This window comes from Polypterus senegalus, chromosome 10 (assembly GCF_016835505.1).
Source record: "Polypterus senegalus isolate Bchr_013 chromosome 10, ASM1683550v1, whole genome shotgun sequence".
Lineage (NCBI taxonomy): Eukaryota > Metazoa > Chordata > Cladistia > Polypteriformes > Polypteridae > Polypterus > Polypterus senegalus.
The window spans coordinates 32,424,952-32,713,309 of record NC_053163.1 but is presented as its reverse complement, the minus strand read 5'-3'; the positions used below and the strand labels follow the sequence as shown (position 1 = coordinate 32,713,309).

At 41.2% G+C, this 288,358-nt stretch overlaps 2 protein-coding genes and 1 long non-coding RNA gene across 6 annotated transcripts; 1 reads left to right on the top strand and 2 right to left on the bottom strand.

Annotated features, from left to right (window-relative positions):
• Positions 1 to 55,917: 55,917 nt before the first annotated feature.
• LOC120536218 lies at positions 55,918 to 68,902 on the bottom strand. Of its 2 annotated transcripts, none has more exons than XR_005635064.1 (4): positions 68,668 to 68,902; positions 68,012 to 68,076; positions 67,621 to 67,775; positions 55,918 to 56,165 (listed from the first exon to the last, which is right to left on the bottom strand). It is a non-coding gene; the product is annotated as an uncharacterized LOC120536218 (long non-coding RNA). The 2 variants fall into 2 exon arrangements; XR_005635065.1 differs by having other exon boundaries at positions 67,621 to 67,765.
• Positions 68,903 to 79,978: 11,076 nt separating this feature from the next.
• pane1 (proliferation associated nuclear element) lies at positions 79,979 to 91,619 on the bottom strand. Its single transcript, XM_039765655.1, has 6 exons — positions 91,366 to 91,619; positions 90,351 to 90,430; positions 83,134 to 83,232; positions 82,834 to 82,913; positions 82,255 to 82,346; positions 79,979 to 80,388 (listed from the first exon to the last, which is right to left on the bottom strand). The coding sequence occupies exons 1-6, from the start codon at positions 91,420 to 91,422 to the stop codon at positions 80,230 to 80,232; spliced, it is 567 nt and encodes a 188-aa protein (XP_039621589.1). The 5' UTR covers positions 91,423 to 91,619; the 3' UTR covers positions 79,979 to 80,229.
• Positions 91,620 to 123,742: 32,123 nt separating this feature from the next.
• Positions 123,743 to 274,106, top strand: sept3 (septin 3). 3 transcript variants are annotated; one of them, XM_039765650.1, is made up of 10 exons: positions 123,743 to 124,269; positions 241,331 to 241,525; positions 246,161 to 246,289; positions 252,647 to 252,728; positions 252,814 to 252,951; positions 258,978 to 259,095; positions 259,183 to 259,278; positions 260,285 to 260,381; positions 266,268 to 266,319; positions 268,305 to 274,106. In XM_039765650.1, the coding sequence occupies exons 1-10, from the start codon at positions 123,798 to 123,800 to the stop codon at positions 268,441 to 268,443; spliced, it is 1,518 nt and encodes a 505-aa protein (XP_039621584.1). In that variant the 5' UTR covers positions 123,743 to 123,797; the 3' UTR covers positions 268,444 to 274,106. The 3 variants fall into 3 exon arrangements, with proteins under 3 accessions (XP_039621584.1, XP_039621585.1, XP_039621586.1); XM_039765651.1 differs by lacking the exon at positions 123,743 to 124,269 and adding an exon at positions 140,064 to 140,237; XM_039765652.1 differs by lacking the exon at positions 123,743 to 124,269 and adding an exon at positions 224,624 to 224,840.
• Positions 274,107 to 288,358: the final 14,252 nt, after the last annotated feature.

The following is a 288,358-nucleotide window of genomic DNA, read 5'->3' as shown; positions in this document are numbered from 1 at the left end:
AGTCAGGTTTCCACCCAAGTCTGGGGTTCAAATGCTTGTTCTGTCTTTGATGAACATTTTGGATTTATTTGTATGTGTTACTATTTCTTTTACTTACTATTTGCAGTATTTTTTATGCTTTATGTATCTGTATCTAAGCCTATGTTAGGTTCCATATGTTCTGTGGGAGGTCCCCGAAAGAGGCCTGTCACCAACAGGAACTGCGCTCCAACCTATAAATCTGGTGGTTCTCCCACAGTTCCTGGTGGTTCATTTAGAATGCGCTCAAGAGTGTTTGCTGAGTTATTGTGATTTTTCTGTGCTTATCATTTTTTAGATATGATTACACCTTGGATTCTGCAATTTGCCTTGCTGGCAGCTTCTTTATGCCTTTGTGCTCTTCACAGTGTAACAGAGCATTTTGTGAGAATAAACATTTATATAAACTTGCCAGCTCAAGGAAGACACGCAAATATGTTTACATCTACCACCGTAGCCGGGAGTCAAGTCTTAAACTTCTGGCCTGTTTTGCTCTTCTCTTCTCTTCTTAGATGCACCTGATGGAAACTGCATAGAGATGACACCTCAGCTGCGAGCTCAACCAGAGTCTTAGGGCTGTGTGTTCTCTCCTGCTATATTCTACTTTGAGGCAACCATGCTGTGCTGTATTATTGTGAAAGATGATGCTATCTGAAAATGAACGTGAAACAGCGTGACCAAGTGAGGTCACTAAGCGCAATCAGTCTGCAGGCAAATGTGCCAAAGTCGTCTTTGGCCTCTCAGATTCACTCATCCTATTGTCACCTGTTAATCTGATGATTGGAGTAGTGACATGACACTTCAAAAAGCACAGGGAAAGGGCTGCAGGTGACCAACCATGTAACGGATGTGAAAGGAGCCTTTGAGAGTGCTGGCCATTAGAGGTAGACACTTTTCAGAGCCGGTGAATTCATTGCCATCCCTGGTGTGGTGAGAACTTGTTGCTAATGTGCACATGGCCCCCACGGGAAGTCTGCAGAGGCTCGTCTCTTTTCTAAGCAGGTATCATTTTCTGTCTTTGTTCATCACTATCAAGATGGCCGATTTGTATCCGTGTGTGTGTGTATGTGTGTTTTTTTTTTTTTCCATTCTCCCTTTTACAACAAGAGTGATTCGTGCTGGGAGCCGCATATCCCATTACAGGAGACAGGCAGTTTGGCACGAAGATGACGCTCCCAACAGACGGCTCTTTCTGAAACAGAATCGAGAGGACAAGGGAACCCTCTGTGGCCAAAAACAACAGCTCCGCAGCCACAATCTCTCTCCCACAGTTTCGGGTTTCAAGGCAGCCAAAGTGTTGTCTTCAAAAGGAAGGAAGCCGGCGATGCTGGAGTTTTACAGACAAAAGACAGAAGTGAGATTAAGTGACTTTTCTCCTTTCCAGCACACTGGGAATACTCAGCCCTCCAGTGCTTTGCCAGTCTCTCGCTGCTGTATGCCATGCTAGATCGATATGTGCTCGATGTCCCTCACCAACAGTTTATGACCATTTCATAGTCTACCACTAGCACTCTTTCAGGGTTGGCTCCATTATGGCTGTTACCCTCCATCCTGAACCATCTTGTTATTTTATCATCTACTGTATGTACATCCATCTTTCTCTTTTGTTGTAGAGATGGTCCCTGCTATAAGTCACGTCCACGTGCACAATGGTGGTTATTTGAGACAGTGACCCACTTTGTAAAGTTTTGTCCATAGAAAGCCACGCCTGACCCAGTGACACAAGTGACAAATTAAATATGTTTGAGCCGAGGCGACGGGCCCCTGTGGTACAACAACACATGATGGTTTGAATTTTGCTTCGCTTGTTCCGAACATTTGGTATCTTTACCAGTAAGCACAGAGAAACTTAGCGATTTACGAGGTGTGATCAAAAAGTCTGGTAAATGTCGATGCAGAGCTCCATCCAAGAGCAACGCAAAACAATTCAATGCCGGGCTGTGACGAATTTCAACATCTTTGATACTCTCGGTCATTTGTGAGCCACTGTTGAGTTCATGTGTGTTTTTCAAGTTTGTCGTTAATAATCGATATCGAGCAATGCACTAACATGAAGTTTTGTTTCAAATTGCAAAAAGCTCAGGAAAGCCATCAGATGTTAAAATCGGTTTATGGTGACACTGCACCGACAATTAAGACTGTTTACAAGTGGTTTGATCGATTTCATAATGGATCTCGGTTGAAGATGAAAAAGATCAGGAAGCCCTTCAACCTCAATAACCAAGGAGAATGTTGAAACAGTTTCATTCTCCATCATGACAACGCTCCTTGTCACACATTTCTGTCGAATTAAAACATTACGCTGTGTCCGCATCCACCTTATTCGCCAAATCTGGCACCGTGCGACTTCTGGCTGTTCCCTAAATTGAAAATGATCATGAAAGGCAAATGATTTCAATCCATTGAGGAAATCCAGGCAGCCACGACAGCCCAACTAAAGACCCTCTCAAAAGAAAACTTCCAGAACTGCTTCGCAAAGTGGCAGGAGCGTTGGGACAAGTGCATTCGAAGTGGAGGAGAGTATTGTGAACTTGAACCTGAACACAGACAGACGGACATCGTTGGATCCACCACACACTGTCTATTTACAACTGTATTTACAATCACGTGCACCTCAAACCCCAGTGCCTCCAGCACCGTTTTCCCAATGTCCAGGCCTCTCAGTTTCAATGCCTTTCTCATGGCCGCCTCCAGTCCTTTCTCCAGCTCCGTCTCTCTTCCACCCAACTTCCGCACTCGACTGAAGTAAGGCGGCCCCTTAAATAGGAACCCGGATGGGCTCCAGCTGCTTCCCGGCATTCCTCCGTAGCCACGCCCCAGTGTGGCGGAAGTGCCAGTTGCGCACCCAGAAGCCGTCCGGGTGTCCCCTGTCGTCTTCCCCCCAGCACTTCCTGGTGTGGCGGAAGTGCTGGGCTCCAGGGATATTCAGGCACCGAGGCGCCGCCTGGCGGTGGCCACGGGTCCCTACAGGGCTGGGCTTCTAAGCCCCTTACCCGTGGCCCCCAACATAACCAGGGCGAATGCCCCCCCGCGGTCTGGATACCACAGTATTTTGAGGGTGACTAGTAGTTGTAAATCTTTTACTGCAATAAATATCCATCCATCCATTATCCAACCCGCCATATTCTAACTACAGAGTCACAAGGGTCTGCCAGAGCCAATCCAAGCCAACACAGGGCGCAAGGCAGGAAACAAACCTCGGGCAGGGCACCAGCCCACCACAGACTGCAATAAATATTTATTTTTTCAAGCATTCACTGTATTTTTTGATCACACCTCGTATGGTTCACTTATTTCTCCTTATTTCCTGGTGGGATAGGGAAATAGCCCTATTATACAAATTATTTTGACAAGTGGTTAAAACTACCAGTAGGAGGCACTCTCTGAGGCTGGCACTCAGCTCGTGAACTCATAAAAAGAACATAAAAAGAAGAGACGAACCTGCACTGAGTGCAAAATTACAAGTTATGCCACTGTAAAAAAAAAAAAAAAGAGTATGACTAAGGGGGTCGATATGTCAAGTGACTAAGTGCGTTAGTTGGCTCCGAGAATTGGACACAAATAAATGAAAGACCTGTGTGTGTATGGAGCAATCCACTCTGCTCATGCTCAACCACAGCCACTAGATGGTGCATCTTTGAACGTTTTTTGGTGCTTGAAAACCTGCGCCGCCACGCAACAACGATGTCGTGCTAATGACACAGATGAGAGACACAACGCCGAAATGTCGTGGCTCAGCAACGTGCAAGTGAAACACGTCAGCGACGGAAGGCAAGACTTGAAGTTTTCCCTAAAAACATTGTCTATCTGGAAGGTATTTCCTCGAGACAAAGATTAATAGGAGTCATATGCCAGGAATACGGCTAAGATATGGCATCGCCAGTGTCTTCTTACGAAAGCCAGTGGTGCGTTGGGTTATTCTAAAGAGTTAGCTGACGCCTCTCCAGGTTCACAAATATAAAAAATATATATTTTTTATTCCCGAAGACCACATGCAGCTTGTTTGAGACATACCATTAAGTGTAAATACTGAATATACAGTGGATAAAGCAAACATTTCACATTTTGCTTTTTCTGCTAAAATCATTTCAATTCATTTTTCACACAGTAAACAACAATAAATAGTCCTGATTTACAAAACAAAAACATTTTTACTCAGTTATCAAAAATAAAAAACTGAACTAGCACACAGACGCTAGTATTAAGACCCTTTATTCAGTAATCAATTGGCAGCAATCCCAGTCTGGAGTCTTCTTGGACGTGACGCCACAAGCTTCTCACATCTGTATTTGGGGATTTTCTGCCATTCTGCGTCTGCAGATCCTCTCTAGCTTGGTGAAGTTGGATGGACAGCTATTTTCAGGTCCCTCCAGAGATGTTCGAGTCTGAGCTCTGGCTGGGCAACTCCACAACATTCAGAGGGTTGACTCTAGCAGGTTGTGTGTCATTGTTCTTTACAATTGTGAACATTCTGCTCAGTTTGTGGTTCTCATTAAGGATATCTTTGTGCTTTGCGTCATTCAGCTTTCCCTTGACCCTGGCTAGTCTACCACAGTGTGATGCTGCCACCGCCATGGTTTTCTGTTGCTATGATATGGCGCAGATCATGAGTGGTGCTTTCTTTTTCCTTAAGACCTTAAGCGTTTAAAACTGAAGCCAAACAATTCAATCTTGATTTCATTGGACCAGAGAATATTTTTTCTCACAGTCTAAGAGTCCTTTAGGTGTCTTTTTGCAAACTCCAAATGTGTCTTTTACTGAGGGGAGGCTTGTGCTTGGCCACTCTGCCCAGATTGGTGGAGTGTTGCAGTAGTTTCTTCTACTTCTGTACAGGTTCTCTGGAGTTCAGCCAGGAGTCACCACTGGAGTTTTGATCAGCTCTCATAAAAAGGCCCTGAATCTCCAGTTGCTCAGTTTGGTCAGGTGGTCAGCTCCAGTAAGAGATGTGGTTGTTAAGAATTAAGAATTATGGTGGCCACGGTGCTCTTGGGAATGTGGAATGCTGCAGAATGTCTTTTGTAGCCTTTCCCAGATCAAATGGAAGCTCAGCGGGCAGTTCCTTTGAGCTTACAGCTTGCTTTATTCTAATAATAATAATAATAATACATTTTATTTATATAGCGCCATTCCCATGCTCAACTATGAGACCTCCTAAAGACAGGTGTGCATCTTTCCCAACCATATCTATTCAATTGAACTGACCACAGGTGAACAAAACAAGCTGTAGAAACATCTCAATGATGGTCAATAGAATGAGATGCACCTGAGCGAAATTTCAAGCGTCATAGCAAAGGGTCTGACTACTTGTATCAATATGATGTTTCATTCTTTTATACAGGGTGGCCCACGAAAAAGTGTCCCACCTCTGCCTGTTCTTCTTGGCATTACAAACGAAACCCGTTATGCACTACTTTCTCAATAACTTCTGGATGCTTGTTTTAACTGGCTGTCTATGGTGAGGAAACTGATCGACGAAAATTTCCCTTGTTTTCTTTGATGGAATCTGTCCACACGTACGCTTCCACTACTGCAATTCTTTCTTGTAACAAACACTGCATGTCATTCATTTCAGCTGTACTAGTACACACTGACCAGCTCATTATATTGCCACCACAAAAATGGTTTCCAGGGGTTAGACCGCAAGGAAACAAGGCAGGCAACACAACCGAGGCCACCTATAAGGAAGCAGATGAGACGGTGAGTCGTCTCGGTGGAGGCAGGTCACTTTTTCGTGGGTCACCCTGTAATTTTTTTCAAAAAATTCTAAAATTGTTATTTCACTTTATATATTATATTTCATTTTATATACTTTAATCTCTGAGTGGAAATTGTCTTTATACATGACCTTTAATCTGTGAAAAATGGCTTTAGCATCAGACTGCAAAGAAATATTGTGAAAAAAATAAAGGGGTCTGGATACTTTCTGAATGCTCTGTATACTATTTGAAAATACATATCTGTCTATTATATTAAAAAATCCTGGGATGAAACAAGACTTTTTAGCCTGGGACAAGACAAAACATTTTCAGAAAGATACTTTCATGTCCCATGAGATGAGACTTTGTGCCAAGAGATTTAACCACAACCGGGGCCGGAAATAAAAGACAAAGAGTAGATGACAAAGTAGAACGTCGTAAAGAGGTTCCAAAATGTTGGCATGATACACACGCAGAGCAGGTTAGAGATAATGGAAGTACGAAAATTCGAAAGTCTCAAAAAAAGGATAGTAAAGATCACATTAGTGCAAAGAAATGGAAATTATTACTCGGTGAAATAACAGAACAGCGAAAAGAGATCAAATATATTGTTCGGATTTAAACTTTAAGTCGGAGACTTAAAGACTGTCTAATTCATGTTGCCATCAGGGAAAAAAAAGTAGTGTTTCTTCCCAATGAAGAGGCGTATCCGTGAGAATTAAAAGATTTGTTGTTTGGTGAAAGTGAAATCCACATACGCAAGCGGCAGAAACGTGAAGTGGCTGGTGTGCAGCGCAGGCAGGGGGGTTGGTGAGCGAAGCGAGCAGGGGGCAAAGCCCCCCTAGTTGTATACAATGGTTGTCACACATGTGTGTCTGAGATTCGCCTACCAGGCTCATCACTGGGCACTGTCCTTTCCTTCCCACAGCTCTGAGAAACCACCCAGTCCCTCCGTTAAAAGGCATATTTCATTCTGGAGAGAGCAAACCGATGATCTCACCAAAATACTGACGTGCCTAAGAGAATGCGGAATCTTCTTATTTGTTCTTTAGTTTGTATCATGAAACTTTCATTGCCCTGAGATAGCACAGTTCCAAAATGTGCTGCCAATCCCTAGAGCAGCAACTGTAGAGAAAAAAGAAGCAAAATAATCCAAAGCGCGAGTGACCAACACTGCTTTTCTACTAATCTCACAACAAGCACAGAGCACACCAACAGATACAAGGAGATAAAATTATTACTGTAAATAAATTACTTTGTATACAAAACCTGCTCTGCAGTTAACCCCTAACACTCATGGATCACAAAACAAGACACTAAACTGAGAAACTTTCAGGCGAGTTCTCCTGCGGATAAGTCGGGACTTGATTTTACCGTATAATTTCTGGTATTTTATATAATTGGTTGTGTAAGTCCATCGATCCATCCATTATCCAACCCTCTATATCCTAACTACAGGGTTATGGGGGTCTGCTGGAGCCAATCCCAGCCAACATAGGGCACAAGGCAGGAAACAAACCCCGGGCAGGGCGCCAGCCCACTGCAGAGTGCGCACACACACACACACACACCAAGCACACACTAGGGACAATTTAGGATCACCAATCCACCTAACCTGCATGTCTTTGGACTGTGGGAGGAAACCCACGCAGACACGAGGAGAACATGCAAACTCTACGCAGGGAGGACCTGGGAAGCGAACCCGGGTCTCCTAACTGCGAGGCAGCAGGGCTACCACTGCACCACCATGCCGCCCAATTGTGTAAGTCGAATGCCGAAAACTCAGGCTATTGGTCCAAAAGTTTATGATATGCTAACGCCCACCTAAGAGAGTAACCACGGAGCACACGGCCTTTTCTTTCAATGTGGGTGCTGCAATGCGCTGTATTAGCGTGTGCTCCTAACCTCTTTCTCTCTCTATTGTGCCCGAATACCCAAACTATTCCGAAGCAACATTTGCACTGATTTGTGTTTTTTGTATCTCGCACCCTCAAACACCTTTATCGTTAGACCATTCCTTATCTACAATGGAGCGCTCAATCAGAAGAAAATATGAAGCTGGTTTTAAATTTAATGTCTTTGAAGTAGCGAAAGAAATTGGTAACTGTGCTGCTGCAACAAAATTCGATGTGTCTGAGAAACTGATGTAAGATTGGAGGAGGCAAGAAAAAAAATGAAGCGTTGGGGTCTGATTTTACGATCGATTTTTTTTTTTTCAAGAAACGCAGGTATTTTTACTTCAAGTAAATAAGTATTAAGTTATATTACTTATTATTTTATGAAGTAATCTGACTACACAGCACACATTACTCCTAAAACTGTTTTAATATTTTTAGTTATGTGCCCTGTCCCCTTAAAATAGAGTTTCCGTGAACCGTGACATCACCCCTGAGGTGCCCCCTTCCACAGGCGTTCAGTGAGTGTGGGAGTGTTAGGACCTTTACGTAAGTATCATTTCGATTTTCTGATTTGACTTTCATGTACAGTAAATGGTAGTTTGGTGTCACTTACACGTTTGTCTACCTGCCACTTTTAACACCTGACAACTTCACCTTTGCACCGCCAAACCCCGGGGTTCTGGACTACACTGATGTACCAAGGATAAGCATGGTGAGACTGTTTCTTGTTGTTTGGGGAGAGGAGCAAGCCATCATTTTCATCCGTATAATTGCCGTAGGGCACTTTTTCCAGCTGAACCAGGTTCACAGACATTATTCTTTTTCCATTTAATCCTCTGGACTTCTATGTGCGTTTCATGTTTTCCGTGTGTCTCATTGATTTCATGTTCAGTGTGGGGCCAAGGGAGGGTTCGTGATGTATATTAACGTTTTGCTGCACCTTTTTATTATTACATTCCGCTGGTCACTTTTGGGGTTGAGTGTTATGTCAGGGCTGGTTGGGGTATGATACATGTTACGTTACAACATAATCATGAACATAATGATCATTTTCAATATTTGGTTGAAAATCCTTTGCGGTCAATGAAGCTAAAGGATGTCATTTGGAGCCACCCATCACGCCCAACTTGGATCACAAGGAGCCTGGAGGAAGATCACATGGCCAGAACTTTGGAAGATGGAGCCTTTCCGTATTTGTTTCCTGCTCCGATCAGCGTATGATACCCTGCCAATACCAACTTACATGCACATGGGGAATGAGGGAGGACTGGGTGAAAGGTATGCTGGCGCACATACTGGCAGGGTGCAAGATCCCACTTAGCCTGGGAAGATATAGTTGGCATCATTATACGGTTCTCAGGGCACTGGCAGAGCACGAGAGATGGAAAAAGCATCTAACCCACACGAGTATAAGTCCATCCATCCAGTTCATCAGGGAAGTGGAGAGGCCGCCCTCCTCCAAGAAGAGCCCTTTGCAGCTGGCCTGATCATGGGAGAGAAGCTTAGGTAGGAAGCTACTTTTTCCCCAGGTGGTTCAAACAACTCTAAGGCCTGACATAGTCATAAAGTCAGAGGAGGCAAAGAGGATCATCCTGACAGAACTGACTGTTCCATGGAAAGTTGGATGTGAAAAGGCCTTGGAGAGGAAGGCCACCAAGTGTCAGGGGATGTGAAAAGGCCTTGGAGAGGAAGGCCACCAAGTGTCAGGATTTGGCCCAACAATGCAGGGACAAAGGGTGTCATGTCTGTCAATTTCTCATCGGGGAAGGATGCAGAGGTTTCCCGGTATAGTCATTGTGGAAGATGTTCACAGCCTTGGGAATAGAAGGAAGAGACCAGAATGCAGCAGATTGCAGGATGGGGGGAGGCAGCGGAAAGAGCCTCTTGTTGGCCCTGGAGTAGGTGGAAGGAGATGAGCTGGAAGCAAAGAGGAGATGGGCAGTGACTGGCCACCACTGCCGACCCACCAACTGGAGGATGTTGTGGTTTAGGGTTGAAACAAGCAATGAAAGTTGGACGCCACCCGACAACATCTTCTCCTGGCCGAAGGCGTCAGTCACAAGAGGTGATTGAAGGTTTGGACGCTGGAGGTATTCTTGAGATATTTTATGGTGATACTTGAAATTGTTTATTATTTTGGGGCCATTTTGACCATTATTTACAGCTAGAATCCTTCTCTATCTGAGCTGTGGATAAAATACTATTTGAATTTTATCATTTTTTGTATATGTTAAAGTCTTTTGTTTAGAATTTTTCAGATCTTTCCTGTTCTAATCCTTGCTGTTGTTTGGACATTAATTTCCTGGCTACTCTCAAATACCAGATACTCTGCAGTCATTACATAGTTGCGTCAATGCAGCCATTAATAATCAGCCACTTCTCAAACTCCACAGACCTTATGATTACGCAAAATGAAAAAAAATATTCTTTTGCCATCTGTTACACACTCACAGCCACTTCTTCAATAAGCTCCTCATCACTAACATCAGAAATCAGAGCGAGCACAAGCTGAGCCTTAATGTGGACAAAGAAGAACAGCCCACCCAAGTCTTGTGGCGGGCCCCTGTGCTTTCAGTCTTGTATGTGGCTCTGTGTTGTTGTGTTGAAGGAGGATTTCTGTAAAGTCCAACTCTCTATAAATGAGTTTCAATGTACAGATCTGAGTTAACAGATGACCCAAAATGACCCATTCTACATCCTGATAGTGACCATAAGTTTTCTGGTTAACCTTTTACTTCTTCTTCCAAGGAGAATTTAGATGATTCTGTTCCATTGACTGTCTCTAACTCTCCAGTTCAAAGTGGTGGATCCATTTTCATCCCATTGTCATGATGTGTAGTGAGAAGGCTTTGTGCTCAGCCTCACAATGGGACTATACATCTAAGCACAGCTCTTCCTGGAGAGTTTGGTGATCCCCAAGCCTCATGGAACCCCATGTGAAGACACTTATTAATAATATTGTCCACAATTCCCATGGATTTTGGAAAATTAGTTGCAACCTTTCTTGTTCAAACTCTTTGCTCCTCTCGGATGAGTTCATCGGGACATTTTGAACAGAACTCGGCTTCAGCTTTCTCAGACTGTGCAACTCATGAAGCATACTGTGTTTTAATCGGCTGAAGAAATTCAACAACAGCCCATTGTTTCTATCCCACTGTCACTGCACAACACAAACCTGAAGGCCAACTGTGCCTGCATTAGTACATGGATTGTTCCATGCTGCTGCTGTCCTGGCTCGGCAGGAAACAGAGACCTAATTTTTTTAATCAAACCAGGAGATTAGTGCAAATTATAAAACAAAACAAGTAAAATATAAACGAAACGACTGAAACCCAGACGAGAGACAAAAATCACAGCCAAAATTCAGGCAAGAAGTCGAAAGCCAATAACAAGAGAGAATTTCTCTCAGATTAAATCAAGCTTGGTGCAACCACTGACCTTTTATCCTGTCTTGCTGATGAACTCAAGGTCATGACCCCAGAGACCACGCCACTAGAAACATAGGATCAGAGCCTAACCCTAACCCTAAGTCTAACCCTACACTGTCCTTTGATCCTCATATTCATAATATTATCAAGGTTGCCCTTTTCCACCTTAAGCAAATTTCAAGGCTACGTCCTTTGCACTCTGATACTGCAGCTGAGGTACTTGTTTGTGCTTTTGTCACCTCGGGACTTGACTATTGCAATGCAGTGCTGTTTGGTATCCCTGCTTCGAGTCTAAATAAATTACAATATGTACAGAATTCAGCAGCTAGAGTGGTTACCCACTTACAACCCTGAGAGGATATCTCTCCTACACTCTTAAAATTGCATTGGCTGCCTGTTCCCTTCCGTATTTAAACTTCTCCTTTAAATTTGTTAGGCTCTTCATGGTCTAGCTCCACCTTTCTTGTCTTCTTTAATCTGTCCATATACTCCACCCCGTTCACTTTGTTCTTCTGATTCCTTGCTCTTCCATTATGTAGACTGCGCACTATGGGCAGCAGGGCGTTTAGTGTATCCGAGCCACGGCTATGGATTGCCCTGCCTTTGGAGCTCTGGGCATGTACCTCATGTTCTGTTTTTAAATCGAGACTTAAAATATTGCCTTTTGTTGTTCTTATTAATTTTGTTTGTATATTGGATTGTTTCATTTTATGTGTATTGTTGTGTGGTGGCCATGGGTACCTTGAAAGGCATTTTTAAGTAAAATTATTTATTGCAGAAAAAGGCTATAAGCTCCAAAATTCAGCTCTACCCATGGCAGCTGCAGCAGCAGGCAGGACATTTCAAATTAACCAAAAAATAAGCTACAGACATTTCATGTCAATGATAAGATGTCAATATTTGATAATTGTAAAAAGGGAAAATTTCAAAATGGTGCAAAATAGGAGGGGAATTTAAGCAAGAGTCTCCATCATAATCTAACACAGCGCAGTCATATCATATGTGCCTTTGACTCACATAGTCATAATTATGTGTGGCTAATACAAAAAAAAATAGTCTTGTGGGAAAAACTGATCAAAAAAATGTCTTCTCATGGATAATGCTTTGAGATGCTGTGCAGCTGGTGGGCTAAACCCACCCTTTCCCTTCCATACTCAAAGACATGTGTTGCTTTTTCTCAGTAATTTAACTGGCAGCTGCTCCAATATGGAAGTGATAGATCTCTAGGAGACGTGCACGAACGCACGCTTGTTGAATGGGATATTGTTACCATAGTAGCCCTACTACACTAAAGTGAAGCCCCCCACCCCCAGTCTTCAGGCTGAATACGCCTGCTCAGCAAATGGAAGCACATGTGTATGCGAAATGTCTATGACTCCTGCCAGGCACGCATGATTAGAAAGCACCCATAAGGCACTTCTCAGGTAAAGAATACCACCTTGGGTCAAGAAGGGGTGCTCTTGCTAATGTAGAATTTCTTGACGGAGATGTTGACAATTAGTTGAGTGATGGAACTTCCAGGTCCACATCATCAAGGCCAGGGACGAGAAGGAAACAGCCAGTTTGTTGACTTATTGCTCAGGAGTACATCTTTATTTTGCTCCGCACGCAGTTTCTTTTGTCCACTTTTCACCTCCCAACCTACAAATAAAACAGAGACCTGCTGGTTTACCAACACTTTTGGTGGCTCCACGTCAGTTAACCTCTATGGATGATTGAACGGACACTCGATTCGCATAAAAGAAAGAATTGGGGCGCCAGTCAGGTCACCTCTTTTAATCCAAACGTAAATAATCTCAAACAAAAAGAATGGTCGATGGCTGATACAGATAATATAAGCAAAAGAAAGAGGAGTCTTCTTGACTTCCTCAATGAAAATCAGCTCGGTAGAGCGGGTTGCTTTCTGGTTTTTTAGATCCAATAGGAGACGCAATTCTCTGGGGCGTCCACTCTTGATGCCCTCAGTCGGAATCTTCTCACTGCTGTGGATGACAAAAAGGGCCAACAATGTTAGCGACTGTGCCCCCTGTCTCCCTGGGATGGTATCAATTACCTAATAAACCTGAAAGATGATCTTCTGAAGCACATGCGTGACACTTCATACTCCATTTTGAATCTTACTTTTTCTACAGATTGCTCTACATAAAGTAACCAGCACAATATCATCATCATCATTGCATCACTGTAATCCCTACAGATTGTGGGATCTTTCTTCATTTCCTATCTTGGGTCTTGAAGACTGCTTAGTCCATCCCTAGATATCATCTAACCATCTTCTTTTCCACCGCCTTCTTTTTTCATACCCATCTAACAGTCCTAGCTTCCTTCCTTTAATCCTAACCTCAGCCATTCTTCTCCTGTTCAAACCTTTGTGGATCTTCCTCGTTACTCACCCACTTACAATGGATTCAAAGAATGTTCCGGTGCTCTCTCTTTCTGCACACTTTAATGTGTTGTAGATGTCATTTTAAGTTTGCCATTTTTCCATATCAATCTACACTCTAACTGATAACGACAAAGTGAAAACATGTTTTCAGATAGGTTTACATAAAACTGAGATGTCTCATTCATAGAAGTGTTCCGTTCCTTAATCCAGTACTTTATGGAAGCCATTTTTGCAGAAATTACAGCGTCAGGTCTTCTTGGGTAAGCCTCTACAGGCTTTGCAAATCTGGATTTGGCTATATTATCCCATTCTTCTTGGCAGATCCTCTCACGCGTTATTAAGTTGGATGGGAAGCATCTGTAAACTGCCATCTTCAGGTCCCTCCACAAATGTTCTGTGAGGTTTAAGTCTAGAATTTGGATGGATTGTCAAAGATGTGTCCTGAAGTCAATCCAGCATGCTTCGGGTCATTGTTGTGCTGAGGAATGGTGAACCAGCCCCTCAGTCAGAGGTCGCATACACTCTGGTGCTGGTTTTCTTCTAATTTAACTCCATTCTGACCAGTCTCCCTGTCCCTGTCACTGAGAAGCATCCCCACAGCATGATGCTGTCACCACCATGCTCCACTGTAAGGATGTTACTCAGGTGATGGGCAGTGCCAGGTCTTCAGAAGACATAGTACACAGAGTTCTGCTTAGAGAGTTCAGTTATTGCCTCGTCGCTCAGGAGAAAGTCCGTATGTGGCTCTTGAGCCAGTCCCTTAACCCAAAAATCGCTCCAGAGGTGCTGTACGATGGCTGACCCTGCACTCTGACCTCCATAGGCAGTTTCCATTCAGTGATTAATACAGCGTACCAAATACGAAAATGCCAAAGATATCCCTATATAACCCTTTGTATCATTTTAGGGCTGAAACCCTGGTAAGATGTGGCCTTCACAACTACAAGTCCTTCTGATCATTTTTACAGAAGACAACTATGGATTTACTCTTCCTCATAAGGATGTAATTTCCTACAGAAAACCAGTAGTCCAAAAATGGAGTACTCTTTTGTCTAGAGGGCCAAAATAGGGGCGGAACCCAAAAAGCTTCATGTCTTATGTAATTAGACATCAAGATGAGATGAGAGCTCTGGGTTTTCTCATACTGGGAAATCAGATGCCAGGGAGATTTCAAAACGTTCATTTTCTTACAGAAGGATCTACATGATGCTAAGCTAGGGCACGTCATCAGAGATGTTACATGAGGCCATCAGGTATTTCACACACACTTGCTTAGGTGACACCGGCCTGTGCACTAGCAGCCACCTAGAGATCTGCCCTCTTTCAGCCAGAGCCATCTTGACGCTTTCTCATCTGTATCTGTAATGGTAGAGATATGCAGCTCCTTATTCTGCCTCCCATGATTTCAAGTGCTGCAAATGCTTTGCAGAGGAACAGCCCTGCAAAGCCACAACCCCTGACCTCCACTGGCCATCATTTGTCTCTCCGGTGTCTTCTTTGGCAGATGTTTTTCAGATCATCATATTTCAGTCTTCTCCTCTTTGTAGGCCTTCTCTGTGCATCCTGCCCCAGGGCATGCTAAGCTCAAGCCTGAGAATGTGCTTCGATGAGTGAGACCACAAAACAGGAGGAAACTGAAACTGTTTTCCACAGGTCAGCTCTGAGCTTCCAGTCTTGCGCGGCGAAAAGTAACTGAGTTGCTTTCTGATGTTCTGTTGTTGGCCTTTCTCCGTCCTAACACAACAGATGGCATTCTTAACCGTCCTTGTAATTCTTACAAACACAATTAAAGTGGCCTCATCAAACTCCAGGCGTAGACCCTGTAGATCAGGGGTCTCCGCGAGCTACCGGTAACTCACAACCCCTTTCCAAGCAGCTCGCCAAAGGGTTAATGAATCCTACATAAATTTGAAAACTTGATTAGTCAAATTAGGGGAAGGAGATCTTTCCAAAAAATCTTATCGTGGTCCTTTAAACACAAAATCACGATCCACAATCTGAATTGCAATCTGTCTTTTCAATGTGGCATACACTTAAGAGAATATTCAGACTCAAACTCATCAAGACCTAAGTAACACTTTATTTTAAATATCAAACAAAGTTGAATTCAATTGTTCTCTCGTTCGCTAGCTAAGCGGAGTTAAGGAACACGGCCCAAAGCTGGCAAGTGAGTGAGTAAGGCCCTTCGGCCCGCTGTGTGTCTCGGATTTGTACAAATAAATCGGTACTGCAAGCGAACTATGATACACGGCGAAATGAGAGAAGTCGCAAAATCAAGCAATGTTCAAGCAAATTATAGAAAAAAACCCGATCTAAATCCGTTAAGTAGTTCTCCCGTGAAAAGCAGACAGACCTACAGACAGACAGACATTGAATTTTATATATTATATATTAGTAAACCTTCAAAATAACGTGCAGCTAAAGTCTCAACAGCATTTCTGGAGCTTAGTAGAGGCAGATAACTATAAGAATCTTCACCAAGCAGCTCTGAAAATGTCGTCTTTGTTTGGGTCTCCATACCTCTGTGAGTCTGACATGAATGTCATGAAGTCAAAGTTCAGAACAAGACTGAGAGACGAACATTTAAATGACTCCATAAGGGTGAACCTCAGTGGCTCCACTCCACCATACACCTCTCCTGTTAACTCCATGCAGTGCCAGTCATCTGACTAACTAAAAAACACATCACACATGCAACTGGACATGTGAATAAAGTGAAAGTCCACAACACACATGTTTATTCATACAACTATTTATTTATATATATATATATAATATTTACAGTTTAGTCCTTGGTTCTCCTGCTCGCCTCCACTCCTGTCTTGCAAGCTCCGTCCTTCTTCCACCCAACTCTGGCTCCCCGAATGGAGTGAGGCGGCCCCTTTTATCTTGCACCAGATGTGCTCCAGGTGCCTGACGATGAACTTCCGGCAGTACTCCCTAGTGTGGCGCAAGTGCTGCCCTTGCACCCGAATGCACTCCAGGCGTAAACCATCCCTGGTCTGTCAGCACTTCCTAGTGTCCCAGAAGCAATGTCCCCGAGGGATCAAGGACCGTTCGGGTGCCCAAGGAAATGTGCCGCTCTCCCGGTTCCTCCTTCCTTCAGGTGTCCCGGCGGGGCAGGATTCCTGGCCGTCTATCACACTGTGGATTTGGAATTGCATTGTTTTGCTTTGACAGCATTCATGTTTTAATTCAATAGTGTGAGATGCACTAGAAAATCCATACAGACATAGAAAATGCACTTGCAGGTGAACTAAATATTTTTTGTGATGTTTTAATGCAAAATGTGAGTTGTGGACACCAACATTTTGTAAATGTTCAGGCAAACCAAGCTTATTCAGTTTGTTTGGGTTGAGATAAGCTATGAGAATAAACGTTGAGCAGCTCTCAGCCATTTTCATTTTGTAAAAGTAGCTCTCAGGGGGAAAAGGGTTGGAGACCCCTGCTGTAGACGTATTGTGGTAGGCCCTGATTGGAGTCGTTCATGCTTGAAAATCTATGAATTTTATTTAAATTAAAGCAGTTCTGGAAGGAAGGGTGGGCTAAATGGAGGTGGATGGCTGATGCTGAATTACACGAAGCATTTGGCTGCAGTCTTTGAAACTAACTGGTGAGTCGACCAGCTACTAAGTGTAAGGGGCGATAACATTTTCACACTGGCATTGGTAAAATGTGTTTGTTCAGTGAATGACATAAAAACGTGTTATTGCTCATCAGTCTGGAAAAGGCTGAAGTTCTGGAAATAGATAATCCAATCAGTTTGAGTGAGGGGTTATTAAACATCTTGCTCCAATCACAATACCCAATGTCTGAACATTTTGACCTTCGATGGCTTCTTTCACTTGAGGGATAATTAGTTTGTATTTGCCTTCTTTAACGTTTCTGGCTTTGATAGCCTCGTCTATGTTAAATTCAGATCTTACAGTGAGATCAATAATCAGCGTTTAAGTCTTTTCTTAGTGAATATTAGGTCCAGTCTCAATGTGTTCATTCAGTTGCTCTTTATCTCATGTCAGATTTTGGTTGACGGCCTGAAAATATTCAGCGTCAATTTGCAATGCTAGAGAAAATCGAGAATACAAACACTGTAATTAAGTGCATAAAAACGGGCCTCTCGTAAAGGCGAGCCAGAATAAGTGTTTTTATTTAAATGGATGAAAACATGTTGACCGTTTCAGGACACAGCCATCAGGATCCACCTTGAAACAACTTGTACTGAAGGAGCACACACAAGCCATAGTCCTCCCTCGTGCCAACACAATCTTCTCCACTTTCCCAAAAACACAACAGACAAGTGTCTGGTAAGGTAATTAAAACGAAATGGTGGCACCGTGGGCAGCACTGCCAACCTCACAGTACTTTGTTTCCCATCCTGGTAGGTGGACTGGCAGTTCAAAATCGGCTCGGTGTGTGTGAAGCGAGTGTCCAGTTTACTGTCAGCTGCTGCCTTTCAGAGTTGTAATAGCAGGACAGGCTGTGTGTCTGCACGACAATACCGAGGGCAAACCTACTTTAGGAGAATGAAAACACATAAAGTTGGCAATTTAATGCTCACCATCAGTTTTGTACATGTCAGCCTTTCACTTCCCTTGCTGCATTGTAGCATCGTGTAAACAATTTAGTTGCTGTAAGCCATTTTCAATAAAAGTGTCAGCTGAATAAATAAACCCGAGTGAGCAACACTGGAAAGATAAGCTGCTCTCATTGTGACACCTAGTGGCCGAGATCAGACACTGCAGTCAGAAGATTCTCAGTTGTCAGAGCAGAGAAGTTCAATAATGAGAGGCCAGGATACAAAATATACTTCTGCTCCAAATTCTTCGTTAGTTTTACCTTGATATTAAAAAAAATAACATTATTACCTGTCCACTCCGTCACTAATTTGTTTTCTCTCCCTTTTCTTTTATTAAAGACCACTTCTTTTGCTGGATGGTGGGGTTTTGACTCCAGCATCTTAGATTCAAATTCAGGGTCTGCCTGTTATCTGGGTGGGTTTGCTTTCCACTTCGCCACCGACAGTTGGCTCCAAATCAGCTCTGTTAATAATATAATAATAATAATAATAATAATAATAATAATGCATTTTTAATTTTATTTATTTTTAATAATGTAGCACCTTTCATACCTTCAAGGACACTTTACAATTCAATAAACACATTAACAAGCCAGTAGAAATTACATACAAGAAAATGAATAATACTCATTAAAAAGATGTGTTTGAAATTAATAATAGATTTTTCCTCACGAAGGCTAAGAGGAAGAGCATTCCAAATTTTAGGGGCTATCACACTGAAAGCTCTGCCCCCCATAGTTACTAACCTGTATTTAGGTGCAGTGAGTAAGAGAGCGTCTGATGATCTGTTGGTGTTTGTGTGAGCTGGCCCTGTGATGGACTGCCTCCTGACTTGAATCCAATGCAACCTGAGGTCACCACATGTATAAAACGTAACTTGGACCCATCCATCCATTATCCAACCCTCTATATCCTAACTACAGGGTCACTGGGGTCTTTGCCGGAGCCAATCCCAGCCAACACAGGGCGCAAGGCAGGAAACAAACCCCGGGCAGGGCGTCAGCCCACTGCAGGGCACACACCCACCACACACTATTGACAATTTAGAATCGCCAATCCATCTAACCTGCATGTCTTTGGACTGTGGGAGGAAACCAGAGTACCCACACAGGCACAGGGAGAACATGCAAACTTCAGGTAGGGAGGACCTGGGAAGCGAACCCAGGTCTCCTAACTGCGAGGCAGCAGCGCTACCCACTGCGCCACTGTGCCACCCAACCTAATTTGGATTCCATATTAAAATGTTACTTACACTGAAAAAGCACAAATAGTGAATGCACAAAAAAACAAAAAAAAAATAATTAGGTTTTTACAACTGCATATACCAGTGATGGCGAACCATTTAGAAACCAAGTGCCCAAACTGCAATCCAAAACCCACTTATTTATCGCAAAGTGCCAACATGGCAATTTAACCTGAATACCACCTAAAACTGAACACCAGCATAACCAAGGAGCTGGTGGTGGATTTTAGGAGGCCCAGACCCTCATGGACCCCGTGATCATCAGAGGTGAGTGTGTGCAGAGGGTACAGACCTATAAATACCTGGGAGTGGAGCTGGATGGTAAATTGGACTGGACTGCCAATACTGATGCTCTGTCTGTCTGTCAACTGAGCTTTTAGTTTAGAAAAGCCACTCATACATTAACATCTTTTGTCTTAAAAGAAAAACATAAAAACGGAGCTTTCAATGATACAAACAACTTTTTGTTGAAAGGTAAAAGTTTGCATTCGGTATGCTTTTGAACAATTAATGTGCTTTTTGCTGTTGTATGTTTGCTGATAATTTGTCTCACCTTGGCTCATACTTTGTAAGTTTGAGAGCAACACATGCAGCACTCAGGTCATCTGTTAGTCTGTTTCTGGTGTCAGATTTGATTTAATTCAAAGTTGAAAACAGCTGCGCACAAGCATAAGATGTTCCAAACAAAGTAAGGAAAGCAATCTCAAGTGCCTTCATTGATTTAAGATTATTTGGCAGAGAATTCCACACTTTAAGGATTTCATTTTCATAACTAACTGTGCTGTCCTTTGTCATCCCTTCGATCCTCTCAAGTGTTTCACGCAGGTCTTCCCTATTAAGCTCCGCCCCCAAAGCTTCCATTATATATTATGGGGTCGTGGATCAGGTGTGGCGATTAGCAACTCCCGGCAATAATTACAGATGCGGATGACTCTTCACCTGTGCACTTAAGCGAGGACTGCCCGCATCACAAAGCTCCCGGAAACCGCTCTGGCCACTCTACCATAACCCCCTTTAAGCCGCGAGTGCAGCAATTATCTGTTAAAACTGGCCTTTTCAATTTTGAGCTGTGGACCCGCTATACCACATCCCCTCCAACCCCACCACGAGAATCACAGGCTCAAAAGGCTGCAGTCCGTGCCGCACCCTCAAGCAGCATGTGTGCTGCCCGCCTTACCCCAGACAGGAGAGAAAGGACGCGCTCCCATTGGGCTGCTGGGTGATGTGAGAAACGTCCTCTGGCGCGCGTGAAGAGGGGGAGCAGTGAAGGGAGCAGCCCGGCCCCGCATTCCTCTGGCTTTATAGTAATGGACTCTGTGCTCGGGCGACGGCGCGCGTGCCCACTGAGAGGGCTCTGAGTGCCCCCTTTGGCACGCGTGCCATAGGTTCGCCCCCACTGGCATATACACTGTGAATGTATTGGCAAGAGGGGGCGCTGTCACTAATGGTGTCGTCTCCTCCCTCATCCACAGGGCTGACGAGATACCCAGTGAGGGCCCGATAAGGAAGGAGGCGTCTCATTTGGACGGAGCTCCAAAACCACAAATTGTAATTTATCGAAGCCAGGAATTCTGTATCCTTTCATATGGTTATTGTGTGCTGTGTCGCTCCCACGAGTGCTTGTTTCGTTTAACCCGAATGAATGCCTGATTAAACTGGGCATCCCAGAACGTTTTTGGACTCTTCTTGTGTCTTTCCTCTTCCATTAAATATGTAAACCTGAGTGTGCAACACTGGAACGATAAACTGCTCTAATTGTGACACCTAGTGGTCAAGATCTGAAACAGAAACACATACAGTGGTATGCAAAAGTTTGGGCCCCCCTGCTTAAAATGTCTGTTACTGTGAAGAGATAAGTGAGCAGAAGGTGAACCGATCACCAAAAAGTGCAAAGTTAAAGGCGACACATTTATTTAATATTTTAAACAAGATTACATTTTTATTTCCATTATTCACAGGTGCAAAATACCCAAAAAATGAAAAGGGCCTGAAGCAAAAGTTTGTGCCCCCGCCATGGTCGGTACTTAGTAAGACCCCCTTTGGCAAGTATCACGTGTTTTGTAGCCAGCTAAGAGTCCTTCAGTTTTTACTTGGGGTATTTTTGCTCATTCATCCTTACAAGGGGCTTCTAATTCTGCAAGATTTTTGGACGTCTCACATGCTCTGCTCTCCTGAGATCTATCCACAGATTTTCAATGATGTTTCTTTAGGTCGAGTGACTGTGAGGGTCTTGGCAAAACCTTCCACTTGCACCTCTTCAGGTATTCCATTGTAGATTTTGAGGTGTGTTGTAGGACCCATCCGCTTTTTAACTTCAGCTTTTTTAACAGATGGCGTGATGTTTGCTTCCAGGATTTTCTGATATTCAGGTGATACAAATAGCAAAGCGATATAAATTCTCAGACTCCTCACTCCTCGTCTCAACAATCAGCACCCATGGGCTCCTCTAAGCAGCTGCCTAGCACTCTGAAAAAATAAAAGAATTTATGAGCACAAAGCAGTGGAAGGCTACAAGATAGAAAAGTGTTTTCAGGTGGCCGTTTCGTCAGTTCATAATGCTACTAAGAAATGCCAACTAACACAAATGGTGGAGGTCAAGTTGAGGTCTGGAAGACTAAGAAAACTTTCTGAAAGAACTGCTCATTGGATTACTAAAAAGGTAAATAACCCCCCCTGTTTGACTGGAAAAGACCTTCATGAAGGTTTAGCAGCTGCTGGAGTGGTGGTCCACTGTTCTACTGTGCAGCTACACCTGAATAAATATGACCTTCATGGTAGGGTCAGCAGGAGAAAACCTATCCTGCCACCTCGCCACCTGAAGTTTGCAAATGAACATCTAAACAAGCCTGACACCTTTTGGAAACAAGTCCTGTGGACTGATGACGTCAAAATAGAACTTTCTGGCCACAATGTGCAAAGGTATGTTTGGGGATTAAAGGGGGACGAATTCTAGGAAAAGAACGCCTCGTGGTGGTGGATTGATCAGGCTTTAGGCCATTGGCACAGGGAACATGTCATTGGTTTCAAATAAATACCAGAAAATCCTGGAAGCAAACATCACGCCATCTGTTAAAAAAGCTGAAGTTAAAAAGCAGATGGGTCCTACAACAAGATAAGGATCCAAAACACACCTCAAAATCTACAATGGAATACCTGAAGAGGTGCAAGTGGAAGGTTTTGCCAAGACCCTCACAGTCACTCGACCTAAAGAAACATCATTGAAAATCTGTGGATAGATCTCAGGAGAGCAGAGCATGTGAGACGTCCAAAATGCTTGCAGAATTAGAAGCCCCTTGTAAGGATGAATGAGCAAAAATACCCCAAGTAAGAACTGAAGGACTCTTAGCCGGCTACAAAACGCGTGATACTTGCCAAAGGGGGTCTTACCGACCCTGGCGGGTGCACAAACTTTTGCTTCAGGTTCTTTTCATTGTTTTAGTATTTTGTACCTGTGAATGATGGAAATAAAAATGTAATCTTGTTTAAAATATTAAATAAATGTGTCGCCTTTAGCTTTACTCCCTTTGGTGATCAGTTCATCTTCTGCTCACTTTTCTCTTCACAGTAACAGACATTTTAAGCAGGGAGGCCCAAACATTTGCAAACCACTGTATGTGTTTCTGTTTCAGACCTCGGCCACTAGGTGTCACAATTAGAGCAGTTTATCTTTCCAGTGTTGCACACTCAGGTTTATATATTTAATGGATGAGGAAAGACACAAGGAGAGTCCAAAAAAGTTCTGGGATGCCAGCCAGGTCCCTCAGTTTAATCAGACATTCATTTCGGGGTAAACATTACAAGCACTCATGGGTGCAAAACAGAAAGCAATAACCAAACTGATGGATTCAGCATAGGGTGGCACGGTGGCGCAGTGGTAGCACTGCTGCCTCGCAGTTAGGAGACCCGGGTTCGCACGCAGGGTCCTCCTTGCGTGGAGTTTGCATGTTCTCCCCGTGTCTGCGCGGGTTTCCTCCGGGCGCTCCGGTTTCCTCCCACAATCCAAAGACATGCAGGTTAGGTGGATTGGCGATTCTAAATTGGCCCTAGTGTGTGCTTGGTGTATGGGTGTGTTTGTGTGTGTCCTGCGATGGGTTGGCACCCTGCCCAGGATTGGTTCCTGCCTTGTGCCCTGTGTTGGCTGGGATTGGCTCCAGCAGACCCCCGTGACCCTGTATTCGGATTCAGCGGGTTAGAAGATGGATGGATGGATTCAGCATTCCTGGCTTCCACAAATCAGAGACTTGTAGAGCAGTTTGTGGTTTTGGAGCTCCGTTCTCAGGTAAGTCCAAATGAGACGCCTCCTTCCTTATATGGCCCTCACTGGGTATCTTCTCAGCACTGGGGAGATGTATATATATATATATGTATATATAGTGGACGACAGCCCGGACACAGACAAGCGGAGAGTGATGATTCAACCCACACACATTTATCATACATAATTTATAATTACAAAGGTACACATAACCCCCAAAGTCCAGGCCTCACAATTCCTCTTTCATTCTTCAGGCCACTTCCACTCCTCTCGACCAAGACCTTGGCGGCCCCTTTTATCCCCACCCGGACGTGCTCCAGGTGCCTTCCGATTAGCTTCCGCCGTCACTCCTTAGTGTGGCGGAAGTACCGGCTGCGCACCTGGAAGCACTCTGTGTGTCCCTGGTCTTCTTCCCCACAGCACTTCTGGGTGTGGCAGAAGTGCTGAGGGCCAGGGCTCCATAGTATTGGGGTGACCACAGGTCCCTATAGGGTTGAGCTTCCAAGCTCAGCTCCCATGGTCCCCAAAGCCACTAGGGCGGTTGCCCCCAAGTGGGCTGGGAGAGGAATAAGCCCTCCTCCGGTCCTCCTGGGCGTCCCGGCTGGGTACCACCCCCAGCCACCTGTGACTGTGGTATATACTGTATATATATGTATATATATGTATATATATATATATTCATGGCATCTGTAGTCTGAGTCTCAATCTGATTGTATGGTTGGTTACCTAGCCAGTAACGCATGTGGTTGGTCTGCCAGTCGGCAAACATTTGCCACAAGCCCTCTCAGTTGCGAGAAGCAGATCATAGAATTGCAGATCATAGAATGTTACATAGAGAGGGCCCGTGGTGGATGTTTGCCGACTGGCAGACCAACCATATGCGTTACCTGGTAGGTAAACAAACAATAAAATCAGATCGAGACTCAGACTTCGGATGCTATGAATGTAATTACCCCGATCTCCAGGCTGTCAAATAAATGAACCACATGCCATGGCGCAGTGTAAAGAGGCTTCTTCTCTGACGCTGATGTCCGAGGTTTGATCCCTGTGAGGGGTGCAATTATATATATACAGGTCCTTCTCAAAAAATTAGCATATTGTGATAAAGTTCATTATTTTCTGTAATGTACTGATAAACATTAGACTTTCATATATTTTAGATTCATTACACACAACTGAAGTAGTTCAAGCGTTTTATTGTTTTAATATTGATGATTTTGGCATACAGCTCATGACAACCCAAAATTCCTATCTCAAAAAATTAGCATATCATGAAAAGGTTCTCTAAACGAGCTATTAACCTAATCATCTGAATCAACTAATTAACTCTAAACACCTGCAAAAGATTCCTGAGGCTTTTAAAAACTCCCAGCCTGGTTCATTACTCAAAACCGCAATCGGGGGTAAGACTGCCGACCTGACTGCTGTCCAGAAGGCCATCATTGACACCCTCAAGCAAGAGGGTAAGACACAGAAAGAAATTTCTGAACGAATAGGCTGTTCCCAGAGTGTTGTATCAAGGCACCTCAGTGGGAAGTCTGTGGGAAGGAAAAAGTGTGGCAGAAAACGCTGCACAACGAGAAGAGGTGACCGGACCCTGAGGAAGATTGTGGAGAAGGACCGATTCCAGAACTTGGGGGACCTGCGGAAGCAGTGGACTGAGTCTGGAGTAGAAACATCCAGAGCCACCGTGTACAGGCGTGTGCAGGAAATGGGCTACAGGTGCCGCATTCCCCAGGTCAAGCCACTTTTGAACCAGAAACAGCAGCAGAAGCGCCTGACCTGGGCTACAGAGAAGCAGCACTGGACTGTTGCTCAGTGGTCCAAAGTACTTTTTTCAGGTGAAAGCACATTTTGCATGTCATTCGGAAATCAAGGTGCCAGAGTCTGGAGGAAGACTGGGGAGAGGGAAATGCCAAAATGCCTGAAGTCCAGTGTCAAGTACCCACAGTCAGTGATGGTCTGGGGTGCCATGTCAGCTGCTGGTGTTGGTCCACTGTGTTTTATCAAGGGCAGGGTCAATGCAGCTAGCTATCAGGAGATTTTGGAGCACTTCATGCTTCCATCTGCTGAAAAGCTTTATGGAGATGAAGATTTCATTTTCAGCACGACCTGGCACCTGCTCACAGTGCCAAAACCACTGGTAAATGGTTTACTGACCATGGTATTACTGTGCTCAATTGGCCTGCCAACTCTCCTGACCTGAACCCCATAGAGAATCTGTGGGATATTGTGAGGAGAAAGTTGAGAAAAACAAGACGCAACACTCTGGATGAGCTTAAGGCCGCTATCGAAGCATCCTGGGCCTCCATAACACCTCAGCAGTGCCACAGGCTGATTGCCTCCATGCCACGCCGCATTGAAGCAGTCATTTCTGCAAAAGGATTCCCGACCAAGTATTGAGTGCATAACTGAACATAATTATGTGGAGGTTGACTTTTTTTGTATTAAAAACACTTTTCTTTTATTGGTCGGATGAAATATGCTAATTTTTTGAGATAGGAATTTTGGGTTTTCATGAGCTGTATGCCAAAATCATCAATATTAAAACAATAAAAGGCTTGAACTACTTCAGTTGTGTGTAATGAATCTAAAGTATATGAAAGTCTAATGTTTATCAGTACATTACAGAAAATAATGAACTTTATCACAATATGCTAGTTTTTTGTATAGGCTATCCCTAGTAGGTGTCCACCTAAATAATCATATTGTGATTCAGAACTAAGAATGTAATATAATACTGCATTCCAATCTACACCGCGTCAAATAAGTGAACCAGCCACTGTGTCGCAATGTCAGAGGGTTTGCCTGAGGCACTGATGTCTGAGATTTGATCCCTGCAAGGAGTTGCAAAAACGTGTACACCTGACGAACCCCAATAAGGGTGAAGCACATGTCGTGTACTCTTGGTATTGTTTGGCAGGTACTGTATCACATATCTATGAGCTGCTTCTCACAACTGAGAGGACGTGGTGGTTGTTTGCCGACTGGCTGACCAACCACAAGCATTACCTGGTAGGTAACCACCTAAATAATATGATTGCAATTCAGAACTAAGAATGTAATATACATGTATATATATATATACATACAGTGGTACCTTGGTATACTTCTGCTTTGGAATAAGTCCAACTTGGTATACGACCTTTGTTTGGAATACGAGTCGTGTGCTAGAACACCGCACGCTACCCTTGTTTACCTCTCTCGACACAAAACCACGACTGCCCAAGAGCGTCAGTGCGCCAGTTGCTAGCATTCAGTGAACAACCTGCGCTATAACTCTCTGTGAATTTTCACGTGATTTTGTGTTTTTTTGCGTAAATTTGAATTGATTGTTGAACAGTATGAAGGTGGCATGGTATCCGGGACTTGGCTGCTGCATACTGTATGCCAAGAACGACAGTATCTACAATAGTGAAAAACAAAGACGTTATTAAAAAGTAAAGTGAAGTTAAATTTTCATTTATTTCATTTAATTGCTTTTGTATTTATCTATTTTAGTATTAAGCAGTTTTTAAATTATTTCATACAACCCCATCAATGTATAATATGCCAATAACAATAGGATTTTTTTTCATGGGAACGGATTAATCACTTTCTCTTTATTTCTTAAGGGAAAAATTTGTTTGGTATACGTCCTGTTTGGTATATGTCCAAGGATCTGGAACGGATTAAGGACATATACTGAGGTACCACTGTGTGTGTATATATATATTGTGGAGGTTGACCCGGACACAGACAGGCAGACACCATCATTGTCACCCAAACACACGTTTATTTACACTAATATTTACAGTAAGTGCACCACCAAACCCCCAAAGTCCCCAAAGTCCTGGCCACACAATGCCTTTCTCTCACTCTCTTCAGGCCGCCTCCTTGCCTTCTCCAGCTCAGTCCTCTCCGCTCCCGACTCTCGCCCTGAATGAAGGGAGGCGGCCCCTTTTATCCGCACCCGGATGAGCTCCAGGTGCTCCCCGGCAATCTCCCGCTGACACGCCCCAGTGTGGCGGAAGTGCCGGCTGTTCTCCCGGAAGCTCTCTGGGTGTCCCTGCTTCTCTTCCCCCCAGCACTTCCTGGTGTGGCGGAAGTGCTGAGGTCCAGGGTCCCCAAGGCATTGGGGCGCCTCCTGGCGGTGACCACGGGCCCCTACAGGGTGGGGCTTCCACGCCCTGAACCCGTGGCCCCCAAAGCAACCAGGAAGGCGGCCCCCACGTGATCCCAGATGGGCACATGCCCACTTCCGGTCCTCCAAGGCGTCCTGGCTGTGTCGTGGCCCCTGGCACCCATGACAATATATATACAGTAATCCCTCCTCAATCGCGAGGGTTGCGTTCCAGAACCCCCCGCAATAGATGAAAATCCGCGAAGTAGAAACCATATGTTTGTATGGTTATTTTTATATGTTTTAAGCCCTTATAAACTCTCCCACACTGTTAACATTATTAGAGCCCTCTAGACATGAAATAACACCCTTTAGTGAAAAGTTTAAACTGTGCTCCATGACAAGACAGAGATGACAGTTCTTTCTCACAATTAAAAGAATGCAAACATATCTTCCTCTTCAAAGATTGCGTGTCAGGAGCAGAGAATGTAAGAGAGAGAGAGAGCATGACAGAAAAGCAAACAATCAAAAAATCAATACGTGCTTTTGGGCTTTTAAGTATGCCGAAGCACCGCGATAAAAGCGGCATTTTGTAGAGGTGCGTCCGTATCTTCTAAGCTAACAGCCCCTGTGCAAACAGCCCCTCTGCTCACACCCCCTCCATCAGGCAGAGAGAGTGAGAGAGAGTGAGAAAGACAGAGGAAAGCAAACAATCAAGCACCGCGCGGGAAGCATATCGTATATCATTGAGGAGTTTTATGTAATACGTAATACGTGCTCTGATTGGGTAGCTTCTAAGCCATTCACCAATAGCGTCCCTTGTATGAAATCAACTGGGCAAACAAACTGAGGAAGCATGTACCATAAATTAAAAGACCCATTGTCCGCAGAAATCCACAAACCAGCAAAAAATCTGTGATATATATTTAGATATATATAGATACATTTCAATCTGCGACGGAGTGAAGCCGCGAAAGTCAAAGCGCGATATAGCGAGGGATCACTGTATACATATATACATATATATATAGTGATATATGGCCGGCCGTTCAACCTGGCCAATTCCCCCAACCGACAGATGGAGCCTTCCCTACAGCATGGAGGTACCCCGAATGCCAGCAGGGAATTATGGATACTGGAGTTTTCCTTTACAGCCCTGCTGGATACCACGGGGGCCACTAGAAGGCTATGCAGGGAGGAGCAGCGACTATTTGCCCCTACGCCCGGAAGTACGTCCGAGTCACATGGACAAGAGGAATGACGTGCTTCTGGATTGAAGAAAAAGGAGTTTTATCTGACCCTGAAGTGATAAGGAGTCACATGGACTGAAGAATGGGAAACACTTCCAGGTCAGGGACTATAAAAGACTCTGAGAAACACCAGAGCGTGGAGCTGAACTGGGTGGAAGGTTGGCAACGCATCTGGGAGTGGTGGATAGTTATTGTGATTGATTATTGATTATTTAATGAGTATTGTGGAGTGGAGGGTGCTTTGTGCACTGTTGTTTATTAATAAAGTCAACTATTGGACTTTTACCTGGTGTCTGACGTATTGTCTGAGGGTTCAAGAGGACGATAGCGCCCTCTATCTGACACAATATATATATATATACTAGCCGTCCCCTGCGACTCTGCCTGAGTAGTAGTGAAACAGGACAACAACAACATTCATTTCTACAGCACATTTTCATACAAATAATGTAGCTCAAAGTGCTTTACATGATGAAAAAAGAGAAAAAACACAAAGTAAGAATTAAAATCAGAGAACACTAATTAACATAGAATAAAGGTAAGGTCCGATGGCCAGGGAGGAACAACGAAGACAAACGTTATAAACCAATGAACAAAAAAGGTATCGCTAGCTAAGCAGAGGCAAGTTACACTCCTAAACACAGAGGTAGACCGACTCCTCAGTACTGATGTCACGCTTCCCCCTTCCCTCGGCCCACATCCTCTGTCTTGGATTAGCGTCAATATATCGCTCCTACAAGCGAACTATGATTGAGAGAAGTCACAGAATTAACCGGAAAGTTCAAGTAAATTCTAGAAAAAATCCCGATCTAAATCTGTTAAGGAGTTCTGTCATGAAAAACGGACAGACATACAGACAGACATTGGATTTTATAAATATATATATATATATATATATATATATATATATATATATATATATATATATATATATATATATATATATATATATGCTATATGGACAAAAGTATTGGGACACCTGACCATTACACCAACAGGAACATTAAAAACTCCAAGAATTTGGAGTGTTTCTGTGGGAATTTGTGCCCATTCATTCTGTAAAGCATTTAGGAGGTCGGGCACTGATGTTGGACAAGAAGGCCTGGCTCACAGTCTCCATTTCAGTTGATCCCAAAGGTGTTTGATGGGGTTGAGGTCAGGGCTTTGTGTGTGCCAGTCAAGTTCTTCCACACCAAACTTATCCAGCCATATCTTTATGGACTTTGCTTGTGAACTGGGGTACAGTCTTGGCATGCTGAAGCATTAAGATTACCCTTCACTGGAAGTAAGGGGCCTAGCCCAAACCTGAAAAACAGCCCCACTCCACTTTTGTCCATATTGTGTATATAGTGACGGGTGGCCTTGGCCATTACCAGGCCGGGACGCCTCCTGGATGGAAGGACCAGGGGAGAGAGCATCTGTGGGGCACTACCTCCCCTGAGATGCTCTGTGACACCATGGACCCGCAGGGCATGCCAGGACTTGGAGTTTGGTACTGGCTTGTTGGGCTCTGTGGGCACCACCAGGGGGAGCTGCAGAGCCATTCAATGGATTTCCACCATGACCACCTGGAGCACTCCTAGGTGCTGAATAAAAGGAGCCCCATCACTCCATTCGGGGAGCCAGTGTCGGGAGGAGGTGGAAAAAGCTTGCTGAGAGAGGAGTGGAAGCGACAGAGAAAGAGTGAAGGAAGAAGAGGACTGAGCAATGTGTGCTTTGTGCTTGATGCACTGTGTTGAGATGGGGAGCGAAGAAAAAGCGGTCCCCTGAGAAATAAATGTGTGTTGCTTTGGACTTGGGCCTCTGTGCCTCTCTGTGTCCGGGTCTGGGGAGGTGATTTAACAAGGGGGCAATAACTTTTCACACAGGGCCATGTAGGTTTGGATTTTTTTTCTCCCTAAATAATAAAAACCAACATTTAAAAACTGCATTTTGTGTTTACTTGTGTTATATTTGACTAATGGTTAAAAGTGTTTGATGATCAGAAACATTTTGTGTGACAAACATGCAAAAGAATAAGAAATCAGGAAGGGGCAAATAGTTTTTCACACCACTGTATATATTGTCATGCATACACGTCCAAGGATCTCCTTGCTGGCTCATTGGAGGTAAATGGTAGCCCACCGGGGTGAGAGGGGGCACTGCCACTAACTGTGTCTCCTTTTTTCCCTACAGCTCCCAGAAACCTCCCAATAATGGAAATTAGCTCCGACTCTTCTGGTCCTCCCGTTATTAAGAGCCTCCACTGAGTTTTCCTTTTGAGATCGGTCCAGACAAGTGAGAGCTGTACGGAAATTCTCCATTCTCCATTGCTATAGCTAAAGTTAAAGATGAATTTATTTTCTATTTTGTACCCTGAGGGGTTATGTTAAAATATTACCAGAAGGCACTTGTTTAAATAAATAGAAGAAAATCAGGGAATTTAACGGAACAACCCAGCCGGTGTTCCAAATATTTTTTGTTTGTTCCGTTTCTGTTTGGATCTGTGCTCAGCCAGCTCACAATACTCGTATATATATATATACTAGCAGAATACCCGCGCTTCGCAGCGGAGAAGTAGTGTGTTAAAGAAGGTACGAAAAAGAAAAGGAAAAATTTGAAAAATAACGTAACTTTATTGTTAATGTAATTGTTTTGTCATTGATATGAGTGTTGTTCTCATATCTATCTATCTATATATATATATATATATATTTATATATATATATATATATATACCCGCGCTTGGCAGCGGAGAAATAGTGTGTTAAAGAAGGAAAGAGAAAGAAAAGGAAACATTTTGAAAATAACGTAACATGATTGTCAATGTAATTGTTTTGTCACTGTTATGAGTGTCGCTGTGATATATATATATATATAGCAAAATACCCGAGCTTCACAGCGATGTCATGTGTTAAAGAAGTTATGAAAAGAAAAGGAAACATTTTAAAAATAATGTAACATGATTGTCAAAGTAATTGTTTTGTGTATTTGGGCAGCGTCACAAAGTTTTTTCGTCTAGCTGCATCAGAAAATGTACCACACGCCTGACACGCCTCCTTTTTACTGTTTTCTCACAGCTTGGATTGCTGCTGTCATATATACACACACACACACACACACACACACACACACACACATACATACATATATATACATATATACATATATATACACATACATATCTACATATCTATATACATATCTACATATACACATACCCTTCTACATCATATATACACACACATACATACATACACACACACAAATTATATATGTGTGTATGTATGTATGTATGTATGTGTGTGTGTGTGTGTTATATATATATATATATATATACACATACATACATATATATACACATACATATACTTGTGTGTATGTTTGTATGTGTCTATATGTGTGTGTATAGCTTTGGTCACTGAGTGCAAGGGAAAAATAATAAAATATAGTCTATAAGTTATTAAACAGTAAAACATTAACGTTTTAAGAAGTACAGGTACATTGAGCACTACTGGAGTGATTTCGGGTAAACTACATTTTAAAGACTGTAACACAACAGGTAAGTAACTAACAGCAGCTAAAATGTATATGGATCATCTCTCGGTAGTTGATCCCTTTTGAAAGGCGCTACACGACGGCTGTGGTATAGAAATTACATTTTCTATGTGAACGTTCAAATTTGTGCCTCTGGTAATGTGCCTTACCGGCATTTAAAGAAAATTAGTTTTGTGTCCTCTGCACTGTTAAGAGAGAAAGGCTTTGGTTTGGGATAAAAGGTGTAAAGAAAGGAAAGTTGCCTTTTTCTTTTATATAGTATAGAGATGTGTTCGCTGACGTTATGATCGCCTTTTGAGGACAGTCGCGGTGGGTCTTGTGTAGACTGGTGAGACGTCCCCGCCATTAATCGGCTGTGATGGCACTGTCAGTCCTCCACTCCTGTGCGTGTCTTCATAATCCGGGGTGAGAACCTCATAATCGTATACGTGCAAAAGAAAGTGTGAATCGCCTTAATATTATTTTGCCGTGGTGTAGAAAAGGGGTCCCGTGTTTGCACTTGTCTGGGCTATAGCTCAGGGGGAGGAAGAAAAAAATTAAAAGCGCTCACTTTGACTTAAGGCAGAAGCGCAGTCAGCGTCTCAAAGGCCAGCACAGCTATGCGCGCGCGCTGGCTGCTCGAGTTTTGCTGGGCAGGAGACTCCTTTTGTACACATTCATGATATCAAAAGTCTCAGCGCTCTTTGGAGGTCATTCATATATTATATATATAGCAAAATACCCGCGCCTCGCAGCGAGAAGTAGTGTGTTAAAGAAGTAATGAAAAAGAAAAGGAAACATTTTAATAATAACGTAACATGATTGACATTGTCATGAGTGTTGCTGTCATATATATGCCTGCCTAAATAAGTCACCCTCGCTTTGCTCTTACTTTATTTACCGTTCATTTAATCATGGCTATTGGCGGAAAAATTATAAAATGGAAGGAGGATGGCTTTACCAAAACAATTATTGATGGCGAATCGATTATTCATAAAGCTTGAATTGGTGATGTTTTTCTGTGTTAACCTCATATTTTTTCAGACTTCTTCTCAAACTAAGGTGGTGCCCGCGTATCGCAGCGGAGAAGTAGTGTGTTAAAAAAGCTAGAAAACAAAAGGGAACATTTTAAAAATAACGTAACATGACTGTCAATATACAGTATTTGTTTTATGAGTGTTACTGAGTGTTGCTGTCATCAAGGATTTGATTATCATTATTTCTTTCAATCAGGTTCGTATTTGTAGGATGTGTTGTGTTCAAGTTACATTCCGTGTTTGTCAATCGTTGTAAAGATAACAGGTTTCATTCATCGATTCGTTTCTTACTGCATCAATTAACAGCTCGTCTTCTTCTTTATCTGAGACCTGACACACTGCATGCACGGGTTTTTTTTACACTGTCTTCTTTTAGCGGGACATTTACTTTTTCCAACGTGTGCTTTGTTTCCGCAGTAGTTGGATTTATGAATATGCTTGTATGTATGAGACGCTTCATATTTTTTGCTGCCTTTTCAATTGTGTAATTCGGTTTTTGTTCAGCGCTCTTTGGAACTGTTGCTTTTATCTGTGCACTGCGCCAGTTCACGTGAGCCACTCGGTGTACATGCATCGAAGGTTCCCAGCTGTGCTGGTGCCATCTCGTGCTATGTCCATAGCTTTATTTAATGTTACCTTAGTCCTGGCACTTAAAACTTTCTCTCGCAGTTTCGCTGAGTTTGTGTCAAACACTACCCTGACCATCTCATCTTCCTCTCCATAAGCACAGTCCTTCACCCGTGAATATTTACCCGTGGCAGTTTGCTATTGGATTGCCGCTGACGGACGGCCTTATATGGGCAGGCACTAAATTACAAACGCCAGCGGCAGCCTGTCTATGAACTTAATTTAAAGTGTAGGTTTACATCGTGCTTTGTTTCCGAAGTAGCAGAACTCATGAATATGGTTGTATATGTCACTCGCTCGCTTCTTATTGTTTCGCTGCCTTCTCAATTATATAATGCATGTTTTCTTCAGCGCTTTTTTCAGGTCTTCCTGGTTTTCTATGTACTGCGTGATTACGTGAGAGGCGTGATGATGTCACACGAAACTCCCCACGGCGTTGAAGCTCATCTCCATTACAGTAAATGGAGAAAAACTGCTTCCAGTTATGACCATTACGCGTAGAATTTCGATATAAAACCTGCCCAACTTTTGTAAGGAAGCTGTAAGGAATGAACCTGCCAAATTTCAGCCTTCCACCCACACGGGAAGTTGGAGAATTAGTGATGAGTCAGTGAGTGAGTGAGTCAGTGAGTGAGTGAGTGAGTGAGTGAGTGAGTGAGGGCTTTGCCTTTTATTAGTATAGATATATACATGGAGCTCAATTGGCATTTGCCATGGAACACCAGAATTGGCAGGTCCACCACTGGCACCCTGTGCTTTTCAAAGATCAGAGCAGGTTCATCCTGAGCACATGTCACAGACGTGAAAGGGTCTGGAGAAGCCATGGAGAACGTTATGTTGCCTGTAACATTGTTCAGCATGACCAGTTTGGTGGTGGGTCAGTGATGGTCTGGGGAGGCATATTGATGGAGGGACGCACAGACCTCTACAGGCTAGACAACAGCACCTTGACTGCCATTAGGTATTGGGATGAAATCCTTAGACCCTATGTAGTGGTGCAGTGGGTCCTGGGTTCCTCCTGGTGCACGACAATGCCCGGCCTCATGTGGCGAGAGTATGCAGGCAGTTCCTGGAGGAAGAAGGAATTGATACCATTGACTGGCCCCCACACTCACCTGACGTAATTCCAATAGAACACCTCTGGGACATTATGTGTCGGTCCATCCGATGCCACCAGGTTGCACCTCAGATTTTCCAGGAGCTCAGTGATGTCCTGGTCCAGATGTGGAAAGCGATCTCCCAGGACACCATCCGTCATCTCATTAGGGGCATGCCCTCCCCTCCCCCCGACATTATCAGGCATGCATACAAACACGTGGGGGCCATTCAAACTACTGAGTACGATTTGTAGTTGCTGCAATGAAATTTTGGCCAAATGGACTAGCCTGCCAGCCGCATCATTTTTTCACTTTGATGTTCAGGGTGTCTTCGAATTCAGCCCTCTGTAGGTTGATAATTTTCGTTTCCATCAAACAATGTGGCATCCTAACACATCACCATATCAGTCCGTATCAGTAGAGATATCCAGCAGGATTTTTTTCCTATTGAGATCTGATGTGTTTTCAAGGTGTTCCTTTAATTTTATTGAGCAGTTTATATATATGAAAAAGTTTGGGAACCCCTCTTAATTCTTTGGATTTTTGTTTCTCATTGGCTGAACTTCCTTTTAATATATGACATGCCTTATGGAAACAGTAGTATTTCAGCAGTGACATTAGGTTTAGTGGATTAACAGAAAATATGCAATATGCATCATAACAAAATTAGACAGGTGCATACATTTGGGCACCCCAACAATACTTAGTTGAGCCTCCTTTTGCAAATCTAACAGCCTCTAGACACTTCCTATAGCCTTTGATGAGTGTCTGGATTCTGGATGGAGGTATTTTTGACCATTCTTCATACAAAATCTCTCCAATTCAGTTCAATTTGATTGCTGCCGAGCATGGACAGTCTGCTTTGAATTATCCCATAGATTTTCAGTGATATTCAAGTCAGGGGACTGTGACGGCCATTCCAGAACATTGTACTTCTCCCTCTGCATGAATGTTTTTGTAGATTTCGAACTGTGTTTTGGGTCATTGTCTTGTTGGAATATCCAACCCTGCGTAACTTCAACTTTGTGACTGATGCTTGAACATTATCCTGAAGAATTTGTTGATATTGGGTTGAATTCATTTGACCCTCAACTTTAACAAGGGCCCCAGTATCTGAACTAGCCACACAGCCCCACAGCATGATGGAACCTCCACCAAATTTGACAGCAGGTAGCTGGTGTTCTTCTTCTGCCATGCAAAGCGCTTTTTGTTCTGATCAAATTACTCAATTTTTGTCTTATCAGTCCAAAGCACTTTGTTCCAAAATTAATCTGGCTTGTCTAAATGAGCATTTGTATACAACAAGCGACTCTGTTTGTGAAGTGAGTGCAGAAAGGGCTTCTTTCTCATCACCCCGCCATACAGATGTTCTTCGTGCAAATTGCGCTGAATTGTAGAACGGTGTACAGATACACCATCTGCAGCAAGATGTTCTTGCAGGTCTTTGGAGGTGATCTGTGGGTTAGCTAACCATTATCAAAATCCTGCGCATATGCCGCTCCTGTATTTTTCTTGGCCTGCCAGACCTGCTGGGTTTAACAGCAACTGTGCCTGTGGCCTACCATTTCCTGATTCCATTTCTTACAGTTGAAACTGACAGCTTAAACCTCTGAGATAGCTTTTTGCAGCCTTCCCCTAAACCATGATACTGAACAGTCGTTGTTTTCAGATCTTTTGAGAGCTGCGTTGAGGATCTCATGCTGTCACTCTTCAGAGGAGAGTCAAAGGGAAGCACAACTTGCAATTGACCACCTTAAAAACATTTTTTCATGATTGGACACTCCTGTCTATGAAGTTCAAGGCTTAATGAGCTAATCCAACCAAACTGGTGTTGCAAGTAATCAGTATTGAGCAGTTACCTGCATTCAAATCAGCAAAATTACAAGGGGAACCAAATTTTTGCACAGCCAGTTTTTCACATTTGATTTAGTTTCATTCAACTAAATACTGCTTTACTAAAAATCTTTGTTCAGAAAACACCCCAGGACTCAGATGTTCCTAGGAAATGAAAGACATACCACTGTTATCTTTTTTGTTGAAAGGAGAGTAAATTATTATGCAGGCTGAGAGGGGTTCCCAAACTTTTTCGTATGACTGTATATTCAGCATATATTCAGTACATTCACATATAGTACAATAGGTTGGTGCACCACACAGACATTTCTTGCCTTGCACCGAGTTCCGCCAGAATGATCTCTATCCCCACCAAACCCTGAGCTGAATTAATCGATTTTGAAAATGTCTTGTTTGATATATTACACATACATGTTTGGCTGTATGCATCTGTCTTTGTAGAGCACTGGGTGATTTTGCTCAAAAGCAGCAGTTTTCTCACATTTCAGCCATGGCAGGTTTCGTTCAGAATGAACGATTTGTTTTTGAACTATCACACTCACAGACTTGTCCCCAGGCCCACAGATCAACGTCTCTCCCAAAGTGGCCACATTGTGTTCACGGGTGCCTAGAATGTGTTAACCCTTTCAAAAGTCCAAACTGAATTTTGATTATAACGGTTATGTGACGTGTGTGGTAGGAGGGTGGTTGACAAGTCAGTGAGTGGGTGGTATGAGAGTCACTACGCGTAAAGGTTTAGAGGTAACACCAGGAAGCCTTCCCCTGATTTCGACCTGGATGAAGGCCTGAAAGCCCACCCCTAACCTTACCTTAAACTCTTCTTCCTCTTTTGGTTACCAGACTACATAGCCCAGAAGATCAGACTTGACGTCAGTTTGGACCACTGACTGACCATGACACCTCAGCTGAAACGCAACATATGTTGTTTTGTCTGCATAGCAAAAAGTTATGGATCAATATCACTCAAAGTAAGCAGGCATCTACCATTTCACAAAGGTAACAGTTGTGCCAAGTTCCAAGGGGATGGTGTGATTCATTTTTGAATTATTGTGTCCACATCTTTTTTTTCTGACATACTGATATCACTCATCCCCGCCTAAAAAATGTACAGCCAATGAAAAGCTGGAGTTGAAATTTTGACCCCAGATCAATGCTTTCCACACATACACCCACAGAGAGACCCACCAACATGACTTCTCAGGAGATTTGTAATAACTGCGCCACCTTTCATTCTGATTGAGTGGTTTCTGCTGTCGTGTTCACAGACTTGCACTCCCAACACATTGACATTGCTCTGAAATCGTGTTCAAGGTTGCCTCAAACATGCAAATCCACTTACTTTTATGTACAGTATGTAATATGTGTCCGGAGTATACTTAGTGTGGACGAGTAACAGATTTAAAGAAGTCTAAAAGTCAGTTGGGGTGCCAGCCATCTAATAGCAAGAGAGCAAACAGATAAACCAGGCCATTGCTGCTGCATTCACCTCGGCGGGCATCAAATTGAAAAGGCTGAGGTTCAAAATGAGACGCCATTTTCTGGGGACACTCATTTTTATGCTGTCTCCACAGGAAGGTGAGAGCTTTGCCAGTTTAAATGTCCCTAGAGGTAATGGAGCTTCTGCACAAGATGATCCTGGTGGCATAGAAGATGGCAAGGCTCCTCTGAAAGCTTTAGATGATTACTTGGCCTGAGAATCTTCTAAAGTTGATGTGGTGGTACAGGTGAGTGTCTCCCATACTGAACCTGAAAAAGGAAGGAAGAGTGAAAAGGTACCGGATGGTGCGGACACGTACCGAGTAGCTGGAATTCCAACAACAGATAAGGGTGTGACGACCAAACGCTTGGTGGCTGAGCGTCCAGTCAGAGACTCCGCAAGGGATGTGTTTGAATACAAACAATGGATTTCATTCCTGTAGCTTGTAAATACAGTATGCAATTGCCAATCCATTTATTTATCCATTACTTAATCCAATTTAGGACTGATGTGGTGCTGGCACCATTAATCGCACACCCTCACTCTTTCAGGTTCAGTTGAAAATTGCCATTTAACCTAATGTGAATGCTTTTGTAATGTAGTTGTCAAACCAATGTACCTAGATTAAAAGCACACAGACACTGACTGGTTAAGAATTGAAATCCAGTATTGTGACGCAGCAGAAGCATGTAATATGTGTCCTGGGTATACTTAGTGTGGACGAGTAACAGATTTAAAGGAGTCTAAAAGTCAGTTGGGGTGCCAGCCATCTAATAGCAAGAGAGCAAACAGATAAGCCAAGCCATCGCTGCTGCATTCACCTCGGCGGGCATCAAATTGAGGGTGGCTGAGGTTCAAAATGAGACGCCACCTTCTGGGGACACTCATTTTTATGCTGTCTCCACCGGAAGGTGAAAGAGCTTTGCCAGTTCAAATGCCCCCATTGAATGTCTTCTCGGCACTGTGGAGGGATAAAGAGATAACACTGCTAGCAACACCGCCATCTCTCGTCCCGGCGTGTTACTGCATACCTTAGTGGGCCAGGAAGGTGATCCTCCGACCCACATACTTGATAGTAGGGAAAGTAAAAATCTTATCTGCTGTGAAACATCAACCTATTCGTTTCTGAATTGGCTTAGTCAATTTTATGGGTATGGTAAATATTATTTTTTTTAATTTAGCAAAACTTTTGCCCGGCATGTACACATACAGTACATATATACACACTTGATATACATTTGCGTGAGAAGCAAAGCACATCAAGTTGGGGGGACTCTGCTATTGTCTTAAGTTTAAGCGTTGATGCACCAGAAGGAAGAGGATGTTGAATCCAGGAAATTCCATATCCAGATCTCAGGCTGGTCTCCGACTGAGCATTTTAATGTGACTCTGACCTTGAGCATTGTGCTCTGTCCTGTCACATGACATATCACAGCAGACTAAAGCCCACAACAGCTGTTGATACATAGCTCACACCCTAATCTCGGTCAAATGCTTTTGGCAGCTGTTAGCAATGCTGTGAACAGAGTGACAAGGCCCGTGGAGGCTGGCCATCAGTCACGTACGAGATCTGCTCGTTTCTCCATTAACGACATGTCAGGTCAGCACATCCGCTACACATTGTCACATGAGTGACCTCCCAGGTCAAGTAAATTAAAAAAGACTGACCTACACACTTCTCCTCAGGCTCCTTCAGTTCAAAGGTTCATATCGTCGATGATGCTTACATCTCTTTTCTCCATTTCAATTGCATGTCACAAACTTACACAGAGGATTACACATTCATCCATGCACAGCCCGAACCCACTAATTCCATTATAAGATCACAAGGAGCTACAGTCTATCCCTGGTACACTGGGTGAAAAGCAGAACCCAAACCTAAAAGATGGGGTGCCAGTCCCTCACTGAGTGCAAGGCCAATTTAAAGCTGACATTTTACTTCAAATGTAAATATTTGAGAAAGGGGAGGAAATCTGGAATACACAATAACTCTCACAGGCATGTGGAAAACTCCACACAGGCAGTACTCACTTCGGGAAAGTCGGCAGTGAGAAATTTACTGACAAGGCACAACTCATTTGGCACTGCTAGAGCTGAACTGAGCTCAGAGTGCAGAATTGTAGTCAAGTGAGCTAAAAGAGACCCTGAACCTACCCCAACGGGCGGTGATCCATTGGGCTTAGGACTGCAATGGTGTCTTCTTTACACCTCCAGGCAATCAGTTTCAGAAGTCTTTAGCTTTGAGGCAGCACTAGTGAACAGTGTGTGCCTCTCTGACACAGGAAATCAGTTTTATTTTAAAAGGAGGCAATGACATAACCCCCCCGCCCCACACACACACAGCCCACCTGAGTTATTGTCATCCACTGAGTAGATAAGCATTGTAGAATGTCTTCTTCTTCTCCTTTCAGCTGCTCCCGTTAGGGGTTGCCACAGTGGATCATCTTCTTCCATATCTTTCTGTCCTCTGTATCTTGTTCTGTCACACCCATCACCTGCATGTCCACTCTCACAAGATCCATAAACCTTCTCTTAGGCCTTCCTCTTTTTCTCTTCCCTGGCAGCTCTATCCTTAGCATTCTTCTTCAAATATACTCAGCATCTCTCCTCTGCACATGTCCAAACCAACGCAATCTCACCTCTCTGACTTTGTCTCCTAACTGTCCAACTTGAGCTGACCCTCTAATGTACTTATTTTTAATCCTGCCCATCCTCGTCACACCCAATGCAAATCTCAACATCTTTAACTCTGCCACCTCCAGCTCTGTCTTCTGCTTTCTGGTCAGTGCCACCGTCTCCAACCCATATAACATAGCTGGTCTCACTACCGTCCTGTAGACGTTCCCTTTCTCTCTTGCTGATACCCGTCTGTCAAAAATTACTCCTGACACTCTCATCCACCCATTCTACCCTGCCTGCAGAATCTTCTTCACCTAACTGCTTGCAAGCTACTTAGAGTTAATAGCTGACAAAGCCATTATTTTGGAGGATTTGTTTTGCCAACATGCTTGCATCGCTTGTGCATTAGTGGCTAAGAGACTTTGTCTTTCTTCTGAGGTTTCATTTTGCTGACATGCTGACCACGCTTGTGTTATTAGTGGCTAAGCGAGTCGTCTGTTTTCTGTTTCTGGAGCCCTTACCCTGACTCCAGCGCTCACTTCTGTTTGGACAGACACACAAACTTCCATACGTAGACGTTTATATATAAGATATGTATATTTTTTAAATGCCCCATTCCCGAATAAGGAATGATTGAGTGAGTGACTGCATGAGCAACATTATCTCTTAGTGGTAGTACAAAGCTGCCCCATTGCTCAAGGTTTCCATTTTCTTCGTCCGTCCATCCAGGGCGATTCATTATACACGCAGTTAACCAGTCTTGATCATGGAATTGGAAAAAGAAGCAAAAAAAAAGTTGACCCTAGGCCATGAAATAGGATCTGAAGCTGCACGTTTAAAGTGCAAAGACAAATGTGAAGGTTTTGAATTGCGCTTTTGGAGAAAAATATGATGCCTCTCGCAAAAGATCTGTTGCACCCATCTCCTGATGAGAAGAAGGAGGAAGCACAAAAAGAAAAGCCTCGTTCAGAGTCCAAACTCTTATTTCATGGATGTGAAGTGCCCAGGTTGTTACAAGATCACTACGGTGTTCCGTCATGCTCAGAGAGTCGTGTTGTGTGTCAACCCACTGGAGTGGTGCTCATTCAGACGAAAGCAGCATTAGAATGCTACCGTTTTCTTGAAGATCCTGTACAACACTCAGATTATGGATCTCTTGGAATAAAGGCTGGTTTGGTGCAGTCCAACCCAATGGGCCCTGGATCGTCTATCAGTAATTGATTAATGGAATTTCATGTGGTGGGGCACAATTGATCTGTCCTTGTAGCTTCTGCCATTATGACCAAATAAAACTAATTACTCTGTCTGCCTATCCTTCGACTCCTAGGGCCTTCTTTCAAGGTGAGAATCTTTGGCGTATTTTACACTTCCACAGCATCAATAAGGCAGTGCACATCCATGAATAAAAAAAATTAAAGAACAGACTTACCATTCTGCACATGTCTAACTTATACTTCCTAGGTTGTATTTGTTATAATGTAGTTTAGCTTGATAATTTGTAGCTTTCACTTTTCCATTATTACTTTTTACAACAATGTAGATAAGAGCAGGACATTCAGCCCAACAGTGTTGTCCACTAATAGATTGTTGAACTACGGACAGTTGAGGACAGGCCATTCAGCCCAACAAAGCTCGCTATTCCTAACCTAACATCAAGTCGAGTTTTGAAAGTCCCTAAAGTTTTACGGTCTACCACACTACTTGGTTGCTTATTCCAAGTTTTTATTGTCCTCAGAGTAATGAAAAACTTCCTAATGTATGCGTGAAATTTACCCTTAACAAGTTTCCAACTGTGTCCCCATGTTCTTGATGTCACAGTCACAGTCTCAATCCACTGGACTAATTCCCTTCATAATTTTAAACACTTTGGGATTTGGGAACTTTCCAAGTCTCCCAATAAAGAGTTTGACTGATGAGATCTTGCCATTTTGTTTGACTGAACTTTTATCTTATTGAGGATCACACAAAATAACCAAGTGTCATGTCTAAGCCAAGTGCAGAGACTATACAGGAGATCGAAAGAGTGCGTCAGGAGAAGCAGGTTTCAGAAAGGATTTGAACCTTCATGTTTATCGTCAAGTGAGGTGGCACACCGTTACGGGGTGGATGGCCAGTTGACTGACATTGTCCATTATAACAGGGATGCCGCTGGACACACAGAGAGCCATAGACACTTGGAATGATCTGCCAAGTAGTGTGGTGGAAAGGAGGACTGTAGGGCCTCTCAAAACTCAAGTGGATTGGACTGGAGAGTTTTGTTGGGCCTGTTCTCAACTGGCAATAGTTCAACAGTTTATTAGTAGTTTATTGATGGGCTCCATTTATGTTACTCAGTTCCAAACTACTTTGTTTTCCAGTCTGTTTAAACAAACCTGTGTACTCTTTATTTAATTAGTCATTTGTAAAGCTTGTACTTGCTTTTTACCTGAGCACTTCATACAACGCCCTGCACCCGTACTCAGTGAAGCGTGCATTACAAAAATAAACTGAATTGAATTGAAGTTTTGTAATTGGAGCCTTGGTGATGTTTCCCACCAAGATAAACGAGTATTATTGTGAGTTTTCCACTGGTATGTTGCAGTAGCAAGAAGAGGTGAAGGTCAAAGTCCTGTCATTAGTTTGTTCAGCTCAGATCAAATATCTGGCAACCATAATCAGTCCAGCATAGCTGGTAGAGGCTTCCTTAGCCCTTAGGGCACTTGAAAGACCACTGTGCCACTATAATCCACTCAAAACTAATTTAGTTCCTCCAGAGCCTGTCAATCCATTGTGCCGCCTAGGGCAGCATCGCCTGTGGGGCACCATTTATGAAAGTGAAGGATCTCTCACTCCAGACACTGAGGGAGAAAGGTTGTCTAATTCTGATGATACTGAGTGGCCGCTGTTACCCGCTGGGCAGGCTTTTATGAAGGTAAAAGTGCCCTCCTAAAGGTCAGTTGTATATGTGCTACTGAAGGGGAACACGCACCAGACACCAAGGGGGGTACACAGGTCATTGAAGTCTAATAATACAGTTCCATATAGCATGACTCTCATGTGCTATTGACACTGACTCACTGGTGGATAGCTCACACCAGTTTATCTCAGAGCGGTTCATACGCTTAAACTCAGATGACTAGGGAGTTAACGCCATTAATCTGAATTCACTCTCCTGTTTCTATCACCTTTCAACAACTTCCATTGAGGCTGTGGAACTTTATTGTTGTGAAGAATTTCATCAACCTCACGAGACATACCACACAATATTACTACACTACCATTAACTATAAGGATGGCTATGGCCTCACTGATATTTCTCCAGATTTGGTCTTTTCATCAGCATGACTTACAAAACTGCTGATGTTTATTCGCAGTCCCTTAATGTCCACTGTTTTTGTTTTTTAGCCAACATGCAATCACACTTTCTTTGGTCCTGTGTTCCCAAACCCCACCTATCAATCTTCTAATGTACCTCTTTTGGCTCTAACGTTCCTAACACAAGTGTCAGCCTTTGCCCCTTTTCACAGCCTGTTTCTTTGCATTGGCCTCTCAATGGCTGCGTGAATGTTTTGCAGTGGACCATTCAAGCAGTGTGTCATGCTAGTTTGGTGCTGTGCCATACACAAAGCCACTTAAATCTTCACTCGTGCCAGTTTTCTCCCTCTGAACTGCACATAATCTCCATTCACTGGTAGCCATCTACTTTCTTTAAGGTGGTCATACTTATAATTAGTGTGAGAGGGCCACTAACTGAATAGTCGATTAGGTCTGCTGCTCAGTGTATACACACACACACTGAGAAGAGCTCAGAACAAACTATTTTTTAAGGTAAGAATATAAGACCCTAAAAAATCAGACAAACAATGAGAGACCATTGAGTCAATCAGGTCTGTTTGTTTAGCAAATAACTAAGCTGTCCCAATCATTAGCTCATCCAGATCCTTTTTAAAGGTTGTCCAGATTTCTGCTTCAGTTCCATTAGTGAGTAGTTTATTTCAGACTCAAACAACTCTGAAGACTGGACTCCTTAAGTACTGTGTCTCTTTCGGAGAATCCTTGGGTACCACTGGTTTGACTTTGTGTCGATTGAGCGGTTGCTCATGGAGTCCTGAATGAGGCACATTATCTGCATTGTGAGGAAGTGCCAGTTACGGCACTAAGGCCTTGTGGCACGATTCCCCGAGGGTGATCTAGCATGCAGGATCCTCATTGTTGGGGACCCGAGAATCTGGACCAGGCCAAGGGGACACCCACAGCAGATAGATGGTCATCTCCGGAGGGTGTGTCTGCCTGGTGGGGGGTTGCCAACTGGGATCCTGAGCTGTTTTGTCGTTTGCATACTCCCCATCCTGACTGACCAGACCTATCCACAAGTATGCAATTTAACAGCTGAAAGAATTCTTCTGGATTTAATTTATCAATGCCTTTGATGATTTTGAAGACCTGGATTAGGTCCTCACGCAGTCTCCTCTGCTTGAGACTGAACAGTGTAGGAAATGGCTGGCAGCTCAACCTGGCCAGGACTCCCTTGCAATGGAAGGATAGGGGAAAGCAGCTTTTGAAGGATACTGTCTCCCCCAAGACGCTAGATGGCAGCTCCCTGGACTGCAGTGGTGCCCTGGATTCCCGCTGGGCACTATGGGACATGTAGTGTAATACCACAGCCCTGCTGGGTACCATGGGTGCTACCAGGGGATGCTGCAAGAGGATTGGAGGAGTTGTGTTTCATCCATAGCCCATCACGAGGACAAAAGTTCCAAAGTACTTCAGGGCTGAAGAACATGCAAGTCCTCCATCCGACCCTGAAGTGCTGGTAAGTCACTTGGGAGGAAGAACAGAAGTACTCATGGGTCAAGGATTATTCAAAGGACTGCAGAAGACCTAGCAGGTGAGCCAGAGTCGGGTGGTTGGTGAATGAAGCTTGCTGGGAGATATGGAGGAGAAAACAGTGATTATAATTGTGTTTTTTTGATTGTGTATTGGCAGCTTTGGTGCTTTGGGAGCACCGTGGAAGACAAAATATTTAATAAATATCTTCTGGGTGCTTTTAACCTGTGTCCTGTACATCTGTCTGTTGGGTTTAAGGGGCAACAGCGACCCCTAGTGTCCACAACAGGTTTAAATCTCTAAGCAATAGGACGTGTCCTTAAGTTCTGGGATATACCTGGCTGTTCTCGACTGCACAGCTTCAAGTGTTGCTATGTCTTTCTTGTAGTGTGGTGACCAGAACTGCACACAGTACTCCAGATGCAGTCTCACTAGTGCATTAAAATAACACACATGATTTATATACAAAGTTTTAACAATATAACTTAACATTTTAATAGTCACTGCATACTGTTTGCGGTAAACAATGAAACTGTTGTGTCAAGATAAACCTCTAAATCCTTTTGCTGCAGGACAGTGTCTTCCATCTTGTATCCATAATTGGTATTCCCGTTGCCCACAAGTAGCTCTTTGCACTTTTTCTACATTAATCTGCATTTACCAAGTGTAAGCTCTTTGAATTTTAGTTTACGTAGGGTGACAAAACTTCATAGAGTTCACTCTCAAGCTTTGACTGAAAACCTGCCGTATTCAACACACACATATGGTGCAAAAGTCTTACTCCTCTCTAGATTTTCAAAGCTAGGTAAATGAACAGTAAAAGCTCTTTCGCTCATGAAAATATTATATAACATTAGGATAAATACGAGGGGTTGGCACAGTGGGTTCGCTTCCCGGGTCCTCCCTGCGTGGAGTTTGCATGCGCTCCCCGTGTCTGTGTGGGTTTCCTCCCACAGTTCAAAGACATGCAGGTTAGGTGCATTGGCGATTCTAAATTGTCCCTAGTGTGTGCTTGGTGTTTGTGTGTCGTGTGGTGGGCTGGTGCCCTGCCCAGGGTTTGTTTACTGCCTTGTGCACTGTGTTGGCCAGGATTGGCTCCAGCGGACCCCCATGACCCTGTAGTTAGGATACAGCGGGTTGGATAATGGATGGATAGATAAATACAAGGGTAGATCAAAAAAGTAATTGCAATTTGAAAATCATGCGTTAACCACAACAGATAAATGCTGACACAATACAACACACTCACGATGACATGCACAGTGCTGCGCTCTGCTATTAGTCTACTTGAAGCCAAGTTCAAATGAACATGGACACTCACATACCGGACTGGACTCTTGTTCAACAACCTGACATAGTGAGACTTCTTTGGGCCGAGGCAGGGAAGCCTGCTGAATTTCACCCAAGGACGTTGGCTCAGTAGAGAAGTGAAAATCACATGACCCAACGTGTAGAAGGGTTTAAAGTGGGAAGAACAAGTGTAGCCACCAAAGCTTGACCTGGTCAGCTGACAGTATCATGCACACGAGCCCACCTCAATATGAAGTAGGTCTTCATCGGAGATGACTGACAGATTACGTTGTCCGCATTTGCTGCATATCAGCTAAGGGTGTGCACATGCCATTTTGCAGGATGAGTTGGGGTACCAAAACGTTTGTACAAGATGGTTAACCAAACAGTTTACTGATCTACACAAGTCAACATCCTTCAGTGAATTTCAGTAGATTTCAGTCTCTCCTTCACTTTGGTGGATTGCTCAACAGTGGTGTAATCCCACAGTGTTCATCTGACCATGGCTTCTGCTAGACTATTTTGTCTTGGTAGAGTTTTATATTACTCCATCTTCCTCTTTTGTATTCTTTATCATGCAGACTTTATCAGAATACCTCACATCCCATAGACTTATCTGTTTATAGAGTAATGTACCGTATAACTTCTCCCCACCTTCCCGTCAACACCTATAACGTCAGGAAATTAGATAGAGTAAAAAGACAAGCAGGAGTTAACCTACAACTTTAAATCATCTATTATTGATAATATTCATAAAAAGTAACAATAAGCAAAATACATGAAAATATTGGCAACCATGTAACGGCCGACCCCTTACCCAGCTGTTAGCTTTACCTGCAAGACCTGTGGCCTGGATAGATAATTGAGGTGAATCTTATAAAATCAAGCCGTACCTATAACAAATACAATTTTCCCCACAATCGACGGATTAAATATTGGCATGCATGGTGGTTAATTATATAAAATGGCAAACAAAACACTACTGCACATTTCACATGTAGGAAAATATATATATATGTATATCCCTCCAGCAAAGCAACAATGTGACACCACCATATATTTACACAACAAACCCTCCCTTGCCCCTGTAACATATAACAAACAACAACGAATACCAATAATGAATGAACTATGGAATGAATGATCGTAAACTTGAGTCCGAGTATAAAACTGTGCTGAATATGGATGACTGTTCAACAGATAGGTGATGTGTTTGAATTTCCCGGAAAAAATGGAGCAACCTAACCGTGAATCCTCGGCGTGTGGTGGACAATGTAGTTCAACCCCAGGGTCTCTGGCGATAATTGAATTGAAGCAAGTCCAGCAAAATGAAAAACAAACTGGTATCGAAAGCAGGATGTGGAAAAAAGCAGGTACAGGTGGTTTGTGGTAATGAATTGTGATCTCCATCTTTCTCCTCTCCTTTCTCTTTTCCTGTTCCCTCCTGATTGTTTAAACAGTTAAGAGCCAGACGTAACTGATTGTGATTGAAAACAGGTGCTTTCCGTTTTGGGGCTGTGGTCTCTTTCAATCATTCGTCCCCCCTGTATTTACGGGGACGACATTCACTGACGCACACATAAACAGCAAACGAGACGATGGAAACAAAACGCACTTAGCACAAACATTGCCAACACTACTACTATGTAGCCCTGCTACAACCATACAACCTGATAAATGCAACATGTGTAATTTCAGGTGGCACATTGACTTGTAGTTACTTACAGCAAATGTCTCTGGTCAAGTCATCATTTCTAGTCAGCTTTCTTCAGGACAAGCCTCATTTCTGTCACAATATGGCTGCCAAGTTGTGCTTTCCACTTGTGTTCTTCTCTTTATGGACATGGTGTGACAGAGAGAGGGGGAAAGATAAAGTGACCAAATTTATAGATTCTCTGTTCAAATCCTTGCACCAACAGGGCACCGTGGCAGAGAATGGCCTCTGATTCCAAAACCAATCCCAAACAGCCATACTACAGAAGAATGGGTGCCCACACTGCCGTTTCACACCTGCACCTAAGACCACTTGTTGAGTTGAAGCTTGTCAGCTACTGTAGGTTTATGGTCTTCGTGTGGGTTTGGCTTATTAAACTGGTTTTTGCACGCCTTTCCCAACCCTACCATGAAATTCACATCCTGAGTCACTCCTAAACACTCGGGGCTATTGGTTGGTTAGACATGAAAGCACTGCTGTTCTAATCAATGAAATAAAACAGTTCTCCTGAAACACTAATATTACATTTGCTTTATCTGACCTTCAAATAAAGACATATAAAATATTTATCAACTCACCTGTATGTCTTGTGCTTTAAAACAAGTCAGTACTCTGTGCGGCCTCACTTAGAATTCAAAACTGAAGCTTTGTTGCACTGCTGTGAAATTTTTCAAGTAGCCCTGTTGTAAACCCTCTGGCTGGTCTCGCCATGACTCTTCTTTTAATTTTAGCTGCTTCTTATTTTTTCCCCAGTCAGAGTATCCCCAAACAGCCTTTATGGCCTTATAAACACTTATTGCCTGGATAACAAGCTTTAAAAAATGCTTTACTTAGGTGGCAAAAGATTTTGGCACAGTACGATATGTCCTGTATATTACTGCAGGATCATAAAAATGAAGATCTGTGTAAAAAATAAACTAGGAAAGAACAAACATATAAAAAGTAGAACAGACAGAAAAAGAAAAAAAATCAGTATTACGTACCTCAGGGCCTGTGTGGATTAAATTTAATTAAAAAGAAAGCTGTAATGACGCTCTTGCTTGCAGAGTTATCCAGCCCTGATAAGTAACAAATTGCTTCTACAAAATGGAAAATAAAGCGCACAAGCTGTATTCTTTAAAAATGTATCATGTTTGACATAAGCACAAAAATGAACAGACAGCACACAAACTCCTAAAGGGATAAAAGAAATCACGTAACATTGTCAAACCAGTTTAATCCAATCCATCTTTGGATGGGGTGCTAAAGCGCTGCAGGGCACACTCACACCGGGCTCCTTTGGAATCAGCAATTAATCCTTGTGTGGTTTGGCTGTGAGGCATCTGTGGGTGAAGAAAGATTCACAGATCTTGACTTTGCTGACGATGCTGTGATCTTTGTGGAGTCAATGGAGGCTCTGATCGGGGCACTCGAGAGACTGAGTGAGGAGTCTGAGTGTCTGGGCTTGCGAGTGTCCTGATAAAAACCAAGATCCAGGTCTTTAATGACCTCTTGGGCACGGCCATCAGCAGTGTGTCTGTTTGCAGAGTGAGTGTTGACCTTGTTGAGAGGTTTACTTACCTCGTCAGTAACATTCATGTCTCTGGTGACTCTACCAATGAAGTCAGTGGATGGATTGGGAGAACATGGGGGGTCATGAGGTCACTGGAAAGGGGTGTGTGGCGCTCCAGATATCTATACAAAAGGTCCACGTTTTTCGAGTCCTGGAGGTCCCTGTTTTGTTGTATGGTTACAAGACATGACCATGACCTGAGATGAATACTGGACTCCTTTGGAGTTGTGTCTCTTCAGAGTTTTGGGGGTCTGCCAACACAGGGCGCAAGGCAGGAAACAAGAACACCACAGGGCACACACACAATTTAGGATCGCCAATGCACCTAACCTGCATATCTTTGGACAGTGGGAGAAAACCGGAGCACCCGGAGGAAACCCACGCAGACACAGGGAGAACATGCAAACTCCATGCAGGGAGGACCCGGGAAGCGAACCCAGGTCTCCTAACTGCGAGGCAGCAGCGCTACCCACTGCGCCACCGTTCCACCCAATCTATCTTTTTTACCCCCACAATTGTAAATGCCAACATAACAATAGGCTTCACAGCCAAAATTCTAAATTATGGATAAAGCTATCTTATGTAATAATGTACTACCTTAATTTAAGGCTATAAAATGTTAACAAAAGTTCAGAAGCAACGTTTCTATGACCAAACTGGACTTTGTGAGCTGGAATGTTAAAGTTCTCAATCATGAATTAAAGGGGAAGAAAGTATTCTCTCTCCTAACAGGTCTAAATGCCAAGATGGTATTTTTGCAGAAGACTCAATTATTAAGCAAGGATCAATTTTGGTTGCAAATAGATTAGACTTGCCAAATATTCCACTCCAGCTATACAAAGAAAACTAGAGGCGTGGGAATCTTAATACATAGAACAATTTCATTTGTAGTATCAGACTGTGGGAGGAAACCGGACCACCTGGGGGAAACCTACACAGACACGGGGAGAACATGCAAACTCCACGCAGGGAAGACCTAGGAAGCGAACCCAGGTCTCCTTTCTGAGGCAGCAGCACTACATACTGCGCCACTGTGCTGCCTGACCCGATTTCAAAGTTTGCTAAATAAAAACAGCAACAACTTATGTGATTCAATGTCCCTTGCTCATTTTCTTTTTGAAGAACATGTTATGGGTCAAATTTTTATGGAGTATTACTGTCAGCCCACACGCATCTACGTTACATTAGGTGGTGTTTGGGTCTGGTGGACCTGGGAGCAACACAGGTGTCCAAATACAGCAAACCCTAATCCCATCAGACCAGTCATTTCCATCACCATCAAATATGAACACCTGCATCAATACCTCCATACCCATCCAACCTCCTACAATGCCTTTTCTCTTTCGCACACAATACCTAATAACCATTAGACCAATCATTCTAGTTTCTTTTTTGAAATGGGAGAAGCCCATGTGGAAGGAGTGTCCACTTTGGAAGATTTCTGTCAGTTCGGAGTCTGACGGTGAGAGGATTGATTCTCAGACTGGAGGAGAAATATGGATGCCAAACTGAATGATGAAAATCGAATGGTATTCTTGTCCAAGGATGGAGCCACCCTGCCTTGCTGCCAATGTGCTAAAGATGCAACTGGGGAACAATGCGGATGGCGGTCACTCATGTGCGAGACATCAGGTGTTCTTTTGAACTTTTTATTCCAGATACCATCCACAGCTTTGTACAGGAGGCATGTTTTTGGAGAGGGGTAGAACGAAACTGACCAAATTTAAAGTACATGCCAACTTTTGGCTTTTTTTACATTTGCCAGTGTTTTCAGATCTCACGGAAAATCCACTGAAGTCCTGTGGAATGCAGAACTTTTCCATGCAACAATTTCTCTGAAATATTTTTACAGTATTTCCAGGGTAGTCCTCTGTGATAACTGCGGCACCAGACCATCTCGATGACAGAGACACAAGCCAGCTGCAGTCACATCCTCTGAGTGACATCCCTTGTAATTGAATTGCACTTTTATTACTAAATGTGATCTAGCAGAGATAGATAAGAACGATTAAACATTTTTACTGTCAATGCTATTTGTCAGTGAGGTAAAGGCAACATCTGTTCAGAACCTTAAAATGAAACCCAACTAGCTGTGCTACCCATTTGAGATAGGTTGAAATCTAATGAATCAACAAAGACCTCAGCGTTAGTGTGTGTAGTGGACTATGCAATGCATATGTGTCTGTTATGTGCCATTTGGCATGGGATTCATAACAGCAGTGTTAATGTTTATGATGCGCCATCTGTTGGAAAAAAAATGCAATTCAGTGTATTACTTAAAATGTATGTGATGTGGAATGACCAAGACATAGCAGCCGGACAGGCACTGATCTTTATTAAGGTGAATAATGTTTTTTTTTTTGTTTTTTAACTCGCCTTATACAATTTCGTGTATTAAGAATTTGTTATTTTTCACATACCCCTTGGGGTCAGAGTGCAGGGTCAGCCATCGCACAGTGCCCCAGGAGCAATTGCAGATTGAAGGCCTTACTCAAGGACTCAATGGAGTAGGGTCCCTTTTGACAGTAACGGGATTTGAACCGGCAACCTTCCAGGTACCAGAGCAGATCCTTAGCTTCAGAGCCAGTACTCTGCCTGTTTGGGATCGAGCAAACCCATGAACACCACCTGAGCAAAAAAAATACAAACTCCACACAAAAGTGACGCCATTGGGATGTGGGAGGAAAAGTAGACTGCCCAGAGAAAACAAAAAAACATAACTGAAACCAAAGACGCTGAATCCTGCTGACCACGGCACCGTCTGCAATTAAGACATTCCATTGAAAATGCTACAAATAGCAATATTTTATAAAAGTTACAGAATTATAGATAGATAATTCTGCCTTCTCATTTACGTCAGACAGCAGAAACTGTCCTTTAGTATCATTTAGTTAAACGAAGGGAGGAAGTACTCAGTTTCTATTTAAGGTACCAGACAAAGGACTGTGAGCGTCATGAAGGAAGCGCGCTGTTTTTACAAGACTTCAGACTCCCATTGATGGAAAAAAAACACTTTGATGGCCAATTCCCTCGTTAGCACAGGGAGGACGGGCGAGGGTGACACAATCAGCACGGACTCTCACAGTTGAATAAAACAGACAGAATGCTGAAAGGTTCACCTCCTGTTTTCTTTTTTGTAATCCTTGTGTGTTTCAGGAGGGTTTGATCTTTCCATATTTCTTGAACTTCTGCAAAAGATAACTTTCCCTTTGGGAAAAACAAGATGCCTACTACGTGCATAGAGCAGATTCACAAAGTGTTCGGACTTCTTCACTCTTTCCATACTTTGTTATGTTGCAGCCTTGTGCTTAAATCATTCAGATTCATTTTTTTCCTGCATTGGGCAGCACTCAATGCCCCAGAATGGCAAAGCAGAAAAAGAATTTTAGAAATTTTTGCAAATTTAAAAAAATTAAAAACACTAAATCTTCCTGAAAGTTATTTTTTTGCCATCAAAAGGGGATTTTTAATTTATCTTCCTAACAATCTAACTAGCACTTCTTTTAGAAAGTTTTCTTGGTCTTCCAGACCTCAACTTGACCTCCACTGTTCCTGTTAATTGCCATGTCTTAATAACATTACAAAATGAGGAAACAACGACCTGAAAACATTTTGCTATCTCCTTGTTGCCTCCTCTTGCAATTCTTTTATTTTTCAGAGTGCAAGGCAGCTGCTTAGAAGATCCCATGGCTGCTGATTGTTGAGAGGAGGAGTGAGAAGTCAGAGAATTCATTCAGCTTTGACATTTGCACCCCCAGGGTTTCCTAACGATGATTGTGAACAAGCCAAAGCCCTAAAGAGCTAATGAAGGCATGAGACCTTAGGAAAGGTTATGAGACCTCAAATATCTTGGGGTACCCAACCCTTTAAATGGTGCTCCTTTCCTTTTTTCACTGTTTTTGTTACAAAAACAATATACTAATTTTGCATAAAATGCTGAAAAGAAATGTGTCATCTTTCACTTTATGCCTTTTGGCGTTTAGTTCATCTCTTGCTCACTTAATTCTTCACAGTAATAGACTTTTTAAATAAAGGAGCCCAAATATTTGCATGCTGCTGTATGTCCACAATACATCACATTGCAGCGCTCTTACTTAGCCCAACTCAACTATCTGAGAGACTGGAGGCCTCTGCCAAGCCTCGCTTTATAATAATCAACTCTCTGTAGCCACACAGAATTGTCAGAGGGCTCAGCAAGCAATGCATTGCCTGTGTCTCAGGGACGTGCATCAGAGGAGGCATCATGAAAAGTTAAAAAACTAATAATGATAACATAAAATAAATATGTCCGCTGGGCTGTGCTATAAATTTGTTTTCTGTATGGTTCCAGTAATTTTGATCATTTTTATAGTCAAAATTACTGAATTTGTGCATTTCTTGTTCAAATACTGGAGAGAAACGCGAGGTGCGGCAGCAACAAGCCTCACCTCGGACTGCGCTCTCCCTCACACACGGGGTTGATGCATGCAATTGGCGCGTGCCTGTTGCCATCTCTCTGTATGTCACCAATATAAGGTTTGCAGACATGTTTATTATACATCCTGACTTTCTAATATCTTTAATGATTGTGTGTGACATATTTAGTCTTGCTGATCGGACATAAAACCTCAGTGAAAAGGCACAACGTGAGGCAGACAGTACCGTGCCACACCGAAGGGGCTGCATGTGAGCCCAACAGCTTCTCGTTGTTGTTGTTCTACACAGAGGCGCCAATAAGTTAGTTATAAGATATCAGAAAGTCAAGTGCACTGCAGCGGTCAGTTTATTTTTATTGTTTTGTTCCAACTGACTGAAGAAAAAGAAGATTATGACAACACTAAAGGAAAATAAGGAGGGACTTTTAGAAGAAAGTGATGGAGATTTTCGTGGAGAAGGATAGGCGCATGGTCTTCATTGACAAATAAAGGTAAGACCATAAACGGTTTTCAATTTTATAAAAAATGGGATCAGACTAAGAAAAAACAAATCTAATATTTAAAAACTAAATTTTGACCTTAAATAAAATATTCTTTTGCTTTTCTTGTTATCCTTTTGTTGAAGAGTCTGTATTAAAATTGATTAAAGCATCAAAATTAAAAGTTTTTAAAAACAACTAAATATTTCAATTAAGGTCAAATTGAAATCCATCTTTCTCATACACCTCTCTATACTTTCATTTGTATTGAATGAGTATGAATTATGGAATTGCAATGGCAAATTTAGAACACATGGAGGTTGAGGAGCAAATGCGCTCTCTCCGCTCTCTCTTGCCGCTATGAATGTAACATTCTTTCTTAGCCAATATGTACCTTACCTATGTGTGTGTGTAAAGAATGCTGATGAGATATGAAACATAACCAGTAATCAATGCATGTTGCCAATTGAATAGTGAACAAGCTACTCTTTTGGGTTCATATGTTTGTAAATCTGATTCTGAAGGAGTCCGTGCCTCACCAGCCATGAACCTCACTGCACATCACTGCTGTGTCTGTGTGTCCATTCAGCTCCTGCAGAGGGCTTTAGCATGTTCTAGTGGCATATTTTTTATTTTCTTTATAAAAGCAACCACATAGTATCAGAATGAGATGAACATTTCAACAGAGTTTCGCAGGATTTGCCTGTTTTAAGCCTCCAGAATGCCATTGCACTTTTTCCAGTGTGACGTCCGTGTGTTGTACCTTCATGGTGCACAGCTCAGGCGTGGATCCAACAAGCATGGTCCAATCTTGTAATCTTATTACATTTCTGAAAGGGAACAAACAACTATATTACTTTAAAACAGAACTGATTCTCAAGACCTTTAGTTGCAACAAATGATATTTATTTTTTTTTATTAAAAATATGCTGTAAAAATTTCCTGTTGCAAAAAAAAAAAAAAAATTAGACAAATGTCAAAACAACTTTGTTTGAAGCATTTTACGGTGTTTCCTGCTAGTCCTGATCTGCCATCACTTTACATTTACGTCAAACAAAAAAAAAAAAAAAGGTTTTGCTGTCAACTGCCTCATGGCTTCAATTTTAGGAAAGAAGCACACAACGCCTGTACAACACATTGATTTCCTCGGAAGTTTTCACATTGTTATACAAAATTGAAAGGCAGTGGATTTCATTTGGCTTTCTTGCCGCTAATCAACAGAAACCGAAAACATGAAAACACAACTTTGCAAAGTAGTCTAAATTAATTACAAATATAAAACACAAAATAACTGATTTCATAAATATTCACCACCTTTAATATGACACACCTAACTCATGACTGGTGCAACCAACTGGTTTTAAAAGTCACACTAGTAGTCACCAGACTGAGGTTCCAATTGACTGCACTATAATTGCTCCTTAATTTGGAAGGCTCAACGTGTGGTGAGTCAGTATGGTCGCCTAACCTTCACAATCGAAGACAAAAGAACACTCCGAGCAACTCTGTGCCAAGGTGATTGAAAAGCACAAGCCAGGGGAAGGAGAAATATAGCCTGCTCAAATAAATTAAAGAAACCCTTTCTAATCAGAGTATAGCATCAAGTCAATGACACTTGTGGGCTATTGATCTGGTCAGTTAAGTAGCAGAGGGGGTTATTAATCAGTTTCAGCTGCTTTGGTATTAATGAAATTATCAACAGGTGCACTAGAGGGGAAACAATGAGATGACCCCAAAAACAGGAATGGTTTAACAGGTGGAGGCCACTGACATTTTTCCCTACTCATCTGTTGTTTCACTCATTTTGCATTTGGCTACTTTGGTCAGGGTCGCTACTGGTAGCTACAGAGTTGGCACAGGTAGTCCAACTTCTCCAGGATGGCACAATAATATGTGCCATTGCCAGAAGGTTTGTTGTGTCTCTCAGCACAGTCTCAAGGGCATGGAGGAGATTCCAGGAGAGAGGCAGTTACTCTAGGAGAGCTGGACAGGACCATAGAAGGTTATTAACCCATCGGCAGGACCCACCGGTATCTGCTCCTTTGGGCAAGGAGGAACAGATGGGAACTGCCAGAGCCCTGCAAAATTACCTGCAGCAGGCCGGGCACTGGTGTGAATGTCTGTGACCAAACTATCAGAAACAGACTTCTTGAGGGTGGCCTGATGGCCCAATGTCCTCTAGTGGGCCATGTGCTCACTGCCCAGCACCGTGGAACTCGATTGGCATATGCCATAGAATACCAGAATTGGCAGGTCTACCACTGGCGCCCTGTGCTTTTCCCAGATGAGAGCAGGTTCACACTGAGCACATGTGACAGACGTGAAAGGGTCTGGAGAAACCATGGAGAATGTTATTCTGCCTGTAACATCATTCAGCATGACCGGTTTTGGTGGTGGGTCAGTGATGGTCTGGGGCGGCATATCCATGGAGGGACGCACAGACCTCTACAGGCTAGACAACGGCACCTTGACTGCCATTAGGTATCGGAATGAAATCCGATTTGTTGGAATTGTCAGACCCTATGCTGGTGCAGTTGGTTCCTCCTGGTGCACGACAATGCCCAGCCTGATGTGGCAAGAGTATGCAAGAAGTTCCTGGAGGATGAAGGAATTGATACCATTGACAGGCCCCCACACTCGCCTGACCTAAATCCAACAGAACACCTCTGGGACATTACGGTCGAGTCCATCCATCGCCGCCTGGTTGCACCCTCAGACTGTCCAGACTTCATAAGGAAGTAAAATAAATGAAGTAAAATTCAAGGAAATTCTGCACCTTGAAAGAACATGTTTTCTAGCAAGATAACAACACCAAGCCATAAGCTAAGGCTACAAATGAACGGCTTAAAAACAACAACATGAATATCCAGGAATGGCAAAGTCAGAATCCAGACCTCAATCCATTGGAGAAATTGTAGCTGGACTTGACAAAAGCTGGTCACTTGCAATCAACATGCAACCTGACAGAGCCTGAGCAGGTTAAAAAGAAGAACGGGGAACAACTGCAGTGCCCAGATGTGCAACACTGAAAGAAAGAGACCTGAGCACACAGACTCACGGCTGTCGTGGCTGACAAAGGCACATCTACTAAATGCTGACTTGAAAGGGATGAAGACTTATGGGATCAGTTATTTAGTATTTTATATATGCAATTAATTTATATCACTTTGCAGGGATTTGTTTTCACTTTGATATTAAAGAGAATTTTTCTGTTGATTAGTGTCAAAAAAGGCAAAAAAAATCCACTGTGAGTAAATGCATTGTAACAATAAAATGTGGAAATGTCCAAGGGAGTGAAGACCTTTTCTATCTGCGGCATTTCCATGAATTTCTTTATCTGAGTCATTTTCTTGAGAAAAAAAAAATATTAAATTGCCTGCTATACGACTTAGCAACAGATGACAATCCCTCATCCGTTTATAGTATCCTGTACATAAGAAAACTTCATAACAAGTTTAATTCTGCCATGTGAGCTCTGATTTTGTTTTTTCTCTTTACAAGTTTAGACCATTGAGCACAGATGTGCAGAGTATTGGGAAAGCTGCCTGACCCCGAGATTATTTAGCAACCAACATATGCAGGTGTGATGAACTGTGACTCCGAGTTAGAGGTCTGCACTCCTGCAGGACTCCCGCAGGACCCATCGCAATTGCTTGTGATATGGCATTTGGTTTTCAGTATTGCAGGTGGTCGACACCTGTGTGCAGGGGGGACCAAGAATCTGGGAAATTAAAATTAAATTTAAAACAAAAGATACATTCATTCAAAATGATATATATACAGTATACTAGCCATCCCCCAGCGGCTCCGCCAGCATGGTAGTGAAACAGTACAGAGAGGAGGGCCCTACCCGGCTCCCCACACCTGATGTCACGCTTACCCCTCCCCTCTGCCTTGGATTAGCATAAATATATCACTCCTGCAAGTAAACTATGATTCTAAGCGTGATGGGAAAAGCAGCAAAATTATCTGGAATGTACAAGCCAATTCTAGAAAAAAACCCGATCTAAATCCGTTAACTGGTTCTCTTATTCGTTAGCTGAGTGGATGTAAGATACGCCCCAAGGCTGGCATGTGAGTGAGGAGGGGCCTGCCCCCCTCCCCTTAGCCTGCTGCATCTCTCTCGGATTCGCACAAATAAATCGGTACCGCAAGTGAACTATGATAGTTAGCATGATGGGAGAAGTCACAATATCAACCGGAATGTTCATGCAAATTATAGAAAAAAAAAACGATCTAAATCCGTTAAGTTGTTCTCTCGTGAAAAGCAGACAGACATTGGATATATATATATATATATATATATATATAGATATATAGATATATATATATATATATATATATATATATATAGTAACAAACTCGACACAGAGTCATAGAAAGGTTTGGGGCAGCCACCCGTGTAATTGGTTTCCTGGCTGCAAAAGTCATTTTTTTAAGTGAATACTGAACTGATGTGCGCACAACCGAGTCCAAGACAGAACTGAGGGAATAGGGAAAAGGTGCAGGTTTTTAAAGGAGAAGACAGGAAGTGAGATCATAGGGATCGGGTTCATGGTCCTCAGCCATTGGATTGAGCCCGGGCGTGACATCACAGGGGCCGGAGCCAGCAAAGTCTTCTTCCATAGGCTAGGTCCTGGAAGTGACGTCAAGAGAGCCAGGTGGGATCTCCCATGAATGGTATACAGGAAAGGGAGAAAAAGAGTCAGAGCACTCTGCCACATCCTGGCATGCCTCGGAACTGCCCTTACTCAAGCCCTTTAGCTGCCTCCCATGCACACGTGTGACAAGATACAGTAATCCCTCCTCGATCGCGGGGGTTGCGTTCCAGAACCCCCCGCGATAGACGAAAATCCGCGAAGTAGAAACCATATGTTTGTGTAGTTATTTTTATATATTTTAAGCCCTTATAAACTCTCCCACACTGTTAACATTATTAGAGCCCTCTAGACATGAAATAACACCCTTTAGTCAAAAGTTTAAACTGTCCTCCATGACAAGACAGAGATGACAGTTCTTTCTCACAATTAAAAGAATGCAAATAGATCTTCTTCTCTTCAGGAGCAGAGAATTTCAGAGGGAGAGAGAGAGAGAGATCGCTCGCAAAGAAAAGCAAACAATCAAAAAATCAATACTTGTGCTTTTAAGTTTTTTTAGAGGAGCGTTAGTATCTTCTAAGCAAACAGCCTCTGTGCAAACAGCCCCTCTGCTCACATCTTCTCCGTCAGGCGCAGAGAACGTCAGAGAGCGAGATTAAAGCAACAATCAAAAAATCAATACGTGTGCTTTTGTGCTTTTAAATATGCCGAGCACCGCAATAAAGCGGCATTTTTTTAGAGGAGCGTCAGTATCTTTTAAGCAGTTTTTTAGAGGAGCGTCAGTATCTTTTAAGCAAACAGCCTCTGTGCAAACAGCCCCTCCATCAGGCGCAGAGAATGTCAGAGAGGGTGAGAGAGAGGCAGAGACAAGCAAACAATCAAGCTCCACGTGGGATGCATATCTTATAGCATTGAGGAGTTTTAGTTAATATGTAATACATGCTCTGATTGGGTAGCTTCTAAGCCATCCGCCAATAGCGTCCCTTGTATGAAAACAACAGGGCAAACAAACTGAGGAAGCGTGTAGCATAAATTAAAAGACCCACTGTCTGCAGAAATCATGAACCAGCGAAAAATCTGTGATATATATTTAGATGTGCTTACATTTAAAATCCGCGATAGAGTGAAACCGCGAAAGTCGAAGCGCGATATAGCGAGGGATTACTGTATATATATTAGATACAATAACGGGCGCTTGAACAGTAGTGCATAAAAATTAGTAGGAACAGTCTATATTAAATGGCAAGGACCTTGACCTCATTCTGTTTCTTGTCTTAATTTTTTTTTTGTCAAAAATATTTTTTCAAGAAGCCTAAAGTTAAATAATAATAAAAATAAAATATAAACGTACATGACAATACAGTAGGTATAATTAATATTGCCTTAGTGTAAAACTTTGTAACAATCTGTAAGACACAATATCTGAAGAAGATATTTAGGTAAAATTTTCCATTTTTTTACCTCATGAAATTTTTCTGTACAATTTCATTATAGACAACATTTCTTGTAAAAATTCTGTCTGAGTTTGGCAACAGTTTGCCTTGTTCAGGAAGCTCTACAACCTTGACAACAACATCTGGAAAACTTCTAACTCTTAATAATGCAACATTAAACTGACCATGGCTGAATACCGGTTCTGGCAAGTAAATGCTAACCTTTTCTAAGGTTTGCTCTTCTGAGTCTTTCTCTTTTAGCGTTTTTCTGACAGTGATTTTCTTTTTCTTCAATCGATCTATTTGCTCGTATTTTTCTTTGTCTTTCAGCCTTTCTTTTGTTGATTTTTACTTGTTGAGCTGACCGTTCTTGCAGGGGATGTTGCTTATATAGGATTTGATTGTCCGTGTCTTTTGTCCTACTTGACGTGTCCTTTTTTTGGGTGGCATGTTGTTAGTAGATACGTCCGTAATATTTTCTCCTACAGTAATACTGGCTTGTATGTGGCTGTAATATGCATCCTTTAATATGTCTTTAATTTTGTCTCGCAATAATACTGGTTTGTATTTCCATAAAATGCCTGTAATTTTCTCTGACAGTAATACTGGCTTTGATGTCCGTAATATGACTTTAATTTTCTGTCACCAGTGGGCAATCAGCAGAGTGTCCCCAGCAACTGATGTAATGTGTGGCGTGCTGCTTATAATCGTGCCTGTGGCGTCACCCCAGCAAGTACTGTGCAGTTCCCCAGCAAGTATTTTAATCTGTGGGGCGTGCAACTGATTATTTTGTGTGGCGTCTCCCCAACAACGGATTTTATGTGCGCTGCCACGACTACCCAATCAGCACTCTCCCCAGCAATGGTGTCCTTTATATCTTATCATGCGCGGCCGTTCACTGTGTGCCCAGCTTCCAGTGTGTGTGCTTTATTTGCTCATCGTGCGTTGCGGCGGCGGCTAGGCCATTCACTGCGCGCCCAGCTTCCACGCCCAGTGTGTGCGTCCACGTGCTGAGCGCATGGGCGGGGCACGGTACAATGTGCGGCGCGGCCGGCGCATGCGCCCTTCAACAGAAGACACAAGCACACACACAGACACTTGGACGCACACAGGGGTTTAATTAAAGAGGATGATATTGTAATCCCTCCTTGATCGCGGAGGTTGCGTTCTAGTACCCCCTGCGATAGGTGAAAATCCGCGAATAGAAACCATATGTTTGCATGGTTATTTTTATACATTTTAAGCCCTTAGAAACTCTCCCACACTGTTTATAAATATTCTCAGCACAGTTATACAGTAAACCCTCGCTCTAGACAGATAAATGAATTTCCACAAAGTAGTAGACTATTCTTTATTCATAAATCTAATATTTTCGCAGTTAGAGCATACAAAACCTGTTTACGACCTTCTAAATAAGTTTTTTAACATTATTAGAGCCCTCTAGACATGAAATAACACCCTTTAGTCAAAAGTTTAAACTGTGCTCCATGACAAGACAGAGATGACAGTTCTTTCTCACAATTAAAAGAAGGCAAACATATCTTCCTCTTCAAAGGAGTGCCGTCTGGAGCAGAGAATGTCAGAGAGAGAGAGAAATGTAAACAATCAAAAATCAATAGGGCTGTTGGACTTTTAAGTATACGAAGCACCAACGATACGGCTGACGCAATGAAGGGATCAATGTGAAGGTAGTCTTTCAGCATTTTTTACAGGAGTGTCCATATCTTCTAAGCAAACAGCCACTGTGCAAACAGCCCCTCTGCTCACACCCCCTCCGTCAGGAGCAGAGAATGTCAGAGAGAGTGAGAGAGAGATCGAGAAAACAAAACAATCAAAAATCAATACGGGCTGTTAGAGCTTTGAAGTGTGCGAAGCAGCACGCGGGAAGCATATCGTATATCATTGAGGAGTTTTATTTAATACATAATACGTGCTCTGATTGGGTAGCTTCTCAGCCATCTGCCAATAGCATCCCTTGTATGAAATCAACTGGGCAAACAAACGGAGGAACCATGTACCATAAATTAAAAGACCCATTGTCGGTAGAAATCCACGAACCAGCAAAAAATCTTTGATATATATTTAGATATGCTTACATTTAAAATCCGCAATGGAGTGAAGCCGCGAAAGTCGAAGCGCGATATTGCGAGGGATCACTATATATATACCTGTATATATATATATATATATATATATATCTACTAGCTTTCTAAGCTGATGCTGTAAAAAGTCTGGGGTCCTAGAAACTATTTAAATTGTCAGAAAAAAACTGAAATGTAGAGATGCCAGGTGATTGAAAAGAACTACTCAGGGCATCTCTCTCCTAGGAGGATTCATTTTGCCGACGTGCTCACCTTGCTTGTGCGTTAGCGGCGGAAGGAAAAGTAAAAGGGATACCGTTTTGCTGATGCTACCGGCTAAGCGACTTTGTTTTTCTTGTGAGGTTTCATTTTGCCTATGTGGCGGCCCCACTTGTGTTATTAGCGGCTAAGCAAGTTTTCTTAGACTTTTATATATATATATACTAGCAGAATACCAGCCTGGCGAGAAGTAGTGTGTTAAAGAAGGTCGAAAAAGAAAAGGAAAAATTTTAAAAATAACGTAACATGATTGTTAATGTAATTGTTTTGTCACTGTTATGAGTGTCGCTGTGATATATATATATATATATATAGCAAAATACCCGTGCTTCGCAGCGATGTCATGTGTTAAAGAAGTTATGAAAAAGAAAAGGAAACATTTTAAATATAATGTAACATGATTGTCAAAGTAATTGTTTTGTGTATTTGGTGGCAGCGTCACAAAGTTATTTTCGTCTAGCTGCATCAGAAAATTTACCACAACGTCTGACACGCCTCCTTTTTACTGTTTTCTCACAGCTTGGATTGCTGCTGTCATATATATATATACACACACACACACACACACAACACATATATATATGGAAGGAGGAAGGAGGATTACACTGAGTATGGCTTTACCAAAACAATTATTGATGGCGAATCGATTATTCATAAAGCTTGAATTGGTGATCTGTTTTTCTGTGTTAACCTCATATTTTTTCATACTTCTTCTCAAACCAAGGGGGTGCGAGGGTAAAATGCGCTGATCAATGTAATCGGTGTACCAGGAAATCATGCAGTGACAAAAGTTCCCCTTTGCTTGTAATGCAAAGTGTGATTTAATGCATTATTTTTTAACGCGTTATGGAGCACATGCATCGAAGCTTCTCAGCTGTGCATGTGCTAAGAAAAGGAAAGATTTTAAAAATAACGTAACACGATTGTCAATGTAACCTTTTGTAAGTAGTGCCTGGAGGATTCAGTGTGGAGAAACTCTAGAGAGAGCGTGTGTATTAACTTGTGGATTTTTCTGTGAGTATTTGGTGGCAGTCTGACGAAGTTGCTTCGGAAGACGGCGTTAGCCGCGGAGCTCAGCTGAGATTGAAATGCGATGAATGGGCGGGGAGATGATGACGTGACTCCCCCATCCGCCTTAACTGTCAATCCCCCACAAACACAGTCTCTCGGAATTTGCATAAGCACATCCCTTCACCTACAATTTTAACTTAGTTACAAAGTGATCAAAACTCTCGTTTATATCCTGCGTCCTCTCATTAAACTTGTATCCCGCATTACCTGTGAGCATGTGAACGCCAGCGTAGCCTGTCTATGAACTTAATTTAAAGTTTAGGTTTACACCTTGCTTTCTTTCCGAGGTAGCAGCACTCATGAATATGGTAGTATATGTCACTCGCTCGCTTCTTATTGTTTCGCTGCCTTCTCAATTATATAATGCATGTTTTCTTAAGCGCTTTTTGGAGGTCTTCCTGGTTTTCTACGCACTGCGTTGCCAGTCAGTTCACGTGATTACGTGGGAGGCGTGATGATGTCACACGAAACTCCGCCCCCCACGTCATTGCAGCTCAACTCCATTACAGTTAATGGAGAAAATACCTTCCAGTTATGACCATTAGGCATAGAATTTCGAAATGAAACCTGCCCAACTTTTGTAAGTAAGCTGTAAGGAATGAGCCTGCCAAATTTCAGCCTTCTACCTACACGGGAAGTTGGAGAATTAGTGATGAGTCAGTGAGTGAGTGAGTGAGTGAGTGAGTGAGTGAGTGAGTGAGGGCTTTGCCTTTTATTAGTATAGATAGATATATATATATATATATATATATATACACATACACACACACGCACAGTATATTAATTTGCCTAAGAAGTTAGGACGCATACATATACTGTCAGTTTTCTCAAGTTGGCAGAGCATGGAGACATTCTTATGGGAAACAGCATTAAAAAAGAGAGTACAAGACTGCAAGACTCACTAAAGGGAAGTCTGACATTTGGCACTCATTTTCAATTATTATCGATGCCGATGGCAATGATCTGCCATTTGTTTGTTATGATAAATGTACGAAAGTGCTAGGTTGCAATGGACTGGCAGCAGTGATGGAGAAAATGTAAAGTCAGGTTAGTCAGGTATTTCAAACATACTGGACAACAAGGCAAGCTTACAAGGTCATTCAAACAGTCCATGGAGACAAGATGGAACTCTCATTTCGATCTGCTGGATTCGGTGACGACTGGCCGCATCAACAAAAAAGTACAGTCGTGGTCTCGTGTCTAAAACCATTCAAAGATGCAGGAGCTGATTCAGAATCAGATAAATATGTCAGTAGACTCAAGGAGCACTGAAAGGCGGTGACAACCGAACCTGTACTCAGTGAGGTCGCATCCATTTGTGCAAGACGTGAAAGAACTACTGCCAACTAACTCTTTGAAACTGGGGAGTGTTTGTTAATGGTAATGTGCAGACTTGAAAGGCTTATGTTTTAAGCCAAACTAATATATATATGTGAGGCTTGTATTGTACGTAGACAGCACCTACCTGGGCAGCATGGTGGTGCAGTGGTAGCACTGCTGCCTCGCAGTAAGGAGACCTGGGTTCGTTTCCCGGGTACCCCCTGCGTGGAGTTTGCATGTTCTCCCCGTGTCTGTGTGGGTTTCTTTCCACAATCCAAAGACATGCAGGTTAGCTGCATTGGCGATCCTAAATTGTCCCTAGTGTGTGCTTGGTGTGTGGGTGTGGGTGTGTGTGCCTGCGGTGGGCTGGCACCCTGCCCAGAGATTTTTTCCTGCCTTGCGCCTTATGTTGGCTGGGACTGGCTCCCGTGACCCTGTGTTAGGATATGGCAGGTTGGATACTGACTTAGAGCACCTACCTTCCCGGTCAGAATGTCAGATTTTTGTGGAATGAAAAGCAGTTATTGACACAGAACGTAATTTATTTCTATATGAGATAATAAATGATTACCTACTTACAAAGCTGTAACAAGACATGCTGCCTACACTACTGTTTGCTGTTCCTTTCTGTAGAAAACACTTGCAGACTTGTGATCAGAAGTAATCAGCTAAGTCCTATTGTGAGATCAGTATTAAATATGGATGAAGCAGAATCATCTTAAAAAAAAAAACAAAAGTTTAAAAGAAAACTGAGCCAAAGAAGGAAAAGGAATCTTCAGTCACCTCTTTGTACAAAATCATAGTAAACAGGCTTATCAAGCACACACGGCTTTTTTCTTTAATGGAAGCAATGGGTTTCTGCAGGGTAGGAGTGGGACAAATGAGGACTGGGCAGGCATGGGATGGAGCACTGCGGGAGCGGACGGGTGTGAGTTTAAAACAAAATAGGCCAGAAGAAGTAACCTGTGATGGGTCATACAAATCCACTAATCAACACTCAGCTCTGTAGATTGCATATACAGGTTGTGCAAACAAGTCTCAATTATCAAATTGTGATCAATTACGTTACTTGATCCATGTCAAGTGTAACACATATTATGGGACTGTAAACTTGGCCTTTACGTTTTTAGTGTGACTTACAAGTAAAGATAAGTGAACCCCACTGAACTCACTTCACCTCGAGTTTGGTGAAATCACCGATATGTTCAGCGAACCTGGAAACATGCATTGAATTTCATAGAAAAGGAGAAACTGAACTAATTTTAAGTGGACTATAATGGTGCAATTGTCTTTTAAGCACCTGACAACTATGCTGGGCCGATTATTGTGGCCAAATATTTACTTAAGCTGTGAGGCAGCAGTGCTAATTACTGCAACACTTTGCCTCCCTGAGATAAAGTGAATTAAATATCAGCACATTAAAAAATCTTGCAGACAGAGGCAAGCAGGGAACACAAAATTACTAACGCTTGTCCCTGACAGATTTGATAGGAAGTTACTCACCTTTTTAGAACTGAAAATTACAGTTTGTTGTTGTTGCTTTTCTCTTGCCTGATGCGCTCATTCACTGCCACTGCTACCAAATAAGCACAACACTAGAGCATGTGGAGTCTTCCCTTCTTCCTATCTGAATCAACTGTGCAGCACTCTGGATAAAACTATTAAAAGGTTAGACTAGCGTATTACACACTGGTCACATACAAGTCGTTACAAAACGACACTGCCTTTTAAGACACAAATGCACCAACACAGTTCCAGTTTCCTTCTGTACACAAGTTTTCAGTTTCAATGTACTTGCACTAATTTTTAGCATACCAGTAAAATGGTTCTTATTAAATCCATACTGGAAGACGAATTTCACTTGATTGATTGGTCATGGAACAGCGTTACATACCCGGATGGCTGTCCCATCTGACAGTTTTGTGATATCACTCTGGCTTTGCAAAGCATCATGGGGTGCTGGGAAAAAACAAAAATACATGGTGAATTTCTAGGAAAATATTCAGTGAACAAAGTCACTGTCAAACACAGCATATTTATTGTCAAAAGCGACATTACTTGCAGGGTAAGGAAACAATACAATAACACTCTTTAATTTTTTAACATTTTGTAGGATACAACTTGCTAAGGAGCCCATAGTGATTTGGAGCAGCCATGTGGCTTAAAACAGCGTTTCTCAACCTTTACGTATTTGCGACCCGAGTTGTCATAACAGTTTTAATCACGCCCCCCTAACATTTTTTTGAAAGGCGCCCAGTAATACCAATCTGTTCTTTTTTAATTAAGGATATATCATAGATTCATAATTTATTAAACCTACTTAACTTTTATCGACCTTTATCTAACTCTATATTTATTTTTCTAGTATCAGAATGTAGTTTAAGTTAATTTGTTTTGGTTTCAATAGATCTATTTTTCATATTTTTGAATCTTGTTTTCTTTTTTTTCATATCTTCACGCCCCCCTTTTTGTTACTTCGAGCCCCCCTGCCCCCACAGGTTGAGAACCACTGGCTTAAAGTGTAGCGTCCGAGCTGCTACACCATCTTACCTACTATTAGCACAGATGAAGCCTTCATTCACTCATCATTCTCCTCAAAGGATTGATGATTTTTGAATACTGGGAAGGAAAAATGATTTTAAAAATATACTGTAAGCCAGACAAAACAATGAAAGCAGCTGTGTGTAAAGGGACATGTACATCAAAGAAGTAAAAAACGGCAAGCACAAGCTTGCCGAATTAAATACCCAGGACAGCCTGAATGTAAACACAGCCCTACCGTACGATGGAGCCCTGATAATCTAACATTTTCTCAAGCTCTGCTCACCAACTATCCAAGTCACACAAAAGAAAAAAGCCGAGCGCCGCCACTTCTGGCACTGAAAAGATTTAAAGGTCAACTTGTCAGTGGTGGGACTAGCAGAGATAAATAAAAGCTGGGCAGACACTTTGAGATCTGCTCGGCAGATGGAGAATGAAAGACTCAAGGTCAGATGTGAGGACTCAAAGTAGGCCTCCAAGAAAAACCAAACAAGCCAGAAGACGTCCAGCAGGAGGACGGTCTCTTATTTGATTTGTTGAGGATTTGCCGGGCAGTATTAAGACTATTTACAAGTTACTTATTTCTTTTATTCAGACTTCTGTCAAAATAGCATTTACAAACTGAAATATCACAACTGTTTTTCCAGATAATGTGCACATATATAAAAAAACATAAAATTGTGTGTTCATTTATTTTAATAACATACTAAAAATAGCTAAAGTAAATTGCGTACTCTTTATTTTTATACTCTCACACATACCATCTAGCGGCCCCTTGGTGATCTGCCTACAATGCTGACCCACCCAGCTATCAATCACGGCCAGCTTAACACACACAGCAAAACAGGGATATGCTGCCCCCTCCTGGTTGATTGAATGAACTTCACCCTCTGACACCATTGCCAAATTAAAAAAGCCTTATCCATTTTAGGACCTATTTCATTTTTATTGTACATTTTGATGCAATCATTTTTATTACAGCATGTTAATGACACAACTCTTATTTTTTAAATTCTTTTGACTGTCATTAGAAACCTTGCACTGTAAAGGTTGACCTGCTATAAAAGTTTTCTGCTGGGTCCTTTAGATCAGTGGTTCCTGGGGACCCCCTGTGGCTGCAGGTTTTTGTTCCAACCAGATTCACAATAATCGATAACAACTCATCTCTTTTAATTTGCTGCTCTTGTTTTTTCCTCTTCTCTTAATCTTTATTTAGAAAAGCACAGCAGTATGATTTTTACATTATACAACATTTAGAAATACAGTCGATTCCGGTTAATTGGACCACCGGTTAATCGGACCAGCCGCTTATTCGGACCGAATCCTAAAGAACCAAAACAGATCATATTACATAAGCCTAATATTGTTCGCTTATTTGGACCAAAATTCTGTTTAATCGGACCAGAGAACGTGACAGAGAATAAGAAAAAGAAGCCACAATTCGGCAGATGTAAAGCGGGTCAGTGACATCGGGAGGATCCCTGGGCTCCCCAGGAGAATTTATGCTTTTATCAAAGGTCACGAAGTCGGAAAATTTGTACAAAGTGCAAGACAGTGGGGGTGAACATGCCTGCCGTTTCTTTCCTAAAACAGACCGTCCAGTAGCCGGCAACATGAAGTCGAGCGTAAACAAGTGCAGTGCATAAACAGAATGCGTGAGATCACACTAGACAAGTTCTTCAAACGTTGACTGGAATTTGGTAATGTAACCTTTTTTATTGTGCTTCGCATGCTGAGTGTCGTGTACATCGTTTCAAAGAATTTGTAGATTTCTTTTTCAATAAACAAAGCTGTAAGCAACCGTACATGTACGTAGTTCTTGTTTGTACGTTCGCCATACGCGTGTGCAGCACAATAAGTCATAATGACATTTTAATATGTTACTTATAGCACGTCCCGTCTTGGTTGCACATGTATAGGGCATGTTCGTATAATCAGACCAGCCGGTTATTAGGGCCAAAATGATCGCGTCCCAATGTGGTCCCATTAACAGGAATTGACTGTACTTCTATTTTTTGCTATAGCTTTAAATGCTTAACTCTTTTTTTATTGTTTTCCTATTATTTTTATTTTATTCTGCGTGGTCTGCTCTCTTCATTGTGTCCTAATAGTGAAAATTAGAAACAAGCAAAGCAGGCACTCGGGTTGACAACACTAAATGATGAAAGGATGCAACTGCTTCAGCATCAAACCTGCTAATTCAAGGGTGGGCAGCATCGGTCCTGGTGGGCCACATAGATTCTTAATGCGAAGTGAATTATTGCTGATGAAACACTAATTGTTCAAGTGAGGCTTCATTTTAGTTGGTCACTTGTTAAGGTTCCCCATCCTTAATTGCTTATTTCCGTCTTAAACATCTGCATTCACTGTTTTTAATGGCTCCTCATTAACATCCATCCATCATCCAACCCACTATATCCTAACTACAGTACAGGGTTCATGGGGGTGATTGCTGGAGCCAATCCCAGCCAACACAGGGCGCAAGGCAGGAAACAAACCCAGGGCAGGGCGCCAGCCCACCACAGTCCTCATTATCAATAAGATGCAAATGACAAAGGAGCCCACAGTTCTCTGTCTGTCTTGTTTCCATTTACACTTTTGGGGATTCATCATGCACTATTTGGTTTAATAAAATTGTAAGAGCTAATCCTAGAAAGTTAGTTTTAAATTAATATAGGTACTTGTGTACTAAACGGACGGCAGTGAAACCTCCACCACAGAGCCCAACACTACAATGGGTAGGGGGAAACCTTATGCAACCTCCCCTCTTCAATTTGGTGTTTTGTGTCCCAATAAATATGTTATGAAGTCGTCAAAACACTTCTGTTTTCCTTTATTATGCTGTCCGTCTGTTTAGTACACAACTACCTTCATATAAGTGTTTGCTTAATTTCAATAGAAATTTCTCATAGTTTCTTAGAATATGGTATAGCCCTTGATTCCCAGTAAATTAATAATAATAAGTTGCCTTTATAGAGCGCCTTTCACAAACTCAAGGTCACTTTACATACAGATTTAAAAATTTAAAAAAATTACACAGAAGACAAAAGTTCATAGAAGAGGAAAGTTTTCAGTTGAGATTTAAAAGTGCAGAAAGCGGAGCAATCTCAGAGAGACTGAGGAAGAGAGTTCCGGAGTTGAGGGGCCATAGCACTGAAGAACCTGCCTGCCTCCCAGGGTGGACAGTCTGGTGTGTGGGACAGTAAGGAGATTACTGCTCGAGGACCTGAGAGAGCGACAAGTAGTGTATGGAGCTAGGAGCTGAGTGAGGTGGAGGAGGCCAAAGGTTATGTAGGGCTTTGAAGGTGAGAAGCAGAATCTTGAATTTAATCCTTGATGGGACCACAACAACAACATTTATTTATATAGCACATTTTCATACAAAAAAATGTAACTCAAAGTGCTTTACAAAATGAAGAATAGAAAAATAGAAGACACAATAAAAAATAAACATAAGTCAACATTAATTAACATAGAATAAGTAAGGTCCGATGGCCAGGGTGGACAGAAAAAACAAAAAAAAAACTCCAAAGGCTGGAGAACAAAAATAAAATCTGTAGGGATTCCAGACCAAGAGACCGCCCAGTCCCCTCTGGGCAATCTACCTAACATAAATGAAACAGTCCTCTTTGTATTTTAGAGACCAGTAACCAGTGAAGCTGGGAGAGAACAGGGGAGATGTGAGCAGAACGCTTTGTGTGGCTGCGAAGTTATGAATGTATTGTAGCTTCTGTATAGATTTTGCAGGGAGGCCAATGAAGAGGGAATTAAAGTAATCAATACGGGACATTATGAAACAATGAACCAAAGTTTGAGCATCGTTAAAAGGACAGAAATGGACAGAGGCGAGCAATGTTACGGAGATGATAGAATGAAATTTTGGACAGAGACCTAATGTGTAGCTCAAAGTTAAGTGATGAATCAAACAAAACACCAAGATTTCTGACAACAGGAGCAAGTTTAACAAGTGGACCATCAAGAGAAACAGAGAAATTTGATGCCTTAGAAAGTTAGGAGTTTTGGCCCAACAGTAACACTTCAGTTTTATTAGCATTAAGTTTGAGAAAGTAATTTTCCACCCATAGTTTAAGATCAGTGATGGAGTCAGTGAGTGTGCTGGGAGGCGAGTCTGTACTGATATAACTGTATATTGTCTGCATAACAGTGGAAGTTAAGGCCATGTCTGCGAATAATCTGACCCAAAGGAAGGATATAAACTAGAAAAAATAAAGGCCCGAGGACTGAACCCTGAGGGACACCACGCGACACAGGTGAGGTAGAGGATTTATATCGGCCGAGTATAACAAACTGTTGCCTATTAGAAAGATATGATGTGAGCCATTGAAGGGAAATTAATATGAAATAGGACTTTCTTAGCTGTAGTACTAGGGTGTTGTACCGTGTTAGCCATTATGAATGTAGTGAGAAGTCAAGCAAAATGACACCTTTTATTGGATAGCTAAAAAGATTACAATATGCAAGCTTTCGAAGCAACTCAGGCCCCTTCTTGCATATTGTAATCTTTTTAGTTAGCCAATAAAAGGTGTCATTTTGCTTGGCTCTTAGCTATAACTGTAAAGCAATGTTAATTAAGAAGGTTAGGAAATAGTATCACTGCTAGCATGGACTATTAGGTATGTCTGCAAATAGGAGATGGCAAACAGCTTTTGGACCGTGCTTAGTGTACTTAACCTGCCTCCAAACGTAGAGAAATGAAAACAGATATTTAAGCCTTAAACAGAACTTGTCTTAAACAAGAACTTTTCTTTAATATCTATTTTTTCTCTATTTTTGTGTGAACTATCCATCCATCCAATATCCAACCCACTATATCGCAACTACAGGGTCACGGGGATCTGCTGGAGCCAATCCCAGCCAACACAGGGCGCAAGGCAGGAAACAAACCCCGGGCAGGGCGCCAGCCCACCGCAGTTGTGTGAACTATTTGGTTTTAAATATTTTAAGTGAATATACTTGTTCTGTGGAATTATTATTTGAACACGCGTCACACAATTGCCAGAAACATCCTATGAAGCAACTAAAAGCTGCAGAGCTTTGGTAATTTGGGACAAATGCAGCTACAAAAACACTTTAGAGAAAAATGGGACAAACTGAAAATGATCAGTTTTAGGCTTCAAATGATTTGGAAGATATCCTTGGAAAAGAAAAAAATGTACAATATGAGAACCTACCGTGCAAACTGATTGGCAAAGATTGGTTTGTAATTAAGCAATTGAGTTGGACTGAAAACCTGCAGCCACTGCGGCCCACCAGGACCAACACTGTCCAACCCTGAGGGCTAATTAGTAAATAATGAAAAGCAGAATGGAAATCAAGAAGAAGATAAATAAGAAGTAGTAAAGAAAATTATGTTATTGACAAAGAACTACTTAATTGTTATTAAAATACATTAACACGCTTACTTTTGTAATTTCTTCATTGAACTCAAAAAACCAGAAACCAGGAAATAACAGCTCACTTATATAGGACACTGCGCTGGGCTGGCACTCTGCCCAGGGTTTGTTTCCTGCCTTACGTCCTGTGTTGGCTGGGATTGGCTCCAGCAGATCCCCGTGACCCTGTGTTAGGATATAGCGGGTTGGATAATAGATTGATGGATGGATGGATTATATAGGCCAGGAGTCGAATTAAAAGAAGTTGGTTGGAACAAAAACCTGCAGCCCCCAAACCTCCCCAGGACCAGGTTTGGGAACCACTGCTATAGGTAAAAAATATTTTTATAATACTTTATCATCTTGGACTCTCAGGCTTTATAAGGTCTTTTCAATGTATTAAATAAGCAAAAGTCTGAATGAGCATAATGCTTTATTTACTTCATGTGGTAGAAGTTTATCATAAAAAGAATAGCAGTGTCATTTAATTTAAATGTTTAAAGTCTACATATTCTCAATTGTAATAGAAATCTGTCATCTGATAGAGGCCCAGAGAAGGTTAGATACCTAGTAAAGGATTAGAAATCAAAAATAAAACCATATTCGTAATCACTGACCTTGAAATATTCTAAAATGATATTCAACATGCATATGTTTTAGTCAGTCTCCAACCCGCTATATCCTAACACAGGGTCACGCTGTAGCCAACATAGGGCGCAAGGCAGGAACAAACACCAGGCAGGGTGCCAGACCACCACAGGGCACACACATACACCAAACACAATTTAGGATCGCCAATGCACCTAACCTGCATGTCTTTGGACTGTGGGAGGAAACCCGCACAGACACAGGGAGAACAGGGAGGACCCGGGAAGTGAACCTGGGTCTCCTAACTGCGAGGCAGCAGCGCTACCACTGCACCACTGTGCCATCCCTGCATATGTTCCAATTTTTTTCATTTTTAAACTTCTGGCAATGTTTCTTAGAGGGCTAGGACCACCAATAAAGAATCAAATATCAAAAATATGATCGGCAACCTCGAAACAGTATACAGTGACCCTCCACCCTCCATATCGATACCTTTTTTTTTTTTAAACTTTGGAAAATGGACTAACTTTGACACCTTGTATCCTATTAAGGGGTCAACCCCTGGGATCAGTTGATGTGGCCTGCGCAACTTCAACTCCTTCTGTTCATGTTTGCTGAAAACTCTGGTTTACTCTTTATCATAAGGGGGTGATTTCCCACACAAACTATGGTCCAAAAATGACCTAAAAATGAGGGTTTTATCAGGTCTGGAGGGTCCAAAAAAACCAACACTTGACAAATGTCCTTGACAGATGTTTTTTTTTCCAGTGGTGCCCCATGCCCAATTCACCTCCACCGTAAAGCACAAGTATGGGCAAGATCCATCCATCCATTATCCAACCCGCTATATCCTAACTACAGGGTCATGGGGATCTGCTGCAGCCAATCCCAGCCAACACAGGGTGCAAGGCAGGAAACAAACCCCAGGCAGGGCGACAGCCCACCGCAGGGGCAAGATTTGTTTCATCATTTTTTTTAGAAAACACTTAACTTTAGCACACAATTTTGCATGGCAAATACATGAATAACATGTTTGTGAAGAAATTGCTTTACCTTGAAAAGGTGCACATTTCAGGCATGGCTTGTCTCCGACAGTGCTTTTATTGTAGAAATGCCAAGATACGACTTCCTAAGCTTTTGACAATATTGTCAACAAAAGCTTGATGGATGGATGGATGTTTAGAACACAACATGGATGTTTCATACCCCATCTGCTGTGTGTGTCACAAGGGTCTACGCTGGTTTACCGCATTCTGCATATTCCGCGTCAAGACTGCATTCTCCTCAGCTGCTGAATCCATTATACAGCCTTAAAGGGATCTCAAGGTCACAAAACTACTAAACATATTAAAAAGGGTCCGGTTGGTATACCATTCAGATGGGTTTCCAGGATCTTAGTTAACTGATTTGAAAGTTGGAACATTTGATGTTTTGTTTTAATTTCTTCATTAAGTATTTTCAGAAGTGAGCCATACTGAAGAAATGATAGTGATAACAGAATGTAACCACATGCATTATTAGACTGCATTACATACAAGGTTAAAAGTTATTTCTATGCTAAAAAGGGAAGAGAGTTTAAAAATTAAACTATACAAAAAAATCTTTTTAAGTGAAACAATTTTATTTACTTTCGTTATAAATGCACTAAAAAGTGAAAAATAGATTTTTGCTTAACCACAATTTTTGTGGTTATATGTGACTAAATAAAATTGTGGGGCACACAAATTAATTAATTCAATCAATTAATAGAATAGCTACTTTCATAATAAAATATATAAAAAAACAACAACATTGTAATTAGCCACCATGCTAAACAATCACGGTCCTGGAGGGCCGCAGTGGCTGCAGGTTTTTGCTCCAACCCAATTGCTTAATACGAAGCACTTATTGCTCGAGTAACAGTTCTGCTTCATTTTAGTTGTCTCGCTCGTTAGGATTTTGAACCCTTATTGCTTATTTTAGTCTTAAACAGCTGTATTTTGTTTTTTAATTGCTCCTAATTACCAATAAAATGCATATGACAAAACAGACCAGCATTTCTCCATTTCGCTTGTTACCATTTACACCTGTGTGTATTTATCATGCACTTCTGGGTTTAATTAAATACTTGGAAGGAAAGTAAAGAGAAAAAAGTGAAGGACTGAGAATTACTCCTCCATTTTAGCCTTCAAATCATTTGGATGAGATCCTTAGAAAGGGGAAGAAAATCTAGGACATGAGAATGAGCTGACATGGCAGAGTTAAAGCACCGACAGGCCATGAAATTAAATTATTGGTAAGAATTGCTTTCTAATTAAGCAACCAGGTTAAAACAAAAACCTGCAGCCAGTGCGGCCCTCCAGGACTGGGATTGGGGACCCCTGTTCTATACTATTCGAAACTGGAAAAAAATCAAATTCGCACTTAAGAGGATCTGTGCAGAACTTTTTCAAAACCTGGCAGGATCTAATCAATAATATTTTAGAATAAGCATTTAAATTGAGGAAGCAGGTTCTCTCCACTCTTTTACTCCATTTATCTTTATTTATTATATCTATTTATTTATTTTTACTAGCTTAAAGTTTTACTCTACTGGCCTAGCTCTCTTTCTCAGGGGTGGGGGCTGATTTGTTTTAAACTTGAGTTATTTGTATGGAATGTTATTTGATTTTAATAAAATCAATAAAACTGAAATTATATTTCTTTAATCATTTTTCATGAACGGGAAACTTCTTTAAAAGTATTACAAAATATATCTTTGTTGCAGAATCATTTGAATACTAAAAAAAATATATGGGATTAGCACTCTGTCGCTGCAAAAAATATATATATATATATCGACAACAGAACAGCAAGCTTACAGCAGTACTTCCTCACCATAATCATCACGACTACTCCTTTACAAAAGAAAAATAGTAAAGTCGGCACGCATATTTACCGACTCCACTCACGGGAAGAGGCAAGAGGGGGCAATCTGATGCAACGCTCACTTGAATGCTCCTATACCTCATTACATTCTCTCTCCGTCAATGTTGTGTATGCATAAATTGGAATTGCATAACCATTAATTATGAGGAAATGTTACATAATTGCATTGGTTTTGCCAGATTATTGTATTGTCACTGATACTGAACACATGCATAATTTAAAGAAATTCACTTCATCAAAAGTGGGTTTAAAATCAGTTGCAAGATTTGACCCAAACAAACAGGCAGAGGAGTCAAGTTAAATTAAATCATTTAATAAAAACACAACATTTCAGCATATCTAGCCTACATATAAAGGAGGAGGAAGGAGAAAAAGCTAGGGCAGATAATAGGAGAAAATGTGAGTGTGTTCACTTAGGATTGTATTTTTGAAAACACCTTTTAGCTCTTTTGAACATTTTGTTCCATTTTTTTTTTTTTTTTATTCTTTATAAATAGATTCTTGGTTTGCCGTTTTGTGGACAAGCCAGGGGTTTACAGTCACCCTCCTCTGTGCAGAGAGTTTTACCCTATTTTGAAACATTTTATGGACAGCTTGCTCTAGCAGATGTATATATGTGCCATATTCTTTCCATTACTTAATGACCGATTTAAGTGGACTCCAAGGATATATCCAGTGCCTTGGATATTCTTCTCTCAATCCCCTGGTCTGTGCCTTTCAACCACCTTTTCACAGGCTTTCTTAGCGTTCTTTTTCTTTCATTGTGTAGGTTAGGCTACCATACTAGCTCAGCACAAGTTGGTCCTTCATCATGCAATTAATTGAAACCTCTGACAAACCATTGAATTATGGGACTCCGAAAACCAACCGGTCACACCAGTTATGATTGAATCGCGTCATATTAAAGATGGTGAATGGTTAACAGATTAATTATTTGGTGTTTTACACTTGTAATTAATTTAGATCACTTTACAGATAACTATTTTCACTTTAACAGTAGTTCTGTAGATCTGTATCAAAAAAAAAAAATCAAATGAAATCCACCGTGATTCAATGTTTTAAAACAACAAAATATGAAACCACCCAAGAGAGTGAATACTTTTTATAGTCACTGTGAATAATTGAGCCGCCCTCAGTCTTTGAACCTCTCATTTAGAGCCACCAATTAACCTTATCAGCCCCAAACCATAACCCATTTTCAAATTGTCACTTATTAGACCTAACTCTTTTCTCATTACAGCAACTTATGAATACATTGCTATTCACAGCCCTACACTTATCATTCAAATCAGGTATATTCAAACCAGACATCTGACCACACAAATGTGTGGTCATTGTGAAGATTTCACCTTATATCAAAGCACCATGCAACATAAAGTTTTAAATTAAAACATAGGCCGTCAGAGAGAAGACAAGCAGCCAAACACCTCCAGTTAAGGATTAATGCTTTGAAATTCTGGTTTAGCACATCATAGTTGAGCACTCAGTGATGACATTGGCAAGTGCTTTGAATATTAAATTGGAGTTGTGGGTTAGTGATGTGCATACTATGAGGTTTTTGTTTTTGCTGTCATTGTTGGCTTGACATGTGTTAACACTGCATTCAGTGCAATAACAGTGGAATGTGACTGACTGTCATGGGTCTCTTTCTGTGTTCAAAATATGTTAACATTGTTAAAAATTTACAAGCGTGTACTCTAACATCAGCACTACAGCAAAGAATTGGAGGAAAAAAGTAATTACGCATAAGCAAAGTATGCAATGCTCATATTTGACAATCAGAAAATACAACAAAGCACTGAAGAATAGCTCTGGAATAAAGGGAGAAACAAAAGATAAATAATTTAATGACTGACATCTGAAGAATGGAAAAGAGAGAAGCCACTGTTTCCACACAATGTTCAGCTTAAAAAAAAAAAATTCAGCTATTGGTGTATTTTACTGAAAACAGGTTGACTAGTGACAAAAAGGAGTTTGTCAGTTTATTCCTTTACAGTTTGATAAAGGAAATATGTATACTCCACTATACATAAAAGTTATAGTGCACTAAATGTAAGGTTTCTTTTTTGCATAATATCCAAACCAAAACGGTGATGGAGGAGGATGTCACAATACTCTCAATGATGGTCAAGTACAAATTTAACAATATATGAACTGATATGACAAGCTTCTTAAGCTGGCAAAGGAAGAACAATCTCTGCCAGGATTTCTTCATGATGGAGGTGATGTGCTTGTCCCATTTTAATGTACCGGTGAAAGTAGTCCCCAGGAATTTAAATGACTGAACCACAGACGGTCTTGGCCATTAATTTACAAAAGGTGGACAGTTAGTGACTTGTTGGTGTAAACCAATCCCTACTTTCACTGTCTTAATAGCACTGAGCTTACACTACTAGAATACAGGCTCTCCAGGGAAAAAAGGCAACAAGTACTTAGTTTAAATAATTTCTATTACTTTATTCACAACTATGTACAAAATTATATATATTGATAGATATATACACATACATACAAATACAAAAAATAAAATTATAAAGAGGAAAGCAGTTAACATTATCCATGCTAGAGCATTTGCAAACTAAAACAAGTGCTTAAACTCAGTATAGACAAAGATCCAAAACAGAATGAAAGCATGTATTTTCTTTGTGTAGTACTGCAGAAAATGTTAGAAATCTGTCAAGATTTAGTCTGTATCAGACAATTTAGTAGGAGAAGACTCCATTGGATGAGAACATGATGTGAGTGTGTTTAGAAACAAAGAGGACACCCCTGGGACAAATCCAGCAGACACCTTTGTGAAAACTAACAGACGATCAGCTGCCGTGGCCAGTCCTTGCTCAGTCTGACAAAGGGGGGAGAGAAAAAAAAAAAAAGACTTTAGCAATGATATAAAACTGACTTTATATTTACCAATACCTCTTAATGATATCAACTACACTATTTAAGTACACTATTGCCTAATTCAATAGGCTATAGGTTTGCCCTATTCAAATTGTGGCCCATGGGCCACATACAGCCCAGAAGCAACCACCAAGTAGTCCAGCCCTACCAGAAAACACATTTCACGAGCCTTCAGAAATTCCTACAGTAGTACAGACCATGAGTGCAATACTCTGCATAGCCTAGCACCATTCAACCCACAATGCAGCTCGTTGTTGTCTCTCTACAAGTTGTGGCAGCAGTCTATGGTATTCTGATGACTTATCAAAGGAGCCGCTTCTCCTAGGGGAATCTCTTCCTGCTCTTTTACCATTTGCTCCCCTCTCTCCGTGATTTTGTCGCTCAGCTCTCTCTAGGGAGATGGCCCAAGTCCACACAGTGCTCCACCAAACACAGTCCATGCAGGAGCGAGACACATCACAATATCAACACACATGCGGTGACTTAAAACAAATCAGTGTTCAGTAAATGTTGCATTATGTGTGCTAGTTACTGTTATCACTTTTTAAGGGTTGGTGCACATATAGCTTTGATAGCTCTGAATTTTTTTTTTTTTTAATTCTATTAAATGCACTTTGTGATGTAACTGGGTCATATATATAGGAAGTGATGCAATCGTAACATTGCTGCCGGACATTAAAAAGATCATGGGTTTGCATTCCACATGGGGCACAGTGTTTTCAGCAGTGATAAAAAATGCTACCTAAATATAAAGAAATTTAAAAGGGAAACAATGACTAAACATTACTTGTTTTTCAATAGTTTAATTTGCGCTGGTTTAAAATTTATCATTAACTGCTGCTTACTGGCTGCTGAAAATGTCTGGCCCTGCTAAATTTCTTGGTTTGAAAATCTGGCCCAACTGAATTTGTAATTGAATAGTCCTGCTTTTACTCTAAGTGCCCTCAATTCTGGCTTTAAACATGAAATCACTTTCCTGGAACATTTTTAAGAAACACTATTTCCACTTCAACACATTTTAAATGTTTTGTTATTATTTTAAGTTATACATAAAGATACAAACACTGGTATGCAATCATGATAGAAATACAGTAAATAGTAGCAAGACCACCTAGTAACAGAAGTACTGACCCATAAAACACTAAGCAACAAGCAGAATACCCACCACAAGTTTACTGTGTGATCCAGTGAAGATGGTGGTGGTGATATAAATGTATGCCTGTATGTATTAGTGCAGGTCAGCAAGCCATTTTGTTTATTTATTAATTTCCCTTCCATTGTCGCTACAAATTAACCAAGTGAAACCCTTTCACAGTAGTGAGCATCACTGCTCAATAATTTACATAATTTGCTAATATTGTATATGAACATTTCTCATTTCTAATCAGACTGAAGGGACTGTAAGCGTACTTTTCAGCCATGGCGAAAAAGCTTTGTGCATACCCTGAATAATCTTAGTTTAAACTACTATTTCAGTACAATGATTAATCATTCTGATTGCAAACAACTCACTGAAAACAGTTTAGAAAATGATAGCACTATCTGAGACATCGTACATTTTACACGAAAATGGAGGTATGACTAAAGTAATCAAAATACACAAAAATGACATTACACAAGACAACACTGGGACTATTAATAAGTTAGATAACTTATGTAGTCTTTTAAACTCCTCAAAGGCAATAAAGTACAGAATTCAGCTATATCTTTCACTTTCCATTTAAAAAACAGCCAACCACAATCAAGTAGAACAGCAGGGTGTATAACTAGAAATGAGAACAGAGAGAAAAAGGCAAGGTGGAGTTACCTGAAGCTCTGTAAAGAGTAATGGACTGGAATACTGTGCTGCCATTTCCCTCACAGCATGTAATATGTCTCGGTCAGACTTTGCTGATCTAGCTAAGGTAATTGATAATAAAACATAAAGAGGTACTTTCAATATTCTCTTAGCTTCCAGCATTACATTCATCTTCAAAAGAAATTATGGCATTTTAAAGAGAAAAAATATTGCACAGTTTAAGGATCTTTATTAGCATATCTTAAAAACTAAACATTTTAGACAAGTATCTTCAGTTAAAAACATCATAAGTTAATGAAATAATCAAGTGCACTTTTTAATTATATATGTGGAGTGACAAACACACTAACAATCCTCGTGTATTTAACATAAAAATACAAACAAATTAAAAATCACATTCCTGAATATAAACATGTCACCTTCCGTTAAAACAGATAGCAGTCTATTGTTTTTTTATTCTTCATAACTGGACTTCTAAATCATGGAAACCACAATGGCATGCCAGCTGTTTTCTGAAAACCTCAAAGCCATAAACCATTAAACGAATGCACTACAACTCTCTGTTATAAGCAAAAATATGCTACATACCATCACTCACAAGAAAACAGAGCCTTCCTAGGAAATACATCACATCCAAATGTTGGAGATACGATTTAGTTAGCTCTAAACTGCAAAAGAAAATTAAAAACATTCATTAAAAAGAGAAAAAAAATTGACAAAAACTGCAGCCATATTATGCTAATGTGATGCTACATCATTACAAAGAAACCATAAGCATTTTACTTCATGTGGAAGAGAATGAGACAAAGTCATTTATGGATTTTTTTTCTTTTTAATAATCAGACTACTTTGTATAACCTAGCTTTAATAATTTAAAAGTAAACTTACCTGTGACTGTTGAAGTGATTTACAATAAACACTACAAGGTCAATTCTTGGTCTGTTTGCTTCATTTTTGGTGGGCAGAGGAAGAGAATCAGCTAAATGCCTGAAACAGGAAAAAGGAAAAAATTAAAACAAAAATTAGATTTGCTACTTTTTTTAACCAACATTTTCTTTTCTTCATTCCAAGCCGTTTTTTTGTTTTCAGATATAAGACACTGTATTATACATGTATAGTATATACTACTGTAGCATGCAGGTTCGATTTTTAAACATAATATCCTTCAGTGTTATTCCCACTTCATCTAATTTAAAGTTATGTAGGCAGCAGCCTAACTAAGAAACAATGGGCATAACATATGAATTAACCCTGGATGCAGTACCAGTGAATAAAATATGTAATGCAAAAAGATATGTACTTGTAAAACATAAACCCTTGTTTACGATCTCAACATAATGTACTGCATTCGCAAGCTAGATGTCATTTTGGTCAATTTAACCCAGCCACAAACACATTTTTGTATATTTTCACACTTCAACTTACGAATCTTATTCTCAAAATTGTGTCATCTGATGTGCATGTGTCTTCTATATTACTGACTAAACTGCTAAAAAACATTTGGTACATGATTACAAAAAGAATATTTTGTAAAATTTACAAATATGGTAGACACGTAGAGGATTACATTTACTGATGTTCCACAGTATAACACCACTTAATACTGACAGATGCTTCCCAGACAAATTACTTCAGTAAAATGGTACCCAGATTGTTCAGCTTCATGTTCCATTACTATTTTATTTAAAACCCACTTCATATTTTTACTATGTCTATACAGAATGCTTAAATTGTAAAACAGTTTCATCCACTTATAGATTAGTTTGTATTTTAGTTTATACCAAAAAACAGAAACCAGAAGGAGGAAAAAAAATTCAAACAAGATCAAAAAATGTTAGTGTGACAAAGTATGCTGTGTTTATATATAAAAAAAAAACACACACACACACCAGCAGAGAAGGGCCTTAGGAGTACTGTCAATGTTCTTTTTTTGGGCATTTATTTCAATTTTACATTTTTTCTAATGGGGGGAAAAGATTTACTGTGTACTGTGTGAAAACAAAACTGTCATTTTATTTAATCCCAAATCGCTCTCCTAACCAAGGTTATTCAATACTGAAGCCAACAATGTTGGAATACACTATATAAACATCCTACAAAAATATGCAAATGTATTCTTCCTGTGTTAGTGTTGCACAGTATCTAGCACTGCTATCTCATTGCTCCGAGACTGGGATGGCTAAACTTCCCTGAGACAAATATATTACACCTTTATCCCTTGTCTGTGCAGAGTTTACATCTTCACTCCATATCCACCTGCATTTACCCCATCCCAGTGCCCCATACCTTAAAGATGGGCTGGTTATCATGACTGCTAGCTCTAAAATGACCTGGTATCAGTTAATTTGGCCTTTTGCCAAAAAAACATTCACTTCATACTGTTAATTCTATCGGATATGGCTCTTCAGGTTTTCTCTTTCCTCATCTTTGACTCAAATGTGTTTGTTAATTACGTTAAGTGATAGTGACACGGTCCCACTTACATTCAGACAGATTTTTGATTATTTTCCCCATATTTAAACAATAGAATTACCTATTTTTAGAATAGCACACAATTTATAAATGTCAGACTGCCAAGAGTAGAACATAGTCACCTACCATTCTGGTATATATCAGTAAAATACATGAAATATATTTTCCTGGGCCATTAAAAGTGTTTTGTAGTTGCACTCCTATGTCTGAATTCCCCTGCTCAGCCATATGTTGATTGTGTATCTAAGCCCTTAGCTCATTAATTGCAATTTTTCTTTTAATATTCTTAAATTTGTTTTGTAGTACAGTGTACTGCAAACATGAAGTCATGAGATAAAGAGCACACAGCTTGTGAGAAAGAGGTTAGTAAACATTTGCCCTTTTCAGTCTCACACTTCAGGGCAAAATGATGCTTGCCTTCACAGCCCTGCAATATGCTAGCTTGCCACACTCGTAACCATCTGTATAATGAAACTGAAATATTGATCATCATTAACCAGTCCAGTTGCTCTGTTACGATTAAAAAAAACCTGACGGCTTCATGTATTTACAGAAAACAAGCAAGTAACGTTGAGCATGAATTTGATTTTACACTTTCTAGACTATGATCATACAGTATATCTAATATATAAAGCAGAGTCGATGCATGTTTGCTCACCATACAAATCTGCACCGGGCGTCCGATCGCCACCAAACTGGGCATGGGGCTCCTTTGTGACCCAGGAGGAGGCCATGGGGTATGTTTGGTTGGGAAAAATGTTTGGGGTGAAGCACAGGGCACCTTTTCACCAAAAGTTCCAAACACATCCCTGTACTGCCAGCAGGAGAAGGGCTGCTGATGCAAGACCAGATGAATCATCACACCTTTTCAAGACTGCACTTCAACGTATGTCAAGAGAGGATTATAAAAATGTCATAAGAGCTGACAAAATGCCACAGGAAGAGCACCACCGATGATTCAATGCTCCAACACTTGATGAGGTTGCCATCGTAATGGTAGCCAATGACTTTGGGAAGTGGGACATTATCATTGAGAAAAGGAACAGAAGTCTTCAGCGTGTGGCAGACACACACAGGTTGTATGATGCCCTTCAATATCCACTAATCCTTTGGCAAGGCGAAGATGGGTATTACTTTGGAATTCCACAAACAGATCCATCTACAGGCAACTATGTTGCTGGCAAGAAACTCCGTGCAATTGACTTTAATGCTTACCGACTAATGAGCAGAGTTTCTGAAGAGAATCATATCTTGAAATGCCAGCAACTTTTCCATCAATACATACATGTAACGCAAGATGTGAAAATGTTTTCATACCAAGAATACCGCCGATTCCAAATGATTTACCCTTTGATTTCAAACAACTACAATTCTCTATTCGTTTGGCTTTTGCTATGTCAATTAATAAGGCTCAAGGGCAATCACTGCAAGTTGCAGGCATCAATTTGGAAAATCCATGCTTTTTACACAGACAACTCTACGTAGCATGTTCTAGAGTGGGCATTCCTCAGAATTTGTTCAATTTTGCACCACAAGGGAATAAAATAGTGTATCCAAAGAATCTGGAATAACCACTTGTATTACCTATTACAATAAAATGTGAATCAGAAAAATGTTTGTTCTATTTCTATGTTGTGTTTCTTTCATTTGGGAAATTCATTATACATTCCCGGGAAACACCAGGTACTCCTACTAGTTCTTTATAAAAAAAAAAAAGAGAGAGAGAGAAACATTCAGAAAATTGGTATTTGTTTGTAAGCAAACCAACGTCCAAGTTTTTGTTCGTTATAGAATGCTTACATTTCCTACCACATCTGTCAGTTTTATTAATGCCTTACAGCTTGTAGTTTTGGATAATCCTTTTGGTGATCTCTAATTTGATCTGTGCTTACATTTGGTTAACTGTGACAAAGATTTTAACAGACAATGTTGGATGATGATATTAAATAGCATGGTCACAAATGAGGGTAAGTTGAAATAACTCATCATGTGACCTTACTTTGCTTTGCTCTCACCACCCTGAATAGCCAAAGTTTGGCTGCTTGAAAAGTACACATCTGGGTTGAAGAGCAATGAACTTCCATAAAAATAAGAAAAGATAAAAGTTGATTAAAACAAAAGTATATTTCACATGGAGCATCAAAAAATGTTTTTACTCTATTGTTAATTAACCAGTATTTGAGAACTGATGAGCATTTCAATTTTTTTTATTTCTGAATAAAAGCTTAACTATTTTTATGAAAACATATTTGTGGTCTTTGAATTTTATGAATAATTTGATAAAAAGATTTAAATATGAAAAATGTAAACTATTCTTAGAGAGTTCTACAATAAATCCAACCGGACAATGACTCACCCAGAAATAAGGTTAGATAATTTACTAATATTAGTTAGGTTCTTTCAAGTAATCCCAGCTAAAATATGAAGACAATTTAGAAACATTTCATTTCCAAAATTAAAAGCAGTTAAAGAGAACTGAATCAAAGATTTTTCACATTGGTATTCTAGACTGGCACACTTTTGCCAATATGGGAACAATTTCAACTAATATATACAGAATACCAAAATATACTGGATACTTGAATATTGAATATTTTAAAAATACAATATCATGACCCAAGTATCCTAGTATAGTATTGTGGTGTTCCTGTCAACTCCCACCTATAACATATGGACACTATCATCTGTACGATTCTGAGAATATATTTCTTGGTGTTTTTGTTCAATTAGAAATAGGTGGGGTTTTTAAATGTGGACAGTGCCCTGGGAATATAAATGGAAGAGTCATACAAAAATAAGACTTAACTGAATTACTGTTCTAGTCATTTAGTTTTGTCTATGCAGAGCCAACTGGGCTTAACATTCCACTGTACTTTTCATCCATTATTTTTCACTTTAGGAGCAGGAAACTGATAATCATATGTCAGAAAAATGCAAAGAATGAACACTAAATCAAAAATGACAACCCACATGAAAATGCTGAGTTAACAGCATGGGGAAAAAAGGAAATCTGACAGATGAAATGGTGTACAGTAATACAATCAATAAAGTAAACTCCTTTTGCTAAATGAGCACAACGAAGTGTTATAAAAATTAATAACCTCACAAGCATTCATCCTTAATGACAAAAGGAAATTATATTAAAGTCATGTCAGCATTTGGGCAGTAATGTATTATTCAATGACCTGGAAAAAAAAACAGAGCAACCTGAAAGACAAAAATATTAGCAAGCCTGTAAATCAGAGCTGAATTAGATTTATGCTTGCACTGCACAACTTTCTGCAGTATGCATCCATCACTAAATTGATATTCTCCCCACAAGGTATTTAGCCCTACTCTGCTTCAGTCAGCATTCTGCCAGAACTCTTACAGTATTTGTCTATAGACTACAATGCATGGGCGGTTTCTCAGTCATGAACATTAAATATACAAAGCATGCGGTTCAAAATGAAGCAGGTGCAATATATTGTAATAGACAACTGATCAGATGTACAGAGATACCAAGAGTCTACTGGTTATGATGTATATCACTTACTGATTTTGCATAGTTCACTATTTTGTGGGTCATCTATTGACTATCAAAATAAAATCCATTTCTCAAAAAGAAACTAAGTAATACATGTTTTAGGCATATTAAAAATAATTCAATTTGTGTTCATTTTCCTCAGAGTTGGCACATTTTCACCCGTCTGAATGGGACAGCAGATACTCCAATTTGTCTGGAGCCTGAAGTGATGCACATTGGATTGATTAATGGCTCAAAATTGGCCCAGCACTTAGGTTTGCTTGAGAGTACTCTATTACAGATTGTGGTCCAATACAGGGGCGCTCTGGGGGGGGAATTCTACAAGCATCCAGCTTTTAAAATACCTCATGATAATGTCATGGTCTAATTTTTTTAAATGAAATTTATTTACCATGTATTCACAAGAGCATCATACTTAGCACATTTAAAGTCACAAATGAGTAAATGCGCTGTGAATTTATTAGTTAAATATACTCTTAAAAAATATGCACAAATACAGTACAGCTTCTGTGGTAGTATTTAAGGCATGAAAATGTAAGCCACAAGGCAGCTTGTACATGTTTTTCATCATATATTGTACATTTAAATATGACAGACAGAAAATGTACAACATCCATCCATCTTCTCAACCCACCTATCCAGAGCAGAGTCATGGGGTAGATGGAGCCCATTCCAGCAAGCATCATTCACAATTCAAACACAAAACCTGGACAGAGAGTCAGCATTTCACAGGGTGAACCCACACACACACACACACACATATCTTGGCCAATTTAGCATCACCAGTCCAGTTAACCTCCATGTCTTTGGACTACAGGAGGAAACCAGAGCACACTGAATAAATCCACATGGACACAAGGGAGAACATGCCAACTATATGTGAATTGTAATACATACACAATATTAAGATATGACTTACATAGTCTATGGGTTGGTTTTGTGGCACACTTATAACGGTGTACAGAGAGTTGAGCGCCGCAGCAGAGAATGTTGTGAGCTAGCAACACATTGCGAGCAAGCGCAAATGAAAAAACTGAGCGAGAGGGGGTGCTATTGTGTGTGTGTATATGGATAAGCGCAAACACTGAAATACATTTTTTGCACGCACCAATGAATTTTGTTCACTCAAATTCAGCTTTTGTACGCTCAAAATAAATTTTTCTTCAAAATGCAACACTTGCACTTGCAATCTTTTACGCGCCAATATTTTTTACGTGCTCAGAATAGTGGCACTGAAATAACGCCATAATAGTCCGCTGAATATAAAATTAGGAACAAGAATATTGACAAGATCTGTATGCCAGCAAAGTGAGTGTTAGGTCAGTTTTGGCGGAATTCTATTAATAATTATGTACGTTACTAGCAAGAAAGATGCAGTATTTGAGCACACTGTGACTAATGGCAGTCAATGAATCTAAAAACATGTACATCTGTTATATTTTACATAACTTGCTTATTCCAGTCTGTAATATAAATGCACAAAGTACCAAAGACTCACAAGTAAACAAATTATTTATTAATAATGCATCCAATGAAATTCACATTTTACTTTTATGGTGATTTTGGAGTGAAGCTAAACAGTAATTTCCTGGTGATAACAATAATGGTCACCAGAGGTAATATCAAATGCTGCAATAGGTAATGCACAAAAAAGACTCATGTATTATAAACACAAGAATCTTATTTTGTATAACATTTTTTTACCAAATGGCATTTTGCAAATACTGTAGTCATGTTGTGCACACCACCCAATCTTTATCTGAACTCAGAACCAAAATGATTGAAACATAACAGTAGAAAAAGGGGTACTTTTCCAGTATCGTGACGCAAATCGGTGGAGCCACCAGGGTGCAGGTAAGACACCAAATGGTGGCGAGCAGTCCCTCCTGATTTGCATCACGATAACAGAATAGTACCGAAAAAGGTTACCTAATTTATTAACTCTGTGGTTAATTGTTGACCTAAAAACATTTGCCAATAATTATAAACTGATCATATACCGTAGAGGATTGCATTGGATTTTTGACAACATTTCAAATAGTCTTCATGATTCTCCTTATGCAGAAAACAAACAATTAAAAGCACAGACGTCCAATATACAACTTACACATTTACATTAAAAGATCGCTGTGCAGCAAGAATTGCTTCAGCCAACTTGTCCTGGTGCTGTCTTTCAGTTTCCACAAGCTGAAAACAAAACAAACTGTATTAATTTTTGAATCCCTCACAAAAACAAGAAATAATTTTTTTAGTTATTTCAATTAAATTTGTATTCCAAAACCAAAAAACAAGCAATATCACTAGCATTAGGAGTTTCAAAGTTTTATACACACTACCCTATAGAATATCAGTCTTTGAAATAATTACTACCTTAAAAGTTTAAGCAAGTTGCTAGTTTAAGAAGAGATATTCAGAAACACAAAGAGTCAAACATGATGCAGAATTAGACAAGATTTTACAAAAGATACTAAGAAATATTTTTCTCCCCCAGACAGACACAAGTTATGTCAAAAAAAACTTCCGAGTCCACAAAATTAACACTATGCTTAAGAAATAAACGACTCATTGGAATAATTTGCCTTCAGAAGCACCAATGATACATATATATGTATAAAACTGTCCAGTTTAAACTTTAAATTGTTTATGGTATAACGCTTACTCGCAAAATAAATGCAAAACATGTAGTTAACAATCAAAAGAAATATTAGCGAATGTCAGTGGGTTAAAATGTTTGATTGTCGAATTTCATTTTTGCAAAAATCAAAACCCGGTCTGCTAAATTACTGTTCAATAAAGGTTCAATTGCACCGTAACAGCGTTTCTAGAATAACTTATCCAGGGAGAATCCAGTATTAACATTTACACCATAATAAAACATAAATGCTTTATATGTATGTAACTTTAAAAATCTGAATATCTAATATTTTTCTCGCGAATGTAAACTTATAACGTACTGTTTCGGCTTTGGGCCTAGGCTGCATTTGCATTCCGTTTGCTCCAAGAAGAAATTTAACTAAACGGAAATATGAAGGCACGTCGGGGGACAGTAATACTCTGAAGCATGTAGGAGCTCAAGATGACATTCCGAAACGCAAATACTATAAAACCACATTTTTACTCACCAAAATGCTAGCCGTATTCAGCTCCGGGTGCTTGTGAAACAACTTCAAAACGGACATTGTTGCGTATAAATGCACAAATAGTCTGCGTCCATCTATGAAATTGTTATGAGCAACCAAATGATACCCTAAGATTTCCAAGATATTGTGTAAAGGTGTTTTAACAAAAACGTTACTCTGGGTTAAAAACAAAACAGACGCTCGCGCCAAGCCGTTCGAAACACGTCACGAGCGCAGGCGCCGACGAGTGTACGTCAGGGTGGAGCCAGAGAGGAACCGCCTACTTCTTCTTCTTCGTCTTCTTCTTGGATACTCTTAGTATATTACCGCCACCTACTGTACGGAGGGAAAACATCTCATCCCATTAAATAGGTTACATTATTTTTCCCAGTCTAATGCTATTCTTGTTTTCCCCCAAAATATCCTTTAATGAAATCGTGTCCAGTTTAGTTTTTCCGAGCCATTTAATTAGTGATCGCCTTTGATTTTTATACAGATCACAATGGGGTAACACATGCTTATTTGTTTCCCTTGAGCTGCATTGTACACAGTTTCCATCTCCGTGTCTATTTATTAAATACAATCCCTGATTTAAGGCACAGTGACCTAGCCTTAATCTACTTAATATTACTTCTTCTCTTCTGTTTTTACTTGCATATTTAAAAGAGGTTACATTATTATGAACCGCATACAAGTATCTTTAACTGTTCCTTCCAAATTATTTTTCCATAATTGCAAAACCTGTTTTATATTCTATTTGTAATTTCATTATAACTCATTCCTGGTTCAGTTTCAACTCTTTCTGTTTCCATCACTTTTTTTGGTTAATGCATCAGCAGTTTTATTTCTTTTCACACCAACATGTGCTGGAACCTACAGTATAAAGATTTTCATCTGTCTTATATTTTTACTGTTATATTTTTATATAAATGCAAGATTTCCAAACCACCTTCTTCTTCTTCTTCATTTGTTTAATGGCAGTTGGCGGTGACTAGAAACACCAATATTTTCCAATTAAAATGTCTTCTAATAACCCTATAGTTTTTAAATAACAGAATATGGATCTATGAATCCATTTTAACTCCTCTCCATAAATTGATAATTGTTCTAATGTCAAATTACACGTTCTCATGGATTTAAAATATTGAACACATTGTAGTTTATGTGCCAAACACCCTAATAAACTATGCTCTACTGTCTCTAATTGAATACACGATCTGCATACTCCAGGCTGGCGCTGTCCTGTCTTGACTAGTGTATATTTTAATCTAGTGTGCCCAATTCTGAGGCGTGTTAATATAATTTCTTCCCTTTTAGTTTTGCCCCCTTTTCCCATGGACCCAACTCTCTGTTATATGTCTTCCCTTACCGTCAGTGTCCCACGTTTTTTGTCACATCTCATTGATTTTCATTCTCACCAGACTTTTATTTTCTTATTTACTAAATGTCACCTTTAAATCATGAAAAGGATTTTTAGTGAGGTTTTTTTTTGTCAAATCATCCACTATTTCATTTCCTTTGACCCCTTTATGTGCTGGGATCCATAAAAAACTCAGACACAGACCAATATTCTGCAATCAGTACAAATCTTGAATCACTTCCAATAGCAAGTCTGGCCTTGCTGAACAATTACCTGTTTTAATGCTCAGTATGACAGTTAAGGAATCAAAACAGATAAGTACCATGTTTGGACAAATTTCTTCTATCCATTGTAAACCTAAAATAATGGCTATAAGTTCAGTTATAAATACTGACATATAATCAGTCAGCTTTTTCTTTATATACACTCGTAATTCTGGGACTCAAAAAGCTGATGTCATATTTCCAATCAAGTTACATTTGGATCCATCCATGAACATCCTTAATATTGCATAATAGTTCTAAGGATTATTATTATTTTTTTTTTTTATGATATTTGGTAGTAATATACTGTATGCGTCTACTATCATCTTCTCAGAAACATTTTAACTATTTTGTTTTAATAGATCACATTTTCTAAAGTCTACTAATGTCATTGAAAAAAGCCAAGGTGGGTTTGTCAGGAGTACCACTGTGGAACTAATCTGAAAATTCACTAACCTCAGTCTGTGCTGAATCTGCCCACCCAACAGTAACAAGATTTTTTTAGGTTGCGCCCAACAATCTCTCTCTCTCTTATTCTTACGGCCTTTAACGTTTACCTAGCACATTAACAGTAATTGAAATCTGCAAAATTTTAGTGCCATTTGTCCCATCTCAACTTGTACTGCAGAGTTAGGCAAGGATTTAACAACACAACACCACAGCATAATCTCAAAGCCTGACTCTGAATAACATCCAGTGTTTTTAAAAATTGGAGTGAAATGCTGATACATAAGCTATACGGTTATAATCAAGGAACCAACCGCCTTCTGTTCACAGTCAGATTTAAACTGATTTATTGGCTTGTCATTTATGACATTGCAGTTTAGGTTTGTTGAGGATCTCCAAAGAGGAAGGCAACCTTGGGCATGAACTTATGAGAAAGAGTAGTGGAAGCTAGATTAAGAAGTGAGGTGAAGGTTAGTGAGCAGCAGTGTGGTTTCAAACCATGAAAGAGCACCACAGATGCAATGTTTGCTCTGAGGATGTTGATGGCGAAGTAGATTGAAGGCCAGAAGGAGTTGCATTGCGTCTTAGTGGACCTGGAGAAAGCATATGACAGGGTGCCTCGAGAGGAGTTTTGGTATTGTATGAGGAAGTCGGGAGTGGAAGAGAAGTACGTAAGAGTTGTACAGGATATGTACAAGGGAAGTATGACTGTGGTGAGGTCTGCAGTAGGAGTGACAGATGAATTCAAGGTGGAGGTGGGATTACATCAGGGATCAGCTCTGAGCCCTTTCTTATTTGCAATGGTGATGGACAGGTTGACAGACGAGATTAGACAGGAGTCCCCGTGGACTATGATGTTTGCTGATGACATTGTGATCTGTAGCGATAGTAGGGAGCAGGTTGAGGAGACCCTGGAGAGGTGGAGATATGCTCTGGAGAGGAAGAGGAATGAAGGTCGGTAAGAACAAGACAGAATACATGTGTGTAAATGAGAGGGAGGTCAGTGGAATGGTGAGGAAGCAGGGAGTAGAGTTAATGAAGGTGGATGAGTTTAAATACTTGGGATCAACAGTACAGAGTAATGGGGATTGTGGAAGAGAGGAGAAAATGAGAGTGCAGGCAGGGTGGAACGGGTGGAGAAGAGTGTCAGGAGTGATTTGTGACAGACGGATATCAGCAAGGGTAACAAGGAAAGGTCTATAGGACAGTGGTGACACCATATTTGTTATATGGTTTGGAGACGGTGGCACTGACCAAAAAAATTGAGACATAGCTGAAGGTGGCAGAGTTAAAGATATTAAGATTTGCATTGGGTGTGACAAGGATGGACAGAATTAGGAACAAATACATTAGAAGGTCAGCTTAGGTTGGACAGTTTGGAGACGAAAAGAGAGGCGAGATTGCGTTGGTTTGGACATGGGCAGAGGAGAGATGCTGAGTATATTGGGAGAAGGATGCTAAGGATAGAGCTGCCAAGGAAGAGGAGAAGAGGAAGGCCTAAGAGAAGGTTTATGGATGTGGTAAGAGAGGACATGCAGGTGATGGGTGTGACAGAGCAAGATGCAGAGGACAGAAACAAATGGAGAGCAACCAAAAAAAGAAAAAGATATACAGGATCTGATTTACTGGTATTTAAGTCACACTCAGTGAATACTTTCCAAATACTGTTGAACTACTTAAATACATATTTAACGATACACCCGGAGAATGAATACAGGGCATTAGTGAATGGTGCAAACAGAACTACAGTACTTGCAGCACAACACCAATAAGACAAAGGAGATAAATGTAGACTTTAGGAGAGTCATAACCCCTCTGCCCCCCGGTTCTCAGTGAGGGTGAAGATGTGAAGGTGGTGAGGACATACAAGTACCTCAGGGTGCATCTCAACAATAGGCTTACAATATGGTGGCTTCATCCAAGAAGGGTCAGAGTCAACTCTATTTCTTGAGAAGGCTGAGGTCGGTTAGTATATGCAGGCCACTCTTAATTTTTTTCTACCAGTCTGTAGTGGCCAGTGTATTTTTCTATGCTTTGATGTTTTGGGGAAGTGGCATCAATGCAGGTAAAGTCATCAGACTAAATATACTGATTAAAAAGGCTGGTTCAATCTGGGGAATCGGGCTGGACTCACTGGAGGAATAGAATAGTATAGTATAGTAATAGGTAGAACAGAGGTCACTCAGGAAGGTACTCACTACTCTGGAGAATGACTCTCGTCCCTTGTATGAGGTCTTGACTACAGAGAGGATCAAATTTACTCACTGACTGAGACCAATGTATTGTTCCAAGGAGTGCCATGTGAGTTCATTTCTACCCTCAGCCATAAGACTCCATGATGAGTCACCCCTCAGCCAAAGTGGCATTGTGCCCTGTTAGCTGAATGGTACTGAGCCACATCTTAACAGACAAAGATGTTATGAGCAATGTACTGTGCCAATGACTGACATCCTGTACTGCGAAACTGTACCCTAAGTATGTGTTATTCTAATCACTTTGTTAATTTACTTATGAGTATTTCTTGTTATATGTGTACTTGTAGCTTGTTGGCATACTTAAGATTATGATCATTCTTGTTTTATGCATATTGGTGTCTTTTTTGTCTGCTCCTGTAACCATGCAATTTCCTTTAAGTTTAAAAAAGTTCTAGTGGCTATCTATCTATCTATCTATCTATCTATCTATCTATCTATCTATCTATCTATCTATCTATCTATCTATCTATCTATCTATCTATCTATCTATAACATTCTCAAATCCATTTAATCCAGTTCAGGGCCAAATGCAGAGCTTACACCAACACCTTTGGGCATTGGAATCAATCCAGGCCGGGGTACCAGTCCAGCCCAGCCACTACCTAAACACTCATGCAAACAAATCGAGAAATGGCAATGATTCAGGATGCATGAGGAAAAGAGAAATACCTGTTGAAAAAATATACTGTAAAAATGGTGGTCACAATTTAACAGGTAAATTACTGGCAGTTGAGCCAGCAACCATTCAAGTAACAGAAGTCAACATGTGTAATTCTATCATCATCTCTAAATACTGTATATAAAATCCAACGTATGTCTATCTGTCTGTCGTCTGTATGTCTGTCTTCTTTTCATGAGAGAACTACTTAACGTATTTAGATCAGGTTTTTTTCTATAATTTGCTTGAACATTCCGGTTGATTTTGCAACTTCTCTCATTGTGCTAAGAATCATAGTTTGCTTGCAGGAGCGATATATTCGCGCTAATCCAAGACAGAGGCTACAGGCCAAAGGGGAGGGCGGCGGTGACCTCCGTGCCAGCCTCCGTTTGAGTTGGTCTACTTCTGGCCATGTTTTGGAGCATATCTTGCCTCTGCTTAGCTAGCGATACCTGTTTGTTTATTGCTTTTTAAAGTTTGTCCTGTTTCACTAATACACAGTCAAAGTCACAGTGGACGCTAGTTAATATAAAATTGAGCTGTCTCATTAACATCATAAAATTGTCAAATCAAACCAACTCCAGCTAAACAGTTCAGAAATGTAACTTTTACCTTATAAAATACCCACGGAACACAGTTCAAGTATCTGAATAAGATGAACAACCTTATTTACAGTGTGGACAGTAGAGGGCACCAGAGAGTGTTCAACCCCAGACACAAGTCCCATTTCAATAAAACCAGTTTAATACTACAACTGCTTTGCACAAAGGTTCCAGTAGTGCAATAAACACAATTTTATCCACTTTTTCTCCTACTTTTTTCCTCCTCTACACCTTCCAGGTGAGCTTTGTCCCTTTCCACCTGACTCTGACTCTCCTGGATGACGTCAAACAGCTTCATATATTTAAGTCCTGTGAGTAATGATGGCACTAGTGCGTAGCCTAATGGAAGTACTTTGGGGTCACATGGAAGTCCCACAAAGCAGGGATGAGGAGTTCCTCTAGCACTCCTTGGCAACCCCCAATATCCAGAGTGCCTTGGGGGTATCTGCATAGGTAACATCGCCCAAAGAAGTTGTCTCCCATTGTGTCAGAAGAGCCTGTAGTCCTGCCAGATTGTCTCCCCTGTCCTTCCACTATGTCATCCTCCCAGCTGGGTATTATCTCAGGGTCCACCCAAGCTGGGACGCCAATGTACCCACTCTGGCATTAGTATCTTTGCCCTATTTCTTGTGGTGGCATAGGGCTGGCTTCCGTTGACTTAGGAAAACTTGCTCCATCATGGCCAGGTTTCCCACCCATGCATGTCACCCATCACAACAAACAATTGTTTCAGTTTTCAAAGAATGAATTTCATGTTGTCCAGTGGAGAAGGAAACATTGCTCTTTTGATATAGGTTGGGCTACAGTTTTGTCATTATATCGCAAATCACTTAAATAATCATAAAAACATTTAAATTAACAATTTAATTTAATTTAACATTAAAATTAACAATTTAATTTAATTTAACATTTAAATTAACAATTTAACAATTATTATGCTAAGCATCATTACATTTTTGATTCTCTCACTGCAAAAAAATGGAAGATATCTGCAAAGGGGGCATTCTCTTATGCAAATATGCCAATATTATGCAAATTTATAATTCTGTACCTTAATGGCAAAGCAACAGTTATTCAGTCTTGCCTATTAAAGAAATTCATTAATATTGAAAGTTAAAGCACTACTTAAATGTAACATTTCATGTATTAATTTATCCATCTATTCATTTTCCAACCCGTTGAATCCGAACACAGGGTCACGGGGGTCTGCTGGAGCCAATCCCACCCAACACAGAGTGCAAGGCAGGAACCAATCCTGGGCAGGGCGCCAACCCACCGCTGTGTATTATTCTAGTTAATATTATTTTAACAGTTTATTGTATTACAGCTATTTTTACTGTGGAAATACTGTATATGTGGATTTTTTAACAGTGTACATTGACTTGGGTAGAAAGTCCAAATCACGCACTGGCGTCGCCCCAGGACACTAAATCCATGCTGCAGAAAGGCCAACCTGCGTAACGAGTCATTTAAGTTTCAGCATTAAGCTAAGAAGATGTGCTTAAATTATTTTGTCACAATTATATCACTCCTGTCTGTGACATCAATGGAAATCGACGTCTCCTTCTACCTGACTGGCATTTATCCATTGCGTTACAACCCTTTAAATCAAATATCGTACATTTAGAAAGGTAATTTTTCACTTTGATCCGTATTTAATTTTATGTCAGAGCTGACATCCTGAGTCTAAAAATAAGATGCAACCGTCTCAAATTATTTTAGCCTTTTTATATGCGATATCTCGATTTGTTTTAAATAACTGAAAATCGTTTTATTCTGATCACTACAGAAAACTTATAACAGCTGACACAAGAAGAGAAAAACACTGTAATGAATTTGGAAAATATAATTTCTATGTTATCTAATAAGATGAAGATGCGCCGGCGGACAAACGGATGACGTACAGGACTCAAAAGTGTTAGGCTGTGAAAACGAGTATAACTCGCCCGCCAGCGCCCTTCCTCTTGTCTTAAACCATCAACCAAAACTGAGGCGAGCTTTAAAATCCCGGGCACGTCTCCATAGTAACTGCATCCCGGGAGAACATGACGTCATGCTGTCATTTCCAGATGGGAATTGGGGGCGGGGAGGAGAGAAGCGGGGGCTGCTATCGCAGATGATTAACATTCATTCCAGTTCAACGAGGAGGCGCCTCACTCCGACACGCTCATCTCACCCACAGTCTCCGAGACCGAAGGCATTCGGTGTCTCCTTCCTTTCTTGTTCAGAGATTTTGATTGTCCGACTGCGAATATTCAATTGAACGGCTTGCAATCAGAAGCTACACCTTTACTGTAGTCCTGTTAGGTTTGGTGGGAAAAGCAGAGGAATCGAATCTAAAAATTTATTTGGTCTGCAGTACTATCGATAGGGGGCAGCACACCTCTCCTTGGAGAAGCACCAGGTCAGTGACTAGAATCTTTAAAATCGTCATTGATGATCTATAAGAACAAATAAAATTAACAGAGAAGGCGCTGATCCTTAATTTACATGGCCTCTTCATTTGACATATACTGATAAAAACAGCGAAAGAAGAAAGGCAAGCGTGTGCGAGCGTATTTTTGTGGATTAGCATTTCTAACTTGCACACTTTTTTAGAACTCAGTATTTTAAAAGGTGTTTATATGCATAAAATCACGTTCCATAATTGTGAAAATAAGATTTAGTAATATAAAATGTAATTTTTGTCCATGAGTAAACTATAAAATAGCGTTTAGATACTACGTTTAATTATTATTTTTGTCAGCATACTCATCGTTTTTGAAGTACTACTTGGTAATATAATATCCAGTGTAATATAACATCATATAGTATAATGTACAATGCTAAACTGAGAATACTGTACTACAATGTTGCAGAAGATCAGACAAATTCTTACCAGAAGTAGCATGAAAATCGTTTGATATACAGCACCAGTCTTATTGTTATGGGTGTCTATGGTTTATAAAAAGTCGTTTATTTAGATATTGCAGCATTTATTTTAGTATTATTATTTTAGTAACTAATTCATTACACAGCAAAAATTATATTAATTGATTGGTTTAAGATATATAACTGCCCTATGTAACATTTCCATCAAAAACATTTAACATTGTAAACATAGCAAATAATTCATGCTGACTGGATTAACTGGTTTAGTACATATAAATAGCAAATCATTTATACTGATTGAATTAACTGGTTTAATATATATACCTTTATTATTATCCTATTAATGTCATAACTGTAAAATGTTGAAAAATTTTGTATATATAATGTGTAGTCTGTACACGTGACAGTATTGCTAATACCACCACTATAATACTGCTGCTACATTTTTATATAGGACCTCTAAAATATGCAGTATATAAAATCCCCATTTAAGTAATACTTTTCAAATTAAATTCTCACATACAAAACTTGTATTAACAGTAATGATGGAGTGCTACAGTTCTTCTTCAGTCAATAGCAATAAAGATCACTACAGTATTCTCAAAGTGATTCTGTGCTTATACTTTAATTTACTTTAATGATTATAATATATGTAATAATGCAAGTAGTTGTGTATTATTATATATTTATACTTGTAAATATTTTATATACTATATAATGGTAGATATATAACTATCTGTAGCATAATATTTTCAAGTTTTAAATCTAGTACTTGTACTACCTGTCTAAGATGGTAGTCCATCTAATCACCATAGTCCTTAGTGTATTCAACAGTAACATTTGCTGTGCACCGTCTATTGGAGTGTATTTTGTAAGGTAGTAAGCAAATGCATTGCATTGTTCATTCCAATGTATACCACACCACAAAAATTAGCACTGCTTTTATTAATGCAATATCAACTTTTTGTAATGCATGCAGTAATAAAATGCATCTAATTTTTCATTCCAACAGATGGTGCATCAAATCTATTAGAAATGCTTTTACGAATCCCATACCAAATGGCACATAACAGACACATAGCAACTGAACAGACACACAGTTACACAGACACGGGTCCTTTTATTAAAGTGGATATCCGATTATATGAATGAAAATAAATAATTGCATGCACATTTTAAAATAATTGCATACTGCCACATTCATGCTGTATGTCTTTCACTGTATACACTTTACAATGTTAGATAAATCAAGGAAGTAATGTGTTTCTTATCCTTCCACAGCCCCGACAATGCCGCACTTCTTAGACTGGTTTGTCCCTGTGTATTTGATGATCTCTATTCTAATTCTGGTTGGATTTGGAGCCTGCATCTACTATTTTGAACCCGGCCTACAAGAAGCCCACAAGTGGCGGACACAGAAACCTCTGGTTGAAAGAGAGACTCACAAAGTTTTAATGATGCAGGACAATTTGGGTTTCCGTGCTCCAGATGTATGACATCAATTTGGGAGGCTGCTTGCCTTCTCCTTGAACTCGACATCATCTGAAAATTCTTTTCATTTCCTTTCTCAGTTCCCCCACCTCTAACAGACATGCTGCCATTATCTAGAGAGGAAAGAAATGATGGACTTAGTGTTTTATAGCGCTATACTTGTAGAAGGAACTGTTCATCCTTAACTGAAGATACATTTCAGAGTATTCTCTTAGTGCCAAAAAATTATTTGTACCTCTTAAGATTTCATTTGGTCCTATCTACCATTCTGAAATTTTACTGCACTTTAATAAGACAATCTGCTTTGCAATAAAAACCCCATTTCTAAATCAGTGGGGAGAGCCACTCAGTAATGTGAATTGAACCTTGTTGGGTGATCCGACAACCCATGGCCTGTGAATCATTCCATCTGCTTCAAATGATGTAAGTGTCAGCAGTTTTGAACAGGAATTCAAACTGTAAGACAGAAGGAGAGCCATTAAAGTTACCAAAAGTGTCAATCAATGTGTGCAATTTGCAGGAGTTCAGCAAACCTGCCGCCATAAAGACTCAAGACTCATCAGATGCTGCACAGTCTGGAAGTCAATGGAGCTATGCAGATTAATCAAAAAATCCGCAAATTCTGCACTGATAGTGTAGTGGTCAGACCAGAAGGCTAACAGCAATCAAGCGACACTGTCGTCAATGAACTGACGCGGACACAGCCTAATGTTACGTTTATTCTGCTGTTTTAAATTCCCAGTCCTCATCTCTGTTATGTTGTCAACTGTGAAACACCTACCAAACGGTGTACTGTAAATGGTAAAAAGATTTCATATTGTACTCATCCATGAGTGACCCTTTTGTAGAGGATTTCATTAAACTAAAAAAACTCAAAGAAACTGAGTAAATGGCTTAATAATGCACTAAGCAGCATTTCAGTTTCCAGTTCTTTCTATCCTCTTGTTGAAAGTAAATCTGAGGAGTGCATGTGGAATTCGACAAGCCAAAGGTCATGTGATATGCTGTTTGAAGAATTCACTTCATTCTGTATTGACATGGCCAGAAGTGAGATCCCCTGATCCGTTAGCAAGTCCACTATACAGGTATATGGCTCCTTTTTTAGTAAGCAATAACTCACCGCCATTTTATTTATTTATTTATTTATATCAGAGTGGCACAGTGACACAGTGGTTTATGCTGCAGCCCCACAGGTCTAGGAGATGGGATTTGAATCCTTTCTTAGACCATATGTTACATTATCACATTATACATTTCATTCATTTACTTAGCAGGCACTTTAATCCAAAGCGATTTATAAAAGATGTTACCGTAAACAAGCAAACAGCAGTCTTGGGGACTGTTTGGAAACAAGTGTTACAGGACAAGGGTACAAATCCGATCATCATAAGCGGAGAGCTCAGAACAACTTCAAGTTAATGAGCCTAACCAAAAGAAGATTAAGAGGTGACATGATTGAAGTGTTTAAAATTATGAAGGGAATTAGTCCAGTGGATCGAGACTGTGATTTTAAAATTAGTCCATTAAGAACACGGGGACACAGTTGGAAACTTGTTAAGGGTGAATTTCACACATACATTAGGAAGTTTTTCTTTACACAAAGAACGATAGACACTTGGAATAAGCTACCAAGTATAGTGTGGTAGACAGTAAGACGTTAGGGAGTTTCAAAACTTGACTTACTTGATGTTTTTTGGAAGACTAGTTTCGCACGCCAACCCCTTTCCCAACCCTGCCTACGCTTCGCGTCGTTGTGAAGAGGGAGGCTGAACGCACCCCAAGGAGGCGCATCCTCTCTTCCAAAACCACGCTTAAACGGTGAGAAAATGGGATACAAATACATTTGTTTTTAACTCCTCTTTGCTCGCGCAGCTACTGGCTTGCTGGTAGTTTGCTGCTGCTTGCGTTCCGCTTCAAGCGTGTAAAAGCCTGCACAGCACCTGTCTTGTTGTCCTCAAACACTATGCAATCTCCTTTCGCTTTTCCATTATTTCATCGAGTAATATTTTCCGTTTGGTTACGCTAATGTGATCTTTTCAATCATGTTTTTGAGACTTTCAAATTTTCCTACATCCATTATCTCTAACTTGCTCTACATGTGTATCACGGAACTTGCTTACAAATGTTGTATGATATGATGTGCCTATCTCTTTGGGATGTGAAAGTGTCTCTCTTCAAAAGTGTCTCTCTGTCTGTCTTCAAAAGATCACCTCTCGTCGCTCAAAAAAAGTCTTGTCACAAGTTTTTTTTATATAATAGAGAGAAATAAGTGGTTAGGACTGGCGAGCTTTGTTGGGCTAAATGACCTGTTCTCGTCTATAATGTTCTAATGTTCTAAAGTGAGTTACTAACCTAACAGCGAGTTAGGCAGAAAATCATCAGACAAGGGAGTCTCCAAATGCTTTGAGGGAGTCAGCAGTTCAAATGGAGGTGGGCAGATTATTCCGCAGCTAACATCTACAACAACAACAACATTTATTTATATAGCACATTTTAATACAAACAGTTGCTCAAAGTGCTTTACATAATAAAGAATAGAAAAATAAAAGATGCAATAAGAAAATAAAATAAGTCAACATTAATTAACATAGAATAAGAGTAAGGTCCAATGGCCAGGTGGGACAGAAAAAAAAAAAAAAAACTCCAGACAGCTGGCGAAAAAAATTAAATCTGTAGGGATTCCAGACCATGAGACCGCCCAGTCCCCTCTGGGCATTCTACCTAACATAAATGAAACAGTCCTCTTTGGATTTAGGGTTCTCACGGAAGGACTTGATGATGATGGTCACGTAGACTTCTGCCTTCTAATCCATCCATCATTGTTGGAGCATCATGAAGCTTTGAGTAGGTGGAGGTGGCACTGGACACCACCACAAAGAAACCGAAGATTTTAGAGCCACCATGAATAGTTATTATGATGAATAATAAAATCTACACATGAAAAGATTCTGAATTGAGATTTGATGCCTTGCAGGGGGTAGTAGCATCGCCAGGCGCTGTTCATCACCAGATCTAAGTGGGCTCAGAAGGAACAGAGGACCTTACAAATGGTATGATGTGATAGGTAAAGAATATAATAACACTCTGTGCTGTAGGCAAATATCAAAGATTTGAATTTAATATGTGCTTCTATGGGGAGCCAGTGTAGTGATCTGGAAAGAGGAGTAACATGTAACTTCCTCAGCTGGTTGAGCTCTGATGCAATTTGAATCTTCTGTTACACCCGTTGGTACTCCAGGCATTAGAAAGTTGCAGTAGTCGAAATGTAACAAGACCAAATCCTGGACCAGGAGTAGAGGTACATCCTCTTGTCAGATATGGTCTGGTCTTGTGGATGTTGTGTAAAGTGAATCTGCAAGGCAGATAGACCATAGCAACATGGTTCTTGAAGGACAGTCAATCATCAATCACCACCTCCAGGCTGCATACAGACTTGGTGGGTGATGGCAATAATAAGCCAAGCAGAACAGAGATGGTATGCTGAACAAACAGACTATGTGGAGTTTGTACATTCTCCTTTTGCCATATTGGTTCTTGTTCTGGATTCCCAAAATTAGTCAATTTGGTGTGTGTTCAGACTATTTATTTATGTATTTATTTATTTATTTAAAGAGCATCTGTAAAAAGCCAAACTTCCCCCAGGGACAAATAAAGTTCTATCTATCTATCTATCTATCTATCTATCTATCTATCTATCTATCTATCTATCTATCTATCTATCTATCTATCTATCTATCTATCTTATCCTGCTGACTATACTAATATCTATCTATCTATCTATCTATCTATCTATCTATCTATCTATCTATCTATCTATCTATCTATCTATCTATCCATTGTAATAACAGACAGGGACCACAAAAATGGTTTTAGGAATTTATACCCTTATATTTGAAAACATGCAAAAAAAAGAGTGACGTCTTTACAGACAACAGGTTCAAAATGAAACTGACATAGAGCGACAAGATGTTGGATATATACTGTATGTTGGAGGCAGGAAGAGGTAGGAGCTGGAGGAACAAGTACTGGAAATGATGTCATCAGGAGGAGGGCTCTTGGTAGGTGGAAGCAACATCATTAGGAGGCGAGTTCTATTGAGGGTCTACAGAGGGAAAAGAGGAGAGAGTATTAATGGTCAGTGCCACCCCTTGGCTGAGCTGAAAAACATTTATTTTCAAGCTTGTAAACTGTCTCGTAATCGTACATGCGTGACACTATCTATCTATCTATCTATCTATCTATCTATCTATCTATCTATCTATCTATCTATCTATCTATCTATCTATCTATCTATCTATCTAATGAGTGTGTTAGGATTATCAGAAGTTCTACTTTAGCTTTGGGTGAGTGAACATGTGCTGGGATGGACTGTTGCAACATCCAGTGTTGCTTCACAATACTGCCAGGATAGGCTCCATCTTCCATGACATTGTGTAGCAGATGGGTCAATAAATGGTTGGATGTTTTGTTACAGAAAAGATGAAAAATAAGCAACACAGGAAAGTACAGAACTTTCAGTGGGAGTGTACTGTACATGTCATATATTCGAGAATCATGAATATTTTACTTCTAGTTCAGGGCTCTGGAAATGAACAGCAAGTATCAACATGTATGGAAATTGTTTAATCAGAAATTATAGATGTGATCTATTACCAGAACATAATATAAAAAACCTGATTAAACTAGTTCAGGGTAACCGGTCAGAAAACATCTTGACTGGAAAATCACTTTTCATACATGTATTTTGGGTTATTTTGTGTTTTTTACCCATAAGAACTCATTTATGAGATAATTTGAATATATTGAAGTGAATCAGAAAAGTTTTATTTATTAACACTTCATTTTTTTGCTTACAGTATGTGACATGGATTAATGTTGCACATGACTGGAAACAGATTACAGATTGGACGCTGTAAAAATGGCATCAGTCACTTCATATTTTATCCCTCAATATATAAAACTTGCTCGTGAATTCTATCATAGTTTGAAATCTAAGTAGACTTTACTGTCGGGTATCATTTACAGTTTTGATGTTTATTTTAGACTTCAATTGCTGAATCTTGTTTTTGCCCTTGTGTTTTGGTTGTCTTCTCTTTTATCTTTTTCTGGCTGTGACCTGTTTCCCTTTTGCCTCACATAGCCATCTCCTGGTTATTTTCCTCAAAATAATCCTTCAACACCTGCAAATCAAAACACTGGCATCCATCGGGGACAAGGGCAGGAATCACGCTTTAGCCCATTGCATGGCCCTCTCACCCCCATGGGGTCACTTCAGAGTGGCCCATTCACCTGATTAACATGACTTTGTGATGTGGATGGAAAACGGAAATATCTAAAGAAAAACTCCCACAGAAATTATGGGAGAACATGTAATATGAGCCTGGTCATGATCTACATTTTGTATTTAAGTTTTCAGTTCCACTGCCTATAAAAATATTTGAAACATCATTTTGGTGGTTTTGGAGGCTAAGAAATTCATGGTAATTATAGATTTAAAGAAGACATATGATAGAGTTATTCAACAAAAAATGTGAAGATGTATGAGATAGAAGGGCATACCGGAGAATTGTGTAAAGGTAGTTTAGGGTATTATGAAGTTGTCTTTGCACAAGTGACACATAATATAGGAATCGCAGATGGATTTACAGGTGTGGTGGATGGCTGGGGATCATGTCCAGCTGGGATGCCTGGAAGGACCAGAAAAGGACAGCCACCCTGGTCTGCATCGGAGCCAAGGGATCAGAGCTTAGAAGCTCAACCCTGTTGGGGCCCTTGGCCACCACCAGGGGGTGCCCGGATGATTATAGAGCTTTGGATTGCAGCACTTCTGCCATACCCAGAACAGCATCACAAAGCACCTGGAGCACATCCAAGACAGTATAAAATAGGCCACCTCACTCCTTCAGTCGAGCCAGAGTGAGGGCAGCAGAAAGAGAAGAAGAAGAAAGAGAGAAAGAAGGGACTGAGTATTTGGTGGGTTAGAGCATTGTGTGGTGTTGTACATCGAAGAGTAATAAATGTGTGTGTTTTTTGGACATCTGGTGTCTGTCTGTCTGTGTACGGGGGCTGAACTTCCACACAGGCAAGGTGTGGTTACATTAAGGGTCATCATTAAGCCCATATGTGTTTACTCTAATTGTGGATATTATTGCTAGGGACATAATAAGCTAGTCCTCATGGTGCAAGCTATTTTCAAATGACATCATGCAATGTGGCACCACTGAAAATATTATGGAAAAGAAACCAGAGCAGTGGAGAAGCACTATGGAGGATAGAGGTCTTAAGATTAGCAGGTAAAAGAGAAAATACCAAAGATTTAAGGGGCAAGAACAAGATGGAGAAGTTAACCTCCAGGGAGAAGGGTGGAAAACTTCAGATATCTCAGATCAACATTAACTGAGGATGGACAGCTAGGTCTAGAAATAAACTGCAGAATGCAATCAGATGGGAAAAACTGGGAAATGATAACAGGAGTGCAGTGTGACTGAAGAATCAGAGCAAGCAGTGAAGGGTAAAGTGTATGAAACAGCAGTCAGACCAGCATTGTTGTATGGATCAGAAACTTAGGCAGTTAAAAAGGTCCATGAAAGGAAACAGCTTGCTAGGATGTTGAGGTGGATGTGTGGAGTAACAAAACCTAATAAGGTACAGTTTTATTTGGGGAAATCTCAAATAAAAATCAGGAAAGAAGGGTAAAGTGCTACGGGCATGTCATGAAAAGAGAGGCCAACAATGTGCGGAGAAGAATCATGGATATGGAGGTGTTAGGACAGAGGAGAAGAGAATGACCAAAGAGAAAGTGGATGGACAGTACAGTGTGTAGGAAGATCTGAGAGAAAAAGGAGTATCAGGCAAGGAAGTAAACAACTGATGAGAGTGGAGGAGGCTGGTCCAATATAGTGACTCCAGATGGAAGTGAGGAAAGCGTTAAAAGAAGAAGACAAAAAAGAAGAAGAACAAGAAGAAGCAGTTACTTTTCTTCTCGGTGCTGCCATTTTGAGACCTTTCTGTTTATGGTTGCTATGCTGCTTTTAGGTAAGATCAACCAGAAGTGCATGGTATCACTAAGTTAAAGGTATAAATTTCAGTATGGTACACTTCTTAGTTGTCCAAGGTTTTGGATGCAATTTATATCTCTTGTGCAATTTTCTTTGAGATTAATAATGACTGCTGGTTATAAAAGGTGTAGTATTTCAGCCCCCGTACACAGACAGACAGACAGATACCGAATGTCCAAAACACACATGTTTAATTATAGTTTTCAATATTTTACAGCACCACACAATGCTCAAACCAGCCAAACTCAGTCCCTTTTTCCTCTCTCCTTCTTTTCTGCCACCTTCATTCCTCCACACACAAACTCCTTCTTCTTCCTCCCGACTCCGGCTCGACTGAATGGAGTGAGGAGGCCCCTTTTATAATGCTTTGGATGTGCTCCAAGTGTTTTGCGATGATCTTCCAGTGGCACTTCCTGGTGAGGCGGGAAGTGCCGCATCAGAACCTGGAAGCACTCTGGGTGTGATGGAAGTGCTTCAATCCAGGGCTCCACAATCCACCAGGCGCCCCCTGGCGGTGGCCACAGGCCTGAACAGGATTGAGCTTCTAAGTTCTGCTCCCGTGGCTCCAATGCAAACCAGGACGGCTGCCCTCTCATGGCCCAGGGGAGATATGGTCCCTCTCCTGGTCCTTCTAGGCCTCCTAGCTGTCCGTAACAAAGGTTTCTATATTTTCACTTGTGACTAACTGAAACAGACCAAGGTGATGAAATGGTGGGGTACCAACCAGGCTAACCCTTTTACTTGGCACAACAGAAATAACAAAAAAAATTTGCTTTTGGCACTAAATCCAGTAGGCTTTGCACAGCCTGTCAACAAATCACAAATGCATTAATGGAGAGCTCTGTCCTCACTAACTGCACGGTCAAAATGCAACACCACCTTCCAGGGATCACCCATTTTTATGGTGTCTGGGATAGAAGGGCAGGAGCCACCTCTAAGGCACTGTGGGTGGGCTAGGCATCGTCCTTCTGCTTCTTGTTAAAACTATAGTGGAAAGAGAAGATACAGTTAGTGGAGTGCTATTGCTTACCTCATCAGATCCAGGAAGGTGAACCCCAGGCACACATGTGTGACACACAATGTCTTTTAGTTTACATCTTGCCTCTATTCACCAAGTACTTTACTGGGTTTTCATCCTCTTGCGGTGCCCCTTAACTATTATCTTGGTTTCTCATTTTGAGCTTGTCTCTTCAATTCTTGATTTCCTGGTTTTGATCTTGGCTAGTTCATATTACCAACTTCCAACTTCTTATTTGAGACTGCTGCCATTTTGTCATTTCCACCTGGACCCACCTCTTCCTACTCTGCAATTTGAATGCTTGCGAACGAGCTGGCTGCTCAAATTTCCATTCTTCACATGCCCTCTCTTGCAGGTCCAGGCTGATGCCATACCTGAGCATCACCTCAACCTTGAGTTGGTCATAATTACTGACCATCTGCTCATCGAGGTCATAATAGGCCCGCTGTGCTGAGCCCCTCAAGAACAGTGCTACTGTGTGCACCTACTCTGTATGCTTCCAGGAATGACAGGTAGTGGTACACTCAGAAATTATTAGAAAAGGCTCAATATTATCATCAGGGTGGAGAGGATGCAATGCCTGTGATGGTCCCAGCTGTTGTTCCTCCTGGAGAGCAACACAAACTTGGTTACATCCGATTCAGCAAGGTGAATCCGTTGTTCTCCTACCTGGACTTTGAGTGCCTGTAGGTTGTTGGTAATAGATTGTAGGACCACTGTAAGGTCTTGCTGTTCCATTTTGCTTTACAGCAAATCCTGCCAACTACGCCACTGTACGAAAAGCACAGAACAAAGAGGCACCTTGAAGGTCAACCCCATATAGTAAATGCATGCAAATGGCGTGTAAAAAAAATGCGTGAAAGTGTTGATTCTTCCAATTTCTCATAATCATACTGCTAAAAATTGCGGTTATTCCAGTCATATGGTTGCAGGGCAGGAAGAGGTGGGTCCAGGTAGATAGACACTGGAAGTGATGTCATTGGTGAGAATCGTCAATCTTCTGGTCTGCAGAGGGAGGGAAAGAGAGAGTGTTATCACAGAGTGCCAACCCCTGGATTGGTGGAGAATTAATATTATCTGAGCCCTTAAACCAGGGATGTCCAACTCCAGTCCTAGAGGGCCACAGTGGCTGCAGGTTTTCATTTTTTTCCAAATCGGTGACCAGTATTCACTGCTATTTAACTTCTTTTCCCTTAATTTTCATAGCCCTGTTTTTAAGGATTAAGTCCTCTGAATTGGTTCTTTTCTTAGTTAAATGGCAGCCAAACAGAAATGAGATGAGAAGTGAGCTAACAGACTCCAACCAGCTTCACTCCAACCAGTTTCATAATTAGAAGCAGACTCGTGTTGTTAATTAAACCCGTTATTTAATTCCATGGCTTGTTGCTGCCACAGCAGACATTTCCAAAAGTGTTGATTTTCTGCTTTTTCTATGAACACTGTCAAAATGTTTTAGTGACCTGAGTAGATCAGCCTCTCTGAGACCTTCACCTTTCTTTATTTTCAGATACAGTGTGACGGGCACAGGTGCAGCAGCTCATTTTGTGTCTCATTATTGTTTCCCTGCTCATTAAAGAAAAAGAAACAACTAAGGGGTCTGAGTCAAGTTAATTAAAACTAAGGCAAAAGAAGTTAATTAGCAGCAAAAACTGACCACTAATTAAGAAGATGGTGTAACAAGACCACTAGGGGGCATGCCAGCAACCCAACCCAACACACACAGACACCAGAGGCACACTTATTAAAACACACTTTTTATTCTCTTTTCTTCACCAGTTGGCAACGCCTTCCCCATTGCCACAGGCACAACTCAATCCCAATAAGCACAGTACCCCACAATTTTTATAATAAATCTTCTCTTTCTCCTCCACTCCTCTCCGGCAAGCTTCGTCTCCCTGCTCCCGACTCTGGTTCTCAGAGTGGTATCTGCTGGCTCCTTTAAACCCCCAGAAGTGGTCCAGGTGTTTGTTGACTCATTTCCAGCTGCACTTCTGGGTGTGGCGGAAGAACTGCCCACATGGGCTCAGGAACCACTGCAGCACCCCCTGGTGGCACCCTCGGATCCCAACAGGTTTGTAGAGGACTCCATCTCACATGGATCCCTGCTGGAATCTGAGGCACCACTGCCAGCCAAGGGGCCTCCATCCAGCGTCACAGGGAAAATACTGTTCAGTCCATGCTTGTTAGCCCAGACCATATAAAGAAGAGGCACCCGGCCAGACAAGGGCCCCGGCCGTCGGCCACAATGGTTAGACTGACAACCTGCAGCCACTGCATCCTTCCAGGAGCGGAGCTGGACACCCCTGCCTTAAACTGTCTCTCAAGCACATGCATGTGACAATGGCCATATATAAAACAATAAAAGTCCCCTTCAGGGTCCTATAATCACATTGATTTATTTTCATTTAAAGCCTACACTGCAAATATTTTTCACACATTTGAATGAAAGAAAGAAAATGCTCTGTAAGTCACCCGAAACAAAAGGGAATAAAAACAACTGAGTATTGGTCATGCATTCAAATGATTAAAAAAATATTGGTTTTGATTATTTGGTCTGTAAATGTACAGGACTTTATTTAGTTAGACTAGAGGGCTTCGCCACCTGCTCGCTTTGCCCGCCTGCACTATGCGCCAGCAACTTCGCGTCTCTGCCACTCACATATGTGGATTTCACTTTCACCAAACAACAAATCTTTTAATTCTCGTGGATAGGCCTCTTCATTGGGAAAGAAACACTACTTTTCCCTGATAGCAACATGAATTAGACAATCTACAAGTCTCCGACTTAAAGTTTGAAGCCAAACAATACCTACATACTTCTGTCATATCACCTATGTCCATATATTCAAGTTCTTTTCGCTTTTACGTTTTTGTCAATATCGCATTGAATTTTGATTCCGTGTTTGGAATTACATCATGACAACGCAACGTATAACTGCCTGTGAGTGAATATAGCATATTTCTCCCTATACAAACTGTGTCTGACAATAGCATTCACACAAATAAGAAATGATTGAACTATGTGCATGGTTGTAAATGTTTTAGATGTGGACAGGACTTTTCCAAATCTCTTTGCATAAAGTCTTGTCTCACGGAGCTTGAAATTTTCTCTTGCGGGATTTCACTTTCACCAAACAACAAATCTTTTAATTCTCATGGATACGCCTTTTCATTGGGAAAAAACACTGCTTTTCCCTGATGGCAACATGAATTAGACGATCTACAAGTCTCCGACTTAAAGTTTAAATCTGAACAATGTATTTGATCTCTTTTCGCTGTTCCGTTATTTCACCGAGTAATAATTTCTGTTTGTTTGCGCAAATGCGATCTTTACAATCATTTTTTGAGACTTTCGAATTTCCGTTATCTTTAACCTGCTCTGCATGTGTATCACGCCAACGTTTTTTAATTCCTTACAACGTTCTACTTTGTCATCTACTCTTTGTCTTTTATTTCCGGCCCCGGCCATAGTTTAATCTCTTGGCACAAAGTCTCCTCTCGCGGGACTTGAAAGTGTCTCTCTTAAAATGGCTAAAAAGTTTCATCTCATCTCACTTCCCAAGATTTTTTTTTATGATTGAGAGATTTGCAAGAATATGTACTGTATCTATGCCTGCTGTGGGCTGGCACCCTGCCCAGGGTTTGTTTCCTGCCTTGCTGTGTTGGCTGGGATTGGTTCCTACAGACCCTCATGACCCTGTAGTTAGGATATAGCGGGTTGGATAATGGATGGATGGATGGATGGATGTATCTGTGCGATTTAATGTTTAGCTGTGTAATTTTTTTTTCTAATGCCAAAAGTAACTATTGCACTAAATCTTAAAAATATACAGTTGTCAAGTAGATTCTGATCCCACTGTCAGAAGTGTTTGCGTACCAATGCAGGGTCCATTGAAATGCAAAGATGGCAGACAGAGCAGGAGGGTCTTCAGGATGCACTGATGGGGCCTTGTGAATGGGCCTGCTGAGACCTGCTGGTAGGATATTACCAGTGTCATTTTATGATCATTTAATCACTGAAGCAACTATAAACTCCAAACAAATTCAAATTTCATTCCTCTTAGGCTGATGATCAGTCATGTTACAGATGTTCAGTAGTAATCCATATGCCTTCATTTTATAAGTACAGTACGCACTATCGTTGGAATCACTGAGATGCTGCAACATATGCTGGCTGCAAGACGGGATGCTGACCATGATATGCTTTTCCAGTGATCTTCAGTCCAATGTTTGTGTTCTTTTGCCCATGCTAATCTCTACTTTTATTTGACAGTTTCACGTATGGCTTTTACTTTAAAACTCTGCCTGTTAGGCCAGCATCCAGGAGTCGTCTTTTCTCTGTTGCGGGTGACACTGGAGTTTGCTGTGTATTTAAGGAAGAGGCCAGCGGAGGACCGGTAAGGCATTTATTTCTCACACACTGACTCTCAACTCCTTATCCTCTTATGAAGTTTTGCATCCTTTCTTTTGCTATTCTGGTCAGATCCGGTCTGCCCTCTTTACTCAAGACAGTAATAGATAACTTTGTATGAAATCTTCACTTTCATGGCAGTCTGTCACCTCACAATAGCCTTAACTTTGCAAGCAGACAATAAGCTGGCATGTTTCTTGAGAAAGCTGTTTCACCCAGAACTGAAATATTATTTGCTTTATTAAAGAGAACAAAAGGCTTCGGCAGTGCTAATGTAATTAGAAAGGTTGATCTAATTGCCAATTAGAACTTCAACATGAATGATGAAGGATAAGCTGAGGGGCACTGTGGTGTTATGGGTCCACAGCTCAGTGAGCAAAGGCCGTTTTTTAAATAAATAATCACCGCTCTCACAGCGGCTTAATGAGGGGGCGTTGGGCCATAGCAAGCCACAGGGCGATCTGCAGTGTGGGCGTTTCTCACCAAGTGCACAGGTGAGGGATTGCCCACATCTGTGATTGTTCCCGTGGCTAATGTGCTACAGCTGCTATGGCCCCTCGCTATATAAAAAGAAGCGCAAGTCGGTTGGGAGGATAGATTGGAAATGAAAAGAAGAACGGAAAGGACGGAGGTTACAGGGAGCGAGCGAGCGAGTCGGTGCAGCAGGAAGCGGGCGAGCGAGTGCTCGTAGGCAGCTGCGCAGACAGCCTGGGTGTTAGGCCGACACCCAGGGCGTAGTAGTTGTTGTTGCTCCTGCTGAGCAAGTATGTAGCGGGAGTGACCAAAGAAGGAGATGGCTGACTCCGCATGGGGCCGCAGATGGCAGTGGGAGTCAGGATTTGGGATGTGGTGTCCTCCACGTGAGAGCCTTGGCTGTGTGAGGAATTCCCAAGTCGCGGTCTGGAGGGAGCGGAACCAAAGCCAGGGATCGGGACGACTCCAGATCGGTAGTGGAGAGGAGGTCAGCTGCAGGTAGAGTGGCTCCCCTGTTGCGAAGCCTGGACAGGGAGAAGCAGGGGAGTCACCAGTTAAAAGAAGGCACTGAACTTGTTGATTTTTTTTTAAAGACTGCTCCTATAAGAAACGTTTTATCCTCATTTTTTGTAGTGGTTTTAACCTCCAAATTTTCTTAATGGATTATTTATTTATTTATTGAACTTTGAGAAGCACTGCACTTTATTTATTGAACACTTTGTTTTTGTTGGATTTTAATTAAAAGCACTTTTCACTTTTTACCATCCCCTTGCTCAGTTGTTATCGTCTCACTGTCTAGCTCATCGGTGACATTACCGATGGTGTTGGGTTCAAGGACTTCCGAATAGTGATGGGAGTGTGGAGCCAAACCCACATCGTCACAGGCACTGAAGGAATGGCTTTTAAAATTGCCACTTTGCAGTCATATGTGAATAATAACAGCATCACCAGTAATGTCCTGACTGTATCTTTACCTACAAAACAATGCATCCATCCATCCATTCATTACCCAACCCACTATATCCTAACCACAGGGTCACGGGGGTCTGCTGGGGTCAATCCCTGTCAACACAGGGTGCAAGGCAGGAAACAAACCCAGGGCATGGAGCCAGCCCACCGCAGGGTGCACCCACACGCCAAGCACACACTAGGGACAATTTAGAATCGCCAATGCACCTAACCTGCATGTCTTTGGACTGTGGGAGGAAACCTGAGCACCCAGAGAACATGCAAAGTCCACGCAGGGAGGACCCGGGAAGCAAACCCATTCCTCCTTACTGTGAGGCACAAAACAATACAATACAGTTTATTTTTTTGTATAGCCCAAAATCACACAAGAAGTGCTGCAATGGGCTTTAACAGGCCCTGCCTCTTGACAGCCCCCCAGCCTTGACTCTCGAAGAAGACTCCCAAAAAAACCCTTGTAGGGAAAAAATGGAAGAAACCTTGGGAAAGGCAGTTCAAAGAGAGACCCCTTTTCAGGTAGGTTGGGTGTGCAGTGGGTGTCAAAAAGAAGGGGGTCAATACAATACAATACAATACACAGAACAGAACAGAAGTAATCTTCAATACAGTATAAAAAATAAAAATATTACAAGCAGAATTTAACAGTAGATGATATCACATAATATGATATCGATTCAGTGCCATCTTTATTAAAACAGGTATTCATTTCTATCAAAAAAATGACAATTTCTAGGTGATTCCAAACTTTTGAACACTAGTGTATATATAGTGCCTTCAGAAAGTATTCAGACATCTTCACTTTCACACATTGTGCTTTGTTGCGGCCTTGTGCTAAATTTAACTTTTCTCTCATCAAACAACATTCTGTATCTCTGAATATATGATTTTAGGAATTTACAGACATGTATTGAGAATTAAATCCTGAAGTATCCTACTGACGTTAGTAAATGATTAAACGACTTTAAGTACAAACAGATGAGAGGTGGCCATTCAGTTCGCCCAGCACGTCTGGTTAACTAACAGCCAAGATGTCCAGAGCAGTTGTCATGGTTTCCTTGATTTTCACCCTCCTTTGTCCAACAGTGGCTTCATGACAGGCCAGATGAGATTCTGTCCAGGTCAGTTCATGCCTGGCATCTGGAGGTTCTCCGAGTGTATCTGTGCTCCGGTTATCCTCCCAAATGCCATAGACGTGTGTGTGCTATCAGCTGCCTGTCATCACCATTTAATCAGCTCTGAAAATGTCAGGACCCCCAACTACCAAAAACCCACTGAGTAGTGCATTCAGCTTTCTGTTATCAGAACCCCATTACCGCAGGCCATGGCCACAAGATGAGACAGCAACACTAAATAGGCAACCTGCTAGACACAACTCAGCTGGTGTCCAACGGGAGTTTGGTTTTCAAGAGCTGTTGAAACTCATTCAAGCATTCTGACAGGTCATTTAACCAGCCATTGCTGTAGCAGTAAAAATGAGGACATACATGGGATCAGTAAGTTGTCTAATAGCTAAACAATCAAATGGAAATGAATGACAGCTCCAGTAAAATGAGGAGGAGGTTAGGAGCACACGCTGATACAGCACATTGCCGCACCCACCACTTGACAAACCAACTCAAGATCCCAGATTAGGACCTGAGTGCAGCTATACAACAGGTGACACCTCAGCACCACACTAGTTCAGATGGAGTGAAACCAATGTGAGGATTTTTTATGGTGGCTGGAGTGCCAATTCTGCAAACAACCCCCAGTATGACAGATCTACAACCTACAAGTGAATTCTTGCGTAACAAACTAGAGATTCAAAACAGGAGATGAACACCAAAAAATGAGTTAGGAGCTAAAGCTCAAGTTCGAGGACCACCACCTAAAAACTACCACTGGGCATGGCCTAACATCACCAGCACTGATGATGAGGCCTTGCTTTGGGCACATGCATGTGACAGGTGGCTGAATAACTTCCGTATAAAAGAAAAATTGAGAAAGACAGGACTGTAGCAAGAAAACATCTGGAATTTGAGGGGCTGCCACTGTAAAAGAGGTTAGGCGCACACGCTGATACAGCACATCGCCGAACCCACCACATGACAAACCAACTCAGGATCCCAGATTAGGACCCGAGTGCAGCCATACAACAGGTGACACCTCAGCATCACACTAGTTCAGACGGAGTGGAACAGTGGGAGGTTTTTTATGGTGGCCGGAGTGCCAATTCTGCCACCAACCCCCAGGTTTTTCCCTGCAGGTTGGAGGGCCTACATGCAGGGCTGGATGCAGATTAGCGTCACACCCAGGATTGAACAATTGCAGGTTAAGGGCCTTGCTCAAGGGCCCAAAACAGAGCAGAGTCCCGTTTGGCATTTTCAGGATTCAATTGCCAGTAAAAGACTGCATAGTAAATGAAAGATCCATCCATCTTCAAATTTTCAAACGGTCTTATCCAGTTGCAGAAATGCATAACTTCATTAAAGCTTTGTAAAGCACAGATATCATATTAAACTGTCACTTGGCAGGGGGCTCAGTGTTTGCTGGAAGACTGGAGCGCATTGTAGAGGACTGCAGAATGCTATTCATTGCCTCCTTCTATCTCCCTCAGTCTTTTCCACCGGCCTGAAACAATCGGAGCTCAGAGCAGGCCGTGTCCAAGTGGGAGCGACGAACAGAAGACGCTTTAATTCTGCTTAACAAAGGCAGCCCTCTGTGCTGTTTATAGCCCACTGGGGAGCTCAAGTGAGCGCATAGCTTCCATGAAATCTTCAGTAATACTCAGCTCAGTCATGAAGACATGTCTCAAAGCACACACATAAAAAGTATTGAGAGGTAAGTCTTTTTAATTTCTCTTGTATTTTATTATTTATATTCCCATGTGACTTCAGTGTTCCGGAGTACTCTTTTGCAAATGTATACTTTTAGCTAACAAAGAATAAGGAATTACTTCTAACTCTTTCCTCAGGTTAAACAGATAAAAAAAAAATTATGCCACTAAATCTGTCAATGCTGTAGATATGTTAAAAACGTCCCTGCAAATCAGGTGTGAAACCTTTCTGCTGTCACCTGAATGAGCTCTTAAAAGTTGTAAATGTGCCTTTGACGATTTGCTACACGATTCCACCAGGGGGCAGTGCTTCTCCGTTCATTTACTATAACGGTTTACTTTGATTTTGCAGGCGTGGCGAGCTGAACTTCTTCCTATTTATCACTTACACTTAGATTCAAAAAATGCATTAGACTAAGTTTTTTGCATGTATTTGTGACATTAAAGATTTAAAAGTAAAATATAGAAAGGGTCGATGATGAACTTGTGTTGCATTTATTGTAGGACATAATTCTACAAAAAGGTAGCTTAGATTCTCAGCAATGGTAATGTGTAATGATTTTCAGTACTTTTACAACAATCTTAGCTTGGATTTTATGTTTACTCTACAAAGAAAAAAAATATCGCCGGTCCATTTTCCAAACCCATCTAATCCGGTTATTAGGTCTCAGTCTATCCTGGTGTCCTGCCATCTCATGTCGGTCACCCGGTCATGTTTTGCTGGTGTCATAAGCAGAGGAAGCAGCTTGTGAAAGACATGGCTGATGGATCACACTGCCTGTCATATTCTGGTTCCTTCACATTTAGCAATGAAAAACTGTGTACTGTAAAGCAAGAAATCAAAAGAGGAAAATAGGAAAAGCAATTTTGAAATTAACACCTTAAAAGGACTATGTTAAAATGACACCGTGGTGTAGATGGGTAGAGAATGGTGAACAGCTTGGCTACAATCTGGAGACCACCCCTGGACAGGGCTGCAGTCTAAACCATGAGATATGCGGACACATCCTTAAATTTATTAATCATGGCTCAATTTAGAGTCACCATTTTACTGTCCATGTTTTTAAGGCTAAAGGAAATCTACAAAGTCATGGAGAGAATGTGCAGACTCCACTCGTGGGCAGACAGAAGGTCAATGGGTGTGTGTGGTAGCAGAACACACTGCTGTGCCATCTTAAATCTAAAAGTAAGCAAAAATAATTTAAAATGATTTTCACACCTTTGTTTTAGAAAATGGTCGAGGACAACTGACTCTTACACCAGTAGACTCAATGACAGTTTCTGTCATTGTGACATTTACTTGTGTAGCTGACACCTTTATTCAAGGTAACTTATAACAGATGCAATTGGTTACATTTAGTTTCCCAATTGGAACAGAGGCAGATAAACTGACTTGCTCATGGTGTCAGCAGTGGGATTTGAACCTGCAACCTCAGGGACTGAAGTCTAGAGCCTTGACAACTGTGCCACACAAAGCTTGGTCAATAAACAGCATGTTCTTGTGCCTATTTAAATAAATATTGTTGTAGGTCAAGGGAATGACAGGAGTCAACAAAAAAAAACATGCTGAGTTGACAGGTTAGCCATCCCGTTTAAATTAAAAATAAAGAAAATGAAACAAAACAAGCACTTCACAATGCAGTAAAGCAACAAGTCAAATTTCTAGCCTTTGGCTGTGAATTTACAGGCTCAGGGTAAGAGCTCCGTAGTATGGGTGACTCATTTCAGGGAGCACCTTGATTTCACAGCTCCTGGACTGGAAGGGGCGCGGTTCGCAGCCCTCAATGGCCATCTTCTCCGAGCTGTGGGTGATAAGAGATAAGGGAGTCAGCGATTGTGCCTGGAAGATGACCCCCTCGACATGAATGTGTGACTATATATTGTGGAGGTTCAGCATCTTAAACCCAGACAGACAGACCATAGCAGTCCAAAAATCATACACATTTAATATACTTTATGGCTTTACAGCACCACACAATGCATTAATAAGCTATTATTGCTCACAGTCCCTTTTCTTTCCTTTTCTCAATTCTTCTGCCGCTTCTACTCCTCTCCTCACAAGCTCCATCCTCTGCCTCCCGACTCCTGCTCATCTAATGGAGTGAAGCAGCCCCTTTTATAATGCCCCAGATGTGCTCCAGGTGCTCTGATGACCTCCCAGCAGCACTTCCTGGTGTGGCAGAAGGGCTGCAGTCCAACAACAACATTTATATAGCACATTTTCATACAAATATAGCTCAAAGTGCTTTACATGATGAAGAAAGAGAAAAAAGACAGGCTAATTAAAATTAGGGAACACTAATTAACATAGAATAAAAGTAAGGTCCGATGGCCAAGGAGGACAGAAAAAACAAAAGAACTCCAGAGGGCTGGAGAAAAAAATAAAATCTGCAGGGGTTCCTAGGCCACGAGACCACCCAGCCCCTTCTAGGCATTCTACCCAACATAAAGGACCTCAATCAGTCCTCATTGCATTCAGGGGTCTTATGGAAGAATTTGATGAGGACGGTCATGTGGACTTCTGGTCTTTAAACCATCTGTGTGTAATGGCCAACCCCTTTACCCAGCCAGCAGCTACACCTCCAAGACCTGTGGCCTGGATAATTTACTGAGAAATAATCTATCAAGCCGTACTAACCAATTAAACTTTTCCCCACACTCGACGGTGTAAATGTAAGTACACAAAAAACAGGATGTAAAATTAAACGGATTAAATGTATTAAATGAAACAAGACATGCAAAAAACAGAAAACAGATATAAATATAAATATCCATCCACCCCAGCAACAACAAAACACCACCAAATATAAATACAACAAAAACCCTCCCTTGCCCCTGTAACATAACACAACACGAATAACAAAATGACTGATAAACTGAATGATTGTGAACTTGAGTCCAGTTATAAAACTGTCCTGAATACGGATGACTGAACTAGCAGTAAATGCGTTGTTTGATTTTCCCGGCGTTTGGAGCAACCTCACCGTGATTCCTCGGCGTATGGTGGATGGCGAATCGACCCCGGGGTCTCAACAGATGGAGGTTGAAAGACAGTCCGGCAAAACGAAAAGCAAACTGGTGAAAAGGCGCGATGTGAAAAAACAGCAAGCAAGTTGAAACAAAATAGTCTTCTTTCTCCTTTTTCTCTTCTTCCCTTCTCCTTCCTGATTACTTAAATAGTCTATGTGACGGCTGTGATTGATTAATTAAGAACAGGTGTTTTCCAGGTTTGCGGCTGTGGTCTCCTTCCATCATCCGTCCTCCTTTTCGGGGACGGCATTAACTGATACACATACAAACAGCAAACGGGACAATGAAACGAGACGCACTAAGAACTGACATTTAACATTAACTATGTGGCCCCGCTACAAGTGTAAGGACATCACGGTGCTTTGATCAGGTGGTGGTGGTGCAGATCTCCACCACAGAAAACCGGAAAAAGAACAGAAGAGAAAGTAGGGGTTAGTATATATATATATATATATATATATATATATATATATATATATATATATATATATATATATATATATATATGTATGTGTGTGTGTGAATATATATATATACACACATACATATACGCCATGTGCATATATATATATATATATATATATATATATATATATATATATATATATATTTTTTTTTAATTTTATTTATTTATTTATTTATTTATTTTAATTCTACACGTGTGTTGCTTCACAGATCCGGGAGCCTGCATTCAAATACAAGCTCAGTCTCTGTCTGTATGGAGTTTGCGTGTTCTCCCAATCTCTCTATAGACATTCCATTCGCAGCTAACCCTTTGTGTTTGTGGATGCTGTGATGGGCTGCCCCCCCTGTCCAGGGCTGTTTTGTTCCTTCCAAAATGGGCTCTGCCCCCCTCAACTCTGAATTAGATTACATACATTTGAGAAGGACAACATTTACCTCAGTGTCTTTCATAAAATTGTATGCAAAGTAAAACTTGCCTGTTTTGCTCGTTACTAATGCTGCTACCTCATGGGGTCAGAGTACTGGGTTTGACTCCAGCATCCCTCTTTGAACATGTGGAGTTTGCATGTTATCATTGATGTCTTTGTGGATTTTTCTAAATTAACTTGTGCTTATAAGTTTGTCCCCATGTGAGTGGGCTCTGCCCTGGACAAACCATTTCCTGTCTTAATTCTAATGTTACCTGGGTAGGATATGGCCCTTTCATAAGCCTGAACTCTAATAACTGCTTTGAGAAGGTTGTTTTTTGACACTGTTAGCACCACTGCCTGGGACTGTCGGGAGTCTGAGTTCAAAACCAAGTCTTGTCATATTCTGTATGGAGTTTGCATCTTCTCCCCATGTCCATATAGGAATTCCTCTCCCAGCTAACCCTGTTTGTGTTTGTGGGCCCTGTAATGGGCTGGCTCCATGTCCTGGGATGATTTGTGAATTAGATTAAGTAGATTTTAGAAGGACTAATTATTTGACTTACTAAATAAACTCTTGATAACATGTACCTTACTGACTTAAGGTTTTCCTTTCTATTTATAAAGTAAGAATGTCAGGCATGAAGAAACAACTTCTTTCCCCAACAGTTTCAACTAGGAAGCCGTTTTACCCTATGGACTCTTCACTTCAAATGACCAAAGAAAGTCACCTTTCCCCGGGACCTCACATAAGGAGCCCTTTTGCCCCTAGAACAAACCCTACAGCAACTTCTAATTCAATTCCACTAAGCCCAGTGGTGAATAAGAAAATGGGGGTCTCCTCATTCAGTTACTCAGCTAAGTTCCTCAACAGCAGTGAACAATTGCCCTCATTCCCAGAAGCAGATGTTGGCTGCAGGCCTAGGTCTTCAGGCTCTAAGGCCGTTTCTAGTCGAGTGCCTGTAAAGTCTCTGACAGGACACTTTGAAATCCTGGATGCAGGTCAAGAAAAGAAGTCCTCTGAGATGAATTCAGCATCTTACATCTTGTCATCTTCAAAGTCAGAAAGTAAGAACATGAACTCTAGTGGCAGTCTTAGATCACAAGACTTCAAAAAGGTGTACAGTCAGGTTGTTACTGACATTGATGACAACACTCAGACAGATAATTCATCTTTAAAGGTTGCTAACAAAGACTGGAAGGTGAATTCTTCAGAAGTCATTCTTTCCAATAGCTGCTATCCTCTGTTTCAACCTCCGTGTACAGACCCCACCATCTCCAGCTGCTTACCAAGGCCGAGAAGCAGAAGCATGCAGAGATCTTCAGATCACCATATGAAAGATATTCCTCCAAGTGAGATGAACCCCACTTTTAAACTCAACCCAAAAATCTCCCATTCAAAACGCTCCAGCAGTCTACCTAGAAGTTCCTTTTCCAGGTTTCTGCCTAAACAAGATGGTGTAGACTGTGCACTCCAAGTCTCCATTCCTATCATCGATGATTCCAGTGCAAGCCGTCCTCTAAGTCTTATTAAAAAAACAAACTTGATGAACTCACCTCTACCGACTGCCAATGATGGTACATCCCAACAATGTCCTCGCTCTCAAGACTGTGGGGAGAGCTACACTCAGAATTTCTCATTTAAACATAGACCATCTTCTATTGCACAGTCTGGTATCTCCCGAGCTTTAAGCAAGGAAACAAATGTGAAATCACCTTCTACTTCAAAATTATACAACCATAAAACAGACTGCTTTACTGGGATTCAAAATACTAGCTCTGGGCTGCCAAGTATTCTCAGATCTGGAGCAGTCAAAGAGCAGTATCAGAGCTCGGCTCCTCAGATGTCTGAACTTGAAAATGAGCAGTCTTCCATGTTCCAAATGAGGTCACTTTCAACAGAGTTTGAAGACCTGCAGACTAGATGGGCTTCACGACCACATTTATTAACCAATAAAGGAGAGGGGCACTCTGAGTTCCAGTCATTGAGTATCAGTGATACAGAAATAGGATTTCAGGCTAAAACTATAAGCAAATGGCAATCAAACAAAATCTCTGAGCTGACAACTGAGCTCTGGCCAGACAACTTAGTGGAAGGATACTGGGAGCAACATCTGGAAGAGTCCACTTCATCCCCAGTGTCTGATTCAAATCAGACTGAGACATATGACAGTCAGTGGATACAGGGTCCAGAATGGGAAAACACAAAAGGGGATATACCATTGCATACAGTTTTACAAAATGAAGAAATGCTATTGGAATTGGACATGGTGAGCATCCTACCAAGGAAAGACTACTGTGAGGCTGCAGGGGCTGGTAAGTGTGCATTGGTATGTGATGAGAATAAGTTAACAGTGTCGCTAAGAAATAAAAAGAGCTGTTAACCTGATTCATGATATGACACATAAACCTGATAAAACCAGGAAATCTATTAAAAACTTAAGATATGGTGACCATAAATTCTATAGTAGGGGAAGAAATCAGCTGGATTAAGCATGTTAAACTATCTATCTATCTATCTATCTATCTATCTATCTATCTATCTATCTATCTATCTATCTATCTATCTATCTGTCTATCATATAATGCCTTTCATATCTATCTATCTATCTATCTATCTATCTATCTATCTATCTATCTATCTATCTATCTATCATATAATGCCTTTCATATCTATCTATCTATCTATCTATCTATCTATCTATCTATCTATCTATCATATAATGCCTTTCATATCTATCTATCTATCTATCTATCTATCTATCTATCTATCTATCTATCTATCAATCGATCGATCATGTGGCTTTAGAAACTGGAAGGCTTATTAGTGATTCATCTAAAAGAACACCGCGTTTATCTACCAGACATGTTCTCACTTGACTGTCCTCAAGGTTTCAGTATTTCTTTCCAAGTTCATTTTAGGTGGTGCTGAGACATCTCTGCCACTTTGTTACATTAGAGTTCTGCATCATTTCGAGAAACACCAGTCTTGATATGGTGGTAGGAGATGCATTCCACATTAACGTCCCACGCTGCTCTATGTGGCAAAGGTCTGTGCCGTCTAATGTCTTTGTGTGCGTGCATATGGTGACTAACCACTTCCTATGATCAGTTAAAAACGTTTTTCTATTTGCTGTCCTTTGCAGCTTATGACTCAGCCATACTGTAAACATATTCTAGGCTGCTTATACTGTCTTTGAAAATTGATTTGTTTTATTTAGAATATTATGAAGTTACCAAAAATTACAGTTGCAACAAAAGCTAAAGAACACATGATTGAATTGCAGTGGGACATAAAGGAAAGATTTCTGAAAAATATTCAAGCTATTATAATAATAGTATTTTAACCATAGAAAAATACATTTTATCCTGCTCAGGGAGCAGGGCACTTCAAATGGATGAGCCATCCCACACCTTGAAAAGGAGTGCAACTCAATGTCTCGGGCTTCATTTATAAAACTTTGTTTGGATTCAAGCCTGAAAATATGTGCACATCAAAAAAGCAGGAAAATTCTTGCAGCAAAAAAATCAGATGTATAAAATCTGCCATATGAAAGTTTCACTGCAAGTTACCCTTTATAAATCACAATCTCCTTGTAAATATACATACTGTATGTGAGTGAATGTTGCCATGAAACATCCAAATATGGCTCATGCTCATCACCCTTCACACAAATACAATCACAATGTTTCAGAACTTCATTGGCTGGTAGATCCGCACCCTCCTGGCACATCGAGACCCCATGACCTGCACTCAAGAGTATTAGGCTGTGCTCCACAATTGAGAGCATTACATTACAGCACCTCTCCTCTTCGTTCAGGGGTCTGGGAAAGGTGCCAGTACCTGTGCGGGTAGCCACTATCACCTGGCACATGTAATTATGTGCCTGCTGTTAGAATGAACTGTAACTGGCCATATCAAAACAGAGGGTTCAGCCAGTGAGTTTCCAACAATCCTGCTCCCATGTACAACACCATCATGCCTGCCAAAGCTACCTCAAAATAAAAGAATCAGCGGTTGACTCAACCCATCAAGACACAACGTTTGTCAGCCACATCTTGGCATCACAGATGACTTGTGCATTAATGGAATGTCACTGGTCATGATTAACAAAAGCAGCTTCATTCTCGCTTGGTGCTGTTAATGCAATATGGATGCCTTTAAGTGCTCCGATTACGTTAGGAGAACTGGACATTGCTGCAAATTAACTTTAAATGTCGACAGAAACCTGTTAAGTTTTAAATATGCACATCCACACCGTACAAAAACTTAATGTAGCATCTCATCAGTTGGTTAATGACTGAGAAGCGACAACATGTAGCAGGTATTAACTGATAAAAAAAAACAAAAAGTACTTCAGTGAAAATACACAGCATTGCCCCTCTTAAAATGGAACTAAAATATGGTCTGTGATTCATATTCACCACTTTTGAGGTGTAAAATGTTTGTCACATCAACATACATTATAATAATGGCTCAGTCAGGTCAGGTTCAGGTTGGGGAGAATGCACTGGTACAGCACATTGACATACCCTCAACACCATAAAACAGCTGGATCCTGGTTAGCAACCCCCTCCCCAGCAAGGCAGACTGGCAGTCCAATCCCAACCAACGAAAATGACCATCTATCTGCTGCAGCCAGGTATTACTTGGGCGTCCCTTTAGCCTGGTCCAGCCACCCAGGTCCTCAGTAATGAAGGATCCTGTGAGCTAGATCACCCTTGGGGAATTGCGCCACAAGGCCATAGTGTTGTAACTGACGCTCACTCACAGTGCTGGTAATGTGCCTCATTGGGGACTCCATGAACAACCGCTCATTTGACACAAAGTCAAACCAACGGTTCTCAAGGATTCTCTGAAGAGATACAGTACTGAAGGAGTCCAGTCTTCATCTCAGGTCACCATATAGTGTCCATGCCTCGCAACCATATAGTAAAACAGGAAGCACCAGGAATGTTGACCAAGACCCCACATCCTCTCCAAATCCATCTACTGACTTCATAGGAAGAGTCATCAGAGACATGAGTGTCACTGCAGAGGTAACTAAACCACTCAACATGACTGACACTTTCTCTGCAGACAGACACACTGCTGAGTAATATGAATTATAATGCATCCAAGTCGTCATTTAGTTGATTTGGCTGCATTTCCCTACTTGATTAAGGGTGTGGTCCTTTCCCAGTTTCTCCAAAATGTTGCGTATGCATGGGTCAGAGTTGCCGTAAATATACACTACTTTTCCCATTAAGTTTTCTTGCATAATTCCTGACATTTGAGTATGTACCTAAAGAGGCTCAAAATGTTAATATGCAAGCTTTATAAATGAGACCCCTAGTCTGGGATAAGACGAGACTCCAGTTCTTGCACTTCCACAAGCTGCTAAAGGATTGATTACACCACTGCTGTATTTCCTGTCTGAGTACAGCACAGCACATCCACAGCACAGTACCTATGGAGACTGGGAGCATGCACTGATACAGCAAGTTGCCACACCCACCACATGATGAACCAACTCAGGATCCCAAAATGCAATGGGTGATACCACAGCACCACACTAGTTTCAAATGAAATGGAAACGTGTGAGGTTTTTTAATACAGCATCCATGTATTTCCCAAATCCAGCTAACACAATTCAGAGTCACAGAGAACTGGAGCCAGTCCTCAGCTATGTTAAATAAACGGCAAGAACTAACCCAGCACAGGAGGTACACATCCACCTCACACCACGTTAGAGCTGCCAGTCTTTAATAAGACTGGACTTCAGTGCAGCCTCCTTAACATTTGAGGTAGCAGTGCATACTGCTCTTCAGAAGGGGTCATCCACCCGAAGCTAAGCACGTTCAGGTCCAGCCAGTGCTTAGATGAGAGATCAATTAGGAAAAACTTGGGTTGCTGCTGGAAGAGATGTTGAAAAGGCCAGCCGGAGATGCCTACCCTGTGGTTTGAATGTAGAACCTAATGCCCCAGTGCAGTGATGGGGACACTGCGCTGTACAAATGGTGTCGTCCTTCAGAAGAAACGTGAAATCGAGGTCCTGACTCTGGGTGTCCTTCATAAAGGGTAGGGTGTATCCCAATATCCTGGTTAAATTGCCCACCACGGCCTGATCATTCTGGCCCCGCTAATCATCCCCTGTCTCTAACTGGTTAACTATCTAATCCAAATCCAAATCCAAATTATATTACGTGATATTATCAACTGTTAAATTCTGTTCTGTACTTGTAAAATATTTATTTTACTATTCTACTGTATTGAGGATTACTTGTGTTTTGTTCTGTGTATTGTATTCCTTCATTTTGACACCCACTGCACACCCAACCTACCTGGAAAGGGGTCTCTCTTTGAACTGCCTTTCCCAAGGTTTCTTCCATTTTCTTCCCTACAAGGTTTTTTTGGGGGTGTTTTCCTTATCTTCGTAAAGAGTCAAGGCCTGTTAAAGCCTATTGCGGTACTTCTTGTGATATTTTTGGGCTATATATAAAAAAATAAATTGTATTGTATCTCTCACCCCTTCACCAAGTAATGTGTGGTAAGCGTACGGGTGCAAAATGGCTGCTGGCTGCTGATGCTACACATTAGTGGTGGTTGAACTGGCTCCCCACTCATTGTATAAAGTACTTTGAGTAGTGAGAAAAGTGCTATATAAATTTAAAGAATTATTATTATTATTATTATTATTATTATTATTATTATTATTATTATTATTACTACATATGGAAACTTAAAATGGCAATTATCTAAAAAAAATATAATGCTGGAAGGGAAATCTTAGATTCAAACCCACTTATAATACAGGGTGACTGGGGGGTTCAAGTGGATCCAAGCAGCAACAGCGACATGGTAGGGACCAACCCTGATTGGGATGCCAGTCAATCACATTGCACACTTGAGAAATATCCAATCAACCAAACCTGCAAATTTTGGGATGCGAGAAACTGGAATATATGGAGAAATCTGACGCAGATAAAAAAAAGAATGTCCACACTTCATGCAGCCCAGAAACCACAGTCACTGTAGATATGGGGCAGCGGCAGCACTGACCACTGTTTCGCTGTGCCTCCCATAACAGATAGATAACATGATTGATTTCTTATGTGCACAAGGAGAACATAAACACTGTACACAGATGGTGACCTGGTTAGGAATTGAACACAAAACTTTGGAGCTGTGGTTTAGCAGTATTAGCCAATGCATCACCACACTGTCTGGTCAGGGCCATCTTAATGTATGGACGCAATGGGCACTGGCCGGGGGCCCCAGGAGCTTACAGACCCATGATGTTTCTGATGCCTATGTATGTTTCTGTTTTGCTATCGATACAAGGGCCCCAACTTTGCCCAGGGGGGCCTATAATGCTGTTATGATGTGGTCCTGAGTCAGTCATTCATTTTCTAACCCACCTTAGCCCAGGGTTGCCTGGGTCTAGTGTAGCCTAACCCAGCTAGAATAGGGTGCAAGGCAGGCACAAACCCTGGATAAGGCACCAGTAGGGGCAGTTTAGAATTACCAAGTGCCCTAACCTGCATGTCTTTGGGGTGTGGGAGGAAGCCAAAGCACCGAGAAGATACCCACCCACACACAGGGAGAATATGCCAACTTGAAACCCCGGTCTCCTCACTGCGAGGTAGCAGCACTACCACTGTGCGACCCCCACACTGTCCTATTCTGAAAAAATCTTCTAACTAAAATTTAGAACCAAGTGAACAATAAGAAACACATAATTGGTTAATCCACTTTTAGAGAAATTATTACTTTTAATTGCTACATTAATATTAATTTGATGGACATTTCCTAATGGACCTAAATCTGAGATTCCTGGCTGTTTAACTAGCCTGGCACCCACCTCTCTTCTACAAATGAGCCTTTAACCAGAGGTGCACCCTGCACTGCCATCTGCTCCTTTAACCCTGAGTGTCTGCTGTCCATCTGTCGCTGCGTCCAAATGAGTCAGGCCTTCAGAACACCACCCACTCTCCCACCATTACTGTTCTTTCTTATACTTCCTTCACAATGACGCAAGAAAACAAAAATCCAAGACACTTCCATTTATCTCTGATGCCTTCCATTCCAGTGTAGGGATAAATCAAATCCCCTGCCTGGTTTGCTTATCAGCAGCCTACAGCAAAATTCCATTTAGTCTTGGGTGTCCACTTTTTTTTGGTGAGGGATGGGGGGCAGCCAAAAATATTCAAGGCAAAAAAAAAATACAAATCACATGAACCTGAGCTTAAAAAGGCATAAGCAGGACCAGAATTATGTCATTACCAAACATGCCAAGAGTTTTAGGGGGCAGGTGATACCGGTTGAATAGCTGATATGCCATATACAGTATAGCACATATAATATCAACCATTGTTCAGTATATGAGAAAATGAAGAGACAAGAGGTGACCATGCAGTTAGAGGAGGATGACACAGGAGTATCCTTTATGGTGTGAATCATTTTGCCTCCCACTGTCATCTTTCTTGGGCATTACAGTGGTGAAGTGCCTTACAGTAAAGAGACCGGGGTTCATGACTCTGCATGGATTTTGCATGTTCTCCCCATGTCTGCATAAGCTTCCTCCCAAAGTCCAAAGACATGCAAGTTAGGCGACTTGGTAACACTAAATTGGCCCTAATATGTGTTTGGTGTACAAAGTATGTGTGTGTGTGTGTCTATTCCAGAGTGTATTCCTGCTGTGCGCCCTATGCTTTATTCCAGCCCCCGCACCACATGACCCTCGTCTGGATTAAGTGGGTTACAAAATAACATAACATGTCATCTCTTTTAAGTTGACCTTCAGCTGCCAGTCACAGCAAAGCATATGGTGGATCTTGGTTGCATTTTTCTGCAGCTCCTGAATCCTCACTCTTGTGAGTGCCCCCGCCTGGTGGGAGTTGTCTTGCAGCACATTGAAACATCTCATGATCGTAGGGCATCCCTGCTGTCCTACCTGGAAACTACCTAAGGCTCTTTGGGCTCCCAGTGATGTGAAAGCAGCTTGGCAAGGTGGGGTGATGGACACCAGTTTTGAGCCTCTGATGCTGACTTGCAAACCATACAACATGACAGTAATTTAAAGGAAATTTGTCTAGATGGGGTTCATTTTCAGAGTACTTGGCCACAGCTCCTGGGCTGTGGGTTTGAATCTTGGCCTAATCATTATCTGCAGAGAGTTTGCCTTTTCTCTGTGAGTTTCTAGTTTTCATTCCATATCCCAAAGACAGACATTAACTGGTGACTCTAAAGTGGCCTGATGTGGGTGTGTGTGTGTGTGTGTGTACCCTGCATTGGGGTGCCAAATGAATACTGCTACCAAACACACTGAACTAGGTTAGACAGATTTCATAATGAAGGCGGAAAAGGATTGGATTTGTTTAGAGTTTTTTCAATTTTCATTATTTTTTTATTACTTTTTAAAGTTCAATGATATTAAAGACATTTGTGAGAGTCTGGGACATAGAAAATTATAGCCTAGGTTTCCCATATACACCTGTATAAGCCAAAAATTGAAATCCTAAATTCAAATCCAAAACAAGTGAAGTAATGAGAATAACCAATTAGCCATGTCATTAATTTTGAGATCATAGTTATTAGTTAATTCAGCATTTCTCAACCTTTAAGTATTTGCGACTTGAGTTTTCATAATAGTTTTAATTGCGCCCCCTAACGTTTTTTTGAAACACTAATAAAATGTATTCCTATATTTTTTGCTGCCGATATACTGCTACAAGTTTTATTATACCTACTTAACTTTTATCAACATCTAACTCTATATTTATTTTTCTAGTATCAGAATGTAGTTTAAGTTAATTTGTTTTTGGTTTCAATAGATGTATTTTTCATATTTTCAATTCTTGTTTTCTTTTTTTTACATCTTCGCACCCTCCTTTTTGTTACTTCCACAGGTTGAGAACTGCACTTAATTGCAAAAGACAAAGAATTACATGACAATTTACTTATTTAAGACACTCACTGGAAATTATTATCTGTTAATGAGTTAAAAAATTTAAGATTATAGCTAAGTTTGTGTTTCACTAATATAAATAAAAAACAATGTTTTCACCATATGTACAGTATATACTGTATATATAAACTGCTCAAAAAAATTAAAGGAACCCTTTTCAATCCGAGTATAGCATCAAGTCAATGAAACTTGTGGGCTATTGATCTGGTCAGTTAAGTAGCAGAGGGGCTTGTTCATCAGTTTCAGATGCTTTGGTGCACTGGGTCAACAATGAGATGACCCTCAAAACAGAAATGAATGGTTTAACAGGTGGAGGCCACTGACATTTTTCTCTCCTCATCTGTTGTTTCACTAGTTTTGCATTTGGCTACAGAGATTGCACAGCTAGTCCAACTTCTCCAGGATGGCACATCAATACCACGTGCCATTGCCAGAAGGTTTGCTGTGTGTCACAGCACAGTCTCAAGGACATGAAGGAGATTCCAGGAGAGAGGAGTTACTCTAGGAGAGCTGGACAGGGCCGTAGAAGGTCCTTAACCCATCAGCAGGACCACTATCTGCTCCATTGGGCAAGGTGGAACAGGATAAGCACTGCCAGAGCCCTACAAAATGACCTCCAGCAGGCCTATGACCAAACAATCAGAAACAGACTTCATGAGGTGGCCTGAGGGCCCAACGTCCTCTAGTGGGCCCTGTGCTCACTGCCCGGCACCCTGGAGCTCGATTGGCATTTGCCATAGAATACCAGAATTGGCAGGTCCACCACTGGCGCCCTGTGCTTTTCACAGATGACAGCAGGTTCACCTTGAGCACATGTGACAAACGTGAAAGAGTCTGGAGAAGCCATGGAGAACATTATGCTGCCTGTAACGTCATTCAGCATTGTTGGTTTGGTGGTGGGTCAGTGATGGTCTAGGGAGACATATCCATGGAGGGATGCACAGACCTTTACAGGCTAGACAATGGCACCTCAACTGCCATTAGGTATCAGGATGAAATCCTTGGACCCATTTTCAAACCCTATGCTGGTGCAGTGGGTTCCTCCTGGTGCACAACAATGCCCAGCATCATGTGGTGAGAAGATACAGGCAGTTCCTGGAAGATGAAGGAATTGATACCATTGACTGGTCCCCACGCTCGCTCACCTGACCTTAATCCAATAGAACACCTCTGGGTGTGACATTATGTGTCGATCCATCCGATGCCGCCAGGTTGCACCTCAGATTGTCTAGGAGCTCAGTGATGTCCTGGTCCAGATCTGGGAGGAGATTCCCCAGGACACCATCTGTCATATTATTAGGAGCATGCCCACCCCGACATTGTCAGGCATGCATACAAGCACGTGGGGGCCATACAAACTACTAAGTATGATTTGGAGTTGCTGCTTGGCCAAATGGACTAGCCTGTCTGCCGCATCATTTTTTCACTTTGATTTTCGGGGTGTCTTTGAATTCAGCCCTCTGTAGGTTGATCATTTTCATTTTCATCAAATGATGTGGCATCCTTTCATTCCTAACACATGACCCAATCGATATCGGTAGAGATATTCAGCAGGATTTCTTTCCCATTGAGATCTGATGTGTTTTCAAAGTGTTCCTTTAACTTTTTTGAGCAGTTTATACAGTATATATATATATATATATATATATATATATATATATATATATATATATATATATATATATATATATATATATATATATATATATATATATATACTGTATATATATATATATTTATATTTATATATTGTGAACGCGGCCCAAACACAGACAGGCGGACATGTTGTTTCTCACCACCACACGTTTATTATTTACAATATTTACACAAATATGGTCACTCAGACCCAGTTCATTAGTGCATAAAAACCCCAACTCTCAGTCCTGGCCACAAAATGCCTCTCTTCAGGCCGCCTCCACTCCCTCTTGCCTTGTCCGTCTTCCACCCGACTCTAGCCTTGAATGAAGGGAGACGGCCCCTTTTATATGCTCCCGGATGAGCTCCAGGTGGTTTCTGGCACTCCCCCGTCGGCCACACCCCAGCGTGGCGGAAGTGCCGGCTGTTCTCCCAGCAGCTCACCGGGTGTCCTCCTAATTCTTCCCCCCAGCACTTCCTGGTGTGGCGGAAGTACTGAGGTAACAGGTCACCAAGGCATTGGGGCGCTTCCTGGCGGTGACCACGGGCCCCTACAGGGTGGGGCTTCCATGCCCTCAACCCGTGGCCCCCAAAACAACCAAGATGGCGGCCCCCCACGTGATCCAGGGTGGGCACAGACCCACATCCGGTCCCTCACGGCGTCCCAGCCAGGTCCTTGCCCCTGACATCCCTGACAATATACAGTATATATATATATATATAAATAAAAGTAAAGATCTGTTATATGGTTTGTATATTTGTATGTAGAAATCCAAAAAAGGACAAAATGAGGCACGTATCTTATATACTGTATATATATAGTATATATACATATTTTATGGTTGAGTGAAGGCTAACACAAGTCCATAATGATATATGTTGTGTTGCCAACATGGCCACCCCTTTAAATAATGGAAAGTTTTAAACAAAATAAAGAGGAGACACTCAGTGGTATATTACAGGAACACAAAGTCGTAGGCTGCAGTGACTCTTCCATGAATTCAAATAAACACAGCTGAGTGTTCTGTCTTTGGGGAAGAGCTCCATCCTGTGGCTAGCCCAGTCTTAAATGAGATTTGGATGGAAAAAGAGACAATACTGTTAGCAACAGTCCCCAGTCATGTCCTGGTGTGGTGCTGCTCACCTTGGATGAGCCTGGAAGGTGCCGCTCTGACATGTAGGCGTGACAATATATGTATGTATGTATGCATATGAAAGTGAAAAAATACGCTTGGTGGCAACCTCCCTGGTTGACAATGATGCCTCAATTTCCTGCAGGGTTTCATGGTAGATGGAGTTCTCCCCAGTACTGTGGGGACCTGGGATGGTTCCCAGGGGGCATGGCAGAGATCGTTAAGCCCAGCTGGTCTAATCATCGGCCCCACCCGGAAGTGCGATTGGGAACAGGTGAGCAAGCACCAAGAGTACTTCCGGGAGGGCCATAAAAGGAGCCAGCAACCACCACTCAGAGTTGAGTCGGGAGGAAGGGTGGCAACACGTCTGGGAGAGTGGAAGATTGTTATTGTATTGATTATTGATTGGTTTATGAATATAGTGGAGTGGCGGGTGCTTTGAGCATGTTATTGTTCAAATAAATCTAATTATTGAACTTTTATCTGGTGTCTGGCATTTGATCTGAGGGTTCAAGGGGACCACAGCCAGGACACAGACAGGCAGACATGGTTTGTCACCCAACACACGTTTATTTACAAGAATATGTACAAGTATGACATGCACAACCCAGTGCCACAGCACCAATCACCCCAAAGTCCAGGCCCTTTCACAATGCCTTTTCTCTTTGTCTCTGACCGCCTCCACTCCTCACCTCCGAGCTCCATCCTCTTCCACCCGACTCCAGCCATTAAATGGAGGGAGGCGGCCCCTTTTATAATCACCCGGATGTGCTCCAGGTGCCTCCCGACAATCTTCCGCCGGCACTCCCCAGTGTGGCGGAAGTGCCAGCTGTGCACCCAGATGCACTCCGGGTGTCCCCGATCCTCTTCCCCCCAGCATTTACGGGCACCTACAGGGCTGAGCTTCAAAGCTCTGTACCCGTGGTCCCCAAAGCCACCAGGGCGGTCACCCCCACATGGTCTGGGGAAGGCATAAGCCCTCTTCCGGTCCTCCTGGGTGTCCTCGCCGGGTACCACCCCAAGCCACCTATGACACTATATATATATATATATATATATATATATATATATATATATATATATATATATATATATATATATATATATATATATATATATATACACATCTAATCACAATCTGATTATTTGGGTGGTTAACCACCAGCTAAAGCTTGTGGTTCGTCAGCCAGTCAGCAGCCATCCTCCAGTTCCTCTCAGTTGCGTGAAGCAGATTATAGAAATGTTACAGAGTACCTGTCAAATAATACAAAGAGTATACGGCACAATTATAAGACTAATAGCCTGGGTGCAAAGCAGGAATCAATCTTGGACTAAATAGCAGTTACAGAGCTTTCTACATATCAGACCATCCAAGCATAACACACAATGGGTGAGGCACAAATACATTGAATTATACTCGCAAGTCAGAAATTTGACGTGTAATTGTAACAGATGTGTAATCGGAATATTAGAAAAATATGTGCAAAATCTGTTTAAACATTAATATCCCCGAGCTTTAAAATAAGTGCTGCTGCAAGGCTAGTCAGCTGTCCTTCTAATGGTGTGTTAAACTGCACATACTGTGATAGTAGTGATAGCAGAAATAATTGCACTATCAGTCGTATTGTCACCTGTACAGCGTACAGTAATTGTTTTACTTTCATGTCCAACCAACATGCAACACATCTGCACCCTCTTGGCACCATGGCAAACATCAAAATAATAAAGTACATTATTCAGTCTTATTTAGTGGAAAACACGAGCTTCCTTATGTGATCATACACAAGAAATGTGACGAAAAGAGAGAAGACCTTTGAGTCGGTCAGGCTTGTTTGTTTAGGTAATAGCTAAGGTCTCCCAATATCTCATTCAGATTCTTCTTAAAGGCTGTCAAGGTTTCTGCTTCACCTACATTTTTCCACATACCCACAACACTTTTAATGAAGTGGTGCCTTGTGGCTTCAACCTTAAATGCACTTCCCCTTAATTTCTCCTGGTGTCCTCGAGTATGTGATTCGCCATTACGTCGATAGAAACCTGCAGGACCTACTGTACTGTATTAATGCCACTGATAATTTTGGATTCGGTAACAATGCAGTCTCCTCTGCTTGAGGGTGAACAGGTTTTACTCTCGAGGTCGGTCACAGTAGGACATGTCCTTAAGTCCTGGGAAGCACCTGGTTACTCTCGTCTGCACAGCTTCAGGTGCTGCTATGTCTTTTTAGTAGCGTGATGACCTGAACTGCACACAATACAAAAGATGTGATCGTACTCGTGCATTATATAATCTAAGCATAATGCCTCTTGCTTTATACTGAACAGTTTTTAATATATAACCTAATATTTTATTTGCCTTTGTAATTGTTTCTGCAGATTGCTTAGATGATGAAAGTGTTGTGTTACATCCTAAATCCTTTTCAGAGGTTTCTTCCTGCAGGATAGTGTCTCTCGTGTGCCCGTGTACGTATAGCATGTTGCACTAAGTCAGCGTTTCTCAGCCTTTAAGTATTTGTGACCCGAGTTTTCATAACAGTTTTAATCGCGCCCCCCCTAACATTTTTTTGAAATGTAGATGCATATTTTATTATACCTACTTAACTTTTATCGACATTTACCAAACTCTATATTTATTGTTCTAGTATCAGAATGTAGTTTAAGTTAATTTGTTTTGGTTTCAACAGATGTTTTTTTTCATATTTTTGATTCGTTTTCTTTTTTTCACATCTTCGTGCCCCCCTTTTTGTTACTTTGCGCCCCCCTAGGGGGGCCCGTCCCACAGGTTGAGAGCCACTGGATTAAGTGCTTGAAGTGCCTGAGTCTTTTAGACTAGGTTTATACTTCACGCAATGTGCTACGCGTCCAGCAGACGCTCCTGTTACACAAGCATTGTGCTGTCTATACTTTACGTAAATCTGGAAGATTCCACCAGGTGACAGTACGAGATATCATCACGGTGAGGAAATGTTCGGCTTCACTGTGTTGTGAATTGCCTGAAATACCCATTAAATTTCGAGGACACCTTGCCACAATATCCCTGAAATGATGTTGTGATTGATGTGACGGACGTGACGTCATCAACGGACGACCGGAAGTGACATCATCCTACAGGAGTCGGAAGTGACTTCATCAGCTGGAGACCAGAAGTGACTTTTCATTGGGGATTGATTGTGGAAGTGACATTGGGCGTCCATCTTGGGAAACCGGACGCTGTGGAAGTGTGGTGAGTATACTGGATTATTTGTCTTCTTTTGGTCTGATGATAAAGAGAGAGAGGCGTTAGTACCATAAACCAACTCTTCATCTCGCGATGTTTCGCTCACCTCAGGGCTTGCTGACTGCCTCCTAAGCACACGTGTCTGACATCATGTTTGTACTGCCATTGTATGCTGCCTCACACTTTATCATTTTACATTTTATCTTCTTATATTTATCCTTTGTATTCTGTGTTGTCCTTGTATGTTACACCAATACTATCAAGACAAATTCCTAGTGCACACCTGGCCAAGAAGTGAATTCTGATTCTGATGAATAATTGGGGCTGCTATGAGAGCAAAAGGAGGTCCCACCCGTCATTAGTATAGTGGTCTTAATAGGTTACTCAATTAGTTGTTTAGTCAAACAACAACATGTCTGCGTCCTCAATATACCAAGTTTCAGAAACATGACTGTGTGTTTGGAGGAGCAACAGGAATATCTAATAAAATGACCAATGAATGTAAACTGTTGTCCCTTTCCCAGCCGGGAGGCTGTCACGAAGGAAGGACTAGTGGAGCAGATAAGCACAGGACACTGCCACCCGCAGAGCGCTAGATGGCAGCCCCACTGGGTTGCAGCGGCACCTCAGATTCACGCTGGGCTCCATGGGAGTTAAGACTTTGGCACAGGCCTGTTGGGCTCTGAGGGAGCCACCAGGGGGAGCTGCAGAGCCCTACTTTGGGTGTCCACCAAACCTGGGAGTACTTCCAGATAATGCTGATCGGCTACCTGAAGTAAAGGAACCACCTGCCTGCATTCAGGGAGGCAGAGTTGGGAGGAAGAGAGAGACGAAGCTTGGCAAAGGAGAAATGGAGGCAGAAAACAAAGACAGAGAAAAGAAGAGGAAAGTGTTGATACTCTTGTGCTTTGTACTGCCTGTTGGGACTGTGCAGGAGGAAACGAATTCGAGAAGTGTTTTCTCACACTTAAATTGAGGTGTACTGTGCTGGACTTGTGCCTAGAGTCTGTCAGTGCCAGGTTTGGGGAGCTGGTGTGCCCCCCTGGTGGTCACAGTTTATATATCGATTGAATCTTTCCTTTAATGCTAATCAACAAAATTCCTCACCCGAAAGCTGGTTTATACCTGCAAATGTAATGCATTGAAAGTGAAACGTTAAAACAGCCTGGTGGTGCAGCAATAAGCACTGCAGTCTCACAGCTCCAGACCCCTGAGGTCCAATTGAGGGCATTGGCAGTGCTCATCTTCTTCATGTCTGTTTGGATTTCCTTGGCACACCTCAAAGACTTGCTGATACGGCTCACTGGGAACTCTGATTTGAACCAGTGTGAAAGGATGTAGGTGGATGTACCATGTGATAGACGGAGGGACTGCCACCCCGTCCCGTGTCAGCTTAATGTATGGACACTGGCCGGGGGCCCCAGGAGCATAATGTTTGTGATGCCTATGCATGTTGCCTGAAGACCTGTGATGCTGGTAAGGTGGCGTGCGCCCCACGTTGGGAATCACCAATCTAAAGGTTCATTTCTACTAAACATCCACAGGCTTAAATTATGGGCATCAATCATTAGTCAAGTCTAAATGCCGATTTAATTTTTTATGCATAATATGTCTGATTTAGCATTTCAGCATACATAATATGCTCACTGCCATATTATACATTTGCAAGCTGTGTTCTTTGTAAAGCCTGCAGACAAGCCTCACTTCACTCTTGGGTCGAAATTGAATTGAACTGAAATACAATTGATCCTAAATGAAAAAAATCAGGTAAGAAAATGGATGGATGGTTGGTATCCTTTCTCAGGCTCCTCAAGCCCAGCCAGACGCACTTTTGGTCATCATATTACCTTCTTTTTTGCGTTTTTCAAATGAAGTCAAAGTGCGCCATATCCACCACAGCACAGCACAGCCCCTTATCTAGATAACCATACCACAACATCTTTTAAGTCCGCTTAATCCTGAGCAAGGTCGCGGAGGGCAAGCATAACCACTCTTGCTCTTGCTCTTTCATTCCTCGGTATCAATGACAGGTTTTCAAAGGTCATTTCCCCGGCAAGCAGTGATATGCTGGCACAACAATCAGGTGGAGATGGCACTTCATTGGTTCTTTGATTTTATTTTTACTTAATGCCTCTCTGCTTACACTCGGGGTGTCCAATAAGGTGCGCAGTCATACGCGGAAACTCGCCAGCTACTTATCTGTGCAGCGCCGCAGATCTGCGAGGTGCGGATAAGGCGCACTTCTCAAACGCGGAAAGGCGGAGCCTCGGAGCTGCCAGAAGCCCGAGCCTCGGAGCCCTGGACTGAAGGAACGGACTTCTCGCGTGGACTGAGCCCGGACGCCCCATCGCTGTAAGTGCGATTTCCTTCTCTCTCTCTCTCTCTCTTTTAAAGTCGGGTCGTACACTGTGCAACAGAAATGGGAGAGAGTAACAGCGCGATCGTTGGTGTCGAAAAGTACTTGAGCAAAATAATGAGAATAAAAAGAGCAATCCTTGGCAAAGCAAAAAAAAAAGCGCGAGCTGGGAGCTTAAAACTGTAAAATCGCATCTTAATTGTAAGAGTGCAGACTGGCCGATAGGGACTCGGTGAAAAGTGAAAGAGTGGAGAAGCGAAGCGAAGAGAGGCGAGGCGGCATTGCCTGCTTTAGTCATAAATGATCCTTATTATTAAAACAGACACTCCCTCCCCCATGCTTGTTGGCACACACGCATTTTTTAAACTTTTTTGGTGACTGTGAAATTTTCCTAAGAAAAAAACATCAAGGTGCAATATCTGAATGACCCGATTGCAGCTCATTTTTGCAGAAACTTCGGAAATTAGTGGGAGGGTGACTTCATATCCGAAAGGGACCGCAACTTGGTAGCATGTGTGCTTTCTTCACTTTTCAAAGACAAGCTGTTCTGTTAAACTGCCAGCGCTAAAGTTCAAGTTCAGATTTATTGTCTTGTGCACATTGTACAATGGAAGTCTTACTTGCGTGTCTCAAAGAGACTTCCAGTACCAAAACCAGACAAGGAGTACGGCAACCCCAGACGAATCATACACGAAGCAGGCAAGCATCAGTTAGCATCCATCCATCATCCAACCCGCTATATCCTAACTACAGGGTCACGTTGGTCTGCTGGAGCCAATCCCAGCCAATACAGGTCGCAAGGCAGGAAACAAACCCCGGACAGGGTGCCAGCCCACCGCAGATCAGTTAGCATGGTAATGGCATCCCGTCCATGAATGAACCCCCCACACCGTGTGTTATATTAACCGTCAGAAGTGTAAAAACCAAAACACTTTTTTAAAAATTACTTTTAACACTACGTGCGCTATTTTGGGGATACGGCTCATAATACTGAGACCCTTTCACTTAAAGAGCTAAGCTGAAACTGACAAAAAAGTGTTTGGCTTCCTCAATTCTTTATATCACATTGAGCAGCACAGAAACTTTGCTTCTGATTTATAACTGAACATTTTATTTTAAATAATTAGGTAAAAATGGGATGCATAAAAATATTGGTATCTGTGAACATAGTATTTCATGGCCCAGCCTTGTGGAGACAGTAATGGCCATGAAGCTTTTGCTGTAGCGCAGAATGACATTTCTCCCCATCTCGACTGATTATTTGCTCCTCTCTTCTTAAGTTGTCTCAGGCTTGGTGGGTTCCTTTTGTTCCAATATGTGACTTTCATCTTTTTGCACGGTTGTTCAAGTTGCTTAGAACTTATGGCAGGCCTGTTAACGTTTTGTCCCCTCCATTCTTGGGTCGTTATCCAGCTGGAGGACCCTTGACCTATGATTGGGCGTAGCCTTCCGTCACTGGGCTGTGTATTTCAACTCAAAATGCTCTGATGGTCTTCTGATTTTATTGTGTCCCACACAGTTTCAATGAGACGGCAAAACCTCATTGAGCCTCCTGCATATTTCATGGAATGAATGGTGTTCTGTTCTTTGAAATCTTTATTTTTTATTGTGAAGACAGAATTTACCAAAAAGCGCTTGTTTTGTTCTGTCTGTTGAGAAGATATTCTCTCAGAAGGACTGTGACCTGACAACACGCATTGTGACATATTCAGGAGCTTATATAGCACCTTGACCATAGGAAAAGTGCTATATGAATAAAATGTATTGTTACTATTTCTTTGGTAAGTGTGGGGTCTTTCCAGGTCTTCTAACATGGAGCCCACTTCCATCCAGACATCTGGAGTCTGAAGGTCAGCCCGTACTTCTTTTGAAGTGCTCTTTTGTTCTTTCTTCACCATTCAAAAAGTCTTTCTGTTGAACCATGGGTCAGTTTTCATTGTGAGGCCACATCCAGGGATGTTGGCTACAGTCGCGTGGGTCTTAAACTTCTTGATAATATTTGCAGCGGTGGTCACCTGATTTTGCAGCTCTTTGTGCATGGGCTTCACACATTTATGTTGATAATGCTTGGCTGTTCCCTCCAACTTCCTTCTCGTTCCTGTTTTTGGTTTGACACAAAATGGAGGAGGGAGTTCTGACTTATAATAATGAGCGATTAAAGCACAGAAGACGCCTTTGATAGTCACTAAAAGACACGAGGCTGCTTGAAGGATCCCTACAAGAGAATTATTTCTTATAACCTCAGAAGGGTTCCAATACTTTTGTTTTGGCAACTTTGGAAAGTCTTTGTAGAATAAGAAAGAAGTGTGTTCTTTTCAATGTTTATTTTTTGTTTCACTGCGAACCCAAGAAATGCATGTTCTCGCCGGTCAAAACATTTTGGTACACCTCAGTTTTTATGGAAATGCATGCAGTTTAATGTCTGGTACTTGTGTGCTAAACGGACGGCAGCTCCTACCCATTTTAGTGTTGGGCTCCGTCGGTGAGGCACCCCGGTTGCTTCATTTTTGGAGTTAAAATTTTTAGACTGACCTACCCCAACCACAAATGCTAACCTTAAAGTTAGTAGGGGTGGAGCATAGTTGCCCTAATGTTAATGTCCCCTTTGGGTGCCTTATATTAAAAACAAAAATCCGATTTGCGTCACGATAATAGAAAAGGGTACTAGCCGTCCGTTAAGTACACAAGTACCTAATATCTTAATGTGTCATGAACAAATAAGCAAGGGCAAATAAAAATAAGTCAAGAAATCATTAAGTGTACAAAATGTTATTCACATTTTGGATTCACCAAAGTAGTCATCTTCTGCTGGTATAACAGCCAATCACACACATGGCTTTTTTTTCTGGAAGGGAAATCAAATATTGGTCAGAAAGATCTTCTCAACGCTGTTGCAGAAGTTCCCACAAATGCGTTGCACTTGTAGGTTGCTTTCCTTTCACCCTTCTGTCCAGTTCATCTCAGACTAACTCAATGAGGTTCAAGTCTGGAGACTGTGCTGCCCGGTCCATGGTTTGAAGAATACCTTCTTGTTCTTTTCTTTAAAGCTGGGGTCTCCATCTCCAGGCCTGGAGAGCTACTGTGGCTGCAGGTTTTCATTCCAACTCTTTCTTAATTAGTGACCAGTTTTTGCTGCTAATTAACTATTTCCCTTTATTTTAATTGACTTTTCTTGAGCCTCTGACCGCTGAATTGATTCTTTTTTTCCTTAAACGACACCTAAACATAAATTTGATGTGAAGTGAGCCAACAGATGACCAACTAAGTTGGGGGCCTCAAACTCCAACCAACTTCCCTTCATTCAGTTTCTTAATTTGAAGCCAATTCTCATTGCCATTTAAACCCGTTATTTAATTCCATGGCACTCATTCTGTCATGGCAGACATTTCTAAAACTGTTGATTTTCTTTTTTAAGAGCGCTGGCTGTCAAAATGTTTTGTGGATTTGAGCAGATCAACATTACTGACACCTTCACCTTTCTTTATTTTCAGTTATTGTGTGATGGATGCAGGTTGTTGTTGATGTGTTGGTTCATTTTGTGTCTTAATATGGTTTGGTTGCTAATTTAGGAAAAAAGAAATAATTAAGGGGCTGGAGTCTTAAGTTGTGCATCAATTAAAATTAAGACAAAGATTTAATTAGCAGCAAAAACAGGACACTAATTAAGAAAAGGGTCAGAATGAAAACCTGCAGCCACAGTAACTCTCCAGGACTGGAGTTGGAGACCCCTGCTTTAAAGGTAGTTCTGCCATAGCCTGGAGTATGTTTTACGTCTTTGTCTTGCTGTACGATGAGCTCCTGACCTGACCGATGGAAACCAAAGGGTACTGCGTGCTGCTGCAAAATACTGTGGCAACCCTTTTGATTCAGAATGCCAGTCACTGTGTGAAAGTCACCACCTCCAGCAAAAGAACTCCAGACCATCACACTTCCTCCTCCATGTTTGACAGCTGGTGTCAAACACTGAGGATCCATCCTTTCACCAGCTCAGTGGTTACAAACACCCTGCATGATGAACCAAAGATTTCAAATTTTGATTCATCAGGCCATAAGACTTTCTTCCAGTCTGCAGTTATCCACAGCCAGAGCCGGCCTTAGGGTGAAGCGAACGAAGCGACCGCTTCAGGCCCACAGCTGGAGGGGGCCCACTGCGCCCAAGTGAAATTCGCATGTTTGCCAATTTAGTTCCTAGCAATGCAACGGCCATGCAAGCACTGGAATATCTGTATGAGAAGGAGTTAGCAACTGCCATGCCTAATGTTGCTGTGGCTCTCAGAATAGCTTTGACTGTGCCTATAACGATATCTTCAGCAGAGAGGAGTTTTTCAAAACTCAAGCTTATCAAAAATTACTTACGAACGTCTGAATAGTCTGGCATTGATTTCATTTGAGCAAGAGATAGTCAAATCTCTTGATTATTCTGAACTTATTCATGAGTTTGCCAGTGCCAAGGTTCGAAAAGTGTCTTTTGTGTGAAATAGATTTCAATATCTGCTGGTAAGTTATTTTATACGGAAATCTGAATATCTCGAAAGTATGAAAACAAGCTTTAAAACCAAATAAAAATGTAAAAACAAAATAATGTGGATCTCATCTTCATAAAATAAAAAAAAATATATAAAAAGCAAAAAAAAAAGTGCTTGGCCTAGCTATTTACTTCCACGTGCTGCCTTGTGGAAACAGCAAAAGCTGGCTAAAATGTAGCTTTATCTGTTAATGTATCATCACTAAAGACATTTATGCGGGCCCACTCCGACCTCCATCACTCATACCCTTCACTCAGGGCCTTGTACGACAGTCTGTGCTGACAGCCTGCAAATTTGGCTCCTGTCAGTGTGTCACGGTTACGGTTGTCAGTGTCAAACGGAAATCGTCAAAAAGTGATGGTTGCAGATCCCGGGAAAATGCATTTCTCCAGCTCAGAATGCTGGAAATCGCTTGACGGACGGGGCTCTGCCCTGAACCCCCTAGCTGCAGGGGTCCAGTTTGCTTCGGGCCCGAAATTGTCTAGGGCCGGCTCTGCCACAGCTGGTATTTCATGGCCTGAGTTTGTCCTTTAAGGCAGGGGTTCCCAAACTTTTGGACGTCAAGTACCACCTGAGGTTAAGTGAGTTGCTATGCACCACCCGCACCTTGTTGAAAGGAGGGAGAGCTGTAAGGGGAGTTCGGGTCTAAACCGCCCCGAAATCTGAATAAAAGTTAAAGAATTGGAAGAAATTATGCATAAAATTAATAAAAAAATTTGTGCATGTACATAAATTGATCAATTCCGCCCCAAAACCAAATCCTGCCTTTGGCCTGTATGTGACGCAGTTACCGAAGACAAAATGGTATCGGCTTTGTGCTTAGATCTAGTGACCACGATGCGATACAGCAGCAGTGCACGTATAATAAAAAAAGCGAGCGGTTTCTGTGAGGCGGTTACCGAAGACTAAATAGTGTCGGCGTTGTGCTTTCATTTAGTGACCAAAAGCTCAAACAGTGAAGAAGTAGAAGTTGACTTCCACGAAACGGAATTATGGTAGCGTTAAATGAACTAAATACTGATTCGAATAATAGGTTTTATTTATTCAGATGACAAAATTTCACACCACACTAAATTTGGGAATCCACGTATTATTGTATATAAAGAGTCTCATTGGTTTTTGCTCACAACAGGCTTGTCATAAAAGGTTTTGTACAGATAAATTAAATTTCAGGGACCGCGATGTGTACCACCTGAAAAGGCTCCGCGTACCACAGTTTGGGATCCACTGCTTTAAGGAATGACCTGCTCACTGCCACGCACCTCATCAGACCTGCAGCACAAAGTCTCCTCTTCACTGTGACTTGCTTTTTTCGACCTGCACTATTAAGCTGTGCTTGTAGCTGTTGTGCTGTTGAGGCGTCCATCACACAAGCTTGTGACCCTCAGAAACTTGTCTTCTGATTGGCTTGTGACTTTGGCTCTGCCAGATCTCTTCCTATCAGAGTTTCTTCCAGTTTCCAATGGCCTTTGGGTGTGTAGGACACCACTGGACTCACTGACACTTTGATCTGCAATCAATCAGTTTTGCAATTTCTCTAAATTAAGGGCCTACACTTCTAAGGGTAATGATACATAGTCTCATTTCATTTATTAATTGTCATTTTCTTGCCATTGTCACTGGAATATTGTCCAGAGGGTGTAGCAACACAGTCTGCTCCAACTCTGCTTTAATAAGTAATCAACAGAAGTTGGGACACCTGTGCAAATTGTTTGCTTCAACTTGCGAGGTTTCATTTGCTTGAATTGCTGCAGAACATCTGTAGGGTGTAACCTATAAGTTGCTCCCTGAAGAAGGCCCATTTGTAATATTCTAAAATTTCTTGTTTTTTTTTTTTATTTCAGATTTTGCTAACCTAAACTTTAACTTTAGTCCTCTGCTTACCTTTTCACCATTTTAGGTCTTTCATTGCATTTCAGTTGATTAAATTTGAAGAAAAAACTGGAAAAATTGTGGTGTTCTAAAATATTTGACCAGAAGTATAGACTGATGCACGCACATATTTATTTATTTTCTTTATTAAATTAGTTTTACAAATATTGTTGGGTTCGAGATGCACTTCCATTGCTGTGGACTGCTTATAATCAGTACTTTCACTAAAGGGCATAGATCCCTTTTTTTATTTAATGACGAGACTGCTGTTGCCACTTCTGAAGACAATTACTTTTAACTGTAATCAGTCCATTAACCCATTAATGCCTCGTGTTCCATTATTGGAATGACAGTCAGGTAATTTTATACGTTGTATAACGTAAGAAGTGGATTTGCCTAGTGGTCCAATTTTGGAACACCGCACAACTCAACAATGGAATGTAATAATTTTTTTTTTCTCTTCAAATTCTTGTTCCTTATATTTTTCTACGCAACATACGTGAATTTCATGCACAAACTCCTTAGGCATAAATGGGTTAACGTGACACCGAGGCAGTTCACTGCGGCTCGTTAAAGAATTTGTTTTTTTTTTCTATGTGCTACGCTGTTTATTTTGAAAGCACATAAATCAGAGTCTGATTTCCACGAGGTTCAGAATTTTTCATTAGACTTTCCCTTCAGGAGTTTTTCTGCTCAATGCGTTCATGCCCAATGTAGGTGAACGCCCATGTTACATGCATTTCTGGTTGTTTTAGTAAAGATGGGTCTAACTGCAGCCCACAATAAGTATGTTGTGGGTCACGTAACGCCTTCAGCATCAAGGAACTCGCATCATGTCAGTCATGAAACACCCTCTGGGTCAGGTAATCCTCCCACAATCCTAATCTTAACCACGGTGTAACTGGACAGTAGGTGGGTGTTTAGTGACTTTACATAAACGTCATTCCTACTGCGGGCTGCACTCTGTTGTTTTCGTGTGGATTTTTGTAAATGATGTGAAAACGCTAGTATGGACAGAGATTGGTTTTGATTTAAAATGCCATATTTAAATGAAAACAGAGTAGTGTGGACATAGCCCGTGACTCCACAGATAGATGGTTATCTCTCGGCCCACTTTACTTTCTTTTTTATTTAATTTTTATGATTTTATTAAAATGAAATAACATTCCATACACATAACTCAAGTTTTACCAAAACGTAACATAACAAATCAACCTGAGAAAGACAGCTAGGCCAGCAGAGTAAAACTTTATGCTAATAAAGGTAAGTAAATAGATACATTAATAAATGAATAAAGATAAATGGAGTAAAAGAGGGGAGAGAACCTGCTTCCTCAGTTTAAAAGCTTCTTCTAAAATGTTACGGATTAGATCCTGCCAGGTTTTGAAAAAGTTTTGTACAGATCCTCTAAGTGAGAATTACTGTAGATTTTTTCCAATTTCAAAAAGTATAAAACATCAGTTACCCACTGACTTAAAAGAGGAGAGTTAGGATTCTTCCAGTTGAGCAACATAAGTCTGCGTGCCAATAGTGTAGTGAAGGCAATTACAGTTTGTTTGTCCTTCTCCGCTTTAAGCCCATCTGGGTGCCCACCAAACACAGCTGTTAGTAGATTAGGAGGGATTTTGACACCAAGGCTGCCTGATAGGCATTTAATGATTTTGGTCCAGAATGATGTTAATTTGGTGCAGGTCCAAAACATGTGACCCAGTGAGGCTGGAGCTTGATTTCAATGTTCGCAGGTTGGATCCTGCCCTGGAAACATTTTGGACAGTTTTAAGCAAGATAGATGTGCTCGATATATAATTTTAAGTTGAATAACTGTACGCTTTGCACATATGGAGCGCGAGTGAATTCTCTGCATTGCTACATATCACTCCTTTTCTGACATATCGAGTGAGAGATCCTTTTCCCATTGTCCTCTAGGATCTTTGAAAGGGAGAAATTGTAAAATGGTTTTATAAACTGCAGGAATGCTGTCTGAGTCCTCGACACTGAGCAATATTTTTTCCGGTATAAAGGTAGGTGGGAGGCTGAGGAAAATCGGGCAGGTTCTGTTTAACAAAGTTTCTAATTTGAAGGTAGTGAAAGAAATGTATTGCTGGAAAGTTAAATTTAGAATATAATTGTTCATAGGATGCAAAGATTTTGCCTATGTACAGGTCTCTAAATGATTTAATCCCAAATGTTTTCCAGACATTAGAAACTGCACATGTTTGCGAGGGTTGAAAAAGGTGGTTCTTGTGCAGAAGTGCCACAGATAAAAGCTTCCATCCATCCATTATCCAACCCGCTATATCCTAAGTACAGGGTCACGGGGGTCCCTATCTTAAAATACTTCCTACATTGCTTCCATATTCTGAGTGAGTGAAGCATCTCGGCCCTCTTTACAACCCATTATTATCTAGATATTAGTTATAGTAAACAGAAATAATGAAGAGTTCTGAATGTGAAGCACCCTAGCATTAGACCCATGTGTCACTTGGCTATAAAAACGGTGCTACAAGCGTTCGTCCCGAGTATCTCTCAGGCAATGGTATAGGCGTGTCTCGTGTAAGCGTTAGACCTAAGGAATACTTGGGCTGTAAAAGTACAAACAACGTTAGTTCTGAGCATCACTTGGGTTGTGGAAACATTCCCAAAGTGTTAGTCCCGAGCGTTACTCAGGCAATGGTATAGGCGTGTCTTATGTAAGTGCCAGGCCCGAGATTTACCCGGGTAACAGTGTAGACATGTCTTCTCCTAGCCTCATGATGGCATCTCGTATGAAACCTTTTTCAGCAGTCCAAGTGTTGCACACTCTTGACAGCGATTTGAGTATTGATGTTGAGGAGCCTCTCATCAGCAGTGACGACAAAGGGAATCTGTCTTCAGACAGTGAAATTGAAACAGAGTGTGAAACTGAAAGCGATTCTCATGAATCCGAAAGTGGTACTGTGTCTCTTCGAAGAACTGTTGTTCATGGAGTCCCGAGTACCTGCATTGTGAGGGAGCGTCAGTTACGGCACTACGGCCATGAGGCACATTTCCCCGAGGGTGATCCGTGCTCGTAAGATCCTCATTGCTGGGGACCCGAATGGCTGGACCAGGCCAAGGGGTCGCCCACGTAACACCTGGCTGCGCCAGATAGAGGGTCATTTCCAGAGGGTAGGACTGGACCGCATGTGTCTGCTGGGGGGGTTGCCAACTGGGATCCCAAGTTGTTTTGCCATGTGGTGGGTGCGACAACACGCTGTAGCAGTACATGCTCCCCAACTTGACTTGATTATTATACATTTAACACTTCTGACTGTGTGCTTTTAGTGTTTTGCACGTTTTACAGTTGAAAGATGAGATTTAATCAAAATGTCATTTTTCAGGCCAAAAAATACAATGTTTTTTACTTGTTTTTTTGAGAAAAAATGTAATGCTAAGGAGGTTAAAAATGAAGGCAAAAAGAGAGCATTCTATTAGCAACAGTCTAAATTAAGAAACGGACAGGACTGGAAATCTGCATCTGTTGCGGCCCTCCGGCATATCAGGCTGACCCCCCTGCTCTGTGGTATTGCGGTGGGCCGCATGTTGTTGTAAGTTTTGGAGTTTTGCATTTGCTGATGGAGGTAAATTGTGACTAACGCTTCTTTCCAGCACTTGTTCTTTGTACTTTTGACTGAATCCTTGGTTAATCCTCAATGTTAAAATGTTTGATGCTTCTGATGATTTACAGTACATTTTGACCTGCATGTTATGTTAAAGATATGGCCATTTCAAGGTTCTGGGACCACACAGAGGAATGCTTGGCTTTTAGATTGTTTACCAGTTGGCGCCCTTGATTGTGGCTGCAGCTTAAAAATATTTGTGTTTTATGTGTCAGGTATGCATTGTTCTTTAAGTAATGTGTGCACTTCATGGACATGTCTTTTCCCAGCAATAGGTGGCATACACAAAAGAGTAATAAAAAAAGCATTGCCTATTTTGAATGAATGATACAAATTTATGCAAAAGATTTGTATTTATCTATACTTGAATATAGCAGCTCCGTGAACCACAGGCTTTGCCTCCAGAGCTTGGAAGCAAACAGGCTTTCTCCAGAAACTCCATTTCCCAAATGACGTGGGCAGATTAGACTGATTGGCATTTCTGAATTTGCTCAGTGTGTGTGGGTGCTGGCATGGAGTCGGTTCCTACCTTCCACTTGATGCTGCAGAGACAGATTCCAGCTTCCCAAGATCCTTTAAAAGAAAACATTAAAATGTATGGCTGGATTAGTACAGAAGTGTAGGCCAAGCAGTCAACACTACAGAATTATAACATGTCACCTCTTGCACTTGCCTCAGTAATTTGAAGTTAATGACAGAGCAGGAAATTCTGCTGTTAATTTCTTTAATGAATCCTACACTCCCACCACCCTATGATTGCCCCCCTCCTTTAGACACGAGGCCAGTTAGCTTATTCAGTAGTTGCCAACTCCATACTGAATATCACTAAGGCCTGAACAGCGTTATTCCTGATTTTTTTCAAACTGGACACTGTTAGTTCTTTATGAGAGACATCCGGTTTACATTTGAATTGTGTTAAGAAGTTTGGATCACTTCTAGAAAGAGTTGTCATTACAAAACTTAATAAAAACACAGCCAGTCAGGGTTTCACAAATTTCACGGCGTAAACTTGTGTTGTAAATGATAATCTAATTTTCTCTCAGGCCAGAAATGGCACCATCAGTATGCGTTTAGATTTAAGCACAGTTTTGATGAAATTAACCACAACGTTTAACAGCTCAGACTTGAGAATCACATCACCCTTCCAGGCAGCCCCTTTTGTGTGGTTTACTACTTTTTTTTTATTTGTTGCTTTCAACAAACAAGTGTTTTCAATTCATTAACTCCCTTTCAACTTCAATTATTCATCTTCCATTTGTATCATCCTAACCCTGAACTTTATTAATTAATGGAAATAAGTGATCCTGCTTCAGTGCCCGTATTTATCAAGCTTCTTAGAATTGCACTAAAAGTCGGACTAGGATAAGATTTGTCATACCCCGGAAAAGGGCATAAAACATAAGTTATGAAGGATCCTACGCTGACTCCCAGTGTGGAGTAGGAGTTCACATTTCAGAATGGCACCTTGAGCCACAAAGTTGCACAAATGATGAGGTTTTGTAGTTTCCTGTACTGACTACTTTGAGCAGCTGTTTAAACCTGGTCCTCCGGCTAGGACCAGTTGGACAATAGACCCCTTTGGACATCTCTGGGTCCACGGTTTTTGAGGCTGACCCTCCAATTAGCTGTGAACCACCCAATCTCACTGAGATTGCACAGGTGGTGAACCAGATGAGGGTAGAGAAGGCTGCAGGGATCTGTGGTGTCCGGGGTGAACTTCTCCAGACTGGTGGTAAGGCTGTCCTCCTGGCATTGGAAGCAATCTGCTTCCATTTGGGAGACGGGCATCATCCCAACTGACTGTAAAACGGGACTTGTCATCCCTATCTGGAAAGGGAAGGGTGATCGCCTGGATTGTGGCAACTATGGGGGATAACACTGCTCTCAGTGCCGGGTAAGGTCCTTGCTAGGGTCGTCCTCAAAAGGATCCGTGATCACTTGCTCACCTACCAGTGACCGGAGCAATCTGGTCTTACGCCTAAGAAGTCTACCATCGACCGCATCCTGGCACTGAGGGTTCTCATGGAGCGCAATCGTGAATATCGGCAGAGTTTCTTTGCAGCCTTTGTTGATTTGATTTTCATAAAGCATTTGACTCTGTTAATTGAGCTGACCAGTGGGACATCCTGAGACTTCACAAGATCCACACAAGGTTGCTGGATATCATGGCTGGTCTGTACACTGGTAATGTGAGTGCTGTGCAGAGTGGAGGCAGAACCTCTGCGTTTTCCCCAGTTGATTCTGGGGTTCATCTGGGGTCTGTTTTTGCTCCTATTCTTTTTAATGCTTGCATAGATTAGGTGTTGGGCAAGGTCGTGGGGTCCATTGGCTGCAGGACATATGTTGGCGACGAAAGATTCACAGATCTCGACTTTGCTGATGATGCCGTGATCTTCGCCGAGTCAATGGAGGCTCTGATCGGATGCTCGAAAGACTAAATGTGGAGTCTGAGTGTCTGGGCTTTGCGAGTGTCCTGGATAAAAACCAAGAGCCAGGCCTTTAATGACCACTTGGGCACGGCCATCAGCAGTGCGTCTGTTTGCGGAGAGAGTGTTGACCTTGTCAAGAGGTTTACTTACCTTGGCAGTGACATTCATGTCTCTGATGAATCTACCAATGAAGTCAGTAGCCGGATTGGGAGAGCATGGACGGTCATGAGGTCGCTGGAAAAGGGTGCGTGGCGCTCCTGATATCTATGCAAAAGGACGTAGGTCCAAGTCTTTAGAGTCCAGGGGCATGGACGCTATCCAGTGACCTGAGATGAAGACTGGACTCCTTTGGTACTGTGTCTCCTCAGAGAATCCTTGGGTAATGCTGGTTTGACTTTGTATCGAATGAACGATTACTCACAGAGTCTCAAATGAGGCACATTACCTAAATTGTGAGGGAGTGCCAGTTATGGCACTACAGCCATGTGGCACGATTCTCCAAGGGTGATCTCGCAGGATCCTCATTGTCGAGAACCCAAGTGCCTGGACCAGGCCAAGGGGACACCCACGTAACACCTGGCTGCGGCAGATAAATGGTCCGTGGACTGGACCACATGTCTGCCTGGGGGTTTGTCAACCAGGATTCTGAGATGTTTCGTCGTATGATCAGTGCAGCAACATGCTATACCAGTGCATGCTCCCCAACCTAACCTGACCTGACCTTGGAAATCATGATGATACTTTGTAGTTTTCTGATAATAAAACCAGGGCTATAAAGGGACATGATTACATTCAAATAAAAGGTTTATACCTTGAAGTTCATGAAGTAGTCTCGAGCGAGCAGTGTTTTCTCCACCTTCTAAGTGTGATGTATAAAAACGACATGAGGGTCCACTGTGTGTTTTGGATGCAACGACTGATTGTTGAAATGTGAAGGACTTCTGGTGTTCTTCTCTGTGTTTTAAGCCACCCCATAATGATGTATAAAGGGGGGGAGGTCATCCTTCCAGATTTAAAGGTTTCTTTATTTAGTCATGTTTACACAAGAAAACATGAAATTGGCCTTCTCAGTTGCATCTAAAAAGAAACAGAAAGAAACAAATTAAAGAGAGACAAGGCAGGTTAAGTAAGGTAGGGCAGCTTGAGTGTGAATATTTATACAAAAATGGTTACAGGATATATACAGTATCAAACCTCTATCATTTTCTCTGATATTCCTTATTAAAAAGTCGTATGGCACTAGGAACAAAGGAGTTTCTGGAGCAACCTGTGTGGGTTTTTAAAGCGACTGTCCTTCTGATTTGCTGAAGTTCAGTTCTACATGTAATGGATGTCAGTCATCTGTTGAGATGATTTCCAGTGTCTTCAGCATTGTCCTGTGACACACACTTGCCAAATCATCTACGTCAGCCCCAATAACTTTAGCTACATGCTTTGTAATCTGTTGGAGCTATTTTACATTTTGGTTTGCCAGCCTACTAAACCAGGCAATAAAACTGAAAGTTATAACGAACTGAATCGTACTGTGATAAAAGGACAACATGAGGTTCTTGTCTGCTTTAATTAGTTTGAGTTTACGGAGGAAAGATAAGCGCCAATTGCATTTAGAGAATATTTTGTTTGTATTTGTGTTCCAGTCAAGATTATTATCTCGCGTGATGGATGGCTAGGGCCCTACCCGGCCAGTAGGCTGATATACTGGAAGGACTAGGGGAGCAGATGTGCACAGGTCACTGCCTCTCCTAGAACACTGGATGGAAAGACCCCCTGGGTTGCAGCAGTGCCTCGAATTCCCGCAGAGCTCCATGGGAGTTGGAGTTTGGCACAGCATATTTGAGTTCTATAGGGGCCACCAGGGGGAGCTGCAGAGCCCTGTCTTGATTTTCCTTCACACCTGGGAGTCCTTCCAGATAATGCTGATGGGCTACCTGAAGTGCCCCCAGGTGCAGCACTTTACTCAGGGGGCCAGAGTCTGAAGGAATGGGACAAAGCTGACCAGAGGAGAAGGTGGTGGGAACGAAAGGAAAGCGTTTCCCACACCTAAAATAAACGTGTGTTGTGCTGGACGTGTGCTTTTGTTTGTTGTGTCGGGTATTTGGGGAGCTGGTGCACAGACTAGATTAGTTCCTAAATATTTGTATTCAGTCACTCTTTCCACATCCTCCTTCTGAACAATAGTGGGTGAAGGTACACATTCCTGTCTCTTAAAATCAATTATCATTTCCTTTGGTCTTTTTTTACATTCAGAGTGAGAGAGTTCTTGAGAGACAGTCCACTTGATTTTGATCGTGGCTTTCATCCTCCACTGATATGCGCCCTATGAGCACAGTGTCATCAGCGTACTTGGTAATGAAGCGGCTATCGTCTTTGTGTCTCAGGTCTCCTGTGTACAGAGTAAATAGTAATGGTGATAAGACACACCCCTGCGGGCTTCCTGTGTTTGAACGAATGAACATTTGACAAAGCGTCCCGTACTTTGTCTGTGAATGATTTAGCAGAAAGTCCTGAATCCATAATGTAATAAATAGGTTAACATTCCCACTGTTCGGTTTCCCAATCAGTATGTGAGGCTGGATGGTACTGAACGGTGAAGAAAAATCCAAAAGCAGTGCTCTGACATATGACCCCAGCTTATAGAGGAAGGTATAGATTTGATGAAAGATAACATGCAGGGCATCTTCAACACTTCTGTTTTCACAGTAAGCAATTTGCTTGTTATCTTGATAAAACTTTGTCCTTAAAATGTTTTTCACCAAATGTTCAAAACATTTCTTTGGAATAGAGGGGCGTGCCGCTGGTCCGTAGTCATTCAGACAGCTTGGCCTGGAGAACTTAGACACTGGGGTAATGATTGATAGTTTCCACAGTTTAGGTACAATCCCACAGGTCAGAGGCCAGTTAAAAAGCAAATGAAAATCTGGAGAGAGCTGTTTAAAGCGGGACTTTAAGAGCCGACCTGATCTGCCGTCTGGCACCTACTGCTTTGTTAGCAAACCCCCTCACAGCAGAATTCCTGTTCATTTATAAAGCATCTCCTTCACTTCTGCATTTTGGGGGTTGAAATCACTTGTTTCATATCTAGTAAAAAAAAAATATTAAGCTCATCTGCTAAAAGTTTGTGGTATTTGAATCCAGGAAAGTTCACACTCTTTTTACAACCCAGTCCTGTGACTGTTTTTAGGCTTTTCCAAACCTTCCTTTGGGTTGCTGTTAGTTTTTTTTCCGTGTGGGCGTCCTCTGCCCCACATTGAATAGGATCCTTGATTTATTTATTTATTTTTTCACATGTCAGTCGACCCATCCTGGGCTTACAGCGACCAACATTTGGCTTGCTACCCACGGGACGTGAACCGGGACATTCGCAGCAACATCAGGAATTAAACTGTAATGAGCACTGAGATGGAAAGAGCAACAAACACACACACACACACACACACACCCCAAATGAGAGTAAAGCCCAATAATGGACACGTTTACTTAACAATGAATGCTCCACAGCCAGGGCCGTCAAAACATATGGGTGCTAACTGGGGGTCTCGGGAGCATAGGGGCCTAAGATGTTTCTGATGCCTATGTATGTTTCTGTTTTACGATCAAAGCCGGAACCCCAGTGCACTACTTTGAAAGGGGGTCTATGATGCTGTTAAGATGACCCTGCCTATGGCCATTCTTATCAAAGAATCGTCTTCCTGCTGTTTAGGCCTAGGGAAACTCGTCATTCATTTTAACAGCTATTGGAACTAACCACAGCTCTTCCAGCAGTGTAGCGTAGCGGTTAAGACTTTGGGGTCTTATGGGGTCTTGTGGGTTCAGATCCCATCACTGACACTGTGCGACCCCTGTGGAAGTCACTTCACCCGTCCGTGCTCCAATTGGTAAAAACAAAAGGAATATAACCAATGGTAAAAAAGCGCTATATAAATGTAATGAATTATTATTATTATTATTATTATTATTATTATTAATGGTATCTCAAATGTTGCAACTTGCTTTGGATAAATAATAAACAAACATTTCTGAAGTCTCATTCAGTCATCCAGTGTTCCCATTTGTCTTCCAAAGTTGCATGCCATGCCTTTCTTCATGATTCCCCCCTTATCTTCTGCAAGGCTTTATTTTTCCAGTACCCCAGGAGTCTCCGCCCACCCTCTTGAACCTTCCCAGACTTGAAAGGTGTGGTGCAAATCTTCCTGGTGCTCATTGTCAATCACCCATCCACCTCCGCATGTGTTCTGGGTAATCTGCTGGATACTACAGGGTTGCGAACGAAAAACTGAACCATTTCCGACTCCAACGTCGATGTACGTTTCTTAGCCCGTACACGAAACGAGCAATGGGGCCCGACTCTTTTTGCAGTTTGCAACTGACCCAGTCTTATGTCACTTCTTTACCGGTTCATGAATACTGCTCTTTGCTGGTAGGTTTACGCCAGGAAACCTCTGTGCTAAAATGTCCCACATTTCCTTAAAAGAACTGGTAGACTCATACGCCTCCACTATTTCAATCCTCTGTTGCAGAGAATACATCATCCGGATCTCTTTCACACACATTTGTACCCACTGGCTCACATCTTCGTTACTAATGCATAGTTGGGGCTGCTGACCCCGTAGTGACAACGAGGTTCCGCGATCGCGACGGCACCCGCCTGTATAATAGCTCGAGCCAGCCGGTTGGAGATGGTTCGGCTTTTCATGTGCCACCCTTTACAATGCAGTTTACATCCATGACCATCACTGATACTGTATATGCGTGCTCATCCACAACTGGGGTGACGATCTTTATGTCATTCACACCAGTATCTCCTGGGAGACCAGTCATTTGTATGAATGTAGCTTGCTTTAATGTTATGTAATGGGCGGCCACGGCCACTACCTGGCCGGGACACCAGTAGAGTGGAAGGCTAGGGGAGAGGGAGGGCAATGATGAGGTAATACCTCTCCTGGGACACTAGAGGGCAGACCTCCTGAGCGGCTGTGGCACCACGGATTCCCGCAGGGCATGTCGGGAATTGGAGTTTGGTTCACCTGGGAGTGATTCCAGGTAATACTGATGAGCCACCTGGAGCACTCCTGGGACCTGAATTAGAGGAGCCGCCTCACTCCATTGGGGGGCCAGATTCTGGGAGGAAGGAGACAAAGCCTGAAGAGGACTGGCGGCAAGAAGGGACTGTATATTGGCGTGGTGTTCATATTTTGTACATAAAGCTGTAAATAAACACGGGTGTTGAGTTGAACTGGCATCCTGCCTGTCTGTGTCGGGGGTTAGGGTGGCAGTATGCCCCCTAGTGGCTTACAATTACCTTATTCAGAGTGGTGGGCAAATGTATAAATCTGCATACTGTTTCACATTCAAAGTCTGGCGCACAATTTGCTAAATAGTTTGTTATGACATATCCAGATCATTTTTATTGCAAAGCTGCATATTCACTGAGGCCAAAAAACGTAATATTGGCAACACTTTCGTTTGCATAGCTGGAGCGATCATGTGACATAGAGAATTTGTTACCAATAATATTCTGTCACTTTCAAAGTTCATTGCTGTCCCGCTTTCCCAAAGAATTCTGCCTTTCCCACAATCTGTGTGCCACTCTTTACCTGAATGCCATCATCTGGCAGCTCCTAGCAACTTAAAGCAGCCCAAAAGCTCTCCTAAAGCCTGGTGAAGTTAGCACTAGTTTCCTAAATTAGGAAAACTGATATAATGCTCTTACTTCTAATTCTAAGAGTAGGACCAGATTTGAGTCACACTGATTTTTGAGCCAGTTAGGACTGTTTTCCTACTCTAAGATGCTTTATAAATGGGGGTGCTGATCTGACTTTAAGTCATTTTAGTGAAGTCACTGTAGTGGGTGTCAGTTCTGTAAAAAATAAGGCAATGCTGATGACTTGTAATGCAAAGAACTTGAAGTTTGGTTTGGTAGAACTAACATGAAGTTCAAGATCAACGTTAATGTCATGTGTACAAAATGCAATGAAGTTCTAACTTGCATATTTCCCATAGGCTAGTGTCAGTAGTACAATACCAACAAAAGAGGCATAAAATAAAACATCATGCATTGAATGCAACATAGAGTTGCAAGAAAAAGTAAGTGAACCCTTTGTAATTCCCTGAATTGCTGCATTGATTACTAATAAAACACAGTCTGATCTTCATCTAAGTCTGAATTATAAACAAACACAATCTATTTGGACAAATGCACAGCTCTTTGTTTGGAGGAAAAAGAGAACTGCAGACCAACATCAAAACCTCACCCCAGCTGTGAAACATGGTTGAAAGAGCCTCATGGTTTGGGCCTGCTTTACTGCCTCAGGGCCTGGACGCCTTGCAATCATTGAGGGAACAATGAATTCAAAGGTATATTAAGTGTGGCCTGCAGGAGGGCACAGTAGCTCCCCAAACCTAACACAGACAGACAACAGGCACAGGTTCAGCAACACACATGGGCTTTATTCAGTTTCCCACTAATGCATAGTACAATAAAGCACAATATTTACTGCACACAGCACTTTGTCAAATTCTTTTCTCTTTCTATTCCTCTCTCTGTCTCTTCTGCCTTCACGTTTCCTACAGCAAGCTTTGTCTTCTCTATCCCGGCTCTGGCTCCCTGAATGACGTTAGGTAGTCCCTTTTATGCAGCACAACAGGGAGTGCTCCAGTTGACCCATCAGCTCAATGCAAAGTACTCCTGGGTGCGGTGGAAGTCCAACATAGCAGGGCTCTGCCGGTCCTGAGCACTCCCTGGCGGCACCCATGGAACCCAACAGAGATGTGCCAAACTCCAAATCCTCATTATGGCTTCTTTGACTTTCATTGGCGCAGCTCTTGTTGAACAACGGCGACTACATACACCAAAACGTAGAAATAAGCCGAGGTATATTATGAAGCAATGAAATGGGGGTAAGGAGTACATCGAGAGAGTTGGTTTGTGTGTTCTACTATGTAAAATGGATACTATTACTTTAATCCATTCTTGATTGTCATGATACTAGAGAGTGGCCATGTGTTGGACATGCAAGTAACAATTTCTCTGTACTGCATACTGTATTATTGATTTAGACATAAATATTTTTTTCCTGCATTGAATACTGTATATATATTTTAGGTGTTTTTGTTATTTTGGAATGCTCCCTTTTGTAAGGTATTGTTTATGAATGTGGTCTTAATTTTTATTGTTGTTTTTATTTCACAGCAGTTTGTGGTCCTGTTGGCCCAACCAACACAGTTCTTTAAACAGTTGCCACTGCATTCTAATTGTCATCCATGATTGTGGATAAATGTAAAAGACATCAAGTGTGATTAATGTGTGGTTTAGCAGAAAAAAACTTTATCAATTCACTTGGTTTTTGAGGTTCGGTTAGCGTTTTGGTTTTGTCGATGATCTTTAAGGCTTTCACAGTTCCTGACTTTATGTTTTATCTTCTGGATTATTAAATATCTTTGGGATGCTCAGTTGTCTTACTGGCAGTATAATTAGCTGATGATAACAAATTAGTATTAAACATTTTACAAAGAGCTTTGTGTGTTTATTTTAATTGCATGTTATCAGACAAAAAGTGACATCTGTGCTAATCAGCAGCTCTAGTCAGGGTATGCTAGACTCTTTGTGTCTGAAAAGTGCTACAGCAGGATACAGAGAAGAGAAACATAATAGAGTAACAGTTTATAATTAATGCAGTGCTTATATTTCTATATAAAAGGCTAACAAACAATAATGCAATAGGCACAGCTAAACAGCAGCTCTAGTCAGGGTGTACTAGATTAAAGGATTGAGTCTTTAGCCTGGATTTAAAAACTGAGACTGAAGGGGCATCTCTAGTATTAGTAGACAGATTGTTTCAAAGCTTCAGAGCACTGTAACTAAGTGCTTGACCTCCAAGTTTTATTTTATTTATCTTTGAAATTTCTTGTCTACCAGCATCTTGAGATCTTAATTTAATAAAACCCAGTCACCATTTCACATCCTCGCCATGTGTAGGATTTATGCAGATTTTTATTTTAATTGCATTCTATTAGGCTACCTACAGTTAGGTCCATAAATATTTGGAAAGAGACAACTTTTTTCTAATTTTGGTTCTGTACATTACCACAATGAATTTTAAAAGAAACAACTCAGATGCAGTTGAAGTGCAGACTTTCAGCTTTAATTCAGTGGGTTGAACAAAAAGATTGCATAAAAATGTGAGGCAACTAAAGCATTTTTAACACAATCCCTTCATTTCAGGGGCTCAAAAGTAATTGGACAAATGAAATAACTGGAAATAAAATGTTCATTTCTAATACTTGGTTGAAAACCCTTTGCTGGCAGTGACAGCCTGAAGTCTTGAACTCCTGGACATCACCAGATGCTGGGTTTCCTCCTTTTTAATGCTCTGCCAGGCCTTTACTGCAGCGGCTTTCAGTTGCTGTTTGTTTGTGGGCCTTTCTGTCCGAAGTTTAGTCTTCAACAAGTGAAATGCCTGCTCAATTGGGTTAAGATCAGGTGACTGACTTGGCCATTCAAGAATTTTCCACTTCTTTGCTAAACTCCTGGGTTGCTTTGGCTGTATGTTTTGGGTCATTGTCCATCATTATCATAAATGTCTACAGAATTATCCATCCATTTATTATGGGTCAAAGGGTTTTAAGAGACATCTGGCAAAATTCAAATATGGACAGATATGTTGACAGTAAAGTTTAATGGAAATAAATGCAATACACATATTTAATTCAATTCAGTCCACTTTACCTTTAATGGTGTTCTTCATTGAGTGCATGCCCAGAACGCTGTAACAAATTGATTAACATAAATGAAGCCAAGCAATATCTGTCTATTAATTAATTGAGTTGGCAGCAAAGGAGAGGAAAACAAAATCACCTGTCAGCAGCAACCCTGGAGAAAATGAACCTTTTAGAAGGGTCCACGGTTAGTTATAACGAACAAAGTCAGAAACAGTCCCGGGGACTTCAGCCAAATGACTGACTGCCCCCTCCAAGTCATCCTACAATAAAGTCTGTGTCGGGTCATCTAATATGTTGACAGAATCTTTCTATTCATTGATTCTGTTGGCTCTCAGTATCCTTTGTGTCTTTTCTGTCATCTTCATCAAGCCCTTCCGTGAGAACCCTAAATCCAAAGAGGACTGTTTCATTTATGTTAGGTAGAATGCCCAGAGGGGACTGGGCGGTCTCATGGTCTGGAATCCCTACAAGATTTTATTTTTTCTCCAGCCGTCTGGAGTTTTTTTGTTTTTTCTGTCCCCCCTGGCCATTGAACCTTACTCTTATTCGATGTTAATTAATGTTGATTTATTTTGTTTTCTTATTGTGTCTTTTATTTTTCTATTTATTATGTAAAGCACTTTGAGCTACTGTTTGTATGAAAATGTGCTATATAAATAAATGTTGTTGTTGTTGTTCTATGGGCAGTAAAACAGCCTGGCAAGTGCCACAGCAGGATACAGAGCAGAGAAACATAATAGAGTAACAATTTATAATTAATGCAATGCTTATATTTCTATATAAAATGCTAAAAAACAGTGTTGCAATATGCACAGGTAAACTGCAGCTCTAGTCAGGGTGTGCTAGATAAAAGGACTGAGTCTTCAGACTGGATTTGAAAGCCGAGACTGAAGAGGCATCTCTGCTAATAGAAAAGCTTTTGGAGCCCTGTGAATAAATGCTTGACCTCCAACTGTTATTTTATTTATCTTTGAAATCTTTAGTAGACCATTGTCTTGAGATCTTAATTAATAAACCCAGTTACCATTTCTGTGGGGTCTGCACATTCTCCCCATGTGTAAGAATACTGCAGGTTTTTATTTTAGTTGTATGTTATCAGACGGGGGTGACATCTGTGCCACATAGGTGGACTAGCATTGATAGGTCAGAATTTCTACACAACCACCCAGTCCTCCATTATGTAACCTATTTATCCATTCCAAATAAATCCATGTCAAATAAAGACAGATACGTTGACAGTAAAGTTTAACGGACCTGCAATACACATAGGAAATACATTTTCTATGTACATTGCAAATTTTCTGATCACATTCTAAACGTTTTCATGTTCGGTAAACTGTCAGCTCTAAACTGGCCTGATATGGGTGGGCATGGGTGCATGAGACTACGAATCTGCGCTGATATCTGGAAAGTTGCTGGTTCAAATCCTGTTACTATCAGAAGGGATCCTACTTCATTGGGCCCTTGAGCAAGACCCTTATGCTTACAATTGCAAAGGACTGGGCTCCTGTCCAGCATTTGTTCCTGCCTTGTTCCCAGGGTTGCTGGGATTCATTCTGACTAACACAAACCTGAAGTAGATTAAGTGGATTTAAGAATGGATGGATTGAATTACACATATTGGGCACGTTTTTGGACCTTAAAGTGCCAGAAGTCAACATCCTCAACAAGATAGGCTACACAAGTGAATAAACAAGGAAATGGTTTGATCGTCTATGGAGAGTATGCTATGTGGATTATAGGCAAGAGACGCCATGCTTATGTTGCACAGTTACACTTATGTGGTAGTGTGTGTGGTTTTGTCTCCTTATTATCAGAAAGACATAACAAAAGCCAGAAGAGCTAATAAAACTATTCAAGGTCTGCAGATTGTATTGCACTTTGATTTATCATCTAACTGAAATGGAGATTAAACAGTAACCTGATAAAAAAAATTAATAATAAAGTAACAGTGTTAAAGTGTAAAATAATCAAGAACAGAGTAAAGTAAAGTGAATGCCAGTTGCTTATTTAAAATCAGTGCAACAAGATTAAAACGCGTTCAGTATAAAGTTTACCGTTGAGTCTGAAGTTTCCACACACTTGGGGTGAACTCTTTAAAACTCACTTTCTAACCCTTTCACTGATTTTTATACTAATTAACTATAAATTTGACATATCGTTTAAGACATCTGCTTTGTGTGGAGGAAAAACTCATTTTTTCCAACAAAGTTCACAGACCTCAGAGTTTTTCACTTTTTATTGACTATGTAACAATTCCAGTGGGTCACAAGTTTACATTCCATCCATTTATCCATTATCCAACCCGCTATATCCTAACTACACGGGGGTCTGCTGGAGCCAATCCCAGCCAACACAGGGCGCAAGGCAGGAAACAAACCCCGGGCAGGGTGCCAGCCCACCGCAGAAGTTTACATTCACGTTGTTAATATTTGGTAGCATTGCCTTTGAATTGTTTAACTTGAGCCAAACCTTTTGGGTCGTCTTCCACAAGCTTCTTGCAATAAGTTGTTGGAATTTTGGCCCATTACTCCCAACTTAACTGGTGTAACTGGGACAGGTTTGTAGCCCTCTTTCCTCGCACACACATGCTCAGTTCTGCCCACAAATATTCACTTGGATTGAGGTCAGGGCTTTGTGATGGCCACTCCAGTACCTTGACCTTGTTGTCGTTAAGCCATTTTGCCACAACTTTGGAGGTGTGCTTGGGTTTATTGTTCGTTTGGAAGACCCATTTGCAACTGAGCTTCAACCTCCTTGCTAAGCTCTTGAGATGTTGCTGCAGTATATCTCCATCATTTTCCTTCCTCATGATGCCATCTATTTTGTGAAGTACATCGGTCCCTACTGTAGTGAAGCACCCCCACAACATGATGCTAATATGCTTGATGGTTGTGATGGTGTTCTTTGGTTTACAAGCCTCACCCTTTTTCCTTCAAACATAACGATGGTCATTATGGCCAAACAGTTTAAATCTTGGATTCATCATTCATTCATCAGACTAGAGGACATTTCTCCGGGAGATCTTTGTCCCCATGTGCCATTGCAAACTGCAGTCTGACTTTTAATGGTGGTTTTGGAGCAGTGGCTTCTTCATTTCTGAGCAGCCTTTCAGGTTATGAAGATATCGGACTTCTTTTACTGTGGATATCAAAGCTTGTCTGCCTGCTTCCTTCAGCATCTTCACAAGGTCCTTTTCTGCTCTTCTGGGATTGAGTTGCACTTTTCATGCCAAAGTATATTCTTCTCTGGGAGACTGAATGCATCTCCTTCCTGAGCTGTATGATTTGCATTTTTGGAAATTGATCCCAAAGATGAGCCAGATTTGTGGAGCTCCACAATTATTTTTCTGAGGTCTTGGCTGATTTCTCTTGATTTTGCCGTTATGTCAAGCACAGAGGCAGTGAGTTTGATGGTAGGCCTTAACATCCATCCACATGATGACTCCAGTTAGGCTAACTGGCTATCAGAAGCTAATTGCCTAAAGTCTTGACATCATTTTCTGGAATTTTCCAAGTTGTTTGAAGGCACAGTTAAGAAAGTGAATGTAAACTTGCGACCCACTTGTTATACAGTCAATAAAAAGTGAAATACTCTGAGGTCTGTCAACATTGTTGGAAAAAACAACTTTTGCCCCGCAAAAAGCAGATGTCTTAAAACGATATTCAAAACTTATACTTTGTAAGTATAAAATCTATAGTGGGGTTAGAAAGTTTTAAAAAATTCACCCCTAAGTGTATGGAGTCTTCTGACGTCAACTGTACACAACAGTTATTTTGTATATCTTTACATGAAACAGTTTATCAGGCAGTGCAGTACAAACAGTATGTTTAATACTTTCTATTTTAGAAATATTGTTGAAGAAGGAATGACAAGTTATGTGCTACTGAATGACCTGTTCTTGTCAAGCCTGTTGCTATTATAATCGCTTAAGAGGAAAAAGGTGGAGATATTTTTTTAAATAGAGATTGGGAGATGAAACGTAAGTCTCACATAATGAGCAAAGGCCAAAGCCGTGAGTCTTTCCTGTCATCAAAGCCAAATCACTAAACAAAGGTGTAGTCAAAACACCGTTGCACAAAATCTGAAACATAGAAGATTATAACTAACCAGTAATGGCGTACTGCACGATAACATGCAGTGAATCCACTTGACTTGACCATTCCTAGTCTTAATCCTCTTTCTTTCTCTGCGTGTTTATCATTCGTTTGCTCAGAGACTGATGCACTTGCTGCTTCCTGAGCAGCTCTTCTTTTCTCCACGCTTGCGGCCCGCTTCTTCTCTTCTTTCGTCAGCATCTTTTCACATTAAAATTGATTAATTCAGTGTTTGTGTTGCAATTACTTAGTACGTTTTTCTTAATTTTTCACTTAAGCTGGCACTTAAGTCTTCAATCTGCCTCAAGAATGATTAAAGATCTGAAGAGGTAGGGGAAGTGACGGCGACGGTGGTAGGGAATGAGAACGGCGCCTGTACGCATGTGCTGCACGGCTGCCCTGCTGGATGCTGCTGAGAGTTGAAGCTACAGTAAAATAAAATAAAAATACAAAAAGGAATAAAAATCATCACCTCGAAAGTGGATAGTAGACGTCACGCGGTATATGTGTAACGAATGACAGGTCAATAGGTGAAACGGTTTGCGAGCTACAGGTGATTTAAAATCCTGGACAGACCAACGGACAGCCACGGTAGCGTATTATGTAAAAAGATTATTTGGTTTTAACTGTAAAGTCAAGTAACAATATTTTGGTACTACAATGAACTGAATTTATGGTGAGCTGGGGTGATAATGCTTAGCGTTGTTTTAATTTATATGAATGTTTTATTTGGATTTATCTCCCTATTATATAAAAAAAAATCTTGGGACAAGATAAGACTTTTTCAGAGAGATAATTTCAAGTCTCAGCTCCAAGCGGGGTCGTAAGTAAAAGACAAAGAGTAGAAGACAAAGTAGAATGTCGTAAAGAGGTTCAAAAATGTTGGTGCAATACACATACAGAGCAAGTTAAAGATTATGAAATTCGAATGTCTCCAAAAAAAATGGAAATAAAGATCGCGAAAGGGAAATCCACATACGTGAGCGGCAGAGACACGAAGTGGCTGGCACGTAGTACAGGCTGGGGTGGTTGGCGAGCAAAGCGAGGAGGGGGCAAAGTCCCCTAGTTTTAAATATAATAATAATTCATTACATTTATACAGCGTTTTTCAAGGTACTCAAAGTACTTTATGTTATTAGTGGGGTGCCGCATCAACCACCACTAATGTGCAGCACCCACCTGGCCATTTTCCACCATTATGCTCACCACACATTTGCTTTTACATGGTGAAGTAGTGAGAGACAGTTAGCCAGTTACAGACAGGAGATGATTAGGGCTCAGAATGACCAGACCATGGTAGGAAATTTAGCCAGGACATCAGGATACACCATACTCTTTACAAAAGAAGCCCAGGGATCTTTAATGATCACAGCTAGTCAGGATCACATGTTCACGTCTCATCTAAAGGATGGCACCATTGTACAGCACAGTGTCCCCATCACTGCACTGAGGCATTGGGATCCGCATTCAGACCACAGGGTAGGCGCCCTCTGCTGGCCTCACCAACACCTCTTTCAGCTGCAACCCAAGCTTTTTCCTGGTTGGTCTCCCATCCAAGTACTGGCCAGGCCTGAACATGCTTAGCTTCAGGTGGATGATCTGTTCTGAAGTGCATCTGGTACGGCTGCTAACTTAACTACTCCTACTTTAGTTTTGCTGATTCCTGGTAACTTCTATAAAAAAATTAAAGACAAATGGATTGGAGATTTAGTCTTCATGTTTGTTGCTGTTAAGACAGGGATGTGCTGTAAGAAACGGTGCCTCAGGCAAAACACCAGTGACGCCACTCATGATGTGGTCACAGACGACCCTGTGCTGGAAGTTTTGGTTAGATGGATATCCTGGAGACCAAGAGGGATGCAGATGAAGGTGGTTCCTCATCTGCGTTTTCTAGGCAGAAAACCAAAAGGACTTGCACATGATCAGCGGTGTCCCTTGTCCATAGGACCTGCAGAGTTTTCTCACGTTGTCATGGTCATGAGCTGATACATGCTACAACAGCCAACGATTTCAAACAAAAGAATTATGGGAATCATCAGATATCTAAGCACCAGCTTTGCCTTGCTAATCATTTGCTTTATTTTCTTGTACGTGTTCCTCAATGTTTCCTTTTTTCCTTCTTCTGTGATTGATTTACAGCATTATGATGTTTTTATTTTACTTGGTTTTGCCTTTGGGCAGTTATTAGCTCCCTTTTTAATTTTTTTTCTTCATAGCTGTATTTCATCCCCTTAAACCATGTGCTGTTTCATAATTCGTCACCTTGTTGTTGCTAAAACTGAGATGTCCCAATGACAAGTTTCTTGCCTGTTGTAACATGCCAACAGTCCCATAATGCAGGGTGGATCAGCGGGGTTAGGAAACTAACTAGAGTGAGGCGGACATATTTTAGGGCTAAACTAAAAGAGTGTCACGAGAAAGCAGAGGTCAAAAGGGTCACCACCTATAATATCAACAAGGAAGCTTGGCCTGGAAGTCAAAACAAAACCAACAGTCAAAACCATCCTTGAAAAAGGAATTACAGGAGAAACTAACATTCCCTAACTAAAAAGAAAGGCCTTTCCCTTGATGTTGTGACAGATTTGATCTTTCCACACTGAAAAGGTCACAGATTTTACCAGAGGTCTGTTTATTACGACCAAAACAAGAAGTATAGTCTTGAGCCGTGTTTCTCAACTTGCGGGTCGTGGACCAAATGTTGGTCACTAGATGCCCTGGATTGATCATCTCTCTATTATAAAAACAAAATCTTGGAAGGAGACGAGACGTGATTTTCTCAGAGAGACACTTTTAACGTCCCGTGAGACGACTCTTCATGCGAAGAGATGTAACCACGCCCGGGGCCGGAAATTAAAGACAAAGAGTAGATGACCAACTAGAATGTTGTAAAGAATTCAAAAACATTGGAGCGTTACACATGCAGAGCAGGTTAGAGATAATGGAAGTACGAAAATTCAAAAGTCTCAAAAAAAGGATAGTAAAGATCACATTAGTGCAAACAAATGGGAATTATTACTCTGTGAAATAATGGAATATCCAAAACAGATTGAATATATTGTTTGGATTTAAACTTTAAGTTGGAGACTTATAGATCATATGATTTGTGTTGCCATCAGGGAAAAGTAGTGTTTCTTCCCAATGATGTGGTGTATCCGCGAGAATTAAAAGATTTGTTGTTTGGTGAAAGTGCAATCCACATACGCGAGTGGCAGAGACGCAAAGTTGCTGGCACGTAGCATAGGCAGAGGAGTTGGTGAGCGAAGCAAGCAGGGGGCAACGCCCCCTAGTCATTTTAAGAAATAATAAATGAAATTGGCCGTCGCTTTCATTTTGTAGAGGGCTTCTGACTCTAGATTTCAGTTATTGCTCCACGTAAAAAGGGACATTCTGTTCCTGCAGTAGTGTGGAATTACAACTGACATGACTCCATTTACAAGCAGATGACAGTTGGTTAATCACTGCATGCTTCATTACGAAAGCCAACAAACATGGACAAGTTCTTCAAATGCCACGTGGCATCACTTACTCCAAACTTGTACAGTTCCATATAAACCTCACAAGATTCATCTCAAAAGCCAAAACAGAAATGTTACAAGAGCATGCAACCCAGATTTTCTGAGGCATAGATTTACTTTTACAGTGAAGTGTGGTGAGCAACAGTCATGGTGTGTTATCTGCTGTGGAGTTCTACCAAGTAAAAGCATGAAGCCTTCAGCTATGAAGACATTTGAAAACGTAACATGCTACTTCTTCTTCGTCTTGTTCCTCTTCATCTTTGCCAGTTCTATGTGGTGTGGGAAACAGCCCGGACACAGACAGACGGATATCATTTTAAAGTCCAACACACGTTTATTTACAATAATATTAAAGTGCACAACCCAGTGCCGCAGCACCAATCACCCCAATAGTCCAGGCCAACACACAATGCCTTTCCTCTCTCAGACCTTGTCCTCTTCCACGCGACTCCAGCCTTGAATGAAGGGAGGCGGCCCCTTTTATACAGGCCCGGATGGGCTCCAGGTGCATCCCAACACTCCTCCGCGAACACTCCCCTGTGTGGCGGAAGTGCTGGCTGCGCACCCGGAAGTCCTTCGGGTGTCCCCAGTCTTCTTCCCCCCAGCACTTCCTGGTGTGGCGGAAGTGCTAAGGTCCAGGGCTCTCCAGGCACTGGGGCGCCCCCTGGCGGTCCCCAGCGCAACCAGGGCGGCCGCCCCCTTGTGATCTGGAGGAGGCACCAGCCCTCCTCCGGTCCTCCTGGACATCCCGGCTGGGTACCACCCCCAGACGTGTGCCACAGTGGGATTGATGCACTTGGTTAACCTTCTCCTGTACCTTCTTGCCAATCAAGCCCTTTCTCCTTCAGATCTTCTTTTACTTTGTGCGTCCATTTCCACTTTGGCCTCCCTCACTTTCTCTTCTCCTGCACTTCCATTCCCATCACGCTTTTCCCCACCTATTCATTGTCTGTTCTCATCATCTACACCACTTCATCCTCCTTTCCTGTACTTTCTTAGATTTCTCTCCTACTTTCTTAGATTTCTCTCAAGTACTTTTTCTTGTACAGTACTTCTATTGGACTCATTTCTTATTCTGTCCTTTTTGGTAACTCCATATGTCCATCTCAATATTCTCATTTCTGCCACATCTATCTTCTTCTTCTGCGCTCCCTTTACTCTCCATGTCTCAGCACCACACATCATTTCAGGTCTTACCACTACCTCACCTTTAACCTTTGCCTTAATTCTGTGATCACACAATACTCCTTCTACACTGCACTCTTTGAGTTATCTGTGAATCTAGTTTTCCATCTCAGGCTACCACTGATCCTAGATATTTAAATGTATCCACACTTTTCGGGCTAACTTATGAATTCTGATCATCATTAAACCTCATACAGTCTGTGATCATCCTATTTATCTTCATCTTCTGTCTTCCAAACTATCCTAGAAACTATTGAAATTGTCAGGAAAAAAAATTGAAATGTAGAGATGTCAGGTAATTGAAAGGAATGACTTGCTTCTCTTCCCAAGGAGGATTCTTTTTGGCGACGTGCTTGCATCACTTGTGCATTAACGGCAGGAGGAAAAGTAAAAGGGATACCATTTTGCGGATGTTCGCGGCTAAGCCACTTTGTCTTTCTTGTGAGGTTTCATTTTGCCCATGTGCTGGCCCTGCTTGTGTTATTAGCGGCTAAGAGAGTTTTCTTTTTCCTCGGAGACGGAGGCCTTACCCCAACTCCACCTCTTACTTCCAGGCTGGACAGACGCACACACTACCACGCGTAGACGTTTATATATAATAAACGAACACTAAATTTGAATTTGCATTAAACACCCATGCGTCGTTATTTTTGAATGAGTACCATATATATATTATGTTCATTGTATTTAAATGTTGAATATGTATTTACTGTTATTTGTTAATGTGTGCCATTCAGAGAAAATGTGGACTAGATTACATTAATATTACTGCTCATCTCCGAGCAAAAATAGATAAGATTGGGTCCCAAGTTCTAAAAGGCTGAGAACCCCTGGTCTAGTCAGAGTAATGCTTGATTCACAGAGGTCTGTATAGACACACCCAAAATAGCCAAACTAAAAAAATATCTAGGAACAGAACCAGGGGCTAAGAGCCAAAATAGCCGGAAGTGATAAACAAAGCCAAGGACAAACACCTACAAGAAATGATCATTAAATCTGTTTTCTCAAGCTAAACACAAACATGTTTCCTCTGAAACAAAGTGCAGACAACTGATAAGCATACAGTTCACCCTTAAATAGTCACTGAAACAACTGCCAATGACATAAAATGACAACACATAAACCTAAGACAAGGAAACCCCTCTCTTGATCACAAAACTGATGCAAAGGTGAGACCTGAATCTCAATGAACAAGGCTTCATTTTGCTGCTCTGTCCACCAGCACTCTTGTAATCACCAAATGATGTTCTCCTGGCTATATAGAGGCCAGTGAGGAAAGAGGTGGAGTCAGAAGTGACATCATGCTTCTCACGGCAGGATTTCCTCTGTCCTGGGAACAGGCAGATAGCAACTCATTTGCTACTCTCGGTAATGTCCCCCAGGCCACTAGAACACACAGGGGGCTAGATTTGTAGGAGTAGTCCTCCCTAATCACACTCTGGTATGAAAAGTCTGCAAGCAAATGGAGTGCCACTGGGGGATCTCTTCAGGGCTACACTAAGACCTTTGAGTGTTGGCCGGGTAACCTGAAAACATTTTTTAAAGGCTTGGCCTGAATGAGTTTCCTCATCCAGACTTAAAACACCCCTGCAGTTAGTATATGGGGAGCTAGGATTTGGAAGGAAGCCATTTCTAAGAGGCTGGACAAGCAAACAGGCTAGACATAAATTAGAGGGAACTTGGAAGGCCAGAAGGCTGAAGTTTTTGTTCATTTTAAACTCCTATGTGCTTATTGCTTTGACTGTTCACCTGCTTTGGTTATAAAACACTTTTCTTTTGTTACTGTTGTTCTCTTTAGTTATTATTTGTGTCCCTATAGATAATTCTCAAAGTTCTCCGCATGTGTCCTGCACTCAGTCTCATCCTTCTGAGCAATAAGTGCAGAATCATCTGAGATGTTCCACAAGTGACATGACCTGGTGTTATATTTATAGCCTGAGGGGTACAGAGTGTAGACAAAAAGGCAATAGGTCTGTTCCTTATGGTGCTCCAGTGTTGCTCACATCCAGATCACAAACACAGTCCTTGAACCTCAAAAACTGTGGTCTGCCCAACAGAGAGTCCATTATCCAGGACACCACAGACTCATCCACCGGCATACCTCTGAAGTGGCCCCCTAAGGGCATGTCTGGATGGTACTGTAGGTACTGGAGAAACCAAAAAATATAACTCACAGTGTGCTTCCAGCTTTAGCCAGATGGAAATAAGCCTTGTGGACCAGATAGACAATTGCACCTTCCATTCCAATCTTAGTCAGATAAATCAACTTCAGTAGCTCCATGTCGTCTTTCACAGGAGAACTTGTATAGTCCAGGATGAGTCTCTCAGAGATCTTCATAATGTAGGTTGTAAAGACCTTCATGAAGTAGGGCATAAAGGGCACCGGTCTGTGGTCATTAAATGAAGAGTCACCTGCTCATTTTGGACCAGGAACCATTCAGGATGTTTCCCACAGAATCAGGACTATCTGGAGCCTTAATTACAGCCTGAACAGGTAACAGAGGACACCACAAAGGTGGTCAACGCAGGTGTTAAGAATGAGAGGTCTGACTCCGTCTAGCGTCCCCTCACTTGATCATCACTTATGGACAGCCCATACTGATGATCAGGTGTGCACTCATCACAGTCCATGCCAGCTGAAGTGGTAAGAGTTGTTGATGTATTAGGATTGGCATAGAGAGGCTGGTTATTCGAAGATGCTGGTGGTATTGATGGAAAGAGAAACAATCTGTTAAAAGACACTTTCAGAGCATTTGCCTCCATATTTCCCTCTAGCACCTGAGCCCTGGTTTCCCAAGTCCGGTAATTATGCCCAGTCCAATCCAAACGTCATTTCATGGTATTTATCTTCTGCTTTACATTTAGTCATTCATCTACTGGTGCAGTTCATAAGCAGCCCTTGGGCCGTCCAGTTTTTGCCTGTAATGATTATGGTTTATTATGTAGCTTTTTATTTTTGTCCATACATGCTTTATATTGCCCTTATTAACATTTCTCAAGAGGAATCTGATTTTGTGGTTTATTTGGTGTCCTGTCCTAATTTTAATGAAGCTGACATTTTTTTAATGTTATATTAATTTGCATGTATGAGGCCAATGCTTGAAGTGGAGCCAAATTACTGGCGGAATTTCTGTTTATGGCGATATAATAATATTTGCTTGAAGAGCGGCTTGTGCTCCCTGTCAGACTTTCAAAACTGTGACACAGTGGGACACTAAGAAAAGGTGGAGGTCCTTTAGATGGGTACCAAGCACTGCGGCACAACCAACATTCAATTGAAGAGCGTCCCCCATGAAGCGTATAAATTCGTCGCTCTTGCGTCTCGGAGTTATCTTTCAATGGGTAAACTAGAGTCTGCCTCACTTTGCATGTTAGATCTTCTCCATTCTTCCAACTTCCTCTCCATTTCCTCTTTTCTGGTGCCACACAATACAATGTCATCAGTAAAAATCATGCACCAGGGGGATTGGTCTTTTATCCCATGACTCAACACACCCATAACCAGATCAAAGAGGTAATAAGGGCTTAAAGAAGATCCCTGGTGCAGACCTCCTCCAACTGGGATCTTCTCTGTTACCCCAACACTGCTTTTAACCGAGTCCTCACTCCTTCTTAGATATCCTTGACAATCCTCACATACTTCTCTGGTCCTCCTTCCTCTCTCATGCACCACCAGACCTCTTGGCGTGACACTTTTTCATGAACCTTCTCCGAATCAATGAACACCATATGCAATCCTTTCTGTTTTTCTTGATGCTTCTCTCTCAAAGACTGCATCAGTTGTTCCTCTCTCTCACCCAAATAAAGCATGCTACTTACCGAAATAAACTGACTTGTTAAAATGCAATCTTGAGAATTCAGAAAAAATAAACATTCAGGCATGTTTGTACAACAAGCCAGTAGGCACTCAGGGCATCGTCTCATTGCAGAAGGAATTACCAGATTTAAGAAAGTCCACAGTACTGCAGAACAGCTTGTCCTACCTTGTGCAATAGATGTGTGCACCAAAATTCTAGACAAGCCAGCCACCGGCAAACTCAAACATATTCCTCTGTGTGAGTATTTCATATTCTCTGTCATCGCGCACCCCTACTTTCAATAAATATCTGAAAGTCAGACAAGCCCAGTTTGCCAATTATAAAGACACTAGTGACACAACCAACATTCAATTGAAGAGCGTCCCCCATGAAGCTTCAACCGGTACACTAAGAATAGGGGCCAGTTCTCTAGGTAGAAACTGGAAGAGGTGCCACTACTGTCTACCTGGTGAGTATCAACCAACTTCAGTGGCGTTTATCATCATATGAGTTTTCCAGTTGCATTGCTGAAGCAGCGGCTGGCACGTCTAAATTCGGCACTCTTGCATCACAGAATTATCTTTTGATGAATAAATTAGAGTCCTCCTCACTTTACACGTTGGTTTAGCTTTTCAGACGAGTAGAGAGGATCTTTTTGGTATTTTCACTTTGACCGCTTTCCCGACTACTCAATTGACTCTCCTTTTATACGTGGAGTTCAGTTATTTTGTTGGTTTTCCTGCTTTTGATCTTTGCCTGTCTGACTACACTTTTGGCTTCTCCCGGACTCTTCTAACTTCTCGCAATAACATTAGTGTACTCAAGCGTGTCCACAACATCATCTGTGGTTGAATAGCTTCCGTTAACAGGCAAAAAAGCTAAGTAATGAATTGATTACCAAGGTATTATCTGTATGCGTATATATAATAACGCAAAAGTCAAGAAAATACACAACACAATCAGCACAAAATATCAAATCTAGGCTGACTTGTAAACTGAGATGGTCTGGCGGCCTGCCCGGGGTTTGTTTCCTGCCTTGCGCCCTGTGTTGGCTGGGATTGGCTCCAGCAGACCCCCCGTGACCCTGTAGTTAGGATATAGTGGGTTGAATAATGGATGGATGGATGACTTCTAAAAGGATGACCTGTTTCGTTCCTGTTCAAGCTTCCAAACACCAATGCAAGATTTCTGGTCAGTTAGCCAAGTCAGTAAACCTCTAACCTTGACTTTGAAGACTTTCTCCAGAGCCTACAATGAATTTTTAAATGTGCTGGCTAGCATTCTTTATCTGAGAACCTGTGTCGACGTGTGCACATGTGTGTGTGTGTGAGTGTTTATATCATCACAAAGGCAGCTCAAAGACAGGGTGAGGCAATACAGCAGCTTCAAGTTATAACAGAAGGAGCTTTTGATCTCACAAGCCTGATTGTTCCTATTTAGCCTGTAGGAATATCTTATAAATTCTACTTGACGCACATAGGTTTCGATTTTCATGAATAACCCTGACATACACAAGTTAATGCTTTTGCTGGCCTTCATCTTTACTTCCAGGTTGCATGCAGTATTAGGCCTGAGGTAACAAGTGCTAAGCAGTAATGACACTCGGCCTTCTGGAGGTTCCTGCTGTCCCAGAGTTTGGAAGTGATGGTTTGTCCTGAAGTGTTCAGATCCTACACAGAGTCTTCAGACCCAGCATTTTGCATTCCTTTCTCCAGTTGTCTCAGATTTATTGCACTTTTTCCACTGCACTTGCAGTCTTTTTAGATGTCACACATTAAAGTGCTGCTTGTTAGGATCAGTTAATCCTTGGCTTTACCAAAACAAAACCTCACCTCAACGTGTTCTGTGAAACTGGACTCAATATGGTACCCAGTGCTAGTTGAAGCCTACATGGTGCCCTAGACAATTGGGAGGCTTAGTGTCCAGACTGTGGGCTCCTCAAGTTTCATAAATGGTGCCCTCAAGAGGTGTCACAACCTTCCATAATATTTGGGACAAAGACACATTTTTTTCCTTGCTTTACCCCTCTGCTCCACAGTGCACGTTGCAGATTTTTATTTAAGGGAATTTGCATACATTTTGGTCACACAATTTATATATATATATATATAGTTCCCCCATTTCAGGGCACCATAATGTTTGAGACTTAGCAATGGCAGGTCTATTAAAGCCGCCATATTCAGCTCTTTGTCGCATTTCCATCCCATGCAATGGCTGCTTGAAGTTTGCGATTCTTAGACATCACCGGGTGCTGAGGGTCTTCTCTGGTGCTGCTCTGCCAAGCCTCTAATGCAGCCATCTGCAGCTCCTGTTTCTTTGTCCCCTTAAGTTTTCTCGTCAGCATATGGATGGCCTGCTCAGTTGGATTTCAATTGGGTCACTGGCTTGGCCATTTAAGAAATTTTCCATTGAAAGCTGCTGTGTTTCCTTAGCAGTATGTTTGGTTTATTATCTTGAAGGATGAAGTGCCATCCAGTGAGTTTGAAGCCATTTACTGGAATCTGAGCAGATCAGATGTTTCGATACACCTCAGAATTCATTGGTTGGCTGACGTCTCAATGAAGAGAAGTGTGTCAGGACCTGTGGCAGCCATACATGCCCCATAGATAACACCATCACCACCAAGTTTAACAGATGAGGTGGTCAGCTTTGGATCTCATGCAGATCCGTTTTATCTCCACACTTTGCTCTCGCCATCACACTCATGCAGGTTCATCTTTGTCTCGTCCTCCCACAAGATCTTTTCCTAGTCCTTTTTCACAAACTGTAATCTGTCCATCCTGTTTTTGTGGCTAACTAGTGGTTCATGAGGTCTTCTGCTGATAGTCGTCTCTGACACACACACACGTCTGCGTTCTCAAGACTGTTTCTGATCTGTTGCACAGGTGTTTGGAGCTTTTTCTGTACCGTACTGAGGATTCTTCTGTCGTAAGCAGTGGAGGTCTTTCTTGGCTCTTCTCTTTGTGATTGCTGAGCTCACTAGCATGTTCCTTCTTCTTAATGATATTCCAGACAGTTGATTTAAGTAATCATAAGGTTTTAGCGATGTCTGTATTGTTTTTTGTTTTCTTCTTCTCAGCTCCATAATGGCTTCTTTGACTTTCATTGTCACAGCTCTGGTCCTCATGTTGAACAATGGCAACTACAGACTCCAAAGGGTAAAAGCAAGCCAAGGTATCCCATGAAGCAATGAAACCCACCTCAGGATTAACAGACACCTGTCTATAAATTATGGTGCCCTGAAATGGGGGGACCACATAGGAAATGTTTTATCATTTCTACATGGTGTGACTAAAATTTCTAGAAATTCCCTTAAATGAAAGTGTGCATTGTGCACTTTAATCACCTCTGAATTGTTGGATTTGTAGTTTAAAAATGTGGAGCAGAGGGGTAAATCAAGGGAAAATGTGATTTTGTCCTAAACATTATGGAGGGCAGTGTATGTAGTCTGATGATACCAATCACAAACTCCTTTCTGATGTTCAGACTGTGGTAGACTAGAAGTTTGCTGGCACATTTTGTTGAGGGCTAGAGAGAAGAGAGGTCAGGATTACACGTTGATACAGCGCTCTGCTGCACCCACCACATGACGAACCAGATTGGGACCCGAGTGACACCCATGCGACGGGTGACACCTCAGCACCACACAAGTTCAGATGGAATGGAACCAATGTGAGGATTTTTATGGTTGCTGGAGTGCCAATTCTGCCACCAACCCCCAAGTTTTTCCCTGCAGGGCTGGATGCAGATTAACGTCATACCCAGGATGGAGCAATTGCAGGTTAAGTGCCTTGCTCAAGGGCCCAACAGTGCAGAATCACATTTGGTGTTTTACGGGATTCAAACCGGCAACCTTCCGATTATCAGTACAGATCCCTAGCCTCAGAGCCACCACTCTGCCCCAGGAGGAGCTACGCATCAGACAATATGGAGTCATCTACAAAGCAGATGCTTAGAATTGAAACTGAGAGCAAGGTGGTTTCACTCTATTATATAAATGAAGAAGATACAATTTCTTATCAGGTACTTTAGTGCAGTCCTTATTAGAGGAAAAACTGCCATGTTAGCTTGTTCTTGAACACTATGGCCACTCTTCTTGCTGACAAGCCAAGACCTGGAACAGACAATCATTGGGATACTGGTAAGATGTCAGTCTTATCAGATGTGTTTTGTTTATCAGATACAAAAAGCCACAGATAAACACACAAAAGCTGATAGGCCCGTTCTTCTCATAGAAACCTGTCTTTTTTTTTAGAAGCTGTTAATTGTGCAGTTGAATTTTTGAGAGCTGCAATAAAGGTCTGATGGCAAAAAAGAGGGCAATGCCAGCACTGTCTTATGGCTTCTTGTACAGTTTCTTGTCTATCACTGATACTGCAGGACCATTAGTGATTAATTTCCATCCATCATCCAACCTGCTATATCCTATCACAGGGTCACAGGAGCCAACACAGGGCACAAGGCAGGAAACAAACCCCGGGCAGGGTGCCAGCCCAGCGCAGGGCACACACACACCCACACACCAAGCACTAGGGACAATTTAGGATCGCCAATGCACCTAACCTGCATGTCTATGGACTATGGGAGGAAACCCACGCAGACACGGGGAGGACATGCAAACTCCACACAGGGAGGACCCAGGAAGCGAACCCGGGTCTCCTAACTGTGAGGCAGCAGCGCTACTTCTGTGCCACTCTAGTAATTAATATGCAATTGCAAAAAGTCTGAAGATCTCCACTTGAAAGCACCATGTAATTTGCAGTGGACTGCATCACAATCCCACAAACGGGAAACCCTTTAATGCTGAGCCACCCGCTATAATGATATGGCGTAGTTCACATTTATACAGTAATGTCAAGAAGTAAGTGGCACGCAGAGTCTCTTGATAATGAGTGATGAGCTACATGCCACTTGAACTTTGGACAAAGTATGGATGTGCGAAGTCATACTAACTTAGACATCTAGCAAAAGCTGAGGCTTGATACGGATCTGGAAATGCTAAACAGCAGGCTGAAGAACGCAGAGCCACATCCACGCAAGGAAGAACTCCGTACATGAAGAAGAATTCACAAAACTTCAATACTTGGTGCTAAAACAAGTAGAAACATCAAAAACGTAGGGGGCCTTAGAACCCGAGATGATAACAAATAACCCATTAATTCTGAGCTTATGGTGACAGCACATTGAAATACGTGACATGATTTGCATTGGTCAAAACCCCAGCAGGCTTGTTTGTTGGTTTCTTGATGCACTCATCCCGGCCCAGCATGTCTGGAGTTGACTTCCATTCTACAGTCAAATCCAATTCAATTTTTAGTCCTCTGAACTGCACTCACATAATGAACTGCTTTACTTTATGACTTGTTTTAAGCAAAACTGAGTGCACATGTACTGCTCATGCTCTGCTTTAGGCTTTTCCTGGATCAAATAAAAAAAAAATGAGTGTTAAAACTACTTATCAGAATCACATGATGAAGATGTAGACCAGTGGTTCTCAAACTCCATCCTGGGAAGCCCCCATTGGGTCTGGTCTCTTGGCTTTAGCTCTTCTCTGTGATACGTGCCCGCAGCATGGCCCACATGATCACAGTCATCTCTGTAGGACTGTATGCTCCAGCCTGCCTTTGGTGGGCTCAGGTAATGCACGTATCATGGCCCTTCTGAATAGTGCAGTCATCATGAAGACGCCCTTTCCATCTCTAACTTCCATTTTCTCAACTGTTTGTCCACAAAAGCGACCAGACACTCTGAGTCACCAATCGGCTCTCCATTTAATGTTTTAAGGTCAAATTGAACTGGATATTCCTCTCTGAAGGGAGTGCACATATGATGGTAATGCTCAGCTTTAGATATTTCCTAGGCCAAATAAAAACTCAAGTGTTAAAACTACTTATCAGAGTCACATGTGGACCAATGGTTCTTAAATTCCATCCTGGGGAACCCCCAGTGAGTCATTATACCGTCTGTTGATCTCATTAAATTAGCTGGCCTTCTCTTCTCTGTATTCAGAAAAGCAAGGTAGTGTGATTTCAACATTCATCAGACAGAGAGAGAGGTTGTCAGTAAGCACTGATACGGCGCATTTACCACACAACGAACCACCTCAGGATCCCAATTTAGGACACGTGACACCTCAGCACCACATTGGTTCAAATGGAGTGGAACACTGTGAGTTTTTTTTAACAATGGCTGGAGTGCCAATCCTGCCACCAAACACCCAAATTCATAATGGATTTACAAATTTGTATTTTTGATATTCTTTTAACTCCCTCTCTTGTTTTTTTCCTAGTAATTTGCCTTTTCAAGTTCATTCACATAAAATGTGGAAAGCACCTATTGTAGTAGCCTCTGTCTGTCTGATCTGTCCACACGAAACAACTCTGCCCCCAGTGGACCGATTTTGTTGAAATGAGGCACAGTTATTCAGTTTTCTTGAACAGATCTCCCTGTACAAAGTTTTGAAGTTTCAGAATCTCCCATTGAGAAGCACTGGTGAATCAGCAAACTTATAACTTGTCCGTTTGACTTAGAGCAGGGGGTCTCCAACATGTCACTCGCCAAAGGGTTACTTAATCCTACACAAATTTGAAAACTCGATTAGTCAAATTAGGGGTGGGCAATCTTTCCAAAACATCATATCACAATCCTTTTAATACAAAATCACGATCCACAATCTGAATTGCAATCTATCTTTTCAGTGTGGCATACACTTAAGAGAATATCCGGACTCAAGCTCATCAAGACCTAAGTAACACTTTATTTTAAATATCAAACAAAGTTGAATTCAATTGTTCTCTCGTTCGCTAGCTAAGCTGAGTTAAGGAAGACGCCCCGAAGCTGGCGAGTGAGTGAGTAAGGCCCTTCGGCCCGCTGCATGTTTCTCGGATTCTCGCAAGTAAATTGGAACTGCAAGTGAACTATGATACATAACGAAATGAGAGAAGTCGCAAAATCAACCGGAATGTTCAAGCAGATTATAGAAAAGAAAAACAATCTAAATTCGTTAAGTAGTTCACACGTGAAAAGTGAACAGACAGACCGACCTTGGATTTTATATAATATATATTAGTAAACCTTCAAAATACAGTAATGTGCAGTTAAAGTCTCAACAGCATTCTCAGCATTTCTGGAGCTTAGTAGAGCCAGATAACTATAAGAATCTTCACCAAGCAGCTCTGAAAATGTCTGCTTTGTTTGGGTCTCCATACCTCTGTGAGTCTGACATGAATGTCATGAAGTCAAAGTTCACAACAACACTGACAGATGAACATTGGATTTCATACAGTATATTATATATTAGTAAACCTTCAAAATAACGTACAGTTAAAGTCTCAACAGCATTTCTGGAGCTTAGTAGAGCCAGATAACTATAAGAATCTTCACCATGCAGCTCTGAAAATGTCTGCTTTGTTTGGGTCTCCATACCTCTGTGAGTCTGACATGAATGTCATGAAGTCAAAGTTCAGAACAAGACTGAGAGACAAATATTTAAATGACTCCATAAGAGTGAACCTCAGTGGCTCCACTCCACCATATACCTCTCCTGTTGACTCCATGCAGTGCCAGTCATCTGACTAACTGAAAAACACATCACACATGCAACTGGACATGTGAATAAAGTGACACAGTGACATGGAACAGAATGACACATGAATAAGGAATATCTGTGTATTTGGAATTGCATTGTTTTGTTTTGACAGCATTCGTGTTTTACTTCAATAGTGTGAAATACACTAGAAAATCCATATAGACATAGAAAATGCACTTCAGGTGAACTCAATATTTTTTGTGATGTTTTAATTCAAATTAGTGAGTTGTCGACACCAACATTTTGTAAATGTTCAGGCAAAACAAGCTTATTCAGTTTGTTTGGGTTGAAATAAACTATGGGAATAAACGTTAGAAAACATGAGTAGCTCTCGGCCATTTTCATTTTGTAAAAGTAGCTCTCAGGGGGAAAAAGGGCGGGAGACCCCTGACTTAGAGCATTACAAAATGAAAGCAAATAACACCTTTCTAAAAACATAAATACATGGTAGTGTAATCCAAAACGTGTGCTGTTTTTTGGATGGCACAGTTGGGATGGAAATGAAGAGCAGTGTTTGTAGTCATGTTAGGCCGTCAGGTTAATTGACAGAAAATCTAAGGGAATGGGCATTCCCTTACATTTTTACTCATCTCTTTAAAACAGTATGTAACATGGCTGTTATCTGATATTCTCAAACCAGCCTAATCTAGTTTGGGGTTGAGGAGGGCTGATATTAGAGTTTATACAAATATATTTGCATTCACTTAGTTGGCAGATGCCTTTATTAAAGGTGATTTACAAGATTTATGATACAGTTGGTTACATTTCTTTTGGTTTTCAAGTTTTGGTATAAGCAAACCTGTTTATTTCTTATTAATAACTTTGATCATGACCTATAAAATGATACTGTAACAAGTATAATTGACAATCTAAAAAGGTTATAGCTAAGTAACTCGGTGAGGTGCATTTTTTAAAACGTTTATAAAACAATTGTTAAAATATTGTACTTTATTGACATGTTCACTTAAAATAATATACTGTAATTCATTTAACAGAGAATGAAAAGGTTTAATTCATTGTATATAAAAATATGTTGTTTCAGGATATATTAATTTAGTGCATTAAGCATAATTAAATTATTTTTGATATAAACAATTTTATTATGTGCAACTGATGTACCGTATATACTCACGTATAAGTCGGGTCTTGAAACCCAAAAAATCAATCATTAAATCAGACCCTGACTTATACGCCCGTTCAAAAATACGACACTTTAATTTTTTTTTTCCTCCAATCTCGCACCAGTTTCTCAGACGCATTGAATTTTGTTGCAGCAGCGCAGTTACCAATTTCTTCCACCACTTCAATGACATTTAATTTAAAGCCAGCATCATATTTTCTTCTGATCGAACGCTCCATTGTAGATAAGGGATGCTCTTACGATAAAGGTGTACGAGGGTGGGAGATACAAAAAACAGAAATCAGTGCTCATGTCGCTTTGGGGTAGTTCGGTTATTACCGTGTGGTCACGCAGACAGAGTCGAGAGAGGCAGAGAGAGGTTAGGAGCACACGCTGATACAGCCCACTGCCGCACCCACATAGAAATAAAAAGCTGTGTGCTCCGTGGTTACTCTCTCAGGTGGGCGTTAACATATCGTAATTTCTTGGACCAATAGGGTGAGTTATCCTCCTTCGACTTATATGACCGACATTATAAAATGCCAGAAATAATACTATAAAATCAAGTCCCAACCTATTCGTGGGAGATCTTATCCGCGAGTATATCCGGTAGATCATTTTTTAATTGTAATCTGACATACCTTTTTTCAGTGTGTGCTTCTCAAGGACAATTCCATTTTTTCTCCCTGTTTCACTTCTGTTTTATTCTCTACATTTTCTCTTCTGACTTATTGGTCATCATACCGATAAAAGAAAGAAACTTTAATCTGTCAGCAGCCTGTCATCTTCCGAGCAAGCTGTGTGTCAGTAAGCTGGTGGGAATATCTTCATGTTAACACTTTAACTGTAAGGTCGGGTTTACACTTCACGTGATGTGATTGTGTGCGCCTGTGGACGCTACTGCTACACAAGCGTTGTACTGTTAATACCTGCATGCATACTTAGGATGGAAGATAAAAAAACAAAACAAAGACCAAAGAAGTTATTAGTAAAGAGAGGGTTATCTAGGATTGCCGAATTGTTGTATTCTATGAACACAGACTTACATCACTGGGCACAAATGTAAAGCTGTGTACAGAAAAAACACTATAAATAAATGACAAATTTGGCTGACACTTTTATCCAAAAACAGCTTACAACATCTGAGATACAATTGGTGACATTTCTTTTTGTTTGTTTCCAATTGGAGCACACCAGGTCATGTGACTTGCTCAGGGTCACACAGTGTCAGTAGTGAGATTTGAACCCACAACCTTAGGATTTGAAGTCTTAGGGCTCATTTATACTTCATGCTCAGATAGCGTACGCGCCCGCATCATGGCTGCCACACGTTCCCAGCGTTCATTTGACGCGTCCTCTAAGCAGGTCCTCAGAAATTAACGTGATGCGTGCGCGAGTAGCAGTACCAGCAAAAAGTCGGGGGGGGGGCGCAGTGTGCTAACAGTTGGAACGTGACATCTGGTCTCTGGTTACTATCTACATGTGACAGAAGTCCGCTTTGAGGATCCTACGGGATCGATGTGTGCGCTTTGATATTTGACGAATGGTTCGATGTGGTGAAGCAAAATGCCGACATACAGGTGTATTCGTGGTGCGTTTTTATTCAAGAGTCACATATTCCCGATCATAATGACACGACACATTTTAAAAGTCTCACATACCATCTTTTGTACCGTCATTTTTCCTGGGGCTTCCTCCGGTACTGACAGCAGCGGCAAGCAGCAACAGATCACCACACAGAACACATTAAATGTACGATTTTCCAACTCTCTGCACAGTTAGAATCCTTAGATTTATACTTGAAATCCTTAGATTTATACTTGATATCACTTTCATGATGAAGTCCATTAGCGTATTTATGTTACATTTTACAGATAAATCGTTAATCTCATTTAAATAATGAATACTGTTAATAATTACACACATGGGGGTGACACGGTGGCAGAGCGGTAGCACTGCTGTCTCACAGGGAGTCACGTCGCTGGAATTCCTTGCTTGGAGTTTATATGTTTTCCTGGTGAGTTTCCTTCCAAACATATGCAGATTTGGTGACACTAAATTGACGCTGGTGTGTGTGTGTGTGCTTTTATTAACCTTGCGATGTGCTGATGCCCCATCTAGGGATTGTTTCAATGCTTGCTGGAATGGTCACATCCCAGGAATGATGGATTTAATCATTAAACATCCTTTTCAGAGATATTGCAGTAAGGTGTCATCGGAATTTAATGGGTGTTCCAGGCAATTCACAACACAGCGAAGTCGAACCTGTTCTCACTGTGATAATATCTCGTACCACCACCTCGCAGATTCTTCCACATTTACATAAAGTACGCGCGCAAGTATAAACAGTAAAACGCTTGTGTAGAAGGAGCATGCGTCACGTCACTGGTCTAAAGTCTTAATCACCACGCCACACTCCCTATATATGATCAATGGTTAGTTCTCGGAGAGATATCATTTGAAGATACGAGATGAAATTTGCTTTAGAAAAATTATTGTTTATGTTGCTTTATAACACATTCATCTTACATGGTCGGCAGGCAGTGAGCTACGCCTTTCATTAATGCAGATGACAATTTATTAGCGGTTTTAACTGCTATCAATCCCAGGGACAGGAAGAAAAATTGATTTGCTGGTTGTTGCTTACAGCATTGCTTTGTAATGGCGAGATGACAATACCTAATCCTCATCATGTCTCAGATGTCAGTTTAAGCAGCAGATAGTCCGTCCAACCACTTTAATCTTTAACTCCTCTTATTTCAGTGCAAGTTTGTAGGAAGTCGGAGGCACAGGCCTGACTGCTTTCACGCCTGCCAGACAAGTCTTTGTGTTGTTGAAGAAAACTGAAGTGGTAATGGGGAGAACATGCAGACGTCACTCAAGGGGTGATACGGTTACAATTCAAACTCAAACTGTAGCTGTGAGGAAGTGGTTCAAAGCTCCGTGCCAACGTGTTACTTTAAATTTTTAAATGAAGCATTTATGTAACATCCATCCATCCATTTTCGAACCCGCTGAATCCGAATACAGGGTCACGGGGGTCTGCTGGAGCCAATCCCAGCCAACACAGGGCACAAGGCAGGAACCAATCCTGGGCAGGGTGCCAACCCACCGCAGGACACACACAAACACACCGACACACCAAGCACACACTAGGGCCAATGTAGAATCGCCAATCCACCTAACCTGCATGTCTTTGGATCGTGGGAGGAAACCGGAGCGCCCGGAGGAAACCCACGCAGACACGGGGAGAACATGCAAACTCCACGCAGGGAGGACCTGGGAAGCGAACCCGGGTCTCCTAACTGCGAGGCAGCAGCGCTACCACTGCGCCACCGTGCCGCCCGTTTATGTAACACTGCATGTAAAATTAATAAAGATAGCACCATAACCCTGTTTTCTGCCCTGCTGCCTCGCAGCTCCAGGAGTCGGGGTCTGAATCCTGGCCTGGTCACTGGCTGTGTGGAGTTTGCATCTCCTTCCCCCCCACCATATGCGTAATTGAGCCTTTATTTAATTTTAAACACACGTTAGGTTATTTAGCATCTGTGGTTTTTACTACCCAAACCTAGATTAAGTAAGACTGAAAATGAATGATTGATGTTCCTATAAATCTGCTAAAATATCCACCAAATAAAAAACACGGAAGACTCCAAGATTTCCTGAAAGATCTGCATCAGGGAGCTAAAGCTTCGGGGTGGGGTGTGGGCAGCACACTGGGAAGACATACAAGGCAACGTGTAGTAACCATTTTTAATTTTCTTTTCAATCGCTTTTTGTGTATATATTCCCACAGTTACCCTATGTATATTTTTGGCGGTTTTCCAGAGCAGCATTTCTACTTCGTCATAACAATTCCTTCTCAGCTAATTTTATATAAATTACACAAATATGTATTGCCATGAATACCTCTATTCAAATGTTTATATAACCAGTGTCTCAATCTCGTAGTCACCAGAATAACTGCTTTTGAAATGATTTTGGTGGTGTCCAGTCATCTTTTTTAAAGAACCTTTCAGGATTACTCTATAAACAATTTTGTCTTGCGCCCATACTCTTACTACACTTGAGTATGAAACCATATATTTAAAAGTCTTAACTGATTTGGAGTGAACTAACATTTAAGGGACTTAAAAATATGTGTGCCTGTGGTCTGCAGGGGGCTCACAGCTCCTCAAACCCGACACAGACTGACGCAGGACACAAGTTCCGCACGCACATTTTCTCATTTTTTCTCGCGGGAAACCCCTTTCCACCATCTCCCACCTGCACAGCACTGTTCAGAGCACACAACACAGCACAAAAGCACACTTTTCTTCTTTCTCTTTCTCTTCTTCTGCCTCCACTATTCCCAAGCAAGCTTCGTCTTCCTTCCTCCCGACTCTGGCACCCCGAATGGAGTGAGGTGGCTCCTTTTTTGGAGCACCTGGAAGTGCTCCAGCTGTCCCGTAATCTGTTTCTGGCAGCAATAGTGTCCGGTAGTTCCTGCAGCCCACCCTGGCGGCACCCACCGAACCCAACAGTGCTATGCCGAACTCCAACTCCCCTGTTGCCCTGCAAGAGTCTGAGGCACCACTGCAACCCAGGGGGGGCTGCCATCTAGTGCTTCGGAGGCAATAATGCCCTGTGCAAATTCTCTCCCCCAGTCATTCTATTATATAGGTGTCCCGCCATTCCACCACAGCCATGTAACATAATCACTACACTGTCCTATCGGTGATGGGTCTGTCATTCAACTATAACTTCCTCAGAATAGAGCACAGTTTACAACACCCCAAAATCCTATGACATTATATGCTGCAGCAGTTGAACAATACTGTGTCAACCGTTGAAGAAGCAATACTGGACACCAAGTGTGTCTTTTGGTGGATGCTATGGCACCTTGCTTTATTAATTCAATCTTGCCCTTTTATCCATGTTGCCAGCCCAATATTAAGGTTCCAGGCACACACTAGAAAAATAAAACGCCTACAACCTCACTTCGCTGCTTTTGTAAGCTCTGTTTTCTGCTGTGTACCTTTTATTTGTAGCTGTTCCAGACATGGGAGAAAGGGGTTGTGAGGCCACCCTAATGAGCCAGGACCTTCACCAGCTTGTCTAGAAAAGGTTCACCACAAGTCGGACAGTCCCCAATTGCTAGCTGCAGGCTCTGGCCTATGCAGGCAGAAAAATTAGGAGCTGGATTTAAAAGTTCAAATTTCACAAAAATGTCTATTGAGAGTGACGCACCATTAAAACATCTGGCTTGATGAGACAAGTCCCACAAAGAATCTTTACATTTATTAACTAAAAGGAAAAAGTGGAAATATAGCAAAAATGTTTAAAGAGCAAAAGTAGCGTTGCCTAAAAATGGCCATCTGAAGCAAACAAGTCCCAATGCACTAATCCAAGGGCAAATCCAAAGGACAAGCAGAACTGTCATGTTTGGCTGAGGCCTCCAAAAACTGCACCTTAAGCAGACTAGAATTTTCACTGGTCTGCCCAACAGAGGCTCCCCAAAGGCTACCTGTTGGCTTCAGCTGAAGCAGGCCCGAAAATGGGAAGCTGACAGAAATAACTACAAATATTCCAAAATACAAGGAAAGCCCAGCAAAAGGAAGGATGACCGTCAAACCCTTGGCTTGTATTAAGAGGACAAAGTGTCTTTATAAATGATAGATTTATTACAAAATATAGCGAGAGGGCAGGCCCAGGAGGGTTGACATCAGGGTGGCCCTGCCTCCTGGGGCTCCATACACAAAGAACATGGAAAATATTCATAATAATAATAACAATGATAGCAACATCAACAATAATAATATTATTAATAATAATTATAATATAATTAAATAACAATAATAATGATATACTTAAATAATAATAAAAATATAAATAGTAAAATATTATTTTTATTAATACATTTTATTTATGTGAGAATATTTAAAGAGATAGTACACAATTATAAATTTTACAGAAAATATATAAAGATAAAGCACTCGATCGGTACTGTGTAGGAATAATGTCAGGAATGAAACAAAGCTATGACTCCAGGTGTACTAAAAAGAAGAAAAGAGCAGCTCAAGAAGCTTTTATTGCTTCACAAAAAGGAGCTTTGTTGAACTTTGTCGAGAGGTTTAGTACAACTGCCAGTAGAAATGTGCCATCCCAAAATGCCAACGATACAGCTAGTATCGGCGTTGGCACTCGTACACGTAGGTCATCTAAGGCCTTTTCCGGACGTTTCATTAGAACACCTTCCTGAGCTCCGGGGCCTGCACATTTCTGAACCGCATAAGGCCCCCAAACTGCTAGGAACAGCCCTGCTACATACTGTACCTTAGGTGAGCCCAGAAGATAATCCCATGGAGCACATGAATAGAAGAGTAGTTTTTAATTCAGTTGAGGATCGGGTTTATTTAAGGGCTCATCCTCTCTCTAAGGCACCAAACACATTTACTGCAAAGCTAGCCCTGAAGCTACTGTTTTTAGTCAATAAGGCTCAGTTAATTACCACGTACAATGGGCAACTGACACAGAGGTGAAAACTGATACTGTGCACGTGGCCAACATGAGGCCCTACTTTGGCCCTTCACATGATCTGCATTTGGGAAATATGTAACAAGTGCCACATGTGCATTACCATCAGCTTGATGTTAGTCTGTACACTCTTCGAACATATACAGTACCTAGGAATCTGGGCTGGTTTGGGTTTGTGTCAAATTAGGAAAAAAGGGGATCAGCACATTTAAGGAGGAGACGCTATATCAAGGATCTCAAATTCAGTCCCGGAGGGCCACAGTGGCTGCAGGTTTTCTTTCTAACCCTTTTTTTAATCGGTGACCAGTTTTTGCTGCTAATTAACTCCTTTTCCATTCATTTTAATGGACTTGTTTTTTAAAGATTTGTTCCTCTGAATTGCTTCAGTTCTTTCCTTAAACAGAAATGAAATGTGAAGTGAGGGAGCCAACAGAAGACCAACTTAGTCAGGTCCTTAAACTCTAACCAATTTCACTCCAAGCAGTTGCTTAATTTGGCACCGAGTCTTGTTGTTAATTAAACTCGTTCTTTAATTCCTTGGCTTGTTGCTGCTCTCATTATGCAGTAGCAGACATTTTCAAAATTGTTGATTTTTTCTTTACTTTTCTAAGAGCACTGGTGAATATTTTGGGGGCCTGAGCAAATCAACATTCCTGAGACCTCCACCCTTTTTATTTTCAGATATTGTATGATGGATACCAGTTGTTTTGGCTCATTTTGTATCTTGTTATTGTTTGGCTGCTAATTAAGGAAAAAGAAACAATTGAGGGGTCTGAGTCTTCAAGAGCAAGTCAATTAAAATTATTTCTAAAGAAATGAATTAGCCACAAAAACAGGTCACTAATTAAGAAAAGGGTTGGAATGAAAACCTGCAGCCACTGCGGCCCTCCAGGACTGGAGATTGAGATCCCTGCACTACACAGACAGGACAGCTTGCATGAAGGGGATTCAACTTGGAAAAGTAAGAGGAGACAGAGAGCGACATCTAGAGGAGAAGCAGGGAACCACAACAACACCATATAAACGCGGCAAAACAGAAGCCACCTACTCGAAGCTGAGATGCGTCCCAGAAGAAGAATCCTTTCTTTTGTATTTTTGCTGGAGCACCCAACCATTATTTCTTGTAGGACAGCACATTTATTTTCTCTTTGCATAGTCAGATTCCTGGGATGCGGTAAAGTATGTGTTGTTTGCAACCTCATGTTTAGACTTATTTAATTTTAGGACCTAGGAGATTATTAGTGTGGCTTTGATATGTAAATCCCCAGAACGTAAAGACAGTGAATTTACATTTTCACATGAATAAATTCAAGGAAATTTGTGGGTTACTGGAATCACTAGAGTAACAGTCTTTTTGGCACCAGATATTCCATTTAGTTTATTTTTACACAGTGCACAGGCAACACAAAACTTGTACACATTACCAGACATACCAAGGCATCACATTCTCACATTCACTTCATCCTATTACAGAAAAGTTGCAAAACTGAGTGAAATGCTAAACATTATGTAATATCATGTAAATACACTGCTCTGAAAAGTATTTTAACCTCTTCCTGATATCCTCTGTTCTTGCTTATTTGTAACAATGAATGGCTCTAGATCAGCAGTTCTCAAACTTCTTTAGAATTTCTTGCGTGGCAGTCCCTTTAAAAATTGTTCGATGGCTCGTGGACCCTTTTATTAAAAATTTGATAAATCAATATTATTTCAAGAAAATTGGGGGTGCCACATACCCACTGCGCGGCGCTGCATAGGTACAGGCTGCTGTGAATAAAACATTTTTTGACAAACAATTATTTATTCGGAATATATTACGTACATGTTGCGATGTAAGATTTTGCATATAACTTGATAAATGTTTTGTATGTCTTTATTTATAATTTAGGCAAAGCAATGTAATTTAGTGTTACTTTGGTAAGAGGCATTCGTGTTTGCCCCCCTTTACTACTAAGTCTCTTTGTAATTTTACGACAGGATTTGGGAGATGTGTCTTAAACCAGTTTGGTGAGTATTTCTTTGCTAAAGTCTTTCTACCCCCGCAAGTAGGCTAAGGAAGGTGTACTTTAACATATGGTTTGGGGGCAGGTGTTAAGATGTTCTATTTCCTCCATTGGTCTGAGGTATGGCTGTTTGGAATTGGCTTGTCTCAAGAGGCCTTTAAGTACCATGATGTCCTATTGGCTGTAGGGGTGTGACGATGTGGGTTCTGGCTCCACACTCCCATTGCTGTTGGAAGCACTTGAACCCAACACCGTCGATAATGTAACCGAGTGAGCTAGTCAATGGAGGCAAATTACTGAGCAAGGGGAAGGTAGAAAGTGCAACAGTGCTTTTATTAAAACCCAACAAAAACAGTGTTCCATAAATAGTGCAGTTTTTCAATTCAAATTCTTCATCCATCCATCCATAATAAAACGTGGAGGTTAAAACAACAATAAGAAAAGACAATCCTTTAAAACGAGAGGTTAAATCTTCTTATGGAAGCAGTCTTAAAACACTAACAAATCCGGTGCTTTTCTGGTAGCGTCTCGCCTGCTAATCCCGTTTGGGCCAAGCAGCAGGCAAGACGCTCTTTGCAGCTGCCCTCTTCTAGACACACACACGAGACTGGAGACCTCCCGATCCCTGGCTCCGGTATGGCACTCATCCCAGTCCCGGAGAACTTGGTTTCCACCAACGGCCAGGTCGCTCACGTTGGGGATTCCCACCACCAAGTCTCCCGACTTCCGCTGCCTTTCAATGGCCTCTCTTCGGCCAGTCGCCTTCCTGGTCACTCCCGCTACCTGGTCGCTCAGCGGGAGCAACATCAACTCAAACGCCTGGGTGTCGGCCTAACACCCAGCTTCCTCGCAGCTGCCCACGATCGTGCGCTCACCACACGCACACACCGCCTGTCCGTCTCTCTTAAACCGCATGCTTCCTCGCTCCCTGTAACCTCCGTCCTCTTTCCTCATCTCCTTTCTCCTCTCTCCATTTTTTTTTCCCTCCTCCACAACCGACTCGCGCTTCTTTTTAAAACGTGAGGGGCCATCACAGCTGTAGCATTAGCCACGGGAGCAATCACGAATATGGGCAGTTCCTCACCTGTGCACACGGTGAGAAACGCCCACATCGACGACTGTCCCGTGGCTCGCTACAACAACGCCCCCCCTCACGAAGCCGCCTAGGGTGCGGTGATTATTTAAAATGAATGGCCTTTTCTCAACGAGCTGTGGACCCATAACACCACAAGGGGTTGGACAGAAAACCCATAAATTTGCTTGCTCAACCACATTCTCTCTCTTGCTAACAACTGATGAAGACCATCACACCATGAACTGAAGACAACACAATGAAGAGCACAGCTTGGCAGCCATTTTGAACAGACATGTGGCTAAAAGCTGAGCACCAATGATGCCTTAACTAGAGACATTTTAAGTAACCACCAGAGCTACACATCACCATTTAATCAGGTTGTATGGTTGCCAATATTCAAATGTACTTTACATTTTGTTATTATTTATGAATATTATCACTAATACATTATTTTATGTGTAACTTAACTCCTGCTTGTCTTTTTACTACATCTAATTGCCTGAGGTTATAGATATAGAAGGGAAGGTGAGGATAAGTTATATACAGTGGTAAGTCTGTGAGATTAGACATTCTAAGGCTACATATTAATAATACAATAGGGGAAAGTAGAGCAATACATATTACTCTACCAAGATTAAACAGTACATCTTAGTTATTAAATTTAATGGGATGGATGCATCTGCTTTGCCTTAACCAATTCTTCTATGTTTGGCTTAGTTTTGGCCAGTGCAACTCATTTGTCGGAGCTCAGGAAGCTGTTTAATAAAACGTCCGGAAAAGGCCTTAGATGACGAGTAGGCCTACACGTACGCTTGTGTGTATGCAGAGTGGTAAAATATTGATTTTGTTCTTGATCTGGTAAAGGCCGGTAATATAGGGATATTTCATGATTTTATGGGGATCTCTCTGAATGAATCCGAAACGAATCTCTAAAATTAACGTTTGCTATGACAATAACGACAGGGACAATATTATTAGGGATTTAGGTGAAGATTGCAATTTGGATAATAAATTACCATTGTTAATAAGACTAAGAGATGCACATTCCAGACTGAGCAATCGCTATTTATACATTCCCAGCCCCACAGCCACTGCCTTCTGCCTCCTGCTCCTACCGTTCCCCTCCGAATTCGACTCGGAATGATAAAATTTAGGATGAGGAGGGTATCGTGACACACGACGTGAGGGACTGGCACAGACGGGAGCAGTACCAGGGGCATGACAGGGACCCCAGGCCCACAGCCCGACAACTAAAAAAATAAGTTCTAAGTCGGGGCCCCATGCGGATGTGCACTTCGTGAATGCCTAAGAGCGTCCCTGTTCACACAAACAAAAACAACACAAAGTCACCAAAAAGGTTTGGGGCAGCCACCCATATATTGTGCCTTGGCTGAAAAGCAAGGTGGAAATCTCTGCCATCCTTGAGTAACAGCAATCAAAAGGGAAACAGGTAGACTTATGTGAAGTGTAAAGCTAATATGGCGTTCTGCAGTAAGAACATCACACCTACAATAAAACACAGGGTCGGGATGAGGTGGTGTGGTGATTCTTTGCTTTTTTAAGACCATGAAGACTTGACATTATTGAAGGAACCATGGATTCTACTTTTTATATATATTCTTAAGGAGAATTTCTGGTCATCTGTCTGTGACGTGAAGCTAATACTTACTTGGGTTTTGCGGCAGAACAATGACCCAAAGCACAAAAGCAAGTCTATGACTGAATGACTCAGAAGAATCTTTTGGAGTGGCCTAGTCAAAGGCCTGTCCGGAAGCCAACAGAGATGTTGGGGCAGGACCTGAGACAAGTGGTTCATGCACACATACCCTGCCCATAGGTCTGAAACGAAGCAGACCAACTGATAGCATATTATAGGATGCATTTTGTGGTGAATTTGTTGGTTCTGCAACCAAGTATTAAAACTTTGAGGGCAATTACTCTTTTACTCTGGTAACAGAGGTGTTGGATAACTTTGTGAATAGAGAAAACTAAAAACTGTATGGTCTGTTCACTCAGGTTTGCTTTCTGTAATATGGGTTTAATGTGGCTTTTTTTAATGCCAATCAACTTAAAAAGACCCATTAATATCAAAGGAAAAGAAATCTGTGAAAAGTGGCCTAACTCAGGGGTCACCAACTCCGGTCCTGAAGGAACACCGTGGCTGCAGGTTTTTATTCTAGCCCTTTATCTAATGTTTGTGCTGCTAATTAACTTCTGGTTAATTATGTCATTTTCTAACCCACTAAACCTACACCAGGGGGTGCGAGACCCTACGTCAGCTAGCATAGGGCACTAGGCATAACACCCTGGACAGGTTGCCAGTCCATCACAGGGTGACCAAACAAACACACACACTGGCCTTTTAAACCTCACCTACATGTCTTAGGACAATGGGAGGAAACCAGAGCAACTGGAAGACACCCAGAGGGAGAACATGAAAACTCCATGCAGGGAGGACCCGGGACAAGATCCCTGGTGTCCTTACGGTGAGGCAGCAGTGCTACCTCTGTGCCACCATGCCACCCTAACTCCAAATATAAAGCACAGAATATAGCATTTGAGTGAATTCCATTTTTAGCCACTAAAATGTTTTCCAGAAGTGGTTTCTTTAACAATATTTTAGTAAAAATTGATGATTGAGCAAACGACTGGATTATATGATATGAGTAACATCAGATTTTGTTTTTCCACAGAAATTTTTGATATTGTTTGCTGTCGTCCTGTATTGCTCACCATTGACGCCCATTCTATCAGAACATTTGTGTATAAAAACACGAGATTAAACATTCACTACAAACTACTTGGGGAAGGTAACATACAAAAAATATCATTTTTGGGCAAACTGTTCCTTTAACAGATGTATTTAAGCCACTTCAGTTCTTGACTAACGCCTTAAGATGGATAATTTCAGATTCAGTTTGATCCCCCGGTATTCTTTTTATTTCATTTTGCCTCTCCTGTCTCTGCCTCTCCATTTTTGCCTCTGCATCCAACCAAAGTTTGAGTGAGTCTGGAGCTGAATGTTAAGTTTAGGGTGAAGTCTTAATGAGAGAGAGTGCTCTGTTATGGCTGCTGGCCCAGAGGTGCAGCAGGGTTTCGTTTGTCTACTCTGCTTTTGGTATGTTGACATCTCCCTCTTGTGTGTTTAAAGAAAAATAAACAAAGCTTTTGATATCCGAGTCTCCTTGGCATTGTCCCAGGTGTGGAGAAATGCCAGGAGGGTGCTCTTCTTTCACATATTTTTTTTAAACAGGTTCTTACGGCTTGTAATTGTGATAATAATAGCCATGTACACTTAAGAGTATGAAAAGTCTTGAAACCCGCACAGTGACACGTGAGGTCTGGTGATTACATGTATAGCTGATAAATATTGTCGGGTACTTGTAAGGTAAGCCTGGCTTCTGTCATGGTGGCAAAGGTTTAGTTGACAGGTTTGTGAATAGTGTGAAGTAAATCATTTTTAAAATCTCCAGATCTGAATGGTAATTGATAGGGGAAGTTAAAGGTGTCGCAAACTTCTAGGACTTTTAGCAGCCATCACTGAAAAGCGACAGAAATGTGAGCACTTCTTGTTTCCGCTCTGGTTTCCTGAATGGTACAAAATGTAAAAGCCTCACATCCTGCAAGCATCTTTCTGTATCAAGGGGTTTTTAAATATACAACTCAAACTAATAATCCAGCACGCTTTTAGAAAACAGATGTAGCCAACACGTCCAACTAGCACTAGTGATGGACATTGAGGATGTGCACTGTACCTTAAAACAGTAAATGGACCACCTTAGGTAAGCAGACATTTGACGAATTTGAATAAAACCTTGAAAATGGCATCCTCAGGGTACTGCTCAGTTCAGTGAACCATGAATATCGTGTGCCTGCAACAACTAAGGACAAATCTAGAACCTCATCTCTCAAGATGTCAGATCATTTTCTTCCTTAACTCCCAACCAGAATCCTCTTTAGCAAGGGTGACTACAGTACAAGATAAACAAGTCGATAAGATAACATCCGACCAGTGTGGCCACCAGGGTGCGCACCAGCTCCCCAAACACCCGAAACAGCAGACACTGGCACAAGTCCCACCACTACACAGGTTTTTATTGTGCTATGGGAAACTCTTCCCAAACCGTTTGCCAGCTGCCAGCACAATAACAAATACAGCATACAACAATTTTCTTTGCCTTCTTTCTCTTCCTTTCTCTCTGTCCTTCCGCCTCTACTCCTCCTGGCAAGCTTTGGCCTCCACCTCCCGACTATGGCTCCCAAAATGAAGGCAGGTGGCTCCTTTTAAGTGATCCCCGGAAGTGTCTTGAAGGCATGACCTGGGAGCACTTCGACTCGAATAAGTAAGGCTCCCCAGTCCCCATAGCACCCCTCTGGCGGTACTCACGGCACCCAACAAGGCGGAGTTACCAAACTCCAATTCCCATGAAGCCCTGTAAGAAACCGTGGCCCGGAACGACCCTTGGGAGGACTTCCATTTATTTATCAGCCATCCGCCAAGCCAGCCTGTGATGCCTTGTGGCCAAAGAACTGGACATTAAACAGCAAACCTCTGAACAAGTTGTATTAACGTTGTGCCTTCCGAAATAAAAGATTAATTTAAAAGGCCCAGTTAATACCAACTGGAGGACCCTTCCTGCTTTTCTCTCAGGCTTCTTCAGAGGGTCACCTCTTGGACATCAGGCTATCCTTCTGATGTATTGCCTTCCTATAAAAAGAGCAGAAGGGGATTAAAGGCATTGAAAGTTCTCAAGCATTCTTCTAGGGGGTTTCAAAGCAAACTGGTGCAATTCCTCTCCTTGGCTTTGACCTCAAGGTTAGGGGGGACCGCAACCACAAAGCTATTCAAGCCTACTGTGAAGCAGTACAGCTGTGTAGGCAGGAACCATTTTGTCACTTTGGACATTAGCATCTTTATTCCTAGACTTTAAGCTCAATCCAGCACGTTCCATCGCCAAATTGCACATTGATTCCTTACCCTATCGACATGCCTATGCCGTCACCCGCTTCACTGTTCTATTTCCGCTCCACTGTTCTAGGTTCCCTTTCAATGACAATATTTCTGATTTCCACATGCAACAACCTGCTTACATAATAAGAAAGCTCCTGCCATCAACACTCTGGAATAACAATGCTGCCTGGCCTGTTTCAGTCGTGTGTTCCTCTGGACAATTATTTTGAGAAATCTGGTGCCTTCAAAGAGTTGGCACCGAGCATAAAGCTGTCTGACACCCTTAAAGGGTGTCTCTGCCTGAAGAACTGGCACAGTTTTAGGTGACAACTTTCACTTTAGCTCATTGTGGGATGGAGCCCTGCCCAAATAGTGGTGTATAAACCTTTGGTAATTGTCTACTAAATCAGGATGGCTTGTGCTTATGAGTTAACTTCAGGACTAGGCCATGACACACATTCTTGGTTTAACCCACACATTCTGTACTTGGGGACAGGTGAGGACTGCAGGCAGGCCAGTCGAGGGTCTGTGCCCTCCTCCTTCCTCTTCTTTGTAACGTGTGCAGAATGCTATTTTGCGTTGTCTTATTGTCACTGGAAAAGATGTTGTCTTGAAGGCAGCATATGTTACTCTAAAATCTCAGTGTACTTCTCTGCATTAATGCTGCCATCACAGAAGTATAAATTAACTTTGCAGGGAGAACTGACACAAAACCATACCATTACAGAACCTGGATTTTGAACTTGTTACTGATAACAGTGTGGATGGTCCTTTTTGTCTTTGGTCCGGAGCACACGGTGTCCATTTCTTCCAAAAATGATCTGGAATATTGATTTCTCTGCCCGCAATACAAGTTTCCACTGTGTGAAGGTCCATCCCAGATGCCTCTGAGTCTGGAAGAGTTGATGCCACTTCTGGATATGGTTAACATGCGGCTTCTTTTTTTGTACAGTAAAGTCTGAAGTGGCATTTGTGAATGGAACTCCGTATTGTTCTACTTGACAAAGGTTTGCCAAAGTAATCAGGCCTTGCCCATGTGGTGATATCAGCTATTGATGAGTGACAGTTCTTGATGCACTGATCGAAAATCACAAGTGTTCAGCTTAGGCTTGCATTCTTTCTTGCTCTTTATGCACTGAAACTCCTCCAGATTACTTGAATTGTTTATTGATATTATGCACTATAGAGGAAGAATATGGAAAACCATTCTAATCTTTCTTTGAGTATCTTTTTGAAAGATTTTTCATCTCCAGGCTGAAGCAGTGGTTGGGCATCACAGGTTCAGCTCTCCAATGGTTTAGGTCCTATCTCTCAGACAGACGTTTTTGTGTCAGCATTGATGATTTTACTTCCACCTCTGTTGGACCACAGGGCTCCATCCTGGGACCTCTTCTGTTCTCCTTGTACCTGCTGCCACTCGGCGCTATTTTCCGGAAACACAGTATTTCCTTTCATCTTTATGCAGACGACTGTCAGGTTTATTTCCCTCTGAAGCGCCAAGGTCCATGCTCTCTCTGTCCAGCTCCTGCTTGACTGCCTTATTGACATCAGGAGTTGGATGGCATTACACTTTCTAAATTTTAATGAGAGCAAGACAGAAGTCATGCTATTTAGACCCAATGGCATCAGTGGGACCCCCTGCATCGACCTTTAAACTGTGGCTCAATCTGAGAAATCCATGATCACAAATTTAGGTGGATTCCACTTTAAAACTTGACAGCCATGTGAACGCAGTGGTAAAATCTTGCTTTTTCCTGTTGAGGCGGCTGTCCAAAATCAAGCCTGTTTTGTCTAAACGCAACTGCGAAACAGTGATACCTGCTTTAACAACCTCTCGTCTGGATTACTGCAATGCGCTTCTTTTTTGGAATTAGCCAGGCCTCCATCACTCGCCTACAGCTGGTGCAAAATACCGCTGCTCGATTTTTAACTGGCACAAGAAAGCATGAGCACGTTACCCCAAATGTGGCTTCCCTTCACTGGATTCCAGTTCGTTTTTGAATCCATTTTAAGATCCTTGTATTTGTTTTTAATCCTTTAACGGTTGTGCCCCATTTTATTTGTCAGAACTGCTGCACCCTTACGTACCGTCTCACTCTCTCAGGTCAGCAGACCAGATACTTTTACGTGTTTCTAAGACACGACGCAAACTCCGAGGTGATCGGACTTTTTCAGTTGCAGCTCCAAAACTCGGGAACGATTTGCCGTTACACGTTAGGCAGGCGCATTCACTTGCTGTCTTTAAATCTTATTTAAAAACACATTTTTACTTCCTGGCTTTTAACCCCGTACGGTATGTTAGCTATCTGTGTACTTTTTATTATGAATCTCTTCAGCTCTTATATGTTTATGTGCTTCTGTTTCTTTGGTTATTGTGTGTCTGATATGTTGGGTTTTATTGTACAGCACTTTGGTCAGCCTTGATGTTGTTTTTAAAGTGCTTTATGAATACATAAATAAACATTTCAATAATTTTCTCCTGCGTTTGTTGACAAACTGGAGATCCCCAGCACATCTTGGCTCCTCGAAAGACTCAGCCTTTTGCCCATACTGCTTTTGTATCAAATCATGACTACAATCCCCTGTTTGAAATCACATCATTTAATTATTTTACCTCATCACTGGCCCTAATTTGCCCTATCCCAACGCAGGCCTGAAATGCAGCAATAGATGGATATTAACAAATAAAAATGAAGTTGACCAGACAAAACATGAAATATCTTGGGTTCATACTGTCTCCGATGAGATTAAAGTCAATGTAAATTTAAGAATCACTAAGTTTTTTTTTTCTTTTTACCTTTGGGGTCTTCCTCTTTTTCTGGGGCACTCCAACAGTTTGGGTCTTCTTATGAGAGAAAAGGAGACCCTGTGCTGCCTGCGTCCCTGTAGAACTACGTGAAGCAATCGTCAGCTCTTGGGACGGGGCTCACTGACAGCCGGCGTCCTGTATGCGCCCTTGCCGTTTGTGCCCTCACCGCATGATCAGCTGTCACCATAACATTAACTGTAGGAGGTGCGGCTACTTGATAACCAGAACTATGAGATACCAGTGCCCCTTCGCCAGTCGCTCCTGTTTTATGTACGGTGTTGTTTACCTGCACCGCCATGTCCCTCCGGCTGGAGAACCCAGCGCCGTACTGCTCCATCCACTCCTGTAGACTCTTCAGAGGCGCGATCGCCTTCTCCTCCAGCTTCTCAAACATCTCATGGAGGACACATATTATCTGCAGAAGCGCCTGTATGGGCTGAAGGACCCCCTCCATCCCAACTTTTTCAGATTTGGAGTTGTAATAGTACTCCAGGCCTCCACTAGCTCACGCATGGCCTACATCACATTTGTAATTAAACTGTGGCCGGTGAGAGTGATTTGCAAGAGAAGTGTTTCTAGGGTGGGAGAGGGTTAAGATGCTAAACAGAACTGTAGTCTGAGACCAGCAAGGGTCAAATTAATGAGCCACTTCTTCAGAAATCATTGTCTGCAGTGCTTAGCAGGAAACCTGAAGTTCTAAACAAAAGACTTTTTTATTCCTTTTAAAGAGAGTCTTTCCTTTATTTTTCAAGCAAATATAGACAGAGTCTACTGCAGCCCTTGGCTCATAAATAGCTGTGTCTGCTTCTGTGTATCATCAACTGACACACGTTCAGCAAAATGCCACGAGGAGAATGTATACTTGGACGCCAAATGTAAAATGAAACGCAGAATGATGTCATCAAGACAGAGACCATAAAAGAACGAAAACAATAAATAAAATTAATTTTCAAAGAAATAACATTTGGCAACATTCCCCAAATGTCCTAGTTTTCGTGCAGACTCTACGATAGTGGGTTGTTCGTGTCTGGTTGCCTTGTCCGAGTCAATCCGTTCCTCCTGGCTGCACAATTTGTGACTGTCGTGGTGGCACTTAGCAAACCAGGCCATAACCCTCCTAAATAGATTTTTTAATCAAGCTGTGTTGCTTGTATTTTTATTATTATAATGTCACTATGTTTATGAATAGTGGGAACTATTCAGAACACTAAATGTGTAAGTTCATCCCAGGTTAATGAGGAGGGTACCTCTTTTAAGAATCATTTAGCAGCTCCTCAGATAGTTTCGAACCTATTGGTAGTGTGGCAGATGGCCGGCACCCTTGGACCTAGGGAGAGAACATACACAGGGCATCATCACCCCCGGAGTGCTAGATGGCAGCCCCCATGGATTATAGCAGTGCCTCAGATTCCCACAGAGCTTCATGGGAGTTTCAGTTCGGAACAGCCCTGTTGGGTTCTGTGGGTACCACCAGGGGATGTAGCAGGGACTGCGGAGCCCTACTTTGTTGGGCTTCTGCCTCACCCAGAACTGCTTCTGGACCATGCTAACGGGCCACCAGAAGTACTTCCAGGTGTAGGATAAAAGAAGCCTTCTCAGAGTCAGAGTCAGGAGGAGTGGAGGCAGAAGCAGAGACAGAGGAAGACAGAAGAAGAAAAGAAAGTGCTGAGTGTTTTTATTGTACTGTGTTGTGTGCATCGGTTTGGGAAGCGTTTCCCACATAAATAAAAGCCTCTGCTGTGCTGGACTTCTGCTTCTTGCCTGTCTGTGTCGGGTTTTGGGAGCAGGTGCGCCCCCTGCAGGCCACAGTAGTTTTGGGCAAACTGCCCTTTCACTTCACTATCCCCTTTTGCACCTCGCTGACTCCATCAGAAGGAATAGTCACCTTCTTATGCTTTAGTCAGCATCAGTTGGGCCTTTTCTCCAGGACTGTCAGGAACCTGCTGGGATTCCAGCCCTAGAATCAGTTTCTTGACTTCTTGGTTACAATTTTTGACTTGCTATTTTCAATATGATATATTTCCTGATTCCTTATTTTCAGTTTTACTGGTGTCTCCCTGAGTATTCAATATACTTTTCATAAGCCAGGAAGTTGTTTCACCCTTGTACTCCTCTGTTCGATTACAGTTTACTTTGAGCTCTTTCTCACCTTTAATAATAACATCATTTTAAAGACATGTTTTGGGCTGAATTCGTACCATCAGTATTAGATTTCCTCCTACATTCAAACGACATGCATGTTGTGTTAATTGGTGATTCTAAACAGGCCGGGAATTGGCTTATACATGCAGTTGTGGCTCCTGGCATAGGCAATATAAGCAACTGCCTAGGCTGACAAGTGATCAAAGCATCGGAACATCTTCATCCTCTACGTCGTGTACCTTCATCTCCTAATCACACCCAAATGGCACTCATGTTAGTGGCTGCAGCTCTCTTCTGCACTCCTCCTCCTCTGACTACTGCTACAGATGGCTAACCAGAATGGAGTCAAAGAAGGAGGAGGAGTGGCTGTCGATGACTTGCTTTCTCAAACTCTCTTACGTTGCTGATCAGTGAAAAAAACATCTAACATATCCACACATGTGCCCCAGTCTTCTTTAAACGCACACAAGTATATGGAACAGCATGTCAACAAATGATGCACGATGCAAAGTTGTTACTTACAATTAGATTGATAGAAAGATAGAAATGAAAGACACTATATATGATAGATAGATAGATATGAAAGGTGCTATATATGATAGATGGATATACTGTAGATAGATATGATAGGAACTATAGATACATATGAAAAGCACTATATATGATAGATAGATACATACATAGATAGATATGAAAGGCACTATATATGATAGATAGATAGACAGATAGATAGATAGATAGATATGAAAGGCACTATATATGATCTGCGGTGGGCTGGCGCCCTGTCCGGGATTTGTTCCTGCCTTGAGTCCTGTGCTGGTTGGGATTGGCTCCAGCAGACCCCGTGACCCTGTGTTAGGATATAGCGAGTTGGAAAATGGATGGATGGATAGATGGATGAAAATGACTGACTATATATGATAGATATGTAGGTAGATAGGTATGAAAGGCACTATATATGATAGATAGATATGAAAGGCACTACAGTATATATGATTGATAGGTAGATAGATAGATAGATAGATAGATAAAAATTTTACTGATCCCAAAGAAAAGTTCATGGTTACAGAAGTAGAGAAAAAAGGGCACAAATATACATTTAACAAGAATTATAATAACCTTAGGTATACTAACTAGGTACAAATACACATATAGCAAGAATTACCTGTAGGTCAGTAAATTAGCAAAGTGCAATTATTTGCTAAGTGTAAAATAATTAGAATTACTCATACTTGCAAGTTACAATTTTTACAGTACAGGATGACAGTCACTGGCCCAGTCATTGTCACATAAGATGTCTGCTAGACCAGCTTAGTACCACTCAGCACAGAGAGAACAATACCACCTCAGCTGAGGGCTGACTCCTTACAAGATGGGATGTCTGGTGGTAGAAATGCTCCTCGGAGCACTGCAGTCATCTCTGTCTTTTACTGATTGTGTTCCTCCGTTTAGCCCACACCTCATACAGGGCGTGACAGTTATTGTCCAGAATAGTAAGTGGCTTCCTGTGTGACTTCTGCTCTACCACTTCCTCCAGTGAGTCTGGCCTGACTCCCAAGCCTTTGTATTCAGTTTATTTAGTCTGATGGCATCACCTGTACTAATACCATTTCCCCACAACATGACAGCATAGAAAAAAAACACTGACCACTACGGACTGATGTGAAACATGTAAGAGTGGTCTGTGTACACCAACCGACCTCAGCCTCCTCAGGAAACAGGGCTGACTCTGACTCTTCTTGTATAAAGCCTCTGTGTTGTTACTCCACTCAAGTTTGTCACTCAGATGCACACTGAGGTAATTCTGTGTCCTCACCGCCTTCATGTCTTCACCATCAATGAAAACCAGGGAGAGAGTGGAGGATATGACCCTCCAAAAGTCTATGATTAGACTAAGAATAAGTTTAGACATGGAATAGGGTGCCAAGTAGTGTGGTAGATAGCTGGACATTAAAGAATTACAAAACTAGACTTGATGTTATTGTGGAAGCATAAAGTGGATAGGACTATTGAGATTTGATGGGCTGAATGGCCTGTTCTTGTCTAGATTGTTTTGATGTTCTAAGAATTGCCTCTTTTGTCTTATTGATGTTGAGGTGCAGGTGGTTCAGTGTGCACCATTTGACAAAGTCCTTAACTAGGGCACCATATTCATTCTCCTGCCTGCCACTGATACATCCAGCTATGGCTGTGTTGTTGGAGAATTTCTGCAGAAGACAAGATCAGCTTTATATGTAAAGTCTGAAGTGTACAAGGTGAACACGAATGGAGCCAGTACAGTTCCTGTGGAGCCCCTGGCCATGTCAGCCTCACAGCTGTCGTCTACCAGTTAGGTAGTCCATTATCCAGGACACAGTTGCTAGCATCAACCCACATTGACCAGATCTTCTCCCCAGGCAGTTTGGACTATAAGCTGTTGAATGCACTAGTAGAGTCAAAAACCAAAATCTTCATCCTGCTGCCCCGATTGTCCAGGTGGGAGAAGCAGAAAGATACAATACAACTTACTTTTTGTACAGCACCCTTCAGTGAGTGCAGGCACAGATCGCTGTGAACAATTCCCAATTAAAATACAAGTGTAGACGATACTACGAGTACTTACTAAATACACAAGTGCAGATTTGTTAAAACACACAAAGAATGAGGCAGGAACTGATTAAACAGAAATCAAAACAAATAAACACATAAATTGAAACAATGTCTGTCTAGTTTATTGATAAGCTATGGCTAGTTGACAACGGTAGAGAATAATATTGCAAAAGAGAAAGTCAAAAATAACATCACAGTCCTGGAGACCTCAGCCAACTGACTTGCCTACCTGCTCCTGGGTTTTCTAGAGTGGAAAGATGACGGCATCGACCACCATTGGGTGGTCCTGGAAGGCAAACTGCAGAGGGTCCAGTGCTTATCTGACCAGGGGTTGCAAGTGAGCCAATATAAGCCTTTCCAAGGTCTTCATAATGTGTGAGGTCAGAGCCCCTTGCAGACTGGCAGACAGTTTGGCTGCACTATCTTGTGGACTGGTACCACACAAGATGTTTTCTATAGGTAATTAATAAATAAAATAATAACAATATTATAATATTAATAGCACTAAATTAAAAAAAGCAATAATGAAACCCACATTCAGTTGGTTTAGTCTTTAGTCAGACTAGGGGGCTTTGCCCCCTGCTGGCTTCGCTCGCCAACCCCCATGTCGCTGCCACTCGCATATGTGGATTTCACTTTCACCAAACAACAAATCTTTTAATTCTCGCGGATACGCCTCTTCATTGGGAAGAAACACTACTTTTCCCTGATGGCAACACGAATTAGACGATCTACAAGTCTCCGACTTAAAGTTTAAAGCCAAACAATATCTACATACTTCTGTCATATCACCTATGTCCATATATTCCATCTCTTTTTGCTTTTACCTTTTCATCAATATCACATTTAATTTTGATTCCGTGTTTGGACTTCCATCGTGACAACGCAACATATAAATGCCCGTGAGTGAATATCGTATATTTCTCTCAACACGAACTGTATCTGACAATAGCATTCACACAGATAAGAAATGATTGATCCGTGTGCGTGGTTGTAAATTTTTACAAGTGGCCAGGACTTTTCCAAATCTCTTTGCATAAGCTCTTGTCTCGTGGGGCTTGAAATTTTCTCTCACAGGATTTCACTTTCACCAAACACCAAATCTTTTAATTCTGGCAGATATGCCTCTTCTTCGCGAAGAAATTCTACTTTTTTTTCCCCTAATGGCAACACGAATTAGACGATCTACAAGTTTACGACTTAAACTTTATATCCGAAAAATATATTCGATCTCTTTTCGCTGTTCCGTTATTTCACCGAGTAATACAGTAATTTCCTTTTGTTTGTGCTAATGTGATCTTTACTATCCTTTTTTTTTTTGAGACTTTCGAATTTTTGTACTTCCATTATCTCTAACCTGCTCTGAATGTGTACCACGCCAACGTTTTTGAATTCTTTACAACATTCTACTTTGTCTTCTACTCTTTGTCTTTTATTTCTGGTCCCGGGCGTGGTGAAATCTCTTTGCACAAAGTCTTGTCTCGCGGGACGTCAAAGTATCCAAGATATTTTTATATAATAGAGAGATATAATCTTTGCTTGACACAGTGGGGAGATGGGCAGTCACTTGGTAACGTGTCCATTATAATTGCTGACAAATGTCAACTGAACAGTAAATGTTGCTACAATCAGTTATCGAAAGGTCAAAGCCGTCTGGTGCTGTTTTAGGAAATAAACGAAAGGAAGAAGGGAAGAGAGCTAAAGATAATCTTGTCACGTCATGACATCATCATAAATATTTTTATGCTATGTTTTAAGATTAGTAGCAGTAGTGTTAATAAAGAAAGGCCCAAGTAGCTGGTTAATATTATCTAGTGTTACCTTTCTTATCACATACTGTATAATTAAGCAGAATTTTCTCTTAGCCTTCATAGTGTTAGACCCAAGCATCACTCAGGCAACGGTATAGACGCGTCTCTCGTAAGACCCCAGGTTTACTCGGGCTGTTAGTACCGAGCATTACTCGCGGAAAAGCTATAAGCATGTCTCGGCAACGATGTAACCCCATAATGGCATCTCATAAGAAACACCAGGGGATAACAAAGTGAATCTGTCCTCAGGCGGTGAAACTGAAGTTGACAGGGAAACCGAAAAGGATTCTGGGAATCCGAAAATGACACTCAGGCCAATTGCACATATGCTGTGTATTGTTCATTATTATTATTATTATTATTTGTATCATTATTATACTTTCTACACTTCTGACTTTGTACTTTTTTTCAAGCAAAAAAAGGCAACGCTTTTTACATATTTTTGTCAGAAAAAATGTATAGCCAAGGAGGTTAAAATGTCATCAGCAATCAACATCAAAAAGCTTAGCCGTAAAGGTGGTGGATTTGCTTGCTCCATCTTGTTTATATTGATTAAACTGAAGAAAATCTTACTTCTTGATGTCTGTAGCCATATTCATAGCTAATTGCTGATTCACTTGAATGTTTGGCTTGCATAATGACATTCTGCAATAACGTAACTGCAAGGCTCAACCAAGTATAATAGCAGAAGGAAAAGACCATTGCCTTTATAAATGAATTCTTGTTAAATATTTGGGAACTTCCACTTATGCCTTTCGTAATTGTGTTTTTGTTTTCTTGTGAAAGAATTTGTTACAAAAAAACCTGCTGCTTATGGCCTAGCGTTTGAACATTTGTGAGAACAGTTTGTGTCGTCTCGCCTAGAGCACCAAATGGGCCCTGACATGGACTGCTTCATGCATGGTGTGTCCAGTCCTGTGATGATCCTGAAATGGATTAAGTGGTTTTGGGAATGTTAGGTTATATCATGTTGTATTGTGTTTTATTTCATTTCAGCGATGCCAAGTATTATTGTACTGCCGGACGATTCACTGGCTTTTGATACCGAGTGCCATTATCTGCTCATTCAACAACTTGGGTCTCAATTAGGCCTCACAGAGGTACTTTTGGCGAGCCTCCATGCCTATACATCTGTCAGCTAGTCTGATATGTCACGAGTTTACTACACACATGGCTCAGCACTTGGCTCTTTATCATTATCTCGTCCCATTAGGTGAGTTTACTCCACAAAGGGGCTGAGACTCCATTTTCCTGATGATGACGCTCTGATTTACCTTCACATTAAAGCTACCACTGGCTTTGCGACAGACTCACCAGTTGATTGTACGGCTCAACTATTTAAAACCGAGAGGAGATAACACTGAGGTGTTGCTTATAAGATTCTAAGCCACTTCTTAAATCTGTTGGCAAATACAATGTCGATATTAATGGTTCTTCATATGTCAGGAACCTGGGCGTCATTTTAGACTCTAACTTGCTGTGTAAATTATTCTGCGACAATAATTGCAAATTTAACCTTCTCTTAGCAATCAGGCCACTTAAACACTATTTCATGCCTTTCTCACTTCTCATCTTGATTATTGTAAAGGTCTTCTTTTTGTTGAAAACTAAGCTAGAATGGAAACTTCTAAACATGATCTCTTTAACATATTTAGTTCATTTCATTTTTTTTTTTTTTTTTGAATAGTGATCTTCACAGAGCTCAGAGCGTTGCAGCAATTTCACAGGTAAAATATAACACATATAAACGTCTAATTCATGTCTCACCAGTACACTAGTGCTCCAAAGCAGCAGCCATTACTACAGTGTCTTAAACTCCCTTGGACCCCCATCCTTAATCTGTTATATAGATAAAAGTCAATGTATGTGAGTGTTGTTCTAGCATCACGTCTGAACGGCTGGAGCGATTTTCATGTCGACTAAAAATACTTTAAGGTGAAATCAACCCTAACCCACCCCCTTCTGGGTAGGGTGGGGGGAGATCTTACAGTCTTGTATGCATGTTATGATTCAGTTGACACTCGGAACGACCACCAGAGGGTGAACTGGAGGTGACTGCCAGCATTCTTTATGTTTGAGCGCCACCGCACCCCTGTTGATTTTGAAATTAAATAGAGTTGGCTGGGTTGGCATCCCAACTATTTTTGGGACTCATTCTGTCTTTGTGACACGAACAGCCTTATATATATATGTAGTGAACACCAGGGGTCGCTGTTGCCCCATTAAACCCAACAGACAGACGCTCAGGACACAAAGTAAAAGCACCCAGAAGACTTTTAATTATTTTCTTCTTAATAATCGTGCCCAAGGCACCACAGCCACAATGAACACAAGTAGATAAACAATCACAATTCTGTATCCTGCACACCTCCCAGTAAGCTTTGTCCACCTCCTCCTGACTCCCGCTCGCTTGCTGGGTTTCCATCAGTCCTTTAAATAATCCTTGACCCGGAAGTGCTTCTGCCCGGTTCAGATGGAGAACTTGTCATTTCTTCAGCCCGGAAGTACTTCTGTGCTTCCATCCCTGTGACTTTGGAGTACTTCCAGGCTATGTAAACAGTACAGACTCCCCAGTCTCAGTGCAGCGTCTCCTGGCAGCACCCATGGTACCCAGCAAGGCTGTGAAGCCAAACTCCAGATCCCACGGTGCCCTGCAGGAATCCATGGCACCACTATGCTGCAGGGAAATTGCCAACTAGCATCCTGGGGGAGGTAATGTCCCAAAGCAGCTGCCTTCCCACATCCTTCCACTTCAGGGGCGTCCTGGCTGCCAGCTCAACCCATATATATATATATATATATATATATATATATATATATATATATATATATATATATACAGGGTGAGGCAGAAAGGACGGACATCTTTGAAATGGCTAGAACTCACCACTAGGTGGAGTGACAGATGTGCGGTAGGTGGCGTTAGGTTCACGAAGTCTTAGCATTTTTTTATTTTCTTTTTAGTTGAAGCCAAGGAGCCGTGGACGATAGAACACCACGTTTTTGTGTACGACTGTTTTGTCAAGAACCACCAATCTATTACCGCAGTTCGGCGTGCGTTTCGTTGCCATTTCAATATCCACAGAAATAAAGCTGTCCAGTCGTAACACTATCCTATGTTGGGTTAAAGCAACGAGGTACACTAATGAACAAAAAGACCGCCAGGGGCTACATGAACGGCACGTACCCCTGAAAATATGGAAAGTGTATGACTAGTCCTGCTGCGCAGTCCAAGTCGATCTGCTCGGAACCATTCTTCTGAACTTGGCCTCAGTAATCGTTCGGTAAGGCGTATTTTGCATTTAGACCTGCATTTCCATCCCTACAAATTGTCAAATGCTATTTCAATATGAACTCAAATCTTTAAATAAATTTCTTTTTAAGAATTTTGTGATTTTGTAAAAAACATCCGTCCTTTCTGCCTCACCCTGTATATACAGTATATATATATATGCGTGTGTGTGTGTATATATATATATATATATATATATATATATATATATATATTTATAAAAGCAGACTGTAACAGTCTTGTATGTATGTTATCATCCAGTTGACGCTCGGAACGTTTCTGTTGTGCTCCATAAAAGCAACCAACAGTTTTATTATGAAAAATCTGTAGTATTATTTGCTTGTTGTTTAATGTTTGTTTTTGTTAACTATATTTTCATCTTTCATTATTCTTACTGTAACAATGTTGTAGTGGTAATAGAATTACGTAAATCAACCTAATACTAATATCAATTTAATTGACTTTTTTACGTCGTCAACAATTCTGCATGTAAAAATGTATTACTACACCACAAAACAAAAAATAACCTGTTAAAAAACCTTAAAAAAGGCTTCGCTTTTCCCATCATTTTTACACTAATTTGAACGTATTCTGCGATTATATTTTCAAATAGGTACATATAGTCAGGTAATCTATTATCTACTCTCTATCTATACTAATAAAAAGCAAAGCCCTCACTGACTGACTGACTGACTCATCACTAATTCTCCAACTTCCCGTGTAGGTAGAAGGCTGAAATTTGGCAGGCTCATTCCTTACAGCTTCCTTACTAAAGTTGGGCAGGTTTCATTTCGAAATTCTACGCGTAATGGTCATAACTGGAAGCTGTTTTTCTCCATTTACTATAATAGAGCTGAGCTCGAAAGCCGTGGGGGGCAGAGTTTCATGTGACATCATCACGCCTCCCACGTAATCACGTGAACTGACTGTCAACGCAGTACATAGAAAACCAGGAGGAGCTCCAAAAAGCGCTGAAGAAAACATGCATTATATAATTGAGAAGGTAGCGAAACAATAAGAAGCGACCGAGTGACATATACAACCGTATTCATGAGTGCTGCTACTTCGGAAACAAAGCACGGTGTAAACCTAAAGTTTAAATTAAGTTCATAGACAGGCTGCCGCTGGCGTTTGTCATGCCCATGGGTAATGTGGGATACAAGTTTAATGAGAGGACGCAGGATATAAACGAGAGTTTTGATCACTTTGTAACTAAGTTAAAATTGCAGGTGAAGGGTTGGGCTTATGCAAATTCCGAGAGACTGTGTTTGTGGGGGATTGACAGTTAAGGCGGGTGGGGGAGTCACGTCATCATCTCCCCTCCCATTCACCTCATTTCGCTCTGAGCTGAGCTCCGCAGCTAACGCACACAATGTTATGGAAGCGACTTTGTGACGCTGCCACCAAATACTCACAGAAAAATCCACAAGTTAATACACACGCTGTCTCTACAGTTTCTCCACACTGAATCCTCCAGGCACTTCTTACAAAAGGTTACATTGACAATTGTGTTACGTTATTTTTAAAATGTTTCCTTTTCTTAGCACAAGCACAGCTGAGAAGCTTCGATGCATGTGCTCCATAACGTTAAAAAATCACGCATTTAATCACACTTTGCATTCCAAGCAATTCGCCATCAATAATTGTTTTAGTAAAGCCATACTCAGTGTAATCCTCCTTCCATTTTATAATTTTTCCGCCACTAGCCATGATTAAATGAACGTTAAAAAAGTAAGAACGAAGCGAGGTTAGCTCGAATTTGGATATAAGTGGGTTCTATTAGGTTGCCAGAAATATCTTTGGTAGGAATGGAAGTTGAATTTAGTCTTTAAATTTCTATGGTAAATAAAAAGTTATGCAATGATGCCTAAATTTAACTATATAAAGACAAAACTTTATATATAAAGTCATTCCTGAATATACAGTATAAACTCAAAACTTGATTATATAAAGTCAGCATCGGTATATATAAAGTCAAAACTTGTTTCTGAATATATAATGTTAAAACTTGAATATATAAAGTCATTCCCAAATATATAAAAACAAAACCTGAGTATATAAAGACGGCGTTGGAATATTTCGGAATATATAAAGTCAGCGCTGGAATATATAAAGTCAAAACTTCAATATATAAAGTCAGCGTCGGAATATACAAAGTCAGCGCTGGAATATCCATCCATTTCCCAACCCGTTGAATCTGACCACAGGGTCACGAGGGTCTGCTGGAGCCAATTGAAGCCAACACTGGGTGCAAGGCAGGAACCAATCCTGGGCAGGGCACATGCATCATTTTCAAAACATTAACCGAACAGTGTTTTTTTAATTTATTTTTCTGAATACGTTTTTGTTAACTTAGTTCAGTTCAGAGTCGTTTCAATCAATATATTTTGACTTTGACTTTATATATTTAGGAGTGAGTTTATATACTCCGATATTGACTTTATATAATCAGGAATGACTTTATAAATTCTGATGCTGACTTTATATATTCAGGTTTTCACTTTATATATTCCAGCGATGACTTTATATAGTCAAGTTTTGACTTTATATATTCTGACGCCGACTTTATATATTCACAAAATCAATTTATTTGCCTGTTTGGCACCCCATAGTATATGTGTGTGTGTGTATATATGTACACATGTATGTATGTATGTATGTGTATGTATATATATATATATATATATATATATATATATATATATATATATATATATATATATATATATATATATATATATATATATATATATATAGCAACACTCCTGACAATGACAAAAAATTACATTGTCAATCATGTTACGTTATTATTTGAATGTTTCCTTTTCTTTTTATATAGATATAGATATATATATATATATATATATAGATATATAGAGATAGATAGATAGATATATAGATATGAGAACAACACTCATATCAATGACAAAACAATTACATTAACAATAATGTTACGTTATTTTAAAAATTTTTCCTTTTCTTTTTCATAACTTCTTTAACACACTACTTCTCCGCTGCGAAGCGCGGGTATTCTGATAGTATATATATAAAATCCTAAACCTAAATGTGCAACGATCCTTCATGAGATTGCTAGTGGGGGGGTCTCATAGGTACCCTTTTTGTCCCTCAATCAATCAATTTGTGTGAGCAGCTTCATAGTTTAACTCCTCCTGGTCCAACCAGAATTATCATGCTGAAAACACTGCAGGTTTTAGTGAAGAATTACTTTCCATCCTTCATTCTAAACACACAGAACTGGGCGTTATACTGGTTATGAACTCCCTGTTCTCCTGCATTTGACAGTCTTCCACAATTAGCTACTTTTTAGACCAGGAGTGGCCAACTCCGATCCTGGAGAGCCACAGTTTTTTATGTCATCTGAACTGAACAGTAGACAACTGTTCCACACTTGTAGACCTACATTATAGACCCTGTCTTTGTTTCTGTTCCTCGTCCTCCGTCACTGTCATTGTGTGTTTCGATGAGACGTATTCTTTTTTCAGCTGTGAGCCACCAGTTTGTAAAATATGTTGAAGAATGGATCGTCTGTCCACTGTTTTAGTTGGTTTCTTGAGAAATGACAGAGACTTTTCTTTGCCATTTTCCATCAAAGAAGGATGTTGTTCTTTCTGTTACCAGACCCTCCAATATCAGCTGTTCAGATTTATTTGTCAGCTAAAGAATGTCTGGTAATGGTGGCCACTGCAGGCTTTGCATCATCTTTTCCTTTGTTTCTGCTGAGACTGTTGCTAAAAAGGGCTACAGCAGAAACTCCTACTTCTTCATCTTTTGGCTGCTCCCTTTAGGGGTTGCCACAGCAGATCATCTTCTTCCATATCTTTCTGTCCTCTGCATCTTGTTCTGTTACACCAATCACCTGCATGTCCTCTCTCACCACATCCATAAACCTTCTCTTAGGCCTTCCTCTTTTCCTCTTCCCTGGCAGTTCTATCCTTAGCATTCTTCTTCAAATATACCCAGCATCTCTCCTCTGCACATGTCCAAACCAACGCAATCTCGCCTCTCTGACTTTGTCTCCCAACTGTTCAACTTGAGCTGACCCTCTAATGTACTCATTTCTAATCCTGTTCATCCTTGTCACACCCAATGCAAATCTTACCATCTTTAACTCTGCCACCTCCAGCTCTGTCTCCTGCTTTCTGGTCAGTGCCACCGTCTCCAACCCATATAACATAGCTGGTCTCACTACCGTCCTGTAGACCTTCCCTTTCAACTCTTGCTGATACCCGTCTGTCACAAATCACTCCTGACACTCTTCTCCACCCATTCCATCCAGACTGCAGAAACTTCTACTTAATACTAGAGTATTCTGGAAACTTCCACTTACTACTAGAATGTTGTGGGAACTCCACCTTATTACTGGAATGTTCTCAGATGCATTTTTTTATTGTTTTCTAATCACTCTTAGTCAGTTAAGAACCCTACACAAGAGTACGTAGTAAATATACAAATAAAAGTTTCAGAATGGAGCAACTTCCAAATGTTTCATGATCCGGTTGAAATTTCACAGGTAAGCAACCTATCCATAATGGAGAAAAATAAGCCTTGATTCTACAAACATCAACTCTTTGCATTGGTGTGCAGTCCACCCTAATCTACAATGTTCTTGACTGTCTCAAGAATAAAATTTACTATCATCATTAATACAGACAGATTCTAATGGGCAGGGCCCCAAGTTATGATGTGTTACTCACGCGACAGTGAACCGATAGAAACTAAATAAATGAAGAAATAAATACAGATCCAATCACATTCGGTGTTGAAAGTGGTTGGCTTCTTCTTGCAAAGACAGATCAACACGACCAAGAATGGAGTTTGGGTATAGCAAGTGGGGTGACCTCCCCAGGCCCCGCGCCTAAGGGGAACCCGTTTTTGAGGTCCGCGTGTCCCGTTCGAGCGGATTTGTCAAGTTATATTCTCCACTGTATATATATTTGAGATGCTTCTAAGAGGAAACCTTTTAAAATCCCTGTTCAAGGTCAAATTCCGTACATGTACGTCTTTTAAAACATTCCATAGTCCGAGTATTAATGCACAAAAACATGTATCGCTAATCATCACCGGCTGACATGACATCAACGTGAGTTATGACTATGACATCCTGCATATCGAGACTCAGAGGATACTTGCAGTTTGGGTACGTTTTCTAGAGGAGGCCCTGCTAATTTCCGCATGACACCTCATCGCATTTTGTACTGTCATGGTATTGTCATGAATTATAAATTGCACTTTTTAAATAGATTACTAGGGGGCTCTGCCCCCTGCTTGCTTTGTTTGCCCACCCCTATGTTTGGTTTACCACATAAACAATTTAAAGAGATTTGTTATTTTCATGGGAATTGTTACATATGCATTATTTTTACTTTAAAAACTTTTGTAAAAACAATACTTGTCCTTTATTTCCGGCCCTGGGCGTGATAACATCTCTTTCTCGCAGGACATGTAACACTGCTTGCGTTGTTGGGGGTTTAGGGTGTGGCGGCTGAACGCACGCTAAGGAGATGCCGTCGGATCATCTGCTGTCTTTCTGCTGCTGGCGAGCTGCCTGTTCTGCTTCTCGCATGTCGTTGTTTTAAGAGCTGGTAGCACATGATGCATGTCTGCCAAAAGCAATCCAACAACTGCTAGGTTAGATGGCCGTGGACTTGTTTTAAATGATGGCTCACTGCCTTGTCTCACGTGATGTTGTAAAAACAATAATTGTCCTTTATTTCCGGCCCCGGGCGTGGTTAAATCTCTTTTTCGCAGGACGTATAATGCTGCTCGCGTTGTGAAGGGGGGGGCAGCTACTGTCGCGCTGCCCATCGATCATTTTAAAGCCTGTACAGCCGCTGTCCTTTTTGCCACTTTGTGTCTCTGCTGCTTGCGTTGTGAAGAAGGTGAGTTAGGGTGGCTGAGCGCACACAAGGAGAAGTGGTCGGATCATCTGCTGCGAGCTGCGTGTTTTGCTTGTCATTTGTCATTATTTTAAGAGCTGGGAGCTGGTTAAAGTGTTTCTCGCGAGACTTCAAATTGTCTTCTGAGAAGATCACATCTCGTCTCCCTAGTCTGCCTCCCCAAGATTTTTATTTCATAATAGAGAGATGTTGTTATATTTTGATAAAGTCCGCATGTTATCTTGCAAAAATTTAGCTGAATACTGTAATGAGAAAATCTAGTGTATGTTAACATTATTTTTTTATTAAATTTGCACGCAAGTTTATACAGTCTACACATACCGGTAACGGCGTTTGACATAACCTGCCCCGTGTGGGGTTGGTCAGCTACCTAGGCCCCGCACACCTCTAAGGCCACCTCTGGACACGGCGCTCCATATTGGCAAAGCTATCCACAAGCACTTTAGGAGTGAGGGCAGCAACTTTCTGTTCAGTGTTTCGCTGTAATTGTTCCAGTGTATGAGTCTTGTTCCTGTACACTTTTCCTTTCAATGCTCCCCAAAGAAAGAAATCCGGGCAACGAGATGGCCATAGTCCCTTTGAAATGACCCGATTATCAAAAAAGCGATTGAGTTTGTGCTATGCTGCGAGCTGGCGTGTGACAGATTGACCCATTTTGCTGGAAATAAACTTCAATGATCTCACGGTCATCCAGTTCATTCACAAATAAGTCAAAAAGAGCGCCGTGCCTCACTCGTTTGTACGTTTATCCAGGAATACTTTATTTTGTTTGGATTGCTTCATTATTAAGACAGTAATGCATCATAACTTGAGGCCCACCCATTAGAATCACCCTGTAGTAGTAGCAGTTGTAATAGTAGTAAATAGATGTGTTTTATTCAGATTTTCACACATAACTCTTGTGATTCCCATCATTGACATACAGAGCTAAAGAACAGGCGGATTTGAATACATTTCAGTCACACCATGTACAAATGGCAGCACTTTTTATACACGGTGACATAATGTTTGGGAGAACTGGTGTTACAGGTGTTTGTGATTATTCCATGGCTTCATGAGATACCTCAGCCTGCTTCAACCCTTTGGAGTCTGGAGTTGCCATTGTTCAACATGAGGACCAGAGCTGTGCTAGTTAGAGTCAAAGAAGACATTATGGGGCTGAGAAACAAGACCAAAACCAAAGAGACATCAGTAAAACCTTAGGAGTACATAAATCAACTATCTGGAGTATCATTAAGAAGAAAGAATACACTGGTGAGCTCAGCAATCACAAAGGGACTGGTAGGCCAAGGAAGACCCCCACTGCTGACCACAGTGACAAAGAAAAAGCCCCCAAACACCTGTCTGACAGATCAGACACAGTCTTCAGGGGGCAGATGTGTGTGTCAGAGACAACTATCAGCAGAAGACTTCATGAACAGAAGCACAGAGACCACACTGCAAGATGCCCACCACTAGTTAGACACCAAAACAGGATGGCCAGAGTGCAGTTTGTGAAAAAAGACTTAAAAGAGCCCGCAGAATTCTGGAAAAAGGTCTTGTGGGCAGACGAGGCAAAGATGAACCTATGAAGGCGAGAGCAAATTGTGGAAATGAAAAGGAACTGCTCGTAAGCCAAAGCAGACCACTTCATCTGTTAAACAAGGTGGGGGGGTGTGGTGTTATGGCTTAGGCATCTATGGCTGCCACAGGTTCTGACACACTTCTCTTCATTGATGATGGGAGTCCTGTTGGCAGTGTTACAATGAATTCTGAGATGTGTAGAAACATCTGATCTGCTCAAGTTCCACCAGATTCCTCCAGACTCAATGGATGGCACTTTATCCTACAACAAAGTAATGATCCCAAACGTACTGCTAAAGCAATAAAGGAGAGTTTCAAAGCTAAACAGTGGAAATTTCTTGAATGGCCAAGCCAGTCACCCAGTTTCAATCCAACTGAGCAGAAGAGAAAAGTTGAGGGAACAAGCCCCAGAAACTGGCTGCATTAGAGGTTTGGCAGAGCATCACCAGAGAAGATCGTAGACTTCAAGCAATCATCAAATGCAAGTGACAAAGTCCTAAATATGATGACTTCAATAAACCCGACATTGCTGTGTCCCAAACATTACATCTCTTTGAAGACATAGGAGATAATAAATGTCAAAGGAAACCCTTCACAGTAAGTGGCTAGCCCACCACATATTAAACTGTGGTCTTTGTGGGGCAGCAGATGTAACATCTTCACAATCAATCCAACTACATATACAAGCATACATAGACGCAGTGTGTATGCTGTGCTTCTGTAGTTTGTGCTGCCGCACCGTAGCCCCCAAGTCTTTGGTTTCCATCCTGACCTTCATAGTACCTGAGTGGAGTCTGCATGCTCTCGCTCATTCTGCCTGGGTTGTCATCTAGAGTTCTTCACATATTCCAAGGCTCTGGAGGTAACTGATCACACTAAGCTGGCCTATTGTGAGTGAGTGTGGAGGAGCGCATTAGTATGCCCTGGGATGGACTGGCACTTTACCCAGGATTCATTCTCACCTTTTTCTCAAATGCTACCACAAAAGGCCCTCATAATGAGCAGAGGTAAGAAAAAGAATATTTGTATTTTAGCAGCAAAAACAGAGTGAGAGGTGTCTAATTCACACTACATATGCTATTGGCTCTTTAAAGCATTGGCCCAAAATGTTCTGTGAAGTCCCACAGGAAGCCTTTGGAGCTACATCATGAAAAACATTCGATGAAATATGGGATCAGGTTAGTTCAAATGATCCAACCAGAAAAAGAACATCAGATTTTAGAAACTTTGAAAATGTCTGAAGGCACTGCAAAAGCCATTAAAAAGAAAATAAATGTAAAAATCTGTGGAGGACAGGACATCCTGTAAACATGAGTATCGGGGCGAGAACAGCACACTAGTCCGGGACACCATAAAGCGGTCTACTAGAGGAATTAGTTTTCCTATTATGAAACAGAAGTAAAAATGCTATATGTGTTGTATACAGTTTTCACCAGTGAGGAACCACTCAGGGTGACGTCCCCTCGGCCCTTCCGGGTCTCCTCTCTGAGACAGCAGAGGTGGGATGCAGACACAGGTACACTGGGATTGCTAGCTGCCACCTCTGTTGACACACTGAAGGAAGTCACCGTCCATCAGCCAGCAGCAAATCTGGCCACTTAACTGTGATGGTGCTTCTGTGGTACAACACCAAGCCTTTCTTAACTGTGTGTGATTGTGTTTGTGATACCACCGTCTATTTATAAATACGACTTGACAAAGCAAGGCATCACAGTAAAGTGCCAAAATGAAAGTTGTTGATAAAAGGTCATCTTAAACTTTGATTAGTTAGGAAATCCTAAAACCAAAAAAAAAAAAAATCTTGATTCTTTGGTCTAATGAACTTTATGTTTTTATTTTGAACTCTTATTTTTCAAGCGAGGACAGGCTGCGCATGACCCTGAACACACAAAAAACGCAGCATTAAATAATGGACAACCACTCACTGAGCAAATTATTAGGAAAATACAGTGTTGTATATCGGTACTGGGTAGGGCCTCATTTTGCTCTCCTCATAGCCTCAGATCTCCATGGCATCTCCATCTGCATCTCGCGCGGCACACGTTTGTCATATCACCTATATCCTATGTCCATATATTCGATCTCTTTTCACTTTTACCTTTTCGTCAATATCGCATTGAATTTTGATTCCGTGTTTGGAATTACATTGTGACAACACAACGTATAAATGCCCGTGAGTGAATATAATTTCTTTCTCTCTACAAGAAATATGTCTGACAATAGCATTCACACAAACGAGAAATGATTTCTCTCACGGGATTTCACTTTCACCAAACAACAAACCTTTTAATTCTCGCGGATACGCCTCTTCATTGGGAAGAAACACTACATTTTTTTTCCCTGATGGCAACACGAATTAGACGATCTACAAGTCTCCGACTTAAAGTTTGAATCTGAACAATATATTCAATCTCTTTCCGTTATTTCACTGACTAATAATTTCCGTTTGTTTGCGCTAATGCGATCTTTACTATCTGTTTTTTGAGACTTCTGAATTTTCGTACTTCCACTATCTCTAACCTGCTCTGCATGTGTAACGCTCCAACGTTTTTAAATTCTTTACAACGTTCTACTTTGTCTTCTGGGTTTGCTTCCCGGTTCCTCTCTGTGTGGATAGCACTTTGAGTACTGAGAAAAGCGCTATATAAATGTAATGAATTATTATTATTATCTACTCTTTGTTTTATTTCCAACCCCAGGCGTTGGTTAAATCTCTTGTCTCGCGGGACGTGAAAGTGTCTCTCTGAGAAAATCACGTCTCGTCTCCATCCAACCTTCCAAGATTTTTTTTTTGATAATAGCGAGATAAGTAACAAAATAAATAAATCCATATAAAATACGATACAATATAATTTATTTTTGTATAACCCAAAATCACACAAGTTGTGCTGCAATGGGTTTTAACTGGCCCTGCCTCTTGACAGCTCCCAGCCTTGACTCTCTAAGAAGCCTACATAATGTAGACAAACAATTTTCAGAAAAGTAGTGTCCATATATCCATCCATTTTCCAACCCGTTGAATCCGAACACAGGGTCATGGGGGTCTGCTGGAGCCAATCCCAGTCAACACAGGGCGCAAGGCAGGAACCAATCCCGGGCAGGGCACCAACTCACCGCAGGACACACACACCAAGCACACACTAGGAACAATTCAGAATCGCCAGTGCACCTAACCTGCATGTCTTTAGACTGTGGGAGGAAACCGGAGTACCCGGAGGAAACCCACGCAGACACGGGGAGAACATGCAAACACCACGCAGGGAGGACCTGGGAAGCGAACCCGGGTCTCCTAACTGTGAGGCAGCAGCGCTACCACTGCGCCACCGTGCCACCTGTGTCCATATATGGAATATCATATTGTAGGTCTCTACAGATGAGTACCATGATAAGGTCAGATGGCTGGAAGCATAGAAAAAAAGCTGGAGATAAAACAAAATCTGCAGGGGTTCCAAGGCCAGAAGATCACCCAGCCCCCAGTGAGTACTCTGCCTACCATACAGTCAATGTGTTTAAGTCATTCCCTAATGTTTGCAGGCTTCATTCGGAAAGAGTCAATGAGTTGAGTAAATTGTGGTCATGAAGGGATGCAAATGGTCTGCAGTAATACTCAAGTTGGCCATGGCATTCAAGTGATGATTGATTGATTTATTAAAGGGCCCAAAGTGTGCCAACAAAACATTCCCTACACCGTCACCACGAGCCCTAAACTGTTGATGCAAGATATCTTGGCACCAAAATCTGCCCCACCATCTGTGCGCCTCACCAGAAATTGAGTTTTGTCAGACCAGACAATAATTTTTCAGTCTCCTACTGTCCAGTTTTGGTAAGCCTGTGCCCACAGCAACCTGAGTGTTTTGTTTTTGGCTGACAGCTGTGGAACCTGAGGTGGTCTTCTACTGTTGTGGCCAATCAGCTTCAAGGTTTCACACAGGGCCATCTTACCAACATCATAGGCCACCCCCTGGGCAAAGTAGTGCAAATACTGATGCAAAACAGAAACATACGTATGTCATCAGAAACATCGTGTGCCCCCAGCCAGTGCTCATACATTAAGACAGCCCTGGGTGTTGTGCATTCTGAGATTCTTTTCTGCTCACCACAGTTGAATCGAGTGGTTATCTAAATTACCTCTCTCATCAACAAGGTACGGTATTTCCATTCACAGAACTGCCACTCCTTGGATGTTTTTTTCTAAGTAACCTCTAGAGGATGTTGTGCAGGACAGCAGCAGATGCAGAAATATGCAAACCAGCCCATATGGCTCCAACAATCCTGCCACTATCACATATTCTGCTGTTTGATGTGAACATTAACTGAGATTCCTGACCTGTATTTGTAGGATTTGATGCATTGTGCTGCTGCATCATAATTGGCTGATTAGATCATCGTATGGATAAGAAGGTGACCAAGTGTTCCTAATAACTTGCTCAGCAAGTGTAAGTCTCCGGGTCAAAGAGCCATACAAGCAAAAGGTAAAATGAGGGCAGCACAGACGCTCTGGAAGAGAACCTGCCGCAGTCTCCAAGTGACATGGACTTTTATACCAGGACAACAGCCCAAAACATGTCGCTAAAGTCAAACTAAACTAGATTCTCTGGAGTAGCAGAGGCAAAGCCCACAATTCCATCCAGTTGAGTTGAGTTGCATCACCCCAGTCCCAAAGGTATCATGTCCTAGTGAGCTGAACGACTTCTGGCCTGTCGCCCTGAAGTCACATGTGATGAAGACCATGGAGTGGCTGCTGCTTCACTACCTGAGGCCACAGGTCCGCCACGCCCTTGACCCTCTGCAGTTCGCATACCAGGAGAAGATGGGAGCGGAGGATGCCATCATCTACATGCTACACCATTCCCTCTCCCACTTGTACAGAGGCAGTGGTGTTGTTAGAATTATGTTTCTGGACTTCTCTAGCGCCTTCAACACTATCCAACCTCTGCTCCTTAGGGACAAGTTGACAGAGATAGGAGTAGATTCATACCTGGTAGCATGGACCGTGGACTATCTTAAAGACAAACCTCAGTATGTGCATCTCGGGAACTGCAGCTCTGACATTGTGGTCAGCAACACAGGAGCACTGCAGGGGACTGTACTTTCTCCGGTCCTGTTCAGCCAACATACATCAGACTTCCAATACAACTCAGAGTCCTGCCACGTGCAAAAGTTCGCTGACGACACTGCTATCGTGGGCTGCATCAGGAGTGGGCAGGAGGAGGAGTATAGGAACCTAATGAAGGACTTTGTTAAATGGTGCGACTCAAACCACCTACAACTGAACACCAGCAAAACCAAGGAGCTGGTGGTGGATTTTAGGAGGCCCAGGCCCCTCATGGACCCCATGATCATCAGAGGTGACTGTGCAGAGGATGCAGACCTATAAATACCTGGGAGGGCAGCTGGATGATAAATTGGACTGGACTGCCAATACTGATGCTCTGTGCAAGAGAGGACAGAGCTGACTATACTTCCTTAGAAAACTGGCGTCTTTCAACATCTGCAATAAGATGCTGCAGACGTTCTATCAGACAGTTGTGGTGAGCGCTCTCTTCTACATGGTGGTGTGCTGGGGAGGCACCATTAAGAAGAGGAATGCATCACGCCTGGAAAAACTGGTGAGGAAGGCAGGCTCTATTGTAGACACGGAGCTGGACAGTTTGACATCCATGGCAGAGCAACAGGCGCTGAGCAGGCTCCTGTCAGTCATGGAGAATCCACTGCATCCACTGAACAGGATCATCTCCAGACAGAGGAGCAGCTTTAGTGACAGACTGAGGAGACCCTACACTATGCGACTCTTCCGTTCCACCGGTGGGGGTGAGGGGGGGGGTTAAACATTAATAATAATATAATACAAAATATTATACAAAATTATTGTCTATCTGTTATACCTTTATTGTTATTACTCTTTAACTCAATATTGTTCTTTATCAGTATGCTGCTGCTGGAGTATGTGAATTTCCCCTTGGGATTAACAAAGTATCTATCTATCTATCTATCTATCTATCTATCTATCTATCTATCTATCTATCTATCTATCTATCTAGTAGTGACTATTCACTGACTAGACTGTCCCACATGGAGGAAACAAAGAGAAATTGTCTGAAGAAGCTGGGCAAACAGTACAGTGTTCAGAAGTAGACAAAGCTGGCAGAAATTTATATTGGTGCCAAAAACTGGACACGAGGTGGGAGCGGGGATTTTGTTTTATCGCTTCATCCTGGATATGATGTTAATCCACATCCAGGTCTACAAGCAGGATCTTCAACTTAACAAGGAAAACAGGGGTTGGTGGCAGGACTGGCACTCCAGCCACCATAAAAAATAACCTCACACTGCACTCAGGTCCCAATCCAAGTGGTTGTCTTGTGGTGGGTGCGGCAACGCCCTATCAGTGCCTGCTCCCAACCATATACAGTATGTTGTAAATGATTTAGAAAAATCTGTAGGATTTTAAATGGTACTTTAGTTTCTTGATTTGATATATTTTGTCTTTTTGCATGAACTCTGGTGGTCACAGCATTCCAACAAGAGACCTACTGCAATTCCCAAATGTAACTCAGTTAAACGTTAATAAGTCTAATGTGGATGTGTGTGTGTGCAGCTGTGTATTAACGGACTTGCATCCTGTCCAGGTGTAGTTCCTGCCTTGTGTCTGATGCTGCAGGAGGAGGTGAGAAGATGAATGGGTGGATATAAAATACATATTGAATTTTGAGGTCTGTTTTGACAGCTACAGAATATTAAGTCAAGACGTTTCATTCTTAATCATATTCTAAAAATATTATCTTTACAAGCTTCTCTAAATAGAGGAGGGCTTTGAAATAACAGTGAAGTATGGTTGTAAATATAGGTGTACTGGGTAATAATTGTCACATATACAGAATACAGAAAAGCTCTTTTACTTGCATGTGCTCAAACCACAGCTGGGGGAAGTATAAAGTGTCGAGGGAAATCAAGCATTCATTAGGATGCATTTATTTGTTATGTTATTTTCCCCGAGATTTCTGTTGATTGTCGCTATGCATTTTCCCAAAGACTAATGCGAAGTACGTGAATCACTGCGCGCAGGCGCTGAGCATCACTGAGGGGAACGGACACTCTCATCCCGTCGTTATGACAACCGCAAGGACCGGAGGGGTGGGGGTTGTTAGTGTTAGTGTGCGATCTCCGACGGCTCTGAAAGAAGCAACTTAAGGGCGGGGATTAGAAAGTCACGTGCTCCGACGCCACAGCATCCTTTGACAAGCTAGCGGATTAAAGAAATTGGGCAGAGGTCCAGCACCGTGCCAAGAGAGAGAAAAAGAGAGCGAGCCAGTGGCACAAAGCAGCGCTCTGCTGGCGGCTCTGGGAAACGTCGCTAATAGCAATTAAAAGAGGAGGGCGAAAATAAAGCTGAAAGAGGGACGCCTTTTGCACGACTTGCGGAAGCTCAGGAACCAGCAGCGAAGGTATTTCACGCGTTGCACGGAAATGAAACAAAAATGAGGGAATGTGATAGCTGGTGTGAGAGGGAAGCGCTAGTGCGTGTGCGTGTGCTGCCTGGGTGAGTCGCCGAAGACGGCCTCACTCACAGAGGCAGGGTGTGTGAGCCTGCGTGCGCGACACGGAGATGAGCCTCGCATGAGGAAGAGGAAGAGGATGCTCGGCTCGTTCAAATCACCGCAGCCAAGTGAACATCGAGAAGTGCTCCTGCGCGACCAGCGGAGCTGCTAAATTTGCTCGCCTTTGTTCTTGCAACGGTTACAATCTGTTTAATGCAAAACGGGACAAACAGTAACTCGTCCCCGCCTCTGTGATACCACGACCGTCCTGCGATGGGCTCTGTGTTTATTATTGGAGTCTCTATACTTGATCATTCTAAATAACGGAACGAATCTTGTTTGCTTTTTTCCCCTAAAATGAAAACTGTAAAACATTATACATGAGTTCGATATAGCAACTGAAAATAGAAAGATTACACATTAATTAAAACTGCAGGCTACTACTCGCTTTGATGTTATTGAAAGTAATCACAATAATATAGGTTATAGTTTACACAGAGATAGTTTGCATTTATAACCCTTCAACTGATATTCCATGTTACACCTCTCTTTCACGCTGTTTAAAATAATAAAAATCAGTATTTACTATAATGATTTACAGAGTAATAATCTAGATTTAACCACAGACATAGAAAATAATAATTTAGCTTTAAACAATGCTGTACAATAGACATGTGGAACCATTCTAGTATTTTAAATAGTAAGTCATTAATCTATTACACAAACCTGTTTAGTCCCCTATCTATCTATCTATCTATCTATCTATCTATCTATCTATCTATCTATCTATCTATCTATCTATCTATCTATCTATCTATCTATCTATCTATCTATCTATCATATACATTTAAATGTAGCATCCATTTGAGAATTGTGGGGAGCCAGATGTGTACTCTGGTTTGATCTCTATAGGTGGGATGCCTCACAAAAGGATTTCGCATGATCTCTGTGTTCTCACGTGGGATTTTTACTTAATGAAAAATGAAGATGAGAAATCTCCATTGGCCTTCGTTTTTTCTGAATCGACCTAGTAAGGGTTCATCTCCAAATGGACTGTCAGAAGTCCAGTGAAGATTTGTCGGTTGTCTTGCCACCATTGATTATTGACTGGGTTCTGGCTTCTCACAGCCACTATACTGAATAAAGACGTTCCAGAAAAAGAAAGGGTAAATAAATTCCCAATAGGTTTCATTATTGTCACATGTATGTAGCACACTGAAATTCTTACTTGCATGTGCTAATCAACATGCAACATGTCACCACCATTCTCTGTTAACCACTATTTAACTCATTATAGAATGACCAAGAAAATATGTTTGGTGTAAGGCTTGACGTAATTAGACACATGAATCCAATTTACTTTCCTCTAAAATATGTAATCTGTTGTGTGTATTACAGATTGGGATTGTGATTTTGGACTTGGCTGTTAGTGTGCGGCTCCAGCAGTTTTCTTAATTGGAAGCCAATTCTTTGCTGTTAATGGCACACGTTATTAATTAAACAAACTATCTAAGATCTTTGTCGTGAAGTATCAGAAATGACTCAAGGTGTGTGTATTTTTTTTCTATGAATTTTGAAAAGATTTATTTTCCGGTCACAGCTTTAGCTTGCATCATTTGATTTAGTCTCTATATTTGTGATATTTTTATTTCATTTGGTTAGTAATGTTAAATGTGGGGAAAAATACAACATAAAATAGACAAGCATAATCTGTTATTGTCTGAACCTAAACATGTGTTCACCATGATGTAGCAGTTTAACTAAAAAATGAAAGAGAAAGTTACTAAATCCTCCAACGTCATAAGCAATTTGTCAGTGGTAAGAATCGGATAAATGAAGTGGCTTGTAGCAGTAACAGCAAGAAACGGTTTCTAACTAACAAATTAATCGGAATGAAAATTGGCACCCATTAGTGACCCCTTAGTAAGATGAAGAGCCATCATATTGGAGTATAGTAGGTGGCATTGTGGTTAGCATTTCTGTGGCGCCAGCGTCCTGGTTGTTATACTGTAGGTTAGTATCGTATATGTTTTGTGTCTGAGGGGTCCGAGGAGCCGAGGGGCCTACGGTGTTTCTGTTTTGCTATCAAAACAGGGGTCCGAGCACACTACTTTGCCCGGGGGTCTATGATGCTGTTAACACGGCCCTGCGCCTCTCAGCATCCCAAGGACACGTGTGTTACTTGAACTGGTTTTTCCAAATATGTGAATATGGGCAGTTAGGTGTGCCAATGGGCTCTGTGATGGCGGCTCCCCATATCAGGGCTGGTTCCTGCCTTGGTCCTAATGCTGCTAGGGTAGGCTCTGGATCTCCCTAACCCTGAGTTGGACTGAGTGTGTTGGAGACTGTTTTTGTGTGTTTTATTATACAGCAGCATAGTGTGTTGTACTGTACTTCTGTAGACTCTCGGGATTGTGTGGTTTTCAGTATAATCGCTTAAAGTAATTTATTTGAACATTATTTTATTATTCTCCTATTTCCATGCAGCAGAAATGCCATTCAATCAGATGGTGACCTAGTATACTTAACATCATTTAGCATTTTTCACAGTGCATATACAGTATCCAACATGCCCACGTTTCCACCACGATACTCCGGGCATGCATTTATATTCTGTATATCAGATTTTAAATATACTTAAGGTACTAGCCTTTCTCTAATTAATTGTTTTCTTGTGGTAGATGGTCAGTGGGCATACATGAAGAGTTGTACTGTCCTTAGAACACAGATAAACAAAAGGACTGTTTGGGGTTTATGGTGATAACGCAGAATACCCTGGAATGTACAGTATAAGCCAGGAAAAATCTGGAAGCATCAATTTTCTAAAGCCATTTATTTCAATATAGACCTGGAGGGGGTCAAAGCCTATCCAAGTAGCGTCAAACACACGGCAGGAAGCATCTCTCAGCAGGGTGCCACTCTAACACTGGGCACTCACATGCACACAACCTAAAAGCTGGCACTCACGTCTTTGAGATGTGGAAAGAGCACACTGTAAAAAAAAGAAAAAGAAAAAGTGAAATTTACAGCTGGGTTGCCAGAATGTTACCATAAAAAAAAAAGGTGACAATATTTGTAGGTCTGTAAAAATGTTATTTTTACAATAAGAAACTGGCAGCTGGGTTACCAGAATTTTACCATAATAAATAAGGTGACACTGTTTTTAGGTCTACAGTATAACTTTGGAGTAAATAACTATTTTGTCTTTACAACACATTCCAACACAAGGGAATGTTTAACCATAACCAGAAACCCATGCACTGTAATAAATACAGGTGCCGGTCATAAAATTAGAATATCATGACAAAGTTGATTTATTTCAGTAATTCCATTCAAAAAGTGAAACTTGTATATTAGATTCATTCATTACACACAGACTGATGTATTTCAAATGTTTATTTCTTTTAATTTTGATGATTATAACTGACAACTAATGAAAGTCCCAAATTCAGTATCTCAGAAAATTAGAATATCAATTAAGACCAATGCAAAAAAGGATTTTTAGAAATGTTGGCCAACTGAAAGGTATGAACATGAAAAGTATGAGCATGTACAGCACTCAATATTTAGTTGGGGCTCCTTTGGCCAGGATTACTGCAGCAATGCGGTGTGGCATGGAGTCGATCAGTCTGTGGCACTGCTCAGGTGTTATGAGAGCCCATGTTGCTCTGATAGTGGCCTTCAGCTCTTCTGAATTGTTGGGTCTGGCGTATTGCATCTTCCTCTTCACAATACCCCATAGATTTTCTATGGGGTTAAGGTCAGGCAAGTTTGCTGGCCAATCAAGAACAGGGATACCATGGTCCTTAAACCAGGTACTGGTAGCTTTGGCACTGTGTGCAGGTGCCAGGTCCTGTTGGAAAATGAAATCTGCATCTCCATAAAGTTTGTCAGCAGCAGGAAGCATGAAGTGCTCTAAAACTTCCTGGTAGACGGCTGTGTTGACCTTGGACCTCAGAAAACACAATGGACCAACACCAGCAGATGACATGGCACCCCAAACCATCACTGACTGTGGAAACTTTACACTGGACCTCAAGCAACGTGGATTCTGTGCCTCTCCTCTCTTCCTCCAGACTCTGGGACCTTGATTTCCAAAGGAAATGCAAAATTTACTTTCATCAGAGAACATAACTTTGGACCACTCAGCAGCAGTCCAGTCCTTTTGTCTTTAGCCCAGGCGAGACGCTTCTGACGCTGTCTCTTGTTCAAGAGTGGCTTGACACAAGGAATGCGACAGCTGAAACCCATGTCTTGCATACGTCTGTGCGTGGTGGTTCTTGAAGCACTGACTCCAGCTGCAGTCCACTCTTTGTGAATCTCCCCCACAGTTTTGTTTCACAATCCTCTCCTAGGGTGCGGTTATCCCTATTGCTTGTACACTTTTTCTACCACATCTTGTCCTTCCCTTCGCCTCTCTATTAATGTGCTTGGACACAGAGCTCTGTGAACAGCCAGCCTCTTTAGCAATGACCTTTGGTGTCTTGCCCTCCTTTTGAAAGGTGTCAATGGTTATCTTTTGAACAACTGTCAAGTCAGCAGTCTTCCCCATGATTGTGTAGCCTACAGAACTCGACTGAGAGACCATTTAAAGGCTTTATAGGTGTTTTGAGTTAATTAGCTGATTAAAGTGTGGCACCAGGTGTCTTCAATATTGAACCTTTTCATAATATTCTAATTTTCTGAGATACTGAATTTGGGACTTTCATTAGTTGTCAGTTATAATCATCAAAATTAAAAGAAATAAACATTTGAAATACATCAGTCTGTGTGTAATGAATGAATCAAATATACAAGTTTCACTTTTTGAATGGAATTACTGAAATAAATCAACTTTGTCATGATATTCTAATTTTATGACCAGCACCTGTATGTCAATCAATAAACAATTAGTAAGTATTGTTAGGATCAAACCCCAGTATGCAGTTTGCATTACTAAAGTAACAACAATAAATAACAAACATGTATCATTTAATTATACACATTGAAAACAATTCAGTGTTTCAAGAAGTTACAGCACATTGTCTGGTGGAGAAGTAACATTTGCTCTTGTGGTGTATGGTGTCCTACAGATGGGCCAGCTTATTGAACACAACCCTCCATAAATCAGCTTCCATAACCTCAGAAAAACATTCAGCCCGCAGTGAAAAATAATTGTGCCGACTTTGTTTCAGTTTTTTTCCCTCCTGTCACCAGGAACAATATGGTAAAAGGGGGCTTGTCCTTATGCACATAGCGTAACTTCGGTGTTACTGAGCCAGCGCTTTACCATTTTACATTTTACAGTTGTCTGCCTTCACTATTTAACAGTTTTATACTCTAAAATGAACAGATTTTCAGTGTAACTGTATCAGTAAACGGTATGTAGCATATTTTGAGGATAAAAATATATCGATTTTACAGAACTTGGCTGTAAAAAAATAATGAAATGTATTATTTAAGATATACAGGTAATTTTCAGTAGAACATAAGGTAATTTGACTTTTTGTTTCCAGAAAACTTATTTTACTTTCCCCATTTACAGTATTTTTACCGTTAAATTTACTGACATCTTCTACAGAGTATCTAGAGAAAGCCAGCATGGACACTGGGGGAATTTGCAAACTCCTTAACATAAGTTCAGGCAAAAATTCAACATTGGGGTCCTGTGACCATGAAGCAGCAATCCAGAGTACTGGCCACTGTGCTGTATGCTGGTACAGAAAATGAATTGAAAAACCCAATTTTAAAGTGATACGGTATCAGCATTTTAAGATTTTCAGTACCTGCCATCCTTCCCTTGACACTCAATGCTACAGTTGTGGTAAAATGTCCTTTTAGTACACTTCACGAAACTGCACACTACTTCAATGCTATTGTGACCTACCGAGGACACCCCTCTTTTTCTTTGACGTATTGCTTTGACGCAATCAAGACTTCACGGGCTATCGAGAGGCGAAGCGGTGCGTAGTGCAGCAAGATGGTCCATCGCACCGGCTAGGCGAGACGTTGTGCTCTGCACTGTGCAGGCTGGAGTAGGACTCATCTGTTATTTGCTTCGAAACCATTTTGGTACCAGTACTGAGGTCCACTGGTGTCAATACTAAAGTCAAGCTGTTAGCACCAATCCAATGCTACTGTTCTGCTCTGCTGCTAAAAGAGACGTCCATATTTATTTAGGCAAAACTGAATCCTGCAATTTATTAAAATATTGATATTTTCCTAGTGTAACTGTTCAGATAATATCTGAGGCAAGAATTTAAAATGTATGCATTTGTAACTCTTTATATTTTCAGGAAGTAACTTTTCTTCCCGCATTGCCAATTGTTAACTCCATTCCTGTTGGTTACTAAAAAGAAAAATAACTGTCACAAAGATGTGTTACTGTCTAAATAATACAGACACCAAGTATGTGAACTGCGTTCTAACAAATTTGTAGCCTGCTGAATTTATAAAATGAGCCTCCTGCATATAATAACTCACCATGGTTCATCCTCTACTAACCCTAACCATTTCCAAGATCCGGCCCATACTCCTATATTCTTTCCTTTGGAACATGATTTATTGTGGACCAAAAAGAGTCGGTTACGGAAAGAAGCCCAATGGATTAAAGAGTTGGGAACAATGTATCCAGAAGGGTTAAATGAAGTGATTTAATTGAGGAGTAGGTGTCTTGATTGATTGATGAATAGACATGTTGGAATGTCTGGGATCTAAGGAGGGGGATGTATAGCCATGTGAGAATGCGTTTGGGTCTGGAATGTTTTACTTAGCTCCTTGGACAGTTAAAAATGTTGGTAGAATAAAAAAATTTTTATACTAACTTTGTGAACCCGTGCACTTTAGGGCTATCAGTTTATCTGATATCCCCTACCCTCACCCTAACAGAATGGTTTTACATGGCGCACTGCTGCACAGTTACTTTGTGCAGTTTTTGTTTCTGTTAAGCAATCAATCAATTGATTTCCTAACTTCCCTTTCCTACCGACTGAGATCACAAGAGAATTACTGGGGAAAGACAAAGTGCCAGCAGGACTTGCAGTATTGAGCACAGCGACAGGAACAAAGTTTCTATTAAGATTCAAAACAGCTCTATTTAATTCACCACAGCACGTTGGCCTTACTGCTACTAATGAGTGCAATGAATTTGAGGCTAAAGGAAGGGGATCAGTTGAACACTTGGCCTGAAACGTAATCGTAGGAGAACTCAAATGAGGATCATGAGGGCAGCATCTTTTAATGGAAATTACCATTTACAATGAGAAACAGTAGTGCGGCTCCAGAGTCCTCATTTTAAATTCTGGCTTAGGTGCTGCTTTTGTGGACTTTGCATAGTCTGTCTGTGTCTGTCTGGGCTTTTCTCCAGGCACTCCACATCTAAAGATGTGCAGGGTAATTGGCACAGCATTAGTGGATGTGGCCATGCAGTGTGTGTGTGTGTGTGTGTGTGTGTGTGTGTGTGTGTGTGCTGTAATGGAGTTGTACCATGTGCAGAGTTGGTTCTGAAGCTGCAAGTTACTTGTGACCTTATACTGAGGAATTGGGTAAGAAAATGGATGGCTCGACGTATATTTAGTCTGCTGGCTATGGTAAGGTAGTCATTTATAAACAGGGGAAAAAATTGCTGCCTCACATCTCAAAGAGAATGGGTTTTAGTCCCAGCTGGGTCACTGTCTCTGTGGGGTTTACACATTCTTCCCCATGCCTGCACCACTTTTCTGAAAGTACTCCATGAAAAGACATAAAAGGTTAGACCTGCGACTCTAAACTGACCCAATGTGAGAAAGTGTGCCTGGCAGTGTAGGGCTGACTGATGCATTGTGACATAAACTGGTGAAATATGTCCCTATATGGTGTGGCCTTTAACTGGAATGAGCAAACTTTAATGGAAACATAAGTATCTCTATATTATAACTAAAAAAATCTTGGGAGACGAGACTTTTTATCCTGCGACAAGACGTGATCTTTTGAAGAGACTTTTTGGAATGAATGGAGACGGAGACTTTTAACATGAGATTCTTTCAAGTCCCGTCCTACTTACAACCATTTTCAAACAAGACCACGGTACTCTCACTTCTCATTCGTGTGAATGCTTTTGTCAGACACAGTTCCTGCTCTCTCAGCTCTAATAAATTTTAATGTAGTCCTCACTTTAAGTTCCCAATTAAAGAAGATGTATTATGTCCAAATCATATTGAAGAATTTCATTGCAAAGGTTATAAACAAAAAAATGAGTACACATGCAATCCTAGCACCTAGAAACGAGGAAGTCAAATGAATTAACACCAAAAATGGCGATCGGTAACACAGCAAATTGATTAAATGTGTATCAACAGACTATAACAGTTGGGGGTGTTTGTGCGGAAGATGAAAAGAACAACTTATGATATCCCGTAGAATATATACAACTGTTAACACCGTCAGGTCTTTTCTCCGCACGAATTACTGTTGAAAGAAGGATGTATCCAAGAAACGGGATAACATTAGACAACAAAGGAGATCTTGTTATGCCATTCGTATTAAAACATTAACAGTTTCCCATTAGAATAGCTTTTGCAAAGACAATTAACAAATCTCAGAGACAAACATTCGAAAAAGTCGCTTATTTTAATAGAGAGAGATAAACGAAATGCAATCACGGCAGTTACGTGTCACGTGGATGCAAATGTAACACTTCACATGAAAATTAAAATCTGTTTAAATTGTACAATCACAGGGATGAACCCCAAAGAGGCTAACACTTAAGCAAAGCAAGCAGGAGCAAAGCCCACTAGTCTTGTATATAAATGACTACACGTGGAAGTGTGTGTTTCTGTCCAGAATTGAGGCTACAGCATGAAGCTCAAAGAGCCAGCAAGGCGCCCCAAGTTAAAAAGTCGGAAGAAGAAAGAAGGACGAGGCTACAGCATGAAGCTGAAAGAACGGAATCCATTGCCAAAGTGAAACAGCTGATGAAATGGCTTAGCAGCTGATAGACAAGCAAAGCAAACGCATCGGCAAAACGAAACCTCCAAAGAGAGAGGAACTCGCTTAGCCGCTGATAGACTTAGGGGGTGAGCACATCGGCAAAACAAAACCTCTGAAGTGAGAGAAACTCGCTTAGCCACCGATAGACAAAGGGGGCAAGCACGTCTGAAAAAACGAAAATGCCGACTCTTGCATTTCAATACTTTTTCTGACGATTTCAGTAGTATCTAGGAGCCCGGGCCTTTTACCGCACGGGCTTACACAGCTATTACTAAAATATATACATAGACAGTGGTGGGGAGCATGCACCTATACAGGACGTTGCTGCACCCACCACACAACAAACCACCCGGATTGGGGCCCAAGTGCAGCTGGTGACACACTGGAACAGTGTGAGGTTTTTTATGGTGGCTGAAGTGCCAATCCTGCCACCAGCTACAAACGTTTTCCCTGTAAGTTGAAGGAACTGCTTGTGGGGCTGGATGCTGATTAACGTCTTACTCAGGACAAAGCAATTGCAGGTTAAGGGCCCAATGGAGTAGAGTCACTTCTGGCATTTACGAGATTCGAACTGGCCACCACTCCGCCCTGCAGTGGCGTAGCGTGGGTGTCAGCCGCCTGAGTCGGAGGAAAATTTCGCCGCCCCCTTATTTAGGTATTTCAATTTAAAAGACTAAAATATACAGTAATTCTTTGCCGCCCCCTAAAAGTGCCACCCGGGGCAGGCCGCCCCTGCCGCCCCCACTACGCTCCGCCACTGCCGCCCTGTAATGTGTTGGAAGCAGGAAAAATGGGTAAGTGTAATGATTTGAGTGACTGAGTGCCAGATTGTGATGGCTAGATGACTGGATTGGCGTACCACATCCCTAGCCTCAGAGTCACCACTCCACCCATAAAAATATACACTAATAATAATAAAAAAAAACAGTAGGTTGATACAACACTGAAACATACTTTTGAAGATGCTGACAGAAGAAGGCATGAGGAAGAGCAGTGAAGTCAGAAAGAAGATTACAGTTTTATAGCACAGAGTGACTGTAGTTGTTAGTTTGAGAAACGTCTGGGAGGACATTTAATTTGGCTGAGGTGTTTGACTGCACATTATCACTTTGTCGACTAATGTCTCCAGCACTGACTCATTGTGTGAGCCTCAGGAGGTCCTTTAATCTGTCGTTGATGTTTGTAAAGAATTCTTCCTCCTATTCTGTTCAATGCTTGTATAGACTGGGTGTTGGGCAAGGTCGTGGGGTCCAGCGGCTGTGAGGCATCTGTTGGTAAAGAAAGATTCACTCATCTTGACTTTGCTGACGATGCTGTGATCTTTGTGGAGTCAATGGAGGCTCTGACCGGGGCGCTCGAGAGACTGAGCGAGGAGTCTGAGTGTCTGGGCTTGCGAGTGTCCTGATAAAAACCAAGATCCAGGCCTTTAATGACCTCTTGGGCACAGCCATCAGCAGTGTTTCTGTTTGTGTCGAGAGGTTTACTTACCTTGGCAGTGACATTCATGTCTCTGGTGACTCTTCCTATGAAGTCAGTAGATGGATTGGGAGAGCATGGGGGGGTCATGAGGTCACTGGAAAGGAGTGTGTGGCGCTCCCGATATCTATGCAAATGGACGAAGATCCAAGTCTTTAGAGTCAGGGTGCTTCCTGTCTTGCTATATGGTTGCGAGACTTGGACGCTATCCAGTGACCTGAGATGAAGACTGGACTCCTTTGGTACTGTTTCTATCTGGAAAATCCTTGGACACCGTTGGTTTGACTTTGTGTCAAATGTGTGGTTGGTCATGAAGTCTCAAATGAGGCACATTACCTGCATTGTGAGGGAGCGTCAGTTACAGCAGTAAAGCCATGTGGTGCGTTTCCCCGAGGGTGATCCGGTTCCTAAGATCCTCATTGCTGGGGACCTGAGTGGCTGGACCAGGCCAAGGGGTCGCCCAGGTATCACCTGGCTGCAGTAGATAGAGGGTCATTTCCGGAGGGTGGGACTGGACCATGTGTCTGCCTGGGGGTTGCCAACTGGGATCCCGAGTGGTTTCGTTGTGTAGTGGGTGCAGAAACGCACTGTACCAGTGCATGTTCCCCAACTTGACTCGACTTATGACGCATTGGTATCAGAGCTGTAGAGACACGGGTGCAATGTTGAGCTCTGTTACTATAGATTTTGCATGTTCTCCTCATGTCTGCATGGATTCCTCAGGGTACTCCGGTTTGACTCCATATCCAAAGGAGGGCAAGGTACTTTAATACCGGTAGGTGTCGCTATAGTCGCATTATGTGTGAGGATGTGTGCATGAATGTCCTGTGCAAAAGACTGGCATCTGTTCAGGGTGGTTTACTTGCCTTGCAATCGATGCCGTTGTAGGTGACTCCTTCCAGCCCTGTTAATGGGAGGTGAAGGTTTAGAAAACGGATTGGTGGATGTTACTGTAAAGGAGGTGGTTTACTATACTATCTAAAATAATGTCCGCTGATATTAGCTAACAATCCAGGTTAGAGGAATGGTCTCGTCTTACGAGCTCACTTTCTTAGACTGCAATGTTCCAAAATCTTCCCAAAAAACTTGGTTTGCTTCCTCTTTTTTATTTTTTTTTGTTTATCTTTATAATCAACATTAACTTGAAGGTGGCTTTGTATTTATGTTAATAATGGTATATAAAAATCAAATGGGTGTACACGAGAAGCTCCTGTGTGCTTGGAAGTTTTGTTCTACTCTATGGATATAAGACTGAGGCACAGTTTATGCTTTCATTTCTTTTCTTTTCGTGTTTTCTGTGCACGCATGTTTGTGCTTTTGCAGTTAATTTCACCTGGTTGGCACATTACGTAGAGAAAGCGTTGTGAGTAAGTTAGGAAGAATTTGTTTCAAATTAGACATGCTTAACTGTTAAACATCCAACAGGGAAAAGTCATCCTTCTGCCACTGCCATGCTGAAAATCAGAGACTCCTACCTTCAAATTAGACTGCTGAATTCTCTTCTCTCTTTCTTTAAAAATACGGGGCTTCATTATTTCAAATATTATTCCAGTTTGTCCAGAAAAAGATTTTGCAGGTCACAAAGTTATTGATTACTGGAAGTTGTCTTTATAAGAGGATTTTCAGCCTGGCAGAGTTACATCTCTGGCTTAAAGTTAGGGCTAAACCAACACTTTAATTTCTCTATTTATAAATCATAGTTATTGCCAGTGGTGATTCATCCACTAAAAAACAAGAATCTTAAGCTTACTTAAGTCAGTACTCATTTCTTATTAAATAAATACATTGTGACGGTTTTAATTTATGTTTAACAATGTGTTTTTGTAGAAATTAGTTTGTTTTTTTCTAAAATGAAGAATCCAAATTCATAAATCTGTGGGCCATTGTCTTCTAAGAACATTATTTCTGCATCTCCTAATTTGAATGAATGCACTTTTCATTAGCCAATCACCAGCACAAAAAAGTAAGATGTTAGGGTAGTGAGGCGGATGCCCTTGTCCAATCAAGTGACAAGGTTTATTTAAAGACATCCCGCCCATATAAGGACAAGCCCCTTATTCCAATGAGCCTGTGGCAGAGGTTACCAAAAGGATTTTCGATTCCAGGCAGTCAGCAGGAATATGTTGGGCTTAATGGGAGGAAGGCTTCGACACACGTGTGAAGTATAACTGCAGAGCGGCTGCCGTCTTGCATTTGTCACAAAAGTTGGGCGCTCCACTTGATGTTGTTCAAAAGTGCAAGGTTGCATGGCTTCTGTTTGCAGAGTCTGTATGCAGGTATGATGTGATTTGTCTACTTAAGACATGCATATCCTAAGTAATACCATTCTCCATAGCTAAATATTGTATACAAGCAAAATACCCGCGCTTCGCAGTGGAGAAGTAGTGTGTTAAAGAAGTTATGAAAAAGAAAAGGAAACATTTTAAAAATAACGTAACATGATTATCAATGTAATTGTTTTATGACTGTTTCTTACTGCATCAATAAACAGCTCATCTTCCTCTTTATCTGAGACATCACACACTGCATGCACGGGTTTACCTTTCCCAGTCCTTCAAAGTCAGTTCACGTGAGCCACTCGGAGTACATGCATCGAAGGTTCTCAGCTGTGCTTGTGCTATCTCATGCGATGTTGTGATGTCCACGGCTTTATTTAATGTTAGCTCAGACCACTTAAAAGTTTCTCTCGCACTTTTGCTGAGTTTGTGCCAAACACAAGTCTATCCCTGACCATCTCATCTTAGTTTTCATAAGCACAGTCCTTCACCAGCAATTTTAACTCTGTTACAAAGTGATGAAAAGTCTCGTTTATACCGTGCGTCCTCTCATTAAACTTGTATCTCGCGAATATCGTATTCGTCGTAGGCATGTCAAACGCCAGCAGCAGCCTATGAACTTAATTTAAACTTAAGGTTTACACCGTGTGCTTTGTTTCCGCAGTAGCTGCACTTATGAATATGCTTGTATGCATCACTCGCTTCATATTCTTTTGCTGCCTTCTCAATTGTGTAATGCGTTTTTTGAACAGGTTTCATTCATCGAAGTGATCACTACCCAAATCGGTACTCGTGAATCTAAGATGTTTAACAGGCATTCCCGGTATTAAGTTGTGGATTTGCCTGTGAATATTTAATGACAGCGTGTCTATGAACGTAATTTAAACTTAAGCTTTACACCTTGCTTTCCTATTGATATGTGTACAAAGGCTTGTTCAGCGTCAGAGGATTGTTCGTTTCCTACTGCATCAATAAGCAGCTCGTCTTCCTCTTCATCTGAGACATCACACACTGCATGCACGGGTTTACCTTTCCCACTCCTGCAAAGTCAGTTCATGTGAGCCGCTTGGAGTACATGAATCAAAGGTTCTCAGCTGTGCTTGTGCTATGTCGTGTGATCTTGCATGGGCAGGCCCTCAATTACATGACGATGAGGGACGCAACTCCGCCTCACACGGCGACCGAGCTGCAGGCTATGGCCGTATATATGTACATAAGTAGGTTCCAGTAATGACCGTTACACATAGAATTTCAAAATGAAACCTGCCTAACTTTTGTAAGTAAGCTGTAAGGAATGAGCCTGCCAAATTTCAGCCTTCCACCTACACGGGAAGTTGGAGAATTAGTGATGTGAGTGAGTGAGTGAGTGAGTGAGGGCTTTGCCTTTTATTAGTATAGATTTTACAGTGCCAGAGTATAAGCAGTAATGAGAGCCCTTGATTACCGCAGGCTATTTCACATGCTACTTGAAATTCCAATGCTTTACTTATAATAAAGAAAATTGCTGACTACACATTGCATTACCAGTATGGCTGACCATCCCACACTGCTGGATGTTGCATCTTCTATGCGGTGTGCAATACTGATGGTATCAAGCATATGAGGTATTATGGGGTTTGTATATGTCTTTAAATATATACTGTATGTGTATACATTTTTCATTCATTGACTAATTCATTCACTTCCTCACTTCATGTATTCCCAAACATTATGACAGGGGGCTTGAACATCAAACTTAGGGCAGGAAACGGCGGTGAACATTCTGCTACTCAACCAGAATATAAATATGCTGTGTATATAACCAACATTTTTAGTCTAGTTCTTGGTTCCAGGTGGGCACAAAGCTCTATACAAGATGCCAGTCCATCAGAGGGGCCACTAAAATAAATGTTAATTTTAAACATTTTATTGAATTTATTAAAAATCAAATAACATTCCATATAAGCAAGTCAAATTTTACAGAACCAATCAAATTCGAATCAAATCAACCCCCTCCGCCACCCATGAGAAAGAGAGCTAGGCCAACAGAGAGTTCCAACAACAGTTAACGTGGTGCCCACTTCAGACTCCCCTCCAGATAAAAGCTGGGATTTGAACCTAGGATGCTGAGTTTTGTGAGGCAGGAATTTTATCCTTAACTGAAGTGTGCAAGTTTTAGAATGTTATACATTCAAAACAATTGCAGCATTTGTGATAGTCAGATTTCAGCTTACTCTGTGGTTAGTTTGAATGTCTGCTTTGCTCCTGTAGCGCCACACAACAGTGTCCGTGTGTATGATGCAAAGCTGTTGGAATTGATGGCGATTATGTCGAAAAATACAGAGTGCAGCAAGAACATGTCTATTATAATAAAAAAAAATCCTGGGACGAGACGAAACTTTATAGCCTGGGATGAGATGTGACTTTTTCCGAGAGACACTTTCACGTCCCGCAGATAAGAGTTAGTGCCAAGAGATTTAACCACAGCCGGGGCCGGAAATAAAAGACAAAGAGTAGATGACAAAGTAGAACATCATAAAGAGGTTCAAAAACGTTGGTGCGATACACATGTAGAGCAGGTTAGAGATAATGAGAGTTCTAAAATTCGAAAGTCTCAAAAAAATGATAGTAAAGATCACATTAGCACCAACAAACGGAAATTATTACTCAGTGAAATAATGGAACAGTGAAAAGAGATCAAATATATGGACATAGGTGATAGTATGTAGATATTGTTTGGATTTAAATTTTAAGTCGGAGACTTGTAGATCGTCTAATTTGTGTTGTCATTAGGGAAAATAGTGTTTCTTCCCAATGAAGAGGCATATCTGTGAGAATTAAAAGTGTTGTTGTTTGGTGAAAGTGAAATCCACACATGCGAGTGACAGAGACATGAAGTGCATTCCGAGGGGGTTGGTAAGCGAAGCCCCCTAGTAGTCACACAAAGTAAAGTGTAGGTTCAAACCACTGTAAAATAATTTGCTATCATTAATTAATTGTGTTGCAAAGCCTTTTGGAAAAACATTTGCTTATGTGCCTAAGTTTGCTAACAATCATACTGTGCGATACAATGCAATGTTTATCTATCGCATTATTTCAAGTGCCTTTCTCATTCCAGGGCCCACTGCAGGTCTGAAGTCAATCCTGGCTGTCACAGACGTAAGGCTGGACGCCAGCCCTAGAAATAAGCCCATTACAGAGCAAACTTACACACACAGGGCCAGATAAAGATAACAGTTAACCTGACGTGGCTCTCCAGAATGGGAACATTGTGGAGAAACGGGCAAAGTGTAAAATCCACAAAGAGAATCAAATGTGTTGGTCTATGATGGTATCCTGTGTGCATTCATTTCATTTAACTTTAATTGTAAATTCCTTTTTTTTAAAGTGAATATTCAAGTCAGTGTGTGTATGTGTGTGCGCGCTATGCTCATGCCTTTCAGCCATTTTGTACACATCTGCTTGTGTGCCACTGTTTGATTATACCATATTAAGTACCGTACAACATACAGTATGTCCACAGTAATGTGTGCAAATAGTGCTAATAGTTTATGAAAAGTGCATAGGTTTATTATCTGTGATGAGTTAATAATGTAGGCATTTTTTTCTATTATTTCTATAATTGTGTCTGTGTAAAATGTAGTATTTTCAGATGGGGTTGCCTTATTGATTTATTGGTCTATCCAAAGCACTAGTAATGTATTCTTTCTCTTTCCTTAGATTCCCAAGAGAGAGCTGCGATGTCAGAAGTTGTCCCAGAACCACGGCAGAAGCCAACTGTGCCAGCAAAGCCCTCCTGTGCGAGCATAAGCATGGGCTCACAACTGCTGGGCTATGTCGGTATCGACACTATTATTGAGCAAATGCGTAAGAAGACCATGAAGACAGGATTCGATTTCAACATCATGGTTGTCGGTAGGCATGTTTGTGTGTTTCTAATTTTTTCAGGCTGTAGGAGATGAGAATACTACAGCTGGGGTATTTCGTTTGTTTTGTCACATGGGTAGTAAGTGGAGTGGTGGCTCTGAGGCTAGGGATCTGTGCCAGCATCCCGTAAGTGCCAGAAGTGACTCTACTCCATTGGGCCATTGACCTGCAATTGCTTTGTCCTGGGTATGACGTTAATCTGCACCCAACCCTGCAAGCAGGTCCTCCAATTTACAGGATTGGCACTCCAACCACTGTAAAAAAATCTCACACTGTTAAAGTGTGGTGCTGAGGTGTCACCCATTGCCATGGCTGCACTCAGGTCCTAATCCCGGTGGTTCATTGTGTGGTGGATGCAGCAGTATATTGTATCCCCTCTCAATACATCACCATCAAGAACTGACTTGCTGCCTAATATGTCCCACCCCTTGACAGGTGCCATTGTAAAGAAATCATCAATGTTATTCACTTCAATTGTCAGTGGTTTTAATGTTGTGGCTGATCGGTGTATAAGTCCAGCTGCTCTGGTAGACCATTCATATCAACCTCTAGCTTCTGTAGACTCTAGTGCACAAAGTTTGTCCAACTTGCTGGAGTTACATTATAGTATAGTAGTTATTTTTTGTGTTTGTGCTGAGTCGCGTTTTACTGACATCGTCCCGTTTACGATCGTGTGTGTGTGTGTGTGTGTGTGTGTGTGTGTGTAGGTAAATGTCCCCGGAAAACAAACGGGGAAGGACGATGCGGAGAGACTGCAACCGCGAGACTGGAAATTCCTGTTTCCACAACCATTTCATCCGGGATATTTGTTATTTAAACAAGAGGAGCAAAGAACAGGTGGAGCGAAGAGATTGAGAGGAGAGAAAGGAGCTACTTTACACATTCTTTTTCCAAATCATCACTTATGTTCAATGCGCAATTTCACTGCTTACTTTTTCATTATCCGGAAAATCATCACGACAGCCATTGTGGAGAAACCCTGGGGTTTGGATTTCAATCAGCCATTGCCGAGGGCTTACACGGTTAGATCGTTTTGTATTTTTGGGAAGAGCAAAATATCATTTCAGCCAGTATTCAATTATTGCAGGACTTTAATAACTTTGGACTCATATATCACATACATTTCAACTGCCGTTTGTTTTTGATCTGTGTTTGTGTTTTGTGTTCTGTGTGTATTCATTTATTGTTTAGGGGCAAGGGAAGGCTTTGTATTTCTTTTATTACTGAATATTTGTGTGCTTGGGGTAAATAGTATATATATATATATATATATATATATATATATAGTGACAGATAGGGGGCGCTATCGCTCCCTTGAACCCTCAGACTTGACTCCAGACACCAGGTAACAAAAGTATAAATTTTGACTTTATTAATACACAACAGTGCACAAAGCACCCTCCTCTCCACAATACTCATTAAACTAAACAATACACTAATCAATAAGCTCTCCACCACTCCCTGACGCATTGCCACCCTTCCACCCAGCTCAGCTCATCCTCTGGGGATTTCCCACAGTCCTTTATAGTCCCTGACCCGGAAGTGTTTCCCATCCTTCAGTCGATGTGACTCCTTATCACTTCCGGGTCAGATAAAAAGTCCTCTTCTTCATCCCGGAAGTACGTCACTGCTGCTGTCGCTTTGCCTATGATGCACTTCCGGGTTATAGGGCACAAACGACTCTCTGGGCCACCCTGCAGCGTCCTCTGTTGGCTCCTGTGGTATCCAGGGGCCAATGTCCATGATTCCCTGCTGGTATCCGGGGCACCTCCATGCTGCAGGGAGAGCTCCATCTGGTGGCCTGGGGGTATTGGCCGGGATGAATGGCTGGCCATATTTCAAAGTACTCTCCCCCCTACCGAAAAACCGTATTTTGAAGCGTCCAGCCCCGCGAGGGTTGTTTTCCTCCAGGAAGGACTTCTGGTCGGACCTTGGCTGTGCCGTCTGAAGTATTCCCTGGAGAACCTGGGGGGATTTTATAACAGTAATCCACTTTATCCCCCACCCTCCAGGGACAGTTGTGCCAAATGTGGCCCAGCCGTCGGCATCCGTAACACTGCCTTTGTCCTCCCGGAATTCTCCCTCTGCAATGCAGGAAACACTCTGGGAAATCTGTCTCTGCCTCTTTTCTTGCTGAGGAGGGTTCCACAGCCGCCTCTGTGCTTTTTACGCTCTTTTCCTTTTTGTCAGAAGACCCCCACTTTATTTTTAGGATCTCCTGCTTACTCTGGGGCTTGCCTACAGTTTGGGTCTCTCTATGAGAAAAAGAGAGCCCCTTTCCTGTCTGCACCCCTTTCAACTTACTTATAATAATGGCCGGGGACCGAATCGCTCCGAGAGGCAGCACCATCCAGCTGCTCCAGCTCGATCGGCCCTTCCCCCGACCACTCGGTCAATGTTCCGCACTCTTTTGTAGGGCTCGCAGTGATTTGGCACCCCCAACTTCTTAAACGCGGGGCCGGATCACACTGCATCCCTCTATGCTGTACGGTACACCAAATCATATAAGACGGGAGGTTGTCATCCTAAACGCCGCAGGTAGTCATCCACTTTCCGGATGGGCACTTCGGCCGTCTCTCCCAGATTTCCAACAATCTTCTTTATCTCCTCGAGCAGCTGCAAAATACTCTGTACGGGCGCGATCAGTTTTTCTGAGTTCCCGTACATCAATAATATTAGTTAATTCGGCCGGAGGCAGGCTTAAACTCTCACTCGCCTTACCTTCCGGCCGGAAGCCAATGAGCACGTTTCTTCCAGGCATGTGCTCTGATGGGTGATGCAGAGGCTTCTGGGAATTGGAGTTCTTTATGTCAGAGGACCGGGTCGCCTTCTTCGGCTGACTGCGGTCTGTCTCTATTAATTTGCCGACAGACCAATCAGCCATTTCCCGGCCCTCCTTACCTTCTTGCAGGGTGAGCGGTGCTTTGCTTGCCTACCCCTTCCCCTTCAGAATGTCCGAATCCGTCTCCTTGCGGGCAAAGTTAGAAGCAGCGGGACGCGGACCTTCTCCTTCCCACAATGCACCAGGTTCGATCACGTGTCCCTCGCCAGCACCCGACATGCGGAAGTCTATTGTTTTCCCCACCAGCTCGACTGAGAGCGCACCGCCGTCTTCAGAAGATTTGTTTGCCTCCCACAGAGCCTCTGGTTGACATTCTCCGAGGTATGTGCACGGTGCTAAATGAGATGTTTTAAAAATGTTTGTTAAATACGCCGGCACATACCTCGGTGTATTTATCTTCCTCCGGAGGCTTCTCTCGTGCTGCGCAGCCGCTCTGTAATCCCTCCCGGGTGTCGGCCATGGTGAGTAGATCTCCTCCGCTGGTGCTACTACTTGGCTTTGGCTTCTTCTTTCCCATGACGGACTTGAAAAACGGGGTTTCAGGCGATGATGCTATGTGTTCTGACACTGCCTTCTTAGGGTTCTCTGTCAACAGGCAATTTAAAAACAGGTCCTTTGCCAAAATGATGGCCAGAGAATCCTGCCGACTACGCCACTATGACAGATAGGGGGCGCTATTGCTCCCTTGAACCCTCAGTCTTAACTCCAGACACCAGGTAAAAGTCCAAATGTTAACTTTATTAATACACAACAGTGCACAAAGCACACTCCTCTCCACAATACACATTAAACTAAACAATACACTAATCAATAAACTCTCCACCACTTCCAGACACGTTGCCACCCTTCCACCCAGGTCAGCTCATCCTCTGGGGATTTCCCACAGTCCTTTATAGTCCCTGACCCGGAAGTGTTTCCCATCCTTCAGTCCATGTGACTCCTTATCACTTCCGGGTCAGATAAAAAGTCCTCTTCTTCATCCCGGAAGTACGTCACTTCTGCTGTCGCTTTGCCTACGACGCACTTCCGGGTTATAGGGCACAAACGACTCCTATGTTGGAACCTGTGGTATCCAGCAGGGATGTAGAGGAAAGCACCATTGTCAATGATTCAATGCTGGTATCCGGGACACCTCCATGCTACAGGGAGAGCTCCATCTGGCAGCCTGGGGGTATTAGCCGGGATGAATGGCTGGCCACATTCCACAGTATATATAATTTTTTTTTTATAATTTATATTTTATGTACAGATATATAATATTGAGTATTTGTCTGTCCTTGTGTGTGTGTATGTATATATATATATATATATATATATATATATATATATATATATATATATATATATATATATATATATATATATATATATTCGTTTCACTCTCAATATATCTGATGTCTTGATTTTACATCACTGTTTTCCATTGCCTGTTATTTTGTCGCTTGAGGAAAAAGGACTGTTTTGTTCGGCTTGTTATTTTCTGGAGAATCCTTAGGTTAGCCAAGTCAATAGCCTTGGCTTTGTAGTTGCCGGTCTGGGTAAAAGGGGTCGGCCATTACAAGCTTGGCTGCAGAGTGAGCAGTCCTCTTCACTCTTTTGGTCAAGGTCACTGTCTTACCATCTGACAGTCAGTTAAGATTCCTGAAGACTTCTAACTCAAATGAAACAGTGCTTAGATTTTGAATGATTCTGGTAATTTTGTAAACATTTTTGCTATTAATATTTATACACTTAGTTGAATTTAGCAGAAGTTAGCTGATTTTTTTTCCTTCTTTTTCCAGGCCAGAGTGGACTTGGCAAGTCCACACTTGTAAACACACTGTTTAAATCACAAGTGAGTCGAAAGTCTTCAAGCTGGAACAGAGAAGAGAAAATCCCAAAGACTGTGGAAATCAAGGCCGTGAACCACGGTGAGTAAACAAATGGCAAAGGCAGATTACATGCTAACAGATTAAGAGGAGAGAGAGAGAGCTGAGAGAGCATAAGGAAGGCCCGACTAACAAAATGCCAGACAGAGTTTGATTATCAGAGTGAAATCAGGGGGATAGTAAGATGAGTCAGATGAGGTCCTAAAGTCAGGTTTTATCCTGAGCACAATCCAGGGCTGCAGACAAGGGAATTGGCAGATAGTAGTGCTTTGATCATCTAGAGTATTCTGAATATTTGGATGCTCTCCCATTCAATTAACCATTGGTAGATTTATGCAAAAAAATCAAGGGCCCATTATTGCTGACTATGTCTGTAATTCAAACATTGTTTTAAATGACTACAGAATTTTCAAACAGTGCAGGGCACAGTGCATATAGAGATGGAAATATTAGCTTGAAACATAAAAGAAATGTTTAGAAGTTTATTTAGCTTGTCCGTTAGTATGTTATTCTTCGGATAATTCTCAGGTCATTTGCAACTTTCATTTCAGGGATGGTGTATAATAGCACACCACTTGGGTTTTATGCACTGAAAAAAGGGAAATGGCAGGTTGTTACATTTAAAAAATGTATTTAGTTTATATTACATGTATTGTTTATGTTCCGCTTTTGAACATAACTCGATCATGTTTTATTTATTGAATCTTGTGGGATGTATAATATACTAATTTCAGTCATCTAGGTAGTATAGTTATATTTAGTCATCACCAAAATTAATACTCACCAAGTGGATTCATCATCAGCGGAGGTAGAAACACTTTGTGATAAAGTAATGTGACTTTCAAAGAAGCAACAGGTTGTGGTTTGAGTTATTGTCGCTGGTTAAGAGCAAAATGGTTAGTGAAATAAAAGTTAAACACACACACACACACGAGAAATATTCAGAAATTCATTTAAAACACTTAATCACACAGACTAACGTTACTCTGTTTTGCGTTTTTCCTTGTATTCTCTTTTAATGTTTTATCAAACTGCTAGCCAACCCGCGGCGTACCATACGCCGCATAATCAGGCCGTTTTTTTAACGATTTTTAAGCACAGGGAGAAAACTAACATTTGAAAAATCAGCAAGAAAAGCAACATTGTAACAATGCACGGAACGAACCAACACACAATCGTCCGTGACTGAAAACTGGCGGACCACCTTCACGCCTTCTCCTGCCAGACGGAGGGATGGGGGCGCACGGCACTCAGACACGGAGTGTGGAACGGGAGGAGAGGAGAAGGATGTCCATTCAGCTCCCTCCGTCATGCTAGTCTGCTGGTTTCTTGTTCAGTATGCACTGCCTGCTCATGTGCTCACCTCCAACTCGTCACTTGAGTCGTTGTCGTCTTTACACAGTCCAGAAGCACCTGTGACTGACGTAGACGTTTCATTGCTCTGTGCGGTTTTGGCTGCTTTTCTATATATAATCCACCAAGACACCCAACCAGGTAGTAGCGAGGTGTGTACAAAGGGTAGGGACAAAATAGTGGGAGCGTATGAGTCGCACTTAGTGGGAATTCCACGGTTTGCTGCCTGAATGGGTTTCAACGGCTTACCCACGCCGAGACACACGCTCAGTCTCATGCATAATTATTTATTGAATGCTAAACACTTCTGGAAAGACACGGTTGTCTAAAATGGGTTGGTGTGAGAATACAACAGTAAGTGAATGAAAAGATGGAACTCTGGAGAGAGCAAAATACAACACAATAGTGAACCCGCGGCATAACAAACGCCGCATAATTATTTATTGATGGTTGAACACTTCTGGAAAGACACAGTTGTCTAAAAAGGGAGGGTTTGAGGATACAACAGAAAGTGAATGAAAAGATGGAAGTGAATTATATATATATATTGATGCTCACTAACTGCCGTCACAAGCGAGTAAATGTACTACTAAGTTGTCTAGATAAAAAAAAAAAACACTTTAATGACTTTTGTTACGGGTCAACTACTTTTAGCATTGCTGTTCATTAGTATTATCATAACATTTCTCAACACAAATAAATAATACACCTGAATACAATACAATTCAATACAATGCAGTTGCAAAATTTACATGTTTGAAAATAAAAAAAGAATTTGTGAAAGAAGATGCCAAGCAGCAATTTTGGCACTTTATATTTTACTAATATTTAACATTTGTTCTATAATATGTACAGTTTCATAAATATAAATAAATGTATTTTACACTCGATCCAAGGTGCATTTTGTGTTCATATTTACAAACCGGATTCCAAAAAAGTTGGGACACTATACAAATCGTGAATAAAAACTGAATGCAATGATGTGGAGGTGCCAACTTCTAATATTTTATTCAGAATAGAACATAAATCACGGAACAAAAGTTTAAACTGAGAAAATGTATCATTTTAAGGGAAAAATATGTTGATTCAGAATTTCATGGTGTCAACAAATCCCAAAAAAGTTGGGACAAGGCCATTTTCACCACTGTGTGGCATCTCCCCTTCTTCTTACAACACTCAACAGACGTCTGGGGACCGAGGAGACCAGTTTCTCAAGTTTAGAAATAGGAATGCTCTCCCATTCTTGTCTAATACAGGCCTCTAACTGTTCAATCGTCTTGGGCCTTCTTTGTCACACCTTCCTCTTTATGATGCGCCAAATGTTCTCTATAGGTGAAAGATCTGGACTGCAGACTGGCCATTTCAGTACCCGGATCCTTCTCCTACGCAGCCATGATGTTGTGATTGATGCAGAATGTGGTCTGGCATTATCTTGTTGAAAATGCAGGGTCTTCCCTGAAAGAGATGACGTCTGGATGGGAGCATATGTTGTTCTAGAACCTGAATATATTTTTCTGCATTGATGGTGCCTTTCCAGACATGCAAGCTGCCCATGCCACACGCACTCATGCAACCCCATACCATCAGAGATGCAGGCTTCTGAACTGAGCGTTGATAACAACTTGGGTTGTCCTTGTCCTCTTTGGTCCGGATGACATGGCGTCCCAGATTTCCAAAAAGAACTTCGAATCATGACTCGCCTGACCACAGAACAGTCTTCCATTTTGCCACACTCCATTTTAAATGATCCCTGGCCCAGTGACAACGCCTGAGCTTGTGGATCTTGCTTAGAAATGGCTTCTTCTTTGCACTGTAGAGTTTCAGCTGGCAACGGCGGATGGCACGGTGGATTGTGTTCACTGACAATGGTTTCTGGAAGTATTCCTGAGCCCATTCTGTGATTTCCTTTACAGTAGCATTCCTGTTTGTGGTGCAGTGTCGTTTAAGGGCCCGGAGATCACGGGCATCCAGTATGGTTTTACGGCCTTGACCCTTACGCACAGAGATTGTTCCAGATTCTCTGAATCTTTGGATGATGTTATGCACAGTTGATGATGATAGATGCAAAGTCTTTGCAATTTTTCGCTGGGTAACACCTTTCTGATATTGCTCCACTATCTTTCTGCGCAACATTGTGGGAATTGGTGATCCTCTACCCATCTTGGCTTCTGAGAGACACTGCCACTCTGAGAAGCTCTTTTTATACCCAATCATGTTGCCAATTGACCTAATTAGTGTTTATTGGTCTTCCAGCTCTTCGTTATGCTCAAATTTACTTTTTCCAGCCTCTTATTGCTACTTGTCCCAACGTTTTTGGGATTTGTTGACACCGTGAAATTTTGAATCAAATATTTTTCCTTAAAAATGATACATTTACTCGGATTAAACGTTCGATCTGTCATCTACGTTCTATTACAAATAAAATATTGACATTTGCCATCTCCACATCATTGCATTCAGTTTTTATTCACAATTTGTTTAGTCCCAACTTTTTTGGACTCTGGTTTGTAGTTATACGTTGGTCATGGCATTCTGGCACAGCCAAACTAGCAGTGTTCTTGTACAACTGTTGTACATTTCAGCTTTTGAATACCGATCTTTTGTATTTTTGTTAGTTTGTATTGTTTTTACCAAATAAAACTAATTTTGGTATAAGCAAACCTATTTATTTCTTATTAATAACTATGAACATGACCTATAAAATGATACTGGAACAAGAATAATTGACAATCTAAAAAGGATATAGCTAAGTAACTCGGTGAGGTGCATTTTTTTTTAAAGTTTATAAAACCATTGTTAAAATATTATGCCTTATTGACATGTTCATTTAACATAATATAATTCATTTAACAGAGAATGAAAAGGTTTCATTCATTTTATATAAAAATGTCATGTTGTTTCAGGATATATTAATTTAGTGCATTAAGCATAATTACATTATTTTTGATAAAAGCAATTTTATTATGTGCAACTGATGAATATAAGTTTTTAATTGTAATCTGACACGCCATTATTTTCAGTGTGTGCTTCTCAAGGACAATTCCGTTTTCTCTCACTTCTGTTGCATTCTGTACATTTTCTCCACTGACTTATTGGTTATCACAACGATAAAAGAAAGAAAATGGGCAATGAACTTTAATCTGTTAGCAGCCTGTTGTCTTCCGAGGCAAGCTGTGTGTCAGTAAGCTGGTGAGAATGTCTTCCTGCTTACACTTTCCCTGTACGGCCGGGTTTACACTACTGTATACCTGTGGACACTACTGCTTTGCAAGCCCTGTACTGTTTACACCTGCATGCGTACTTAGGATGGAAGATAAAAAAACAAAACACAGACCAAAGAAGTTATTAGTAAAGAGAGGGTTATCTAGGATTGCCGAATTGTTGTATTCTATGAACACAGACTTACATCACTGGGCACAAATGTAAAGCTGTGTACAGAAAAGTACACTATAAATAAATGACAAATTTAGCTGACACTTTTATCCAAAAACAACTTACAACGTCTAAGATACAATTCGTTTTGTTTTTTTTCCAATTGGAGCACACCAGATGAAGTGACTTGCTCAGGGATACACAGTGTCAGTGGTGGGATTCAAACCCACAACCTCCAAAAGCCTTAACCACCGCACCACACTGCCTGCCACGAAACGACCAAATTAAAAAAGGATGCTTTAAACAGTTTACTGGAATATTCAACAGCACTAGCCTCACATACCTTTATCAGAAATTATTTCAGATATCAGGTGCATAAAAGCAAAAGGCTGCCTCCCAAGTTCTTTTATGCCTCACTCTCACACCAACAATGTTTTCCCCATAAAGATGATTAGGGGGCTCTGCGTATGGGGAAGTGGATGTACAATAACTATTTTACATTACAGCGAGTAATTAACCCTAGTAAAAAATTGCAAAAAGTAATTAATTGAAAGAAAATTATGTTTCATGTTACGTTAGAGGTATTTGTTGCGTTATACATTTTCGTTCTGTTTGGCTTTGAAATTAACATGCAAATACTTTTTAAACTTACACTTTTACTGTAAAATTTCAGCAAAAACATTATTTGGAGTTAATTTTTCGTTAATATCACATTGAATTTTGATTCCATGTTTGGAGTTTGGTACAACATTGCTAGTGTTAAATGTGTTATATTTTAAAAAGCAATTGAAAGTAATCAAAAGTGTGGATAATGCATACACATTTAACATGAAAAAACAAACCGAGTAAAAATATTTATGAGGAAAGACCAATACCAACTTTGTAGATGCAATCAGCCTTTGCGCACGGATATATTTTACATGTTGTGAAGTACAAGAGACAACACAAAACAAAGATTTGGGGATTTGCCCCATATATTGTCTTTGAGTAGTCAATAGTCATTGGCACCGGTCTTTCTGTAAAATACCAAAGACAAGTGAATATGGCAAACAGGTTGACTTTGTACAAAATGGCAGGAAATGAAAAGATGGTGTCAGCATGGTCAGGAAATGATGTCATCAGGACAGGACTGATGTGAGGTCATCTGCAAAGGAAGGGAAGTGGCGAATTTTGGTTTAGTCTTCCATGGTTCTGAAAGAGGAAAGAGAAAAGTCATTAATGCTCGTTAACAACCTTTTTCCTGGTGTCTTTTATGCCCCGTATTGGACACTTTGTCAGTCCCCTAAGCACGCATATGTGACAATATCAAATAGTTTCCAAACTTAATCTCTCATTTTGTCTTTTTTGGCTTGCGGCAGCCACCTCATTTCCACCCGCAGACCTAAGACATTCAGGTTTGAGGCTTTCTGTGCTCAATATTGTAGTTCTGTAAATTCATCCACATATCCATCTAACAGTTTTCAAGCCTGCTTAATCCAATATAAGATCACAAACAACAATAAATGTGAATTTAAGTCATTGCAAAGATTGAATCAAGCCCACTGTTTTTTGTGATGAAATGGTTTCCTTTGTGATCTTCAGTAGATTTCATCAGAATATCTTGTACCTCCAAATTAGCAAATCAGTTAACAATCCTGGCATTGATACATACGGTATATTTTTTTTGTTTTGCAGTTATTGAAGAAGGTGGAGTTAAGATGAAGTTGACTGTCATTGATACTCCAGGTTTTGGAGACCAAATCAATAATGAAAACTGGTAAGTCTTTTCTTTCTGCTGTAAAGCAGGAAAACCTGTTCCCAAAGCAGCAGCTAACATGATGCTATGTCATCTCTCCCAATAGCTGTGACCCTATTGAGAAATATATCAATGAACAGTATGAAAAGTTCCTCAAAGAGGAAGTCAATATCGCTCGGAAAAAGAGGATCCCTGACACTCGTGTGCACTGCTGCATGTACTTTATCTCTCCTACTGGACACTCGTGAGTATGATGCATCTCATGGCTTTAGGGAGTGAGGGGTATGTGAGTAAAATGACTATAAAATAAATCAAAGGACACCAAGGCGAGAGCCTACACATGGCTATATGAGTAGTTAAAAATGGTGAGGTTCTGTATTTTATGAACCGGCAGCATCAGTTAACCATCATTTTGCACAGTGGCCTGCTTTGAAGGTTTATAGGGCCATCATTATCATGTGCACAGAGTACATTGAAGTTCTTACTTAGATGTGCAAAAAAAACCTGCAGCATGTTATCACTCTCTGCTGCCATAATTAGTGAGTTTAATAACCATATCTCAAAACATCTGTCTTCTTGTATTATAGTAGTATTTCCCTCTACTTACCCTTTACCTGTTTTTCCTCAAGGGTAAGTATACTCGTCAAGTTTATCGGGTTGGTCTACTGTTGCACTTTACGATGAACATACACATACATAGCTATACGCATACACACAGACTCTAACCACAACAGTGCCCCATGAATGACACACACATGCTAATTAACCTTTAGCACTTTAAACCACACAAGTGCTTTAGGAATAACACAGCCTGTCACTCAGCACTTCAAGAGACTTTCTTATTATCGGCATGAACAACATACAATGTTTTAATGATAGCTCAGACCTAAATATTACTTTTGGTCTACAAGAATACATTTAAACATATACACTCAGCACTCTTGACTATAGGCCATTTATCAGCCAAGGATACCTTCTTTACGTACTGTTCCTTACTATTGAGTGGAGCTCTCACTCGCAGCCTTAATAAACCTCGCAGCACAGAGGTAATAGCAAATCTCCGGCTGCACTAGGTGCTCAAAGAAATCTAACTTATTATTTCAATCACTCTATAGACATTAAGACAAAGCATAGAAAGTTAAAAGCAGCATGGTATTTATTACAAGAATAATAATAATACCACCGGAACAAAGAATAATAGAAAATATGTACTGATAGGAAAGTCTGGATATATATATAGTCTTTAGAAAAAGCTTACAGAAAAAGTTACAGATGACAAGGATGAATGTCCCAAGGCAGTCGATGTTCATGAAAATGCTGTTAACTGACGATCGGATGAAAACTGGTCACACGTGTCTTTGTTTTCTTCTCTGATGTCACTCTCCCGTCGTTGCTGTTTCTCTTCTTCTTCTGACGTTGCTTTCAAATGAGGCACATTTATTATAAAGTTTCATGCCATGATTTCACAACACATGATTGTTGCATGCACCTGATTGGCCGGCTGTCAATATGATGGATGAGTATTGCTCAAACTCTTTAATCGACCTTTTCCCAGACTGTAAACCAAATTGTTGTCCCAGATATCCATCCAAAAATTAATCAATATCCTGAGGCATGGCTCAGTCTTTCTTTCCCAGGCTGTAAAGCCATTTTAACACTATGCTGTGAACAACCGTTATAAAAGTGAGGTGTATGGGAAGAGGATATGCCTTTTTATTATAATGCCTCCTACATCTGAATTCATCTTGTTGGGATTGAGCAAAATATAATAAAAATATATAGAATAATTTGTAGATTTTATATACCATAACACTTCCTTACCTAAACTATCTACCATTAGAAGACATATTAAGTTTCTATCAGATTAAACTAAGCTGAATTTGTCAGTAAGACTAAAGAATATTTCTTTAGTACACCTGTTATTACACTGCACTTGAGGAGAATTTTGCTATAATAATCATCATCATCATAATAATAATAATAAATACCATATATACTCTCATATAAGAAGGTTCTTGAAACCCAAAAAATCGATCATAAAATCAGACCCTGACTTATACGCCCGTTCAAAAATGTGACCCTTACATTTTTTTTACATCTTCTTGCTTCCTCCAATCTCACATCAGTTTCTCAGACACATCAAAGTTTGTTGCAGCAGCTTAGTTAACAATTTCTTTCGCCACTTCAACGACTTTTAATTTAAAACCAGCTTCATATTTTCTTCTGATCGAATGCTTCTTCCTAGATAAGGGATGGTCTTATGATAAAGGTAAATGAGGGTATGAGATACAAAAAACACAAATCAGTGCAAACGTTGCATCGGAAAACAACGTAGTTTGGGTATTACCGTGTGGTCACACAATGCATAGAAATACATAGAAAAAAAGGCAGTGTGCTCCAAGATTACTCTCTCAGGTGGGCGTTAGCATATCATAATCCCTTGGACCAGTAGAATGAGTTTTCCACATTGGACTTATACGACCGACATTATAAAATAATGGAAATCATATGGTAAAATCAAACCCTGACTTATCCGCGGGAGAACTTAAATGCAAGTATATACAGTAATTCTTTACATTTATATTGCTCTTTTCTCACTACTCAAAGCGCTTCAGTGAGTGGGGAGCCACTTCAACCACCAATGTGTACCATTCACCTTGATGATGCGACAGAAGCCATTTTTACACCAGCATGCTCACCACAAATTAACCGTTAGGTGGTGAAGTGATGAGAGAGACAGACAGTCAGAGACAGGGGGTGATTAAAGGACCAGAATGACCAGTCCATGGTGGGCAGTTTAGCCACGACATTGGGATACACCCAGGGAACTTCTATGACCACAGACAGTCAGGAACTTGGTTTTATATTTCATCCGAAGGACAGTGCCATTTTTACAGCACAGTGTATCCATCACTGCACTGGGGCATTGGGATCCACATTCAGACGAGAGGATAAGAACCCCTGCTGGACTTGCCAACACCGCTCCCTTTAGCAACCCAAGCTTTTCCTAGATGGTCTCCCATCCCAGCATTGGCTGGGCCTGAATTGTGCTTAGGTTCAGGTACATGACCTCTTCTGAAGTGCATGTGGTATGGCTGCTGGTTAGTGTCATATTAACTGGACTCGACACAGGGATAATTTAGTACACTCTTTTCTGAAATAGGTGTATGTCCCTGATGGAACACAATTCTTTTTTCTGAAATTACTTTTCACCATCCCATTTGAGGATTTTTTTTATGCTAGAAAGTATAGTAAGTGCTAAGTATGGGCATATGTTTTATCCAGGCGTGATATCCTCATTGTTTCTGATGCTACAACGAGAAGCATTGGCATCCTTGAATATGATAACTGTGGTTGAAACTGTATCTAAAGACAGATCAGAAACGCTTATCTATGCTTATATAATGGTACCTTTCATGACATAATTCTGTATTCGCTAGCCGGATCAGGTCAGGTTGAGGAGCATACACTGGTAAAGCGTGTTGTTGCACCCACCACACAACAAAACAGCTCGGGATCCTGGATAGCAACACACCAGGCAGACACGCGGCCCAGTCCCACCCTCCAGAAATGACCTTCTATCTGCTGCAACCAGGTGTTATGTGGGCGACCCCTTGGCCAGGTCCAGCTACTCAAGTCCTCAACAGTGAGGATCCTGTGAGCTGGAGCACCCTCTGGGAATCGCGCCACATGACCGTAGTGTTGTAACTGATACTCCATCACAATGAAGGTAATGTGCCTCCTTTGAGAATCTGTGAGTAACTGCTCATTCAACACAAAGTCAAACCAGCGGTACCCAAGGATTCTCCAAAGAGACACAGTACTGAAGGAGTCCAGTCTTCATCTCAGATCACTAGATAGCGTCCATGTCTCGCCAACATATAGCAAAACAGGCAGCACCAGGACTCTAAAGACTTGGACCTTCGTCCTTTTGCATAGATATCGCGGGGCACCCCACACCCCTTTCCGGCAACCTCATGATCCCCCATGCTCTCCCAATCTGTCTACTGACGTCATAGGAACAGTCACCAGAGACATTAATGTCACTGCTGAAGTAAGTAAATCTCTCAACAAGTAATCCAGTGATGGCTACATGAAAATATTCAAGACACTGAAAATACCTAGGAGTCCAGTTAAATCAATCATTAAGAAATGAAAAGAGTATGACACAGCTATAAATCTGCCCAGAGTAGGCCAATCACAACAGCTGAGCAATCATGCAAGAAGGGCCACCAAAAAAACCTATGAGAACTCCAAAGGAGTAACAAGCTACAGTACAAGAGATTGGAGATTGGGTGCATTCATCATCTTCTGCCTGGGTGGCAAAGACAAAGCATCTGTTAAAAAAAAAAACAAAAATACACTTATGACACCTAGAATTTGCCACAGGGCACATGGAAGACTTTGAAGTCAGCTGGAATTTAGTCTAGTTGTCCAACAAGACTAAAATGAAGTATTCTGGCTAACAGACTAACAAGCCAAACACTATAAATTATTAAAAAAACACACCATCCCCACTGTGAAGCATGGAGATGGCAGTGTCATGATGTAGGGATACCTTTTCTGCAGCTGACCTTGGAAGGCTTCTGATGGTAGAGGAGAAAATAAATGCAACAAGATACAGGGACATCCTGGAGGAAAACCAGATGCAGTCTGTGCCTTGGGAGAAGATTTGTTTCCCAGCAGGCCACTGCAATGCCACCAAGCATATAGCCACAGCTCCACAGGAATGGCTGAAAAACAGAAATGTTAATGTCCTGGAGTTTCTTAATTAGAGACCAGGTCTCAATCCTATCAAGTGTTTCTGACTGCATTTGCAAAAGGCTGTTCACTCAGGATGCCCATGAAACCTTATGGAGCTTCAGCAGTTTTACAATGAAGAATGGGCAGAAATGCAAAGCTGATACAGACCTCCACACATTGACTCTAGGCTGTCATGGCTGCCAAAGTTGAATCTACTACATACTGACTTGAAGGCGGTGAATACTGAGGCGATCAATTCTTTTGTGTTTAATATCTGTAACTAATTTAGATCATTTTGCAGCAATCTGTTTTCACTTTAAGAGCCTTTTTCTCTTGGCCGATGCCAAAAAGCCAAATGAATAGATTCAGTGTAGTATAACAATAAAATGCTAATACGTCCAAGGGTCAGCATGTTTTATAGGAACTGAATATCAACTGAAAAAGGCCAATCTCACCAAGATGGTGGCATGGTAAGGATGCCAAGCACAGTAAAATAGGGGCGGACTTAGGAACAGTAGTGTAGGAAAGTAAGCTTGTTCTTTGTTTTAGAGGTGTACCTCACTACCACAAGCAGAAGTAACAGTAGGGATATTTAAAGGTTCACTGTTTAGAAATCTAAATGAAGAGTAACCCAGTGGCTGCACCTTTTAAATTAAAAATTGATGTGCTTTTTAACCTCTTGCTACACTGCCACCAAACAAAAGCTGTTTCTTTAGCTTATTCTCGCATACATACAGTAGCTATGATTTTCAACCAGCAGAAAAAAAATAATTCATAAACAGACAAGCAAGTTATGTTATAACAAAGAAATCTGGCCAGGTCCATTCCATGGTGCCTCTCTAGTTTATAATATTTTCTTTTAAACTGCACTTTGGAAGTCAGATGTTTTTTGATTTTATAGCAGAGTTTCCCATACACTTGGATCGTCTGCAGGCTTTATTTATTTTTTTCCTGTTAAAAAAATTAATTTTTACATCTTTTGTTCATTTTTGTTTTATTTTATTGTTCACATCCCTCTTCGCTGGTACTTTTCTATTGCCGCACGGTCAGGTTACATTAGTCGATCAATTAAGTAACAGATAGTATCTTATTTCCGAGAGAAAGGCCACAAGAATCAATAACCTGTACTTTATCTACATATAAGAAATAAAGAATAAAAGCAAATTATTTTGTTTAGGACTGCTGGTATTTGCTTTAGGGACTAAGGCTTCTATTTTTTCCCCCCACAATAAGAAAGTTTGCCAATTTGAATGACTCTTGCCGTCTTCATGAGTTTAATTTCAGCATTTGCATTGTTTTTGTGCAAAGAGTTCCCTGGTGTCTGCAGTTTTCTGTGTCCATTATATTAATTAATATCCAATGAATTTCGATATCTGGCACCTGCCCAGTCGAAAATGTTCCACACACTGCAGTTCTCACTGTATTCAGTTTTTACATTAAGCTTAAGTACGGTATTTGTTGTTTCTCACAGCTCTATCTTTCATTACTGTTTTCTTCAAAATGTCTACCACTTTTCTTTTTCCTTAGACTGCGGCCGCTGGATGTGGAATTCATGAGGCACCTGAGTAAGGTGGTTAATATCATTCCAGTCATTGCTAAGTCTGACACCATGACGGTGGAGGAGAAACATGATTTCAAGCAGCGGGTAGGAATTTCTTAGCTAAACTGTATAAAGTGTGGCCACCCAAATTGCTACCGGTGAACAGTACTAACTGACACTTCATGCTCACAGGTCCGTAAAGAACTGGAGATCAATGGCATTGAGTTTTACCCCCAAAAAGAATTTGATGAAGATATGGAGGATAAGGCAGAAAATGACAAAATCCGGGTATGATGTACTAACAGCTTTGATGTACTAACAGCTTTCAGAAATACTTTAAAAAAAAAAAAGCCACCTTTCTGGATATCATTATGACTTCCCTTATGTAAAGCTCAAATATCTTGATGACATGGAATCTGCGTGTTTGGATAATCCTGTGATTTGGATTTTCTCATGTAAACAACTGTTTCTCTGTCCACCAGAAAGAACTTGGGTCCCAGTGGACCAATTTCATTGAAATCATGGTAAACTTATTCTTCCAGAGGATTTGTCACTTTGTGAGATATTTCAATTAGAACGTGCTAAACTATTTTTTTTAATTTAAATAGACCCTTTTTTAAAAAAAAAAAAATTAGCAAATTTTTGAAATAATCTATCTTAAAACATTCTGTGATATGTCAGTTACTGATTAATCTACTGGACTCATTTACTGAAAATGTCCAGATTGAAAGACCATGAGTGACGCTATTTCACCTCGCCTTTTTTCTTTTTATGTATCTGATAGTCATTAATGACAGCTAAACAGATCTCCAACACAAGGTATTGAAACACCTTTATAAACTTTGCAAATGTCTCTCAGAACATGAATAATATCACAATGATGCCATCTTGCAGTTTTGAGAAAAGATTTAAAAAATGCAGAGAACTTAGCTTGCGTGATCTGTGCCCTTAAATGCAGATTCCCATAATGCCTCATGAATGCAAGAATGCTTAGCTCAACAGTTTACCTGTGTGTGTGTGTGCTTAAGGAGTGCACACACGAACCTCGCAGCTAACACAATCCCAACAATCAGTGTAGAGAAGCTACACTGAATCTGTAAATGACAAAATAAAAAAGCACTCACAATTGGTTGTCCATTCTGACAATTGCAGAATTATGTTAAAGGAATGGCAGGTGGCTTCTTTTTCTAATAAAAGTTATATAAAGATTGTTAATGTACCTGTAAAAATCCTAAATGGAAAGTAAAATACATTTCACTTCTCTAACCTTTTTTTCTTTTTCTAACTTCTGCAGGAGATGATGCCTTTTGCTGTAGTAGGTAGCGACAAAGAGTACCAGGTCAATGGGAAAAGGGTACTTGGGCGGAAGACACCTTGGGGAGTTGTTGAAGGTAAAAACTCTATATAGCTGTATCATGCACAAAATGGGATATAGCAGCTGAAAAACTTTTGCTGTGAGGTACATTTATCAGATCACCACCATCTATAGATGATCAAATCCATTTTTCCTTCTATTTTAATCATCAATTATTTTCCAAGACCTATTTTTACAATTTTTATTTTTTATTAGGGCACTATATTACTTAAAACAGTAACAATGTGAAACAGGATGCAACACTGGCAACACATTTAATCTCTCGTGAGCAACTTAGGGAAAGTTCTTTCTTGCTGATGAAAGGGCACATGGGGCAAAGAGCAAAGATCCTCGGTGGCTGTTCTTTCACGGGATGCACTGGGAGACTAAAGTGTTTGTCCTTGAAGACTGACAAACCATCAGTCCTCTTATTATTACAAATTATCTAACTAATGTCTGCAGGACCCACCATTCACCTATTAAGACTGGAATATGAGTTGTTGAAAATGATCTCCATTGATTCAAGATGAAGGCTCGGAGCAATCTGGTTTGGTCTAACTTGCATTACTACTCTGTGCAAGTGGTGGATGGCTCTTGCCCTGTAGAGAAGGCGATTGATGAACAGCCAGAGGTTGTTCAGCCTATGCTTAGGAGGTGGCCTTCGTTGTGGATGAACAAATGGGTTGAAGTGATGTGGTGTGTTATCACATCTACACAGTTGACCAAGTCCCTGTTCATTACTTCTGAAAAGAACAGTAATCAAAGAGTGAGTTGACCAGAAAGGTTGACTGAGCTTTCCACATCACCGTGGACTTCTTGCAGTGCTTGTACAAAATTCCAATGAGTCCTACCAATTTTGTGTCAACTATAGGGACCCGAACAAGAAGGCCCATCATGATGCCTACACCATGCCACTTGTTCATGACATGCTGGAGTCTTTGCATGGGGCAACAGGGCTCATCTCCCTGGATCCGAAGTCTGGGTATTTGCAGATGAGGATAGGGAGGGAGAGTTTTGAGAAGATGGCCTTCTTCACCCCAGAAGGACTTTTTCAGTTCCAAGTAATGCCATCTGGCCATAAAAACACAGGGGCATCATTCCAAAGGCTATTGGAACTGGTCCTCCAGGGGATCACTGGGGAGAACTGCCTTGTCTACACCAAAGTTATCATTGTGTTCTCCCCATCTGTCCAACAACACCTGAAGGACCTAGGCAATGTCTCCCAGCAACTTCACAAGGCTAACCTGACATTCAACTTTAAAAGGTGTAGATTTCTCCAGGACTATCTGACCTTCTTTGGCCATGTGGTGTCAGCTGAGTGGGTCAGGGTAGACCTGAAGAACAGTCTAATGAGGATGGTGTTGCACCTCCAACAGCTTGCGTTCAGGGTATTCTATCGAAAGGATTGTGCTAATTTGTTGTGTGAGACATGCTCTCTTGGGTGCATGGGCAGGCATCTGTGATAAGTGTGATTGTGGCCTCAAACCCTTGGCCTGATCTTCCCCTAAACATGCAGGACACTGTTCAATTTCATGCCACCAGTCCCATATATGTCAGAGATGGATAGAGGTTCCTGAGAAGAGCACTGGCCGCAAACATTATAAGGTATTTAAGGGGGAAATGTATTGCTGTGTACCATAAAAAGATTGGGGTTACCATCATCAGTTGGTAGTGTCGGGGATATACATGCCCAAGTTCCAACAACACTACCACAACAACCTGTTTTTGGTTATCTTATATGCACAAAAACACTGGTTTAACATCCTTGAGGTGGCATAGTGACCAGTGATACACAAATACGTCTGGTTCCATGTCTAGACATGTACTACCTGTCAGCAATACAAGACCCCACCTGGTCTCTCCTCTAGACAGTTACAACCAGTGTCTATTACACTACCAGGGGAGTGTCTAGGTGTGGACCTAATGGAACCGTTTCCTAACAGTAAGAACTGGGAGAACCTTCCAGTGGTGGTTGTGATTTATTTTACCTAGTGGGTGATGCTATTCAAACTGGCTAATGCCATGGAAAAAAAGATCTGCTCCATCCTGAGAGATGAGATATTTATCTGAATGGGGTGCCAAAGAACATCATAACTGAAAGGGATCTGCCGTTCCAGAACTCTGGAAACAGTCCACCTGAAGACTACCATATACAAACCCCAGCTTAGTCGCACTGAGCAGGTGAACTGGATCCTGAAGACAATGATTACATCCTTCATCAGAGACCATCTTCAGAAGTGGGCAAAACGGATGTTCAAACTCTGTTTTCACATTGCACGTGGCTATGCATGAGGTTACAGATGAGACCCCTGCATTAGCTCAAGGCAGACAGATTAATTGTCCTTTTGAAAAGGGAATTGGTCACAATCCTCACAAACCAGACACACCTCTGCATGAACTGCTCCAGACCATCCACCATATTCCACAAAAAAAAGAAGGAAAGGATTATGAAAGCCCAGTCAAGACAATTTTGGTGGTACACCCTGAAACACAAGCCTTGGTTGGTAACAAAATTTGGATCAGGGTAAGGGAAACATTCACTCTCAAAAGCCTCTGATAAATTTACAGCTAAAGTGACTCCTGAATGGTTCAGCCCAACCACCATTTTGAATCAAAAAAGGTTTGGTAACTTGTTCCATTGAGTAGGGATTGACGACAACCAAAAAACTTAAGACGTTGTTGTCATCATCGCCAACCTGAAGCTTTGCCTGGGGGGTGGGGAATGCAGCAGCTCTAATTAAATGGACTGTAAATTGCATTACGAGGCTCTACTTTTAACGTCTTAAAACAAGGAGCTGTAAGAAGCCATTAGTGAAATCGCAATTGTTTGGTTATCTTTTTGTTTCAATGCTTCACTCCACAATTGGATTACAATTACACCCATCGGATTACAGTTTTCTCTGGATTTATGTTCTTGATCTGTTCCTGCTTTATCATTTGATTTTGTCCGAGTTGAAAAATGCCCTTGTTCAGGGATTTTAAACTTTTGGAAATCTTCACTTGCAACTGAAACATGGTAGGTCAAAACTTTACATAATATTCAGGAGGCTGTTCATAGAGAGTTTCATTCCATTCATCACCCTCATCTGCATCTGTGGAACTGGACTGTGTTGTGTGTGTTTACCTTTAACATTTTTTTGCTTTGTGTTTTGCCAGGTTTCATTTGTTTTGTGTTAGTTCAATAATTATCTAATTTGAGTTATTTAGGTTCCTGTGTTTTCAATTTTTCTTCAATTGTGTTTGCTGTCATTGTTAATTTAATATATTCTTTATCACTGATTTACTGGGTTGCTGTATTAAGTGCCCCTGTGCGTGAGTTTAAGCATGCCAAGGCAAGGTTGGGTGCATTCCTGGCATCCCCAAATTAAAATAAATAGATCACCCTTTCAGAACAGTGAGGACCTGAGTGTCTCATGGCAGCTACATGTTGGAAACTACAATTATCACAAGGTGGTCAACCAACATGACCTGAAACTGGGAGAAGACCCATAGTTAATCCAGACATTTAGATGTAACTAAAAGTGGGGAACCTGCAAAAAATTCAAGAAGCCACTATGATTTCCTAAATCATGGATTAATTTGTGGACTACTGATGATACAGCCTGTAAAATAAGCAGAGCAGACAAAGAAAAAAGGTTTGAGGTAGCCATCCTGTTTACTTGACAAAAGTTGACTGAGTTGACTTTTAAGTCACAAGAGGTCTTCACAGACACAAGTCCAAAACAGAACTGTGGTATACAGGCAAAAAATGGCAGTTATAAAGCAGGCTGACAGGAAGAGGTGAGTTCAGAGGGACCGGAGGTGGAAGTAATATTATTTGGAGGCAGTAACGGAAACAGAAGTGAATCCTTTAAGAGATGGGTTCTTCTGTTGGTCTGCAGTGGGAAAGAGGAGAAAAATTTAGAGTACAACACTAACCCCTGGTCTGGCAGAGAATTACAATTATTCAATCCTTTAAACTGTCTTCTGTTTTTAAAGTGATGTATGCCATTGTTGTCAGCAACTCTGCCTAAACTCTGCAAAAAATCAATTGCTTTTAGTAGTGCTCCCCAGGGCATGTGCCAGGCAAAACAGTTTTCTAATGTTTAATGCCATGATTTAGAAGCCAGCAAAGTTACCTGGCTCATAGAGAAATCTGAATATATCCACAGATTTATCTAATCTGTGATATTAAGAAATGACTCACTTCAAGAAAAATAACATAGAGATGACTTGACAAATTTGAACAAATTTCAAGGATTCTTCAGTAAGCTTAATTTGTTTTCTTAGCACAAAGTCCATACCCTATTTGATTTCTTTAAAGCCTATGCTGAAGGAAAGTAAAGTCAGTAGATAAGTAATAAATCCCTCAGATTTGTAAATTCCTACTTTTTCTGCATCACAAACCTAACTTAATGCAAAAAAGCAAAAGAAAAACAGCATTAGTCAGTAAACTTCAATTTAAAAGCAAACACATTAGTTTCAAATTATGCACGAAAAGACAAAAAGAACGACGAGCAAACAACTGGTTAAAAGGATTAGTAAGATAATGTTTTAAAGAATTAGAACTTTGCTGTTACACTGTCACTCTGATGATTGTGTGCCCCAGTACTGACAGGACATTATCCTCGGCTAAAGATCAGGTTATAGAGTAATACAGTAGCAGTAGCACAAACAAACAGAAATTATTACTCAAAAAAGGGAAAATAATCACCACGGACCAGGAATCATTGAAACAAAAGCTGGATAAAGTGAGGTCAGAAATAAAAAACAGAGTAGAAAACAAAGTAAAGCATCGTAAAAAGGTTAAAAAAACAAGAGGGCCAAACACATGCAGAGCAGGTTAGAGAAAATGAAAACTGGAATTCAAAAGACTAAAAAATAAAAAATGTAGCCGCGAAACACATGCGGAGCAAGATACAGAATATGAAAGCAGAAAAAAACGACAGGGTCAAAACAAAGAAAATAAACATCGCATTAGCGCAAAGAAAGAGAAATTATTACTCGGAGAAATAACGAAAAGGCGAATAGAGATCGAATATATGGACATAGGTGACATGTCAGAAGTATGTAAATGTTCAGAGTCAGAGTTTACCTCACATGCATTTATTGGTTACTTTGCAAAAAAAATGATTAACTGCTGATGATGAAGATCGTTTTGTCTGTGCTGAAATTCCAAACAGAGACACCTATCCTGAATTATGGTATAAAGTCATTAAACACAAGTCTCACTGACCTCGTTAAAAAGATTCAGCACATTGGGACTCGAAAGATTCCAAATATTGTTTTTACAGAAGTTTTGAAATAAAAAGTGAAACTAATGAAATAGCAACAATTCAAAGAAAAAAAAATAATTTAAGTGTGTATCCGAAGCCCCCTAGTAGATTAAAATAAACAGACTTTTAAACAGAACACAATGAAGGTAACAAAATTTCCATTGTGCCAGAACCCAGAAAAAGTAAACCTTTGCTATCAGCCATCGATTCAAGCATTAAATTTGCTTTCTCCATTATATAGTCACACTTTGTACCTTTGAAAGTAAAACAGCAAACCACCCAGGATGGGATGCCCTATTTTTGCAGGGTAGTCTTAATGTGCACACAAGTGCTCACTGGTAAAATTTTATATTTTAAATTATTTTGACAGTTTTTGGATGTAAAAGCAAATCACAAAAAAAATCAGCGTCAACAAGGGTTGAGCATGCCAACTCCACGCGTAGCAATGCGGCAGGAACCAAACCCAGAAGCTGTGGGGTAGCAGTGTTATCCACTGCACCTCCATTACCTTTTTGCTATATTTACAGTTCCTAAACCAATGCAACTTTGTAATGTAAGAAAAGTATTTAGAAATTTATGATATACATTGTGCATAGTGAAATGCTAATGTAGCCGAGTCAGGCCTGAAAATCTCTTTAATTGTGTTGTCCTATGTTGTGTCTCCTCAGTTGAAAACCTGAATCACTGCGAGTTTGGTCTTCTGCGAGATTTCTTAATCAGGTCAGAATTACCACAATTTTACACTTTTATCTTTTGTTCCTTGGAAATGAAAGGTTTTTTTTCCAGTCATGGTTGCCGAACAGTTTCAGATAAAGACAACTAAAATGACATTTTGTGTTGACTGAGTGGTTTATATTAAAAAGAAAAAAAAAAAACTTCCTGATTTCAGGTACTTGACTTCTTATAGTTTATAACTGAAAGTTACTTGACTTTACAGTACGTAGACCAGGAATCAATTTTAAAATGGCTATGTTTATTGTCAGCCGCCTCTGGAATAATAGGGTCTAACTGAAAGCATCCTTGGTTTGATCTTTCTCAAAAAAACCAGGCCTGTAAATGTACGGCTGCAGTAAGGAATTAAAAATTATTCACTACTAGTCAAAAGTTTTGGAACAATTTAATCAGTTGAAATGCAATGAATGACCTAAAATGGTGAAAATGTAATGAGTAAACTGACAGAGGTTTAAATTTAAAGTTTAGGGTTAGCAAAAACTGAAAAAAGGAGATTTCAGAATATTACAAATGGGCCTTCTTCAGGGAGAAACTAACAGGTTACAACCTACAGATGTTCTGCAGCAATTAACAGTAGAAACTGAAACTTACTTTTTTTGACCGCTGTTAAGCTGTGCTTGTAGCTGTTGTGCTGTTAGGTGCCCGTCACGCAAGCTGGTGACCCACAGAAACTTGTCTCCTAATTGGCTTGTGACTTTGGCTCTGCCAGATCTCTTCCAATCAGAGTTTCTTCCAGTTTCCAATTGCCTTTGGATTGTGTAGGACCTCACTAGACTCATGGACACTTGGATTTTTATTGCAATTTCTCTAAAGTAAAGGCCGACACTTCTAAGGGTAATAATGCTCTGCCTCATTTCCTTTTTTAATTTGCCATTTTCTTATTATCATTTGGAATTTACAACTTTCTTCAGTGTCATATTGTCCAAGTAGTACTGCAGAGGGTGTAGTAACACAGTCTGCTAGAACTTGGCTTAAAGACAGACAGAGAGGTTTTAAGTAATCAACAGAAATTGGGACACCTGTGCAAATTGTTTGCTTCATCTTGCAAGGCTTAATTTACTTGAATTGCTGCAGAACATCTGTATTAGTTGTTCCCTGACGAAAGCCAATTTGTAATATTCTGAAATTTCCTTTTTTTTTCCAATTGCTAACTTAGCCTAAACTTTCATTTTAGATTTACCTAAACGTTAAATGTTCTAAAACGTTTGATCGGTAGTGTAGATGGCATATTTTTGTATATTTTCAGTGTTAAGTGGTTGGAAAACAGATGGATACTTCAAATGTGGAATGCATCATTAAGGTAGAAGATAATAGGTGTGTAATGACACAGGATCAAATGTAGATAATTGTTTAATAAATGATCCTGTGTGACTAGCTTCAACAGGCAGAATGAAAAGTTGCTGTAATCTCTGCAGTCATTCTACAAAGAAAGGAGCTATTTATCTTTAACTGTACTTAATTTCTTTGATGCATGTAAGAGTCTGCGACGTCAAAGCCCACACAGTTTGTAGACTGAATAAATTTAGGTTATTTATGCAAACTTGTTTATAGGGCTGTAGAGCTTCATAAGTTGCAGGCTTGACTGCTTGAGGTGCAACACACCTCTGTATTAAGACAGATGTCCAGTGTGTGCGCTACACTGTTGTTTCAGTACCTGCTGAAATCAAACCAATTATCAGACAAATCCAGGTTGTAAGAATGACAGGATCAGGCTGTAGTGTGGTTTCTGACCCTTGATTAAATCAGCTAAACGTCTCTACTGCAGCCGTGAGAAAGCTGAGTAAATTAGACAGAAAGGTGGTGCAGCTGTCCATTTCTGAACATTCGATGAACGTGGTTTATAAAGCGGCTGACAGATGAGAGTTTACAAGATAACGCACCACCCACTGATTCATTAAGGGATTTAGTGAGCACTTCAGCTGCAGAATGTTAATGCTGAGGATTAAGATTTTTTACTTTCCTTTTGCACTAAGGTCCCACCTGCAAGATCTGAAAGAAGTGACCCACAACATCCACTACGAAACCTACCGTGCCAAGAGGCTGAATGACAATGGTGGGCTGCCACCTGTGAATAATCCCGACTCAGAAGAACAGCACGAGAGCAACTTGTGAACAGGAGGCCTGTTACCAACCCCCTCGACCCAAGCCCCAACCATTGACCCTGCACCCTTTTCCCTCACTGCACCTGCAGCGTCTTCCCAAATTTTTTTACTGAACACTTTTATCTGTGTATCTAAATGGAAGTGCATGTATGTATGCGGGAAGTGAGCTTGTTTTCCTAGGCCAAAAGAAATCCTCAGATATATTTTTTTAAATGTTTTTTTTTTTTTTTCATCTTTCCACACTTAATGAAAGCTGAGCTTCAGTTAATTTTTCAGGTCTTAAACATCTCCAACCACACAGAAACTGAGTTCCAAAATAATTATTTGGTTTACCTTCCTGTATCCAAAATAATAACATACATGCCAACACAGTAACATTGTTTAGAGGACATTGCATTCAAAACTGTTAATGTATTGTAAAACTGTTATGCACTAGACCTCCAATAACCATTGGCTCTATAACAAATTCACTGAAACACCATTCTTAAAATGTATTTTTCATTAATTCTTTGAGGGCTGAATATCTTTTCCCAAAAGCACACAAAGCAATGGTTTCATATATAAATCAATACAAAACATCTGATGCTGCTTGAGCTGCTTACGGGCAGTGGTAGCCGCAGTCGCAGAATAGCGCAATGTGGTTTGTACCTCTTGTCACTGTAAGTGGCAGCTACATGAACGTGTCCAGCGCCACGTTCAGCTGATGCTGGTACCTCGCTTTCATTTTCGATTACTTGCACCAAAATCAAAGTCTGACAAGTCTGAGTCCAATTCAGCAATAATATATTAAACGTTGTTCACGGAGTATTTTACTTGGAGCATTTGCTTCAATCTCTCGCCAGATGTTGATGCCATTTTCGCCATTGTTTGCTCATTGCTACTAATGTGAGCGCTGGGAATCTCAGTCAAACCAACATAGTTAAATTTCCTTTTAGCAAAGATCTAAAATATGTTTTTTTTAACCATTTACTGCTATTGACAAAAGTTAAACTAAAAAGCTCATAAACATTTACAAGACATTTTAACAATTAATGCAAGCAATTTAAAAACCTGCAGCTTTTATTAGTTATAAAGGAAAACTCAACTGTATCAAAAAGGCTCTTAGCTATGTAATCATAATTCACTTTTTTCATTATGCAAAAAGTTATTTAGTCTTTGTGGCTGTAGGTTTTTCTTCCAAACAATATCTTATTGACAAGCTAAATTGACCCCCTATTTAAATAGATTAATTGTTTCTGCACTTAATCTGTAGATGCAGAAATATACAGCACAGAGCAGTAGAATTTTTTTTTTTTGTGAAATTCTAAAATATGAATAGCGTCATCAAAGCTATCAGGAGTCAGTACTTTCTCCTTCATTTCATTCTGTTCATTTTCTTGCTTATTAATATTTTGCTGTCCTTTACTTTTTGCATACTTCTAGTAAATAATTGAATGTCTACATGTTAATTGCCTCCTGTTTAAGCAGCAGCTTTACTGATTAAAAAAGGGTACTGATTACAGGTAAGATGCAAGGTTAAGAAAATGATTATAAATAAAACTAACAGATCCCATTGTTTTTGCAGTAACAACATAATTAGGTTTATCAGCACAATCCTACAGATCATTTTCAATTTATGTCTTTACTTGTGACTGACTTCTTAATGAGCTTGCTTATCTGGAAATTTCACTGTGCAAGGTGCTTTTGTAGCTGTGTATCTGTGCACCGCATTGCACTTAACAACCAATCACATCGCTTCTTTTCAAATTGACCAATCATATGCCATGTGATTGCAAAACACAGCCTCTGCCATTGAGAGAACTAGCAGATAATTAGTTGTGTAGGAATGCTTCAAGTCTTCGGAGAAATAACAACCAGCCCAGCCTCCCGAGCTACTAAGTGATCATTTTTAAATTTGGCACTTGTAAATTACAGGAAAATTATCAGGAATGTTGTCAGTAGCATTTCTAAATATTTTAAAGTGTACAATTTCAGAGATTTTGATTAGTATTTTTGTGTTTACTACCTTGTAATCTGACCACAACAGTCTACATGATCTGAGTGGTCATGCAGAGTCTGCTTCAAGTTCTGTGCAGTTGTCATCAGTATTATATCAGCAATTAGCAGAGAATATAAAACAGAAAACAAAATGTGTAAATCACTATTAATCACCCAACCAAATTAAGACCCTCATCTAAGCACTAAACCACATTGTCTGCTGCCTCCTAGATTATTTTATTGAAAATCTGGGCACCCTAAGTGTAATGCTGGCATATTACAGACCATACTGCAGGTGAAGGGCCGTGCTCGAGGGCCCAATTGAGTAGAGTCACTTCTGGCATTTACGGGATTCAGACCGGCAACCTTCCGATTACTTGCGCAGATCCCTATCTTCAGAGCCACCACTCCGCCACTCACAGATCACACGAGCACTTTAAAAAAAGTAGGCTCTGCTTTAGTGCCACTTCCATTACTGTTCAAACAATGCATTCCTTGCCGTGTGCTTCTGAAACTTGCAGTAAATGGTTATAGAGTTTTCAAAGAAATCCCACTGCATATGCTGATGCTTAACAGCGTTCTGCCCATCCTCTGAGCTAGACAATAATCATCTTCTAAATGGTATCTCGTCTGTGACGCATAACAACACTGTAGCTTTGGAAATAATTCTAGACATAAGAGGTACTGCCCAATGATCATTCGCGAAAAAATATTTAGAAACCGTTTGCCAAACTCTTGGAAGCGTAATGTACACCTTTAAGGTTTACATATTGTTGGCAGAAGAAGGGATACAACTGATATAGTAAATCCACTTCAGATCCTACAGGACCAGAAACTATTAGCATGGAAATGAAAAACAAAACTTAGGTACTGCAAAAAAGCATCTCTTACTCGCTTACTGTTATGTAATAAGACCTTAAGAAACACTTTAGGTCTTCATAACACCTGCAAATTATCAGTAAAGTGTTTATTCATCTCTGTAATGTGACCTGCTAACAGAACTTCACTTTGGAGTGGTCTTGACATTACATATTTAGTATAAGACCTGTGAATCCTTCACATTAGCAAGCAATTCTACCATCATGTCAATTTGCTACAACGGAAAGAGATGAATAACTGATCTACTGATCAAGTGTGATGAAGTCCAAAAGAAGCCTTTGTTAAGGTCTTGTTACATAAGAATAAATCAGCAATAGATGTATTTGTGCACTATCTAAACTAAAGTGTTTTCCAAAAAGTTAATGTTCATAGTGCCGAACTGGAATCCAAGCAGCCATTGTTTTTACGATATGACAATTCAAGTTAGGCCTTAACATTATAATACAACAATAGGGAGGAGAGAGGTCATTACAGAGAAATAGGCCATTGAATAGGTGATGAAGTGTCTCTCTTACAGTGCCATGGTTATTGGTGGTCTAGTGTATTTCTACAAAGTAAAAACTCTCGGTTTTATTAGACACAGAAGCAATACGACCTGTCCCCACCTCCCCGTCCCCCCTGTCTTAGGCTATGCTGTGTCTTCATGGTGCTAATTGTTGTAAACAACAGTATTTCTGTTTAACTGGCAATGTCTAATACTTTAGAAACATATCTGCCAGAGGACAGGCATTTTACATTTGAAAATATATGGTTGACAGATAGTTTGCCCCTTTTTTTGTTCCCTATGTTATAAAAAAAAAACAAACATAACCATGAAAGGTAAATAATGTTCTAAGTTGATGTCTCAAAAATGCATTACGTCTCTGATCAGTACAGGGAATGTGTATACCTTTGCTGCAAATTTATTTTGAAATCATTAGTCACAGAGAGGGAAACTGTGCAATCTCTTGCAGTTATTAAAACAATTCAAACCAAAGTACTCTGCATATTTTCATCCTCAGATGGATTCCCGCATGGCATGTTCAACCCGTCCATGACTAGAAAAGCCCCAGCCAGCTGTGTCCAACGTGGCGGTTTGCTGCATAGGGCAGTGCTGTGGCCGTCCATGGGGTTTTCAAGTAGTGGACACTGCCTGCTGACTGTAAGTCTGTACATAAGCTTATGGCATAGCTTTTCATTTTTTTCTTAGAAAGCCATGAGTAGATAGGAGTGAGTAAATGGGCCATTGCTTACTCTGGGTAAGACTGGGGGATATTAAAATGTTCACAATTTGTAGAATATCACATTTGCTTCTAACAGCAATTTTTGTATAATTCAGATTGATATTATGGAGGGCAGGTAATCTTGAGGTTCGGAATTATACGTTTTATAATTGGAAGCTGTCATTCTCTGAAGCCAAGTGTTTGAGGTGTGTACCCTTCAGTTTGAATGATCTTGGATAATGGTGTCCGACAGCTAGCAGAGCAGAATCAGCCTTCTCTGTCAGTGTTACAAATGTGTAGTGAAGCGTGAGTTTGAAAACTCTGTGGAATGGTGTGTGCATAGCATGTAGCACAAGTACCATTTATTTTTTACTCATAAAAGCCACAGGGAATGACTATTGATTAAAATGCACTTGTAAGTCTTGGTACCATTAGGTCTACCTTGCAGCAGATCTTTAGCTAACAGGATTTTTTTTTTTTTTTTGGCCAGACCTAAATATTTATTTAAAAAGGACTGCCGTCCAAGTGAAATAGCTTGGAAGACATAACTGCAGTGAAATGGCTGGCTATTACTTTAATCATCATATCATCATTCTTGTTAACTTGCCATGCTCTAATATATTCAGTTCACAAGAGCAACAAAGCAACTAAAAAAATGACAGCTAAAGTGGTGGTGACCTCGGCTTGAATAAAATTGTCTTTACAAGTGTGCAAACAAAAACCAATAAAAAAATAAATAATGAGGAGCTCCAACGTGCAAAGGTTTGTGAGCCTAACACCTGCCCACCTTCAAGAGCGAATTATAAAGCGGCAGGCGAAAAATCAAATGCAAGAGTTTCTTATCACACATATGAAATAATTGAAAGCTTTATGTATGTCAATAGTAGTGTCAGTATTTTTACACACACAATATGACATATTGACTCCAGCTAAAGAACTCTCATATCTGGTCTTTAAGTAGCCACAAGCCGTGTGCAATTTCATAACTTTCAAACAAGTCACTTGCACACTATGTGTTAGCTTTTTACAGCTTTCAATTTTTAGATTGTTTTTTTACAGTGATTTGATCAGACAGCAATCTGATGGCAGCTCACCAAGCCTGGATGAGACCCTAGAGCCAGAACAAATTAGAGGGGTATACTGACTAATAGGACCACTGTAGCTGATATTCCAATGCGTAGTTTTAGTGTAGAGAATGCTGACCCTCTGATTTCATTCACCCCTCTCTTTACAGTATACAACATATCTTTGATATGGAAACTTATCATCCTTTTTTAGTTAAAACAGAATATCAACACACTTTCTTATTAATAATGGCGTTCTTATTTCAATGATGTTCTCTTTTCACTATTGTTGATATCATCCAGCCATCTATTTTCTGACTATGTTTATTCAGTAATATGGTTAGAAAGCCCAAATTCCCTGATAGCACCGGACACCATTTAGTGTCATTTTAGAGTCAATTCAAAATGGATATTTTAGGAACAGGGGATGAAGCTGGAAAAAAAACACACACACAAGCAGACTCTTCACTGGTGGCAAGCTGCTGAGAGTCAACCCCAGGTGCCAAGAGCCAGGAGCAAAAAAAAAAAACACCACCATCATCATTTGTATTTTCCCAGATGTTAAAGAAAAATCACTATGCCTACATAAATAAACTTTCTATGCTGTGTTCCATTAAGATGGATTTTAGCAGTCAAGGATATAATTGCAGGCCATCTCCCGTGAGTGTACTGTTTGGAAGATAACTTGTTTTTGTTCTTGTGTTACTTTACATAGCAGCAGCATTTCAGTAGTGATTTGAAACTGAGCTGATTGTTCCTTTCTTAAAATTTAACATGAAATGTCCTATGTAAAGTCAAGCCAGAATAAATATTAAGTTGGATACTAATTGCATCAGTAAACCCAAGCTCTGCAATACACCATTTGATCCTGGTATCCATCTTGTGCCCGATGCTGGCTAACAGAGGGACAGACAGATCCAGACTCGCTGCTGTTCACACAGCCATATGAAATTGAAGTGTAGAAGCCATATGTTTGATTGGGAGGACTGGCCCTGTAAAGCATGCTGTCCAAACCCTGCACAATCTTCACATTTCTCTTGCCTTAAATCTCCATTTCAAATGCCACTTGAGTGTAGAGTGGCATAGAACTGCTGACATGTACAGTTATAAGAGTACTATGAGTGTCAAATCTGCTGGCAGGGCACACCATCACCTTAGAAAAAGATTTGAATACAATGCAAAAGTAATAACTTACAGGTAGAACATTTTATGGAAGCAATTTATAAGACTATCTGGGCTTGAATGGGCATCAAATAAACATCCCATATTACACATTTTATCACATATTATTACATTTCATGAACAGTTAATTTCATTTGTCATACAAAAGCAGTTAAATTATGTTGACGGGTTTAAATGTGTATCCAGTACCAAGATGTACGTTCGACTGCACAGTGTCTGTGTTTTCACATTGGTGTAAATCAGCCTTTGGCCTGAAATGCAACCATTTTTATCCAGGGTTAACTCATCTCAGACTAAGTCCTTAGGTCCTGGCTAAGTCAATCCCAGAGTACAACCTTCCATAATACAAACACAACTTACATATTTGAGCACATAACCCTAACCCTAACCCTAACCTTCCATAATACAAACACAACTCACATATTTGAGCACATTTTCAACATTGTATTACTCTAAAACCCCAATGGCCTCTGATCAACTCCTCTCTTCTTCTTCCCATGCTGTGTAATCTTACCTTACCTTTAAAGCTATGTGGCTTGTGAATTGTGCAGACCACAAGCCCGGTAGCTGCTTGCTACCAAGTCTTTTGTTGAATGATACTTCCGCTCAGTCATGTTGCCACTGTCTCCCTCACATTTGCCGTTTGCCCATCCAGGCTGATGTAAAATGTATTTTCTGTTTAAAGAGCATAAACATTTTAAACACCTTGTCATTGATATGTGAAAAGCCATATCTCAGAAAAAAAATTTAATAGCACATATCCCTCCCCACCCAACAACCCCCAAAATATCACCCAATAAAGACGTGTTTAGAGGTTTTGTGTTATATGTGTATGTAATTGACATTAGGGGCTGTATAGTTGTAGCGCTGCTACAAGAATAATGCTACTGTACTTTTTGTAATTGTTGTTACAGTTTTGTGTACAAAATGTGTAGTTTGCTATTGTGAAAAGTGTTCTGAATTTGCCAAAAGAACCTGTATTAAGTGAATGAATTATGACTTTTTTGTTTAATGTTTTATATATACAGTTTATATATTTTTTCATTATGTTATTATTGTATACTCATGGTACCTGAGAGCATCAGACAATTCAGCTTTACACAACTGTAGCATATCTTCAGAGTAAACTGAACCAACAAAAAAAAGACATCAAAAACTGGATAATAACTAACACAGTTACAGTCAGGCCCATAAGTATTTGGACAGTGTCCCAATTTTCCTAATTTTGGCCCTGTACCGCACCACAATGGATTTGAAATGAAACAATCAAGATACAACTGAGGTGTACACTTTCAGTTTTAATTTAAGGTGGTTACCAAAAATATTGTTTGATCCATTTATCCATTTTTACACATGGACCCTCTATTTTCAGGGCCTCAACAGTATTCGGATAAATAGCTGACAAGTTGTTCCATAACCAGGTGGGAGCGGGTCCCTCATGATTTCATTAACTATTAAGCAGGTAGAAGGTCCAAGTGTGGAATTTGCATTTGGAAGCTGAACTCTCAATATGAGGTCCAAAGAGCTGTCCATGCAAATAAAAACAGGCCATCATTAGGCTGAGAAAACAAAACAAACCCTTAAGAGAGAGAGAGAGAGAACAGAAACACCAGGAGTGGTCAAATCAACCATTTGGCACATTCTTAATAAGAAGAAACACACTGGTGAGCTCAGCAACACCAGAAGGTCTGGAAAACCACAGAAGATATCCGTGCTGGATGATCACAGAATTCTGTCCTTGGTGAAGAAGAAGAACCAACTCACGCCATTTAGCCAAACCAAGAACACTCTCTGGGAGGTAGGCACTATCACTGCCAAAAGTCTACAATCAAGAGAAGACTTTATGAAAGTAAAGATATGGGGTTTGCAAGGTGCAAACCACTAGTAATCCTCAAGCACAGGGAGGACAGATTAGACTTTTCCAGAAAATATTTTTTAAAACCAGTTCAGTTTTGGAACAGTTTTATTTGGACAAATGAAATGAAAATTAACATATACCAGAATAATGGATGGAGAAGAGAAGGGGCGGCTTATAATCTGCAGCATACCACATCATCTGTAAAACATGGTGGAGGCAGTGTTATGGCATGGGCATGCCAATGGAAGTCAGTCACTGGTGTTTATTGATAATATGACAGCTGGCAAAATTATCAGGATGATTTCTGAAGTGTACACAGTTATACTGTCAGCTCAGACTCAGACAAATGCTGCAAAACTGATAGGATGACATTTTATAGTACAGATGGGCAATGAGCCAAAACATATTGTGACAGTAAAGCAAGTGCTTTTCAAGGCAAGGAAGTGGAATATTCTTCAATGACCAAGTCAATCAACTGACACTTAACATAACAAGACGTGCATTTCCCTTGCTGAGAACAAAACTGACGTCAGAAAGTACAGTAAAGGCCTGCCAAAGCATCACTAGGGTGGAAGCCCAGCACTTGGAGATGGCAGTCAGACTTCAGGTTGTCATTGACCGTAAAAGACTTTCAACCAAATATTGAAAATGATTATATTTATGATGTTAAGTTTGTCCAAATACTTTTGCGCCCCTGAAAATTGGAGTACCATGTATATAAATGTCTGCCGTTCCCAAAGGCCTCATGTGATATTCTTGGTAACTTTCTTGAATTAAAGTTGAAAGTCTACCCTTCAATCACATAATGATTGCTTAATTTCAAATCCACTGTGGTGGTGTACAGAGCCAAATTTATGAAAACTGTGTCACTGTCCAAATACTTATGGGCCTGACTGTATAAAAAGGGACAATCTAGCACCTTGCATCAAGAATGTAGTTCAAGTATTTACCTTACTCTGGAATGTTCTGCTCTTCTCCTTTTCATGTATTCAAAGCTCAGCTACCCTGCTGTGGAAATGATGCGTTATTGTAAATTTTTACTTGCCGTTAATAAACACTTAGTACTGTACATGGAAGCTAGTTTAACTGATTGGGCACGGTTTGGCTGTTCAGAGCACAATGTGTTTCCTTTTTGAATAATATTATTTAATGAATGCAAGCTTTCACATCAGAAGTTCATTTCTAATGCTTTTGAATGGGTGACGGACCAGGACCAGGCGGAGTGTTTTAATGGGTGACTGACCAGCCAGGGGCAGAATCATCAGGGGTTTTGGGTAAAACTCAGGTCAGAGAAAAGACTTATTGGATGATAGTGACTGACTTTGAATCCGCAGCATGAAAAATGGGGCTTACCAAGACTGAGAATGCCTGGGTAGTACTGTTTTAATGGCATGAAAGTGGCGACTCTAAAGGTACATGTCCTTAATGTCAAGGGAGAAAAGAAAAAACAAAACACACAGTCGGCACAGAAAGTCACCAACCCTTTTCAAAATATGTACATTTTGTTATATGACACTTTGAAAAGAAAACCAAATTAAACTAGGTTTCATTTGTATTGAAACACAGTAAACCACATTAGCTAGCTGAAAATATTCACAATCCTTGATTAATATTATAACTGTAAAATACATTAAGTGAGTACCTGTGTGACGATGTGGGTTCTGGCTCCACACTCCCTTTGCTGTTGGAAGCGCATGAACCCAACACCGTCGATAATGTTACCGAGTGAGCTAGTCAGTGGAGGCAAATAAACAATTGAGCAAGGGGTGGTGCAAAAAGTGAAAACAGTGCTTTTATTAAAAATCATCAAAACAAAAACAGTGTTCCAATAAATAGTGCAGTTTCAAACAATAAATAATCCATAAAAAGAACACGTGGAGGTTAAAAATCAATAAATAGAAAAAAAACACATCCTTAAAAACGAGAGGTTAAAATCTTCTTTTAGGAAGCAGTCTTAAAAACCAACAACAAATCCGGTGCTCTTCTGTTAGCGTCTCACCTGCTTATCCCGTTTGGGCCAAGCAGCAGGCAAGACGCTCTCTGCAGCTGCCCTCCTGAAACACACGCATGAGACTGGAGACCTCCCGATCCCTGGCTTCGGTATGGCACTCATCCCAGTCCCCGAGACTTGATTACCCCAATAGCCAGGACGCTCACATTGGGGACTCCACCACCAAGCCTCCCGACTTCCGCTGCCTTTCAATGGCCTCTCCGCGGCCAGTCGCCTTCCCTGGTCACTCCCGCTACCTGATCGCTCAGCGGGAGCGACATCAACACAAACACGTGGGTGTCGGCCTAACACCCAGCTTCTACGCAGCTGTCCACGAGCGCTCATTCGCCCGTCCGCTCGCTCTTTGCGGCTCTCTCTCACCGACCTGCTTCCTCTACTGCTCCCGATAACCTCCGTCCTCTCATTTCCTTTCACTCTCCGATCGTTTCTCTTCCTTTAAAACCGACTCGCGCTTTTTAAAATGACGAGGGCCACAGCAGCTGCAGCATTAGCCACGGGACAATCATGAATGTGGGCAGTTCCTCACCTGTGCACTAGGTAAGAAACGCCCACACCCCACGGATCGTCCCGTGGCCCACTATGGCCCAACGTCCCCTCGCTAAGCCGCGAGCACATCGATTATTTATTAAAAATGGCCTGTGCCCAGTGAGCTGTGGACCCTTAACACCACAACCTGCTGTAGCATCACCAATCACTCTACAGATAACACAACAAACTAGTACCCATCAGTGATCACTTGTGGTGATTGTGATTAATTCAGAATAAAAGCAACTGTTTCTAGAGGATTCCGTTGCTGGAAAGAAGCCATGCAAGGCAGAACAAAAAAACTTAAGTGTGAAAAGGCACAGGTCAGGAGATGACTATGAAAGTCTAAGTATCCCATGGAGCCTGTGGGATACTTAAAGTCAAGGTCATCATTAAGTGAAGGCACACAGCATCACCCATACATAGGCATCAGAAACATTGTGAGCCCCTATGCTCCTGGGGGCCCCCCATCCAGTGTCCATTGTGCCCATACATTAAGATGGTCCTGACCCAGACCCTCCTAAACCAGGCTATCCCTCCAGATTTAAACACCAAACAAAAGGTAAAATAATCAGTGGGGCTATCAAAGGGTCAAAAGGCAGACCTTTATGTGTGATATCCCGTGTAGTGGGAAAGAGCTCCCAACCTACACTCTGGACATCTGATAGTTCATGAGGTGAACGGGATCAGAGGAGAGAAGAAACGCCAACCAAAATTGAAAGGTGCCAATTTTATTGTGTCAGGTGGGCTTTGTTTCACAGTCCTTCAGGGCTCACACTCCATTAAAATGCTAATAGAAGCAGAAAGGAAAAAATAACAGAAAAAGGTGTGTGTTTACAGTAAATACAGTGCACTCCTACCTTTCTCTATACAAAAACTACACACACGCACTCCAAAAATAAAGGCAGTCTTTCTTCTTTATCCCTAGCTCAGGAAGCTCCTCAAAAGGGGAAAATAGAGGAAAAATATGTACATGAAAAATCAAACAGAAAAATAATCCCAAAAGAAAAACTGTCCGAAAACCAGATACGTATATATACCTCCACCAAAACTATCGCTCGGAGATATATTTAAAGAAAAACAGTACTTAGAAAACCGTCAAGAGTCAAGGCAATTGCTCCCTGAATAGCTCAGCAGTGCCTAATCCTACCTCACCTTTACGTCCAATGATGACGCCTGTTGGCCAGCAACTGCTTAAATATAACTGGCAAGGTTATCCAGCCGGTCCGCCACCCCAGTCTGCCCCACGCACCTACCCAAGTCTACACTGGTGCGTTCACGCTACGCGCCGCAACACGACCTGGTCAAATGTCCATTTAAAATCGAACCCCTACCGTTCCGCTGCGGGACTGCGACATCAGCGCATGCTTCCAAAGAACCTGCGGGTCGCGCGCGCAAGCATCACAGCTGAGCTCAAGCATGCCGGTTGCCGACGCTCTAGTATGTAAAACTTACTTACTTTAGACTGCAGGATCTGCAACTCTTATTCAACCTCAGTTACAAATGCAAATGCCGGCATTTTCTTCCAGGCGCGCCACACCTTAAACCGCCTACCGGCGTGTGAACCTGAATACCTGCAGAGGAGCCCGTACTGGTCATTATACCGGTTCTCCATGTGGGCCTCAAAGTGCGCTCCCGCTGACACGGCTCCACGTTCCCGCGGCAGCGCCGTTCTATTACGCTGAATTCCTTTTTCTGTTATATGCATCAAGGTTCAGTTTATTAACATAAATTGGTATGAAGTGACAAACATGCAACAAGGTCCTCACAAATCTGGCCTGTAAAAAGGCACTGCTTAAAAAGGTCACGTCAGTATTGGTTTATGTTTTGCTAAAAACACCTCTAAGATTATGTGGCCAAGTGAAAACCGATACTGTGGTCAGATTAAACCGAAGTTAAACATCTGGGCCTGGACAGGATTAATTATTTTCATTTGGCTAAAATTTTGCTCTGATGTTCTAATACAAATTGACACATCTGGTAAAAATCTAATACACCCCACCATGCATAAAAGCTCAATTTTTACAGTAAAGAACATCGGTGGCAGCATTTTTTGGGAAGGGTTGAGGATGAATTTGTCTTCTTTTGGCACTTTGGTACATGTTACGGTAGATGAGAGAATGGTGGCAAAATATTGGCCAGTTATTGAAGAAAACTAGCAAGGAAGTTATAAATAAGAAGATGGTCCAACCTTCAATGTGACAATGACCCAAAGCACAGAGCCAGAGCAACAATACTGTAGCTGAAGGACACAAAGGAGATGGGGACTCTGGAATAGGACACACAAAAGACAATCTAAATTCTCCTGAAAATAGTTAGAATGACTGGAAGAGAACAGCCCATCAACGGTCACCGCAATGTTTGACTGAGCTTGAACGATTCAGTAAGGAGAAATTGGTGTGCAAACCTGACAGAGATGAATGCAATAAAGAGGTTGTAATTCAAGCAAAAAGGTACTTCACTCAGGTGGGCATTCTCTTATCCAACTCAGTTATTCTGTTATTTTCTTGCTTTGTTTTTCGCTTGGATTTTTACCAAATGCAGTCTGTAAATACAACTGACAAAAGTCTGATTTTATTAATCTTCTTCGTGGGCTATACAATAAAAAATGGCAAGAATATTAAAAGGGAGTGTTGATTCATTAAACCCAATGATTTGCAGTTGTTGGAAAAGCTGCACAGTTAGGACTGAGTGATGCTGACGCATGCAGGCTCCGTAAGATACTGAACTAGGCAGCAAGAGCTTGATATGCAAAGGCCTGTTGCTGAGTCATCAGTTTTAAAATATATTTTTCTTTTCCATAATCATGAATACACTCATTGGCCACTTTATTAGCTACACCTGTTCAAATGCTTGTTAACGCAAACATCTAATCAGCCAATCACATGGCAGCAACTCAGTGCATTTCAATCTGTAGACACTGTTGAGATGACCTGCTGAAGTTCAAACTGAGCATCAGAATGGGAAAGAAAGGGGATTTAAGTGACTTTAAATGTGGCATGGCTGTTGGTACCAGACGGGCTGGTCCAAGTATTTCAGAACCTGCTAATCTAATGGGATTTTCACACACAACTATCTCCAGGGTTTACAGAGAATGGTTTGAAAAAGGGAAAATATCCAGTGAGTAAAAAAAATGTAAATGTAAAAAAGAATGGCCAGACTGGTATGAGCTGACAGGCAGGCAACAGTAACTAAAATTAGCCACTTGTTACGACTGAGGTATCCAGAAGATCATCCCTGAATGCACAACATGTCGCACCGTGAAGCAGATATAGGTTTTGTCAGAGCGAGGCACTCACTGATCGGATGGAATTGCTCTAGGATATCAAACCACATGACTGGAAGTCACAGAAGTGCACTGCAACAACCTCTGACTCGCTAAGATTATGTAAACAATAATAGTAATTTACTGAAAGTCTCTGGAAAAATCGTGTAGTCTGACCGAGGTTTAGGAGGATGTCACTATTCCACTGCTATGTTCGGGTCATGTCTCCATTTCAGGTGGATTCAGATCAATACTCAGTGCTGAACAATCCAGTCCTTTTCGGTCACTGTTGGATTTATGCTTAGGACATTTATCCAGCTGGTGGATCCAACACTTTAAACAGAGACCACGTTTCAAAACACAGGGTTGGATACTGCTTTCCTAAAACTCTTGGTAATCTTCAGTTTTCAAATCAGGGCTGTCCTAACAGTATCATAGGCCTCCAAACAAAGTAGTGTGATGGGGCCCCTGTTTTGAGAACGAAACACAAACATACAGTACTTAGGCATCAGAAACATAGTAGGCCCCTATGCTCCTGCGGCCCCTCAGCCAGTGCCCACATGTTAAGACAGCCCTGAATTTCATGGCGTTATTCACATTTTTGAGGCCTCTAGTGGCAAAGACAGCTAAACAACTTTACGATATTACGGAACCTCCTCTGCAGGGTTTTCCAGCTCCACTCTTGGAGTGTTACTTTGGCTGCTAGACCTAAACCTTGTCTTAATTAGTGATTAGTTTTTGCTGCTAGCTCCTGGCAAAAATTACGCAATCACTTCTCTTGGAGGATGTTCATTCAGCCGTTTTACTTTGTTGCAAAGAAACAAATCACAGATACTGTATGGCACAAAGAGCGGAACGTTCTATCATTGTCAAAAACACCTCAAATAAATGAAATTGTTGTAATTAATGGCGCTATTTTTGTTCAGACCAAGTTGAGGAAGAAATTATGGAGTCACTCAATGATACTGAAAATATCCAGTTTCATGAGCTCCAAGATGTTTAAATGACATTGTGGACTGCAGGAGAAGGAATGCCAAAGTCTTATCTCACCTATGACTGTTCTTTTGTCTTAAGTCATTTTCACAAAGTAAATCTAGAGAAGAATCAGAGCATCTCATCAGGAGAGAGAGAAGACAAACAGATGCATTCTTGTAAACAGATGAATTCTTGTAAAAGGACATTTTCACGAACACAGAGGTTTACAATTTTTCATAAGACATGTATTTTTAAGCTATTTAGTGAAGCTAATAAAAGCAAGACCACAATATATTTTCTGCTGCCATTTAGTTTCAAAGATATGGTTAACATTGCTGGGGAGCCAAGAAATATAACCACAGCTGACATTACAGTCTTGCTGCATGGTCCAATTGCACTTTCGATTCTGCCAAAAGACACTCATTTAAAGAATTCTCTAACACAAAACAGAAGCCATATTGAAACAGAGGGGTATAAGTCTCCTGGACACCTCAAACCACAACACCTCTGCACCATCATTTATACAATGCAGGGTTTGTCTTGTGCCAAACAAAATGAGACCCTCGCAGTCCAACAGCTACCCATAACAAGTTTCTCTGTAGACTTTGAAGATTTTTGTTAAGTATGACATTAACATCAATATTTATTGTGGCAGTGGCTGCTCTAATTGGAGTCCAACTTTACATTAGAAATTGTGAACTACTAAGATGATTTCATCTTCGATCTTGGGGTGATTCTGGCAGAACTACACCGTCACATCATTAGCTTTTCCGCTAAGCATCAGATACTAGAGTCCCTTCAAGTGGTGGCTGGCAATTTTTAGGTGGGGCAAAGGTATACTACTCTGTTACTTTACACTTTTAACAGTATATAACATAACTGCACTGAAAAATGCACACAACAAACCACATACATTATACTGCTTATTGTTTACGCGTTCGATACAAAAACCAGAAATTAGTACAGTCTTCTCCATAATGTTTGGGACAAAGACATAATTTTCATTCATTTACTCCTCTACTCCACAGTTTATAATTAAAATCCAACAATTTCGATGTGATTAAAGAGCACATTGCAAACTTTCATTTAAGGGGATTTGCATACATTTCTGACACACCATGTAGAAATAATGGCACTTTTTCTATATGGTCCTCCCATTTCTGAGCACCATAATATTTGGGACAATTGGCGTCACAGGTGTTTGTGATTTCTCATTTGGGTTTTATTGTTTTATAAGATACCTCGGTTTGCTCCTACACTTTGGAGTCTGGAGTTGCCATTGTTCAACACAAGGACAACAGCTATGCTAATGAAAGTCAAAAAAGCCATTATGAGGCTGAGAAACAAGAATAAAACAATAAGTGACAATGCTAAAACCTTAGGAGTACCTAAATCAACTGTCTGGAATATCATTGAGGAGAAAGAAGACACTGGTGAGTTTAGCAATCAGAAAGGGACTGGTAGGCCAAGGAAAACCCCTACTGCTAATGGAAGAAGAATCCTCAGTATGGTAAAGAAAAAGCTTTAAACATTTGTCAGACAGATCAGACACAGTCTTCAGGAGGCCAGTGTGTGTATGTGTGTACAGCAGAAGACTTCATGAACTAAAATACAGAGGCCACACTGCAAGATACAAACCACTAGTTAGCCACAAAAACAGGATGGCCAGATTATAGCTTGTGAAAAAGGACTTAAAAGAGCCTGCAGAATTTTAGGAAAAGGTCTTGTGGACAGAAGAGACAAAGATGAACCTGCATGAGTGTGATGGCGAGAGCAAAGTGTGGCAATGAAACAGAACTGCTCAAGATCCAAAGCAGGCTACCTCATCTATTAAACATGGTGGTGGGGGGTGTTATGGCTTAGGCATGTATGGCAGCCACAGGGACTGGCACCCTTCTCTTCATTGATGATGGAACTACTGATGACAGCTGCATAATAAATTCTGAAGGGTGTAGAAACATCTGATCTGCTCAAGTTCCATTAAATGCCTCCAGATTCACAGGATGGTGCTTCATCCTACAACCAGATATCGATCCAAACATACTGCTGAGGCAAAGCTAAAAAATGGAAGATTCTTGAGTGGCCAAGCCAGTCACTTGTTCTAAATCCAACTGAGTAGGCCTTCCATATTCAAAAGAGAAACTTTAAGGGGACAAACCCCCAAAACAAGCAGGAGCTGAAGATGGCTCCATGAGAGGCTTGACAGAGCATCACCAGAAAAGATCCTCAGCACCTGCGGCCTCATGTATAAAACAGTGTTTACTCACAAAAATGTTGCAAACGGCCATTTCCTTGCACACTTTGAGCTGTTTATAAACTAAACTTGGATAAAGTTGGGTAAAGCCACAGACACTTTCACTGTAGCCCCCTACCTTGCTTATGCACGTTTCTGGTCAGTTTTGCAAACTGGCGGCAACCCAGCGTCAAAGCAGTGCTACTGTTTCTGTGTCATTTACCATCTTTTTCATATTACAATCACTGTTGTGGGATTTATCAAATACACCAAAATTAATTGCATATCATTTACAAATATAGTTCACTTAATTGTAATCATTCTGTAACAATATAATGGTGCATGGAATGGCTAAACTATTCCAACTACCAGAGCTGCTTTAGCGTTATTAGAAGACATCACAAATGGAAGAATTAGAAGAGACTGTGTATTTAGAGATGATGACGACTGGCTTCTAAGTCGATTTCGATTTCCAAGAACTGTGTGCTGAACTGGCAATGGCTTTTCAAAGGCAGACTTTGAGGAATTGTGCTCTACCTGCTACTTTGTAAGATCTGACCACCATCGGATTTTTAAACACAGGAGCTTTTCAACGTGAACTTGCTGACCGATCAGCTATTTGACAAACATCATCGAGTCGTGCCATGCCAGCTGTATTGGATGGTATTATCTGATTGTCATCCAGATATGTAAGATTTCCTTACACTGTGGTTGAACTGCAAAACATCAAAGCACAATTCGCAGCAATGTCTGTTTTTTTTAAATGTAATCGAAGCGGTCAGCTGCAAGCACATTGTATTGCAATGATGCCGGACAAGTTACATCAGCAAGGGATGATGAGTCACCTAAAGAATGAGCTGGCCTGGCATTACATCATATATAGCCTATAAAAACAGCAGCTCCGTACAGTCGCAGGTGCTTTTTTCCAACTAGTGTGGCAAAAGGCAAGCAATCCTTTTAAAGATAGCGAGTCACCCCAAAGTAAAGAGCAGAGAATCGATCCATTGTGTCACTTGGTGCTGCTGCTACACTATAAAGGCACCTTCAGAAAATGAATTTGCTTATGTAAATAAAATGCACTTCCACTTTATTAATGTGCTTCTCGGTTTGCCCGTACCTGAAGAGATGCGATATGATAAACCTGACCCACCAAATGATCAGCCAAATCAGACAGCGTGACAGCGTTACAGCTTCATTTAAATTTAATTAGCAGGATGTAATAACAGGTAATCAGATGCAACATTTATTTTTTAACCAATTCATTTAAATTGTGGTCAATATCACATAGTACAGCCCTTATATTCCTTAGTTCATTGGCCACATCTGTTACAGCATCCACTATCGCATTTTGTGACTCCCGAATGGCGTCCGTCAGCACACAGTCAGTTGGTCACCCAGCAATTTCCGAGGTAGAGGTGTGTGTGCAGCCAGCGCGCAAAGACATACTCGGCGCAGCAGCAGCATCACCACCTGACCATCGCACAGAAGTCAGCTTTTCTAATATTGTCTGAAACTGAAAAAACAGATGGTGCTCTGCGATTTGCCTTTTCATGTCAACTTTGATATCGGACTGCTTCTTTTTTATTTTGGGAACTGTATGACTTTCTGAACTTGAACTTTCGACTGTCTCTGCCACGCTTTTGTTGCTTATACCACTGTGTAAGCCAACAAATACTACATTTTTCCTTGCCTCCACTTGACATTTGCTGGAATTTTTTTTTTAACGTACCTTTCCATTGTTTTTCAACCTAACACTGAACGGAAGGTGATATTTATATTGATTTGCATATTAAAATATGCAAAATTCTGGGAAGAGTCGGGGTCGGGCTGTAGGCACGTGCACAAGAGTTAAACTTCACATTCAATGGGGTTTGTAAAGGTGAAGTGCATGGAACTTCACATACGCACAGATTTATGCATCTGGATTTCTTTATGCATATGCACATTTCCACTTTTGTATGAACACTATGTTTTAGTGTGAATTCTATGCACGGCATTATACACAAGGCTCCTGGTGACGTCTATGAATCGCAGAATTCAAGCAGCCATTGCATTCAAAGGGATATGAGATGAAGTATTGATAGGTCACCGAAATAATGTGATACTTATAACAGCAATAAATAGCATATAGATTTAAAATGGTTTGGTGTATTTATTGTGATTATTTTCATTTTTATTTTAGGTTGGGTGTTGCCCCAGTGCCCTCTATACAGCAGCCACCACTGGTCTCCACCAATAAAAAATTTTGTTTCACCTTAATTTAGGTTTTCAATGAATCTGGAATCTTCTAGACCTTTAAGCTTAAAACCAAAGACCCTCAGGATCCAGCACAGATGATTCAATGCTGGAGACAAAGAAACTGTGAAAGCAGGAGGAGGTCATTCACAGTCTGTGGCAAATAAAAACAGTACTCAAAGTCATTAAATTCAATGTAAGGCAAGCACGACCAGCATGGTTAAAAGAGACCAGTGGTCCAATTTAAAATTTCTACTGTGGACTATGACCGGCAATACCCCCAAGCCGCCAGGTGGAGCCCTCCCTGCAATGTGGAGATGCCCCGAATTCCAGCAGGGCATCATGGACCTTGGAGTTTTCCTTCACAACCCTGCTGGATACTATGGGGCCACCAGAAGATGCTGCAGGGAGGCTCAAGGATTTGTATTCTCCGTATAGCCCAGAAGTACTTCCCAGTCATGAGGACAGAATAAATAAAGTACTTCCAGGCTGAAGAAAAAGAGGAGTTTTCACCTGACT

Bases quoted from the DNA above. Each gene is read 5' to 3' on its own strand.
- pane1 (XM_039765655.1), bottom strand. From the start codon at position 91,422: ATGTCCGTTTTGAAGTTGTTTCACAAGCACCCGGAGCTGAATACGGCT. The intron at 82,914-83,133 runs GTAAGTTTACTT...TTTCTTTTGCAG, and splicing joins AATCACTTCAACAGTCACAG to TTTAGAGCTAACTAAATCGT. The intron at 80,389-82,254 runs GTAACTCCACCT...CCCCTTTGTCAG, and splicing joins TACTCTTTACAGAGCTTCAG to ACTGAGCAAGGACTGGCCAC.
- sept3 (XM_039765650.1), top strand. From the start codon at position 123,798: ATGTCTGAACTTGAAAATGAGCAGTCTTCCATGTTCCAAATGAGGTCA. The intron at 259,279-260,284 runs GTATGATGTACT...TAACTTCTGCAG, and splicing joins CAGAAAATGACAAAATCCGG to GAGATGATGCCTTTTGCTGT. The intron at 266,320-268,304 runs GTCAGAATTACC...TTTTGCACTAAG, and splicing joins CTGCGAGATTTCTTAATCAG to GTCCCACCTGCAAGATCTGA.